The sequence below is a fragment of the Loxodonta africana genome, chromosome 10 (genome assembly GCF_030014295.1).
Source record: "Loxodonta africana isolate mLoxAfr1 chromosome 10, mLoxAfr1.hap2, whole genome shotgun sequence".
In the NCBI taxonomy this organism is placed as follows: Eukaryota; Metazoa; Chordata; class Mammalia; order Proboscidea; family Elephantidae; genus Loxodonta; species Loxodonta africana.
In genome coordinates this window covers 113305808-113594165 of record NC_087351.1, presented here as the reverse complement: position 1 = coordinate 113594165, position 288358 = coordinate 113305808, and the positions used below count along the sequence as shown (strand labels likewise).

At 49.6% G+C, this 288358-nt stretch overlaps 3 protein-coding genes and 1 pseudogene across 15 annotated transcripts; 2 read left to right on the top strand and 2 right to left on the bottom strand.

Annotated features, from left to right (window-relative positions):
* Positions 1–53090: 53090 nt before the first annotated feature.
* SETD3 (SET domain containing 3, actin N3(tau)-histidine methyltransferase) lies at positions 53091–152118 on the bottom strand. Of its 7 annotated transcripts, none has more exons than XM_010588844.3 (14): positions 152005–152108; positions 128568–128594; positions 128349–128458; positions 125937–126029; positions 117978–118126; positions 116145–116217; positions 115571–115827; positions 69246–69304; positions 68297–68411; positions 60985–61059; positions 59677–59843; positions 58710–58795; positions 55357–55517; positions 53091–54437 (listed from the first exon to the last, which is right to left on the bottom strand). In XM_010588844.3, exons 2-14 carry the CDS (start codon positions 128579–128581, stop codon positions 53982–53984), a joined length of 1815 nt encoding a protein of 604 aa, XP_010587146.1. In that variant the 5' UTR covers positions 128582–128594; positions 152005–152108; the 3' UTR covers positions 53091–53981. The 7 variants fall into 7 exon arrangements, with proteins under 7 accessions (XP_010587146.1, XP_023402335.1, XP_003408672.1 ...); XM_023546567.2 differs by lacking the exon at positions 152005–152108 and adding an exon at positions 129695–129792; XM_003408624.4 differs by lacking the exon at positions 128568–128594 and having other exon boundaries at positions 152005–152118.
* Positions 152119–152310: 192 nt separating this feature from the next.
* CCNK (cyclin K) lies at positions 152311–180232 on the top strand. Of its 7 annotated transcripts, XM_064292991.1 has the most exons (14): positions 152311–152446; positions 152643–153609; positions 154672–154822; positions 162872–162959; positions 163757–164005; positions 164493–164574; positions 165991–166122; positions 170227–170332; positions 170833–170890; positions 171684–171853; positions 172198–172463; positions 173497–173530; positions 174727–174801; positions 178892–180232. In XM_064292991.1, the coding sequence occupies exons 5-14, from the start codon at positions 163809–163811 to the stop codon at positions 179515–179517; spliced, it is 1746 nt and encodes a 581-aa protein (XP_064149061.1). In that variant the 5' UTR covers positions 152311–152446; positions 152643–153609; positions 154672–154822; positions 162872–162959; positions 163757–163808; the 3' UTR covers positions 179518–180232. The 7 variants fall into 7 exon arrangements, with proteins under 7 accessions (XP_064149061.1, XP_064149062.1, XP_064149060.1 ...); XM_064292992.1 differs by lacking the exon at positions 154672–154822; XM_064292990.1 differs by lacking the exon at positions 162872–162959.
* A 788-nt stretch (positions 180233–181020) lies between these two features.
* CCDC85C (coiled-coil domain containing 85C) lies at positions 181021–260332 on the bottom strand. The gene is made up of 6 exons (XM_064292996.1): positions 259561–260332; positions 200977–201053; positions 190024–190131; positions 185141–185230; positions 184201–184299; positions 181021–183672 (listed from the first exon to the last, which is right to left on the bottom strand). The coding sequence occupies exons 1-6, from the start codon at positions 260330–260332 to the stop codon at positions 183583–183585; spliced, it is 1236 nt and encodes a 411-aa protein (XP_064149066.1). The 3' UTR covers positions 181021–183582.
* Positions 209053–209825, top strand: LOC100675561 (small ribosomal subunit protein eS4, X isoform-like; annotated as a pseudogene).
* Positions 260333–288358: the final 28026 nt, after the last annotated feature.

Sequence of the window (288358 nt, the reverse complement as noted above, 5' to 3'; positions counted from 1 at the left end):
AGGGGTTTAGCCAACGGGAGCCAGGGGACTACCATGTCCTCAGAAGAAACTGTGGCTTTTCCCATGAGCAGCAAGTCCACCCCTGAAATGCCATCCTGAGCGCCAGGTTCTCACCCCCTCCGTTCGCCACCACCCCTCAGAGTAGCCATTGACCCACCCGACTGGACAGAAGGCCTGGGGGGTGGCTGAGATCTGGCCACGTGCTCTGCCTCCGTCCAAGAGCCACGCTCACGTGACCATCGACAGCGGACTGATGAAATTAAGCACAGATGGCTACTTTGTTGTTGTTCTTTGAACTGACAGCTGCTGGTATAAAAATAAATTAAATTAAATTTCACATAAGTCAGGCTTTTTTGTTTTTTGTTTTTTTTAATGATCTAAGTTTTTTTTTTTTTTTCCATGTGTGTTGTTGTCGTTAGACTGTTTTCTTTCTTTCTGACATATGGAGGGAGAGAAAACTCCAGGGCAGTAGAAACAAGAATCACAAGAAGGTGGTTCTCACCGTGACCCTGGCGTCTGGAGAAACATCCCCCCCCGCCCCCCCCCCCCCCCCGCTTTCAACAGACCCCACTTCTCAGAGCTTTGAAAGGGCATGAAGCTCCAGGGTTAAGACCCTAGCTCCTTCCTCTCAAGGCTCTGGGCTGGGGAGCCACATAGTCGTGGGTTTGGATGCAGGTTCTGCCACCAATGAACTGTGTGACCTTGGATGGGTCATTGGGCTTTGCTGTCCCTTGTTTCCTGATCTGAGACAGGGGGTAACAGCAGTTCTCCTTTCAGAGGATCGCTGTGCCTGGCACCCCGCGCTCCTAACTCTTGGCTGGTGTTATCAGCTGCGTGGCCCTGAGTCAGCAGAGGTTCTTTACTCACACCAGAGGATTGTCGTGAAAATTAAATGCCAGGGGATGTGGGAGGGAGCCCCCAGCTTCACCTGTCTCACATGAGGTGCTCAGGAATCACCCCCATGGCTGGCCTCGTCCACTTACTCGGCCCGGCCTCTGCTGCACACTCCCTGTGGCTCCAGCTGGGCACTGGGCACAGCCACCTGGGTACAGAGGAGCCATGGGAGCCTTGGGCCAGCCTGGGGTGGGCATCTGGCATCTGCCCAGCCCTCCAAGCCCTGCTCCTGGGAACTTCCTCCCCCTTCCTCACAGCAGAGTCCCTGGGTAGGTCAAGTGGTTAACACACTCAGCTGCTAACCAAAAGGTTCAAGGTTCAGGTCTACCCAGAGGTACCTTGAAAAAAAGGCCTGGTGACCTACTTCCAAAAAACCAGCCATTGAAAACCCTACAGGGCACAATTCTACTTTGACACACATGGGGTCACTGTGAGTCAAGGACTTGACAGCATCTGGTTTTCCCCGTGGCAGCACTCATATTCTTGAACACTTACTTCTCGGCCACATTGACTGACCCAAGGTAATCCAGCTAGGTCAGTCAGAGCCCGGCTGTGGAATTTTTCTAAGGAGAACTGGGGGGTGGGGGATGGTAGAGCGGCACCCTCTAGGGTAAGGTGGTAACACAGAACCCTCTGGAGCTGCCCATGGCCCCATTTCTTGCTGGGGGGAAGAGGGTGGCCTGCACAGAGACCAAGGCCAGCCAACAAAGAGGGGCCGAGACGAGCGATGGAGAAGACCCCGGAGCCTCCAGTGCCTGGCTTCCCTCTCCCCTGCATGCCTACTGCATCCTCCCTCTTCCCACAATTCAGTTGTTTGGCTCTGCTGGGCGCTTCTCTTTCTGCCTAAGCTGGTCTCTGAAACAAAACGCCCTGTGGGTCCACCCCTGACCAGCAGACGGGCTCCAACCCTGGGCAAAGGTCAGGGGAAGGCTGCAGGAGGGCGAGGCCAGTGCTGACAGGGAGCAGAACAGGAGGAGGTGGAGCTGGAGGAGGTGGCGCGAGCCACTTGGAACAGGTGGCAGAGAGGAGAGGGCCTCCAGGCAGAAGGGCAGTGTGAGTGACGTGGAGGTGGGACAGCTAGGCCCAGCAGAGAAATACGCTGGGGAGGCAGGCAGGACCAGGCCACGACAGCCTCAAGTGCCACACTTGGCATGGCCAGTACATGGCCCGCACTGGTCTGCCCCCAGGTTCCCACAGACACTCCTGTTGGCCCAGGCACGCTCCCTGCTGAGGGGGCCACAGTGTCAGAAGTCTTCTGAAGGCAGTGCTCCAGGCACTGTGCTCCAGGCACATGCTCCAGGTACGTGCTCCATGTAGGTGCTCCAGGTACCGTGCTCCAGGTACCATGCTCCAGGCACTTGCTCCAGGTACTTGCTCCAGGCACATGCTGCAGGCACCGTGCTCCAGGCACCGTGCTCCTGGTACGTGCTCCAGGTAGGTACTCCAGGTGCGTGCTGCAGACACTGTGCTCCAGGCTTGTGTTCCAGGTACCATGCTCCAGGCACGTGTTCCAGGCACGTGCTCCAGGCACCATGCTCCAGGCACGTGCTCCAGGCACGTAAGCAGCCACTGCTGACCCACTGGCATTGGCATGTGGGTAAAACTATCTGCCAGTTTGGGGGAAGCCAAAGAGGGAGACCCTGACATCCTGCTGATGGAGGAGGTGGTGCCATTTCATTAGAATATGACGAGGTATGACCACATTTGCGTCCCGGGCTGGTAACGCAGTTCTTACTAGTTCTATATAAATGGGACACAGAAATCGCACTTGGTGAAGAAAAATGAAGTCCTATGTATGAACCCCACCCCCACCCATCTGCCCCCAGCAGGACGGCCCTCCAGATCCAAAGTGCACAGCGGGAAACCCCGGCCCAGCCAGTTTCTGAGAGCTGCCCACACACCCCCCACTCCCACGCTCCAAATTCAGTTGTTGAGGGGATCAGGGCCCTGAACTAGAAGCCAGAAAACCGTAACTCCTATGCCAAGCCTGTCGCTTACGACTAAGTAGCCTTGTGACACGTCGCACCAGCACTGTCTGACAGAATCGCTGCAAGACTGTCATCTTCCACACCGCACTGTGCATCATAGCAGCCACCAGCCTTGCGTGACTGTGAAGCCCTGGAAATGTGGCTAATACAACTGAGGAACTAATTTTTATTTAATTTTAATTGATTTTAATTTAAATCACCACGGGTAGCTAGTGGCTGCCTTACTAGACAGCAAAGCTTCAATTTCTGGGCTCTATTTTCTAATCAATGAGCCTGGTGGCACTGTGGTTAACGGTTCAGCTGCTAACCCAGAAGCCTGCAGTTTGAACCCACCAGCTGCTACATGGAAGAAAGATGTGGCAGTCCACTTCTATAAAGTTTACAGCCTTGGAAACCCTGCAGGGCAGTTCTGCTCTGTCCTATTGGGTTGCCATGAGTTGGAATTGACTCAACGGCAACAGGTTTGGTTTTGGTTTCTAACCCATCAAATGGGTCTATGACTCCCGAGCTCCCAGGGATTCGAGGAATGAAATGAAATAAATGGAAAGGAGCTTCATAAATTAAAAATGGTGAAGAATGCAAAGGGTTCCTCTCAGCATCTTTTCATTTCTCCCACCCTAACTAGCAACTCTCTAGGAAGAACTGGATACTGGGCTGGGCTCTGGACTGCAGTGGCATGCAGGGCTGGCCCGGTCATCATGGGGCTTGCAGCATGGCTGGAGAGATGGACTTTGAAGACACAATCATGCCAATAATTGCCGTGCTCGTGGAGGAAAAAGACAGTCTGATCAAGGAAGCAGCAGTAACGTGGGCTTGTGTTCCTTGACCAGCTGCTTCTGATCAATCCAGTGTCCTATGATGACACCTGCGTGGACCCTTTGCTTACCCCAGGTCAACAGCCCAGCCCCAAAGCTCCCAGATGTGGGACCACTGGGACCCAACTTCTGAGGCCTCTGCTGCCCATCCTTTTGGTAACCCTGCCGGTGGAGGTGGCCCCTTCTGACCCTGATGATAATACCGATTCAGCAGGAATCCCACCTGACAGGTCCCTTCCCAAAGGGTCTGACGTGTCAGCGTAGTCGTTTCCAGATGCAAGTGCTTGTACTTCTCCTTCAGTGGGGGAAGGAGGGAGAAGCACAGCAGAGGAGCTGGGGGGCCAGGCCCCGCTCAGCTCAGCTGACTCTCTGTAGCACCAGGTTGAGCACAGCATTCCCCTTCTCTTGACCTTGGCTTCCCAACCTGTAAACACTGGCAGTTGGACCAGGAGACTCTTATGGTCTGTAACAGCTGTGACTTTCTCTGGCTCTAGAAAACTCTGTTGGAACAATGATGACCAACAGTAGCAGTGACTACCATTTCTGGCATGTTTAATTGCTGCCAGACACTGGGCTATAGCTTCCCACTTACCTTTTAATCCCTGCAGATGAGACAGGAATTACTGCCTCTCACAGACGACAGAGCGGAGGCTCAGAGTCCACCACGGGCACAGTCAGCATGAGAATGCCAAGCCACTCTATGATGTGAACTCAAGTTTGGGGCTGCCGGTCTGATTCCACCTGTAAGTCCCTGCCCTCCCTGCCTTGCAGTGACTGGGAGACCCATAAAACAATATCAGGCCTACAGGCATCATCTGATCCTACCCTTCGTTAAAAGGTAGGGACCAAGACCTAGAGAAGGAACTTTCTTAGGATCCATGGCCAGCGACGAGTGGTGAAGCTAACTCAACCCCAGCTATGAGAAGGGCAAGAAAGGGTCCCGACATTTGTGAAGGGCTCCTCCCTGGTCTGGGTAGGCCTGCAGTGTGGAAGGAGCCCCTGGGATGGAGAGCAAGAAGTTGGGGGAGTTCCCGCTCGGCCACCGCCACCTAAGCAGACTTGACAGAAGCTCCCCAGTTTTCTGAGTATGCTCCCCTTCTAAAAATGCGGGTGATAACTGCTCCCTCCTCTGAGGGGACAGTGGAGCATGGCTGGCAGTGAAGCAGCCCAGGCATAGCTCTGGGTGCACAATGAATCTGTCAGCCAATAACTCAACCACCGTTTCTCTTAACATCTCTCTGCCCAGGTGCTCTTGGGGCTTAAAATCCAGGCCAGGGCCTCAGGAAGGGCGTGGAACAGTAGACCCAGTCCCTCCATGGGACTGCCCCTCAAGGCCGAGTTCCTGGCCACATGGCCATAAGAGCTTGGCAGCTGCCCATCCCAGTAGCACCCAGAGAAGATGATTTTAAGTAAAATTAAAAACAAGCATGTGTGTTTCTCTTTTGCCCATCTGTGGCCGTTTCTCAAAGCACCAGCTCTTAATGGGGGAGAACAAGGCGGAAGTAGAATGGCTCTTGGAGAAGCTGGAAAAATTAGCAATTAGGAGCGAAAATTGTAATGAGAAAATGAGCCTTAATAAGGCAAACACAATACTGCTGTGGCTTTTTTCTTGCTCTCTCACGGAAAACAAGTGGTGACTTCATGTCTGGGTTTCCTTGCTTTCCTGCAGCAGAGCCAACTGGGAAAGAGCTGGAGAAAAATGTCTCCATTGTCCCTAGACAGCGCCCCAGGCATCCAGGAAAGAGATGAACAGGAGGCTTACCGTTGCCCTTTGTGGCACACCAACTCTGCGCCTGGCAACGCACACCGTACGCACATGCTTCAGTACTCAGGATCGGTTATATTGTGGTAACAACCCCCAGACCCTGAGCATCTTAACATGGTACAAGTTCGCTTCTCACTCCCACTGGCTGGCAGAGGAGCCCTGCTCATCACAGGCCCTCGGGTTCCCAGATTAGGCAGAGTGTCCATCCTGATACGTGCTTCCATGATTATCATCCCAGTGGGGGAAGGAACACGGTGACTTTCAAATGGAAGGGACATTCACCACTTACATCTCATTAGTTGAAGCAAGTCGCTTGGCTGCACCAAACTTCAAGGGGCAGGGAGCCGCATTCCTAACGTGCACCCAGAGAGGGACCTAGGAAATTTGTGACCAGCCCTAATGACTTCAACATGTGTTAGTCATGTTGTCGTTGTTGTCTGCCGTTGAGTCCGTCCCCAACTCATGATGACCCCGTGCTTAACAGGACAACACCCTGCCCCACGCGGTGCCATCAATTTCTTCAAAATAGATGAAGAAATTGAAGATTTTTTACCAACTTATACAGTCTGAAATTGATCAAATATGCAGTCAAGAGGCATTGATAATTACTGGGGATTGGAATGTGAAATTTGGAAAAACAGAAGGATCAGTAGTTGGAAAATACGGCCTTCGTGATAGAAATGGCATCAGAGATCGCATGATAGAATTTTGCAAGACTAACGAACTATTCATTGGAAATACCTTTTTTCAACAACATAAACAGTGACTATAATTTTTTTTTATACACATGGACCTCACCCAATGGAACACACAGGAATCAAATTGACTACATCTGTGGAAAGAGATGAAGAAACACAATATCAGTCAGAACAAGGTCACGGGCCAACTGCAGAAGAGACCATCAATTGCTCGTATGCAAGTTCAAACTGAAGCTGAAGAAAATTAAAACAAGTCCATGACAGCCAAAGTACAACCTTGAGTATATCCCACCTGAACTTAGAGACCATCTCAAGTAAAGATTTGATGCACTGAACACTAATTACCAAAGACCAGACAAGTTGTGGAATGACATCAAGGACATCTTACATGAAGAAAGCAAAAGGTCATTAAAAAGATAGGAAAGAAAGAAAAAAGCCAAAATGGATGTCAGAAGAAATCCTGAAACTTGCTCTTGAATGTCGAGTAGCTAAAGCAAAAGGAAGAAATAATGAAGTAAAAGAAGGTGAACAGAAGATTTCAAAGGGTGGCTCGAGAAAACAAAATATCATAATGAAATGTGCTAAGACCTGGAGTTAGAAAACTGAAAGGGAAGAACACACTAGGCATTTCTCAAGCTGAAAGAACTGAAGAAAAAAATTCAAGCCTCAAATTGCAATACCGAAGGATGCTATGGGCAAAATACTGAACTACACAGGAAGCATTAAAAGAAAATGGAAGGAATGCAGGGTCACTGTACCGAAAAATAATTGGTCAACATACATCCATTTCAGGAGGTAGGAGATGATCAACAACAGATGGTACGAAGAAGTCCAAACTGCACTGAAGGCGTTGGTGAAAAACAAGACAACAGGAACTGATGGAATACCAATTGAGACATTTCAACAAACGGTTGCAATGCTCGAAGTGCTCACTTGACTATGCCAAGAAATCTGGAAGACAGCTATTTTATTGACCATGCAAAAGCATTTGACTGTGTGGATAACACTGCAAAGAATGGAAATTCCAGAACCCTTAATTGTGCTCATGTAGAACCTGTACACAGACCAAGAGACAGTTGTTCAAACAGAACAAGGGGATACTGCATGGTTTAAAAAATCAGCAAAGGTGTGTGTCAGGGCTGTATCCTTTCACCATACTTATTCAATCTGTATGCCGAGCAACTCATAGCCACCTTATGTATAACAGAACTAAACATTGCCCAGTTGGGCTCCATCCTCATCAGCAACATTTGAGCCCCCTGTTGCATCCACTGTGTCTATCCATCTCATTGAGGGTCTTCTTTCTGCTGACTCTACTTTACCAAACACAATGCCCTTCTCCAGGGACTGGTCCCTCCTGATAACAAGTCCAAAGTAACCTAGACAAAGTCTCACCATCCATGATTCTAAGGAATATTCTGGCTGTACCTCTTCCAAGAGCAGGTGCCTATCTATGGAAAACAGTGTCTATGGCCACAAATGGCAGTTAGTTTTAAATTGCTGAATGATCTTTCACAGTTGGTGAGGAAAACTGACGGCCAACAGAAACTGCTCATTAGCACGCCCTACATAAGCAGCACCCAGAATACGTGCCCTGCCTGCCATGTCTGTTGACCAAGACGGATTTAGTCATTCTTCCGGCAGTCCACGGTATATTCAATATTCTTTGCCAATATCACAATTGAAATGCGTCAATTCTTCGTCAGTCTTTCTTTTTCATTGTTCAGCTTTGGAATGCATACGAGACAACTGAAAAGACCATGGCTTGGGTCAGGTGCACCTTGGTTCTCAAAGTGACATCTTTGCTTTTTAACACTTTAAAGAGGTCTTTTGCAGCAGATTTGTCCATTGCACTTGAGCTCTTGACTGCTCTTCCACGGGTGTTAACTGTGGATCCAAGTAAAATGAAGTCCTTGACAACTTCAATCTTTTCTCCATTTATCATGATGTTGCTCATTGGTCCAGTTGTAAGGATTTTTGTTTGCTTTATGCTAAGGTGTAATCCATACTAAAGGCTGTAGCCTTTGATCTTCATCAGTGTATCAAATCCTCTTCGCTTTCAGCAATCAAGACTGTTTCATTTGCATATTGTAGGTTGTTAATTCATCTTCCTCCAATTCTGATACCATTTTTCTTCATATAGTCCAGCTTCTTGGATTATTTGCTCAGCATACAGACTAAGTGTGGTGAAAGGATACAACCCTGGCACACGCTTTTTCTTATTTTAATCCACCACAGTAATCCCTTGTTCTGTTTGAATGGCTACCTTGTGGTCTATGCAAAGTTTCTGCATGAACACAACTATTTTAGGACTACATCCAAGTTACCTGGCCAACCTATTGGAAGATACTCATATCCAAAGAAAAGTGATCCAAAGGAATGTGGAAATTATTGACTATCATTAACATCACACGCAAGTAAAATTTTGCTGATGATAATTCAAAAACGGTTGCAGTAGTGCATCAACAAGGACCTGCCAAAAATTCACGCCGGATTCATAAGTGGATGTGGAATGAGCGTTACCACCGCTGCTGTCAGAATGATCCTGGCTGAAAGCAGAAAATACCATAAAGATGTTTACCTGTATTTTATTGACTGTGCAAGCGCATTCGACTGTGTGGCTCCTAACAAATTATCCATCCCCCAAAGATTACAGCCCAGAAAACCCTGTGGGGCGGTTCTACTCTGTCACATGAGGTCACTATGCGTCAGAATCGACTGAATGGCACTCAACAACACATTCGAATTATTGCCAACCACAGAAACACGGACTAGGTGAAGGGAGCGGGGTCCCCGAGTTCACTTGGATGCGCAGGAAAGTTGGAGCACAGACTGGGTGGGGTCATTTTCCAGCTTCAAAGATGGGCTCGGATATCCTGGGCCTATGAATTCATACCCTTGGGAATCAACAGGCAGGCGTCTCAACATACAACCAGCCGCCCTTTTATAAACGTCTATGCTACCGGCGGGGTCGACAGGGACACGCGGCCATCTTATATCTCAGAAGAGACGCCCTTGTGAGCACGCAGCCGGCTGAGCAGTTCCAGCGCCTCCATGAGAGGCTCTGATTGGCTCAGGCTGCCACGCTCCAGTATGGGGCGTTGCTATTGGGCAGAGTTGAGCCCACCCCAGCGTGGAGCGTTGCTATTGGGCAGAGTCGAGCCCACCCTATGGCTGCCTTTGGCTCCGCCCCCAAGCCCTGGTCCAATCAGCAGGCGGGGTCCCAGGTGCCGGAAGGGGCGTCGCTGCAGGGAGCACAGCTTGGCACGCTTTTCTCAGCCGGTCCAGGTAGTGGCTGAGTTCCGAGGTCGCTGTCCTCGGTGATCTTGGGGAGTCGTTTTATGCAGAATAGGGCGAGTGGCCCAGCAGCGGCTGCGTGCCCTGTGGGGACTTGTTCCATCACTAGGGAAGAGGGCGCCCCAGCAGCTGCACTGTTCCTGGAAGACACGGGAGGAAGGAGGAGAGTGGAGGGGAAGGGAACACGGAGGAGTTCTGAAGTCCACAGACTCACAGTGTTGTTAGCTGACCTGAGTGGGTCCTGACTCACGGCGACCCCATGCAGAAACGCTCCCCTGTCCTGCTTCATCAGTCCTGCACTATGGTCACCATCATGGGTGTGATGGAGTCCATGTTGTGGCCACTGTGTATTTTGAGTGCCTTCCAACCCAGGGGGCTCAGTGCTGTGTCACACAATATTCTGTTGTGATCCATAGGGTTTTCATTGGCTAATTTCCAGAAGTAGATTGCCAGGCCTTTTTTCCTAGCCTGCCTTAGTTTGGAAGCTCCACTGAAACCTGCCCACCATGGGTGACACTGCTCACAACTTCCAGCAACACACCATCACAGTACGACAGACTGAGAGATGAGTGTCACAGTACATACCAATAAATGAAACAGCAGCAGGCAAACGGCAGCACTTCAGACCTGTTTCCTCCGGATCTCTGTTTCAAGCACTGGACCAGCTAGCTGGGCACCAGCACCATACCTGCTGTGAACTGAAGGCTCCTCTCTGCCAACGAGTGATAAGCCCATGAGAAGCCTAGTGCTCCACAGCCAAGCCTGCCCCTTCCAGGCCTGGAGAGGCCAGAGTGGGAGGAACAGCTGGGCTGGGGCGCAGTGTCAGTTAACGGGAGCTGTCATTTCTCCAGTGCCACCATCTAGAAACAGGAGTGATGTGTGTAATTCATGGGGGGTTGGGCCTGCACCCCCAGGCTGGGCACCTGCTCACAGCTGAGCGGATGTGAGAGAATGGCAAAGCACCCGAGCACCCTCAGGGAGCTGCTACCCTGGCCCTTCGGCCACTGTTCTTTGGGAAATATAGCACCCAGGGGCTGAGTTGAGGCCTAGAGCTTACAATGGGCTGGGCTCCAGTTTCCTGGGTCCATGGGAATTGGGAGCAGCTGGTTTTATTATTGGTGGTGACTTTTATAGCTCTGAGTTGCCTGCCCAGCTGAGGAGGGGGCATGACTGCTGCTTCCTTGGCATCTAAAATAGGGCCTGGTCCATAGTAGGTGCTCCATAAATATTTGTTGAATGACTGATTGAGAGAGCTCAGGATCTCAGCAGGAATGAGAGAGAGAGCATGTAGCTCTGAGTTTGAACCCTAGCCCTAATTGACTTGCTTTGTGACGTTGAACAAGTCACTTTAAACTCTCTGAACCTGTTTCCTTCTCTGTAAAATGGGGGAGTCTCTAATGGGGGCATCTTCAGGCTGAGAAGTGGGGCCAGCCAGGCAGCAGGAAGTGTTGGCAGGGGGTCAACACAGGGCTCAGGAACTCATTTAAGACACCAGTGATTCTCAAGTCCAGACTACCCAGGGGATATTTGGGAATGTTTGGAGACATTTTTGGTTGTGACACTGGAGGAGCAAGTGGCATCCAGTGAATGGAGGCCAGGGATGCTGCTCTGTGTCTACAATGCACAGGCAGACCCCACAACAAAGGCTTACTAGGCCCCAGATATCAATCGTGCTGAGGATGAGAGACCCTGGTCTAGACCAAGAAGGGCATTCAGGGCCTTGAATTCCCTGTTTGAGAAATGGGAGGAAAAGATGATGACGACATAGATGAACTTCCACACAGATCAGAGCCCTCCAAGCCCCCAGACTCTCTCCGTCTACCAGAGCCCAGAGGGCAGTTGGAGGAAGAGGGGACAGGGAGCGATGGCTTCCTCTCCAGGAGAGGAGTGCACAGGAGCTCACGAGGGATCAGGTGAGTGAGCAAGCAGGGGCCGAGGGGAAGACCTCAAGTCTCTCTCCCGATGTAAACCAGCACGGGAAGCCAGGAGCAGTGGCAGTACTGACTGATGGCTGAGCAGCTGTGTCACAGTTCCAGGAACTTTCCAGTAAAAAAACCTGTAAGGAGAAGTATGGGCACCTGCCTTCACTCCCACCAGGGGCTTCCTAAACCACGTTTTCCTAAGAAGGCTTAGAAGAGGGCTGGGGAGCAAGGACCTCAGGTTTCCAGACTGGGGAATACCAGATTCCAGAACCATTGCCCAGGGCTCTAGAACCACCAGCTCTGAGGGTCAGAAGATTCTGCCCCACGGTTCCAGAACCACTCACCAGGATTCTGAAACCATGACTGTGGAACTCCAGAACTGTACCCCATGGTCTTTTGGCACTCCAGAACCATACTCAAGGGTTCAAGAGGTCAAAGGTTCAAGAACGGCGATTTCTCTGGCTCTGGAACCATGGACTTTAGCATTCTGCATCTGGCTAGGGGACCCAGTTCACACTGACCTCATGGGAGATGAATTGTCACAGAGGGTCAGGGCTTTCCACCTGGTGGCCCTGGCATGTCTATAGTCACATGACTGGCACAGTGCTGAAATGAGAGTGTCCCAAATTCCAGGTTTTCCTGCTGGAGGTCCCCTCCTTTCAGGAACCAAAAGAACAGTGCCCACCACCCCGAAAGGTCCTCACAGACCCCGCGTACTGCGCCACCTCTACCTGTAGGTGGATTCCTCAGAGCTTTGGGCTCCCATCAGCAAGGACACAGCTGAGCCGGTTCATCCAGGAGTCTGGTTGGAAAGAGCCCTTGTGCTCAATAATGCATTCCTCCCAAATGAGGACATCCATCAGGAGGCAAAAGCAACCCACGCCCCCTCCTGGGCTGGCCCAGACAGCACATCTGCCCTAGCGCAAGGAGCAGGCTGCCTCCCTGAGCCCAGCAGCATCCCCAGCCCCTGGGGGGCCTTTTGTGAGAGAACAGCTCAGCCAGCCCCATCAGGCTCAGTTCCTCTGCCCAGCAGCCTGAATATTCCATGGGCTTGAATAATGCAGACCGCCCACATGGCAACCAAGGATTGGGACTACTAGAAAGCTACAGAGAAAAAAGGTGGTAGAGTCCTGCCTTAGTTATCTAGTGCTACTATAACAGAAACACCACAAGAGGATGGTTTTAAAAAAGAGAAATTTATTCTCTCACAGTGCAGTAGGTTAGAAGTCCAAATTCAGGGTGCCAGCTCCAGGGGAAGGCTTTTTCCCTCTGTGGACTCTGTAGGAAAGTCCTTGTCATCAATCTTCACTTGGTCTAGGAGCTTCTCTGTGCAGGAACCCTGGTTCAGAGGACGTGCTTTGCTCCCGGCACTGCTTTCTTGGTATGAGGCCACCATATCTCTCTGCTCGCTTCTCCCTTTTATACCTCAAAAGAGATTGGCTTAAAACACAATCTAATCTTGTAGATCTCATGAATATCATCCTATCAACATCATAGCGATAGGATTTACATAGAAAAATCACATCAGATGACAAAATGGCGGACAATCACATAATACTGGGAATCATAACCCAGCCAAACTGATACACATATTTTCGGGGGACACAATTCAACCGATGACAAATTCCAGGAATTTTTTTTCCCAAGTCAAGACTGCTTTGAACTAGAAAAGTTCCCGGTTAGGCTAGGGACAAGGCCTGACACATGGAGCAAGGAGGGCAGGGCACCGGACCTCGCCCAACATCTGTGATGTTTGAAGGAGCTGGAAGCTAAAGCGGGGGATGAAGCTAGACTAACCCAGGTTCAGATCTGGACTCTACAACTTCCTAGCTGTGGGCCCTATAGAAGTCACTTAACCTTGCTTACCACAGTTTCCAAATCTGTAAATTGGAGATATTATCTACCCTTGGAATTTAGTGTGGGCCTTCAGTGAGGTTGGACGGGGAAGGAAAATGTGTGTTGGCACCTGGAGATTTCAACACGCCATTAGTCCTCCTCCTCTTCCTCCATTTTCTTCTTCTCCTCCTCCACCCCCATCGCCATCGCAATCAGCATCCTCATCCTTGCCATCACACGCTTCACTCCCCAGGCCAGAAGAGCAAGGGCCTCTCTTATCCCTCGCTGTCAAAATACCCAGCCTTCAACAGAATTTTCCTAGCTGCTTAGAGAATATGGTTAGCCAACAAATTTGGGGGCTGGAAAGGAAGACCTTTACAGAAGATAGTTAAGATACCTGACAGTAGATGATAAAAGAGCAAAATGAAGAGAGCCCCCAAGCCCTGCCCTCTTTTAAAAATTCTTTGTTTTTTAAATGCAAAAATGCTACATGCTCATTATAACAATTCAAACAATAAAACTAGATTTAAACACCTGAAAGCTCCTCCCACCCCCGTCCAATCCCATGAGATAACCCATGTTAACAATGTGAAGAGGAAGGGCACTTCCTCACTTTTCTGTATACGAACACATACCTATATAAATTAATTTCTATTTCCATGTTACTCTGCAACTTTCTTTTTTCACATAAACATTTAGCCTAAAAGTTTTTCTAGGTCAATGTATTGTTCCAATTCATTTTCTTTAACAGCTTTACTGAGCTATAATTCACATGCCATACAATTCACCCATTTAAAGTGTACAGTTAAATGGTTTTTAGTGTATTCACAGGTAAGTCCAACCATCACCACAGTCAATTTTAGAACATTTTCATCGTCTCTAGAAGAAACCCCATACCCTTTAGCTCCTTCCCTTCCTCCTCCTCCTCCCCGCCTCCCCAGCCCTAAAAAAAAAAGCAACCATAAAATCTATTTTCTGTCTCTACAGATTTACCTATTCTGGACATTTCATATAAATGGAATCATATAAATGTGTGGTCTTTAGTGACTAGCTTCTTTCACTTAGCATATATACGTTCAAGGTTCATCCATGTTGTCACCTGTATCAGTATTTCATCCATTTTTATGACCGAGTAATCCATCGCATGGATATACCATATTTTATCTATCGGTTCACCAGTTGATGGACATTTCAGATATTTCCACCTTTTGGCTGTTATGAATAGTGCAACTATAAATATTAGCATACAAGTTTTTGTGTGGATAAATGTTTTCATTTGGTGGTATACCTAGGAGTAAAGTTGCTGGGTCATTTATGATAACTCTTACGTTTAATCATTTGAGGGACTGCCAGACTGTTTTCCAAAGCAGCTCCACCATTTAACATTCCCATCAGCAGTATGTGAAGCCTCCAATTTCTCTATATCCTCACCAACACTTGTTATTGTCTGACTTTTTAATTCTAGCCATTCTAATGGGTATGAAGCGATACCTTATTGTGGTTTTGATTTGCATTTCACTGATGACTGATGGTACCAAGCATCTTTTATGTGCTTATTGGCTATATATATGTCGTCGTTATTGTTAGGAGCCGTTGAGTCGGTTCCTACGCATAGCCACCCTATGTGCAACAGAACAAAACACTGCCCAGTCCTGCGCCATCCTCACAATCGTTGCTATGTTTGAGACCATTGTTGCAGGCACTGTGTAAATCTATGTCATGAAGGGTCTTCCTCTTTTTCGTTAAGCCTCTGCCTTACCAAGCATGATGTCCTTCTCCAGGGACTGGTGCCTCCTGATAACTTGTCCTAAGTATGTGAGACAAAGTTTCACCATTCATGCTTCCAGGGAGAACTCTGGCTGTATTTCTTCCACGACAGGCTTGTTTGTTCTTCTGGAAGTCCATGGTATGTTCAATAATCTTCGCCGACACCATAATTCAAAGGCATCAATTCTTCTTCAATCTTCCCTATTCATTGTCCAGCTTTCACGTGCATAAGAGGCAACTGAAAATACCATAGTTTGGGTCAGTCCTCAAAGTAACATCTTTGCTTGTGAACACTTTAAAGAGGACTTTTTGCAGCAGATTTGCCTAATGCAATACGTCGTTTGATTTCTTTACTGGTTCTTCCATGGTTGTTGATTGTGGATCCAAGTAAAATGAAATTCTTGACAACTTCAGTATTTTCTCCATTTATCATGATGTTGCTTATTGTTCCAATTGTGAGGATTTTCGTTTCCTTTATGGTAAGGTGTAATTCATACTGAAGGCTGTGGTCTTTGATCTTCAGCCTTCAAGTCCTCTTCTAGTATGCACACACACACACACACATATATATATACACACGTATATGTATATATATATGGATAAATGTCTATTCAAGTCATTTGCCCATTTTTAATTGGGTTATTTGTTTTTTATTATTGCATTATCAGATATGATTTGCAAATATTTTATCCCATTCTATGGGTTGTCTTTTCACTTTCTTGATAGCGTCTTTTGAAGCATTTTTTTTTTTTAAATTTTGATGAAGTCAATTTTTTTTCTTTTGTTGCTTATGTTTTTGGTATCATATCTAAGAATTCATTGCCAAACCTGAGGACATGAAGATTTATTCCGTGTGTTCTTGTAAGAGTCTTAACTCTTACATTTAGGTATTTGATTAATTTTTTAGTTAATTTTTGTATATGGTGTGAGGTAAGGGCCCACCTTCATTGCTTTGCATGTGGGTATCCAGTTGTTCTTGTACCATTTGTTGAAAGGTCTATTCCTTTCTCCACTGAATAGTCTTAGCACCCTTGTTGAAAATCAGTTGACCATAGACAGGTGCGCTTATTTTTGGACTCTCAATTCTGTTCCTTTGGTCTGTATGTCTATCCTTATGCCAGAACCACACAACTTTATTAGTGTTGCTTTGTAGTAAGTTTTGAAATTGGAAAGTGTGAATCCTCCACTTTTGTCTTCTTTTTTTAAGATTGTTTTGGCACTTTTGGGTCCCTTTCAATTCCATATGAGTATTAGAATCAACTTGCTAATTCTACAAAGAAGTCAGTTGGAATTCTAATCGGGATTGCATTTAACATATAGATCAACTTAAGGAGTATTGCCATCTTGACAATATTAAGTCTTCCAATCCATGAGTGTAAGACATTGTTCTACTTATTTACATCTTCTAAAATTTCTTTCAACAATGTTTTGTAGTTTCAGACTATAAGTTTTTCTCTTCTTTTGTTAAATTTATTTATAAGCCTTATGTTCTTTTGATGCTGTTTTTAATGGATTTGTTTTCTTAATTTCATTTGTGGATTGTTCATTGCAGGTGTGTAGAAATACAATTGATTTTTGCATATTTATCTTATATCCTCCAACCTTGATGAACTCATTTTTTAATTCTAATGGATTTTTAGTGGATTCCGTAGGATTTTCTATGTACAGGATCATGCCATCTGTGAATAGAGAGACATCCAGTCTAGATGCCTTTTATTTCTATTTTTTGCCTAATCGCCCTGACTAGAACGTACAGTAAAATGTTAAACAGAAGTGGCAAGAGTGGATATTGTTGCCTTGTTCCTGATCTTAGGGGAAAAGAATCCAGTATTTCACCATAAAGTATGATGTTATCTGTGGGTTTTTTGTAGGTGCGCTTCATTAAGTTGAAGGTATTCTGTTCTAGTCTTAGTTTGTTGGTGTTTTTATCATGAATTTGTGTTGGATTTCATTAAACGTTTTTTCTGTGTTTGTTGAGATGATCATGAGGTTTTGGTTTTTATTCTATTAACACGTTGTATGACATTAATTGATTTTTGGATGTTAAACCACCCCTGCATTCCCGAGATAAGTCTCACTTCGTCATAGTATATAATTCTTTTGACCATATTTTTACACAAATAACACATGCTTTCTGACTTTGCTTGCTGGCCGTGCCCTTCCCCCAAGAGGCACCCTCGCAATCATCTCCCGTATGTTGCTGTAAAAAAACATTAGCCTAGTGCGCTTACGAAAATACCTAGCGTGGAGAGGGTACAGCTGGCATGCATTATTTTTGTAAAAATATGGAACATGTTGCTGGATTTTGTTTGCTAGCATTTTGCTAAGAATTTTTGCATCCATATTCATAAGAGATATTAGCCTGTAGTTTTCTCATTATATCTTTGTCTGGTTTTGGTATTATGGTAATACTGGCCTTGTAGAATGAATCCAGAAGTGTTCCCTCCTCTTCAATTTTTTGGAAGAGTTTGTGAAGAATTGGTATTAATTCTTTAAATGTTTGGTAAAATTTAGCAGTCAAGTCACCCGGGCCTGGGCTTTTCCTTGTGGGTAATTTTTTTATTACTAATTCAGTCTCTTTACTTGTTACAGGGCTGTTCAGACTGCGTATTTTGTTTTTTCAGTCAGTTTTGGTAATTTGTGCCTTTCTAGGATTTTGCCCATTTCATCTCTCTAAGTTACAGGCATACAATTGCTCGTAATGTCCCTTTGTGATCCTTTTTGTTTCTTTAAGGCTGGTACTAATATCTCAGCTTTCATTTCTAATTCTGGTAACTTGAGTCTTCTCTCCCTTCCCCCCCGGCCCCCATCCTTGGTCAATCTAGATAAAGGTCTGTCACTTTTGTTCATCTTTTCAAAGAACCAGGTTTTGGTTTCATTGATTTTCTCTATTGTTTTTTATTCTTTATTTCATTAATTTCTGCTCTAACCTTTATTTTCTTCCTTCTGCTCTTTTTAAGTTTAGTTTGCTCGTCTCTTTCCAGTGTCTTAAAGTGGAAGATTGTCGATGTTGTTGTTAGGTGCCGCTGACTCAGTTCCCACTCGTAGCGACCCGATCTACCACAGAACGAAACACCGCCCGGTCCTGCACCATCCTTACAATCGTTGTTATAAAGTGGAAGATTAGGTTATTAATTTGATATCTTTCTTTCTTTTTTTTAATATGTGTATTTACAGCTATAAACTTCCCTCTAAGCACTTCTTTAGCTTTGTCCCTTAAATTTTGGTGTGTGGTGTCTTCATTTTCATTTATCTCAAAATATTTTCTGATTTCTCTTTAGATTTCTTCTTTGACCTTTGGTGTCTGTTTAGAGGTGTGTCATTTAATTCCTCATATTTGCGAGCTTCCCATATATCTTTCTGTTATTGATTTGTAATTTCATTCCACTGCGGTCAGAGAACATATTTTGTATTATTTCAATCCTTTTAAATTGAGCAAGATTCGCTCTGTGGCCTCGCATACAGTCCATCCTGGAGAATGTGCCGTTTGCACTCGGGAAAGAACGCGTATTCTGCTGTTCTTGGATGAAATGTTCTATAGACGCCTGTTACGTCTGGTTGGCTTATAGTGTTGTTCAACTCTTCTATTTTCTCGTTGCTCTTCCGCCTGGTGGTTTTATCCATTATTAAAAGTGGCGTGTCGAATTGTCCAACTATTATTGTTGGATTGCCTGTTTCTCCCTTTATTTCTGTCAGTTCTTGCTTCCTGTGTTTTGGTGCTCTATTACTAGGTGCTTTCTTCCCTCTGGTCAATATTCATTGATTGCTGTGCCAGTTAACTTGATTTATAAAGGCTTTACAGGAGTTTTAATATCTGGTAGGGCAAGTCTCCCTTCACTAGCCTTCAAAACTTTCTTGCCACAGCTTGAGCATTTATTCTTCCATATAAGCTTGGAGATTATTTTGTCTAGCTTGCCCTCAAAAAATATATGTAGGGGCTCTGATTGTAATTGCATTAAATGTATATATTAATTTAAAAATTATTGACATTTTAATGACACTATTTTTCCCGTCCAGGAACGCTATGTTTCTTTCTATTTATCTAATATTTATCTAGGTTTTGTATTATAAAATATTTCAAGAAATAGTTTTATTCCCATCATGAATGATATGGTTTTTTCATTTCCATTTCTGTTTATTGCTAATAGAAAGAAAAGTTATTTTTCTTATTGTTTATTTATCTCATACCCAGTTACCTTAACTTTTTTTGTTGAATCACTTAAATTTCCTAGGTATGCAATTATGTCATCTGAATATAAAGGTGATTTTCTCTCTTCTTTTTACATACTTACATTGTCTTTATTTAATTACTGCATTAGCTAGAATAGTGTTGAATGATAGTGGTAATAATAGGCATCCCTATCTTGGTCCTGATTTTAATGACAGTGGCTTTAGAATATGTTTGCTGTTCACTTTGGATAAAAAGCCTTTAAATATTTAAACAGTTTTCTTATATTCCAACCTCAGGAGAGTAAAATAGTTAAAAGTGTATATTCTGGAGTCAGGCAGTTTATGTTTGAATCATCAATTACTCACTAGGTCTGTAACCTTAAAGAAATTACTCAACCTCTTCTTTTTCTCATCTCACTCTTCTATGGCAAGAAATTCCAAAGATAGCTACCTGGCCAACTGACCGGAAGAGATCCATATTTATGCCTATTCCCGAGAAAGGCAATCCAACCAAATGTGGAAATTATCAAACAATATCATTAATATCACACGCAAGAAAAATTTTGCTGGAGATCTTTCGAAAGCGGCTGCAGCAGTATATCGACAGGGAACTGCCAGACTCATTAACAACCTGCATTATGTAGATGACAAAACCTTGCTTGCTGAAAGTGAAGAGAACTTCAGTTGCCTCATATACATGGGAAAGCTGGACGATGACTAAGGAAGACCGAAGAAGAATTGATGTCTTTGAATTGTGGTGTTGGTGAAGAATATTGAATATACCATGGACTGACAAAAGAATGAATAAATCTGTCTTGGAAGAAGTGCAGCCAGCATGCTCTTTAGAAGCAAGGATGGCAAGACTGCATCTTACACACTTTGGACATATTGTCAGGAGGGATCAATCCCTGGAGAAGGACATCATGCTTGGGAAAGTACAGGGTCAGTGGAAAAGAGGAAGACAGTCAATGAGATGAATTGACACAGTGGCTGCGACAATGGGCTCAAGCATAACAACGGTTGTAAGCATGGCACAGGACAGGGCAGTGTTTCACTCTGTGGTACATAGGGTCGCTAAAAGTCACAACCGACTTGATGGCACCTAAAAACAATGACAACAAAATGTGGGGTGAACGGTAGTACTGACCTTACAGGATTGTAATGATTACATTGTTCCTATGCCTTCTGGCTTTCAGGGTGAGAAATGTGAAGTCTGATTTTGGTCTAGATTCTCTTAGTAAGTTAACTTGTTTTCTCTGTCTGGAGTTTTGAAAGCAACACTTTCCCCAGAATTTAGAAATTTCACCAAGCATTGGTGTTTCAGCGACAGAATTCTCAGTTTCCATGTGGTTTTTTTTTTTTTATGTGGTAGATCTGAGTTTGATTCCTGGCCAATATACTTCAGGTGCAGCCACCACCTGTCTGTCGGTGGAGGCTTGTGTGTTCCTGTGATGCTGAACAAGTTTTGTGGATCATAGTGGTCCAACCTGCAACCAGTCAGGGGGATGTTGCAGGACCAGACGGTGTTTCATTCTATTGTGCGTGGGGTTGCCATGAGTCGGGGGACAACTTGACAGCAGCTAACCACAACAATGCTGCAGGAAACTTGTACATTTTCAATATGGAAATGTTTGAGATTCTATTGAGGAGAAAAGGGGGCGAGCACAAAATCCTGTGCCTTGTCATGACATCATTCATATATGAAGGCCAAAGAATTTTTTTTTTAATTTCTGGACAATAACAATTCTAATTATCAATGAGAATGCAAAACAATGGGATCTTCACACAGCTGGGAGTCTAAATTAGCCAAATCATCTTTGACATTATGTAGTAAAGTTGAAGAAATGAATATCCTATGACCCAGCAGTCCTACCCTAGGGTTTATTTTATACCTTAGAGAATTTCTGGCCCATGAGCACAGAAGACATGAACAAGAATGGCCTTGAATAAGCAGCACTGTTGTTATAACAAAAAACTGGAAACCACCCACATTCTGCCAGCAAAAGAACAAGTCCATAAATTGTGGGGGAGTCATACAGCAGAAAGCTACACAGCAGTGGAAAAGAAAGAGCTGCTGCTCACAGCAACATGGATAAGTCTCAGGAACATCACGCAAGGCAAAAAAAAAAAACGGAGGCCAGAAGAAAACCCACATATTTACTCCATTACATGAAGTTCAAAAACATGCAAAATGAAACCATGTAATAATGCTGAGGGCCACAGTCGTAAAACAGTAAAGAACACCAAGAGAATGATAAATGAATGAAAATTAAGAAGAGTAAAGGCCTTGGAGGGAAGGGAGGGGAGGGAGGGAAGGCAGGGGTGAGAGGGTCCACAGAGGGCTTCAGTGTTGTGGTATAGTCTTATTTTCTTAAACAGCATGGAGGATATGAGGGTTTGTGTAGTGTTGTTCTTTATACCTTATGCATTTTAACAAACACTCTTTTGTCTATTCTCAATATTTAACAAGACCAATACTTTATAAGGAAAGAATGGGGAATGAGGAAGCAGAGGGGTTTTGCTGTGAAAGGGAGCAGAGAAGTGAGGCAGCAGCTGGAGGGGTGTGTGGGATCAGCCAGTGGTGCACCAAGGGCGGGAGTGGTAGAAGCCATCTTCCCAGGTACATTGTTTATAAAGAACTGAAAAACATAATAAAGCTGACTGCAAGTCGGTTTCCTTTTTATTGTCACCGTGTGCCAGCCCTTCTAAGTAATGTCAGTGATAAAATAACTCTCCCTAAAAAAATTACTCAGTTGGTCTATGTTCTAAACCATTGCTGTGGTTACTGTTGAGTTTTAATAACATGTATCTAAGCTTCAAATAGGGATCCTGGTGGCACAGTGGTTAAGCATTTGGCTGCTAACCAAAGGTCAGCAGTTCAAATCCACCAGCTGCTCCTTGGAAACCCTATGGGGCAGTTCTACTCTGTTCTGTAGAGTTGCTATGAGTCAGAATCAACTCAGTGACAACGGGTTTGGTTTTTTTGGCTTAAGCTTCAGATTAGCACATTTTTATTACCCTATAACGCTATGGAGTGTAGTTCTACTCTGACACACATGGGGTCACCAAGAGTCAGAATTGACTCAATGGCTACCTTTTTTTTTTTTTTTTTTTTTAATAAACGTTGAAGCCTACATGGAAATAAATTTTTTTGGCCTTTGAAACATGCAGACAGCTACACCTGGGCTGTCTATGGCTGACACACTGGTCTCCTCCTTGTCCCCACTCCCAGGGATACACATCGGACTTTCTGCATCCAATCCCAGGGCTTCCATCTTGCCACCCACCCTTGACACCCCCTGAGTGGCACACAGGCACAGAGGAACGTCAGTACGACTCAGCAGGCCTTCACTGCCAGGCTCACGTGCAGCTGCCCTTCCCCTGTGCTCAGGCCACCGTTCCTCCCACTCCCCGTCCACACTGCTATGTCTTGGTGCACACCACTTCCTCTCCCTGCAATGCCCCATTCCCGGTGCTGCCTGGACAACCCACCCTGCCTGCAAGCCTAGCTGAGAGGCCCCCCCTCTGAGAAGACTGTCCAGATGCCTCCCAGCAGGTAGTGGCTCCTTCTTAGGGCCCCCATGGCTTGCTACACATTCTCCAGTGGTGGATGAGGCTGCCTCCAAGCTCAGAGGAAGAGCCTCTGTGAGGCAGGAGTTTCTTGCCTGGCCCTTGGGTGGCTCCTGCACCTGGCACATTGCCTGTCACTGTCCAGGATTTTGAATCTCAAGGAGGACCCCACCAGGTCCCCTAAAGAAAGCCCAGGACACGTGTACTGAGCAACACTCAATTGCCAGCCACACCACAAGGCGCTTTGACCCCAGAGGCCAGAGAGGCAGCCTCTGGCCCCCAGAGAGCGTGGAGCGTCCACATTTTCCAGAGTCCACTCATGACTGAACGAGTAGTTATTGCACCCTTGCTCTGTGCTGTAGCACAGTGCTCAGAATCCATGTTTTGCTCCATTTTAATCCTCCCCCCCAATAGATCTATAAATTCAATTCAATCCCAATCAAAATCTGATCAAGATTTTAATGGAACTTGACAATCTGATTCTAATGTTCAGACGGAAGAGTAAATGTTCAAGAATAGCCAAGACAGCTTGAAAAAAGAAACACAAAGAGGGGGATTTTGCCAGACTAGATGTCAAATCATATTACAAAGTAGTTGCAATAAATATAATTTGATATTAGCACATGAATAGATAAATAGATCCTTGGAACAAAATAGAGGATCAAAAAAAACAGACCCGTGCATATACAGGAATTTAGTATACAAATCAGTGGCATTTCAAATCAGTGGGGGAAAAGTAGATTATTCAGTAAATGTTGGAAATGTTGGAACAATAAAATTAGATTGGAACGATAAAATTAGATTGCCCCTTCACACCATTAACAAGAATAAATTCCAGATGGAATAAATGCCTAAATGTTAAAAAGAAAAAAACAAAAAACCTGTAAAAGGATTAGAAGAAAACATAGGAAAATATATTTATGACCTCAAGGAAGGGAATTACATCTTAAACCACGTTTAAAGAAATGCTAAGTGAAAAGAGAAGCGACAGATAAAGAGAAAATATTCACAGCATATATAACAAATTAAACATTAGTATCCAAAATACACAAAGAATTTTTTCAAATCAGCAAGAAAATAGGAAAAGAATATGAACAGACAAAAAATAGAACAGAAATTATAAAGGATCAATATATATATTAAAAGATGCTCAACTCATTAGTACAAATGGGAAATGCAAATTCATTTGACATATTTTTTCCCATTGGATTGACAAAAATTGAAACGTGCCAACATCCAGTGCTGAAGAGTTTGTGGAAAAATGGGTTCTCTCACACAGTGCTGGTGAGATTACAAATCGGTAAAGTCACCTTGGAGACCAACACGACAATATCTACTAAAATTTAATATGCAGCCTGCCTGCCTTCTTTTCTTCTGAATGTTCGCTCTAAGAGCCGTTAGAAAAGGCTGAGAAAGGTAGGTGTCCACACCAGAGGGAAGAAGGGGTGATGGCCCAGCATGGGGTGTGTGAGGCCAGATAGGATGAGAAGGGGGGGCCCAAGCCAGATGAGGAGATTTTCAAAGTGGAGGAGCAATGATGTGGGGTATCCAAAGCCCAAGTAGGGCGAGAGGGCAGCCACATTGCCCAGCGTGGGATATCAGAGCTGTTGCAGGAGAGGAGGGTGAGAAGGGCACCCGCACACAAGGGTGATGGTGGTAAGATGCTAGAGTTTGAGCAGAGTGAGAGGTGTCCCCCTGGAAGATGGTGATGGCACAGGAGATTGGTTACACAAGAAGGGATTGATCAATAAGTAAATATTCTGAGTAGAATGGGAGCCCAGATTTTTACTGTCAAAGAAGAAAGTTACAAACATGGAAAGGGAGAAAACTAAAATGAAACCTACGTGTTAGGATGAAATTGGAGGTATGAATTTATGGCTTTCAGTAGATAGACAGATCATAGATAGATAGATCATAGATAGATACATAGATAGATAGCTAGATGGTAGACAGATAGGTATAGAAATAGATGTAAATGGATGTATGTGAACATGTGTGTATCCACTAAGAGCCTGGGAGACTGACACCACAATAGTAATGAGCACACCCAATTCCAAGACCTTGATTCCTAATACCACGCTCCACTAAAAAGAAACAGGGTTCTTTGAAAAAATGGTTGATTCCAGGGCAGGGGCAGTAAGAGTACAACATGAATCTGAAACATCTTGTGGCAGAAAGTAAGGATGAGCCCAAAGAAAATTGAGGACAGAGGGGCCACCTTGAAAGGACCCTTACAGGCCAATTCAGGAAAAATTTGGGCATCAAAATAAATAACAATTGTTATTATTGTTAGGTGCCATCGGTCAGTTCCAACTCACAGCGGCCCTATGTACAATAGGACTGCCTAGTCCTGCACAATCCTCACAATTGTTGCTATGCCCAAGCGCATTGTTGCAGCCACTGTGTCAATCCATCTCGTTGAAGGTCTTCCTCTTTTTCCCTCACCCTCTACTTTACCAAGCATGATGTCCTTCTCCAGGGACTGGTCCCTCCTGATAACATGTCCAAAGTCTATGAGACGTAGTCTTGCCATCCTTGCTTCTAAGGAGCATCCTGGTTGTACTTTTTCCAAGACAGATTTGTTCGTTCCTTTGGCAGTCCATGGTATATTCCATACTCTTCACCAACACCACAATTTAAAGACACCAATTCTTCTTCGGTCTTCCTTATTCATTGTCCAGCTTTTGCATGCATACGAGGCAATTGAAGACACCGTGGCTTGGGTCAGGGGCACCTTAGTCCTCAAGGTGACATCTTTGCTTTTTAACACTTTAAAGAGATCTCTTCAGTAGATTTTCCCAATTCAATGCGTCTTTTGGTTTCTTGACTGCTGCTTCCATGGCCGTTGGTTGTTGATCCAAGTAAAATGAAATCCTTGACAACCTCAACATTTTCTCAGTTTATCATGATGTCGATTATTGGTCCAGTTGTGAAGATTTTTGTTTTCTTTATGTTGAGGTGCAATCCATACTGAAGGCTACATTCTTTGATCTTCATCATTAAGTGCTGCAAGTCCTCTTCACTTTCAGCAAACAAGGTGTGTCATCTGCATAACACAGGTCTTAACGAGTCTTCCTCCAATCCTGATGCCCCGTTCTTCTTCATATAGTCCAGCTTCTCGGATTATTTGTTCAGCATACAGGTTGAATAGGTATGGTGAAAGGATACAACCCTGACACACACCTTCCCTAACTTTAAACCATGCAGTACCCCTTGTTTTGTTCAAACAACTGCCTCTTGATCTATGTACAGATTCCTCATGAGCACAATTAAGTGTTCTGGAATGCCCAATTTCCACAATGTTATCCATAATTTGTTATGATTCACACAGTTGAATGTCTTAGCATAGTCAACAAAACACATGTAAACATCTTTCTGGTATTCTGTGCTTTCAACCAGGATCCCTCTGACATCAATAATGATATCCCTGGTTCCACGTCCTCTTCTGAATCCAGCTTGAATTTCTGGTGGTTGCCTCTTGATATTCTGCTCCAGCCGCCTTTAAATGATCTTCAGCAAAATTTTGCTTAGATGTGATATTAATTATTTGGTTCTATAATTTCTGCATTTGGTTGGATCGCCTTTCTTGGGAATAGGCATAAATCTGGATCTCTTCCAGTCAGTTGGCCAGGTAGCTTTCTTCCAAATTTCTTGGCATAGACGAGTGAGCACTTCTACAACTGCATCTGTTTAGTGAAAACATCTCAGGTGGTATTCCGTCAATTCCCAGAGCCTTGTTTTTCACCAAGGCCTTCACTGCAGCTTGGGCTTCTTCCTTCAGCACCATCAGTTCCTGATCCTGTGCCACCTCTGGAAATGGTTGAATGTTGACAAATTCCTCTTGGGATAGTTACTCTGTGTATTCCTTCCATCTTTTTTTGATGCTTCCTGTGTTGTTTAATATTTTCCCCATAGAATCCTTCAGTATTGCAACTTGAGTCTTGAGTTTTTTCTTCAGTTCTTTCAGCTTGAGAAATGCCAAGCATGTTTGTCCCTTTTGATTTTCTGTCTCCAGCTCTTTGCATATGTCATTATAACACTTTACTTTGTCTTCTGGAGCTGCCCTTTGAAATCTTCTGTTCAGCTCTTCTACTTCATCATTTTCTCCTTTTGCTTTAGCTACTCGACATTCAAGAGCAAGTTTCAGAGTCTCTTTTGACATCCATTTGGGTCTTTTATTTCTCTCCTGTCTTTTTAATGACCTCTTGCTTTCTTCATGAAAGATGTCCTTGATGTCATCCCAAAACTTATCTGGTCTTTGGTCATTAGTGTTCAACACATCAAATCCATTCTTGCAATGGTCTCTAAATTCAGGTGGGATAAACTCAAGGTTGTACTTTGTCTGTTGTGGACTTGTTCTAATTTTCTTCAGTTTCAACTTAAACTTACATATGAGTAATTGATGGCCTGATCCTCAGGCCCCTGGCCATGTTCTGACTGATGATATTGAGCTTTTCCATTGTCTCTTTGCACAGATGTAGTTGATTCGATTCCTGTGTATTCCATCTGGTGAGGTCCATGTGTATAAAAAAAAAAAAGTATATAGACACCATTTATGCTGGTGAAAAAAAGGTATTTGCAATGAGGAAGTCATTGGTCTTGCAAAATTCAATCATGTGATCTCTGGCATCGTTTTTATCACCAAGGCCATATTTTCCAACTGCTAATCCTTCTTTGTTTCCAACTTTCGAATTCCAATCACCATTAATTATCAACGCATCCTGATTGCATGTTCAATCAATTTCAGACAGCAGAAGGTGGCAAAAATCTTCAATTTCTTCATCTTAGTGGTTGGTGCATAAATTTGAAAAATAGTCATATTAACTGGTCTTCCTTGTAGGCATACGGATATTATCTTATCACTGACAATGCTGTACTTCAGGATAGATCTTGAAATGTTCTTTTTGACAATGAATGCAACACCATTCCTCTTCAAGTTGTCCCTGGCATAGTAGATCATATGATTTTCTGATTCAAAATGACCAATACCAGTCCATTTCAGCTCACTAATGCCTGGGATATTTATGTTTATGCATTCCATTTCAGTTTTTACAATTTCCAATTTTCTTAGATTCATACTTCATACATTCCGTGTTCTGATTATTAGTGGATGTTTGTAGCTGTTTCTTCTCATTTTGAGTCATGCCACATCAGCAAATGAAGGTCCTGAGAGTTTGACTCCAACCATATCATTAAGGTTGATTCCACTTTGAGGAGGCCACTCTTCTCCAGAAGGAGGCACTCACTCTTTTTTGAGTGCCTTGCAACCTGAGGGGCTCATCTTCCAGCACTATATCAGACAATGTTCGGCTGCTATTCGTAAGGTTTTCACTGGCTAATTCTTTTCAGAAGTAGACCGCCAGGTCCTTCTTCCTGGTCTGTCTTAGTCTGGAAGCTCAGCTGAAACCTGTCTGCCATGGGTGATCCTGCTGGTATCTGAATACTGGTAGCATAGCTTCGAGCGTCACAGCAATACACAAGCCCCCACAGTACAACAAACTGACAGATGCATAAATAATGGTAGTAACAGATTATAACAAATGAAATAAGATAGGAATCCATGAGTCCGTATTAACATAAATAAATAAATGAATATGTATATGGGGGAGAATCGACTCGACGGCACACTGGGTTGGTTTTGTTATGGGGGAGAATGAATGATGAAATTAGAAAGTCACTGTCATTATTAGCATAGTAATTAATCCAGCCAAGAAACATCAATGGATGCTAAAACTAGCGGGTAAATTTTGAGGAGGAGTGGGATACTCCCCCTGCACACGAACACACATACACAATATTTATGAATTACGAAGGGAAAAACAGTGAGTCTACAGCGGACAAGTGAGGCACTGGTGGTTCAGTGGTAGAATTCTTGTCTTCCATGAGAGAGATCCAGGTTCGATTCCCCGCCAATGCACTTCATGAACAGTCACCATCCGTCTGTCTGTGAAGGCATGTGTGCCATGGTGATGCTGAATGGGTTTTGGCAGAGCTTCCAGACTAAGATAGGCTAGGGAGAAAGGTCTGGCAATCTACTTCGGAAAACCAGCCAATGAAAATTATATATTACACAGGTCCAATTTGAAACCGATCATGAGGATGGCGCAGGGCCAGGCAGCATTTGGCTCTGCCGTGCATGGGGTCACCAAGAGTCAGGGGCCGACCCAGTGGCAGTGGGTAAAGCACCATAATCAAGCGCTCCAAGTTAACATCAGTGGCTACAGGTCGACAGACACTGCGCCCCACCTGGTAGGCTGCAGTGAGGACAGCGTCACTTGTGGGACCTTTAAGAAGGGTCAAGTTCACCAGAGCCAAGGAGTGACTATAGAACTGTTCTAGTTTAAAGGTTGAAGAGACATGACAACTAAGTGCTAGGAGTCATCCTGGGCTGAAGCCTTTGCTCTGAGACAACACTGGGACAGATAAGGTCTGAGGATTAGATAGGTGTAAGGAACGCTGGTGGCACAGTGCTCAAGCGCCCAGCTGCTAACTAAAATTTTGGTCAGCAGTTCAAACCCACTGGCCGCTCCTGGGGAGGAAGATGTGGCAGCCTGCTTTCATAAAGATTACAGCCTTAAAACTCTATGGGGCAGTTCTACTGTGTCCTATAGGGTCGCTATGAGATGGAGTTGGAATTGACCTGGTTGCAACAGTTTTTTAATGTATCAGAGTTAATTTTCCACTTTGGATGGTTGTCGTATGATTGAGTTAGAGAACGTCCCTGTATGCAGGAAACAAACGCTAAAGCATTGGAGGTGGGAATAGTCCAGGCAAAGAATGTTCTTTGTGCTCTTGTTACTCAGCCTGAGCATTTGTGGGGCACAGGTGAAGGAAGCACAGCCACCGGGCTGACCCCAGAGTGAGGAGGGTCTGTCTGCTCACCACAGGGGTGCAAGCACACAGTTGCACGTTCTACCCATCATTAGAAAGACATTTTCTGAATCACAATGCTAACCTGCTGATCAGAGAAGAGGAGAGCCTAACAATGTGTCCATCTCTTGATTCCATGAGTAACAGGTCATCTTTGTGACTTTCAGCAGAAGCCACACCAACCTCAGCTTCGGTTCTTCTGTTTGAGAAACGGAAACGATATTAAAGAGATTGGACTCGGTCTGGGGCAGCTACATGGAGAGAAGTTGAAGTTCTAGTCTCCGTCACAGGGTCTTGCCACCCCACCTTGGGCCCTTGGACCACACCCTTTCTGCTCATCGGACCACTCTGACGCCAAGAGCCCCATGACATGCTGGGGCTGGAGCCAGATGCCAGAGAACAAGGACGAATACGACATGGTCCCGCCTGCAGGCTGGTGGCAGTGGTGGATACGTAATTACCCACCTCACAGTGGGACATGTGCCTTGGGGGCCCCAGGGGAGGAAAAAGATAGACTGACAGCTGCCTTGGGTTTGAAGTGCCACCACTAGACTAGACTGCTGACTGTGAGGCCAGGGCCTGAGTGTCTGGTTCATCTCCTGGTCCTGGAACAGCGCTGAGCACAGATGGCTGGTCACAAGTGGCAGAGCACTCCAGCTGCAGTCATCTGAGTCTGCACTGCACAAAGTATTTCGTGCCACCATCAAAACAACCTTGTGGAATACGTGCTTCTGCTAGGCCCATTTTACAGATGAAGAAGTAGAGGCCCAGCAGAAAGGCAAAGTCACTCACCCAGGCAGCTATGATTTGAATGGAGGCAATTCACTTCTTCATATTCACATCCCAATGAATGAACGAATGAGCCAGCACCCAAACCAGCAAGGTCCTGGCCACTGAATCCTGTCCTTCTCGGCAGCGACTCCCGTCCTTGTGACGCTGCTGCCTGGGGCCAGCATCCTGTCTACCACGAAGGCACCCAGCAACGGAGCAGGCACTAATGAACACTCAGAGCCTGGCATGAACCACAGTGATTTTACATTTTTTTATTAAAAATGTCACAGGAAGTCCACTCAAACATTTGAAGCCACTGCCAAGAGTGTACACGTTTGATATTAATTAAAGCAAAAGATGACAGCCCCAGGGAAAAGGAATCATTTTCTTCTCTCGGATGAATGACCTTTCGGGAGAGCTTGTTCTTGGGTTCAGGTTGGTCATTACCAGGAATTACTGAGTATTTTCAATAAAGCTGGGGTCGCCGGCTCTGCTGGCAGCTTTAGCCTCCCAGTAAGGCGAGTGGCTCCGTTGCCTGGGGAACCCTCGCCACTGAATCCACCCAGCCAGCACCGTGTCCTTGTGACTTCAGTTCCATCAAAGGACCCCTTTCCGAATGAACTGTGCTGGGAGTGCAGCCCCTGCTAAGATGAGTTCACAGTCCCTGGTCTGCTGACTAGAACTTCTGGTTTCTGCCCCCTTCCCCCTTCTCACGCCTCAACTTCTCAGCATCTTGACCGTCTCATGTCTGCTGACCTTGTTCTCCGCTTCACCTCAGCCCACGCCCATAACCACACCCTGACCTGGCCATCCCCCCACCCCTCCGACCAACAGCAGCTCAGCTGCCCCCTTCTCTGGCCACCCTTCCCCTCCAGCTGCCCCCCTCCACCCTTACCTTGCAGTTCTGGGGCCTCCGGCTCAAGTCCTCGCCCACCTCCTTACCCAGCTGAGATCCCCAGGCCCCACCTAGCATCTTCATGTCCCATGGCCCCTGCCCCTTTGTCTCCAAACCCCAAACCGGAGCTGGGTGAGTTAACCCTCCTCGTCTGGACCTACCCCTGAGCAGCTGACAGTGGACAGAGACCAGTACACCATTCTACTGATAGGCTTCACTTTAGATTTGGGGCCACGCACCTCCAGGGTGCCCCCTGTGCAGCCTGAACCCACACAGGCTGGGAATGGGTCCCTGCTGTGCTGGTCGACCACCTGGTGGGATCTCCCTTCCCTCACGCTCATCTTTCCCCAAACTTCCATCCCTGCTCCCCACTCTCCTTGGGGTGTCTGCCTTGTTGGGCACTGCGAAACCAGAACAATCAGGTGGGGGTGCCTCGTCTCCCTCCCTCCTAGCCACCCACTCCCAGGGCAGCACCCTCACTGCCTGCCCAGGAGGCGTCCCATGGGCAGATCCAGGGGTCACTCCACCCTAGCCTCTTCCTCAGGCACTCTCCCTTCTCCTGTCTGCAGGACCTCACTCTCCTGGGTCCCCCACCTGTCTACCTGGTGCACCCTACCCCTCATACCTCTGAATGCAGGGCACCCCAGTACCTCTTCTCTATTCCCACACGCACCAGGCACAGGATACAACACCTCATACTCCGAATAAAATCGCTGTCTTCCCGAGCCTCGGTCATAGGCTAGGACTGGGGGCGGACCAGACCAGCCTGGCTCCCTCAGAGGATGCTGAGTGCCGCTAGGACACAGGACAGACTAGTACTCTTCTCCAGGTCTGGGACCCCAAATCCTCACCTGGCAGGTGCACAGTGGCAGATAGGATCTGAATGGGTGCGGATCACCTTGGACCTTCGGGAAGTTCAAAAGCCACCCCCCCCAAAGCCAGTCCAGGCTGGTGACCTCTGCAGGTGTGTCTGCAGTTACCTCTGCAGGTGTGTCTGCACGTTGGCCAGCTGACCTGGGTGCATGCTCAGGCAACACACCTGGCCTGTGCACTTACTATTGTGGGGTCCTGCCATCCAAAGGAGGCTGCAGACCAGGGAACGGGACACGAAGACATGAGCCCTGCCCTGGTTGTCACCTGCAGCTTCTCGGGGCTGATACACCCTGGCACAAATACTGTTTCAGCCTTAACTACTGCAAACCCAGATGTCTCAGAGAGTCATGCCATCAACTCTAGAGCCTGACCCACACTCCTGCGTCCCCATCTCCAGCAACTCCTCCGGACGCAGATGTCCATCTTTGTCCACTCCACTTGGGTGCCCAGCAGGCATCTTGAGTGGAATGTGGCCAAAATCTGGTTCTTGACTTCCTTCTACCCCGCTGCGTTCACCTCATCTTAGTAATGGCTCGACCGCAAACCTGGTCATCTGATTCCCAACTTTCCCTCACAGCCAACTCATCATCTTAGGACCTCTCCCCTTGCTCACCCTGCTCAGCCACAGCGACCTCTCTGTGCCTTAACCCCGGGCTACGTCCCACCCTGGGGACTGGCTGCTCCTGGCCCAGGCACCTCACCTGGGTCTTCATTGGGCTAGGTCCCTGATGTTGTTGCAGCTCACACACCCCCACCTCGGACAGCCTTCCCAGGCCACCCAGGGAAGGACCTTCTCTCCAGCCACCTTTCGCTAACGACTTGTTCTATCTTCTTCTGGGTCCTTTTCACCCTCTGGAATCATCTTGGATGTTTATCGACTTCTAGTCTGGCCTCTCCTTCTGGGTTGGGGCTCCATGCAAGGCCCTGACTGCAGCCTGCCCTGCTCACTGAGGCAGCACCTGACAGCCCTTGAACTTCACCATGTGAATGAACAAGCCAGGTCCCAGACACGTCGGAGACCACGAGTCCTGATCCCAGCTCATCATTCTGAGCCTCAGTTTCCTTACCTATAAAATGGACAAGCACCCTTGTCTATCTCAGGGCAATGCTGAGGATCAGTGGGATTGTGTCTGACGGTGCGAGAGGGTGAGGGTCTCCTACATGTGGGCCACTTCCCACCAGGCTCACTACACTGAGCTGCCTTACCAAAGTGCCACAAACCGGGAAGCATGTAAGAACAGATGTTTATTGCTTCACAGTGCTGAAAATTGGTGGTCCAAATTCAGGGTGTCCGCAGGGCTGTGCTCTCTCTGAAGTCTCTTGGGGAAGATCCTTTCCAGTCTCTCCAGCTCCTGGTGGCCCCAGGTGTTCTAGATTTAGAGGTACAGCATCTGTTATTTCTCGGTGTCCTTCCTGTGTTTCTTCTCCTCTTTTACAGGACACCACCCAGATGCGATATGGCCCACCCTACTCCAGCACAACCTCATGGTAGCTGATGACGTTTTCAAAGGCCCAGAACACTCCTTAGAAGTGAGAATGATGAGACTTTGGCTCTTTTACTTTGGACATGTCATCAGGAAAGACTAGTCACTAGAAAAGGACATCATGTTTAGTAAAGTGGAGGGTCAGTGAAAATGAGGGAAACCCTCAACGAGACGGATTGACACAATAGCCCTAACAATGGACTCAAACGCACCAATGATCATGAAGATGGTGCAGGACCGGGCAGTGTTTCAGTCTGTTAAACACAAGGTCGCCATGAGGCAGGGTCTGCTCAATGGCAGCTCCCAACAACATTGCCAAACAAGGTCAAGTTCACAGGTACAGGGGTTAGGACTTTAATGTAAGTTTGGGGGAGGGGGGTACAATCCAATCCATAACAGCTGCTTAGGGAAAGCTGAGAAATGTCTAATTGGAATGCACTCTGCCGGTCTGTTTATTTTGTGTAACTATTGTCTTGATCCGTCTACTGTTTGAGGCTTCCTCACTGACCCCCAAGCTTTCCCTGCACACCATGAACGTCAGCAACGGGGACTCACTTAGACTACTCAACGCCGAGTCCCTTCGCTATAATGGAGAGCACGCTGCTTTAGAATCTCAGTTTCTTTTTACAAGATAAATACATGGTGGAAAAGTAATATCACATAATAGAATATAGTCAAGGAAGGGAGTATTTGAATATAGCTGGATGCAGCTCATGGCTGGTGAAAAATCGTTAGTTTTTAAAGAAGAGAAGAGAGAGGTGAGCAGTTTCCTCCTCGTGGTAGGATTTCTGATGCAGACACAGCAAACCCAGCCCTGGACAGAGTACCAAATGCAGAATTCTCCACACTGGTGAGGGAGGGAGGCTGGGGCCAGGAGTCAGGAGGCTGGTTCAAGTCACAGCTTCATCTGGCTCCATCTGAGTGATCCAGTTTCATAACCATGTGCCTCCGAGTCCTCACTCCTAAAATGGGCTGGCCCTCCATGTCGGTCCACATCCCAGAGCTTTCCCAGGGACACGCTGGAGTCATCAGTGCACGAGAAAGCACTTTGCCCCTTACAAAGGACTGTACTCATGGGAAGGAATGTATTTGACCTTCTCAGGCCTCAGTTTTCCTCCTCTAGAAAATGGGGTAGTAAGATCTACATTCTCCCTGAGGGTAGGGATTTATAAAGTCCTTTGAGCAAACCCATGACGGTGGAGGGATGCTTGTAATTGGATGGTGTTACTGGGGGGATTCGGTGAGAGAGCGTAAAGGCCGGGGCACAGTAGTCCCCAGTACGTCTTCGCGTCTCCCTGGTTGGAGAAATGAACTTCTTTCAGGGCAGTGCACTGCGGTGATGACCCAAGGTTTGAAAATATAAGTGTCTCTAACATGAGTTTGCCAAGTCTCTGAACTTGAGAAGCTCCTGGTTTAGTGGTGAGGCAGACACACAAACACGTGGTTACACGTGGAGAAGCAGGGACCAGCTAAAGAGGTGCGTGGAGGCCCGGCAAACAAGTCCTCTGGAGGAAGAGCCATCAGCCAAACCCCACTGACACTGGAAGATGCTTCTGGGTCATTTCAACTTAGGGCCAGAGATCCTCCCCTAAGCCCCCAGGGGCTGACTGGCTGAGTGGGCAGAGAGCAGGCTGCTGGGCCTTCCCACGGCGGGGCACCTTTGGTGGGTTACTTGCCTGTCTGGGCCAACTTCCCTGTCTGGGAAAAGGGATGGTCATGGCTGGCAGGGTTGCTGTGGGATTCAGTGGTATGGGGGTAAGGGCTCAGGCTCAGGCTCTACACCCAGCGTGCCTGGGGCACACATGCACACACATGCACACACAACAGGCACACATGCACACATGCACACACACATGCACACGCACATGCACACAGGTATACACATGCACGCACACAGGAAAATACATGCACACATGCACACATGTGCACATACAGGTATACATATGCACATGCTGCACACACATGTACACAGGTAGACACATGCCACATACACACACATGTACACACAGGTATACACATGCACACACGCTGGAAAATACATGCGTGTACACACACACACACACACACACACACACACACTTCACTTGCTCACTTGACACACACTGCTGACCTGGGCAGTTTGCTTCCGTCTCAACATGTCTCAGCTCCCTTGTCCATCAAGTGGAGACAACAGCATCTCCCCCAGGGCTTACAAAGCACGTAGACTGGCCAAGGCCCAGGGCACAGGACACACTGGTAACCTGTCCCCCAGTTTCCTCCTCCTCGCTCTGCTGAGCAGCCATGTGCTCATTGCCAGGGGCTCCAAGGCCTCCCAAGAACTCTGCCAATAAGCACTCGCCCACATCAGGGAGAGGGTCACAGCAGTGGAAGGGTGCCTCTGCAGGGTGTGGGAGGGCACCAGGAGGAGCAGAAAGAGTCATCGGGCCGGCGAAGTCACAAAGGGGAGTGGGCATTTGTCAGTGGAGGGTGGTAGGGAGGGCATTCCAGGCAAAGGGGGATGCGGGGCCTGGCTGGGTGGGTCCCAGGCCTGGTGGAGCAGGCCTTCATGGTTGGGGCAGGTGACCCCCGTGCAGGCGTGCTAGGGTAAGCCATGTGGCCCTGCAAAGCCCGCAGCACAGACGTAGCCAAGCTCAGCCCACGTGGCTCCCTTCCCTGGAGATGGATCTCACGCATGCTGCCATTGGCTGAGTTTTAAAATCTGCCTGAAAAACCCTGTCCTTTTTCCTTTGTGTGGTCTACCAGTCTCTCAGTATTTCATCTGAAAAACAAAAAACCAGCTCTTGAACCCTTATGTGCTGCTACAGATTCGTCTGCAGTTCTAGCCGTACTTTTAAAAGGGGATGAAAAACTCTTTGTGCGGCCTTGCAGCTGAGTCCCCGCGGCCCCAGCGCAGCACGGCCTTGGGCACTGTCTTCAGGGTGCCTGTGGGCTCTCATCTAAGCCCCCACACCTGCGTGGGCAGGGCCGGGTGAGTGGCAAGGCAGGGATTCAAACCCAGGCAGTCTGAGCTGCAACATAGGTTTTTATTTTGTGTTTTTTAGCTAATTTTAGATTTACAGAAAGTCTACATATAACTCTCACCCAATTCCAAACCAAGCCCGTTGCTGTCGATTCCGACTCATAGCGATCCTACAGGACAGAGCAGAACTGCCCCACAGGGTCTCAAAAATGAAAGCAGACTGCCACATCTTTCTTTCACGGAGCAGCTGATGGGTTCGAACCACCAACTTTTCGGTTAGCAGCCGAGCACTTATCCACTGCACCACCAGGCCCCCTTATCCCCTAATGGTACATCTTACATAACCAGCGCATGTTATCAAATCCAGGAAGGTGGTGTGGGTAGGCTACTATTCACTGAAGAACAGGAGGTATTCCAACATCTCACCAGTTTTCCCCGTTTCTGTTCCAGGATTCTCCCCAGGACACTATGTTGCATTTAGCTGTCCTGTCTCCTCCGTCTCCTCCAATCTGGAGCAGTGTCCCAGTCTTTCCTGGTTTTTCATGACCCTGACATATTTAAAGATCGTTGATGGTTATTTTGTCAAATGTGCCTCGGTCTGGGTCTGGCTCATATTTTCTCATGTTGAGACTGAGATTGCGTTTTTGGGCAAGAACCTCCCAGTGGTGATTGTGTGTCCTTCTCGGTCTATAGGATCAGGGGTTCCATGATGTCGATGTCTTATTACTGATGATGTTGACCTTGACCACTTGACTAAGGTGGGGTCTGCCAGGTTCCTTCAGTGTCAGGTTACAAGCTCTCCCTTTGTAGTTATAAATATCTAGGGGGAGAGACTTCAGATGCTTTGAGGCTGTGCAAATTCCAGTTTCTCCTCAAACGTTCACCCACTAATTTTAGCATCTATCAGAGAATATTATCTGCACCAATTGTTACCATGGTATTTGCCTAATTTTCTATTTTCTTCTTCTCCTTTACATTTATTAATGGGAATTCTACTGTAAGAAACAGCTACCTCTACTCCCCATTTATTTGTAGCAGTGTGGACTCATGGATATTTATTTTATTCTTCAGGCTACACTCCAATGCTGTCATTATTTATTTTGTTGCTCAGCCTGTCCCAGCTTTGGCTGGTGGGAGCTTCTTCAGTCTGGCTCCTGCACCCCTTCAACAAACTCCCATCTTCTTTTTTTTTTCCCCCGAGCGTTTCCTTACTTTCTGGCACATGATGTCCCAAGCTTATCTTGTATTTCTCATGTGCCAGACGTGAAACCATTTCTCCAAGTGGCTTTTATTTTATTAATCTTAGTGTTTAGAAACCAAGATTTGGGTGCTTGGTGTTCATTGTTACTAGGCTGTTCTTACTTAAAGGTCCATGCAGTGGACAGAGCTAGGAAACCTGTGGAATGTATATGTGCTATGAGTCTGTGTCTGTCTGTCTGTCTGTCTATATTAAAAACCGTGAGTGTATATTGATACCTGGGATTCTAATCCAACACCACAGGGGTCATTTCAGCCTTCCCCCTTTCCCTATTTCCAACACTGAGAAACCCAGCTTCTATCTGCAATATATTGATTCATGTGTTTGAGTGTACATACAGGGCAGTTTGGGAGAATTGCTAAGCTATACCCCTGTGAGAAACACACTCACTTACTAGATTACAGCATCTATGGAGCTTTGTCTTTAGCCTCACAGCCAAAATACTGCTTTCCAAATTTGCTTTGGATAGTTCTTTCCTTTCTGCCCTCTTTAGGGTGGTTATGTTACTCACTTGTAATAGAGTTCGGTTCATTTGGTAAGGTTTGTATTCCATTTAGGCTCCCCACATCCTGGTTTTTTTTGCTTATTCTGGGGATACCTGAAGGGCATGTGAAACACTATTGTGGTTCTAAGAGTCAGAGCTAAGGGAAAGGATATCCCCAGGGCTATACAAAAGGATATCCCCAGGGCTATACAAAAGGGTATCCCCAGGGCTATACCAAAGGGTATCCCCAGGGCTATACAAAAGGGTATCCCCAGGGCTATACCAAAGGGTATCCCCAGGGCTATACCAAAGGGTATCCCCAGGGCTATACAAAAGGGTATCCCCAGAGCTATACCAAAGGATATCCCCAGAGCTATACAAAAGGGTATCCCCAGGGCTATACCAAAGGGCTACACAAAGTCTACTTCTGAAAAATCAGCCATTGAAACCCTTAAGGAGCACAGTTCTACTCTGACACACATAGGGTCGCCCTGAGTCGGAACTGACTCAGTGGCAACAGGTTTGGTTTGGGTTTTGATAGGTGAGAAATGGCAATTTAGCATTTCTTGAATGATAAGTGAGTCTCAACGTTTTTTCATATGTTTGAAGACCGTTTTTATTTTGTTTCTTTGATGTGTGTGAACTGTCTGTTCCCGTCTTTTTGTCATTTTTCTTTTGGGTTTTTGGTCCTTTGTCCCTCAAGCTTTAAGAATTCTTTACATGTCAGGATACTGGTCCTTTGTCTGTAGTAGGTGTTGATTTGATTTATGATGTGTCATTATTTTTTGTCATACAATTAAAACATTTTTACATGGTCAAATGTATCCAACTGTTATTACTTTTGGATTTCGAGTGCTGGTGCAGTTCTGAGGCACAAACCCCGTGGCGTGAGGGAGCGAAGGGCAGGATATAGCAGGCTCTGCTGGGCGAGCTTCCTTTCCCTTCTTCCTCACTGCTGGTCACCTGGATGGACTGGACGGGGCCAGCTCAGTGCACTGTAGAGCTTGGAAGGATGACAAATGACACGTTTCAGGAGGGGGCTTCCAAAACATTTTAAATTTAGACAGATTTGCAGAAATCCAGCTGAATGCCCACACTTAGGGAAGACATGGGTCTCTTCCACGGTGAGGCGTTACTGCAGCTGAATTCCACGTTCCTGCTGCAAGTGCTTGGAGGGAGGGCTGAGGGAGGAAATGGAGTCCCAAGCTTGAGTGCTTTGACTCAGTGCTGTGCGTTCTTTCCCTGTGCTCCCATCTCACAGATGGAGAAGTCAAGTTCAGCTGAACAGCCTGGCTGAGACAGAGAGACCACGAAGGAAGTGCTGCTCTTCCTCCAGGCCTCACACTGATCCTGGCAGCCCACTGCCTTTGCAGGGCAGGAGTCGTGTGAGGTGCATGTGTTTATTTCTTCCCCAAGAAACTGCTTTCTGTCCTTGGAGCCATTTTGGATATCAGCATCCCTAGCCCCTAAACTGTGGCCCTCGGGGTCCCAGGCCCCTCCCAGCCCCCTGCCATCAGGCTCACCCCTCTCCTACAGGCCCCTCTCAGATCTGCCCTCCTCACCTCTCCAGGGACCGCTCCGCAGCTTCCAAGTCCCTCCCCACCCCAGCCTGGTCCCCCCCCCCACACACTGCAGGGCCCCACAGTGATCTTGCCAAAATTCAGAGAGCCCCTCCCTCTCTGGGAGAAAAACCCAGCTTCTTTTGCCTGAACTGGGACCCCGCCTTTTGCGGGGGTTCCTCTTCTGCATCAGCCCACCTCTCTGTTGATGGGGAAAACTGCCATCTGTCCATCCACTGGGCCGGGCTCCCGGCCTCCGCCTTTGGATACCCCTCTGCTAGCATTTGTCCCTCTGCTGGCCTAGACCAGGCCTGAGCCCACCCATTCCTGGTAGATGCTGAGGAAACCGTAGACAGGCTAGACTCTCGGAAGCAGCCCAGTGTCATGCGGCAGGGGAGGGGGCGCAGAGAGTGGCGTTGGTGGGGGTGGAGGGAGCAAAGGCAGCCTGGAGCAGGAGGGAGGAGGAAGGGACAGAGGTAGGAGGACAGAGGGCAGGAGGAGGAGGAAGCAGGGAGGGTGAGGTCTTGCAGACAGTGGGGACAGACCCGGTGGGGGCCGGCCCCAATGAACAGTGGAAGGGAGCTAAAGAAAGGAAAAAACACAAGGTCAAAGCCACCTTCCCTAACGTTTCCTGCCTGAGATGCAACAACCCATTTTAACATGCAAGCCCCACAAAGGGCTCAAAGCATCAGGTGCTCAGAGGCAGCACAGGTGGGCAGCCCAGGGATAGTCCATGATCGGCGCATGCGCTCTGCTCCCATAGCATCCCCGTGCCGGTGGTGCTTGCTGGCGCAGTCCATGTCCCCAGGACTGAACTCCATCTTTGTCACTACAGGTCCTTGGTAAACCCACTGACCTTCTTAAAAGTAAGTAACCCCCTCACTCCCCAGGTGGCTTCCACCCAACAAGGCACCTGTCCACACTTGTTCGCAGGCAGGATGTCAGAATTGCTGGGGTAAAGCATTCGGTCACTGTCACCATTCTAACGTTCTTCCAAATTATATACATTTTTATAAAGTTTTTTTGTTCACACAGTCTCAAGTCCTCTTGCTGAGCTAAATGGTTTGGTCTGCTTTCCCCCCCCCCCCCCCCAGTATTTTCTGGGTACCTACTATGTGCCAGAAACAGCAGGGTCCCAGATTGAGTGAGACACCACAACGGCCGTGAACAGGGACTTGGATACTGACTGCAAAGCGAACCTGGCACCCTGAGGGTGGGTGCTATCAGGAGCAGCAGGAGGCAGGCCTCCGCAGGTAAAGCTGAGGCTGGAGACGCTGGGCTGGGGAGGTCTCCAGGACCAGCGGGCACGGGGCAGTGGAGGCCAGGTGCTGGCTCCGGCCACATCGTGGGTGTTCGTTGAATAAACAGATACAATGCAATGTGGTTTTTAATATACTGGGTACTTAATGTTGAGCACATCTGTCCTGAGAAGCCTTTATTTACGCAACAGGCAACGACCACAATCTCCAAGCGTGCCCAACACGACAGCCACCTCTTTATCAGGTTTTTGGCTCATTCTGCCTGCTCTCCAGTTGCCGCTGAGTCGCCTCCATATGTGTGTCAGAGAACCGTGACCCAGAGTGCTTTTAGTGGCTGATTTTTAGGAAGCAGATTGCCACGCCTTTCTGCTGAGGTGCCTCTGGGTGGACTAGAACCTCCAACCTTTGTTAGCAGCCAAGTGCATTAACGTGCCACCTGGGGACTCCTAAACCCAAACCCACTGCTGTCGAGTCGATTCGACTTGTAGCGACCCCACAGGGTTTCCAAGGCTCTAAGTCTTCATGGAAGCAGACGGCCATACCTTTCTCCTGTGGAGCCGCCGGTGGTTTCAAGCTGCCAGCCTTTCGGTTAGCAGCCGATTGCTTTAACCACTGTACCACCAGGGTGTTTAAAAAAGCTTGTTGTATTTGCTAAACCTGGTAACCCTAAATAGAAAATTTCAGAAGGGACCACACCTTGCAGGGGAAGATATGATTTCAGGTATACCTGTAGGCATGTATCGGGCCACAGGTGAGAAGTATTTCTTACTATGGATTGAAGCAAACAAATGTCTTAGGGCAGCCACTGTCCTAGGCTGTCGAGGGGATTAAACGCGAGATAACCACGAAGGTGTCTGAGCGGCACCTGGCGCTTAGTAAGCTGCACCCTCAGGTGTTATAATAAACCAGGTGCTGTCAAGGTGACTCCCACTCACATGCTCCACAGGGTTTTCAATGGCTGAGTTTTCGGAAGCAGACTGCTCGGCTTTTCTTCCGAGTCACCTCTGGGTGCACTCAAACTTCCACTCTTCCGGTTAGCAGCCAAGCATGTTAACTGTTTGTAGCACCCAAGGGCGGTTACCGTGCTTGGCTGTTCACCAAAAGGTTGGAAGCTCAAGTCCACTCAGAGGTACCTTGGAAGAAAGGCCTGAAGATCCACTTCCAAAAACTCAGCCACTGAAAACCCCGCGGAGCACAGCTCCACTGCGACACACTGTTGTTGCCCTAAGTTGGGACTGACTCAATGGCACCCGTGTTTGTTTTTTTTTTCAACCAAGCACCGCATGCAGGTTTCCCGGCAGAGTCCTGGCTTGTCCCGAGGCTGGTGTGTCCCATACCGCCCAGAAGCCCCCACCCTTTCTGTCCCAGCTGGCACTGCCACCAGGAGGTGCGGGTGGGAGCAGAGGAAGGGAGGCGCTCCCGTGAAGGCTTGCGGGTGACTGGGACCTAGGGCTAAAAGGAGGACCTGGGGGTGGTTATGCTCCGACGGGGGTGCAGAGAGAGGTTTGATTTGCCCTTTGGGTGGCAGAGGAGGGCTTGGTGGCCTTTCCCACGCCATGAACATATTATACAATCCCCTTCATCATCCACAATCCCGTGGGGTCTAACTGGGGAGCAGCTTATAAGGTCGCTATGAGTTGGAATTGACTCCACGGCAGTGGGCTTGGTTTTTACGGATGGAGATGAAGGAGGACAGTCAGGGCTCCTGTTAGTCTCTGCCCTTGGCCCCTGGTCCCTGGGACTGGGCCGCCCGGTGTGCCGGCCTCTGGGGATTCATTTGGGGTTGCAGACTGGTGGCTGGCACTTTGCTTCTTAACCCAAGCTGCACTTTGCTGCGAGTTTGCAGGAATTACTTATTTTAAAATGTGCGGATTCCAGAGTCGACGCCTGAAGCCCACACAGTAACTGAATGACTAGAATCCGAGGTGGTTTAACAAGCACACATACGCACGTTATCCTACTAACTGCACACGTTATCTAGGCTTAATTTTTCTGCTTCCCCGGCTTGTAATCCACTTTCCGTTCCATCAGATACACAGCAATTCTATTCTTCCAGGATCAGTTATTTTATAACCGTCACCCTGACGGCAGAACTACATCCTTGTATTCATTTAAGAACTATTTATCATTCGCTCTCTTCCCATTTTCAAAAAAGGATAAGTTAAATGCTCCAGAAATTGGAAAAAATTGAAATTTGACCTTTATTAACTGGGTTGTCAAAATCTCTGCTTGTAAAAAAAAAAATTAATGACCAAGAAGTGTAACTTTTAGAGTTTCAAAGATTAATGTCCAAGAAAGTATAAACTTTGACCTTTCTGACACATGTCATGAGTAACATCTATCCTAATAAATTGCTACTTGTGAGCAATTATAAAATTTTCTCTGTATCCAATCATGCAGTTTAATTGCTGCTGAAAATTCTGGCTTCCTGAGATAGCCTGGAGAATTATCTGATGCCTACGGGAGTCATTTTGTGTTTGTTTCAGGGAAGTATGTTTGTTCACTTGGATTTCTAGAAACTGAAACATTCCTGGGAAAGGATCCTAGCTGCTGTGGCCACAGGAGTCTTGGGCAGTAAAACAAACAAACAAACAAAATCATCACAGGAATGAAGTGGAAACAAGGCGAGAGTCTATGCCAGCATACGGCCCGTCGCTGAACGAGGGTCCTCCAATGTCGTTTTTAATTCATTTAAGATACACGGACACAGATGTGGCTGGTGGGATGTTTCCCATTTCGGGCTGCCGGTCAACAGACCCCGATGGGATTAAGAGGTGGTTCTGTAAGCGCCATCCTCCTGGGAAAATGTCCCTGTGTGGCGTCAACGGTTTTCAATCAACTACTGACCTAAAGGTTGGTGGTTCAAACCTACTTGGAGGCATTGGGGAAAAAAGGCCTGGTGGCTTGCTTCCATAAAGATTACGGTCAAGAAAACCTTACGGGGCAGTTCTCTGTAACACACGGGCTGCCATGAGTTGGAGTCGGCTCGACAGCGACAGGCTTGGTTTTTTCCTACCCTCTTGGGAACCCACGTGTGCAGCCCAGTGCTGGGACGCAAAGCCAGGCCCGCTGCTCGTGCTGTTCCAGGTTGGTGGCAGCCTCAGTTTCAGCAAAGGAAATACGGGTTGCACGTCTGAGTCCCTCCAAAGCTAGGCTGCTGGGGCCACCTCTTCTAATCCCACCATGCACGTGGAGACGCCAGAGTGTTAGAAAGCTTGGAGAGGCAGTATCTGACAGCATGAAGACGCTCCTGGTCTCCTGAGGCATGCTTTCAAAGCATTTAAGTGAAGACGGGAAGAGAGAGTCAGACTGACACTCTGTGATTTGGTAACAGAAAGGGCCTTTGTGGGGAAAATCCAATGCTAGACTAAGACAGCACACAGACGATCTAAGGTTTTGTGTATGATGGGATTAAAAGCCCCGCCCAGTCTATCGTCTGGTAGGAATCCCCCCACTGCCATCGAGTCGATTCCAACTCATAGTGACCCCACAGGGTTTCCAAGGCTGTAAATCTCTATGGATGCAGACTGCCACATCTTTCTCCCGTGGAGCTGCTGGTGGTTTTGAACAGCAGGCAACCTTTTGATTAGCGGTTGATCGCTTTAACCACTGCGCCACGAACAGGACCATGGAATGTGCTCTAAGACTTATTCCAGGCACAGCTCCCCCAGCAGGGCCCTGCCCACCTCAGGGCAGGGCTGGGTGGCAGCCCTATTCATTTGCACACTTCCTGTCGGCAGCACAGCTGTCATTCACAGCACCCTGCGTCATTCAGCCCCAGAGCCTTGTACGGTGCCTGGTACGTATTGGACGCTTGGCCAATGCACCTTAAGCTCTGCCACCACCCTTCTGTCAGTGGAGGCTTGAGTGTCGCTGTGATGCTGAACAGGTTTTAGTGGCGCTTCCAGACTAAGACAGGCTGGAAGACCTGCTGATCGGCCTCTGAAAAATAGGCCAGTGAAAACCCTATGGATCACAACGGTCTGATTCCACTGTGCATGGGCTCACCATGAGTGGGGACCAGCCTGACAGCTGCTAACAACCACCACCACCACCACAAATATCTCTTAGGTGACTCAAGGCTGTCACTGATTCAAAGCCTATGAAGGAAGGAACAACCTGAGGCATGACCCTGTGGACATCTGTGTCCCATGTTCCCTTGGGCACGACATGGTGACAGGACATGCGTTTTATCACCTGTGAAGCAGGCGTTTGCCATCTGCCCCCACCACCAGGATGTGGGTAGGACACAGTGGCAGACCAAACTCTGTGGAGATCCGTGGGTGAGGAACCTAATTTGAGGGCCTTAAATCTCTAGGACTCTGAGCCTCAGGGAAGCCTGACTTGGAACCACTGCTGTTCCAAACCTTTGCTGGAAAACGTTTCCCCTGGAAGCCCTTTGTACTCTCACCCTCCTCCCCTGGGGCCAACTTCAGGTCACGTGGCATTGAGCACATGAAGGAGGAGACAGTTTGTCACTGCGAAGTAAATGCTGAAAGCCAAGCATTACTTGGTTTTTGGAACTTTAAGTACTCAACCTAGCTGACGTATGCAAAATAGCCAGGACCGCTCTGTTAAACGCTGTTCCGAGTTGGTGGCTTTTGTTCATGTTGTTGGCACATGAGTCACCAGCTCCTACAGCATCTCAACACGTGGCAAAAACGCACAAAACCACGCTGCTCTCTGCGCCTGCCCGGCATCCACTCAGAGCCTGAGTACTGAAAAAATAACACTGTGCAGGCTTTTACGTCAAGCCCCACCTTTGTTCGAGCCACGCTGACACAGTGTCGTGTCAGTGTTTCTATTATAGCACCTGTTTTTTAAGAGAGGAGGAGGGATGATGAGAGGGGAAGGAGGTTATTAACGTGCCCTTAATCTGACCTAGGCTGACTCTCAGCACGCAGGATGGAGCAGGGAACAAAACTCCACTTGCCTTTTTTCCTGATACAACTTTTCAAAAACACCCGTTCTGGTCCTTCTAAAATCTAAGGAGTGTTATGACTGAATATCCTAACAGTAACTATACCGCAGTCTTAAGGGTGTCGACGCTTAAATCATTAGATCACATGAGCCCGAAGCTAGTTATTTTGACAATTGTCAACGACCAAAATAAAATTTTTTCTTTTAATTTTTGTCTGGAAAAGCAGTGACTGTTTTCTCTAGATGCATTTCAGGATTCACTTGACAACGCGTTCTGGTGCCAGCTACGGTATTATTTCCAAAAATAGGTCTGTCGAGGTGGCACATGATCGGAGCTGCCATCCCTTGCCGTTCAATCAGTTGTCATCTGCGTCTAACTCAGGAGAGGGTTTGCTTTGAGTGGTCTGTGAGATTTACTTGAAAATCTAAAGCCGAGAAATGCAGAGCCGCCTATTGGATGGTTCTGGGTAATGAAATAAATATATATGTATGAAATAAGTGGATACAATGTTTCCTTTGAGGTATCTGCCAAGTCTGGATCAGGCGCGAATAAGACAATGGCACACTGAACTGAGGTTCACATACTGAAATCATGGCCGACGGGAATCTCCTTGTCCTTCCAGGACACAGTGCCTTGGTTCTGCCATTAGCTTAGTGCTTAGGGTTACGTCATTATTCAGTCCGTACGTAACTGGGAGCATTTATGGAGTCCCTACTGTGTTCCTGGCTAGGTGTTTGGAGCTTTATATTACTGACACTACTTCTCCCAGCAGCCTTGCTAAGTATCATTTTCCATTTTGCAGAGAAGAAAATCAAGGCCTGCACATTAAGAAACTTGTTCTGAGTCACAGAAAGTGGTAGGGCAGGATTCTACTTTAGGTCTTCTTAGTTTCAAAGCCTATGTTCTTTGGATGAGCAGTTTCTTCTCTGTTTACATACAAATGCTCAGGAAGGATCTCTGAGTATCACTTGTCAGTAACACTGGAGGAGCGTGTCTTGTAAGAATACAAGGTGGAAGAGTGTGCGGATGGGATGCTCCGAGAGGAGAGCAGCACACGCTGCAGAAAGGAAGGAAATGAGCATGGGACAAACCTTCCAAATGTCGTGCCAACCCTGTAAGCAGCACCTCTAGCATGTTCTCCAGATGAGCCCAGAGGATGGTAAACAGAGCGTGTAATACTGAAAGAGAACAGTAAGCAGACAGCGTGATCTCGACAGAACATGGTAAGCAGACCTTGTGACCCTGAGGCAGGATCGTAAGCAGACAGCGTGATCCCGAGAAAGGGTGGTAAGCAGACCATGTAACCCTGGGAGAGGATGGTAAGCAGACTGCATGATCTTGAGAGAGGATAGTAAGCAAACCATGTGACCCCAAGACAGGCTCATAAGCAGATCACGTGATCCCAGGAGAGAACGGTAAGCCAACTGCCTGATCCCATGAGAGGATGGTAAGCAGGTTGTGTGATCTCGGGAGTAGATGGTAAGCCGACCACTTCATCCCAGAAGGGGACGGTAAGCAGACAGCGTGATCCCAGGAGAGGATCGTTAAGCAGACAGCATGATCCTGAGAGAGAATGGTAATTGGACTGTGTGATCCCAAGAAAGGATGGTAAGCAGACCGAGCAATCCCAAGAGAGGATCACAAGCTGCATGGTCCCGAGAGAAGATGGTAAGCAAACAGAGTGGGGACAGCGTGATCCTGAGAGAGGACAGTAAGCAAAACACATGATCCTGAGAGAGGATGGTAAGCAAACAGCATGATCCCAAGAGAGGATCATGAGCAGACAGTGTGATCCCGAGAGAGGATGATAAGCAAACCGCGTGATCCTGACGCAGCATCTCCAGAACCGAGTGCTGTTGAGATGAGAAAAGATGCTCGATGTTCACACAAGTGGAGCAAACGCTTAGCTCCCAGAATGCTCTTGATGAACGAGGGTACAGCAAGCAGAAATAGGAAGGCAGGGAGGTAAAGAATCCGTGGAACGAACAGGGGGGAAAGGTCTGAGATTTTCGTTTCCACCTGGAACTCTTTTAAAGAACCATACACATTACAGTTGCTGAGATAGGTGTCTCCCGCTAGGTTGTGATTGTTCAGTCATACAAGAAACCTTCTCAGAGCGCCCGCCACATGCCAGTTACGACACGAGGCCCTAGGATTCAAAGAGAAGCCAGTGGAGCAGCACTGCCTCACCGGCATCAGCATTTCACACACAAGCTTTGTTGGAAAGCTCTGTGGCCGGAAGCTGAACAATATGAGGGTTGAGCAAGTTTCACACACACACACACGTAGACACACGTGAATGTGTAAATGTACATGCACACGTGTTTATCATATATATGCTTACATACATATAAAATATATGTACGTATACACACACTTATGTGTGCCTAAGTTGAGCCAAGAAAAGTAGTCCAGTGAGGAGGGTATTAAGTTACTGTTAAAGACAAGCAACTGCAGTTGACATCAGTGTGACAGTCTGAGTCAACCTCCCCGACTCCATAAGCCCTGCTTCTGTGCATTTTTGTCTCATTTCTAAGGCATGTATCAACGGTGGCCTCTGTGTTAAAAGGAACTGGCAACTGCTGCCATCTTCTGCGCCTGAAGAAGCTTACTCGTTACAAGATACCTAAGGGAGCTCTCCTCCCAGGTCCCAGGCATTCAGCAGTCTTTAGGAATCAGAGCCTCCGGAAGGGCGTCTCCCGGGAGCCGGAACTGCTCGGCCCCCTGTACACACTGGCCCGTCCTCCTCGTGGCTCTGGGGCTCCGTGCCCACCTCCACATGCTCATAACCAGCCCCTGGGAGTCCAGTCAGCGCTACCTCCTCCACTACTGCTTTTTCCCTGAGGGCCAGAGCACAGAGCCCCCCTCTTAGGGAAGCCAGCGCACCCTGCCATGGTTTTACGTTTACTTGCCCACACGCCTGCCTCACCACCGCGAGGGCAGGAAGGGTTCTCACTCTGAAGTCGTCCCAGAATCTAGCATCGCATCAAGAGCAACAGCTGCCAAGCCCAGGTCTGAAGCTCTTGAATCAGTGGACAGGTGCCAGCTGCCTGCCTGCAGAGGAGGGATAATTTTGCCCACCCTCAGCCCACTAATACTTTCTGCCTCCTGGGAGTAGCTCAGACTTAGAAAATAGTAATAACTGACATTTACTAGGGGACAGCGGTGGCTCAGTGGTAGAATGCTCACCTTCCCTGCGGTAGACTCAGGGCCCGTTCCCAACCAACGCGCCTCACAGACAACCGCCACCTGTCCGTGGAGGCCTGCATGTCGCTACGATGCTGGACAGATTGCAACAGAACTTCCAGTCTAAGACAGGCTAGGAAGAAAGGCCTGGAGATCTACTTCTGCAAATTGGCCAATGAAAACCCTGTGGATCACAATGGTCCAATCCATAACTGATCACAGGGATGGTGCAGGACCAGGCAGCTTTTCCTCCTGTTGTGCGGGGGGTCACCACGAATCGGGGTGACTCGACATCGGCTCATAACAACATCCTCTGAATGCTGAGCTGACTGCGACACTCTGCCAGCTTTTATCTCCATTACCTCACTGGGTCCTCCCAAGACCAACTAAAGGCAAGGAACCTGACACGTATGCCCTACCCAAGCCAAAGACCAAACCCGCTGCTGTCAAGTTGCTCCTGACTCATGGCGATCCTGAAGAGCAGAACTACCTCACAGGTAGTTCTTTACGGAAGGAGACTGCCACATCTTTCTCCTGAACCCAGCGACTGGTGGGTTCGAACCCTCTGACCTTTCCATTAGCAGAAGAGTGCTTTAACCACCGTGCCACCAGGGCTCCTGCATGCCCTACAAAAAAAGGAGGTACCAAAATATAAGCTCCTGGCCTAGGTTGCTCACCAGGAGAGCGGCAGGGCTGTGTTGTGAACCCAGGTCTACGTGTTGCAGAGATGAAGTTCTTGGCCACCACGCCTGCCTCCCAGCACTCCGTAAGATGAAGAATCAGCTGAGAGAGCCAGACATTCAGAACGCCCTCTCCTGCTGGCTCAGGGTCGCCCACCAAAGCACTGATGCCCGCTGGCCTGTCTGTGTCCACCTCAGCCAGCTCAAGTCCTCTCAATCACCGCCCACTTGGAAAGTGCTTCCTCATGGCTGGAACCTGCCTCCCGACCCACTGCCCTGGCTGTGCCTTCTGGACAGACGCGGAGTAAGCCATCCCTCCTTCACGTGACAGTTCTTTAAATCCCTGACGACAGGGATCATGTCCCCACTGGGTCTCCCTCCCTCCAGCCCAGCACACCCAGGACCAGCACTGCAGCTTCATTTAAATAACAGGTTCGCCAGTGCGTTTAAAATACAATTCCACTTACTCAAATTCAATTTACACACAGAATTCCACGAATACATTATATAAGACGCTACTGATTAAAAGAGCAGGGTGACCCTTAATGAGGTTACTGGATTCCACTCTATACCTACCTGAAATTGACATTTAAAGAAAAGCGAGCCAAATTCTTGGGTCAGGTTATCAGCTATACCCCTAATATTCATTCTGCCAGATCAATAATGTATGAACACAGCACAGCACACCCTATAAAGAGCTGCCCACCGTAGCCACAGCCGAAGTCGGCACTGCAGGTTGTGGGCTCCCTGAAACTCACCCCCCAGACCACACTAACTGATTCCCTCTTTTCCTTACAGCCAGGGCCATTTTAGCTCTGACCTCAAGTCACTGGATCATTTTCTTATTTCTTTCATTCCAACGTGTACATATTTACCACCAAAAAATACAGTAAGTGACGATTTATGAAAAATTGACTTCCCCCATGTTTAAGTACAGGTTTATTATAGCACAACCCTGTAATTCTGGATTGGGGACCTCCGAATAGTTTCAATATCTTACCCCATTCTCTCTCTCTTTAAAATAAATAAATGAATACATCTTCTAGAGAGTCTATTCTAGAAACTACTGAGGGGAAATCACCTATCAACTGCCAGTCTGCAAGAAAAACTGGGTGGTTTTCGAGGCTGGTGAAGTCTAATTGCTAACTGTTTACACAAATAACACATAGAGCTAACGAAACAGAAGCAGAACCTGGCGTGTTTCCAACGACCAGCCTCAACAGCCTCTTATCCAAAAGCAATAGGGAGAAAGTAAACTTTCAAATGATTTGAGAGAAAGGTCTATTTTCATGACAGATGGCAATGAGGGTTCTTCAATGCCAATTTAATCACTTTTCCTCCATTTTCAAATGCTTAAGTTGTAGCTCCAAGTGTTGTGCAGGCAGCACTGCCTGCTGAATTGTAATAGGGCAGAGACAACGACTAATACGCGCTGTGGTCTCATCAACCTTAAGGAGTCATTTTAGGGCAATTCTACCCAAGTCAGAAAAGTACTACTTTGTCTCGCTTACTTTGGACAGGTACTCAGGAGGGACCAGTCCCTGGAGAAGGACATCATGCTTGGTAAAGCAGAAAGTGAGCAAAAAAGAAAAAGACCGTCAAAGAGTTGGAATGACATAGTGGCTCCAACAATGGGCTCTCGCATAATGACGACTGTGAGGATGGTGCAGGACCGGGCAGTGTTTCGTTCTGTTGTACATTAGGGTTGCTATGAATTGGAACCAACTCGACAGCACCTAACAACAACTGTTAAATAGATACTTTATCTTCTGACATCGACAAGGTTCTGTTCTCATGAGCGCCACTCTTACATCACAAACACATAGGCTACCGTTGACGCAACAGGAAGCATGACCTGTACAATCACTTTTGGGCCAATAACTTTAACGGACATACCTCGCTGACTGAGCATTAATTGCCAAAGTAACAGTCTCTGAATTTCTAAGCAGGGACTTTTGATTATGCCATCCTTTCATCTTACAAGTAAACGAAGGAACGGAAGGAAGCTCACAGAGTGGACGTTACAGCCCTCCTTCACGGTGGAACTCAGTCTAGAATGTAGGAATTCTGACTCCCAGTCCAGTGCTCTTTCAACTCCATCTGAACCTGAATCTTGCTCATCAAGTATTTTGGAAACTCCTCGATCCCGTGGTGCTATTGTACATTTGGACTCTATGTATTTTTTCAGCTATGTTTTTTAATATTAGGCTTGGAAACTTTTAATCCAATGAGAAAACAGATCTACAGAGAGATTATGTAGTCATGAAAATTCTGGTCTCTGGGGCTTCTGTACCAGAGTGGACAACTCCTCAAGTACCACGGTGCTTCTGCCTTCTGGAAAATAATATGTAAGCTTCACTGACTATTCAATATTTTTGGTAAAGTATCTCAGGTAGAAGGTGATAGGAGAGCTAGCAGACACGTGTATCCTCTTATTAATAAGCTCAAATCGCACACCCATCAACCGCGTCCAAGTGGGAAAGATACAGCCATCCTAATGTCAATAACCGTTACCAACCTCAGTGAAAATGAGGCTCACCAGGAGTGCTCAGCGCAGCACATCAGCTTCCCCTGCTGAGCGCTAAGGCAATGCCTTAAAAAAAATTAATCCAAAGCCTCAGGAGAGGCTGGAGCAGAGCTGTGTCTTCTCCAAGGACAAACCCAGGACACCCCTAAGGCTCCCTGCTGTGCAGCGCTGTTCATCGAAACCTGGGCAAAGTGACGTACGTTGTTCAAAATAAGTGGTCTACTTCACTGGGCACGAGCGGCAACGTGAACGTCCGTAGTAAGGAACGCCGGCGCCGTGGGCATCTGTGGTGGGGAACACGGGCGACCATTAACCTGAGATTAGTGGCTTTCTGGGCATAGCCCCCCACCCCCAGACACTATCCTATGCCTTTTACTTCCCCCCAAACCTCAGTGCTCCTCTGCCTGCCTGCCTGCTGCCCCTCTGCCCGCAGGAGCGCCCCAGGCTCCGGATGGCGACGAGCTGATGCAGGCCTTGCCCAGGGCACTGGCTTCCACCACCTCCCTTTCCCAGCAGTGAGGGCGGTGCTTGGCACACCATGTCAAGGTTCAAAACCTGCTCAGGGAATACCTAAGATGGTTTGCATAAAAGCTCGACACAAAGGGCCTGTCCCACGCCAAAGAAAAGGAATAGACAAAAATATTAATCACATTTTCCTTTTAATAAGGGTTTTTAGTCAAAAGTGTAGCTTTGAAAATCTCTAGCTTGTTGAGAAAACCAGAAAAGCCAGGAACTGCCTCACTGTGGACAGGGCCACGCAAGGCTGTGGTTACCTGCCTGCTTTCCAGCCCTCCATCACCAAGGCTAGAAGTCACAGGTATCGCTTCCTGCTCAGAGCGACATTTAAATCTGGGGAGGGAGCAGTGCCCTGCTCTGATTCAAGGAGAAAGGGCGAGTTCTTTACACAGTAAAACACAGAAAGTAAACAAATCTTTAGAAATCACTAGGTGTATATATATGTGTGTATATATATATTTTTATATAATTAGGGTTATCATTAACATTTAAAACTATTAAAAATAAGGTTGCCACCTTACTTTTTCTTTTGGTTCTGGGGTGTTATTTTTCAAGGAAAAAAAAAGAGATTTTGCCCAGACTCTAAAGCGTCTTCACCTGAACCCCGTTTTCTGCCGTGTGCTCCCCCACCTTAACGCCTAACACCCAGAGTCCCGCCAGGGGTGCCTGCTGGCAGGAGGTGGGGCAAGCGTGGCTCTGGTCACACAGATGACCGGCAGATGGAGACCAAACTCTTCCCCAGGGATGTGGGTCTGTGGGATCTTCCCAAGGAACCTCTCCCCTCTGTTGCGGCCGTTTCACTTGTTTGCTTTGCCTGGAAGCAAGATGGCAATCTTAATCGAAAGGGAAGCTAGATTTCTTAAATAACTTAAAAAAATCATTTTTTATATAAAGCAGCAAAAACATATTTTCCTCTCTGCAGAAAGAAAAACGTCAACAAGGAAACACAGCGATGTAAGTGGACTGTGTGTCAGCGTCGGCCGAGCTGAACTTCCCGCAGGTGGAGCTTCACCTCGGCTACTCTTTGGCCTCCTCGGCGCTGTCTGAGGGGGAGTCTTTGGCGTCTCCAACCCCCCTTTGACTTTCTTCTGGATTCAAGTTTCCGTTTTCTGACCTGGTCCCGTTGGGGACAGAGTTCACACCATTGACGAGCCCATTTTCAGCCGCCTTTGCTCTGCTGACGGCCTCTTTGATGGTTAAGGCCTCCTGCACGCCGCTCTCCTCCTCCTCCTCGAGGTTTCTCAGGACGAGGGGGAGCCTGGAGTCGGCCACGCTGCTCTCCAGCAGCCCCAGGGCGCTCTCCTCGTACTTGGGGAGCGGGGCCCGCTCCGCCAGCTGTCTGCGGTAGTACTCCCGGTTCACAGCCGCACTCTTCACTGCCCTCTCCAAGATCTCCTTCTCGCCTAATCGCAACTTGACGGCCATTGTAGCCCGAATGGAAAGGTCATGGCCTTTCAGGAAGGCCTTGTCTTCCTGGAAGATAAACACAAGGAAAAGTCATGGTAAGAAGTATCAACCAGCAAAACTAAAATGGCAGGAGGCGGATCAGCTGTTGCTGGGGTGGAGGCGCAAGGGAACTTCTGGGGGTGATGTGCACACTCTAAAACTTGGTCGTCTGACTACACACTTGCATCAAACTGTATGCTTAAAAAGGGTGGATTTTGTTGTATGTGAATGGCACCACAAGAAAACTGTTACAAAACAAAAAAGTGGAAAAAAAAGCCTAACTCAAATGGAGGACTTGCCCATGTTTGAAACCATTCTGTCTGGTGTGCACTGATGCAGCCCAGGGCTCCACGCCTGGCTGGCTGGATGGTGGGTGTATGGTGGATGGATGGATGGATAGATGGACAGACAGACGGATGGATGGGAAAGAAGTATTTGAAGTCCGTGGCACGAAGGTAAATTTTGAAAGCACAAATAAAAACTATTTGTGGTATCATATGAATCAGAAATTTAAAAAATTTGTCTCTTAATCAACAATGCCTCAATAGCAGTTTTTTTGGTAAGCGTAAACATTTTAGAAGGGAGCCTTTGTGGTGCAGTGGTGAAGTGCTTGGCTGCTAAGCAGAAGGTCAGTGGTTTGAACCCACCAGCTGCTCCGTGGGAGAAAGATGTGGCAGTTTGCTTCCGTAAGGATTTACAGCCTTGGGAACCCTACAGGGCAGTTCTACTCTGTCCTACAGGGTTGCTATGAGTCAGAATTGACTAGATGCAATGGGTTTTCTGGGAAACATTTTAAATAGGAAAATATTAACATGTTGAATAAAAAAACATCACATACATGACTATTTTGCTGAAGGTGTAAAGTAATTTACATTTAGGAAAGAATCTTGTTAAAATCTTTAAAAACAGGACATAGTGCCAATCCCCACTCATCCACTCTAATTACCTCAATAGTTGTTTTGTAAGTTTTTAAAAGAAGCGACGCTCTATCTTCAAGAAATGTCCAAAGTTTGACTTCATTGTCCCAGCTAACAGGAAATTCAGAGTTACCCAAGGTGAAGATTCTATCGATAGCATTGTCTCCTAGCAAATGTTCTTTCAATTCTTCTACAAGAAACACAGATAGCAATCTGTTAGGGGGAAAAAACAGCAGTACTTTTCATTTTGATAAGCAATCCACCTTAGAAAACGTCTTTTCCAACAATGCCATTTCCCAGGGTTAAAAGCTCTCCCCGATCGATCAGCCGGGCTCTAGGCTCTCCAATGCAGGGTTACAGCAAGGGGTCTGGGCAGGAAGAAGGGGCAGCACCATCTCTATCGGGAATCCAGATCAAGCCTTAGCATAGCACTCTGTTTTCCACTGTTCTATGAGGGAAACTGAGCGCCTTCTGACCGTTTCCTAACACATCTTAAAGACAATCCATGTGACACATTCCTTGCTGCGACAATACCCTTTTCGCTAGCCATGAGCTCAGTCACACCAACTGAAGAAGACGTTTAGGTGGGCAATGCAAACAGAACAAACCAACACCCGTTCTGACAATCCAGTGACCCTTCTAAACTTAAACCTGATTGGTACTTATTCCAGGGGTTGACCTGACAAAACAGTTTACTTTACCTTATAACAAGGAAGGCACAAAAACAAAGAAACAAGAAAATCAACTATAAAATTCTTAGTTAGTGAAACATTTGCCTACATATCTCACTTGTCAGGAATTTAAATAGGAATTACAAGTGAACATCTCAATTACCTTCCAAAATATTTAAGAAAAGGAAAGAATTCAGCAAACGCTCCGAGGACATTATCTCCAAAAGACTCAAACACACCAGTCCTGTTCATGCTCAGGAAATACACCCATGCTTCTGATGCGATTATGAGACAGCATCGCTCTCAGAGCAAAATGTCCCACAGCTGTCACTATTTACAATTCAGTGGACGCACGTCTGCTGCCAGCAAGCCCCACTAATAAAGTGCTAGTTAGAGTAATTCAAAGAATGCATCGATTGTCTTGACATGACAAACTGTCTTTCTATGACTACAGAGAATCAATGATTCTCTAAAACGATGCAAGCAGTTTTTTTTTTTTTTTTTTAAGTATAAGTTAATCTAAGGTTCAAAAAACGAATGTATTAAGTCATATTTGTTCGCAAAAGATCAGGACAAAATTCAGCGTTTTTAGATTTTGATCCTTCAGTTTGTACTCTGTTTGTGATGCAATGAATACGGGGAAAACGCTGCCTTAGTGGGGAGATTTCTTTTTAGGCGCCCCAAACACTTACGGTTGCCATTTTGGCTTTCTTCCTCAACCCGCCTAAGTCTTATCTTCAAAGCTGGAAAGCCGAGGGGGTAGGAAGCCAAAACTTTCCTTCCCTGCTACTTTTTAGCAGTGAAACTAGGCTCGTTTCACACTCCTGGAGAAATGTAACCTACAATCGGGGAAGAAGACAGTGTCGCCACCAGACCGTCCGCAACACTGGAGGGAAAGAATATGCTTCCGGAGTTCGTTGCCATCCAGGCTTTCTTCTAACAGACCTATGAGGCTACTACTAGCCGTGCTCTGGGTCTCCCCGGTCTCAGCTGTCCTCCGGCCCACCTACCAGGGGAGTGTGTCGTCACCCTGAGGGCAGCAAGAGCAGAAAGGAGGCTCCTCAGCCTGGCTCTGGGTTCAAGCTCCTCCTTCTACTGGGAATGTCCTTGTAGTCCTTGTCCCCACAGCTCCCCTCCTTCTCAGCCAAGCCTAAAGAGTAGCTACGTTCTCAGGTCTAACTCAAGCACTGTTTCCTCCAGACCCTTTGAGTACTAAGACCCTCCTCCACCGATTATATTACCTGCAAACCAGCCGGGAACCAACGTGGGATGTTTGGGGCCCTGGCTCTGGAGTTAAGAGAGCTAGGTTCTGAGTCAGGGTCTTCACTTGCTAGCTGAGTGACCCTGGCCGTTGTAACTCCCCTCTCTGAACTGGAGCTTCCCCATCGGGAAAAGGGGAGCACCTACCTTACAGGGCTGCTGATGACCCCTGTTATGTGCCACCTGTGGCATCACACCTGGCATATGGCAGGTGCTCCGTAAATACAGGGAGCATCAGCCCACCAACTCTCCTAATTACAGGCTCCTCGAGGACATGAACACTAACATCCAATTCTGTCTATACTGTATGCGAGGGAAGCTCACGTGACCCCTTAGCTCCTGTTCACTAAATAGAGCTGATGAGCCACTACCAAAGCACAAAGACCACCCACAGCCCATCCTGAAATCATGGTGCATCTGTAGCTATACAAGTGCTTTTGGGGGACAGTCTCTAGACCACAGCTGGGTGGGCTCTGTGGTTGGTGTTTGGATCGCCCCCCCCCGCTTGCTTACAGACTAAGTTTCTCCCCCTCCGTCATGACACCCAGCCCGCTCTCAGGCAGCACAGCACCTCTCCCTGGATCCACACTGCAGAGAGGGAGCACAGCCACGCCCCAGGGCGAGGACCAACTGCTGGGACCACAGCTGCCCTTTCCCTGGCGCTCGGGTGCCCCTCTCCAGGACACCTGTCCATGAGTTATGCACTCATTCATTCGCTCATTCCTACCCAGTCTGTTCTGCCCAGGAGACACACAAACAGAACTAAAAATGAAAGCTCAAGACCAGGGAATCGGAGAAGTACATTTTTGGATGACAAATGAAAACACAACGAATCTCATGACAAGAACCCCAATGACCTGTCTTCAGCAAATATGAGGATGGCTGCTCAGTGCACAGACTGAGGTATCTGTGCCTAAGATACGAGGCTGCAGACGGAAGCGAACCGTGTTCCACACAGACTCGGGTTGCAATGCTATTTACAGGATGCCTGGCATTAAGCTTGGTGGCAATTTCCAACTCAGAATACAGAGCTGTTAACAAACAGAGTTGTGCACCTGGTCTACAAACCCTACCGCTGACCGCGGGGCTTCATGGAGTCAAGTGGCCATCAGCCGCTCTAGGTAACATAAGGATACTTACACACTCTAAGGGACACCAAAAAACTTCCTTCCACAAAGGTGGAATTTTGATACACTTAGGTAATCAAGAGGTGTTACGTTTTCTTCCAATCCAGTTCCGAATTATTTGTTTATTACGAATGAACACGGACAACACGTGGAGGATTTAATAAAGTATTTCCAGAGTAAATGGATCAATGTCTTTTCCTCTAGTGTGGCCATCTTACTTCCTCCCACAGACTGCTTTCTTTTTAAGCCATTTTACCTTTAACCTGAATTCCTGCGCTTCACGCTTTATGAAAAGGAGCCCCTTTCCCCCCTGAAATGACTTACCTTCGGTCATGCAGAACACTCGGAGAAAAGCCAGAAGCTGGGCAGAGATGGGAGGCTCCGTGAAATGTAGCGCGAACACACTGGAACTGACAAAAGCAGGAAGCAAGATCAGTCACCCTGCAGCAGGTGCCTGCTTGCTCCCGAGTGAACCCCTCAATCTGCAGCACGTGTGGCCGTCTTCACGGACAGCAGAGCTGAGCGAGTCATTCTGCCTCCTGGTCTGAACGACAACAGCACAACTTGCAGTCCTCACTAAATGCAGACGGCATGGGCTGCTGAACTCAGAGGCCACCACCGTCTCTGTCAGTTTTCCTCTAATCTAATAGCTTTAATCTCAGGTTGCGTATAACACATTAAGAGAATTAAACGTACTCATGATTCTTAAAAAATATTAATGATAATTTATGTTGAGTTCACATTTTAATCATTAATCAAATATTGACAAGTTCAATAAAAAAGGTCTGGATAACCCATTTTCATTAAGAGTGGTTCCTCCGTTCCCCGGAGAACTAATAAATCATCATTCCTGTCTTCTGTCTCTTTTTGCACCTCAAATGCTAGAAAATCTTAAAGAATGTAACCAGAAATCCTTGAAATCACTGAGGATCAGGAATTCGTTACAGAAACTCCTGCTGGCAAAGAACTAAATGAAACAAATTGATCCAGGCCATTAACCTTTTCAAGGTGAAAGACACTCATGATACCAAAGCACTTATTTAAGGTAATGAGGGTTTCAGGCTGTGCCCCTGGAACTGCCTGTGAGTGCTCCCAACGACAGGTTATGTTTATCTGAGATCGCTCCTCAATCACCACGCATCTCAATGGCTTAAATTCGCTGTGCAACAAGGAGAAAGGGATTAAAATGAACTACCGTAGAGAAGTTTTATTAACACACCAATTAAGTGCTATGCAACTGGAAATATTTCAAGTGGCACAGGAAAGAGCTGACCACTTTTTTTCTACGTACGTGGGGATGCCAGCGCGAGCCAAGACCTCAGCCTTCATAGCGTACAGCCTGTCACTTTTACTCACTCCGAGCTTTATTTTCACTCTGTCGTGCGAATTATTGTCAAAGAAAAAACCACTGTGGATCACAAACTCTGCATTTGACCGAGTGCCATAAAAAATGTAAATCTGAGATGCAGCAAAGAAAAAAAACAGAGAGACATAAAACAAATCTAACAGCCATTTGGAGCAGGCCAAGGGTTCCTCCTTATTTATTTAATGCTACTTTACACAAATTAAACAAAACAGCCATGAAATAACTCTCTGCCCACTTTGTGGATTGCGCGCGCAGCTAGGGTGAAATTTCAGCAAGGTGGGCAATTTTCCTGACTTCCCAGACTCTCTGAGGTGGAGTGAGGAAGTGCCCCCTCGCCCACCATAGCACGGTGAGGGGAGAGGAGAGCCTGGGAAGCCCCGGCTGAGGGAGGAGGCCTGACTAGCACATAGATGACCTGGGGTCACAGGGCCTTTCTCATAATCCACTTCTTCTAAGGGACAGCAAGGCTATTACATGAAGGCTGAAGTTTAAAATCTACCATAGTCAAGAGGTGAAAGCAATGACCGTCAGAAATTCAGTCCTAGGTCTGGTGGCAAGTCTGCACCTCGCAGATGGGGGATTCGTGAGCTCCCCCGCAGGAAGAGCAGATCAGTGCTTTGTGAGACTACTATTTTTCATTTTGTTTCAACTGGAATGTCTCTGGTCTATTTTGGTTCTGTTTTTTGTACTACATGCTTATTCATAAGACTGATAGATACAATGCAGGTCTTTATAGATGCATATTTTCAAATTTCATGAAAAGCTTAACCCTGCCCCCATGCAAATTATTAAGGAGAAAAATTCACAGATTAAAGTGAAAGTACGAGACAGGTCTTCTGGTTCCTGACTCTCTTGTATTTCTGCCACCTGAATACTGCCGCTTTATGAAGAAGGTTCTCACCAACAGAAAGGAAATGAGAACAAAGCCATTTATGCAACTGAAAACCGTTTTAATGTTATAACCCCAAACTTATTTCCCACCGACAGCGTTAGAAATATTAGGTCAATTGTACAAAAAACTGATTTTAAATCTTTTTTTCTTTGTGGACGCAAAGGTCCAATTCAAAGCACAGTATGTTTAATTACAGCTTTAGGTCTCAAGATGTGGTCTGGAAAATAAATATTCCTAAATAGAAGTCCAAGTTAAATGCCGTTTAAAAAAGGACCAGCAGCACAGTACCACCCCCGCGCTCCTCGCTGCTCCACATCTGTGAGCCCCAGTGGGAAACCCACCTGCTCCCCAGCCCTGAAGTCCTGCAGAGCCACGCACTCGCAGCGGTCGTCCTCCAGGTTGTAGCCGGTTGTGATCTAGCCAGGAGAAAGGAGGCAGAATCGTGAGCCAACGATTCCACATTCTCTCAATCACGAGGCGTGTTTTTGGCAATTAGAAGTGAAAAGGTACCCACGAGTACCTCAAAGGGTGCGCTCTGAATGTTTTATAAAACAGAGCAAATGTACTTGATGCATGAACCCCCAGTGGCGTAGTGGTTAAGTGCTACGGCTGCTAACCAAAGGGTCGGCAGTTTGAATCTGCCAGGTGCTCCTTGGAAACTCTATGGGGCAGTTCTACTCTGTCCTACAGGGTCGCTATGAGTCAGAATTGCCTCGAAGGCACTGGGCTTGGTTTTTTGGTTTATGAACCCCCAGGGGAAAGAACAGGCTCCCCAGATTCTACCTGAAGCTCCTCCTCAGAGGTCTGCCCCGTGGAGGAGCCCTCCAGTACTCTGAGATTGTCTGGAAATGCCCATCGATTACTTTTGGACCTGCTCGCTTTATGCTGGGGATTCAAAGCTCTAAGACAGCTAGGACTGTATAATAAAGGCATCAGGAGCTTGGATCCAACAGCAGACGGCTTTTGAGTCTAGAGAATTGTGTTGGGAGATGGAAGGCCGTGGACACTGGTCTTTAATTCCAATATCCCAGGATCTATGGTTGATTAACCATATCATGTCTAAAAGTCCTTCACACTTCTGACCTGCAAAGACCAAATGGGATTTCACCATTTACTCATTCTAACCCATCACACTTACCAAACTGGGCCATCAAAATGCAGAGGGACAACAATGACAATAAACCAAGCCAGGATTCTGGCACGTTTTTCCCCACAAAGCAGTTTAAACACTGGATTTAGATTAAAATCAGCTCCATGAAGTTCCTGCCCAACATGTGATTCACTTTTCTGACCCCAAAGCATCACTTTGAGAGTGAACTGTGAAACAGGGAATCGCCCTTTACCACGAACTCTCAGCACGGTGTTGTCATACACAGACTGGCAGGAGCACAGCCAAGAAGGAAGGAGGTTAGGGGAAGGAAGAGAGAAGAAAGGAAGGTGGTTAGGGGAAAGAGGGAAGAACAAAATCAGGAGGAGGAGGAGGAGGAGGAGGGAAAGAGGGAAGTTAGGAGAAGCAGGAGGGAAGGGAGGAACTTATGGGAACGAGGAGGGAAGGAAGTTAGGGGAAGGAGGAGGGAAAGAAGGAAGTCAGGGGAAGGAGGAAGGACGGAAGAAAGTCAGGGGAAGGAAGAAGGAGGGAAGGAAGTTAGGGGAAGGAGGGAAGGAAGGAAGGTGGTTGGGGAAAGAGGGAAGAAGAAAATCAGGAGGAGGAAGAGGGAAGGAAGGAACTTATGGGAAGGAGAAGGGAGGGAAGGAAGTTAGGGGAAGGAGGAGGGACGGAAGGAACCTACGAGGAGGAGGGAGGAAGGAAGTTAGGCGGAAGAGAAGGAAGGGAGGGAAGGAAGGGAGAAAAGGGAAGTCGGAGAAGGAAGTGTTGTTCACCCTGTGGTGGAGAAATGATTATGGGTGTTTAACTAGATTTTCGGATATTTCTGGCTCTCAGGAACTTCTGAAAACTTCAGGGCGTAAGAAGTGGCTTAACAAGCCAAAAGCAATCCTCACACAGACATGCTGGATAGCTCGCCTTCCAAGAGGCAGAACACTTTGAGGCTGAGGCTGTGACTTCTCAGTGTGGCACTGCCAAACACTTTCCTCTAGGCTTGTATCGCAAATATATCTGATGAATGAATAAACAAGATGTGGTACATACAGCCATAAAGAGAAAGGAAGCTCTGATACATGGTATTACACGGATGAACCGTGAAAACAGGATGCTGAGTGAATAAGTCAGTCACAAAAGGCCAATTGTTGCATGATCAGTGGTTACCAGGGGCTGGGGAGGAAGTGATAGAGTTACTGCTGAAGGGATGCTGAGTTCCTGTGTGTTGTTACTGATGTGTGCCATCGAGTCGATTCCGACTCACAGAGCCCCTGTAGGGCAGCGTGGACCTGCCCCACAGGGTTTCCTAGGCTGTAATCTTTACAGGAGCTCACCAGAACTTTTCCCATGGAACAGCTGATAGTTTGAACGGCTGACCTTTCAGTTAGCAGCCAAGTGTTTAACCATTACATGGTCAGGGCTCCCGAGTTTCCATCGGGGGTGACAGAACACCTGTGGAAATGGACAGTGGTGATGGCTGCACACCATTGTAAAAGTCACTAATGTCACTGAATTGTGCATTAAAACATTAAAATGGCAAATGTTTTATGTATTTTATCACAATAATGATAAAATTAAAAAAAAAAACATGTCTGAATGCAAAGACACACTAGCCAAGGCTTGGGGCCCTGGCCCCTGCTGCCCCCTCGGCCCAAGGTCGGGTTCTAAAGGCCCCTGGAGACACAGGGCACTGCCACACTTGTGCCCTTCACCCCTCATCTCTCCTGATCTAAGGGACATGCTGCACGACCCCCACCCCGCTCCAACGGACATGCCCCCGCAGATATGTACCGAGTGTTCGTTATATGCCAGGCCTCAGCCAGGTACCTGGGAAACAGCACAAGAAGCCTCAGTCCCAAAGACGGCCGTGGAAAAAGTGCAGGACAACCCAGGCATTAATGGGGCTGCAGACAGCCCCGTGGAGCCCCCAGTCTGCCCGGGGCAGGGGCCAGGCTGGAGTCGAGGAGGAGTTGTGGGCACAGCAGAGAGCAGGTTGTGGGGGCCACCTGCGGCTGTCTCTTTGCTCGGCTTCCCTGGGAGCACCGTCTCCACGAGCACACACCACGTCACACTCTGTACGCAAGGCAGCATCCTCTCCCGTGTACCCCAATCACAGAGCACGCTCAGCAGGCAGGGTCCACATCAGTGTTCCAGCGTCATTTACACACAAAAATTAAACACCACACACACACACCCTCAAGATGTAAACAGTGAGGGTCTGCGATAATGTCAATTTTCTTCTTTGCACTTTCCTGTGTTTTCCAAGTTTTCCTCAGTAAGTATGTGTCATGTCACTTTCATCACTGGGGGGGGGCGGGGTGTATCAAATACAATTTGGGAGAAAAAAAAGCACCAGAAAGAAGGAGCAGATTTTGGTTGATTTCTTTCTGGTATTTTTCTAGGCATGGGAAACACTTTCTACAACCATATATTCACCTGTGTGCACTCATTCCAAATGCCAGGCACCGGGGATTTAGCAAGAAACCTAACAGACAAAAACCTCCCTGCATTCTAATGGGGGCGGGGGTATGCAGAAACCAAAGGCGGGCAGACAGGATACAGACAAGGGAGGGAAGGCCGGCAGGGAAGGAAGGGCAGGCTCCGAGGAGTGTGCTGTCACTTCAGACACACACACGGGGCACAAATGCCCCAGGCAGGAGGTGCTGGCCCCACCTTACAGAGGAAGAGGGAGAGGTTCCAACTTTAGGGAGCATGGCCAAGGCCCCAGAAATCTGAGTTTTGGCCTGAGGCAGGGGCAGTAAACTGGCAGAACCAGGACTCAAACTCAGGTCAGCCTGGCTACTTAGAACAAACTATTTTTCAACAGTGTTCCTGGGCTTTTTCCACCTAAAATATACATTTTCTTTGAAAAAACCTCAAACATTTCAGAATGTACTACCAGCATGTTACATTGTTTGAGTTGCTGCGGCACTGCCCCAGGGCCCTCCTGTTTGCCAGACTGTCAGAGGTCTGTGCTGTCCAGACCCCGGGCAGCCTGCAGGGTCCCCACAAGCCACACCAGCAGCGCACCGTCCCCTGCGTTTGTTTTCTGGAGAGTTAGTCTTGATTAGAGATGTAAAAAGAAAGCGTACTCACTAGAGAACTGGTAGATGGACTGGATGGAGACGGAATAAATACCCTAGATGCTGGGGGAGTGAAGGAGGGAGGAAGAGAAGGATGGAGGGAGGGAAAGAGGGAGGAAGGAAGGGAGGCAGGAACGGGCAGGCACCCCTATGCAGGATGGTTCTGTCTAGCTTTTGGGTTGGCAAAGACCTTGTGCTTCCCGATCCCCAAACCCATTGCCACGGAGTGGACTCCGACTCATAGTGACACAATACACTTTGACTGGGCGCTAGGAAGCACCCCCTAGTGTCTGCTGTGGGTACTACTGCTGTTACCCAGCATTTCCTTGTCCTATCTAAGCAGTTCTCTCCAGGGGCCTCCAGACTTTTCGATGCACAGACACAAAAACCTTAAAATAAGAGCCTCACTCAGTTATGCTTGAATTTCTGACACCCCTTCATCCTGACTGGTACTTGGAGTCACAGATTCAAATTAGAGAGCTGATCACGCCAACACACTTTATATACTGGAACCAACGTGCCAGGGGCCATTCAGTCAGTTCTGATTCATGGCGACCCCTGTGTGTCAGAGAAGAACTGTGCTCCACAGGGTTTTCAATGGCTGGTTTTTGGAAAGTCGGCTGCCAGGCCTTTCTCCCAAGGCGCCTTTGAGTAGATTTGAACTGCCAGCCTTTTGGTTAGCAGCCAAGCACTTAACTGTGTGTGTCACCCAGGGACTCAGGAACTAATACCAGATCAAACCAAACTCACTGCTGCTGAGTTGGCTCGGACTCAGAAGGACCCTACCGGACAGGGCGGAACTGCCCGTACAGCTTTCATGGCTGTCATCTTCACAGAAGCAGATCGCCGCATCTTCCTCCCACGGAGCAGCTGGTGTGTTCAAACCGCGGGCCTTTCAGCTAGCAGCCAAGTGCTTAACCACTACACCACCAGGGAACTAATATGGTGGCCTCTAAACCTCACAGGGGCGTCCTTCTCTGTATAAACTGAACGATCTCAAAAAAGGAAACCTGCTACTTATGTTCATTTTGAACAAATCTTTAAAAATTTAAAGATCTATTCTGTTTTACACCTTAGTACCATACTTGCAAATGTATCTAAGTTTGCTTCTCCAGGTGGCTAGGACCGTAGTTCACATTCACCAGAATCCAGCCAAAGTGTTTCCCTTTTATTCTCTGTATTTCCTCACTGCTCCTGGTTAGGAGTTACTGTCACCGACTTGATTCTTCTGTTTCCACTACCATAACCAGGTTTTTTGGGGCATTGTTAGAGGCAGACAGCGTTGCTGGGTTACAAATTTCTACCTACGCCCTCAGTGATAGTCAGGATAGACAGACAATGAGAGAATGAGCATCAGGATAGACACACACAAAAAAGAAAACCTCTTGTCTGAAAAGCTGAGCCTTAATTTCAAGTACCTCATTTTTTAAAAAAGAAATTAACTGTTAATATGTATAATATACAACTTTGCAGTGTTAAAATAGAATTTCTCAAATTCTATTAGACAAAATCTTCCATGAAGTGTTCTAATTACAATGGGAAGCGGTTCGACATAGGGGTGGAGTTAGGAACAAGGGAAGAAAGAGGACGAGCGTCCTGCAGAACCATCTGAGGGTCAGCTGTGTGTCTGCAGGTTAGAGACCGTGGGGACAGCAGCAGGGGAGACACAGCCTCAGTGGTCATCAATCCATTATTTTTATTTTGAGATAAGCTAACGTTTCTTGTTAGTAAGGGGGAAAAGTGCATCATTTAACCTCATTTACGTGGAAGCCACACAAAAACTAGTGCTTGTGTTGTGTCCACGCGCACCAGGAGCAAATGCAAAACGGAAGGACTGGAGCAACTCCCACTAAGCCACCAGCTGCAGTGACCTCGGGGCAGGTGGCCTGTGGACTCCGGGGAAGCTGGGGGCCAGGGCCGGGGGAGGAGGTGATCACTTTCTAATACAGACGCTCTGTACTATTTATTTTTGCTTATTTACAGTACAACATAAAAAAATTTTTTTAATTTTATAAATAAAAATAATTAAGTCTTTAAATGATTCTAATGTTCGATCAAGTTTGAGAAGCAATGACCTAATCTACAAAGTGAAAAGGACTACAGCCAGATATTGAAAGGCTACAGCCAGATATTGAAAGGCTACAGCCAGATATTGAAAGGCTACAGCCAGATACTAAAAGACTACAGCCAGACAGTAAAAGCTATTTGGAAAATTTTAAAAACTTCAAACTTATGAACAGTTCACATAATCTCTGAAGAAAAAAAAATAAAGAACAAAGAATATAAATCTTATTCATTCACAAAGATGAATCATAAAACATGCTACCGTTCTTAGTACTGCTGATCAAGTTAAATATGTCTAAATTTAGGCAAAAATATAATTATAAAAGTGGAACTATCCTTTCTCTCTACAACTTAAACACTTTCAAGACTCAAGAGTCAAGAGCGTACTTATTGCTAGACCTTCCCCAGTCAGCGCTAGGATATTCTATCGCAAGTGCCTAGCAATCATCACACATCTTCTGGCCATTTTGTAGAATTAGATGTGAAATACTCACTTACAGCATTTTTGGGTCTATTTATAATCCTACTAATATAACAAAGACAGTTGACATTAAGAAAAGATGAAGGAAGCATGTACCAGACCCGTATACGAGTATAATGTTTAAAAAATTCAAAATATTCTGGTTCATCCTTTTCTGTCTACTAAAATGAGGAAGTCTCTCTCAAACAACCTCAAACCAGGCTGCTGACGGGAATCCCAAGAATGCTGAAAAAGTCTGTCTTCTCCCTTTACTAACTGCAGTGAAGGGGAAGAACGAAGTGTCCAGGTCTTCTTGACATCCCCTACCCAGCACTTCCCACCTGCACTGATGCCAAGCGACTCCTACATTCAAGGGCCAGGAGCCAAGCATGCGAGCCCCCATCACCCTTCCCCGTCAACACCAGGCAGTTAGCACCCGCTCCTGGACAAAAGCAGCATCACAGACACAGACAAGGGTTTGTCAGCATCCCAGGGGAAGGGCTAGAGGGCAGGAGCGAATCAGAGACAAGTACTATAAGAGGCAGCAAAGAAAGAAAAAGAGGAACATAGAAAGGAAAACGAGAAAGACAGGCTTTTCAATAAATCAGTATTTTAAAAAGAAAAGAAAAAAGGAGCATTGTTTCAGTGTATGGCACGGTAAGATAAGAATGACTGTTTAGGGTGAATTACAGCTTCGCAAATAAATGCAGTTCACTGTGAATTCTGAAAGTTGTCTGAGATTCAAGTTAAATGAATGCGGTAAAAGGAAAATACCCACTTCTCTTCGTGGGAGGCAGGCGGGGGTGGCACGGTTTGGTGTCTTCTTTTTTGGAGGGAATTAGTAAGGGGAGAAGTCGAGGGTTAAAAACCAGCAAACATTACGGGTAGGTGGCATATTCCGCTTGAAACTTAACAATAGCTTAAACCCAGCACAGAGGAGCCCTTACCAGGCCGTTGGTGTGATTACACATGTCCCACAACGGAATCAGAGCAAGGGTCACCCGGGAACCATCCTCTGTGGGAATCTGGTTTTGTCTTGTCATAACAGAGGACACAGCCCACCTATAACAGTAAAAAGAAAAGGTGAATTAAGGTCAGCACCTCTAAACGCCTACCTCAGTAAGAATAACCAGAAATTTAGGTCTGACTCCTCACAAATTTTCAAGCCCTTTTCCTAAGCACCAAAGGTAATGTTTGGCCTTCGCCACCATTTAAAATTAAATCTAGGGTTGAGGGGGGCGTGGGGAGAGTGAAAGGTGAAAGACAGCCGGGGAAACCAGTGACTAAGGGAGGGTATTGTGGGAAGGAGGGCGGGAAACAGAAGCTGAAGGCCCTGGCCCCCCATGCCCTGAATTCCCAGTGGGTCTTCCCTGCTGGCCAAACTGCCTTCCCCGAGCTGACCCTCCCCTCCTTTACCCAAACACTCACCGCACCCATTTCAACCCTCAACCAAAAGCGAACTCTGTACCTCCTTTCTGACATCCACTAAGAAATAGCGGAACTCTATTTCTTCTTATTTTGTACAGCGAATCAAATCTTTTTGTTCAAAAAGAAGTCCCCACTTTATACTGAAACAGTCTACTTAAAAGAAAAAGAAAAAGCCCTCATGACCTCCTCACCCTAATCCTGATCTCAAGGTTCACAAATCCCCCACCACTGCAGGTTAGTGGCAATTTCTGCCTGGCCGTTAAATGCCCATACTTAGCCACGCCGTTCATCACTCTGACTTCGGAAAGACGATCTCTGCTTCCATGCTTTAAATGGTCACAGCAGGTCACTTCCGACTGAAGTATTTCCCTCTCTTCCAAGATCCCACATTCACTCAGAAACCCCCCCTCAACGCACACGCACGCAGGCACACGGACACACCTCACACACAACATACATCACACCAACCTGTAGTCCTCATAAGTGAAAGAGTCCTTCAAGGGCAGTTTGTTGGCATGAGGATGGGTCTGGGAATTAGAAGTTTGAGAAAGCAGAGGTGAAAAGAGAAAGCGGGAAAAGGAATCAGTCAGCAGAATTGCATTATTTAGCTGCTAACAGATCCTAACAAGAGCCAAACGAAGCGGCGGCGTCCGGCCCACTCTGAGGCATCATCACGCTATCATGTTCTCATGCATCACCGTCAACTTAATGTGCTGTCCCCAGCAGCTGCCATAAACCTGCTTCTTCATCTCTCCACACTGGAACCCACAGGCACCACACAAAAATACGACTTAAGGCGGACTGACTTCACAAAGGGCGGGCACGCCCAGGCTGAGGACCCCTGATGGAGCGTGGACCCGGTGTCAGCCCTGCCTTCCTGTGTACCTTTCTGCCTTTGGGGGCGATGTCAAATCTCTTCCACCAACAAAAAGGACAGTGAAAGGCACTCTAATGCATGGAACGTTCTCTCATTGTCTCGGACTTAAATCATGCGGATGGGGATCGACTTGTTACGACGCACAAATGAATTATATTCACGGACAACGTGGCTCAAGTGTAGAAAATCAAGAAAAACACAGTTTTGTGAAAGTACAAAATAAAATTTCCAAGGAAATAAGACAAAGATAAAATGAGGATCAAAATATTTAAATTTTACTACTTTCTTTCTTCTGGACAAAAGAAAAGAACATTTGATAAAAATACCCAAAACTTCACACTGAAGAGAAAATTTTATACATTTCACATTCTCTCTTTACAACACCTCCACCTTAGACCTTCCAAGAACTTACAAACTTTGTCTCAATTAAGAAATTAAAAGCTGTAACGGCATAATTTTAATCTCCAGTTTCAATTACAGGCTGATAGACAGATTGCAGTAAGCGATCAAGTGAACAAATGGCATTTCTGAGACACAAATGGAACCGGCTGGGGCTGTGTCCGCGCCGCCGTTGCTACGTGGAGGCCGGGGTGCAGCAGCCTTTACTCCCAACGCATCCGCATCCCAGCTCGGAGATTTATCCTCTCGCTGTAATGTACTCGCTGGCACCGCAAGCAGGACAGTAGGGGATGAGGTAAAAGTGGCGCAAACCGTAAATCAATTAGAAAACAAAGGCAAATCATATATTACAAAAGACTGCCAATTGGGTGTGAGCTCCCAGGTGCCTTCTCTCCCTTAGCTCAATTTTAACTCTTTGGAAGGAAGTCAAAATATAAAAATGTATTCACGTAATCTCTAAAATGTAGGTCTGTGATAATAAAAATGAAATTAAGGGAAACATATTTTAAGTCAATATATAAAATGCCATATTGCCTAGAGGCATTTCTAACTGTTACAGGAATACCAGGCAATCCTTTCTCTGGGAGGAAAAAAAAAAGGACAAAATCAATGCCATGGTCAACTACATCCCCCAAATCCGAGAAGACAAGCTTCGTACTCCTTTCACCTGTAACAACCAAGATGAAGGCACGTTGTAAGAGTCCTAAAGTGTTTTCCATTTAATTATTAAGCTCACCACAACAGTGTTCAAGTTGGTCACTACAAAGCTACAAATTTAACAAGTAAGGCCCACTTCTCGCCCCAAAATGAATTTGATCATTAAAAGCACCACAGAAAAATTCAGGGACCTTAAAGAAAAGGAACTCTATTGCTAAAATTTCTTTTCGCTAACGAATAGTGAAACTTCAATTATCTGATCTCCTGGGCATACTGCAAGTCCCATCTCTTCTCAGACTACAGGAGGTGAGAAAGCTTTGTTATGTTTGTTATTTTAAAATGTTTTAATCCATTAAAACTGGAATTCACTAAGGAATTCTGGAAGTTGGTAAATTCCAATGTTAAATCTCACAAGCACAACATTAGAACAACAACAAAAAAAGGTCTGATTTATTAAATACGAGAAAAGATGGCGATTTTCAACATTGGGCTGCTGGATATCAAAACGGCTTGAGGGAGAATCTTCCAGGACTAAGATCTTTAAATGCTCCTACCAGCCTTGGCCCCTACAAAATCCATTCAAATAACAAGGGCAGTCTCATCAGCGGCCAGTGAGATGAAAAACGTTTCCCTCTTTGTGTGTATATACGTTTCTCACCCAACACTTAAGCTCGTGCGCAGTCTGATGAAGTCGTAAAGAAAACTCAAGGAAAAAAACGTGCAAAAGCATTCTTCGGATTAATTTTGAAGAGTATTTTGGCTGCAGGGTTATGTAATGTTTGCAGAACCTGTTAGCAATAGTCATTCTTATCTGCTTAAAAAAAACAGGGTGTGCATACTCTACTTAATTTTGGTATAAAAAGCTATTCTGCCACAGAAACATGCACTTAACAGTTCCACCGAAGCAAAATTGGACACCAGAGGAAGGCAAGGAACTTCCATTTCGACAGGCTCTCACTACCATGACACTACCGCCACCTGCTGGCATCATGGCAGAATAGCTACAGTCTCGGAGTTCTCTATCTCCCAGGGCAAGGCCTTCGGAGCAACTTACTGTAAACCAAAACCTGGTCTACCCAGAAAGGCCGCTACTGTTTCAGCTAAAATCTGGTTTCTAAAAAGTCTATCCTACCTCTAAAACTTATTACGTAATAGTTTTACACAGACCTTGAGGGAGTCAAACAGCAAAAATGATTTGCATGTGAGAAATACTTAATTTTGAAAATAAACGTTCTCACATTTCTGGGAAAAAATGAACAAGAAAAGGAAAAACATCTATTCCCAACTATTTTTATTTAAGCTCTGGACAGAGTGATTTTTTTTTTTTTTTTTTTTAAATACCAAGCCTTTTCCCTGTTGAAAACCGGGTCCATGCTGATATTAATCTGAAGCTACGTGCAAACTCCTAAAATGTCCTCAGCTGAAGCCTTCAGGCTCACACACGACACTTCACAGGGCAAAGCCCTTCACGTGTTTTGTGATCACGACATGACTTCCCCAGAAAGGTTTTTCTACCTGAACTTTAAAAATAACAATGCAAAATTAAAACAGAAAACACAGGTTTTGCTGGCACTTAGTTTTGGCCGTGGCTGTAGTTTCCTAGATACAGGTAGACCTGGGAGGGGTGAGGAGGCTCCCACACAGCTCCTACCTGGCCACTGGCAGGAAGGCCACAGAGACGGGGCTCGCAGAAAGCAGGGCCACAGCAGAGCAGGCCACGGGGTCTGCCCAAGCACTAAAGGCACCCTCCATCCCCAGTAAATACGGGCTTAGAAACGCGCCACGGATTTCCTGCTCACTTTGTAAGCGGCTTTTTTTTTAGTATTTTTATGCTTTCCTGAGCATAACAAATGTTTGAAGTTGGAGAAATGAACAACTGCTACAGCTCCTAATCAGACCTGCAGCATTCAAGAGCTCGCTTTTTAAGAGGACTCTTTCCTCGTAGGCCAAGGCAGGCACTTCCCCTCTTCCTTCAAAAGGAGGTGTTCCATGGGAGACATGGTCCCGAGGACAAAATAATCACTCTGTTTGGGAAAGATTAATATCTAAAATGGTTTGTTTAGCTTCAATAAAAAAGAGCAATATTGCTAAATATGTAAGTATGACATTTTGAAGCATTTACCGTAGTGCACGGGTCTGGTGGCTATGCTTAAGGAAATTAAAAACCACTACGGTCAGCACATTTGATCCTTATTAAAGTTCTATCTCGAACTATCACTCACGTAAAACAAAAATAAACCAAGAAGAAATTTAAATAAAACCTATGGATTACAAGAAGTTTGAAGACGGAAAAAACGAACAACATTCTGGTTTAAAAAAATTGATTTAGCGTGCAGCTTCTCTTCATAGTCCCTTGATAAAAATGAAATCTCCCTAACAAACACTTAATAAAACCTGTCAATATCTCTGGGAAGAAAAATGACACAAATGCATTAAGTATTAAATACCCTTGGAAAAAGTCACATATTCCATGAATTTTTGATGTACTATCTTGACATTAATGTAAAACCTTGATATTTATAATTGACAGATATTTAATAAAGTATAAAAGAAGACGGCTGCTGTGCAGCATGCAAATTGCCCAGGTTGATCAGAAGCGAGCAACGCAGACGGGCACGCACACTAGATAAACAGTTAATGTGTGTTCCGCGAGTCAGCTGCAGTCTTGCTTGAAGCTCAGACAACAAGCCTTTGTGGAGAACCAAACTGAGCAGAACTCGTCATTATGTGAACTCCTAATTCAGAAACCTCCAGTATGTGAAATCTCTGAAATGCTCCCAGCTCTGCACGGGAACAGAACGCATTTGAGTTCAAGTTGCCTTTTGGTGGTTGTTTTTTAACATTTCACAATAAGTATTTTTTAAATAAAAGATAACCACTTCCTTAAATACCTGAACTTCCTAAAGCAATTAATTCTCATAAGAAACGTATTTAACCCAAAGAAAGATTCAAGACTCTCTGAAGAAGAAGAAGAAGAAAAAAAAGACTAAAACTAATAAGTAGCCTCTAACATGGGCATGTCTCAAAATCAGATCTTTATGTTTCTCAAGAACACTCCTCTCTTAGATCGGTTTTTAAAGAAAACTGAACTGAATACATTAATCATCACCTCCGATGAGGGGTTCTAATATACAAAAAGCTGCTCAGTTCATAAAGATGACTCCTGTGTACAGGATTTTAAAGAATTTTAACGATGCTGTAATTCATAATCAATTGTTAATTTTGCAAAATATAGATGGTAGTCCAATGACGACTTAATGGGGACATGGTATTGGGAATGACAAAACATAATTTAGAAGTTGCACCTAGCTTGTTCTGATAAAAAACTCCAGTGCCCTGCAATTAAATTTTTTAACTAAAATACATGGAGACTGCATTTTGTAAAAATTAACCTAGACTGTATTTTTGCTATACTTAAAAAAAAGCATTTACTAATTTAAAAGGGTCAGTCGGAGTTAACTATCCATGGATCCCCATACCAACTGCCATCAAGTCGATAGCGACCTTATAGGACAGAGTAGAATTGCCCCATTAGGGTTTCCACGGAGCAGCTGGTAGATTTGAGCCACCAACTTCTTGGTTAGCAGCCTGAGCTCTTAACCACTGCACCACCAGGGCTCCAATTATCTACGGACAGACATGTCTAACTCCAGCGACGGTTCCATTTCTTATTTCTGTTGTTGTGTGCTGTCCATTCTGACTCATCGTGATCTACAGGACAGAAGAGAATTGCCCCATAGCGTTTCCTAAACTGTGATCTTTACAGGAGCAGATTACCAGGTCTTTTCTCCTGCGGAGCAGCTGGTGGGTTCGAACCATCGACTTTTTGGTTAGCAGCCAGGTACTTAACTATTGTGCTACCAGGCCCCTTTCTCTTATTTCTACAAGGATAAAATCAGTTACAAAACCTCAGATTTGACTTTTTGGATGGATGCAATTAGAAGTTTCAGAAGTGTGTCTCCACCTCTCAAAACCAAGAAATCTCTGGCACTTTCAATCCCGTCTGCTCAATCCCAAAGCCGGCCAATCCTGTGGCATCCTCTGGAAGCCACCATGGATCCCTGTGCCTCAGGAAAGGTTCTACTGTTTGCTAACTGGAGAAAGTGGAGAAGTAACAGGAGCTGCATGGACATCCTGAGGACCAAAGAGGCTTCGCTGCTCTCAGTGCAGTTCTGCACCTATCACAGAGCCAGAGAGGGAGAGCAAGAAGGAAAGCGGGATTTCCCTGAAGGAAGTGGACAAAGAAGATATGAGAGAAAAGGGAAACAGAAGGAAGTCAAATTGTGGGCAAATAGCAGAAGATGGCAGGTAGGAAAACAGGAGAAAGGTAGTATAAAAGGAGCGGAGGAATGGTAGAAAGAAAAAGCACCCCACCCCTCCCCAGCCAACAGAGGAAAACTTTAACTACATTTGAGGTTTCCTCTCTATCCCCAAAAGAGGCAGAGTGTAAGACAGGAGATTCCTCGGGGTCAACCAGCTCTCTCGGCCGTATTTCACTTTATAAGACAGGAGATTCCTCGGGGTCAACCAGCTCTCTTGGCCGTATTTCACTTTATAAGACAGGAGATTCCTCAGGGTCAACCAGCTCTCTCGGCCGTATTTCACTTTGTAAGACAGGAGATTCCTCGGGGTCAACCAGCTCTCTCTGCCGTATTTCACTTTATAAGTGGATATAACACAGCTGAACAGAACAACAAGCTACAAAATATCTACTGAACCCAGACTTCAGTTTTGACCATCATAAATCAGAATCAAAGCATGGTTCATGTATTCAGCTCTTGAGGGGAAAAAAAAATCAATTTTTAAGACCTTTATTTTTAAACACAGATTACATCTAACTCTTCAAAGGATTTTTCATCGTAAAATTCCTTCAACTCACTCACTGTTATCAAATGAAAACCGAAATACATCAATACACATTAAGATTTCTGCTTTTTGCTTATATACATAATTTTTCTATAACAAATGCGTATTACCTTAAAAGAGAAATTTTGAAATTCAGAAAATGAGATTAGTGAGGAAGTATCAACACTGTGCAATAAATTTTAGATTTAAATTTTTTAAGATGGAAGAATTGGTTCTTTCATTGGAAGACACTGAAATCTACAACTAAATCAACATCTAGTTTAAATTCAATTGAAATTTGTTGAAATACTGCAAAAGATATGGCTCTCTAGAAACGTTATCAGTTACCATTTATATACCCAGAAGGTGGGCAATCAACTATGAACCAAATTTAGTCAAAATCAACCAACATTTTTGACTGTCAATCACTTATTTACTCAGCAAATATTTACTGACTAAGAAAGAAAAAGCTGAAAATGTGTTAGCACTCGGAATTCATTCATCCAGCAAATGCTTTATTTACCAAGTGTCTGGTGGAAAGCACTCTGTTAGGTGCGAATACGACCGGTAGAGGGAGACATCTTTATTTCCTGGGGAGTACGGGGTACAGCCTAGAGGGCAAAGTCAGATAAATGCCTTAAAAAAAACAAAGATGGTGCCGGATGTTACTGGAAGCAGCAGTTCAAATCCCCCTTCATCAAGGACACCTCCTCTGACCGCCCACAGGCTTCTCCGCCGTGTTCTCCAAGCCTGTTCTCTTACAACTGATCTCTGCTCACCACCTGGTAACTGTGTTCCTGTCTGACTGTCTGATTTCTTTCCCCCACTATGTAAGCTCAAGGAGGGCAGGGATCGTGTCTTTTTTTGACCACCAATGAATCCCCAGTACCTTGCACAGTGCCTCACTCAGAGAAATGGTCTTTCTGCAAAGTTAGGCGGAAGCCCTTCTCTTGCCCTTTCCTCCGGAACGGTGCGCTTGGAAGATTTCCTACCTATCAGCAGTGGCCTAGACAAGAGGTAAGAATGTAAGAAATGATAACCTCCCAAACCACTGTCACTCCAAAGGCCTTGAGAAGTGGGACCAGGAGCTGACACCTCAGGTAATCTGGGTTCCGTGTCCCTCTGCAGAGAGCTCCAGCCCCGTGTGGACACGCACCCACACAGAGACCATGATTACAGGCTTTCAGCTTCCTTTTCTCTGTGCCACTCCTTATGGATAGAGTATTTTTCCCCCATCTAGAGGTCCAGAAGTCTCACTTTTTCCAATCTATCTTTAAACACATTTATTTGAGAACACCTGCCCTGGTGGCGTAGTGGTTAAGAGTTTGGTTGCTAACCAAAAGGTCAGCAGTTCAAATCCATCAGCGACTCCTTGGAAACCCTATGGGGCAATTCTACTCTGTCCTATAGGGCCACTATGAGCGGAACCGACTTGACGGCACCTAACAACAACCCTGTTTTAAAGGAGCTCTAGTGGCACAATGGTTAAGCACTCAGCTGCTAAGCGGTTGGAACCTACCAGATGCTCCGTGGGAGAAAAGACCTGGCAATTTGCTCATGTAAAGGCTACAGCCTAGGAAACCCTATGGAGCAGTTCTATTCTGTCACATGGGGTCTCTATGAGTCTGGATCAACTCAAGGACACACAACCACCACCACCACCCCATTTTAAGAATCCAATGAGGAGCAAAATGGACCAGGCCTGCCAGCCCTCTGGACCAAATGGTTACTATTCCCTGCGCAGCACCCAAGCACAAAGTATGTGTCACTCTGAAAAGGGGAGCCCACAACTTCTGGGTCATCTGGGTGCCTCAGTGCCCATGTCTAAAAAGGGGGTTAGACAAGGTATTTCCATCTTCTTTCATGTTCTTGTTGTTAGCTGCCACTGAGTCAGCCCCCAACTCATAGTGACTCCATGTACAATGGAATGAAACACTGCCCAGTCCTGTGCCATCCGCAAGACAGCTTGCAGATTGGACTCTTGTGATCAGTAGGGTTTTCCATGTATGATTTTCAGAAGTAGACTGCCAGGCCTTTCTTCCTAGTCCATCTCAGTCTGGAAGCTCTGCTGAAACCTGTTCAGCATCAAAGCAACACACAAGCCTCCGCTGACGGACAGGCTGTGGCTGTCCATGAGATAGACAACTGGCCAAGAACTGAACACAGGTCTCCCACATGGAAGGCAAGAACTCCACCACTGGGCCACCACTGCCCCCTTCTTGCTGTTAGATCCTTTTGTTTCTCTGCCTTTTGACACTCCTCCTATAGAAAATATCTCAATCTACTGATTAACTTAAGGACTCTAAACCATGCCCAAACCTCGTCCTCTGATGGGCAGAGATCACCAAGTGATCCCATGCTTGGTAATAAGGTACATCTACTTGCAACTCTTCCATCTTATCATTAAAGAAACCAGAGATAAAAAAATGATAAAAGCAATTATTGTTTTACAAGAACATACCTGCATCAAAAATGCATGCTAAAAGTATTTATCATCAACGTCATGGTGTTTTGTTTTGAACTTCAGCTTAGGTTTTGACAGCTCAGGATAAATACTTTAGACTCTGATTAAACTGATCAGCGAGAGTCACCAGTCATTCGGAAGGGCACTACGACCACCATTATGAAATGGATTTCCTTTACAGGGTAACTGACATTCAGAGCCTGCACACAACCCCTGTCTCAAAGAAGAAGGTAACCTGGCTTGGTACATAGCACAGTTCTCTGTATTTCCAGGGATGAGAGTGGGAAAGAGAGGCAGAAAAGGAGGGACGTAGCTATTAACAATCGCCATTACTAAGCACCCTGTGCAAGGCACTCCTTTAAGAACTTTGCATGTGTTATAGAATTTAATCCTCGCAGTTCCTATGAAACCAGTGCTACTAACAGCCCAGTCTATGACAAGGAAAGTGAGGCTATGCAGCTGATAACTAACAGGGTTGGAACAATGAGCCAGGCAAGTCTTCTTATTTACTTCAGGCAAAAAAATGGCAAACATTCAGTTGTCCGTCTTGTATAAAAAACATCATACAAGTTCTGATACGGTAAATACATATATGTTCTTGTCGAAATTCTAGAAAAATGCTTGGTAAAGACTGCTCTCATTTAAAATTCACCACAGAGATATTCTGAAGGGCATTATAAAGTTTAGAGGCAGGCAATATCAGCAAAACTATGGCTCTGTGAGTCTACTCCTTCCCAAGCCACCAGAAAGGATACCACATTTACTAATAAACTAGTACCCACAGTCATAAAGTCTCATACCTGGCTGGTAATTTAGAGGCTGCCTGCCAAATTCCCTTCATTCTGGACATGAAGAATCCTGGTCCCAGGAAACATGGAATGAGTCATGCATCTTTGTACAAGAGGGTCTGTATAAAATACTCGTACGCTACATTCCTCCACTACGTTTTTAAAAACAGGGGCTCTATTTGGAATTCCCCTTCTGTTGCTATCTTCACTAGAATTATGCCACGGTGGTGTCCCAATGACTCTCAGCATTCCCTAATCTGGAATCCCGACCATTTTCATGTTAACTGTCAACAGCCTTGAAGACACCCCATAGCTTCATCAATCATTAAACCAGTGTATATCCCAAGGTCTTACACTAGCAGCGATCTCTCTGGTTAGTTTCAATTCTCCTTCTAGTTGCCATGCTGTCAGGGAAATGAACATTCGCCCCTTAAATGTTCTGCCTTTAACCCTACAGGAAGTTGAAGAAGTCCAGGAGTGAGGAGTGAACTCAAGGGGTGTACCATGGGATGTAAACACCAGTCCATCAGACGGCTGGGATGCCGATAGAGGTGGGCCAGCTTCCGAGGGGATTGACCAATCTCATGATGAAGGAGGACTGCCAGTGCTCCCTCGTGCACAGGCTGGATGACTTGAGGGGAGCGCCTTGCCTGACACTATTCACATTCCTCCTTTTCTCTATTTCCCAGGGTTAACGTGTGGTCAAAAGGCACCAGCCAAAGAGAAAATCCCCAACACTTTCTCCAGGTCACTTTAGGTAAAGCAGAATGACAAATGTTCCACCCAGAGAAGAAGGGCGAAGTGGCAGGTGAGGCCCAAGCATCTTCTCTGTAACACAGAGTCAATGGCAAAGAGCCACAGCTCTGAAAAGCCTAGGTCACCTTTTCTGTATCTCCTGAAAAGGGAACTTTCAAACACTGCCAGGAGATTTAACAAATAAAACAGATATTTTACTATTACTGGTAAAATGCCCCTATTAAAACTGCATGAACTGTAACGGGGTTATAATTTATTGGGGTCAAAACAGAATGCTATCACAGTACGTCAAGACACAAAGACACTTGCTGGAATAAGCAAATGTCCATGCCTTTAGGCAGAACAGCTCAGAGTTTTCTTTTTGATTAACCAAATTTCACCTTCATCTTCAGTGGATAAAAATTCTCTCTCATTTTCATTAAGAGTCCAAGACAGGAAGCAGAACGCGCTCAGGCACTGTTCCCAAAACAAACAAAACAGGCACCAAGATGTTACTGGAGCCTCTGGTGGTGTAAACCCTGAACACACGCTGCTGCTAACCAAAAGGCTGGCAGTTCAAGTCCACCCAAAGGCACCTCAGAAGAAAGGCCTGGTGATCTACCTCCGAAGAACCAGCCATGAGAACCCTAAGGAGCACGGTCCCACCCCGACACACACGGGGTCGCCCTGCGTTGGAGACGACTCGTTTAGGACGTGACCGGTCCTTGCTGGCTGTTTCTCCATTAGCATTAAAGTTTCTTAGGAAAAGAACTCATCAGACAATTCTTCTGTCAAGTATCGCTATGGCTGGACTAACCCCTGAAGCTGAAAACTGAAAAACTGAAGAGGGTATGAGATCCAGACGAGGAACGGGGCCAGGCCGAACTGTGCAGGGCACGGAGCAGGCGAGCTGGTTTCCAAGGGACAGGAGAGCAAGTGAGCGCCAGGCAGTGCAAGCCACACACCAGGCCTGCCCTGCCCTTCCCATAAAGGTATGCGGTGCCCGTGCTTCCTTAATGAAATGCTTTACTGATCAATCCTGTCAAATGGTTCCACTCTCAGTTTCCAGGGGAAATGCGATCTCACTCGCTAAGAGTAATGCCATTTTGCTGGAGCGATCAATTTCTGGAAACAAATTTTCAATGAAAGGATAGTTTAATCAGTGTGCATCTTTTAAGCACTTACTGTAAAACAGATAATTATTAAATTGTCCACGTGGAACAGACAGCAAGAAATCCAATACACTGACTTAAGTCATCTTTTTGATAGAAACTGACTTTGGATCATAGCCATAGATGAGAAAAGGTTTCAGAAGTGAGTTTTGAAAACTAGGTCAGCTGACTCCTAAGCCTGAGCCCAGGAACTTGGGGAGCGCTCCTATCCAGGGGGCAGGGATAATTCTGGCCAAGACAGAGTGTGAAAGGGGCAGGGTGACCGCTAGAGAGGGATAAGACTGGGTAATGAAATGGGAAGAGCCCTGGAGTCGGGGAGCCACTGTCCCTAGAGACCTTCGGGGGCATACCTCACCAGCAGGGCCATGGGGGAGCCCGGGCTGCAGGCTTGAAGGACTCTGGGGTGCGGGACAGTCCTGGTCAATGTGGTGATGAAAGCTGGGAGCCGGGACCGTATCACAGAGGCTCAGGGACTGTCTGCAAACCAGGGACAGAGCCAGGGTGGGAGGAAAATGAAGGGATGTGGAGGGTCTGTGCATGGAGCCATGTCACCGAGCCCTGACACAGGCCACGGAGGGGCCTTGGCAGGCGGGTGGAGAGGACTCCTCCTTGGAGGGACAAGGGAAGGGTACCAGGAGGCTCAGGGTGGGACAAGGGGAGTGGAGAGTTCTCGTCTCAGTAAGCAGGAGTTGGGGGAGCCCGGGCGTAGCTCCCTCACTGGAGAGACTCTGAAACAACCCCCCAGGGAGCAGACCTGCAAGATGGAAGGGGAGGGCATGAGGGGAGGTCCAGCATCAGCACGTGCAGTGAAGTCAGGATATGGGGACCTGAGTGTGCTCACCAGGGAGCCAGGAGGGCAGTGGGGCAGCTGGACTTTAAGTGTTCTTTACTTCTTTTAAATGTAAACTACACCAGACAAAAAGAAAGGGACTAGAAGTCATTTCCAGGTGGGCTGCCTAGCTGCTGAATTATCACCTGAACAGCACTCCACCCAGTCTGCTCAAGTGACAAGCCTGCTCTCCAGGAAGGAAGCCCAGCAGAGCACCTTTCAGAGTAAGCAACAGCAAGCAGGCCGAGTGCAGACCTTTAACTCTCCTCAGCAGGGGCACCGAGCAGGGCCTGCCCTGGCGGGGCACTGCTGTCTGTCCTGGAGGGCAGCAGCCAGGCGGCAGCAGTCAGGGCCCCGGCCAGCCGGGACTGGGGCCTAAGATTTCCCTGGGCCAGTGTGACATTCTCGGCACACAGTAAACACTCGGTAACTATTCTCCCATCAGCACACTCGCTTCCTGCACGGCCACGGATCCTCCGACTCTAAGTCTGGTACTGGCGGGGGCCCTGCCCAGGCCCAGCGAGCCCAGGCCCAGCGATGGACACAGGCCTATGTGTCGGTAACCAGCAACACAGCCTCTCCAACACAGCCACCTGAGAGGCGGCAGAGTTTAGACTTAGCCTCCAGTCACTCAGGCTGCGGAAGATGGTGCAGCAGAGCCGCCTCGTGAACACTTCACGGAGCTACCACAAAAGGGAAAATCTGTCTTCCCATCTGCACTTCCAGACACACAGAACGAAGTGACATTTTCCAACATCGGTTTTTCCAGATCATTAACTTTGTCAATTAAGGCTCGATGCTCAACAAAATGACCGTTATTTTTTCTATTCACCCTTTAATTTCTCAAGAAAAAAAGTTGCAAAGTCTGGAAGTAATCTTAAATTATTTATCCTTGAAAAAAAAAAAACAAACTTGATGTGGAAAAGAGTCTTCCCCAATTTTTACCACTAATATATAACTTTTCCAGATTGGAGACTGGAATAACTTATCCTTCAGGCACCCTCCCCCATGGGCTCACTTAGCCAAGTCCTAAAAAGGGTTACTATTCCTCTCCTGCCAGCCCTTCACACGCCCTCCAGTGAACCCCTGAATCTGAACACGTGCAGCACTTCATTTCCCGCCTTATCCAACTGCCCTGGAGTTGTGTCACAGCATTCATTCATTCATGCATGCATGCATGCATGCATTCATTCAACAAACATCAGTGGAGGCCCACTCTGAGTGACACACTATGCCAGGAAGTGGAGAAGAAGTGAGCAGGGCTTCCCGTCTGCAGGGAGACAGACACCAGACAGTCTCGACAAGGTGAGTGCAACCAAGGGAAGCAGGGCACGATGGAGTGAGAACAGGAGAAGCGGTGGAGTTGAAGGCTGAGACCCACAGAACAGAAAGGGTGCATTCGGGAGGTGGGGTGGGGGAAGCAGGGCCAGTAGAGGGACTCCTTAGTGCTCCTCCTGAACCTGTCAAACACAAGGTCTAATAAAAACACAAAACCCACTGCCGTCGAGTCGATTCCGACTCATAGCGAGCCTACAGAACAGAGCAGAACTGTCCCCCATAGAGTTCCCAAGGAGCGCCTGGCAGATCTGAACTGCCAACCTCTCGGTTAGCAGCTATAGCACTTAAACACTATGCCACCTAATAAGCACAAATTAACTCCAAGGTCACTGCTGCCACTTCATGTTCCCCCCTGTAAGCCATGAACTGAGTTTGGAGGAAAAGAAACTGCCTATCTAGCAGTGATCACTGACCACTCTATAGATTTCTTCTTTAATTAATCCTTTATTTAAAAAACCAGTACATACAATGAGTCCCCAGGGGGTAAAAAAAAAAAATCTAACAGAAGGATGGAGGTTTGAGTCTATCCAGAGACACCCCGGAAGGAAAACCTGGTGGTCAACGCCCCAAAAACCAGCCACTGAAAACCCTACGGAGCACAGCTCTACTCTGACACACACGGGGTCACCCTGAGCTGGTATCGACCACTGAAAACCCTATGGAGCACACTCTACTCTGACACACACGGGGTCACCATGAGCTGGTATCAACCACTGAAAACCCTACGGAGCACAGCTCTACTCTGACACACATGGGGTCACCATGAGCTGGTATCGACCACTGAAAACCCTACGAAGCACACTCTACTCTGACACACACGGGGTCACCCTGAGCTGGTATCGACCACTGAAAACCCTACAGAGCACAGCTCTACTCTGACACACGTGGGGTCACCATGAGCTGGTATCGACCACTGAAAACCCTACGGAGCACAGCTCTACTCTGACACACACGGGGCCACCATGAGCTGGTATCGACCACTGAAAACCCTACGGAGCACAGCTCTACTCTGACACACGTGGGGTCACCATGAGCTGGTATCGACCACTGAAAACCCTACGGAGCACAGCTCTACTCTGACACACACGGGGTGACCATGAGCTGGTATCGCCTCAGCGGCAATGGGTTTGGGTTTTTTATTTTTAAAAAGGGGAGAGGAGGGCATCTCCAAGGTGGAAGCACCTTCAAACAAACACAGGCTGAGCAGCTCACACCCTCCCGGTTCAGTGCCAGCGTAGCCTCATGGCTGTCAGGGTGAGGCCTTGCTCAGTCACAGGGAGGGCGGAGGCCGTGCCTTGCATTCACGCTTTCTACCCTTCCCTCCTACACACATGCGCGCGTGCGCACACACACGCCTCGTCACACAGTACCCTATGTCTGACTCAGGTAAGTTAGGAGGACGGCAAGTGAGGATTTTTTTAATCGTTTTGATTTGGTTGAGTGGGTGATTCGGAAACGTGGCTGCAACAAGCAAGGGAGCCCAGTGGGGCTGGAGGTGTCCTGGGTGCTCCCCTGGTCACCCTCCTACCATGAGTCTATAACATTCCCAAGTATGATAAGTTTGGTGAATTAAGCTTTTAATATGAAAAATAAAGCTAAGTGCTTCAAATCATTCACAGGAATTTAATGGATTACAGGAGAGACAACTTCTCCACTTGACTCGAAAATGGTTTTCAGTGAAAATAAGGCATCTGTCATAAGGATGGAGGCCTGGTGGTGCAGTGGTTAAGAGCTCAGCTGCTAACCAAAAGTTCGGCAGTTGGAATCCACCAGCCGCTCCTTAGAAACCCTACAGGGCAGTTCTACTCTGTCCTATAGGGTTGCTGTGAGTCCAAATCGATTCAATGGCAACGGGTTTGGTTTTGGTTTTATCATAAGGACAACCAAATACCACAACTGTTAGCAACCTGTGCTCAAAATAATAGCCATAAAGAAACAGGATATAATGAAATAAATGTAGTATTTATTGTGATACTTTCATGAGTACGTGAGCATGGAAACTACAGGATGAAGTAAACCTGCGAAAATGTAGGACAGGAAGCAAGTGTTAAGAACGAAAAAACTCGTTTTGATCACTCTCAGGAAAGTTATCAAAGAAAAGTAGCTATTATTTCACAGAGAATAATAAAAGATGTCAAGTCAGGTAAGTTGATGAGGGAGGTGGTCACTGACTCACCAAACACCTCCTGAACATCTGTTACTTGTGAGCCTTGTGAGGGGAAACAGTGAGTGAGGTGGGTTCCCGACTCTGGAGAAACCCAGGCTGCTGTAGCAGAGTCCAGATGGCACACAGGGTGTGTCCCTTCAAAATAAAGGAACCACACTGGAGCTGCAGCAAGAGGCTGCAGGCCTGTCGGGAAGAGAGAGGTCCGGCAAGGACTCATGGAGGAGGTGGCATGTGAGTTCGGGCGTTAAAGACAGGCAGGATTTTTCCAGGTAGAAAGCGTACCAGAGAGAGCACCAGAAACAACAGAGGCAAGAGAAGGCATGTTTGGCTGGGGAAGCTGAATCCAACAGGCCTGTGAGGGAACTGTGGGTGAATGGGACAAAGCTGGCGGGGTGGGCCTGTGAGGCCATGTGGAGGAGGCGGCAGTGCTCAGAGCAGCCCTGGAGACGCGGTCTGCCGTGTGGCCCTCAGCAGGCTCTATCCATCCAGTCTTAGCGTCTTCTCACATCCAGTAAAGACAATGCTACCACCTAGGATGCTGGTGAGCGTGGGTAATTCAGAGCCCTGCCAGGACAAAGGATCTATATTTACCAGGCATGGGTAAATCAGTGAAAAGTAATCTACCAAAGGAGGAACCAAAACTGAGGGTGGGTGGAGCGGAACATTGGGGGCAGAGGGACTAGTGAATCTGATAAAAGCTATGGGCCTAATGTGGCAGGAACTCAGGGCAGTCTCCAGCGAGGGACTGAGGGGCTCAGTCCAACAGCCCTGAGGAGCCGGGTCCTGCCGACAACCACGCGGTAAACTTGGAAGCAGATCCTTCCCCAGTCGAGGCTGCAGATGAGAACCCTCCATGATGGCAGCCTGTGGGACCCAGAAGCAGAGGACCCAGCCAGGCAGTGCCTGATCTCCGGACCCAGAGAAGCTGTGAGACGATAAATGTGCATTGCTTTAAGCTGCTTAAAACAACAAGCCCATGGGCCTAAGTGTGCTTCTGAGAAACTTTCACAAAAGCACATACACACTTGGCAGTCAGGAGAGGCTAGGATTTACCATAGTGACAAGTGTCTTCAAAATCTCAGTGGCTTAAAACAGACAAGTTTTATTTCCCACTCTCTGCACCTTCACTGTGGGGGGCTGTGTCTCTGCACCTTCACTGTGGGGGGCTGTGTCTCTGCACCTTCTCTGTGAGGGCTGTGTCTCTGCACCTTCACTGTGCTGGCTGTGCCTCTACACCTTCACTGTGCTGGCTGTGCCTCTACACCTTCACTGTGAGGGCTGTGTCTCTGCACCTTCACTGTGGGGGGCTGTGTCTCTGCACCTTCACTGTGCTGGCTGTGCCTCTACCTTCACTGTGAGGGCTGTGTCTCTGCACCTTCACTGTGCTGGCTGTGCCTCTACACCTTCACTGTGAGGGCTGTGTCTCTGCACCTTCACTGTGGGGGAGCTCCACCTCTGCACCTTCACTGTGGGGGAGCTCCACCTCTGCACCTTCACTGTGGGGGAGCTCCACCTCTGCACCTTCACTGTGGGGGAGCTCTACCTCTGCAGCTTCACTGTGGGGACTGTGCCTCTATACCTTCACTGTGGGGGCTGTCTCTGCACCTTCACTGTGGGGGGCTGTGTCTCTGCACCTTCACTGTGGGGGGCTGTGTCTCTGCACCTTCACTGTGGGGGGGCTGTGTCTCTGCACCTTCTCTGTGGGGGGCTGTGTCTCTGCACCTTCACTGTGGGGGCTGTCTCTGCACCTTCACTGTGGGGGGCTGTGTCTCTGCACCTTCACTGTGGGGGGCTGTGTCTCTGCACCTTCACTGTGGGGGGGCTGTGTCTCTGCACCTTCTCTGTGGGGGGCTGTGTCTCTGCACCTTCACTGTGGGGGGCTGTGTCTCTGCACCTTCACTGTGGGGGGGCTGTGTCTCTGCACCTTCTCTGTGGGGGGCTGTGTCTCTACACCTTCACTGTGGGGGGCTGTGTCTCTGCACCTTCTCTGTGGGGGGCTGTGTCTCTGCACCTTCACTGTGGGGAGCTACCTCTGCACCTTCACTGTTGGGGGGCTGTGTCTCTGCACCTTCACTGTGGGGGGCTGTGTCTCTCCACCTTCACTGTTGGGGGGCTGTGTCTCTGCACCTTCACTGTGGGGGCTGTCTCTGCACCTTCGTTGTGGGGGGAGCTCTACCTCTGCACCTTCACTGTGGGGGGCTGTGTCTCTCCACCTTCACTGTGGGAGCTGTGGGTCTGCACCTTCACTGTTGGAGCCTGGGCCTCTGCACCTTCACTGTGGGGGGCTGTGCCCCTGTGGCCTGGCACACTTGCCCTGGGCCCAGGCACTGCGTACGTACTAGTGCCCTTGTGCCTTCTCGAAAGAGGAGCTGAACACACCTGCAGGAAAATGAAAAAGGATGCACAAGAAGGGGGTAAGTGAGAGAAGACAGACATGTGGGGCACTCCACTAGCAAGGGCACAGATAAAAGCGTTCGTCTGGGCAAGGAAAGAAAAGTGGAGAGAAAGAAGAGAGACGAAGGTATGGAGAAACTTTGAGATGGGGCTGGAAAGAAGCCCAGGAAACTAAGGATGGAGAGAACAGCTCAATTCGCTTAAACCCAGAGGCAAGGGCCTTTGCTTAAAGTGAGGCCACTGCTCTGCTTTATGTCCATCGTGAATGGTCTCCTGCAGCCTTTACCCCCACTTATGCTCAGCACTCCTGCAGTCACCTGAGAATTAATACTCTATTTCAATCCCAAATTTACGGCTGTTAGAGATCACTGAGTTCTCTGAAATACATGCTCTGTCCCCTGAACAAAGAATGCTGGATAGTCACAATGTGAGGAATCCTTGCTTCTACACTGACTGTCTTCAGCAGAATCAAATCCAAGACAGAACCTCTCTGAATCTCTTCAATTACCAGAGTTACTTATGAAAATCAGGCAACGTTAAGGCCTCCATAAGGCCTACCTTATATACTTAAGGATTTATTTTGGTCTCTAGTTCTACTGTGCATCTGAACACCTGTTTTTGTTCTCTGAGACAGATGAAAACTGTGTGGGATATCCTGAAGTGGCTCCAACACCAAGCACTCTGCTACCGCAAGCCCCACGGCCCCAGTGCTGCTCTCTGGGCGTCCTGCGCCCCAGCCCTCAGTCCAGACCAACACATCCGCAGAGTGGAGCTGAGGAAACCGCACTTTTAACAAGCAGCTAATGCTCACTCGAGTTGAACCCAGGAACTGAGTCCCTTGCAAAACTAGCAGCCACAGAGGAGAAGGGAACAGAGATCTCTGCTATCTGATTAAGCCGTCCCACCTGTACACAGACACACACATTTGGATGACAGCAAAATGCACCCTGGGAGAAGCTAAATTTCCCACTGGGGTTTCTGGGCCCATCTTTGTGCCAGTCTGCCCCCTTGAGGTTCTGGGTCACTGAACACGGCCGAACAGAATAGATAAAACTTCAGTATTCCTCCTTATGCTATTTTGTGTCTCCCCAATTTTTCTCCTGTAAGTACATATGACTACCACAATTTAAAAAATAATTTCATTTTTTAAAAAAAAGAAAAAAAAAAAAATCTGAAAGCCCTCTGGCACCAGAATGGAAGACTCCGGCCACATCACTTTTTTCTGAGGATGTCTCTCTCATGCGGCTTTTGACCTGACCTGCAAATAATGACAATGAGCTCCGCAGACCTTCATTAAGTGACAAGCATTAGGCTAGGAGCCTGGAAACAAAGGTGAAGAGAGTTTGTTCTCAGTCCTCTAGGGGCTCAAAATGCCTGTTAAAGAACTTAGTGAAGTTATTAATCAAGTGACTCACTAAGGGAAACATTAAACCCGGAATATGCTGAGCAGCTGAGAGGCCCGTCATCCTGAGCACCTGGCTCCTGACCCACCCTCTTCTCCCCACTGATACTCCACGGCCCACCATCCCACCGCACTGCATAGTGCTGAGCTCCAGACTTCACAGTTCAAGAGTTGTTGTTGTGTGCCACTGAGTCAATTCTGACTCACTGTGACCTTATATGACAACGCAGAGCTGCCCCCATAAGGTTTCCTTTCCTAGGCTGTAAACTTTACAGGAGCCGATTTCCAGGCCTTGTCTTCCATGGAGTGGCTAGTGGGTATGAACCATGACCTTTCAGATAGCAGCTGAGTGCTTAGCCACTGCGCCACCAGGGCTCCTTGCTCAAGAAGCAGTCCCCTGTTTTCAGTGCGCTGGTCAGCGGGAGCAGAAAGGTCTGACTGAGGCAATTCCCCAATCTCCCTGTTACCTAATCAGCTCCAGGAGCAACAGGAAGAGCCGTCATTACGCAACACTTACGGAGTGCCTACTACGCTTACCATGCCCTCCCGCATTTTATATGTATTAACAAATGGAGATCTCGCAGTCACCCTACAACACAGGCACTGCTATCACCCCCACTTTACAAATACAGCAGCAAAGGCCCCAGAAGAAACTCACTCCAGGTTACCCAGCTGTAAGTGGAGGCGCTCTGAGCCCATTCACCTAACCACCTCAAGTGCTGTCTCCACACAAATATAACGCAGATCACTGTGAGAGGCGAACACCATTAGGCCGGCAGGCTTCCCACAACGTGGGCACCCCCTCATCTAGGTGAAGACTCAGACTTTACAGAGCGCTCTTCCACCGCTTACTGAATTGTCCCAATACCAACATGTCATCAATGGCACCCCTTTAGCGGACGGGAAAGCTGAGGCTATGACCTGCTATGCCTTAGGTCATTCAAAGCAAAGCTGATGCAAACCCCACGCTGTGATTCCAAACCTCGTGCTCTTTCTAGCATACAACGTTCACATAAGTACAGACAAGTAAAAAAAGGAAATGAACGGCGCCCCGAATAACAACAGGCATGTTTAAAGATTTTAAAACAAGACCGCTGAGTCTAAATCTAGACCAGCTGATCCCCTCGCCAGGGTCAGTTCTAATGGCAGAATGATTCCCATCCCACAGCGATTTTTCCCATCTGACCATACAGCCATCAATTCTTATTTAAAAATGCACAGATTTTAACATAAGGATACTATACATTTCTTCAGTGTGATCATTAAACTCAGAGAAATTTTTCACTCACAGTCACTCTACACAACACTTTTCCCTTCTCACTATCTCATACCATCTCGAGTGGACACCACTTTTCAAAGTATTTTTTCTTTCTCCCAGCTACCCTAGAATATCAACATCTACTAAACAAGACTGGGATATTTAGGTGGCCAGTTTTATGGCAGACCTGCCAAGTGAAATACAATGGAACTGCAACAGAAAAATTCAAGGGACAAACTCCCTTCTGCCTGGCAAGTGTCGAGTTAATCAAGACACCCACGTGTAAAGAACCAGAAAGCAGTCCTGATAAACACCAACAGCGTACTTTACAGTCAATTTGTGGTGAGAATTCAATCTTGTATGCAGAAAGTCAATATTTCAGTTTTCATCATAGCTGCAACCTGAGAGTTAAAAGCAACACCAAGCAGAATTCTAAATCAAGTTCTTAATAATCAGATGGGAAGGTAGGAAGAAACTCTGCTTCTGCAGAAGTCAGACCCTTTACAGTCACGCTTCAAGTGCTGCTCTAAAACCACCCAGGATCAGAGCTTCCGTTCCGTGGGGTAACGCGCTCCCGATAACCAGTGTCCTGAGTTCTGCTTTAAACGAGAGGCGAGGGGCACAGATGGGGGACGACGAAGGGTCGTCTGAAATTGTTCTCCTAACGTTCACAAGGATTAAGGAGAGACGGCCCACAGACGGAAAGGTGGAAGGTAGAGCAATAAAGCGTCTAGAGGAAAACGTACAACGCTATCTTCACGGTCAGTACTAGGCCAGGGCTCCGGAACTCCAACATTTTCGACATTTTGGGGCCAGATAATTCTTGGTTTTGGGGGCTGTCCTGCACACTGCACGACGTTCAGCGGCAAGCCTGGCCCAGCCGTGACAACACCACGTCTCTGTCCCCTGAGAGACAAATGGCTCCTGGACAAGGACTTCTGGTGTAAGGGAGCCACTGACCAGGCAAAGAGTTCTTACAGAAGACACAAAAAGCACTATCTTCTGAAAATAAACCTGATAAATTGGACTTTATTAAAATTAACAACTTGTATTCATCAAATGCTATCATTAAGGACGTGACTAGGTTAAGTCAAAGACTGGGAGAAGATATTCCAAAACATACATCTGATAAAGGACACATATTCAGAATAAAATGCCAGATTAAAAATGGGCTAAAGACTTGAACAGGCACCTCCCAAAAGAGGACACCCAAGCAGCTAATAAGCAAAAATGAAAACACACTCAACACCATTAGTCACCGGGGAATGCAAATTAAAACGACAATGAGATACCAGTACACAGCCATCAGAACACCTAACGTGAGCAGAAGACCCAGTGCTGGTGAGGGGGTGGAGCAACTAGGACACTCATGTCTTGCCAGTGAGAGTATCGATGGGTTCAACCAGTTTGAAACAGTTTATCAATATCTACTGGAGCTAAATATACAACTGCCCAGTGCCCCAGTAATTCCACCCTCAAGAAAATCCCCAAGCAAAAGGGCTGCATATGTTCACAAAAAGACATGTACGAGATTACCTATAGCAGCTTCACTCACAATAGCCAAAAGCTGGATCCATTAAGAATGTCCATCAATAAAAGAACAGATGAACTGTGGTACAGTCACACCATGGCAAACTAGGCAGCATTACAGGGAATCAACTACCTATAGCCAGCAACATGGATGAATCTCAGACATTACAAACAAAAGGCTGGATGCAAGAAAGTACTTATTGTATGAATCTATTTATACGAAGGTCATGAACAGGCAAAACTAACATATGATGAGAGAATCACAATTGGGGTCACCTCTTAGGAAGGAAAAGTGGGTACTGACTGGAAAGGGGCACTGGGGAGTTTTCCAGGGTCCTGGAAATGTTCCATAGCCTAGATCTGGGTTGTGGTTACTTAAGTGTAAAAATGGAGTTCCATATTTAATACCTGTGTACTTTATGGTGGGTAAGCTGAACCTCAATAACAATAAAAAAAGTCAAGATAAAATTTCCCAAACTGTACATCTTTGCTACGGAAGTTACCAAATGCCCCGCTACCTTTTCTTTTTTTTTCCCACATCACTTATTTATTCTAGTAATATTGGCCACGGTCACTGGAGTGGTCAAAAGCCTCCTCATGACCACCACACAGCTCATCAACAGGTACATATTACTTACCATTATTTGATCTTTTTCTGTTACGTGTTATATATATTGACTGGGTAGACTGTTGACAGATCTTATAAAACAGTTCCTACTGTTCAATGTTTGGGGAGATACTACTGATCTTTACTGCATTTAAAGTCTCATCATTTTCATCTTTTTTTTTTTTTTTTTAATGGAGTAAACTCTTAAATCCCTCCTGCCTCTGAATTTCTCTTGGCAACCGTTGCCCATAATTTCGGTAATTAATCCGATACCAACTGGTCAAACTGTTCTATTGCCATCAGCTGTTACCCGAACATTCTGTTGTCATTTGGCTTTTGTTCATCTGTCTTATTTCCCCAACAAGCTGATTATGAACTGGGGACCGAGGGGAGACTAGGGCCTGAAGCTCACACCTTTGAACACCCACAGTCCCCTGACTCTAGCCGCCACTCAACAGCGTGTTTGACTTGGGAAGAGTGAGCAAAGGTCATCCAGCTCATTTCATACCTAATTTAACAATCACCTCTTCGGTATCCCTGAAGGTCAATGACAGGTCACTTCTTTTTAAAAACATGCATTTGTAACATGCTCTAAATCTTGAAACACCTTTCCTTCCATTTCTCATCTGGCCCTCACACTCCTGTAGGGAAAACAGGACAGGCTTCCAATTTTGTTATAATGTGGAAACTGAGGCTCAGAGAGCTTGAGTAACTTATCCATGGTCACACAACAAGTGAATGGCAGAAAAAGAATAAGAATTCATGCCTCTGGTGGCTTGTAATCAATCTATCCACCATGCCTGCCTTCCAAATGATGCCCATTAATTTCATCCTTCTACCGTGTGAAATAAGGAGCCCCAGTGGTGCAATGGTTAAGTGCTTGGCTGCTAACAGAAAGGCTGGTGGTTTGAGCTCACCCAGCAGCTCTGCAAGAGAAAAGACCTGGCCATCTGCTCCTATTAAGACTACAACCTAGAAAACCCTGTGTGGAAATTCTACTCTCTCACATAGGGTCACTATGAGTTGAAATTGACTCAACGGCACCTAACAACAACTGTATTAAATAGCTTTTAAAACGAGATGGTCCTTGTCTACCTGTTAGCTCTCCTTCTCGTTTTTTATCACCCAGAATTTTGGTAAGTGTGCTGTCTAGGCCTTCACGGCCACCCCCAACAAGGTATTAGGCAGGACAGGGCCCGTGACAGAGCCCGTGACAGAGCCTGCAAGCCTGACAGCCATCCACTAACTCTACCCCCATCCAGGCAACACTGCTCTGTCACAGCACAGGATTTGTGTGGGCTGAGAGGAAGCACCCCTTTAAGGTGGCGCAAGCAGTTTGCACTTGACTAATCTAAAGGTTGGCAGTTCAAACCCACCCAGTGGTGCCACAGAAGGGCCTGGCAATCTTGCTTCCATAAAAATTATAGCCAAGAAAACCCTATGGAGCAGTTCTACGCTGGTACACACAGGGTTGCCATCAATCAGAATCGACTTGATGGCAACAGGTTTGGTTTGGTTTCGATTTTAAATTGGAAAAAAAAAAAGCGAGATCTGCTTGGAATGACTTTTTCTTAATGCAAATTTGATTTGGTCCATGTTATGTTCTTATTGGGCTTTGAATTCTCAGAGCAGCCCCCCAGAAAGGGAAGTGCCTACCCCCTCATTTCTTTCCAGAAAATCCAGAAATGTGTGAAAAGTGCTGACACTGCAAACATCGTCACCGCCTACTCTCGGTCACACACTAGTTACACTTCTTATCCAACGAAAGTTCACTGAGTTCTTACTACGTGCCAGCACCGCTCTAGGTGCCCAATACAAAAATTCAAGTCTTGTGGCACTAACACTTTAGCAGAATTCCCGATTACATCCTACCACTTAAAAGCATTTCAACAACTCATGCCGAAATGTAAGTCAGATTTACTTCTTATTGTTAGCTGCCATGAGCTGGCACCAACTCATGGAGCCCTTATGTATCAGAACAAAACGTTCTCCAGTCCTGCACCATCTTCACGATCGCTGGTGTGTTTGAGTCCACTGTTACAGCCACTGTGTCAATCCATCTCATTGAAGGTTCCCCTTGTTTTTGCTGACCCTCTGCTTTACCAAACACAATGTCCTTTTCTAGCGATTGGTCTTTCCTGGTGATGGGTCTAAAGCAAGCAAGCCAGTCTCTCCATCCTCACTTCTAAGGAGCATTCTGGTTGTATTTCTTCTAAGATTGATTTGTTTGTTCTTCCTGCAGTCCATGGTATAGTCAATATTCTTAGTCAACACCACAATTCGAATGCATCAATAATTCTTCTATCTTCCTTTTCACTTCCCGGCTTTCACGAGCATATGAGGTGATTGAAAAGACTCTGGCTTGGGTCAGTGGTTTGAACCCAGCAGCCGCTCTGCGGGAAAAGAGATGTGGCAGTCTGCTTTCAGAAAGATCACAGCCTTGCAAACCTTGTGGGGCAGTTCTACGCTATGAGCTGGCATCAATTTGACAGCAACAGGTAATGGCTTGGGTCAGCTGCCTTAGTCATCAACAGATTTACTCAACAGTAGGGAGTAATAAATGTTTGTGGAATGAATGACCAGCTCCCCATGCTTAAGAAATGAAGTCGGCACAATACGGTGCAGAGAGAAGAGGGTTCAAAACTAGATATGAATTTAAGTCCTGAGGAATAACCGAAATGTTGGCAGTTCAAATCCACCCAGAGATGCCTAGGAAGAAAGGCCCGGAGAATCTGCCTCTAAAAGTTCACAGCCACTGAAAACTCTATGGGCAGTTCTACCCTGAACACATGGGGTCACAAGACACATGGTGCCACCGTGAGTCTGAATCAACTCAATAGGAACTGGTTTGTCTTTTGGTATCAGGCTGCTAACCAGAAGGTGGGCTGTCTGAATCCACCAGCAGCTCCATGGAAGCCCTATGGCGCAGTTCTACTCTGTCCTACAGGGTCTCTACGAGTTGGAAACAAACCAACGGCAATGGGTTGGCACTAGGTATGAATTTTAAAAAGTTCTGGAACAAACAGGCCAGAACAGAGGCCTCGATTTCCTCCCGTCAAACACAAACAGTAATAACTAGGCTTCACAGGATTTCGATGAGGACGGATGGAATCATACAGATTTGGATGAGCAAAGGGCTACTGAGCACCCGCTCTGTCCCCTGCCTTCCTCTCTGCTGACTCCTCCCTCACTTCCTCTGCTCCCGCTGCACAGGTGTGCCCTTTGCTCTCCACCTGGTGAACTCCTGGGCCTTCTTCGGGGGTCAGTTACCATCCCCACCTCCAGGAAGCTTTTCCTGATTCATTCTTCTGGGTTTCCCCTGCCTCTGGGCTAGCTCCCCACTGTGGGCAGTGTTATCACTGCATTGGATTGGGTTTTCCACTAGGACTCAAAGCTCCTTGAAAACAGACACAACATCACGGTCTCTCTGCAGCCCCAGCACTAGAGATGCCACTCACGTGGCAGTGCAGCCTGAGAATGTGCGGGAAAGCCAACGAGGAAAGGGCACCAGGTACAGTGAGACGTGTGCGTGTGGTGTGTGTGTGAGAGGGGGACGGAGAGAGATGGGGGAAGGGACTGGCTCCTCCCAGTGGACAGGACTCCTAAAGCCCGTGTCACCCGGGTCAACATCTCAGTAACTCATGGACACTCCATTTCACATCTGCATTAACTCCTTCACCACCACCTCACTGGCATCTTGGCTGACAAGCGGCCATATGCAGACACCAGCAGCTGGGCCTACGTCCCCCAGGTTAGTCCACTTGCCCGTTAAGGGGATGCTGACGTGTCCTTCAGGCTCCAGGGACCACAGCCGCTAATTCACTTTAGACTAATGAAGAGACCACATGAGAGCAAAGACTCCAAAGCCGAGGGTCACGTTTGTGATGTAAACGCTCTCAGAGAGAAACCGGTTTATTAATTTTAAATGACTTCACAGCATTTAAGAAAAAGCATGAGACTGACACAAAGATTTTAAAACTCATTAGTCGGCCTTGAAATCACTGATATATTTAAATTGAAATCTGCTCGTTTTGACAGATTTCCGCTCAGACATGCTATTGTGTGTGTCACTGTGGTTAGGGTTGGCTGATCACTTCCACTAAAATCTTTACTTTCAGCAGCTCATAATTTAACAGTAAAATGTGCTCTAGGTTTGACTTTTGCATACAAAAGGTTTCTGTTTGAAATATATATTCTGAAGTACAAAATAAACCTGTCTAGACTGAAAAATAAGACGCGAAGTACTACAGATTATTTTTGGTGTGTATATGGTTTAGACAAGATAGAATAAGCTAGGAATTTAGGATATAAAATTTCCTTTCTAAGCCGTAAAGGTTAGAGATGGAAAAAGGCTGATAAAGTCAGTTTATGAACAGGAGGGAGAAGATAAGACCAACCTATTCCAGACAGTGCGAGCTCACCCCTGACTATCTCCCAAACTCTTCACATCCAGTTTGTCACCAGGTGCCATCAATTCCACCTTTAAGTTTCTCAGATTCATCAGGCTAAGTGGTCTTCTTGTCTGCTGAGGCCATCTTTAAACAAGCGAGCAGACAAGCCATGCAGATCTGACTACACTCTTGCTCCCTGGTTCCCTATCACTTGCAGCTCAAAATCTCAACTGCTTAGCCAGGCTTGCAGAGGGCGCTTCCCTGGCTGCCTCGATGGCCTGTGCCCTCCTCCCTCCCTCTCTGTCCACCCCAGCTCTGGGTGAACAAGCCTTTCTGTTTCATCTTCTTCCCTTTTGCACCCAAAGCAGGTATCTTCCTCAACAACTTCACGGAAGGGTGTGCAAATCCAGCTTCTGGTTCACTGCATCAACAGTGTGCTTCCCATGTTAAAAGCACATTTATATCCATTTACATCTCACCTGCCTTTGCAAGCCTGTGAGTGAGACGGATACGTTGTAAATGTGGAACCCGAGGCTCAGGCAGTTGGAGCGACTTGAACAGGTGCCACATAACAGAAGTGCTCAAAGCAGCAGTTTCATCCCAAACCTGCCCTGCACTTCCCAGGCGGATTCTCAGCTCAGGCTTTGTGCACTGCCTCCCGCTGCAAATCAGCCAACTGGGTCCTGCATCCAGGGCACTGCCCTCTGTCCTCTCACATTCTCTGCCTGCTTCCTGCTCGCTCCTGACTCCAGGCCACCCAGACAGGTTTGCCTTTCAAGTTCCAGCTCAGGTCCCACCAACCCACTGCCCCAGCCTTCAGTGACCTCGGACAGCAGGGCTGCTGCCTCAGTTTACCATTCTTGCTATTCAACATTTCCTGCTTGCTGCTTTTCTCCCACTTCCACCATAATCCCCCAGGAGCCAAGGACGTCATCTGACTTCCATATGTCTACACAGCACCCACCACTAAGCTGGAGGAGCAAGCATTCAGTAAAACTCCATTATCACCAGAAAATATTTTAAACGCGGAGTGCTTCGACTTCATTTAAAAAAAAAAAAGACATGAATACCAGTACTATTTTCTCCCGAGGGAACCGAATATAAATAAAAATAAACACAGTATCCATGCTACATTTTCTATTACTAATTTTTAGAGTTTGCATTTTCTTTTAAACAGAAGTTGATTTGTGAAATGAAAAAATTATGCAAATCATGTGTGACTAAGCCTGAGGTCTAAAGAACACAGGAGGGCCTAAAACTAATAGCTATCCAAAAATGTAATTCCGGTTTAAATGGCTGACAATCTCAGGGCATTATGCTACAGTCATATGTGAAGTGGAGATACCCAGTAATTTTCAAGAGGAAACAGCAGGGAAGAGGGTCAGGAGCAACATATACGGCCTCAGACGTCTACACATCAACACGCGGAGGAGGGGTAATTCACGTGAGTCAGAGAAGAGTAAACACAGGTCTGGAACCGTCAGAAGGCCCTGGCTGGAGAGGACTTGCACCTGGAGCACAGCAATGGAGCGGACGCGTCACCTCCAGGAACCTGGTAGGAAGGCCGGAAAGAGGCACAGGCATACCTGCAGAGGCCCATGAGTCTGAGGTCGCAGGCCTGGCACAGACATACCTGCAGAGTACCCCATGAGTCTGAGGTCGCAGGCCTGGCACAGACATACCTGCAGAGCCCAGAGAGTCTGAGGTCACAGGCCTGGCACAGACATACCTGCAGAGCCCCGTGAGTCTGAGGTCGCAGGCCTGGCACAGACATACCTGCAGAGCCCCGTAAGTCTGAGGTCGCAGGCCTGGCACAGACATACCTGCAGAGCCCCGTGAGTCTGAGGTCGCAGGCCTGGCACAGACATACCTGCAGAGCCCCATGAGTCTGAGGTCGCAGGCCTGGCACAGACATACCTGCAGAGCCCCGTGAGTCTGAGGTCGCAGGCCTGGCACAGACATACATGCAGAGCCCAGCGAGTCTGAGGTCGCAGGCCTGGCACAGACATACCTGCAGAGCCCCGTGAGTCTGAGGTTGCAGGCCCGGGATAAATGTCGGGCAAGGATGAGATGGAAGAGAGAAGCTGGCAGTGTTGTAGATGCATGTTCCACATCATCTCATCTTTTGGAGAACACAGAAGGCACTTTTTTAACATAGAGTAAAATACAATCGTCTAAGAGAACAGAAAGCAGTTATCTGGAGGGCTGCTAGATTAAATCGGCTAGAGGCAGGGGATCAGATAAATTCTCCTCTCACGGGGAGTGTCACCTCTTAGAAGAGAGAGCAAGATGACAGGAGCCAGCTCTTATGATGCCATTGCCTGTAAGCAGTGTGACCTAAGTTCTGTTACACAGGGACAGTCCTCATTCACTCTGGCTCCTTCGCCATCCCCAGGTTCAGCATTAGTTGGGACAAAAGTGCCCAACAGGGACCTCTGAACAAACTGGAAAAAGGTGCCTCATCTGTGAGGACACATTGCTGAGGGGACATGGCTTGGGGAGTGGAGGACGGGCTAGACTTTGGCCTTGCTCACCCTTCTGACCAGATGGTACGCCACCGGTGGAGGTCCTGGCCACATGTAATTTACTGGAGGGCAGTGACTGCACCACTTAGCAAACACTACCTGAGCCCTCCTGGGTGACAGGACTGTGCCTGGCAGAGGTGCCACCCTGGTGACAGTGAGAAGGAATGGAAGGTCCCTGCCTGTGATGCTCTCGCACTAGAGAGGAGACACAAAAGCAATTACAGACAGTTACCGGGGCTGTGAAAGACATAAACAGCATGCAAACAGAGAGAACAAGGGGTCTACTTTATGCTCAAGGAGCCCTGGTGGTGCATTGGTTAAGCACTCAGCTGCTAATCAAAACACTGGCAGTTCGAACCCACCAGCGGCTCTACTGGATAAAGACCTGGTGATCCGCTCCCATAAAGACTGTCACTGTCGTTAGGTACCCCCAAGTCGGTTCTGACTCATAGAGACCCTATGCACAGCAGAACGAAACACTGCCTGGTCCTGCACCCTCCTTACATCTTCCTCTTGTTCGCTGATCCTCTACCAAGCATGACGTCCTTCTCCAGGGACTGATCTCTCCTGATAACACGTTCAAAGTACGTTAAGACGAAGTCTCACCATCCTTGCATCTAAGGAGCATTCTGACTGGACTCCTTCCAAGACACACTTGTGTTCATTCTTCTGGCATGGTACAGGTTTCCACACTATCCACAAGTACAGCATTCCTATGAAAACTTTCATAAGCCAGAATGGCATAAAGTGAAGAAGTAATTACCATTAATTTATACGAGGAAATTTTTGAACATTCCCAACCCAAAAAATAACCCACTAAGTCATACCAAATAGCACCTAAAGCCTAAACTAGCCCTGACCTGCGGTAAACACAGGAATGCGGAGTGCAGTTCCTGGGCACAGAACTCAGCAACGCCACTCCCGCTGCGCTGGTGCGTGCTGCCTAACGGCTCGCTGCAAAACAAACGCTGAACGCTGTTTCCACTTTTCGACTTTTTTTGTAAACGCAAAAATCCTCTTCGGATTTCTTTCAGTTAGCGAAAGCAGGTACTAATATAGGTCTTTTATAAAAGCAAAGTGGCATAAGGCGAACTTTCGAAAAGCAGGGGATACCTGTGTTCGGTATTCACCACCAACGTTGTAACTGAAAGACGTCAATTCTTCTTTGATCTTCCTTATTCATTGTCCAGCTTTCACATGCATATGAGACGACTGAAAATACCATGGCTTAGGTCAGGTGCACCTCAGTCCTCAAAGTGACATCTGTGCTGTTTAACACTTTAAAGGGGTCTTCTGCAGCAAATGTGACCGGTGTAATACATTGTTTGATTTCTTGACTGCTGCTTCCATGGGTCCTCTTCGCTTTCAGCCCCGTAAAGATTACAGCCTTAGAAAACCTGTGGGGCGGTTCTACTCTGTCCTACAGGGTAACTATGAGTCGGAACTGACTCGCTGCCACCCAGCAACAACTTTATGGCCAGAAAAAAACTTGCCCGGGATGTGACATTTAAGCTGACACCTGGAGACTGAGGAGTCAGACATTCACACTACTCGGGGACAATTATCCCAGGCAAGAAGGGGGTCAACGGCAAAGCCTGAGGACACAAGATCCTTGGCAAGTCCCAGGAACTGACCACAACCAGAGGGCAGGGCTGATGAAGAATTACGTATTAATAATACAATCCTTGATGTACTTCTACCGCCCCTTCCCCCTCCCCTGCTTTAGCCAACACTTGGTCTTCCCCGAGAGAAGGCGAGGAGGAAGGATACAAAGCCGCAGCCTAAGCCACATCTAGCCGCAGCCTAAGCCATCGAAGCCAAAAGTGATGACCGAAACAGCAGAGTTCTGCAGGACAGGAACCAGGGTGTGCGTTGGGACACCAATATTAACCAATACGAGTATCACAAATATGTCCAGTAACTTGGAAGAGCGTTATCATACGGCCACTCATCCAGGGTCTCCTTGAAAACAGGCACTGCTTCCAACCTCTCCTACCATACACGTTCAAGCCAGCACACGCTAGTCAGCTGTACAGTAAATGAAGTCCTGACACACGCTACAACATGGATGAACCTGGAAACATCATCCTGAGCGAAGTCGGTCAGTCACAAAAGGACAAATATTATGTGACCCCACTCACATGAAACACGCAAACGAAGGAGCCCTAGTGGCAAAACTGGTCAGGCACTTGGCTACTAACCTAAAGATTGGTGGTTTGAATCCAGCCATCCACTCCATGGGAAAAAGACCTGGCGATCTGCTTCCATAGAGATTACAGCCTAGAAAACCCTACTCTGTTAAACGGGGTCACTATGAGTGGAAACCAACTCAACAGCTCCTAACAGCAACAACACAGAGACCAAAGTTTGTTTGCAGTTACCAGAGGTGAGAGGAAGGAGGAAAGGGAGACTCTCTGCTTGGGGGCACTGAGTTTTTGTTACGGTGGTGGAGTACCGTGGAAACAGACGGTGGCGATAGCTGCACAACGTACCAAACACCAGCAGCGTCACTGAGCTGTACATGTAAAAACGTTACAGGGGCAAACGTTGTTAAATATTTTTACCACAATTTTCAAAAAGGAGGAACGATGAATGAAAATAATAAACGTGTCTCAGAAGATAGGGAACTTACACCCCAAATACAGACTTTGGGGTAGAGGAAAAGTAGGTTTTAAGAAAGATACTTTCCAGAGTTTTTCTGTTTTTAAACTTGTGGAGATTTTCACAAAAAATTCCACTGACCAGGCTTGTGGGAAAGGCCCCAGGTGAGTGCGGCGGGGCTGCAGGGGTGGAGGGAGGTAAGGAACTATGAAAGCATGGTGTCATGGATTGAACTTTATCCCCCCAAAAACATGTGTCAACTTGGACAGGCCATGATTCCCAGTATTCTGTGGTCGTCCTCCATTATGTGATCATAATTTTACGTTAGAGGATTAGGGTGGGATTGTAACACCTTAAACAGGTCACATCCCTGAACCAATGTAAAGGGAGTTTCCCTGGGGTGTGGCCTGCACCACCTCTTATCTTTCAAGAGATAAAAGGAAAGAGAAGCTAGCAGAGAGTGGGGACCTCCTACCACCAAGAAAGCAGTGCTAGAACTAGGGCACGTTCTTTGGAACTGAGGTTCCTGTGCTGAGATGCCCCCAGACCAAGGGAAGATGGATGACAAGGACCTTCCTCCAGAGCCGACAGAGAGAGAAAGCCTACCCCTGGAGCTGATGCCCTGAATTCGGACTGTAAGAAAATAAATTTCTCTTTGTTAAAGCCATCCACTTGTGGTATTTCTGTTATAGCAGCACTGGATGACTAAGACACATGGTCTGGCTGGACAGACAGCGTGGGGCACTGGAAAGCCACAGCCTTCAGGGTCAGATGGATCTGGGGTTCCATCTTGACTCAGCCACTCAACATGGGCCAGCTTTCTCGCCGTGACATCTGTCTCCTCAGCTGTAAAATGGGGCTAATGCCCAGCTGTCAGGGTCATGGTGAGGATCAGATCAGCCTCTGGGGAGCGACTCGGTACTGCCGGCCTGAGGCAGTGCTTGGTAAGCACTGACTCAGGAGTGAGGCCGCAGCCTTTCTGGCCTCTGTTTTAACTTCTCTGTACAAGAATTCAACCATCACTGGGCTGGGCCTAGTATCTGAGGTTTCCTCTCAATCTAATCTAATTAGCTCTGCCTCAAATTTCCACTGGAAGGCAGGAGCTCCTGGCTCTCCCCTTGCGGTAAGGATAAAAGGGGAGAAGTGCCTCACAGGGCTTCCCATATGGCAGGCATGGCTGTAAATGTTCACTCTCCCCTCTTGTGACAGGCTGCTAGCCCCGAGACCCATCACTAGGGACACGTATGGATGTTGTTGCCTCTGTAAGTCCGTCTATGTACCCAGGCAGGCGCTTCTGCTAATATCTAACACCTGGGTAACGTGAAGTGGAAGGCTGCGGGACAACACACTCCCTGGAAACCCTGTGGGCCGTCCGACTCTGTCCAATAGTGTCATCATGAGTCGGAATCGACTCGACGGCAATGCGTTTGGTTTTGGTTCCTAAAATAGAGTCTCAAAGTGAGAAGTTTTTCTAAAGAAGGCAAGGACCATAAGGAAGGTAAGGGGATGAGAAAGGGGAGGAAGGCTGTGGCTGAACAGGCAGGTGGCTGGGAGAACTGCCAGGCCAGGGAGAACAGGGATGCAACTAACAAACAGAGCAGGCCGTAGTGACCTGAAAACCTATAGGAGGGCCCAGGTGTGGCTACCAATCCTCCAGCCCTCTCCAACTCTACAAGACAGGACAAAGGGCCCACACAGAACGTCAGCTATGCCTTGCCCCAGTCAAAACCTTGAATATAGAGAAAAAGAGTTTTACTTCTTGAGTCCCCCAAAGGCACCTAAAACTAAAGGACAGCTGGAAAAAAACAGAGAAAACAAAGAACAGGAAATTCCAGAAGGTGAAGTCTATATCTATTTGAATTTCTATAACATTATAAAACAAGTGAAAAACACAAATTAGATTTTTTTAAATGACATATCTGCATTGTTGAAGATGATGACAACAGATACTTTTAACTGAATAATTTACACGAACCTCAAAAAGGACACAGTAAGGACAACTCTCCCACATTTAACACAAGTCAGTGGTGGCCAAGGTCAGCTATCAGGCACACGCAGGACACAGGTCAGAGTGTTTCAGCAAGACAGCGGTGGCTCGAAAAAGACAATAAAGGTACTGGCCATCCTCCACAGGAAATGCAAGCCTGGGCTGACTTCCTGAGCTCCAGTTTTCTCACATATTTTATATCACTGAAAGTCAAACTGGAGCCCTGGTGGTGCAGCGGTTAAGAGCTCAGGATGCTAACCAAAAGGTCGGCAGTTTGAATCCTCCAGCTGCTCCTTGGAACCCCTATGGGGCACTTCTCTCTGTCCTAGGGGGTTGCTATGAGTCAGAATTGAATTGACAGCAATATTTTTTGTTTTGCTTTGTTTTTTTTTGAGGGGTGGGGTTAAAAGTCAAAACCAGTAAGGGTAAAAATAAAACACAGGATTGTGGGTTTCACTGTAGCTTGGGGGAGAAAAGCAAATGGCCTTCTCACTTCTTATAAAAAATATCTCCCAGCTCTGGCTCAGAGTGAAACTGAAAGGTGGGCAGAAGGGGTCTCCCACAGGGAGCTGGAAAACTGCTCGCCTGCAGCTTGTGCGGCTCCTCACAGGAGGGCCCTGGCACACGCAGCCCCTCTCACAGGCCACACTCAACATTACAGCCTGAGAAAAAAGATTTTAAACACGATTACTCTGCTTTTGAAACTTAAAAGACCAGAAACCACCCTAAAGAGTAAGCGTGCAAGGAAGGCCCACTTCCTCCTTGCAGCTTCAGGAGCCCCTGCCATCAGAGACACAGGCCTGGTCTACATCCAGCTCCAGACCTGGACGCTGTCACCTCTGACAAGCTGCTCAACATCTCCTAGTCCGCGTGCAAAATGGGGGCTGAGGCCGCACTCACAGGGGCCCTGGGAAGTTAAAACCCTCAGAGGGGGACCAGGCACTGCGTCACCCTCATGGCGAGTGCCACCATTTAGATGGGCGTGTTCATCACAGTGGGCTCCCCATTGCAGGGTGTCCCCATCACGGTGGGCGTCCCCACTACAGAGAGCCCCCATGGTGGCTGTCCTCATCGTGGCAGGCGTCCCCACCACAGAGGGCGGCCCCACTGCAGAGTGCGCCCTCACAGTGGGCGTCCCCATCATGGCAAGCGTACCTACCACAAAGTGCACCCTAACAGTGGGTGTCCCCACCGCAGAGTGCACCCTCACAGTGGGTGTCCCCATCATGGCGGGTGTCCACCGCAGAGTGCGCCCTCACAGTGGGTGTCCCCATCATGGCAGATGTCCCCACTGCAGAGTGCGCCCTCACAGTGGGTGTCCCCATCATGGCAGGCATCCCCATCGCAGAGTGTGCCTTCACAGTGGGTGTCCCCATCATGGCAGATGTCCCCACTGCAGAGCACGCCCTCACAGTGGGTGTCATCATGGCGGGCATCCCCACCGCAGAGTGCGCCCTCACAGTGGGTGTCCTCATCATGGCGGGCGTCCCCACCACAGTGGGCATCCTCATCATCGTGAATGCCCACATCACAGCAGGCAGCCCCATCACAATGGATACCGCCATTATCATGGGTGTCCCCATCACAGGGGACATTCCCATCACAGTAGGCACCCCCATCAGCACAGGTACCCCCATCATGATGGACATCCCCATCATAGTGGGTGTCACCATTAAGACAGCATCTTCATCACAGTGCATGCCCTCATCATGGGGGACACCCCATCACGGCAGGCATCCATCACAATGGGCATAAGCTTTGGCTGCAGCTCTGGGCAGGGGCTTTGGCTCCATTCCTGTGCACGGTGCCTTCTGTTTGCAGCCTGAGATCCCCTACTGTGTGCTCAGGAGACACCCGACCTAACTTAGCCGATCACACAAAGCACATATGCAGGGCATTACTGACATGGCGGGAAAAGTCCCCGCCCACTCAGATAAACAACCTGAGAACAGAAATCATCCTTCCCTTCTACACCCTGTAATTTCTACCCAGTTCCCATCACTGTGGAACCCAAAGAATAAATCTAGACTCACTGCTCATCACTCTCCATATTATTCTATTAAACTGACCCTCTCTCCTGGTCACCACACCTCAGACTTGGCTCCTTCCCCTCCATCTCTGTAGCTATTCACACCCCCTCAGTAGGTGTGACATTACTGGGAAGTTGGCTGCGAACAAAAATGTCACATTTGCCTCCAGGAAAAAATTTAAGTGAGAATGAGGTCAAGAGATTAGTATATAGAAGCAGTGTCCATGACTACTCTTTTCGACTTTGTGCAGTGGGCTAAGCGAGCTTTCTAAGTGATTGCTTGTGCTGTGAATCAATTAAATTAATCTCGGTAAACGTTTATGAAACACCTCGATGCATCTACCTTGATGAGAAATACTGCAGAAGAAACATACTCTCAAGATGGTTATCATTTTGAGGAGAAATCCCGGTATCTTTATAGAAGCACTTTGAACAATTTTTGTATCAAATAACTAATGACAGTAATGTATTATAAACGATCATTTAAAATAAATATGCATGAGTCCACACTGACATAAACAGCTTAATAAATAAATAAACGGGGCTCTTTCTTAGAGTAAAATTCCAATTAATACCTATGGGAGGAAAAACAGAAATAGAAAATCACCATCTGGCAAGCACAGAATAATTACTGTTGCAGGTAAGACGCATGGACGGATGCTAAAACTGGTGGATGAGTGTGGTGAGAGACAGGGTATTTGCAGAGTCTCCGCGTATCTCCCCACAAGACACTCATTAACCACAAAAGAAAAAACAGTAACTTGCAGTGCAGAAACCAGTGATAAGACAGACTGATGCCATGTACCCCTTACAGGATGCACCCAGAAGGACGCAACGTCACCTCTGCAATATTCCTGCCCAAACCACATGGTCTCAGTCTAACTGCCAGCAAACATCGGGCCAAGTCCAAAGTGAGGGACGCTCTACAAAGTGGCCGGTATTCTTCATAAGTGTCAGGGTCATGAAAGACAAGGAAAGACTGAGGAACCAGTCCCAGGTTGGAGGAGACTAAAGAGACATGACAGCTAAATGCAACATGGAGTCCTGGAACAAAAAAAGAACATTAGGAGGTTAGACAGTGAAATTCAAGTCAGGCCTGAAGGTGAGTTATAAGTATTATAAAAAACAAAGCCAAACCCCTTGCTGTTGAGTCAAATTCCACATCACAGCGACCCTATAGGACAGAGTAGAACTGCCCCATAGGACTTCCAAGGAGAGGCTGGTAGATTTGAACTGCTGACGTTTTGATTAGCAGCCAAGCTATTAACTACCACACCACCAGGGTTCCAAAAGCATGACACCAATGTTAATTTCCTAGACTGTGGTGGTCTAAGATGCTAACTTTAGATGAAGCTGGGTGAACATGCTGTATACTACCTTTGCAACTTTTTTTAAGTCTGAAATTATTTCAAAATGAAAAGCTCAAGAATCTTTGTATCCCCGACAGGGATGCTAGTCCCTGTCCCCAGGTATAGTGTCTCACACTTCAGAGGAAACAGTCAAGAGAATTGGAAATAGTCAAGAGGATTCAATGGGTTAAAAACAGAGAGACTAGTAACAATGGGAAGACCCAAGGTTAGAAGAAGTTGGTGGCTTGGCTGACTAGGATGAAGGCTCTTACAAAGGTTTCTAGATGGAGAAGCCAGCAGAGGGAGAGAAGCTCAGTAAGGAGAAGAACCACACACAGGCACAGAGTGACTACTTGGAATACCACCTGAGCATAACCTGGGAACCACGTGCATCCATCTGTGGCAGGAGAGGGGACAGTTATACAGACATGCACGCCCACTTCCCCTTGCAGTTGTGCTCAAGCATATGCATCTATGGGGTCCCTGGGTGGTCCAAACGGTCAACACACTCGGCTGCTAAGAGAATCGTAGGAGATTTGAGCCCACTCGGAGGTGCCTGGGAAGAAACGCGGGGTGATCTCCTTCTGAAAATCATCCACTGAACCCTGTGGAGCACAGCTCTCCTCTGACACGCATGGGGTCACTCTGAGTTGGAGTCAACTCGATGGCAGCTGGTGAGAGATGTATCTGCACACGTATCTACAAACAAACCGGTGATAGATGTATCTATCTAAGTTTCTACAAATACCTTTAGGTACCAAAATCTCTCTTTCCATGAGTTTTATGGTGTTAGGATCTTCAAAGTAAGCTAATAACCAAGGTTTTTACTTTAATCTGGTGCGCGTTCCTGGAAGCTTATGTATGTCAGATTTCTTTATGTAGATGAGGGCTTTATGAAAACACAAGCTAACTCCATCTTCTGGCAATTCATATCTTGTGCTATTCTCGTGTGGCTCCATCAGAGAGAAGTAGAACAGCAGGAAATGAAAGAAGCAACTGTTTGTATTTAGCCACAACTGCCACGGGATGCCAAGAACCCAAAGTGACACCTCCCTCTGCCTCTTGGCGGGCCCTGTTTTTGGAGACAGGCTGTGGCAACAACAAGTCGTGAATGTGGCTGCTCAGATCTTCTCACGACAGCCCTGGCTAGGTAGGAGAAGTTGCCTATCCAAGGAAGATAGCCAACTCAGACTGCCTCACTCCATCCTGAAGCGTAAGGCGGGAACAGTGGAAGCTTCCTGCAATGGTTGCTTGCCTCACTCACAGCAGTTAACGCACAAATGAGTTCTCCACCTACCTCCCTCTCCCTGAACCTCTCAAACTGGGTGATCCACACAAAGGAGGAAATCCGAGAAAGGTAGGGCAAATCACCGAAGGCATGAGGCCAATGGAGAAACGTTATTGTACTCACTGATTTTATAACTATACCTCTATTCTGTTAAACCCTGTACGTGTGCCTTTACTTAAAAGAGCGTCACATTCAGTGTCAACAACACAGGATGTCCCTACGATCATTCTTAATCTTAGGACAAGCTGGCAACCACACATCAAAGTGCCTGGGCCATTAGATGGGATTCATTATCGGATCAACACACAGCTCACCCACAGCACCTATTAAGTGTTTTTCCACTGACAGGGGTCAATGAACAATATTTGGACCATCAGTCAAGTACGTGAAGTCAAATCTGCTAAGACTTGTTTTGCTTTCACACAATTGGACTACTTCAAAGACAGATTTAACCAAATCTACTTTTTCACTCATTTTTATCATAAAACTGGTCTTTTTTTCCATGCAAAAGTCTCAACTCTAAGTTGAATTTTTCAGTAGGTCCTGATCTGCTAGGGACATTTTTATAGGTTTAAAACGCCAAGTTGCACTATCTACCATCAATCATCTCTTCCTCCCTGGCCCCATCTCACGACATGAGAGAAACTTGACTTCTGCTTAGGGTCTTAATAAGCCTCTTCCAGCATTTGGCGGAGCCACACCTTCTAGATGTAGCTTCTTTAGTTTGCACATTGACACTCCTCAATCATCAAGCTGCAGTATCACGTTTCCGCAGCAGGTGCTACACCATAATACAGAGTACACTCAAATTGCCTTGAGTTTGAGGCTTCTGGCTACATCATCTGAACACCCCAGAGGTAGATACAAGGCAGGCTGAACACCTAAAAAAGGGCACAGTGTAAAAACTGGAAGGAATCTTAAGACATCACAAAACACAAGCACCTGCTACACAGAGGGAGGAGGCAGAGGCCCAGACAGACATTGCTTCAAGCAAACTCTGCAAAGCGGGTAACACAGAAGCAATCTGAACTAGCAAGCGCCCACCCTTCACGAGGCCTTTAACCATGGAAATATTCTAGAAGGAAATGGCCCAGAAAATTATTTTATTAGTTTTTGGGCAACAACAGAGAAAGACAGAGAGATTTTAAAAAAAAAAAAAGGCAGTACAGAGAAACCTAGCTAAAGGAATTCATAACCCACAGTAGAGCTAGTGCTTCCTTCCTCTTGGAATGAAAACCCTAAGGCCTGAAGCAGGCTGTAAGGCTGAACTGACCATTCCACTCTTCTGTGCCCCTTTCCCAAGGACCTGTGATCACCTCCACAGACTCACGGACTCAGGTCGCGCTTCCTGGCACCCACTGAGGCACCAGGAGATGGTGGCCGGGAGCCCCGGCAGACCTTCAGGCCAGCAGTCAGATCACAGTGATAGGCAGCTTCAGTTTGGATGCATAGCTTGCTCTAGGCCCCCAGGACAATGATTTGAAAAGGGAAATCATAACTAAAACCTGCCAGTGGGGTTCTGGAATACGGACCCTCACCCAAAACGGGATGCCGATGCTTATGACATGGTACCCACTGCCGTCGAGACGATTCCAACTCCTAGTGACCCTACAGGACAGTGCAGAACTGCCCCATGAGGTTTCCCAGGCTGTAATTGTTACGGGAGCAGACTGCCACATCCTTCTCCTCCAGAGCAGCTGGTGGGTTCAAACCGCCAACCTTTCGGTTAGCAGCTGAGTGCCTTAGCCACTGTGCCACCAGGGCTCCTCGACATAGTTCATACACACAGGCATTTCTCTGAGAACAGGGTTCCCATGACACTGAAAAAGGTTAAGAGCGGCAACACTGAAACCACACAAAACCCTGAGGGCGGGCAGTGCAGGCACAGTAACAGTGGCCTGCTGCAACGGCACTCCCCCTGAGTGACAACGCTGACGAAGCCGCCTCCACACCTGGCCCTGGAAGAGCTGGAGAAGGGTACACACTGGGTACTGCAACGAGAAATCAGAACGCGATGATCACATTTACAGCAGCTCAGGTTTATTACTGGAGATTAGAAGCGACGAGAACATTCTAAAACTAGGGAATCAGGCTCAAAATATCCTTGTTAAAAAGATAACTTGTTTAAATCCGTTTGTCTTTATCGCAAATCCTTATGCAGAAAAATGCCAGGCCTCAGCCTGCGCCTCCTTAGTTAGGACAGCAGTACAGCTCTTACCTGGGGGCACTCGCTTAAATCACCGGGTAAGAAATTTCCTATGAAAACGAAATTCTCAGGCACTTGGCTGCTAACCACCGGCCGCTCTGTGGGAGAAAAAGCCACCGACCTGCTCCCATGAAGATTACAGCCTAGAAAACCCTATCAGACACCTCTACTCTGTCACATGGAGTCGCTGTGAGTCAGGATCAACACAGTGACACACAATAACATGTGTTTTAACAAATTTGTAACGATCCCTCCTCCTGCTTATTTTCACTAATGTTAACTCACAGTCACATTTTCTCCTTTGGAGAAGAACCAGGCGTCACTAGACCACACTGTCAGGACATCAGCATTCGCTACAGGAGAAGCCCTGCTTCTCACACCGGAACGTGGGCACCCAGTGCTTCCGATGAACAATCCAACGACAGTCAAGCTCAACAGTGGTCTTAATATTTTTATTTGGCAGATAAGAAAACAAACTCAGATATAAAGCAATTACTTCCTCATTATATCTAAACAGCAGGTGAGACATGGAATCAGGACTCCCACTCAGGTCTGCCTCGCTACAATACTCATGCTCTTTGCACTGGCCTCCGGCCTCCCCGTGGACGAACTACCTGACGTTGCTTGGGGCTCTTCCTTAAGCCCCACCAGTCTGGGCTCCCTGTTCAGGGAACATGGCCCTCTCCCTCTCGTCATTCAAATGCCTCCTTCCAGGCTAAACTCTCCCCAGCTAATCTGGAGAAGTGATCACACACCACCATACATGCTGCTGTTGGTAGTTGCCATCGAGTTAATTCAGGCTCATGGCAACCCCATGTGTGAACAGTAGAACTGCTCCAGGGTTTTCAAAGCTGTGACCTTCCAGAAGCAGATCGCCAGGCCTTTCTTCCAAGGCATCTCTGTGTGGGTTTAGACCCCCAACCTTTCGGCTGGTAGAGTGTTAACCATTTGCAGCGCCCAGGGACTCCCTCCACCAAACACACTTCACTATAAGTCAACTCCAAGGATCTTGACGCCTTAGTCTAAGTCTACACTACTTTGTAGAGTAAGCTGAATTTTATGTTTACATTTTCTCAAGGTTTTTTTCCATGTATTTACGTCCTTAACAAGACAAACATCTCCAAACTTGGTCTCACACTTGTAGGATTTTGCTGTTGTTCATTCCCATTTTTTTTAAAGCATGTTTGTTAAAAGACAGCGAACAAAAGTGCCTTAAGATCCATTTGCCCCAGCTACAGCACGCAACAAAAGCCAGGGAGGGGTCTGAACTCAACTGACAAGGTGACTTCCTGATACAACAGGCAGAGTGACTCTCAACAAGGACGAGGCCCCACTCGCCCGGCTATTAAAAGGGAATAGCTGTGACTTCTGGAATCCTGCAGGTATCAGAGGTGCTTTGTTCTATAATATAAATACAAAGCAGGGTTCCTGAATCGCAGCACTACTCACATTTTGGGCAGAAACGTCTTTGTTGCGAGGGCTGCCCTATGTGTTGTAGGCTGGTTAGTAGCCTCCCTGGCCTGGCTAATGTCTGCACCCTGCCCCACTCCGGCTATAACAACAAAAATGTCCCAGGCACTGCCAAATGCCTCTGAGGGGCAAAATGACCCCAGCGAGAACCACTGATGAAACAAAACACTGATGGTGGACACAGACACAGTGTGCCCTCCGCAAGTTTGATGCTTTCAACAGTGAGAAAAACACCCAGCTTGATTTTCTCTTTAAACCATGATAATTGTTTTCAAATACTCAGATTGGTTTAACTGCACAAAAAAGTCAACATTTTGATTATGTGTTAATTTCCCATCTGTACGTACCTTGTTCTCAGATTTATTAAAATTTTCAATAAAAAGGAATATTTGCTTTAAAAAGACAGATCCATTAATACTTTAAGAATGTGGTTATTTAAAGGATATCTGTAACCCTGGTGATGTACTGGTTCAGTGCTACCGCTGCTAACCAAAAGGTCGGCAGTTCGAATCCACCAGGTACTCCTTGGAAACTCTACGGGGCAGTTCTACTCTGTCCCATAGGGTCACTATGAGTCGGAATCGACTCAACGGCACTGGGTTTTTTTGGTTCTGTATTTATTATCAGTTATACAAATTGTCGTTCTTACTCGTGAGAATTTTATTGCTCTTGGGAAAACTTCTTAATTAAGAGTGTACTTTTGCAATGTTTTCTAGTTTCTGAGCTATTCACAATACTGCTATTTACTACATGGAATTTGGTAAAATGCAGCTGCCTGAGCAGTGTCCAAGGGAGTTTGCTTCAGGGGGTTTAACAGACCTGCTCTTAAACAGAACGACCCTTTCTATAAAGAGAGGGCTTTAGTGACTCATAGGCATTTTAAAATCTCACCCAGTTTTGAAGCAAACTGCACTACTTAGTTACTACTATGGCAAGCAGGCCAGTGAATGCAGTAGAACAGACAAAGGCCACAGGTGTGCTGCAGTCAGCTACCTCCTATGGCCCTTCTAGCCAATGACAGGGTGAGGACCATGCAAATGAGGTTCCTGTGGCCCACCAAGGGGACTGGCTGGCTTGCTAATAATGTAAACAAGGTGCATGGCAAGCGGTGGAACCATGCAAATAACATGTATGGAACCCTAACAAGGGGAATGGTTAGTTTTGCCAATCTGCTAGGGTTAAAACAGCAGTCAATCCCGGGCAGGGACCGACTACCACCAACAAAAAAGAGCTAGGAGTGGAGCATGTCCATTGGGCCTGGGACCCCTGCACTGAGACTCCTAGACACAGAGACAGAGAGAGATGTAATAGCGGAGACAGTGAGAAATGGTGGCAGCAGAGGCAGCCGAATTAGGAGACAGTGGGAGACAGTGTGGTGAGCTTCCTGCCCACAAAGCAAGGTGGTTACAGTGGGTGGGCTGGCCCATGGAGCAAGAGAGCTGAGTGCCTTCAGGCAAGAGGCTTCCTGGAAGAGCAGGGTGCCTCTGGACACTTGGCGGCTGAGCTCAAAGAGCTTCCTTTAACCCGTGCCCAAGCGGGGCAGAGGCGAAGGGGCAAGAGAGAGGTGTGCCCGCAGGCTCGGCTGAGAAGAGGCTGTCCTGATCGAACTGTATCCTGAGCATCCCTGATCCTGAACTGCAACCTGTTACTTCCCTAATAAGCCCATGATCATGAGTACTGTCTGTGAGATCTGTGTGGTCACTGCAACAAATTATCGAACCCAGCAGAGAAGAAGAGAGTGTCATGGGAGGGGTGGTTGGTGTCCAAACTAGTAAAGATGTCAGAGAGAGGAGGCACGTCTGACCTCCGCCTAAGGCTGTTGACGTTGATCTTGATTCTCCTTCCCCCTTGTGAAATTAGAGGAGTCAGACGCTGCTGCCACGCCATTTTTACAAGCCATTGCACTTCAGCATCCCAACCCAACAGGAGAATTGAGTCCTCTCAGGGTAGGCTACCGCATGTGCCAACTAATGGCGGCTCAGATGTGAGAAACACATCAGTAAAGACAGCGGTTTTCCAGTTTGTTGTCTACTGATAGAAAGTGTCAGACTTAGGCCTACGAAGGGCGGCTTTAGTTTTAGTCATTACAAATGTACAGTTGAGAACTAAGAGTAAAAGCAAAGCCCTTCCAGGTCACCAGAGCCAGACCCAATTTAGGACTGTAGGTGCATACTAAATGAAGGCTCTCAGTTTCATTGGGCTCCATCAATTATTTTTTAAATCACACCAACTTGAAATCAAAGCTACGAACACACTGCATGGCAACTCCTAATGACTTCCTAAAGTTTTGGGTTTAGAGAAACAAAGTGAATTATACTTGAGGACAACAGGGGTTGTATCATCTCTCGTTTGTCTGAAGCATTTGGAGGGTCAGGACGCACCACAGTATACTTGTGCGGTGAACATGCTGTAAAGTTAAATTCTGAACAGAAAACAGTATTACCTGTGGAAATGAAATGAGATTACTACTTCCTCAAAGAAAACACAGAAGGGCCAGGCCATCTAATGGCCAAGCAAGTCCAGCCTAATCTCTGCATTGTCTAATTGCCCGGAGGTGAGGGAGGAGTGTAGCTCGCTGTCCCACCTGTGGCGGCCCAGGAGCTGGTTCCTCAGTGACTGAGAAACGGGAGGATCAGGTACAGAGAAACCGCCCCTCTCAGCCTCTGGGGGAACCACGACACCGGCACTGAACCTGGTATCTGCTCTTCAACTGGAAATGGAAGATACTGGTGGCTGAAAGGAGCAACCAGGCCTCGTTCAAGTGTTCACACCTTACAGGAACTTTTATATTGACCCTTTTACTTATCAAACCAAACCCACTGCCGTCGAGTTGATTCCGACTCACAGAGACCCTATAGGACAGAGTAGAACTGTCCCACAGAGTTTCCAAGGAGTGCCTGGCAGATTTGAACTGCTGACCTCTTGGTTGGCAGCCGTAGTACTTAACCACTACGCCACCAGGGTTTCCCTTTTACTTATAACTAACTAAAATTAATGTAATGCATATACATGCTGAAAAACAAAGAAACCAGTGTCATCATTTAATAAATTAAATGTCAGTATTTTAATACTAATGTGTGTATGTGTATATATACATGAAGAACCCACAAATGGACTTTCATTTTCTTGGAAAATTTATCCACAGAACATCTTTGTGTATTAGATACATGTTATGGCTTTTAGATTTTTGGGGGCGGGGGGAATAACTTGGTTTTCAGTAAAGCCTGACTCGTTAATAACGCAGGAACTACTGCCGCTTATGTTACACTGGGCCCTAATGAAGTCAGATATCGTATTCAAAACAATATTTCACTGGTATTCCACAAAAATAGAAAAAACACACTATACTTGAATGTCTTTTAATTCAAAAATAAAAACATTTAAGCATCCTTAAATAACATGTCAAGTAGAACATTTCCTGCGGCCAATCTCCTTTTCTTTCCCACCCTGATAAACTCGTATCTGAACAGAAAACAGTGGCTCACCTGAATCACCTTATAGAAATAGGCATACTGTCGAGCTGTGTTTTTGTACTGGCTGAAGACGTCGTGTATCGCTTGCGTGGACTGAAGATGCCGAACTTCATCTTCTTCAAAGTAGAGAGGAGTATCGTATTCACTGGGCAGGGTCTGAATGTAGGGCTGCCAGAAAGAGTTAGGGTTGGCTCTCTCACACAGCAGATGAAAGGCCAGTGTGATATTTCCCATGGCTTGAAGAATTCGGTCTTGAGAATATAAGGGCCCTGAATTAACCCAGAAGTTAACAGCGTAAGTTCCACAAACTTCTTTAAAAAGTATTCATTCAAAACATGTATTAATGTTATAGAAATAACTGAAAAGCCTCATAATACTTAAAATAATACGCATCTTTCCTTTGGCCCTCTCCTAGTATGTCAGATTACTAACAATCTCTCATGGATGACATTTAATGTGGATTTGTGAGAATATTTCACCAGTTGAGAAGAACACTCAAATATGATCCTTACTCCACAAATGGAAATTTTGTATGTTTTTGCCACTTGCACTTTTCCTTGAACAAACAGTCAGAAATTATTCTCACCCAACACTGAATTTTTAGCAGATTCAACAGTCATAAGTAATTTTCTTGGAACCCATAAAAATAATTCTTCTGCCTAGGGAAAAAAATAAGAAAATAGTAGTATCATCAAAAGATGTTAAAATTTCAATCCAACTATGTCTATGGTCAGAAATCCAATCAGATATCAAATACAATTTAACCTTGCATATGACCACTTCAATTCTAAGGATCAAATGTATTTGAAAATGCAAGCATTCAACTAAATAATTAGTTAAATGAGCGGAAGCATATTTTAAAATAATATTTCCAGTAGAATAACTAAACTGAGAACACAAATTATCAGAAAAGGAACTTTCACCTTTAATTTGAAGTAAATAAAATAATTTGGGGCAGTGAGCACAAAAATATCTTCTCTGTACTTAAATTCTTAAGTTCTATCTAGGAACAAAACAAAAAATTCTGCCTGGAACAAAACAAAAAATTCTGCCCCCAACAAAAAACCTACATCTATGTGAACGGCTCCCACTCCTGAGTTGTTGAAGCAGCTAACGCTCACTCCTACCTCCGCTTTCTTTAAAGCATAATGGTCACTGGCAAAAACATGAGGTTTGTTTATTTGTTTTGACCAAAGATTCATCTTATTTCTTGGTAAAAGGAGATGCTTCTTTCTGGTATGTTCTTTTATCTGCGTACCTGTGCTGCCTAAAACATGCACATAGTAAAGGCAGACCAGAGCTAAGCCATTTCGGACAGCACCCACGGGAATACTGCTTCTGTGCCTGCTTCTCACCTGATGTGACCAGAGAACAGGTGACGTCTGGTTTACACGTGCTTTTTACCCATGCCCGCTATTTGAATTACCTGTGTTTTGTTCCTAACTAGATGAGATGCATCATGAAGGAAGGGATTGCCCTTTTTTTTGAAGTCTGGGTTAATAACAAGCATAGTACATTATTTAATAAGCATCTAATGGTTTATCAATACATCAATGAAAGGTTAATTACCACTTGACCAAAAATGTCACTGAAGATATATGGGGGTCCAAATAAATAACATCCATTTCTTTCACTCAAATTCTAAACTAAGATAGACAGCAGATGGTCACGACAATATCACCTACTGAACCCCAGAATTAGATGGACTTCCCTACCTAGTCACAGGCAGAGCTGGGGCCCCACCGCCTCCCCATGCGGGGAGTCTGCCTCGCGAGCCCTGCAGGGTGGAGGAGCAGGCAGAACGAATGTGTGTGAGCAACCAGGTCCCTTCTGCCAGGCTCACCAGACAGACCAAGTGACCCCCCTCCAGGGAGAGGGTGAGGGAGGGTGGAGAGGGGCTGAGGACGTCAGGCAGGGCCATGACAGGAAAAAGAGCCTGCCTCACTTAGCAGATGTGTTTCTCTTCTTCCTCCTCAATTCTCTGCTGGTGCTGCCATTTCAGTAAGTGGTACCTCCAACCACTCAGTTACTCATTTCAGGAAACTGGGGAGCATCCCTGACACAGCCCCCCACCCCCACAGGTACCACATCACAAGGTCCCATGTGCTCTCCCTCTAAGCTGCCTTGAATCCACGTCCTGCTCTTTATTTAAACCTCAAAACCCTGTGAGGCACACTCTGTGGTCTCCTAACAGAGACTCACAGACATGAGCCAACTTGCCCAAAGTCGCAGTTAACACGTGGCTCTCAAAGAGGACGAGCTGGAGGTGCTGCCCGGAACAGGTGCGAGGCTGTCCCGAGGAGGCTATGCGAGAGGCCCAGCAGCAAGCCCGAGTCCTCTGTCTCCTCGTCCAGGCGCTCCAGGCCACCCCACACTTAGGACACACTCAGACCACTCACACCAACACCTTAGAACTCACCTTGATATCTCTAGTTGCTCTCAAACCAAAGCCCTCTTCTTTGAAGTTAACCACTTCAAAACCCTCCACGGACGCTCCATTTTCAGAGGCCCATTTCATTAGATCAGGAAAGTAATCTTCTCTTTTTCCATCAAAAGTAACAGACAGACCTATATCAATCCATGTTTCAGAAAACAGAAGCTGTTTTTAGGACACAGACCACACATATTGATCCCAGAAAATAAAGACATACTCTACCCAACACAGGCAATAGTCATGACACTGAAATCTTGAACACTCCAAGTGAATCACCAGAGAGTCACAGTACATATCCTAACTAGTGACAGGAGAGGCAGGTTAAGTCGTAAAATCCCTGCCAGGTAAAGAGAATATTAGGTAACATGAACACTGAATGTTAGGTACTATTAGGTCATAGTATGGGAGAAGGGGGAAAGCCTTCATTAAGATGTTTTAGCACTTCTACAAACGATTTCTAGAACAGCTTCCCCCAGAAGTCCAACGTACAATCTCTCATATTCACATTTGCTTTAACAAAATTCCCATTAAAACAAAAACTGCAACCTCACATACGTGCAAGAGATGGGTGTAAAAACACACATTATCTCACCGACTGTAAGAGTGCAAAACTGATGCAAGTATGTCCAACAAGTGGAGGAATGAAAAACAACAATGGAGCTATACAACCGAATTCTGCAGAGCAATTAAAACGAATTAGATCCATATGTACCAACACAGATACAAAAAAATGTATGTTTTTGAAAAATTGTGCATATGATACTGTTGATGTAAACTTTAAAAATGCCCGCTACTACCGTATATTTTTACGGGGTAATGCATTCAGTAGTAAAACATTCGGGGAAAAGATAAACACTCTCAATGAGGGAGGGAAAGGAAAGGGATAGAAACGTATCTGTAAAGTCCCATTCCGTAAAAGCAAACACAAAAACAAAACGAAAGACAGGGGCATGGAAAATGGAGCAAGCCAGCAGGTGGGAAGGTTGTTGTCACTGGCTCTGGAGTCAGTTCTGACTTAGAGTGTGGCCCAGTGTACAAGAGAATGACACACTGCCTGGTCTTTCACCATCCTCACAATTGTTGCTATGTTTGAGCCCACTGATATAGCCACTGTGTCATTCCATCTCCTTCAGAATCTTCCAATTTTTCGCTGACCCGTTACTTTACCAAGCATGATGTACTTCTCCAGGGACTGGCCCTCCTAATAACACATCCAAAGTACCTGAGACGAAGTCTCACCATTTTTGCTTCTAAGGAGCATTCTGGCTGTACTTCTTCCAAAACAGATTTGTTCATTTTTCTAGCAGTCTGTGGTATATTCAATATTATTCGCCAACACCGTAATTCAAATGCATTAATTCTTCTTCAGTCTTCCTTACTCATTGTCCAGCTTTTACACGCATGTGAGGTGACTGAAAACACCATGGCTTGGGTCAGGCGCACCTTAGTTCTCAAAGTGACATCTTAGCTGTTTAACACTTCGAAGAGGTCTTCTGCAGCAAATTTGCCCAATGCAGCGAGTCTTTTGATTTCTTGAGTGCTGCTTCCATAGGTGTTGACTGTGGATCCACGTAAAATGAAATCACTGACTTCAATATTTTCTCTTTTTCATGACGTTCCTTGTCAATTTGTGAGGATTTTCGTTTTCTTTATGTTGAGGTATAATCCATACTGAAGGCTGCAGTCTTTGACCTTCATCAGTAAGTGCTTCAAGTCCTCTTCACTTTCAGCAAGCAAGGCTGTGTCACCTGCATATTGCGGGCTGTTAGTAAGTCTTCCTCCAACCCTGATGCCCTTTCTTCTTTGTATAGTCCAGCTTCTCGCATTATCTGCCCAGCATACTGATTGCGTACGGTGAAAGCATACAACCCTGATGCAGACCTTTTCTGATTTTAAACCAATCAGTATCCCCTTGTTCTGTCTGAACAACTGCCTCTTGGTCTATGTACAGGCTCTCTATGAGCACAACTAAGTGTTCTGGAATTCCCATTCTTCCCAGTGTTATCCATAATTTGTTATGACCCACACAGTCGAATGCCTTTGTATAGTCAATAAAACACAGTCAAATGTCTTTCTGGTATTCTCTGCTTTCAGGTAAGATCCATCTGACATAAACAACTGACATCCCTCCTTTACATGTCCTCTTCTGAATCCAGCTTGCATTTCTGGCAGTTCCCTGTCAATGTACTGCTACAACCATTTTTTAAGTATCTTCAGCATAATTTTACTTGCATGTGATGATAATAATATAGTCCACATTCCATTGGATCATCTTTATCTGCAATGGCACAAACATGGTTCTCTTCCAGACAGCTAGCCAGGCAGCTGTCTTCCAAATTTCTTGGCACAGACGAGTGAGCACTTCCAGTGCTGCCTATACTTGTTGAAACATCTCAGTTGATATTCCATCAATTCCTGGAGCCTTGTTTTTTGCCAACGCCTTCAGTGCAGTGTGGCAATTCCTGGAGCCTTGTTTTTTGCCAACGCCTTCAGTGCAGTGTGGCAATTCCTGGAGCCTTGTTTTTTGCCAACGCCTTCAGTACCATCGGTTCTCGATCATATGCTACCTCCTGAAATGGATGAATGCTGATCAATTCTTTTTGGTACAGTGACTCTCTGTATCCTTTCCATGCTTCCTGCGTCATTCAATATTTTGACCATAGAATCCTTCAATATTGCAACTGGAGGCTTGAATTTTTTCTTCAGTTCTTTCAACTTGAGAAATGCTGAGCATGTTCTTCCTTTTTGGTTTTCTATCTCCAAATGTTTGCACATTTCTTTATAATAATTTACTTTGTCCTCTCGAACAGCCCTTTGAAATCTTTCATTCAGCTCTTTTACTTCATCATTTCTTCCTTTAGCATTAGCTATTCTATATTCAGGAGCAAGTTTCAGAGTCCCTTCTGCCATCCATTTTGGTCTTTTCTTCTTTTCCTGGCTTTTTAATAATCTTTTGTTTTCTTCATGTATGATGTGCTTGATGTCATCCCACAACTCATCTAGTCTTCAGTCATTAGTATTCAATGCATCAAATCTATTCTTGAGATGGTCTCTAAATTCAGGTGGGATATACTCAAGGTCATACTTTAGCTGTCATGAGCCTGTTTTAATTTTCTTCAACTTTAATTTAAACGTGCTTATGAACAACTGATAGTCTGTCCTGCCCCTGGCCTTCTTTTGACTGCAGGGATTGAGCTTCTCTATCCTCTCCTTCCACAGATGCAGTCAATTTGATTCCTGTGTATTCCATCCAGCGAGATACACGTGTATATCGTCATTTATGTTGTTGAAAAAAGGTATTTCCAATGAAGAAGTTATTAGTCTTGCAAAATTCTATCATGCGATCTCTGGCATCACTTCTACTATCAAGGCCATATTTTCCAAATACCAATTCTTCTTTGTTTCCAACTTTCACATTCCAATCAACAGTAAATATCAATGCATCTCGATTGCATGTTTGATCAATTTCAAACTGCAGAAGATGGTAAAAATTTCTAATTTCTTCATCTTTGGCATTAACGGTTGATGTGTAAATTTGAATATTTGTATTAAATTGATTGGTCTTCCTTGTAGGTGTGTGGATATTATCTTATCACTGACAGTGCTGTATCTCAAGATAGATCTTGAAATGTTCTTTTTGATGAAGAATGTGACACAGTTCTTCTTCAATTTGTCATTCCCTGCATAGTTGTTGTTGTTAGGTGCCATCAAGTTGATTCCAACTCATGGTGACCCTATAAACAACAGAACAAAACAGTGCCCGGTCCTGTGCCGTCCTCACAATTGTTGCTATGTTTGAGCCCACTGCTGCAGCCACTATGTCAATCCATTTCGTTGAGGGTGTTCCTCTTTTTCGTTGACCCTGTACTTTACCAATCATAGTGTCCTTCTCCTGAAAACATGTCCAAAGTATGTAAGATGAAGTCTCGCCATCTTTGCTTCTAATGAGTATTCCAAATGTACTTTTTCCAAGACAGATTTCTTTGTTCTTCTGGCAGTCTACGATATATTCAATATTCTTCGCCAACACCATAATTCAAAGGCATCAATTCTCCAGTCTTCTTTATTCATTGTCCAGCTTTCGCATGCATATGAGGCAACTGAAAACACCATGACTTGGGTAGGATGCACCTTAGTCCTGAAGGTGACATCTTTGCTTTTTAACACTTTAAACATGTCTCCTACAGCAGATTTGCCCAATGCAACGTGTCGTCTGATTCCTTGACTGCTGCTTCCATGGGCGTTGACTGTGGACCGAAGCAAAATGAAATCCTTGACAACTTCAACCTTTTCTCCCTTTATCATGACGTTGCTTATTGGTCCAGTTGTGAGGATTTTTGTTTTCTTTATGTTGAAGTGTAATCCCCACTGAAGGCTGTGGTCTTTGATCTTCATCAATAATTGATTCAAGTCCTCTTTACTTTCAGCAAGCAAGGTTGTGTCATCTGCATATCACAAGTTGTTAATGAGTCTCCTTCCAATCCTGATGCCCTGTTCTTCTTCATATAGCACAGCTTCTCGGATTATCTGCTCAGCATATGGACTGAATAAGTATGCTGAAAGGATACACCCCTGACGCACACCTTTCCTGATTTTAAACCATGCAATATGCCCATATTCTTTGAGAACTGGGTCTTGGTCTATGCACTGGGCTCCGCATGAGCACAATTAAGTGTTCTGGAATTTCCATTGTTCATAATGTTATATATAATTTGTTATTGACTATGCCTTTGCACAGAAACCCTGGTAGTGTAGTGGTTAATTGCTACAACTGCTAACCAAAAAGCCGGCAGTTCAAATCCACCAGGCGCTCCTTGGAAACTCTATGGGGCAGTTCTACTGTGTCCCATAGGGTGGCTATGAGTCAGGATCAATTCAACGGCAATGAGTTTGGTCTTTCTGGATGCCTCTGCACAGTCAATAAAACACAGGTAGACACTTTTCTGGTATTCTCTGCTTTCAGCCAGGATCCATCTGACACCAGCAATGATGTCCCTTGTTCTACATCCTCTTCCGAATCCAGCTTGAATTTCTGGCAGTTCCCTGTCGATGTGCTGTTTTAACTGCTTTTGAATGATCTTCAGCAAAATTTTACTTGTGTGTGATGTTAATGATATTGTTCCATTATTTCTGCATTCTGTTGGATCTCTTTTCTTTGGAATGGACACAAATATGGATCTCTTCCAGTTGGTTGGCCAGGTAGCTATCTTCCAAATTTCTTGGCATAGACAAGTGAGGACTTCCAGCACTGCATCCATTTGCTGAAACATCTCAACTGGTATTCGGTCAATTCCCGGAATCTTGTTTTTTGCCAGTGCCTTTAGTGTAGCCTAGATCTCTTCCTTCAGTACCATTGGTTCTTGATCATACCTCCTGAAATGGATGAACGTTGACCAGTTCTTTTTGATACAGTGACTCTGTATATTCCTTCCATCTTCTTTTGATGCTTCCTGTGTCGTTTAATATTTTCCCCATAGAATCCTTCAATACTGCAATTCAAGGCTTGAATTTTTTTCTTCAGTTATAGCAGCTTGAAAAATTCCAATCCCTTTTGGTTTTCTAACTCCAGGTCTTTGAACATGTCATTATAAGACTTTACTTTGTCTTCTTAAGTTGCCCTTTGAAATCTTCTGTTCAGCTCTTTTGCTTTATCATTTCTTCCTTTTTCCCTTTGCTACTCTACGTTCAAGAGTAACTTTCAGAGTTTCTTCTGATGTCCATTTTGGTCTTTTCTTTTTAATGAAAGTGAGAACCTTCTTCATGAATGAATGTCCTTCATGTCATTCCACAACTCATCTCACCTTTGGTCATTAGTGTTCAGTGCGTCATATCTATTCTTGAGATGGTCTCTAAATTCAGGTAGGATATACTCAAGGTCATACTTTGACCATATGTATGTCTGATTCAAAGTGGCCGATACCAGCCCATTTCAGCTCATTAACGCCTAGGATATCAATCTTCAAGTGTTCCATTTCATTTTTGATGATTTCCAATTTTCCTTGATTCATACTTTGTACATTCCACATTCGATTATTAATGGATGTCTGCGGCTGCTTCTTCTCATTTTGAGTCGTGCCACATTAGCAAATGAAGTTCTCAAAAGCTTGACTCCATCCATGTCATTAAGGTCAACTCTACTTTGAGGAGGCAGCTCTTCCCCAGTCATATTTTCAGTGCCTGAGGGGCTCACCTTTCAGCACTGTATCAGGCAATGTTCTGCTCCTATCCATAATGTTTTCAGTAGCCAATTCTCACAGAAATAGACTGCCAGGACCTTCTTCCCAGTCTGTGTTAGTCTGGAAGTTCCTGCGAAACCTGTCTACCATGGGTGACTCTGCTGGTATTTGAAATACCAGTGGCATAGCTTCTAGCTTCACAACAACATACAAGCTACCACAGTCTGACAAACTGACAGATGAGTGGTGGAGGTGAGAAAGAATGGAAGAAAACATAAACATTCTGAAATATTTACAAAGATTAAAAGTCACGTGTAGAAAAAGCCATTATTTTTTGATGGATAAAAGGAGAGGAACAGGAACTTTATTAAGTGAGGAACTGGGCGTGGAAGCCAGCCCCCGTGCCTGTGGCCCCTGCACCACAGTGTGAGGAGCAATAACTGCCTGGCACAGTGTTGTGCCATATGAGATGATGAAAGAGACCTGCTAACTGAAGAAAATGACTGAGTCAGGGATCCTCTAAGAAACGATTTACTCTTCACTCATTGAGAACTGATGAACGCTCTACATTTGGTGTTAGTTTTAGTAAACAGCATCTACTCAGAACAAAAATTAAGGACATACAAAAATGTTTTGGCTACCTATTTCATGAGACAGGATCAGCACAGTGTACCCCTTCCAGGCCCACTAGCATTTACTGCAAATAACAACATTATAAGGGAATATGTTGTCGACGAATTTGGGGTCTAAGGCCATCTAATCTAATGACTGCATGTTTAAAGATGCGCGTGGTAGAGCATTAAAAAGTTAGCAAAGAAATAACAAATTTTCCTCTGACTCACTTTTATGATGCTAAAAAAGGAAGTCCAAGAAGGACTGCCTGTTCCTCATTACGTTTTCTCCTTCCACCTCCAGCGTGCTCCTGCAAACCAATCTTTATTGTTTGTGCTTTACAGAGCAAAAACAGTAGGTATAGTGAATAAGCTTTTTCAAACTGACACTTAGCATCAGTTAGCCCACTGCCAGCCTGGCTGAGAATCATTAAGGTCTATATTGACTGGGGCGGGGGGTGGGGGGCGGGGATCCACCTGCTGCCGTTGCTAACGAGTCAATTCTGACTCATGGCAGCCCCATGATACACAGTAGAATTGCCCCATGAGGTTTTCTTGGTGTGATCTTTACAGAACAGACCACCAGGCCTGTCTTCCACAGCACTGCTCAGTGGGTTCAAAACACCAACCTTTAGGTTAGTAGTTGCGCACAACCCCTTTGCAACACCCAGGGAGCACCCTGTAAAAACAGTGCTTAAGAAATGTAACGATAGCTCTTATTTAGTCGACATATGTTTGAGTGAATCATAAACTCTCTATAACGCATTAACCAACCAGCATGTATCTGTGTGATGATCACACACAGAATTACGTACTAGCCTCAAACTTTAAAGGAAATACAGTATGGAAAAACAGTATATATACTTCATAAAAGTAAATAAACAAAAGCTGTATCATTTTGGCCCCAAGATACAAAATTTTTTTCCCTAAAGCTCAATATTTCTACCTCTTCCAAAGCAGGTGCCAGCATCTCTGACGTGGAAGAGACCCTGATCGTTTTCCAGTGCTCTCTCTCCCCCAATCCAGCAGCCCCTTCTGCGGCTGCCTCTACAGACAGGACGAAGGACACTGAGACCGTGACTGCTCGCAAAACCTTCCTGACTTACGCTAAGTTTCCACGTGATGTTACGAAAGTATGATGATACTAGAAAACGTACCTTTTTGCTTTTTTCGTATTTTCTCAACCAGAGACCGGATCTGCACATACTCTTCCCATTCCTTGCCTGGGCCAGGGGCAGGGCTGCTGCATTCTGTAATGGAAAAACCACGGCACTGGGATGCTGCCTCCTTTCAACTGAACCCGTTAGTCTTCAGAAGGAAAAGGATTTGGGTTTTGCTGTTGCTGCTGGTACGTTTTTAAAGGACAGTTGCTACAGCCACAATAATAAATATGAGAAATATAAATCAGGTTAATACTTTTCAAAGCACAGAACAAACCTTGTGAAACCATTCAAGTGCCACTTTTTGAAGTGTGATGCCAGGACCTGAGTGTGAGCGCCAAACCCTATCCTTATCCTTGCTGCTCTGATAAACGTTCCTCAGAATACATCTGTGAACGGGAGTGTCTAAAAAGATAAGCTAAAATGCAAACGTTTCCCTGAAAACTCTTTTAGATGGTAAGAAAGAAGGCCATATTAAAAGTCAACATTTCTTTCTAATTAAGCCCCGTGACAATGGCTCTCTAAGGGAACCAGATAAATTGGACAGAAGGACAATTAGTCAACAAGCATTTCGCATGCATGTGTGAGACACTATATTAAGCACTCTGGAGGAGTTTCAGAGAGAGATGGCTCCGTCTATGCTAAAAAAGAAGCAAGATTCTACTGCAGGCCCAGAGCAGGCCAGGGCTGGGGAAGGCACCCGCTGGGCACCCGCCTGTCAGCAGCTCTTTTGCTTTTAAACAATTATATCAGTTTAAAGAAAGCCCTCTCCCCATGCTCCTGCTGAACACTTTGCTCACCAAGAAAAAGAGGATATGTGGTAAATAATTAACGGTAACTAGTTATGTGCTGACTCTTAACTATGAAGGATAACCAGTCTTACCTCTTTCTCTATCAACAAATACTTACTGGCCCTGGAATACAGGTGAAGCTGTAAGCCCACCCTCAAGCTGCTTAAAGGCTAGTGGGGGAGACACTGATAAAAGGTAGGCACATCCTAACCTTCCCAAGATCCGTGCTCTGTGGGCACGCACGGCCGCATCTGATGGCTGCTGTTGCCCGCTTTCTGCCAGGGAGAGAAAGCGAAATTTTGTACTTGCGGTTTAGCCTAGCACAAAATCGAAACATAAGGGCCAAAGAAACTGAGGCAAGGGCAGATAATGGAGTGGCCACAGCTAAACTGGAGGTATAAACCAAAAAAAAAAAACCAAACCCAGGGACATCAAGTCGATTCCGACTCTTAGCGACCCTGCAGAACAGAGTAGAACTGCCCCACAGAGTTTCCAAGAAGCGCCTGGCAGATTCGAACCGCCGACCCTTTGGTTAGCAGCCATAGCACTTAACCACTACGCCACCAGGGTTTCCTAACTGGAGGTATACGCAGCACCAATTTAAATTCACAATTAAGAAGCTAATAATTACACTCACTAAACCAAGTAGATGCCCTTAACAGATATTTAACTTCCTTGAGCCAAGAACTCTCGAACTTCAGCATGTGAAAACTACCACTGAATCACTGGAGAGAGGTTAGTCATTCGAGTACGAGAGAAGGCTTCCAAAGACCTGCTCCCACGAGGCGCACTGCACAGAACTGTACATGTGGCCCTTTCGAGCCCATTACACTCCCTGGAGATAGTTACTCTCGGTGTGGCCTCAGACAGGTTAAGAACTTTGTCTGAGGCTGCACACCTCTGAAAAGCAGTAGAGCCTGTTCTTGCCCACAGGTCTCCAGGGAAGGGCAAGTTCCAGGCATCGATGCTGTTGAAGCTCTGCATTCCTCATTTCGTTCAGGCATCATTAATAGTCACAGAGTACCAGCAGGTACCCTCATCTCCATGTTTAAGACGGGGAGACTGCAGGTTAGAGAAGTTCTCTAAATTGCCCCGGTCACACGGCTCATAGGCTGGGGTTAGCAGGCAAGTTGTGTCAGGCTCCATACTTCATACAAGTGATCCGTACACACAAAGGAGTGGAGACTCCATACTTCACACCAATGACCCACACACAGAGGAGTGGAGACTCTATGCTTCACATGAGTGATCCCCACACACAGATGAGTGGAGACTCCATACTTCACACCAATGACCCACTCACACAAAGGAGTGGAGACTCCATACACACCAGTGACCCACACACAGAGGAGTGGAGACTCCATACCTCACACCAGTGACCCACACACAGGGGTGGAGACTCCATACTTCACACCAGTGACCCACACACAGAGGAGTGGAGACTCCATACTTCACACCAGTGACCCACACACAAAGGAGTAGAGACTCCATACCTCACATCAGTGACCCACACACAGGGGTGGAGACTCCATACTTCACACCAGTGACCCACACACACAAAGGAATGGAAACGCACACGCGCTGCGTAGAGGCAGAGCGCACCGACACAACAACTTACTCTGTAACAGCTCACTGGTGAGGTTCAGGATCTCCTTCGGGGACACAGCTGCAGTAGCACCAGTGCCTGATTTTTGTGTTTTTACTCGGCTCTTCTTACCCATTTTCTGACTACAGAGAAGAGAAAGAAAAGACAAAAATAAAAAATTACATCACCAAAGAACAGAATCAGGTAACATGTCACGGCAGTGGCTGGAGGACATGAAGAGTTATATCTTACCTCATGGATGCCATATCCTGATGTTTCCTTCCAGGAAAAAAAAAAAAAAAAATGCAGCAAATATTAGTCTTTGGAGGCTCTCAATAAAAAACAAAACCTGCCTTGCATTCCCTGGAAGAAAAGCTCATTCCTTTTTCAACCTACAAAAACTACGGTAGAAACAAATTTTACTCTAGATTTTTAAAAATTACAGATTTTATTATGTATGCAGACATATTCCACGATATAGAGATGAAAAAATGTGTACGTACGTGTACACACGGACTATCACACAGGCTTTAAAACAATCATTTCCCATTAACAGTGACTGTATCGTAAGTGACAGGCTAGGCTTTCTGGACAAATGCTGAAGACATTTTAAGAGTTCAAAGAACTCTAAAATCCCTTCATTTTGTTCCATGGGTAAATTCCAAGTATCTGGCTCAGGGTCTCAGGGGAAGTCAACAGCTGCCCCTTGACTTGAGCCAGGTCTCCCACGGGCCAGGCACATGGACCACCCATGAGTCTGGTAGTATCTGAAACATGAGAAATAGCTGCAGTATTCCTCAACGGATGAGACTGCGTGACACAGGAAAGCTCACAGCAATGGCTTTCCGGGCAGGCAGACCTCTATGAGAGAGCGTCTGTCAGAAAAAGCCCCCTGTCAAGGAGTCCTGAGCAGTATCTGGAAGAAAGTAAGGGTCAGGCTGTGTGAAGAAACAGTGAGGTGATTCAAAAGCAAGGTGGGGTAGGAAAAGCAGATGGATGCAGCGTGGCTGGAGGCCTCTGTCCAGGAGCAGCAGAAATATAGCTGCCCAGCAAGAGAGGCCACCCTGCAGAGTGGCTGGAGTTGTCACTGGAGGAGTTCGCATTTAAGTCCTCATCAAGAGAGAATGGCTTCAGGAGGACAATCCAAGAGAATGAAGAAAGTGGCCAGCCAAGAAGCTTCTAGAACAATCCACACACTTACAACAAATCGCCACACTGACGTCCTCGTGGAGCCCCTCAGCAGTAGGTTAAACTTAATCTCGCATTCCCCCACTCTACATACAGACGGCCACCGATTCCACCGGAAGGGCATTTTCGTGAGTATAGGTCATGAACAGCGACAACAGAAAACAGCACTCCTGAAACGCGAAGGCACGCACCTTCTCTATGTGCCTGGTGTGTGAAAGTACAATGTGTCACCGATGCATCTAAGGAGACTTCTTAAAAACAAGTGTGACACATACACAGAATCCGTTGTCCTGGGTAAAAGGGAACAGGAAAATGCACATAAACTTTCGCAGCATTTAAACAGACGAGTTGTTTTGAGATCAAGAGCAGGGAAAATTAAGCGGGGAGGAGGACAGGAGAAAGAGCAGCTTGAGCAGTGTTTTCTACACATAAAGGCCTGGGTTCATAAAAGGCAAACAAGCCCCCCACGTCTGCACTTTCTCCAATTCTGATGCCATGTCCTTCATATAGTCCAGCTTCTTGGCCCTGCCTGGACAGAGGACGGAAGCCTTCTGCCTGCATTTCTGAGCCTCTCCGCTCTGTGAGGAATCTCAGGGCGGGGCGGGGGGGCGGGGGTAACCACTAAATTTAACCCGAAATGAACTAAAACTATGACATGCCTAGTAATACGGGGTTTACTCACACTTCCAAATATAGCAGACCAGCTAGCTTGGCAGCAAGAACTGCCCAGAAACACGTTATCAGTGATAGGTTTAACTGACCTCCCTTCAGCCCCGCAGGCTCTAAGCAATAAAAAGCACTGCTGTGATGATGCGCTATGGGCTTGTCCCTTCTTAAGAGGTCTAGGGAGAAAAGGGACCTGGGACGGTGGTGCTGCCTGTGTGATGCTCCCAGGAGCCACACTGTGTGCAGCCCGTTTTACCCCTTCCACCTCCTCCAAAGTCACTCCTCAACAGCTCCCTGGCATTGAGATATCTAGCCTGAGAAACTAATTTTTCACTAAAATGACAACAGCAGCTACCTTGATCCAGTGCTCATGCTTTGCTGGGTGCTGCCTTATTTGATCTTCCCACTCTACACAGTAGATACTACCCTCATTTTTAGATGACAGTCTCAGAAAGGCTAATAAGGCCTTTGTCTCTCCAAGGTCACCCATCAGACAAGAAACAAGTAGAGCTAGATTTGAACTGGGGTCTGCCTGTGCTGGCAACCACTACCCACACTGTCTCAGCTTAAATGTAGACAAAAAGTCCCCAGCATTACAAGGTTCGAAAGGACTAAAGATCTTCCAGGCCAAACCCGTGAGGGGTATCTGAGGACACCCTTGGACATCCCTGCCAAGTGGCCACTCAGCACAGCCCTGAACATCTATCTCATTGTCTTGCTGAGATTATAACATTAGCCCTGGGGTGTGTCCCTGGCCCAGCCCACGCCTGCTCCTTACATCGCCCTGACACCCTCGTCCCCAGCACTTTCTGCTCCAGCAATGCCAATGGCTCCCTGCCCCTCCTACGTACATCCTCACGTGCTTCAGTGCGCTGCCCCCTGCCTGTCTCGCCAGCTCCCCCCGACCCCTACCTGTAACACTTTAGTCACCTGTTACCAAAATTTCGTTTTTCTGCAAACATCCTGCCCATGTGCCACCTCCAAAGCCTTTGTCATCCTCTCGGTCACGATGCTCCCTCCTCTTCTTCAGCACAGGAGCTCCTCCCGCATTCTTTGATCAGCGCATGGATCCCACGGGACTGAGATACTTGCTCAGTCTCCCTCCCAGGCAACAGGCTCCTGAAGGCGCCCCTTGGTCTTATTGATATCTGCATCCCCAACACCTAGCCCAGGACTTGGCACACCTCAGGCACTCCAGGTAGGGTGCCATACTGAGCTCCCAGGGGGAAAGCACCCTGACCTCTGGGCTTTCTTACATTAAGAAACTTACATTAGCTCAAAATCTGTATCCCTGGAGCTTGTGTCCAGGGACCCAAGTTTCCACACCGAAAATGTCGAAGTTCCACTCCACCTGAGAGAACACTGAACACCCGTGCACAGTGACTCTTTGGTGGCCACCTTCCCCGGTGTGTACTTAGAGCTCAGACTGCTCTCAAGTCTCCTTTTTCCTCGAACCAGAACACTGCTGGCTTTAGACAGGAGTAACACATTATTGTTAGTTGCCGACAAGTCAGCACTAGGTAGAGTAAGAAGGTGTAGGAACAGAGCCGAGTGAAAATTCAAAACACGTGAGTAAATTAACATATGGGGAACACATATGTGGGATGCGGTCTTTGAAAGTCATGTGGGACTATGCTGAGGAGACAATCACAAAGCCACTCCTGGTTAAGACCCTCGCCTCCCTCCCCATCGATAGGTGGCCTTCGTAAATAGAGGTGTACCACACACATAGAAGAGTGCTCCAGGTGCCCGTATCCATGGACTGATCCCACGCCTGCACGGCCACTGCCTGGAGTGAGGTGGTGACACACCAGCCCTCCCCAACACCGCCTCACGCCCTTTCCCAGTCTACAGCCTTCTCACAGGAAGAATCCTTCTCTGTTCTCTGGACTTCTCTTAGACTCGCCTGTCCTCAAGCATCACATAAATGGAGTTACGCAATACGCAGGTTTCTCACACCACTCAAAGGCTAACGCCCAGGCTCCCTAGCACAGCCTCTGAGGCCCTTCCTGCCTCTCCCCATTTCACCTGTCCAGCTTCCTCCTTTTCATCCCCGCTTCAAGCAACACCATTTCCACGCATTTGCTCCAATTCTCCCCTTTTTCTTGAATGCAGCTATCCTCTGCCCACCCTTTTTCTCCTGGCAAAATTTTTCACATTCTTCTAAGGCTCAGCTCAAAGGTCCCCAATGTCCTGAGGGGAAATTCTAGGCTTCTCTTTTTTTTTTAGAAACCCTACCAGCCCTCACTGCTACGAAAGTCAGTAAGAATGCTAAGGGCTTCAGTGTCTCATTCGGCAATTTCCCTCCCACAAGGATATAGGACCTAGAGGAGAGAGAGCAGCTTGCCCTAGGGTGAGGCAGTTAATTTAACCGAGACGGGTGGTGCTGCCCAATGCACCTCTTCATGGTTCCACCCAGAAACAGGATTAACAGTGACTGGGAGACACAACCCTACAGTGCCGTTTTCTTACCTGGCTTCCTCCCCTACAGGCTTGTATTGCAAAATTGTTTCCTTTGCTGGGCTTCCCTCCCCTCAGCTTTGCATATGAATCCTGCTTTTGCTTGGAGGTTATGTGTAAACCCCATTGCACCTCTGCAGTATGATTAAGAATGTTGCTGATGCCATCAGAGAAATGCAAATCAAAACTACAATGAGATTCCATCTCACTCCAACAACGATGCCATTAATCCAAAAAGCACGAAATAATAAATGTTGGAGAGGTTGTGGAGAGACTGGAACACTTATACACTGCTGGTGGGAATGTCAAATGGCACAACCACTTTGGAAATCAATTTGGTGCTTCCTTTTACAAAAAAAAAAATTTTTTTTTTTTTTTTTTTAAAAAGCTAGAAATAGAACTACCATAGGATCCAGCAATCCCACTCCTCGGACTACATCCTAGAGAAATAAGAGCCTTTACACAAACAGATATATGCACACCCATGTTTACTGCAGCACTGTTTACAACAGCAAAAAGATGGAAGCAACCAAGGTGCCCATCAACGGATGAATGGATAAATTATGGTACATTCACACAATGGAATACCACACATCGATAAAGAACAGTGATGAATCTGTGAAATATTTCATAACATGGAGGAACCTGGAAGGCATTATGCTGAGTGAAATTAGTCAGTTGAAAAAGGACAAATATTTTATAAGACCATTATTAGAAGAACTTGAGAAACAGTTTAAACTGAGAACACATTCTTTTGTGGTTACGAGAGCGGAGAAGAGCGAGGGTAGGAGAGGGGTACTAATTAGTAGATAAAAACTAGTTGACTGGAAAGACAACACTCAATACAGGGGAGGTCAGCACAACTGGACTAAACCAAAAGCAAAGAAGTTTCCTGAATAAACTGAATGCTTTGAAGGGCAGTGTAACAGGGGCAGAGGTTTGGGGACGATGGATTCAGGGGACATCTAAGTCAACTGGCATAATAAAATCTATTAAGAAAACATTCTGCATCCCACTTTGAAGAGTGGCATCTGGGGTCTTAAACACTAGCAAGAGGCCATCTAAGATGCATCAATGAGTCTCAACCTACCTGGATCAAAGGAGAATGAAGAACACCAAGGACACAAGGTAATCAGGAGTCCAAGAGACAGAAAGGGCCACATGAACTAGAGACTACGTCATCCTGAGACCAGAAGAACTAGATGGTGCCCAGCCACAACCAATGACTGCCCTGACAGAGAACACAACAGAGAACCCCTGAGGGAGCAGGAGAACAGTGGGATGAAGACCCCAAATTCTCATAAAAAGACCAGACTTAATGATCTGACTGAGACTGGAAGGACCCCGGTGGTCATGGCCCCCAGACCTTCTGTTGCCCCAAGACAGGAACTATTCCCGAAGCCAACTCGTCAGACATGGATTGGACTGGACAATGGGTTGGAGAGGAATGCTGGTGAGCAGTGAGCTTCTTGGATCAGGTGACACTTGAGGCTATGCTGGCATCTCCTGCCTGGAGGGGAGATGACAAGGTAGAGAGGGTCAGAAGCTGGCAAATGGACACGAAAAGAGAGAGTGGAGGAGGGAGCGGGCTGTCTCGTTAGGGGGAGAGTAACTGGGTGTATGTAGCAATGTGTATATAAGTTTTTATGTGAGAGACTGACTTGATTCGTAAACTTTCACTTAAAGCACAATAAAAATTATTCAAAAAAAAAATGTTGCTGATGTAACTTGAATAAACTCCCTACTTGTAAACCCCTTTGAAAGTAACTTACTTGCCCGCCCTTGGCGAGCAGCCTTGGCAGCAGCAGCTCTGACTGACTCCATTTCCTTGTATGATGAAATAAAGGTGCCTTTTTTGTTCTCTCACCTCGGTCTCGTTTACTGGCCAAAACAAGTCAGGCTGAGAAAGAGCCTGGGGTTTCCATGAGGTAGCAACTCCTCCAGGAAAGCCTCCCAATCCCAGGGGAACCTCTCCGTCCAGGAGCTCCAGAAGCACTGGGCTCTCTCCATACTGAATTAGAGACCATGGGGCACATCCCCCTCACCTGTGAACTTGAAGTTTGGCGGGACGGGGCGGGGGGGTCTTTGTAGCTCAGCAGACTGTCTTCTGGCTTAGAGCCTTAGAGCCTTCTATGGTTGTAGGATTCATTTGCCTCTGGATCTAACATGGCTTGGCACTAATGCGTCCTGTATTTGTGTGCACCCCTAACTAAGGGTGCCTTGAAGGCAGAGGCCCTGCAAGTAACTCCTTACCCTACGGCACATCAAGCTGCCCGTCACAGTTTGCCACCTCCCGGCCCACAGCCCCTCACACACAGCCCCTGGGCTTCCCTACCACCCCTAGTCTACATTCCTCTCCCCATCCTCCCGGCCCACAGCCCCTCACACAGCCCCTCGGCTTCCCTCCCACCCCTAGTCTATACTCTTCTCCCCCACCTCCCGGCCCACAGCCCCTCAGCTTCCCTGCTACCCCTAGTCTAGACTCCTCTCCCCATCCACCCGGCACACAGCACCCTCACACAGCTTCCCAGCTTGCCTGCCACCCCTAGTCTACACTCCTCTCCCCATCCTCCTGGCACACAGCACCCTCACACAGCTTCCCAGCTTGCCTGCCACCCCTAGTCTACACTCCTCTCCCCCACCTCCCAGCCCACAGCCCCTCGGCTTCGCTGCCACCCCTAGTCTATACTCCTCTCCCCCACCAGAGCCCACGGCCCCTCACACAGCTCCCTGGCTTGCCTGCCACCCCTACTCTACACTCTCTCTCCCCCATTACTCAGTCTGAACACCCTGACCCCTTGATGAACTTGTAAGAATCCTCTACCAAAAGGCTGTGCTGACACCCTGCCTCGATGACAAGGCCTCCTTCCGTAGTTCCATAGCGCAGGTCCTGGCCTCGGGTATCACCCACTACAGACTATGGTTGCTGTGCCTACTGTCCCCACCGTCCTGTAGAGAAAGCAACCAAGTCTTCCATCTTCGTAGGCTCTCGTACAGTGCTACGGACACCGAAGATGGTCAAAAGCCAATGGAAGGAAAACCTCTGGGTATCATATTTGGATCTGAGTGTTACTTGTGGGTAGGATTTATTTTACTATCACGGTTTTTTGTGGCAAGGATCCATTTTGATATATTCTCTCACCAGTGACTGAACAGCAAAGAGACACTTGGTAAATATTTAACTGTTCTACTAAAGAACTAGGACAACTCTAAAAAGCAAAAACAAACATACATATATACATACATATTGCACTGAGCAAATCTGCTGCAAAAGACCTCTGTAAAGTGTTAAAAAGCAAAGATGTCACTTTGAGAACTAAGGTGCGTCTGATTCAAGCCATGGTATTTCAATGGCCTCATATGCATGGGAAAGCTGGACAATGAACAAGGAAGGCCTAAGAAGAATTGATGCCTATGAACTATGGTGTTGGTGAAGAACATCGGCTACGTCATGGACTGCCAGAACAAGAAGCAAATCTGTCTTAGAAGAAGTACAGCCAGAATGGCAGGACCTCATTTCACATACTTTGGACATGTGATCAGGAGGGACCCGGCCCTGAAGAAGGACATCATGCTTGGTAGAAAGTGAGAGAAAATGGGGAGGACCCTCAACAAGATGGACTGACACAGTGGCTGCAACAGTGGGCTCAAGCATGGCAACGATTGTGAGGAGACAGGAACAGGAAGTATTTCATTATGACATAAAAAAAACAAACCCGCCGCCATCGAGTCGATTCCGACTCATAGCGACCCTATAAGACAGAGTAGAACTGCCCCATAGCTTCCGAGGAGCGCCTGGTGGATTTGAACTGCCGAACCTCTTGGTTAGCAGCTGTAGCACTTAACCACTACACCACTAGGGTTTCCCATTCTGACACAGGGTAGCTGTAAGTCGGAACCAACTTGACAGCACCTGACAACACCACCACCACCGTACAAAAGTTCACTTAAAGACGGTTTCTCATCTATAGTTTATAGAGAAGTTTCAGGATATTGATTTAATAAGAAACTCTCCCACAAACACAAATCCTATTTTTCCAAGTGTTTTTGGTCTCTTATTTTGTGCTAATGAGTCAATTCCAACTCACAGCAACCCTGCAGGACAGAGCAGGGCTGCCCCATAAGGTTTTCTTGGCTATAATTTTTTAAGGAAGCAGATCACCAGGTCTCTTCTCCCGCAGAGCCACTGGTGGGTTAGAACCACCAACCTTTTGGTTAGCAGATGAACACTTAACTATTGAGCCACCAGGGCTCCTTAGAAAGCAGCAAAGTGGGAACAGTCTATTTCTGATTTTCATTTCAATTAAAGACCACAGAAAGGGAAGAGCCGTGGCCCAAGCCCAGCTGCACTATGTGGCACCTGTGACCCAGGGGCACGTGCATTGCCACATTGTTCTGTGCTGTCTCGGGCACACTCCAGGCCATGACCTCCCTGAGCCCCCCTCCCCGCCCCCCCCCCACAGCACACAGAGGCCAGCGTGATGATAGCCGGCTGTCAGAGGCTTAGAGAGGCTGTGATTTGGCCAAGAGCCCAGGGCTGCTAAGCAGTGGGCCTGCGCCTTCAGACTTGAAATCCTATGTTACGTCCGGCACATACGCTGACTAAACACAGGCACTGCCACTCGACAGGCTACTCAGCAATTAAGTGCCTAGGACATTGCTGGCCATGACAGAAGATACCCAATCGGGAAAAGCCACGAGGCTAGGGAAACAAGACTCACACCCCAAATAAAGCGGCCTGGATAATACCCAGTCAAATGGGTGTTCTGAACATCCTTAATGCTCCCAGGGGAGAAAAACACACAAACACAACTACACGTTAGAAATTCATCAAGTTCCTAAAAGGACCAAATATTTATTTCAGTATTTACTTTAAATACTTATATTGGAAAAATAAAAATATGTGCTAAATTAAATACACACTCACTCTCAAGTTAAATTCCAAAGATTAGCCAGAAGGTACAATGCTAAACGCAAGAAGATTTTTCCCTAAAAGGTTTAGTGGAAATCAGGTATAATCTGCAAACGCTTTACTGAATTATCTTGGGGGAGCAGGAAGCACAGAGGCAAAAAAAAAAAAAAGAATATAAATAAGACTTAAGACAAGAGAAAATATGTTCAAAAGCAATACAGGGTTGACAGACAAATGAATTATATACAAACAAGCCTAGTTCTAGTCATTCTAAGGAAGGGGCACCTATAAAAACGAACAGTGAGCTTACAGTTTCATGCATATCTGCATTTCTTCACCATAAAGGTAATTTTAAGATGTACAGAGTCCTCACAATCTGGCCCTAAAATCGCATAATATTTTACCAAGTCCATCAACAGTCTTCCCACCTAACAGCTAAGACAGGCTCCAGAGGGCAGCCCCACAAATGGCAGGCTTCACAGGCTAAATTGAGATATACATATGCAGGTGACACCTGTAACCTGCAACCACTTTTAATCAATCAAGTGACCCTATTACATGTCATCTGTGCAGCCGAACAAAAAAGGTCATGAGAAATAAGATAAAGCACATTCAGGGACCTCAACCAGTGGAGGACTGGGTTGCTGAATACTTAAAAGCCCACTTCTGCAAAGTGTCACACGTGCTCCGAAAGGAGTCACACACAATCAGCTGTTTTTTTTTTTTTTTCCAAAAATCCTACACGGTAAGGATGTGTGTTTGTATTTTTCTTGAGTTCCCCCTGAAAATATTGATTTCAATGACACGCAAACAGAAAGAACATTTTTGATTACACTTATTTAGCAATTTATCTAGGAAGCTGTAGCTCGGACACAGCATCTGGTCTGTCAATGTGGCCTGCATTTACTCAATTTTACGGCTGGACTGTGGAACAGACCATCAACTGCTCATATGCAAGTTCAAGATGAAACTGAAGAAAATCAGAGCAAGTCCACGAGAGCCCAAATATGACCTTGAGTATATCCCACCTGAATTTAGAGACAATCTCAAGAACAGATTTGACCCATTGAACACTAGTGACCGAACACCAGACGAGTTGTGGAATGACATCAAGGACATCATCCATGAAGAAAGCAAGACGTCACTGAAAAGACAGGAAAGAAATAAAAGACCAAGGCGGATGCCAGAGGAGACTCTGAAACTTGCTCTTATGCGTCGAGCAGCTAAAGCTAAACGAAGAATTCATGAAGTAAAAGAACTGAACAGAAGATGTCAAAGGGCCTCTCGAGAAGACAAAATGAAGTATTATAACGACGTGTGCAAAGAGCTGGAGATGGAGAACCAAAAAGGAAGAACATGCTTGGCGTTTCTCAAGCTGAAAGAACTGAAGAAAAAATTCAAGCCTCGAGTTGCAATAGTGAAGGACTCCATGGGGAAAATATTAAATGATGCAGGAAGCATCAAAAGAAGATGGAAACCTGGAGCAAAGGAAAATGAAGAACACCAAGCCCACATGACAACTAAGAGCCCAAGAGACAGAAAGGGCCACATGAACCAGAGACCTACATCATCCTGAGACCAGAAGAACTAGTTGGTGCCCGGCCACAATCGATGACTGCCCCGACAGGGAGCTCAGCAGAGGACCCCTGAGGGAGCAGGAGATCAGTGGGATGCAGACCCCAAATTCTCATAAGAAGACCAAACTTAATGGTCTGACTGAGACTGGAGGAATCCCGGCGGCCATGCTCCCCAGACCTTCAGTTGACACAGGACAGGAACCATCCCCGAAGACAACTCATCAGAAATGAAAGGGACTGGTCAGCGGGTGGGAGAGAGATGCTGATGAAGAGTGAGCTAATTATATCAGGTGGACACTTGAGATTGTGTTGGCAACTCTTGCCTGGAGGGGGGATGGGAGGATAGAGAGAGAGCGAAGCCGGCAAAATTGTCAAGAAAGGAGAGACTGAAAGGGCTGACTCAAGACGGGGAGAGTAAGTGGGAGTAGGGAGTGAGATGTATGTAAACTTATATGTGACAGACTGATTGGATTTGTAAACGTTCACTGGAAGCTTAATAAAAGTTATTATAAAAAAAAAAAAAAGAAGATGGAAGGAATACTCAGAGTCATTATACCAAAAAGAATTAGTCGATATTCAACCATTTCAAAAGATGGCATATGATCAGGAACCGATGGTACTGAAGGAAGAAGTCCAAGCTGCTCTGAAGGAATTAGCGAAAAACAAGGCTCCAGGAATTGATGGAATATCAATTGAGATGTTTCAACAAACATGTAGCGCTGGAGGTGCTCACTCATCTATGCCAACAAATATGGAAGACAGCTTGCTGGCCAACTGATTGGAATAACCTATTCCCAAGAAAGGTGATCCAACCAAATGTGGATATTATAGAACAATATCATTAATATCACACGCAGGCAAAATTTTGCTGAAGATCATTCAAAAACGACTGCAGCAGTATATCGACAGGGAACTGCCAGAAATTCAGGCCGGTTTCAGAAGAGGGCATGGAACCAGGGATATCACTGCTGATGTCAGATGGATCCTGGCTGAAAGCAGAGAATACCAGAAGGATGTTTACCTGTGTTTTATTATTATGCAAAGGCATTCGACTGTGTGGATCATAACAAATTATGGATAACACTGCAAAGAATGGGAATTCCAGAACACTTAATTGTGCTCATGAGGACCCTTTACATAGATCAAGAGCCAGTTGTTTGGACAGAACAAGTGGATACTGATTGGTTTAAAGTCAGGAAAGGTGTGCATCAGGCTTGTATTCTTTCACCATACCTATTTAATCTGTATGCTGAACAAATAATACGAGAAGCTGGACTATATGAAGAAAAACGGGTCATCGGGATTGTAAGACTCATTAACCTGCATTATGCAGATGACACAACCTTGCTTGCTGAAAGTGAAGAGGACTTGAAGCACTTACTAATGAAGATCAGAGACCACAGCCTTCAGTGTGGATTACACCTCAACATAAAGAAAACAAAAATCCTCACAACTGGACCAATGAGCAACATCATAATAAATGGAGAAAAGACTGAAGTTGTCAAGGATTTCATTTTACTTGGATCCACAATTGACAGCCATGGAAGCAGCAGTCAAGAAATCAGAGGACGCATTGCATTGGGCAAATCTGCTGCAAAGGACCTCTTCAAAGTGTTGAAGAGCAAAGATGTCACCCTGAAGACTAAGGTGCGCCTGACCCAAACCATGGTATTTTCAAATGCATCATATGCGTGTGAAAGCTGGACAATGAATAAGGAAGACCGAAGAAGAGTTGGCGCCTTTGAATTGTGGTGTTGGCGAAGAATATTGAATATACCATGGACTGCCAAAAGAACGAACAAATCTGTCTTAGAAGAAGTACAACCAGAATGCTCCTTAAAAGCAAGGATGGCAAGACTGCGTCTTACACACTTTGGACGTGTTGTCAGGAAGGATCAGTCCCTGAGGGACTTCATGCTTGGCAGAGTACAGGGTCAGAGTAAAAAAGGAAGACCCTCGACAAGGTGGATTGACACAGTGTCTGCAGCAATGAGCTCAGGCGTAACAACGATTGTAAGGATGGTGCAGGACCGGGCAGTGTTTTGTTCTGTTGTGCATAGGGTCGCTATGAGTTGGACCCGACTTGACGGCACCTAACAACAACAACAACACAGCTGGATTGACTGAGAGGAGAACGGCATGGCTTCCTCCCACCTCAGGCACCAGCTGTCAACTGTACTTGAGAGTATGAGAGCTACCTCTGTGGGAAGAATAGGGACCGGCTCCACTCAGTGTCACCAGAATCCGGGTGGGCCATTAGGATCAGAGTCTTACTGCCTTCTGAATTAAGCACACACACGATAGGATGAGGAGCCCTGGTGGCGCAGTTGTTAAGAGCTTGGCTGCTAACCAAAAGGTCTGCAGTTCAAACCCACCAGCCATGCCTTGGAAACCCTATGGGGCAGTTCTACTCTTTCTTATAGGGTCACTATGAGTTGGAATCAACTGAACATCAACAAGTTTGGTTTTGGGAGTAATAGGATGAGGGAAGAGCAGGAGCAGAGCCTGTACTGGACTGCACACTGTCATCTTCCCTGCAGACAAGATGCGTTCACACAACCCTGTCCACCCGGTGCCAGGCTACCTGAAGCACGAGCCTATTTGGACCAGGTCCTCACTCTGCTCAGCAGCGGGGCAGCGACCACACTAACTTACCTGGTTTAAGTGGCTGACTAGTACCCATCATTCCAGTATCGAGCCAAAGAAATGCCAGAACTCAAAAGTGCCAAGAGGTCAGAGTCAGCAGGCAGACAGGCAGACAAAGCCCAAAAACACCCACTGCCTTGAGTCGATTCTGACTTACAGCGACCCAGGCAGGTGGAATTAATTTCAGCTCAGTAGCTACTTAAGTGCCAGGATGACCACAGACCTCTAAGTTGCATGTAAGTAAAATTTCAATCTTTATACAGAATGACACGGCTGATAATCATATGTGTGTGTACATACATGTATACATATATATACACACACGTGTATACATGCATACACATATACATACATACATACATATGAACACATACACGCATGTTGTTGTCGTTGGGTGCTGTTTAGTCGATTCTGACTCATAGCAACCCCAAACGACAGAGCAGAACCGACCCAAAGGGTTTCCTAGGCTGTCATCTTTATGGAAGCAGATTGCCAGGTCTTTCTCCCTCGGAGCCCCAGGGTGGGTTTAAACTACCAGCCTTTTGGTTAGCAGCTGTGTGCTTCACTGTTGCACCACCAGGGCTCTTTATATACATGAATATAAGTTGTGGTCGAGTTGATTCCAACTCACAGAGCCCCGTGGCAATTCAAACCCCATCCGAGGCTCCTCGGAAGAAAGGTCTGGGGATCTGCTTCTGAAAGGTCACAGCTTGAAAACCCTGCGCAGCACCGTTCTACTCTGCCTGAGCTTTTTTTGTTTAAGTATATTCCTTGCTTTCCACAGTATTTTTTGACATTTTTCCACTAACAACACGATAATTTGAGATACTTAAACCATTTCTGCTTGACTTCTCAATACACAACATTTTTAGTTTTAAGCTGCTGTTGAATTAAGTTGCAAATACACTTAAAATATTATGAGGCTCTATTTAAAGGAACTTGCAACAACAAAAAAAAGCCTTTCATAAAGCAAAGACTCATTTGGTATCAGGAATAATCATTTCCTATTATATCTTTCTAAAATAAAAAAGAAAACGTTAAGTGTGAGAAATAGCTGTAACCTGTCAAGAAGATACCTTCAAACCACCCACATCCTTAACTTAAAGGTTCTAGATTCTAGATTAACTACCAGGATTAGAAGAGATCCCTGGGGTTATCTAAGTTAGCCCTCAGCCCCATGTAAGTTTACCATCTCATCTAACATTATGTGGGAAGGAACCCTGGTGGCGCAGTGGTTAAGCACTCAGCTGCTAACTTAAAGGTCAGCAGTTTGAACCCACCAGCAGCTCTGCAGGAGAAGGATGTGGCAGTCTGCTTTGGTGAAGCATTGGAAATCCTATGGGGCAGCTCTACTCTGTCCTACAGGGTTGCTCTGAGTCAGAACCCACTCAATGGCAATGGGTATAACATTACACGGCAGTTACAGTTTTCAGAGGGCTTTGCTACCCATTTCTTAATTCCAGTCTGGCAGCCCTGGAAGACAGGCAGGACAGAGCGTATTAGCCCTCTTAATGCTGGTAAGCGGGCTTCTAATTCTCAGCCCCGCACCCCTCTGCTGGCCGCCAGCTGGGGCCTGCCTGTTGTGGCCGGCCCCCACTTAGTTCTCAACCCCGTACCCCTCTGCTGGCCGCCAGCTGGGGCCTGCCTGTTGTGGCCGGCTCCCACTTAGTTCTCAACCCCGCACCCCTCTGCTGGCTGCCAGCTGGGGCCTGCCTGTCATGGCCCTGTCGTGGCCATGTTGTGGCCCTGTTGTGGCCGTGTCGTGGCCGGCTTCCACTTAGTTCTCAGCCCCACACTCCTCTGCTGGCCACCAGCTGGGGCCTGCCTGTCGTGGCCGGCTCCCACTTAGTTCTCAACCCCGTACCCCTCTGCTGGCCGCCAGCTGGGGCCTGCCTGTCGTGGCCGGCTCCCACTTAGTTCTCAACCCCGCACCCCTCTGCCGGCCGCCAGCTGGGGCCTGTCTGTCGTGGTCGGCTCCCACTTAGTTCTTAACCCCGCACCCCTCTGCTGGCCACCAGCTGGGGCCTGACTGTTGTGGCCCTGTCGTGGCCGTGTCGTGGCCGGCTCCCACTTAGTTCTCAGCCCCACACGCCTCTGCTGGCCGCCAGCTGGGGCCTGCCTGTCGTGGCCGGCTCCCACTTAGTTCTCAACCCCGCACCCCTCTGCCGGCCGCCAGCTGGGGCCTGTCTGTCGTGGTCGGCTCCCACTTAGTTCTTAACCCCGCACCCCTCTGCCGGCCACCAGCTGGGGCCTGGCTCCCACTTAGTTCTCAGCCCCACACGCCTCTGCTGGCCACCAGCTGGGGCCTGCCTGTCGTGGCCGGCTCCCACTTAGTTCTCAACCCCGCACCCCTCTGCCGGCCGCCAGCTGGGGCCTGTCTGTCGTGGTCGGCTCCCACTTAGTTCTTAACCCCGCACCCCTCTGCTGGCCACCAGCTGGGGCCTGCCTGTTGTGGCCCTGTCGTGGCCCTGTCGTGGCCGTGTCGTGGCCGGCTCCCACTTAGTTCTCAGCCCCACATGCCTCTGCTGGCCACCAGCTGGGGCCTGCCTGTCGTGGCCGGCTCCCACTTAGTTCTCAACCCCGCACCCCTCTGCCGGCCGCCAGCTGGGGCCTGTCTGTCGTGGTCGGCTCCCACTTAGTTCTTAACCCCGCACCCCTCTGCCGGCCACCAGCTGGGGCCTGTCTGTCGTGGTCGGCTCCCACTTAGTTCTTAACCCCGCACCCCTCTGCTGGCCACCAGCTGGGGCCTGCCTGTTGTGGCCCTGTCGTGGCCCTGTCGTGGCCGTGTCGTGGCCGGCTCCCACTTAGTTCTCAGCCCCACACGCCTCTGCTGGCCACCAGCTGGGGCCTGCCTGTTGTGGCTGGCTCCCAGTTAGTGAGCCACTCTGGCACTTTACTGTCAGAAAGGTCATCATCCTCTTTGACCTGTCCAAGTTTGCCCTTTAAAAGAGAAACAACCACCCCTCAAATTTTCTGAAGACAGCTTTCATGTCCTCCCCGCAAAGTCTTCTCTTTTCCAAACTTAGCATGCCCCTCATGAGGTACTTCTCGGAAGTAAACAAAGCCACGTAGGAATATTGTATACTTCAAAGGACGGGTTTTAAAAGTCCACAAGACTCTTCGGATGTGCCAAGAGGAGCGCCAGTCAGCGGACCCACCGCCCTCCTGGAGCTCAATGCTAGGAGGTTTCACTAATATGGCCGAAGGCTACCTTAGCTCTTCTGAGAACCACGTTCACACATCCACTCTTCAGTGCACATCTCTTCAGTATTTAATCTGAAATGCAGAGGTGAATGAGACAGGGTCCCACAGCCTTTAGGATGAGTGGGTAGCCAACTAAACCCTTTGTCACACAAACTGATCTTAAGATATTGTTCGCTGCCATCCAGCCAAGCTCTGATTCATGGTGACCCGACGCACGAAGGAATGAAACTGCTGCCCCGTCGAGCCGCTGTGACCTACAAGGTTCTCACTGGCTGATTTTCAGTAGACTGCCAGGCCTTTCTTCCTAATCTATCTCAGGCTGGAAGCTCCCCTAAATCCTGTCCAGCATCATCGCAACACACACGCCTCCAGTGATGGATGGGTAGTGCACTGGCTGGGAACTGAACCCAGCTGGGTCTCACACACATGAAGCAGGAATTCAACCACTGAACTACCTCTTCAACAAGACAGATGTTCTGTGTTAAACAACCGAGTTTTTGAACCTAAGTGCAGTTATTCATGCTAACAGTCATGTTTCAGGATAAACGTCCCCGGCTGCTGAAACTGTGCCACGCCTTCCTTGTCTCTTGTCCTGGGGCATTTCCACACCAGGATCATTTTCGTCCTCACGGGCTCTGTTTGGGCACTGGCTACACAGCAGGAACGGAGGTCGCAGTTTACACCATAGGTGAGAGAGATGTCACTGCGTCTGCTTTACAGATGAGAAAGCTGAAGCTTAGAGAGGTTAATAAATTTATCCAAGACTTGGTGGGTGGCCGAGCCTTGCCAGCACACCGCAACGACAAATTTTACTGACACTCAAAAGTTTTTCATTCCATTTCAGCTCAAAGCCTACCCAATCATGAAGGCTCTGAAAGTTTCCTGAATCTCTAATGTTCAAAATACCAATATTCTCTTGGAGAAGTAAAATATACACATATAAAGGCTTTACCTCTTTGGTCTTTTAAAGTTACAGAACTCTTCTGCCGGCCTTGTTCAGGTACACCAGAGCTCTTCTGCCGGCCTTGTTCAGGTACACCAGAGCTCTTCTGCCGGCCTTGTTCAGGTACACCAGAGCTCTTCTGCCGGCCTTGTTCAGGTACACCAGAGCTCTTCTGCCGGCCTTGTTCAGGTACACCAGAATGGCCTCAGGCTAAGTTCGGGACGTGGAGCCAAGTCTCCAGCTGAGCTTCCACAGGATCCTGCACACCCCACACAGGTCTGGGTGATGCCGCCTTGCTGGGTCGAAAAACTGCACCAACCACTTTGGTGACCCTGATGCGTAGCAGTGCTAAACTGTTACAATCAACAAATGAACAACCTTACCGGTCACTGGTAACTATTTCTGGTAAAGGCCGCTTATTTAATAAGCGTAAACTAATTTTTACTTTCTTTTGACGTGCTTAAGAGAAAACCAATGATATTGAAGAGTCACTTCCATTTTCTGAGACCGAAACCTTTAAAACACTTAGTTGTAAGAATTTTTTTACACTTTGCTATGTTCTAATGAATTATCCTTAACGAAAAATGTAAACGGAAACTCAGGATTGCCAATAGGTAATAAGCCTAAAATAAAACCCATTGCCATTGGGTCTACTCAAAGCAACCCTAAAGGACAGAGGAGAAGGGCCCCATAGGGTGTCCAAGGAATGGCTGGTGGATCTGAAGTGCTGACCTTTTGGTTGGCAGCCGCAGCTGGCACCAGGGTCTTCCAAACCTAAAATATTACATATTAAGAATTCTATATATCTACCTGATACCTATATGACCTAGACAATTTTTCTGTTTTTCTAAAAAACAGTAAAAACATTTCTTCCTGCTCTGCTCCTCTGCCCTTGCCTACCTCCCCAGGACTGAGGCTAGACATGTAAATGATTAAAATGATCTTTGCATGGTATTCTGGACTGAATTGTGCCCCCAAAATATGTTACAAATCTTGGCCTCTATGCCTGTGGTTATAATCCCATTTGGGAATGGATTGTCTTTGTTATGTTAACGAGACGAGATTAACATAGAGTGTATCTATAGTTAATCTCTTTTGAGATATAGAATAGATCAAAACAAGCAAGCTAAGAAGCAGAGATGGGGGAAGACATGCCAAGCCACATGCGGACCTCCAAGGAACCAGGAAACTAGCTGAAGAGACAAGGACCTTCCCCCAGAGCTGACAGAGAAAGCCTTCCCCTAGAGCTGGCGCCCTGAACTTGGACTTCGAGCCTCCCAAACTGTGAGAGAATACCTATCTGTTACGGCAGCACTAGGTAACTAAGACATAGCGTTTCAGTGTCACTCAGTATCATTCAGCTATCTTTCAAAATGTCAACTTCAGAGTTAGCCTTGTCTTCCATCACTAATCAGGGGTGTTTAAACTTATCTTGATTATTAGTTAACTTCTTAGAAAGTACTTGAAGAAGAAAAAAAGAGATTCGAAGTATTAACTGGTATTTGAATTTTACGATCATTTTAGAATCACTTTTCTTCCATTCATATTTATCTCAGTTGAAAATTTTTAACAACTGTGTCTGTATCTCCTGTTTTACCCATGCCTCTCCTGTTTCACCGTCTGTTTGTTTGCAAAACACAGACTCTAAGCAATTAATACCTTGCGTGAGTTATTAAGCGAATTTAACAACAAAAAACAGGACTTCCGATCATGTAGACTTTGCTAATTCACCTTTCTTCCTTTTGGCTAGTAAGTGACTAAAAAAACACATCAAGTTTCAACTATCTTATAACAGAAATTCATAATTTACATTATGCACATTAATACAAATTTACTTTTACTTTAATAGTAAATATATTTGCAGATCAAAATACTAAACACCTCTAACTTTATGATATTGGTGAAGAATGAGCTTTTTGGATCAAGTGGACACATGAGACTATGTTGGCATCCCCTGTCTGGATGGGAGATGAGAGGGCGGAGGGGGTCAGAAGCTGGACGAATGGACACGAAAAGAGAGAGTGGAGGGAAGGAGTGTGCTAATGGGAGAGAGCAATTAGGACTATATAGCAAGGTGTGTATAAATTTTTATATGAGAGACTGACTTGATTTCTAAACTTTCACTTAAAGCACAAATTAAAAAAACAATAATAATACACTTTACCTAACACCAAAAAAAAAAAACTCTAAGTTTTATAAAAAGAAAAATGAGATGATACAAAGACACCCAACGTACAGAAATTTATTTTGCAAAGAAAGGTATATACACGTAAACACAACAAAAGTAAAACTTTCGTAGAAAATTTTAAAAGCAAGGATTCCTTTGTTTTATATTCTCAACTGCTTAAATATGACCCAGAATGGCTTGACATTCAAAATAAATGTTTCTATGACTGTAGCAAAAAAAGAAAAAGGATGCACAAATCAATTCTTCCTTGATAAAAAAAAAAAAAAGGGCCCAAATAGAATGCTCATTAATTAAGAAAACAAATAATTTGGCCACAAACAACCTCCAAAGTAACATAAGCATAAAAATACAGTCACTGTTCTGTTAAAAGTATCTAACACCACAGTGCTAAAAAACCAAACCCGTTGCCATTGAGTCAATTCCAACTCATGGTGACCCCACGTGCGTCAAAGCAGAACTGAGCCTCATAGGGTTTTCAATGGCTCCCACCTTACAGAAGTAGATTACCAGGCCTTTCTTCCACGGTGCCTCTGGATAAATTCGAACCACCAACCTCCTGGTTAGTAGTCGAGTGCAAACTGTTCACACCACTCAGGGAACCAGCCATAGCACTAAATGGCTCCCACTCCTCTTCTGGGGGAACAAAATCATCACTCATTCCCAGCACTGACTTACATGGGGAGGACTCACACTTATTTAACACTCACTTCCACCACCACCTCCACCACCACCCCCCCCCCGCCCCCCGATTTACAGACTTGGAAACCCTATGGGGCAGCTCTGCTTCGTCCTACAGGGTCACTATGAGTCGGAATCGACTGGACAGCAGTGGGTTTGGTTTGGGTTTGCTTCCACCCCTAAACGAATCACCACCCGCAGCAACTAGGGAATAAGAGAACCAGTTACTAAAGATAAAAATCCTCCCAAAGAAATATACTCATCAAACTACAAACAAAAAAGATGCAGTATGGTTAGCTACATTTCTGAAAGATACTTCAGATTACTGATAAAAAAAAGGGACAACATAACTAACACAGACATTTTTAGATTTGGAAAGCCTCAAACTAAACTGGCATCTAATAAAGAACTCAGAGCAGTCCTGAGTTAGGAGACAGGTTTTTATATGTCGTTGTGCATCGTCGAGTCAGTTCTGACTCAGAGCAGCCTTAAAGGACAGAGCAGAACTGCCCCGTAGGGTTTCCTAGGCCGCAATCATTGCAGAAATAGATCGCCAGGACTCTTCTCCCACAGAGCAGCTGATGGGTTCAAACCTCTGAACTTTCAGTTAGTAGCCGAGCACTTAACCACTGCACCACTAGCGGTCTTTGATTTTTATACACTCACTCATATTTTTTACTAAAATTTCTCCCAGCACAAACTACAAACCTGGTGTTCATTGAACTCAATAATTACTGTCTTAGACTGGGTTCTTTAGAAGAGCAAAACCAGTGAAGCATATACATAACTCAAGGAAGTGGCTCACAGAGTTGTAGAGGCTGGCAAGTCCCAAGTCCATGGGTCAGGCATCAGGCTGGAGGCTTCTCCTGACTCTATGTAGCTGCAAGAACTGACAAACCCAAGACTGCAGGTGAGATGGCAGGCTGCTGGCTTATGGGCTATGGAGGTTGATGAATCCCAGGTACTGGAAGTCAGATGATGACAAGCCAGATGCAGGATCCAGGGCAAGCAAGGGAGCTTTGCCAGAACATCTACACATGTATATACATGTACACACACACACACATACACGTATATATACACAGATATATAGAATACAGGCCACGCCCCCAAGAAAACTCCCCTTATAACTGATTGGCTGATTACATCAGATCATATCGTGGAGAATAATTACACCATGACATAACTACCAAATTATAACCACTACAGAACTGCCAAACTACATCATTACAAAGCTGCCAAACCACTGAGAATCATGGCCCAGCCAAACTGACAACCTTAGCCATCACAATTATCTACCAAATATTTACTACACGCAAGCCTCCGCGGTGCTAGTGTTGATACTTCCCTCCAGCGATGTCAAAATTTTTGTCATTCTCTCCTAGATATGAGCGCGTGAAGTTTCAAGTATGCTGTCTTTGCCGTTTACCAGAGCTTTCAAAACAACAATCTTTTTCCAATGGTTGAACTTCAGAAAGATAAAAGATTTAAGTACAGCCTTCAACTTTTTCTCATTTTCCAGTGGCTTCTAAAGCCAAGGTTCAGTCATGTGGTCTAAATGCCCAACTGCAAGAGAGGCCCTCTCACTGACAACCTCACTGCGCTCTTAGGGAAGAGACCAGAAGAACTGTCTACAGTACATACATGTTTTAATCTTCAAGTCCAACATCACTCCTATTTCAAGAAAAAAGCACTGAGGGGACTAGAAGCAGCAATCATTTTACTCGCTGAGGAGAGTTTCATTTCAGACATTAACTTACAATCTTGAATACACAAGAGTAAAAGAAGGGCCAGAAAGGAAAGGGGTAGCAGATGGTTAAAAATGAGGTTGTCTGGAGTGCCAATAAAGAGGTTCTGTAGATCTCTGAGAACTCGCTTTTGCAAACTTTCTCGGGCCAGAGAAAAATTCCTGGGTAAGTTGTTGGAACTTCACCAAAATATCAACCACAGCGGCCTCTGGGACTACTTTGGTAAGGTAGAAAGGCAAGCATGCGTGTGTGCGTGGTAGCCCCTGCAGACACAACATACCATGCATGGTCCAAGCAAGTCTTGGCAGATGTCACCAGTGGAGACAGGGACTGCTTTTATTTTGCTATTTCCTTGAATTAAATGTATCCACCTTCTAAAAAGTGTATGAAAACCTCTCCAAAGTTGTCAACGGTTAGTTCCATTTTCAAATACCAGTAGGGTCATTTTTGAGAAGAAAAATGAGAAAGGGGAAGGTGTAATTTGTACGGGATACAATTCACTTTTCGGTGTACAGTTGAGTCGTGACAAACGTGTGCAGCCATGCCACCACCACCACCAGAACCAATCCAGGAACACTGAGGTCCTTCACTAAAAGATAGTATCTTTGGGGATTCTTAGAGCAAAATCAATCTGTCAGCAAACTACAAAAGTTTTTTTGCTTTTTTTTTTAACTTTGGAAACATCACCTTCTGCATTTAGAACGAGGACACCATACACTCCACGAGATTCTAAAGAAACACGTGAAGAATTCCTCGTGACTGGGCCGTCCCCTCCCCACGCCGCACGGCCCGGGTGCGGCCCCGCAGCAAGAGGCGCACGTCCCTGATCCGCTCCTCTCCCCGAGTGGAGACCGGGAAGGCAGAGTCACAGCCAGTCTGGAGCCACGAGGCCCCAGAGTTTGATGCCGAATGACAAAGTCCGCAGCCCCGAATTCTTCTCCCTAGTAGGGCAGCGCGCGTGGAGGCGGGCCAAGGTGCGTGGGAAGGCAGCTGACCTATTTCCTCCGGCCGTGCTGGTAACTGGAAAGTGAGCGGCGGCGCGGGGACGGGTCCCCACCACCCCGGGGCACCCAAGGCTTGGAGGGGAGGAAGAGAACACACAGCCTGCACCCGGGCGGCGGGTGGCGACAGGAAGGAAGGAAATGAGAGCGCGACCCGGCCGCACGCGAGCCGAGTCGGGAAGGAGCGAGGGGCCGGGCCGGCCGGGAGCCGGGACTGAGGGTGCTGCACCGGGACGGGGGCGCTCCCTGCACCTGCCGTCATCCGGGGGCGGTGGGACGCACCCCCGACCAGGCAGGGCCGTCAGGGCAGGCCGAGGCCGCCCCCAGCCCACCAGGGCCCGGCCTGCCGGCCGGCAGGCGCGAGCCCGGACCCGCGAGGGGCGCCGGCGGGCGGTGGGCGGCCGCGCAGAGAGGGGGGCAGCAGCGTGAGTCCCCTCAGCCCGCGGGCCGCGCGCGCAGAGCCGCCGCAGGCACTCACCTGCCTGCTTCCCCTTCGCGCAGCGGCGGCGCCACACTCCGGCCCAGACCCCACCGTCCGCCTCAACCAAGCCCCAGACGGCGGCGGCGGCAGCGGCCGGACGGGAGGGCGGGACGGCGGCCTGAGACTGCCCCGCCGCCGCGGCCCAACCCCGCTCCGCCCGCCCCCGGGGCCCCGCCCCCGGACCGCCGCCGCCACTGCTCATTGGCCCAGGATTCCGACGCATGGCGTGTCCCGCCTGCGGCCCCGCCCGCCCCTCGGCCGTCCTTCCGCCTGCGTTCCTCCCCAGCCATTGGCCCTGCGGGCTCCCGGGGGCGAGAGCGGCCGCCTGAGCCCCCGCCAGCTTCGGCGTCACCATTGGTTGGGTTGCTCCCATGCCCGAGCTTTAATTGGACAAAGTGCGCGCCAGGCCCCGCCTCTCGCGTCAGAGTTCCGTTAGCAGGTTCGGTTGTTTCCTAATCCCTTTCGCCCGGGGCGGGGCCGGCGGGATGGCCTTTTTGCCGGCTCCACCGCCTGCACGCAGCAACTACTGACCCGCGGGGAGGGGCGGGGAGGGGCGGGGAAGACACCGGCAGCTTTTCCTTTTTTTTTTTTGGAGGGGGGGAAAAAGGCGATACTTTCTTCTGATTGGCTGACAGGCCCTATTCTCCCCGCCCCCCGGCGCTTGTTTTCCGTCGCGAGACGCAGCGCGATGACGTAGGCGCCCTGACGTTCCATGTCCAAGATGGCCGCAGTCGGCAAGGAGGGTCGTCGCTAAGTGGCTTACCTGAGGCGAGGGGTGAGTGACCAAGGGACAGCGGGCAGCGGCACCCACCTCCTGCGGACCTGGAGGTCGGAGGAGGGTATGACCAGCTGTCGCCGTCCGCTGGCGGAGCCTCCCTTCCTGGTTTCCGCTTCCCTCCGCTATCCCCCGGTGCATATTGAAGTTAGCGGAAGACAGGGGGTGCGGGGCGGGGTTCGAGAGAGGGTCTGAGGCGCAGGGACAGGGCGGGGAGCCCAGCAGGACGCTGGAGCAAGTAACGTCCCTCGCCGCGAGGCGCAGTCAGGGTTCGGGGACCTTCTAGCAAGTGAAGAGAAGCGGCGGGGGACTTAGGCTCGCACACTCTTAGCCGCACGGGCGCCAACTCTCCATTTCTTTGCAGTTTCGAGGTGTGTCGTCCTTGGTTAGGCCTGAGACTTTGGGGACTTGTCGTGAGGAGAGGGTCGCTATCGACTACTCCAAACGATTTGTGTCTTTCCACAATGTCTCTTATTAATTATTAAACACACGGGTTATTGGTTACGCCGGACGCCAGAGGCCTCAGTCACCAAAAGGGTAAGAGAAAAAGAGTAAGCAAGCTTACGGCAGACAAACGCCAAAGTCTAAGGTCCAAAGTCCAGACACCTCTGCCACTGTTGACGACGTTGTCTCGTTAGGCTCAGGAGCCCTATATCAGGCCTCTACCTCAGTGAGACTTTGGTCAAGCTAGGGTCGCGAGGGGATCGACTTCCCTTCAGACTGACTGGAGACCCGGGTGACTCGAAGGCCCATCGCCCTTACTTCCGAACTCAGCTGGCTCTGGGACCCCGGTCGATCAACCTGTCGCACAGGGAGTCCTCTGGCAGGTGAGGGGTCTCACACCGCTTTTCCACTGTCCTAAAGGGGGTGGCTCTGATATGCTCCGAGCAAAGTTGAGCCTTACTGTCTCTTCTTTTCTACACGTTGGGGCTTTTCTGAGCCCTTTCGGTTGGCGTTGGTAAGTACTTGTTTAGGACTTAGCTGGAGCTCTAGGAGCCCGTTTGGTTGATATCGATAAGTCCTTTTTTGTGCCTTAGCTGGTCCCGGTTTTTCTGTTGATAAAGTTGTTTTTTTCCTCTAGGTTACATCATCTTATCTCCTTTCTTCACATGTTGTTTCCTTCCTCATTTACTTTCAGCTAGCCTGCTCTCCACAGGACTCTTCCATAGTCTGGTGTACTCCAGCTTTGGAGTTTGAAAGAGCCGTGTAACAAGGGAGGACTAAGATTGAGGGAAAAGCGCTACTGTGATTAGATTAGTTCTTACCTCAGTATCGTCTTTGCCAGCGCTCTCTAGGATGTTTGGTTTGGTTTAGCTTGGTTCCGTTTGATACTAGGGGAATCCTTCTTTAGGAAGTTGAGGAGTAGGCCTAGAGGTTATCTAAGTGCTTTTAAACTAGTAGATGCACCAAGTAAGATCAGTAACGCTTCCTAAATTTGGATTGCCAGGTAAACACAGCTTTCGCTAAGTCATCTGGCATTCGGAACGACTTTAAAGAGCAGTTACTTGAGGATGGCCTTTTATGATTGTGAGACAAAGTTGGCAATGTTTGTGACCCTCTGTCTAAATCGCTCATTAGAGATATCTAACACAGCGCTTTGCAACTGGCGCCTGTTAAAGGTTTGTGTGAATGATGTTCCTTGAATGAAAGCTCCATGAAGAGAGGAATTTTTTCTTTTTAATACACAAATTGTTTTGTGATATTGGTTGCCAACCCAGCGATGTGTCAACACTCTCCCCTTCTTCGTCCTGGGTTCCCTGTTAACGTTCATCCAGTTTTCCTGCTCCTTCCTACCTTCTCATCTTTGCTTTTGGGCTGGTGTGTGACCCAACTATAGAAGTGTGTTTTTCACCTGTGTTGTTGTTTGCCTGTTTAATCTTTGGTTGAAGGGTGAACCTCGGGAGTGACTTCACTACTGAGTTAAGAGAGTGCCTGGGGGCTGTACTCTCGAGGCTTCTCCAGTCTCCATCAGCAACTCTGGAGGAATTTTTTCTTATTCAGCCTTGTATTCCCAGCGCCTAGAAGAGTGCCTGCCTTACAGTAAGCTCTCATTACTGCCAAATGAATGAATGGATGGATGATGGCAATAGGGACAGTATTGCTAGACATTTGGCTTGAAAAATGTGAGTGTACTTAGGATGCCTGCCTGTTAAATAACCCTGATTGTAAATGTAATAAATATCCAGGATTGTTTTATTCAGAGTAGCTACTGTTAGTGTCTAATTTTAGAGTTTTTTTTCCTTTTGTCTAGGTTTGATTATGTAGTGATGCATAATTCAGACGTATTAGCTGATTCTTGTATAGATGGTGGTTAATGTTTGTTCCATTTTGAAAATGTGGTTTGTACCACAAGTAATAAAAAAATTTTTAATTGCTAATCAAGTTTTTAAATTTTTAAATGCCATTTCTAAAATTGAATATTTTTTAAAATGGTTATCATTTTGACCTATAAGATGAGCTAGTTCGTTTCAGGAAATTGTTTGAGGGCAGTGAGTTTACCAAGTGTCTAAAAGGAAGAAAAATGTTTTCTCTAAAAGTTAGATAGGTCAAACAAGAGAAGATTGTAAGGGAATGTCTAATTGGGTTATATGTGACTCACTTGCAGATAAGATTGTAAAGTCATTATTCATAGCTTTTGAGAAGTCCTAAGAGGTGTGGTTAAGGGTAGAAGACTGAAGACACAAATGTCTCAGTTTTCACAGAGAGCAATTAGATAATTTTAGAAGCTAAACCAAAAACCAAACCCAGTGCCATCGAGTCGATTCCGACTCATAGCAACCCTATAGGACAGAGTAGAACTGCCCCATAGAGTTTCCAAGGAGCGCCTGGCAAATTCAAACTGCCGACCCCTAGGTTAACAGCCGTAACACTTAACCACTACACCACCAGGGCTTCCCGTTTTAGATGCTAGAGTTTATTAATCTGTCTTAGAATCTTGTTGGGAGAGCAAAGAAAGAGTCTGTAAGTGCTTGGAAAAGGAGAACTAGTTCCATCAAACCGGCATAGCTTCAGTAAGAAAAAAGGTGACACAAATCTTATTTCCTTTTGTGATGAATTTACTAGACTGATGGTAGGTAGGGGCTGCCGGACATGAGTCCATTTAGGTTTCCTTAGAACTCTGAACATACTGTCTCTTCCTGTCCTAGTAAGCAGAAGAGTAAATGTACATTGAATAAGGTCTAGCTGGGTGGATTTATATCCATTCAGATTACCAAACCTGAACTGTTGGTTTATGAATTTGCGAGCAGACTGGATGGCACCTAACAACAACAACAAACTGTTGGTTAATAGGTTGATACCAGCCTGAAGGGAGTTCTTTAGAGATACGCTACAGGGCTATCTATGGTCTTGCCCTTGGGGCCTGTTTACTCTGTTCAGCAGTTTTTATTACCAGCTTTGAGAGTATGAGAGGCATGCTTCTCAAATTCCTGAATGTACTTAGGATGTGTAGCGATAGCTAGCATGTTTGATAACTCTCAGGATTCAGAGCTCTTAGCGGCTAAAATAACAGGGCAAAACTGACAAGATATAAATTTATCAGGGGTGGTTATGTTTACAGAAACTCATTTGTATGTGTTTGAGATGAGGAAGACCTGACTTGCAAAAACGGTTCTAGGATGTACTGTTCCACTCACAGAAGTAAAGTTGTGTGCAGATTGACAAATTGTGGCTCTTAGCGACTGTTGTTGTTAGGTGCCCGTAAGTCAGTTCTGCCTCATAGCATACAACAGAACAAAGCACTGTCTGGTCTTGTGCCATCCTCTTAGTGACTAGCTGTTTGAATTGGGCCAGTTGCTTCATGTCTCTCTGGCCCTGTTTTCTCAGTGATAAAATGTGAGGATAAGAATACATAGCTTGGAGGGATCCTGCCACTCAGTGGACACCCCATGGATGTGCTACTGAATATTGTAGTCTCCCTCTTCCCAGGTACTGCGAAGGTATCAAGAGTATTGTTTTCCATTTTGATTGCTAATGTTTAAGAGGGACCTGGAAACACTGAACGCCATGTTTAAGAAAATGGGGCTGTTTCTTTACCTCAGAGAAGACCAAAGAATGTAAAAATTGTCTTCACATATTTGAAGGGCCATCAGCAGATAAGGGAAATGTATTTTCTGCAGCTCTCAAGGCTTCAAGAGCTAGACGCCATGGTGGGAGTTACAGAGGGTTGTTGGAAGGTAGATTTCATTCATTCAGTATTCTGTACCGTTTATATACCAAATCTAGGTGACGAGTGGAACAGATGGCAGATGAGCTGCATAGATAAAAATCAATATATTAATTTTATAAGAATTAATGTGAACATCAGTTGTTAATACCCAGCAATGCCATAGGCTACTTTGTAAACTAGTAAAAAAAAAACTAAAATTTTTTTTTTTAAGTAAGGTCCCATTAATTAATGAAAGTAGAAGGAGCCCTGATGGCGCAGTGGTTAAGCGCTCAGCTGTGAACTGAAAAGGTTGGTGGTTCGAACCCACAAACCACTCCACTGCAGAAAGATGTGGCAATCTGCTTCCGTAAAGATTACAGGCTAGGAAACCCTAAGGAGCAGTACTCCTCTGTCCTATTGGGTTACTATGAGTCGCAATCTACTCAATGGCAACAGGTCAGTGCAGGTGACTAAATGAAGGTTGGTGACTGACCGAATATTTCTGTTATTTAACAAGGAATTTCTGTACTGAGTGAGAGAACTGCGTAATATTTAAGTGGCTACTATTATTTCCAGCTGTAAGAGTTGATGGTTTTAAATGTTGAAAGGGCATTTAATTTATTGTCGTGTAAAATAATATATCCTGAAAGATGTTACTGAAATGCCTTGACATGCTGTTTGTTTCTGGAGGGATATTTGTTTCATAGAGCTCATAAACCTCTCAGTCGGCTTCACAGTAATACGAGTTGCTGATGAGAAATTCTGTAATTTAGGGTCTTGTGAAAAGATAATTAAAGAAGTAACAGGGAATAGAACTGAGGCAAGAGCTTTTTCTGTGAGGTAAATGATGAGAGAACTGTCTCTGTGCTATTTATGGACTTTTATTTTCACTGTATTTCACGTATGGTTCCTTCTGCCCCAGAGCCTAACAGTGCCTACATTAGATCCTTAGCGTAGGGCTTCGCCAGTGGCTACAAGGTAAAACAGGCTCAGATATGGGCTGAGATTCTTTTCCACGCCTATTGCATTTCTACTGGGTTGTTCTTTGTCTTCCTCAAACTTTTCCTTTACCTCTCTCTGTCTCAGAGAAAGAGCCTCCCTTCTAAGTTTAACCTTCTTACTCTGTTTTTATTGACCCTTGGCCAGTTATCTCCTCTTCAGGACTGGTTTGCCCGCCTCTGGTGACTCCTTTCCTTTTGGCTTCAGACAGCCTCATTCTCTTTATGGTACAAAACAAGACACAACAACAAAAGCCTGCCCCCTGCTCTTCCACCTGTCACTTCTTTGAGCAGCAGATGTCTCAGAAGGATAACCTATTAATTAGCGTGTTCATTCCTTAACTCTTTGTTGTCTCCCTTCTGCCCCACTGCACTTCTAAAAATGTTCTTTTATGTATATGTGTGTGTGTAAAAGGGCTTGGGGGCAGTGTCTGACCTCTGACTTCATAGGGGGAAGAAGAATCAATATCAACAGGCCAAGGCTGATTCCTATGAGGCGGAGGCCACTTTACCAATTCCAACACCAACGGCACCCTGCTTCTCCACTGGGTTCACTAAGTCATTGCAGTAGCCACACCGAACTCACAGTCAATACTCATGATTATGGGGCTTATTAGGGAAGTAGCAGATTATAATTCAGGATCAGGAACACTCAAGGATATAGTTGTTCCATCAAGACAGCCACTTCCTAGCTGCGCTTGCAGGCACACCTCTCCCTGGCCTAGGCCTCTGCCCAAAGGCACTCAGCTTTCTCTCTCCTTGAGCTGGGAAACCCACCATCTCGTCTCCTGCTGCCAGGTCTCTCCTGCTACCATTTCTCACTGTCTTGAGGCTTATGGCTCGCTCTCTCTTGGGTCCTGCTTCCAGGAGCTTCTCAGCCCAGAGATCCCAGGCCCAAAGGATGTGCTGGCTTCTGGCTGTTGTTCTTCCTTGGTGGTGGTGGGATTCTCTCTTTTCCCACCTCTGGAAGGGCTCCTTTCAAGCCCAGCGACATGGCAGAACTGACCAATCCCTTTGGTGGGCTACAATTCCCCTATCGCAGAGTCCTGCCCAGTCACTTGGGTGGGAGTTACAAGTCCAAGGCGAAGAAGGCCATACAAAAGGAAACCATCTTACCACACTGTGTGTCCCCATTATTGAGCTATATATAATTTACATATTATGCCAATCACCTATTTAAAGTATACACAGTTCGTTATTTTTTAGTATTTCACAGAGTTAAGCAAACATCAGCACAATTTTTAATATCTGTAGTAAGCACTAAATCACCCTTTGTAGTAACCTTTTCATAATTGTTTATCCTTTAACTTTTCTGTAACATTTTTCCCTGTTGACTACCACTTCTAGCTTAAAACTGGCATCTCTGGGTTTCTTAGTAATTAAGGATGCGAATTTTCCCACCTCATTGACCATTCCCACCCTGTTTCTCCTTTGATGATGATTCTTCCAGCAGGTAGTTGTTCATCAGAGTTCTGTCCACACACCTCTTCTTTTTCACTCTCCGCATCACTCCATCCATCACCTCGACTTTACTTGTCATCTCTATGTTGTTGTTGTTGGGTGCTGTCAAGTCAGTTCCAACTCATAGCAACCCTATGCACAGCAGAACGAAACACTGCCCGGGCTGGCACCATCCTCACAGTCGTTGCTATGTTTGAGCCCATTGTTAGAACCACTGTGTCAGTCCATCTCGTCGAGGGTCTTTTTTTGCTCGCCCTCTACCAAGCATGATGTCCTTCTCTGGGAACTGATCCGTCCAGATAACATGTCCAAAGTAATCGAGATGGAGTCTCGCCATCTTTGCTTCTAAGGAGTATTCTGGCTGTACTTCTTCCGAGACAGATGTGTTTGTTCATTTGGCAGCCCATGGTATATTCAGTATTCTTCCAAATACATAAGTTATTTCCAGCTTTCAAGAGACCTCTGTTATCTGCCTGATTAATATTTGTACAAGTGTGTTAAAAATTCTTGTGAAACCCAGCATGTATAGAACCAAATTCTTCCTGCCCCCCACCCACTGATACAAGCTTTTTCATGTCTTCCCCATTTTTCATTTTAGTACCCCTCTTCTCTGTCATTCAAACTTGAAATCATTGTTGCCACTCGTCGCCTCACTGCCAGTTGTGATGTCCCCTTTTTCCCCACTGCCATCGTCCAGGGGCAGACCCAGAGTAGGCATTACTTTGAGGGTTGCAGTGGTCTCCTAACTGATCTTCCTTCTGCTCTGTCCTCTGTCCGTGTCTGTTACACAGCGCTGGGCATCATCACCCTCTCCCCTTCCCACGCCTTAGGGTTTTTTCATGGCCCTTACATTATTTGTTGCTCTTTGTCTCTCCGGCTAGGAAGTAAGCTTCTGGGGGCAAAGACCTCATGTCCCTTGTTCCCTGCTGTATCATTGAGGCCTGGCTTGTAGTATATGCTCAGCAAATATTTGAATGAATAAGAACACAGAGAAGAGTTAGGTTAACGTATCTTAAAGTAGAGATTCCCAGCTAGTGTACCATGAGTAAATCACAGATGTGCTGAGCTAGGATTCCCTCAGCCAACTGGCCAGTTTTTCTTCTACTCTGCAAGAATGTATATGAACGTTTATTGCTATGGTTAATAATCAAAATCCAGAAACATTTCAAATGTCTGTCCACAACAGAATGGATAGATAAACTGAAAAACCAAACCTGTTGCCCTTGAGTTGGTTCTGAGAACAGAAAAGTTTTGGTATAGTCATAGAACAGAGTATCATACAACAGAGTTTCTCAGCTCAGCCCTATTGACATTTGGGGCCAGATGATCCTTTGTTGTGGGGGCCAGTCTTATACAGTAAGGAGCCCTGGTGGTGTGGTGGTTAAGCACTTGGGTGCTAACCAAAAGGTTGGTGGTTCAAACTCACCACACACCCCAGAGGAGAAATATGTGGCAGTCTGCTTCTGCAAAGATGACAGCCTTGGAAACGTTGCAGGGCATTTCTGCTCTCTTCTATAGAATTACTATAACTCGCAACAATAGATTTTAGTTTTACTGGTCCTATGCATTGTAGGATGTTCAACAGCATTCCTAGCCTCTACCCACTACACGCCAGTAGCATTCCCCCCAGTTATGACAATAAGACGTGTTTCTACACATTGTCAAATGCCCTGTGGGACACAGAAGCCTCCCTGGTTGAAAACTACTGTATAAGTTAATAAGAATGAACACATACTGCTTCTTGGAACAACAGGGATGAATCCTGCAGGCATAATATTAAGCAAAAGAAACCAGATGTAAAAGAATTGGTAGTGTGTCATTTCACCAGCCTTCAAAAACAGGCAAAATAAATCGATGGCGATGAGGTCAGGATAATGGTTTTCTTTGGGGGCTAGTTGTCAGGAGAGGCACGAGGAGAGCTTTTGGTAATAGTTTCTCAGTCTGAATGGTATTACACAGAACAAGAACAAGTTCAGTGGCACAACAAGAAAACTATTAGATCCAGAATGACAGTAGAGTCAGTACCTGGTCTCTTCATACAAGTCCATGTCATGAAAAAGCCAAAAAGATCAATCAACTGTACACTTAAAATTTATGTACTTTTCCTGTTGTATGCAATAATTCAATTTAGAAAATGAATTTTAAAAACCAGCACCCACATATAAGCAAGTATTCAGTCCTTGACAACTAAAGAATTCTGATCTAGACAGGGTAAGGACATAAGGGCTCCTGCTAGTCTCCTAGACAGTCTGATCTGATTTCTCCCCACCCCACCCCCAACTTTTTATTACATGAAAGACCCATACAGTGACTGCTTGTTCACCCTGTGGCCTAGACTGGACACCTGTTAACATGTCATGACATTCACTCCGTGACTGTGTTTTGGCCAAACCATTGGAAAGTTAAAAGCATTGTTGATACCAAATATGTTGATACTGAAAAACACCAAGCCCACTGCTGTTGAGTGGGTTCCAACTCACAGTGACCCTGCAGGATGGGGTAGAACTGCCCCTTAGGGTTTCCAAGGCTGTAAATGTTTACAGGGAAACCCTGGTGCTGTAGTGTTTCAGAGCTGTGACTGCCAACCAAAGGTGGGCAGTTCAAGTCTACTAGGCGCTCCTTAGAAGCCCTGTGGGGCAGTTCTGCTCTGTCCTTTAGGGTTGCTATGAGTCAAGACAGCAACAGGTAACGGGTAAATGTTTACAGAAGCAGACTGCCACAGCTTTCTCTCACAGAGTGGCTGGTGGGTTCAAACTGCTGACCTTTGGTTAGCAACCAAGCACTTTAGCCACTGCACCACCATGGCTCCTAAACATCAGGATATTTTACCCTAAATACTTCAGCCTGCAGCTCCTAAGAATAAATTCGTTCTCCTATGTAGTCACAATATTACTTTTACCCCTAAGAAAATTAACAGTACTCCCTAATATTATCTTAGTATACAGGCCACGTTAGAATTTCTCTAATTGTTCAAAATTTCTTTTATAGCTTTTTTTAAAAACAGGATCCAGTCAAGTTTCACACATCGCATTCAGTTGTTACCCCTCTTTAGCCTTTTTAAATCTAGGACAGTTCCTCCCACCTTTTTGGTTTTTTTCATGGCATTGACTTTTGTGAAGAGACCAGTACTAGCCCTCCAGTCTTGTTGACTCTCCACATTCTGGAATTGACCAGTGGTTTCCTTGTTGTGCCATTGAAGTTGTTCTTCTACCCCCAGTATTTACTGTAAACTGGGAGTTAAATCTAAAAGCTTTTGGGGGACAGGGTCGCCACGTAGGTAGTGTTTATCTCCTGTTACCTCATCAGGATACACCTGATGGCGGGTTTTCACCCTATTAGTGATGCTGAGTTTGATCATTTTGTTAAGGTAAAAGTACTTTGTTCCTAATAGTTATCACTACTGCTAGCAAAGTGGATTTATTTTTTATATTTCTTTTTTAATATTACTGTGGACTCACGGGTTGTTTATTCACTGTTTTACAGTCAATCGTAGTCATTTTTCTCTTTAATATGCACCTTGCCCTGACTGTACCTGGTGGGAACCCATCATGCTGGCTCCTGTGTCCTTTTGGTAAGGTTCCAGTTAGTCTGAGCACATCCCAGGCAGGCTGCTGCCCCAAATTGGAATGAGATTTTTTTTCAGCGAGTCCTGGTTCCCTTTAGAAGGTAGTGGTTTTGAGAAACTAAGACTGGGGTGCTAGATATGTTCCTTGTTATGGGAATGTCATTGCTTCTAGGTGCAGCCGTGTGTAAGATGTCTGCTTCTCCCTGGCCTTGTCAGCTGAGAGCATACTGTCAAGTCTGGGACTTTTTTAGCTCAGTGGTTAAAGCACTCAGCTGATAACTGAAAGGTTAGTGGTTTGAACCCACCGGCTGCTCTGCAGAAGAAAGATGGGGCAGTCTGCTTCCTGTAAAGATTTACAGCATTGGAAACCCCATGAGGCAGTTGTGCTCTGTCCTAGAGGGTCACTATGAGTTGGAATCAGCTCAACAGCAATGGGTTTGGTTTTGGTTTGGAAGACAGACACCTGGTTTCACTGATAGAAACTCCAGCAGCATGAGGGAACTGAGTGGAGTGAAGAAGGGCAGAAAGGAAAGTGAGAGTACTTGGTTTCTTTGAACTGTTTTGTCTAGGTTTAACTCCTTAGACTCAGGAAAGAGGGAGGAAATGCTCTTCCTTTTAAACTCCCGTGAAATGTGGGATTTATGGATAGTGTGTGGGCCGTAGCACTGATTAGCTTTGGCGATTAGCCTGGGGTTCTATGGGATAACTGATAGCGTGGTTTCTGTGAGAAACTTTGATCCAAAGTACCTATGAGCTGGAGATGGCATCCCTTTTCAACTTCTTTCTTTTTCTCTTTCTCTTAGGATTCTAGCATTTTCAGAGAACCTTTTGAAAATAACGAATCTACCTCAATAAATGAAGGAGAATAAAGAAAATTCAAGCCCTTCAGTAACTTCGGCAAACCTGGACCACACAAAACCATGTTGGTACTGGGATAAGAAAGACTTGGCTCATACACCCTCACAGCTAGAAGGACTCGACCCGGCCACTGAGGCCCGGTACCGCCGGGAGGGGGCTCGCTTCATCTTTGATGTGGGTACACGTTTGGGGCTGTATCCTGATTCTCCTTGAAGCCTGTGTTAGACCCAGGGCCCCTCCCCACCCATAGTAGGTACCGTAGACAAAATGCCCAGTAATTTCCTACTAAAACAGCTCTTAGAAAACGTTGCTTATGGTTTGTTCTGCTCCTCAGGGGTTTGTCCATTCTTTCTCTATCATTTAAATGTGTAGACTTAGCTGTTGAGCACAATGGCCACCCAAGAGGAAAGCCAGCACCCGTTAGGATCTCAGTGAACATTAAGGTGCTTTTAAAAGAAGGTGAAGCTATGCCTTGTTAAAAGCATAAAACTTCAACTGGCTAATCTTGGTACCAGAATCCTGACGCCCTGAAATTCCTGTCTACCAAGGCTTGGCCACTGGTATTTATTTACTTTACCTTGGTTTTGTTGTCGTTTTTGTTTCTCTTTATTGTTTTTCCATATTTACCTAAGAGCATAACCTGTAAAAATTCTTGGCTGAAGTCCTTAACCAGCACAACAGACACTATGATACCCTGGCAACTGGAATAATTTATTTTCATCGCTTCTATATGTTTCATTCCTTCAAGCAATTCCCAAGATATGTAAGTGTTTCCGTTTCATTATATTTGTCACGTTTACTATGTCCGTACAGTATTTTCTGATGGGTAAGCTATACTGTCTTCAAATTTTAGAGGATGGATTGTAGTCTCTCTTTATATCATATTTTCCAGGAAGTATTTTTGTAAAGGTATGTCGTGCATATAAACAAAATCAAGCTTTAACTTTGTTTTTTCCAGTTAACCATGTTCATATTTTTTTTTTAGGCTAATATGGACCGTAGTCCACACTGTACATTGGGTAAAAGTTTACTTCTTTGTTACCTTTCCCAATATAAATTTGAGCTTGTAATTGAAACCCAGTAAAGGTGAAAAAAGCAGGTTGGTTACTCTTTGAATGTGCACTTGAAAGCAGCTGCTTTCTTGCCCTCTGTTGGGTCTTTCTTTGCTCTAGGGAGGAAACTGACACAGAGGACCTTGCCTCAAGTTGCTTTCAGTCCACAGTAGGCCGTATAATGTGTACAAGACACATGGTCAAAAGGGAGGCCCCCGGAGAAGTACAGATGGAGGGCGTGGCATTCAAGGGAGAGATGAGTTACATCTCGGAGGGATCCGAGAACATGCGCGGAAGGGGCGCCAGCCTTGAATGTAGTAGGGCCTAGACATGCTGAGATGGGTTGGAGCACCAGGCCAACCAAAGACACTGTGGCCAGGAAGCCTGTTTGACGGGAAGGGGAAGGTGGAACCCTTGAGTGGAAGGGCAGCTAGGTCGGACCGTAGCAGGGAAATTGGACTTCAGTAGGTAAGCAGTGAAATGATTGAAGGATATCATGAAGGAGATGACAGAATTAGACTTAACAGAGAGGTCCTTCTGTTTTTTTTCCTAAGATTACTTAGTCTTGTATGCATGCCTTCCTCACTAGCTTGTGAGGCCCTTGAGGAGGGAGACTGTCAGAATCAGCTTTGTATCCATGGCACAGTGTTTGGAGGGACTAGGGTGGCAGAGGAAGCTGCAGAGGGAGCAGTGAGGGTGCTCAGGGGGTGTGGAGACTACAGTGGGGAAGAGAGAAAACTGTGCAGGCAGCGGCCCAGCGGCCCATCACGGGGCACGGGCTTCAGCAGCAAAGTGCACTGTTCGGGGAGCTGCTACTTGAAGGCTAGAATATAAAGAGAAATTTTCTTTCCATGACTTTTTTACTTTTTGGCATTTACCTTGTTTACTTGACATTTCCTTAAGAAAATTAAATTTAAAATATGCCAGATTTTGGGGGAGTATATGTGTTTGTAAAGATTGCTTCACACTTCCAGAGCATTCATGTGAAACCCTCAGAGTACCTGTGAATGAGGAAGACGAAGGCTGGCAAATGAGAGGACCGGCTTCTTGTGAAGGCCGAAAGCCCTCGCTCTGTATCTGTGTGGTCTTTGGTACCAATACGTCAGGAGCTTTTGTCTCTCTTTTAGGTGACAGGAGCTTGTTGTCTCTTTCTGGCTGGGAAGGTAGAAGAAACGCCCAAAAAATGTAAAGATATCATCAAAACAGCTCGTAATTTGTTAAATGATGTACAATTTGGCCAGTTTGGAGATGACCCAAAGGTAAGAATCATACTTTCTGCCTTCTAAACTTGATTCCACATGGTAGCATTAGCATGCAGTGTTTTGTGTTGGTGGTGGCTGTGGCCCCTGTATCTGCCAGTCCCTGTGTCCTGGGTGGGCCTTCTTTAGAAGGCATCTTCCTTGCTTCTGTAAGAGGAGTGAAGACAATGTGGTCTGCGCTTACCTAGTGCTCACTAGTGTGCCACGCAACGTTCTGAGCACCTGATGGATATGGGTGGAAATCCTCTCACTGCTGCTAGCACTCCTAGACCCAGAAGCAGTGTGACTTCTTAGTTTCAGAGGTGGTGACAGGGTCACACCCCCAGCTAGCTTCCGTGTCACACAGAAAGTATGACCACATACACTCTGTCTTTTGCTTCTCAAGAAGGTCTTACATTTGCAGCTCTTTTCAGACGCTCAGATGCTGTTACTGGTCGGACCATCCATCCTGTCCCTTCCTTCAACCCCTGCCAGTGTCCGTAACAGTGCTGCAATAACTGTACACAGTCTTTCAGTATGTTCTAGAAATACCATGTTCAGGAACCGGTGGGAGCTTTCCTTTCACCCGTCTAGATTGCCCTCTTATGTACCCTCATGTTGTTGATGTTTTGTTAGGTGCCATTGAATTGAGTCCAACTCATAGTGACCCCATGTGACAGAGTAGAACTGCCCCATAGGGTTTACTTTGCTGTCATCTTTATGGAAGTGGATCACCAGGTCTTTCTCCCTCAGAGACTTTGGGTGGGTTCAGATCACCAGCCAATTTGTTAGCAGCCAAGTGCTTAACCATTGTGCCACCAGGGCTCTTTGTACCCTTATAGCACAATTGAATTACTCTTCATAGAATTTATCACAGCTTATAATTAGATAGATTTTAATCAAATCATCACAGAAATAACTATCTCCCCTTCTCAACTCTAAGATCGACGAGAGCAGAGACCACATCTTTTGTGCCTAGTGCTTAGTAGTGTGGCTGGGCAGGGTAGGCATTTAGCAGATATTGGCTGGATAAATGACAAGTGAATGTTGTGGGGGGAAACTCAGAACCACAGCTTGCTAAGGCATGAAGTTCCATGCTGCTTAAGGCCTCGTTTCTCCTAGCCAGCTTGGATGACCTCCCCAGTGGTTGTCCTTCTCCCTGCCAAGCAGCATTTATCACATGTCTTTGTGAGCTGGGAGCGTTTAACAGGGGCCCACGATAGTTCTGCGTGTTTTGTGGTTGTAATTACTGCTAATACCGTCTAAGTGGTACCAGTGTGGGTAACTCTATCCCTTGCACTGAACTATAAACCCAGATATTTCCATCTGCCTATTTATAAAAAATGTGAATGATCAAAAATGCAACCTTTTAAAAAATACTGTCAGCTATGTTTTCAGTGCCCATGGTAGTTGAGTTTAACAGAACAGTTAGAGTATACTTAGTGTCAACAGTTAGATATAGAAATAAGTTGTACTGCAATCAGGTCTCCATGAACTGGGTGGCTGATGAGCCGTGGCTGGCAAAGACCTGCGGCACAGCAGGTGAGGATATGTGGCAGCGGCTGACATGTGCTGTCTCCAGGTGCTTGGGAGACAACCCCCTTTACTGTCAGCCCTGACACGCTGTCTCACTGAGTCGGAGGCCAGGGCCTGGTCCAGGCACAGCGGAGTGGGAAATAGGAAAAAGGGAACTTTTGTGCTAACAGGACTTACACTAGGGTGCAGCCCACCTGAGTGTGTGAGGGGGCTCTGCAGCCAGCCCCCTTCCTCTGTCACATGCAGACAAGGTCTGGAAGTAGGGAGCTGGGCCACAGGAAGGGGCCCTAGATTTGGGAGCAGTGAAGGCATCGTGGAATCGGTTGTCAGGCCAAGCTCTTTGGCGGAGAGGAGGACAGGAGGCACCACACACCGCGACCGTGAATGGTGCTGAACTGTTTTTGCCTTGGATTGTTGCTTTAACTGGGATTTTTTAGTTTTCTGCATAATACTAGTCTGTCATGCGTTTGACAAATACTTGTTCCAGCTACTGTGTAATAGTTGTTAAAACAGATGTGGTTTGCTCTCATGAATCCTACAGTTGACTCAGGAGGGATAGATTTTAATCAAACAGTCACATAAGTAATCAACAGTTTCCAAGCTGTGATAAATTCACTAAATGATAATTTAAAGGTGCTGCGAGGGCATTCAGCGTGGGGGCCCAGACAAGTTCCACAGACAAGTACGGGGCTACCCAAGGGCCAGCTACTCCGAGGAATGCTGCTTGCACACAGACCCACCCCCACCCCTTAACTGAGTTTTTGAAACATAAAGGGTGAGCAGGCCGTGGACTCTCTGCAGTATGGGCTGCAGCTGGGAAGCCCATTGGCACACTTGGTAAGAGATTATTTCTAAATTTAGAAGCAATCTTGACACTTCTGGGAAACAGGTGGTGACAAAAACTGGCAAAAAAAAAAAAAAGCAGCAGGATTTTTTTTATTGTGTGTGTAAGTTTCTAAGACTTTAAAAAGCTTTCCTAAGGGAACGTTTGGGAAGCTAGGGTAGAAAAGCCAGAGTCTTGCTGTGCCACTTGGAGCAGTCAGTCCTTGTAGAATCGTCTGTGTCCTGCGAGGTAACACCACGCCTCACAGCGACAACCACTTCCCACTTGACGCACCCCGCCCAGAGTTGGTGGTTTGTACAGCTGTCATCTGCGGGACGGGACATCCTTGGCAGAGCCCTCTCCTCTCCTCTCCTCGCCCAGAGCCTCGCTTGTGTTCTAGGTTGTCTAAGTGCTTGGTGGGGCCCTGGGAGCACAGTGGTTAAGCACTCAGCTCCTAACCTAAAGGTCAGCCATTTGGAACCTACCAACCACTCAGAGGGAGAAAGATGTGGCAGTCTGCTTCTGTAAAGATGACAGCCTTGGAAACCCTCCTCTGTCCTGTGTGACCTTTATGAGTCAGAATCAACTCGACGGCAGTGGGTTTTCTAAGTGCTGGGTGCGCTCAAGTTGTGCAGAGAAGCACCTGTTTGTGGCCGTCTCAGAGTTAGCAAGTGTGGTAAAGGAGGAGACCCCACTTCCAGCAGCACCGGGAAAATCAAGTGGCGAGAAGCAAACCTTGTAAGAAATTCCCGGGAACCACGTGGAAAAACACAAAAATGAAAAACTTTAAAACTACTAAGAGACTGAGAAGATGATTTTCATAAATCAATAAATATTTGGTAGGAAAAGTTGGTACTATTAAGAGGTCCATTTTCTCTAAATTATTCTCTAAATTCATTGAGTCCCCAATCAGAATATCAGTAGCTTTTATTTTATCTGGAATGATAAAGTGATAACTAAAATTCAGGTAGGGAAAAAATATGGAAGAATAAGAAACATCTTGGAAAAGAGGAATAATAGAACGACCCCACCACATATTAAATCCCTTTGATCCTTTACAGAAGCGGACAAACAGCTCAGTGAAAAGATTTGATTGTGTGTGTGTGTGTGTGTAGCCTGGTAGCGCACACAAGGAGCACGTACACAGATAGTGTAGCATGTGATTCAAGTAGCATTTCAAATACAAGAGGAGATGTACTCAGGACGTGATGCTGACAGCTTATTTTGGATAGATGGAATATTTAAACACAGAAGTGACGCGCCCCACCCCACACGCACTCACAAGCTGTGTGCATCTGGCACAGCTCACCGTCCGTGTTTGCGTGGAGCTGGCCAGCATCGTCTCTTTCTTGTGTGAAGCTTTCTATGAAAAGTCCTGATAATTTTTCTGAAAGACTGAATTTTTTAATGGAGAGCTTGAAGCTACAATTCAGTGAAATCATCTCTGAAGTCAAGGCTTATTTCGTAAAGGGGGTTCGCGTACATACTGAAAGTAATCACATGTCTAAGGATCTTTGTTTCGTTGTCAGTATTTTTTAAAAATTAACTCTGATTACTTTGTCTTCCTACTTTTAGCTCTTTTCGGAATTTATCATTGTCTCTGAGCATGTTAAAAGCCTGGGTGGGAGAGAAGAGAAAGGGTATGAAAAATAATGGCTAAAATAGAACTTGAAGAGAGCATAATTAGATAGGAAAGCTCACTTTGCTAATGCCGTGTGAGACCTGTGACTAAGTACCCATCCCAACACAGGCTATTTTCTTTCTAGGAAGAAGTAATGGTCCTGGAGAGAATCCTACTACAGACCATCAAGTTTGATTTACAGGTGGAACATCCGTACCAGTTTCTGCTCAAATATGCAAAACAACTCAAAGGTAAGAAAAAAAAAAAAAGATATTGAAAGAACTTTCTCATTTTGAAATGAAGTCTTTACAATTTGATGGCACTCAGGTTATGCTTCTCACAAGAGAAAGACAGAGACTCGGCGTGTGATCTTCCCGAACGGAAAGCTTGCCCAGACATACTCTTTGCTGTTAGCCCTGCTTTCTTGTATGCATAAACAGATTCTGTCATCCAGTTGCCAAGTGATAGGAGGCAGGAAAATGAGTCAGGATTTTTTAATAGCCTAATAGAATCAGCCTTGGAGCCTGGTTTCCTATAAGTGATGGCTCAGCCTGGGTCACGTGGAGAGAAAGGACAGTGGTAGGGTGCGGAGTCTCATCCTTATGTCCTGGTGCCCACACTGAAACCCTTTGGCTGTATGTGTGTTGGGGGGCAAGGGGGGTAGCACCCGGTAGGCTTTGAATAAATACTTTGTATGTTTTTTGTTTTTTGGTTTTTTTTGCTATTTATTTATCTTTTTTCCCATTTCTAGGTGATAAAAACAAAATTCAAAAGTTGGTTCAGATGGCGTGGACGTTTGTAAATGACAGGTATACTTGTTCAAATGTTGAGTTAATTATGCTGTTTTAGAATAGGCTGCAGCTTTATGGGTTCTCCAGTTCAAACCCGTGTTTTGTATCAGAGGAGACTGACCGGCCCCAGCTCAGAGGTCCAGTTAGTTGCCGAGCTGGACCCAGCGCCCGGGTTTTGTGCCCGGCAGCAGAGTAGTTTCCTTCTGCTCTGACAGACCACAGTGGTGTGGGAGCTGAAGTTGTATTGTCAGCTTGAAACATAAACCCAGACAACACACTGGAGGATTTTGATAGCTGAATACTTAGAACCCAGTGCTTCTGCAAAAGAGACTTTCTTATGATGGTTTCAGAGCCCGGGGTCTGGTGAGGGGCTGAGGTAGGGACGAGACAGCACCCCTGGATGGAGCTGCAGCCCTCCCAAATCCATGCAGTTCCAGCAGCCTCTCAGACTTGATTGACGTAATGCGTGACCTCTCGTAAAGTTTCATTTGAAGAAAGAGTTCAGTTGCTAGGTTTCAGCGATTTGAAAACGTGCTATCTCATTTGTATTTCATGACAGCAATTTGTGAACAGGTTACAGTTTTTGTGACTCCTTAAGAAACAAATCGGTAACGATGGCTAAAGGCACTTATTTTGGTACCTTTAGAAAACCAAAGATTCTTTTTAATTTTTAATTTCTACTACTTTATTTGATCATGTTTGGAGAAGAGAAGGTAAATGACAGCATAGCTGTGGTGTGCAGCCTCCCGGCAATGGGTTGGTCTCAATGTCTGTGCACAGCAGCTTAGTGGCCTCTTTTCTTGGTTGGCAGCCTGTGCACCACCCTGTCGCTGCAGTGGGAACCAGAGATCATAGCCGTGGCGGTGATGTATCTTGCAGGACGTTTGTGCAAATTTGAGATACAAGAGTGGACCTCCAAACCCATGTACAGGCGATGGTGGGAGCAGTTTGTTCAGGACGTGCCTGTCGACGTTTTGGAAGGTGCTGGGCACACGAGGCCTCCTGCGAGGGTGTTCCTGGTTTAAAGCATTCTTCCTGGCGAGCCCTGGGTTCTCCAAGTAGATTTTCCCAGAGAGCCTGCTGGGAACTATTTTTCATAAGCATCTTTAGTTAAATTTTCTAGTGTGATTTCCACTGTGCTGAAGCACGTGGTTTTGGCGAGTTGGAAGTACACATCAGTGGTGTGCACCCCAGAGACGGGTGAGCTGCAGGGGTGGTCTCTGCTCCTTGGTCCTGGTAGGGGCATCACGGCAGGAAGGAAAGTGGTCCAGGTGTTTGTTTCCGATGTCAGCCTGTGGTAAGCAGCCTCGTCTCTTGGCCTTTAGACATCTGCCACCAGATCCTGGACCTCTACTCACAGGGGAAACAGCAGATGCCTCACCACACGCCCCACCAGCTGCAGCAGCCCCCACCTCTGCAGCCCACACCACAAGCGCCCCAAGTGCAGCAGCCACAGCAGCCTCACGGCCCCGAGCCGCCCCAGCCGCCCCAGAAGGACCTCCAGCAGCCCGCGCAGCAGCAGCCGCAAGCGCAGCAGCCCAGGAGGCCGTCTCCACAGCCGAGTCCGCCCAGACAGGCCAAACGAGCTGTGGTGAGTGGGCCGCGGTCCCAGGGCCGGTGGGCTTCAGGTGCGACACCACACCCGGTGCCCTTCCCACTTAAAAGGGGTCCCACTGGACACCACACACACGTGGGGACCCCCTGCCCTCGTCATCTGATGGCATGTCTGGGGAGGGGGGTCTGAAAAGGCATGTGGTCAGAGGAAAGAGGCTGCGAGTCCACTCCTGATAGTCTTCTTCGACCTCATCTGTCAGTGCGTGTACCACGGGGGTCTGAAGAGGCGTGTGGTCAGAGGAAAGAGGCCGCGCCTCCACTCTGACAGGCTCTGACTTCATCTGTCAGTGTGTGTACTACGGGAGTCTGAAAGCGCGTGTGCTCAGAGGAAAGAGGCCGCGCCTCCACTCTGACAGGCTCTCCGACTTCATCTGTCAGTGCGTGTACCGCGGGGGTCTGAAGAGGCGTGTGGTCAGAGGAAAGAGGCCGCACCTCCACTCTGACAGGCTCTCCGACGTCATCTGTCAGTGCGTGTACTGCGGGGGTCTGAAAGCGCGTGTGCTCAGAGGAGAGAGTCTTGCGAGTCCACTTTGACAGGCTCTTCGACCTCGTCTGTCAGTGCGTGTACCGCAGCTGTCTCCCTCCTCAGGTGTCTGGCTCTACCGTGTGTGCTGGTTATAGGAGCGGTTCTCTCAGGGACACAGTATGGATAAAAGCTTCTAGTGGTAGGAACTCAAACCTGCCAGTGGGGGATCCAAAGCCCCCAAGGAAGCCGTGTGGAGTACACACACGTCAGCAAACACCACTGACCAAATTTAGGAACGTGCATTAGAGGGCCTGGGAACAGTGTTGCTCAGAACTCACGGTGGAGGACAGTCAATGATTCTGTCTAATTTGAAAAGGGAAAGAGGAAGAACACAGAAATGATCCATTAGGTGCTATGGTTTGCCTGCAAGTTCAGGCCAAAGTAATTTTTGTCTGTTATGATTCTCATAGTTCCTGGGTAATCATTTTTTTCCTCACTGTACCCAGGATCTCGGTTAACAGTTACTTATTTTCCTTTGTAACAGGTTGTTTCTCCCAAAGAAGAGAACAAAGCACCAGGTAACTTCCTATTGTAACCTTTAGTTTTTGAGTTTTACGTGTCTGTATATCAAAACTCTAAATTCATCGGTTCTCTCAGTAAACATCCTTTCCTTTGAGTGGCCTTAAAATCTAAGCCTAGATCCCATCAGTAACTTCTCTCTGCCGGTGTAAAAAGTGCGCCATCTTCTCTCTTTATCCCCTGAGTGTGCAGTTTAGATTGTACTGACAAGAGGTGTCAACTCAGGAGCCTTTAGGGACAATAAAAATGTGCCTGGCAACATGTGATTATGCGTGCGGAAGAGCTGTTGCCGCCCCGTTTGGTTTAGGTCTTGGTAGACCATCCCAGCAGGCCTGTGTTCAGGACAGAGGAAAGCCAGAGAAAGTGGTTGGTGAAATCATTGTGTTGTACAAGCTGGAGAGAAGTCAGTTTCAGGAAGAAAAGAACCAAAACAAAAACAGACGAACAAAAAGATGAAATTCCTTTTCTTGGCTTCCTTAAACAGACAGTTCTGGACTTCATGTAGCCTGCCTGTCTTGGTGTCTTAACGCAGCTGCTCACCCCTCAAGGGTGGGGTGCATGGGGTGGGGGGTGTGTGCAAGCACACGGGTGTGCGCATGGGACTGTTTCCTTCACCCCAAATGGCCCAACTGCGGTGACCCTTATGAGCCGTAGTGTTCTTCCCCGTCAGCATGTCCACCTCCAGGCCTCTCCTGCCGCCTGCTGTGTGCTGCTGCTGACCTGCTGGCAGCTGGCAGTAATACTTGGGGGAGACAAGGTGATCTTAAAGTGTGTCTAGGTGAGAGGAGACAGGTGGACCCTGCTCTTGTGAGGCCTCGGGGTCAGTGACATTGCATTGACCTCTGGGGGTCTGTCTGTGGGCTGTGTGCCCTAGTGAGGATGCCAGATAGATGGCACTGGGAAACTGCGCTGTCACCTGCTGTTCTCACATCAGTGGAAGAGCTGGTCTGCAGTGGCCAGTGGGGAAATCCAGACAGACGCGGAAAGCGGCCTGGCTGTTGAGAATGGAGAGGTCTTCATGGCGGGGGGTTTGCTCAGACGGAACTCGTGCACCGTGGCTTGGCCACACCTTCTGCACATTCTGCTAAAGGCTTGTTAGAAAAAAACATCCCTGAACAGTAATTATCTTTTTCTCTTTAACACGTTTATCTAGACGAGGAGGTATGAGTGGTGTTTTAATTCTCTTTCTTTTTAGAACCACCACCATCTAAAATCCCCAAACTAGAGACCACCACCCACCCGCCACTGCCTCCAGCCCACCCACCTCCAGGTAAGTCTCTGCTGAGCATAGCCCACAGCATGCCAGCCTGGCTCTGTGCATCTGAAGGCAGACTGGGGACATCCTGGGACCACGCTTACAGAGGGGACTTGGCAGCCAAGATGAAGAGAGACATTGATGATCAAGGACATTTCAGAGTTGCTTTAATTTTACAAACTGATGCTTTGTGTGTGTTCTGAGTTGCAAGTGTGTGTGAACCTTCACTGCACACTCACTTCCAGAAACGCTGACCTGCCCAGGAGGAGCAGATGTAGAATCCGAGTCAGGAAAGCCAAACTTTGCGTTTTTCCAAATCTGGGCAGGGTCACTGTCAGACTCCAGTCTCTCATCTCCTTCCGGTTGGCAGGATCTTTTCCCAGTACACAGGATGAATAACCAGTTGTTGACAGAGTCACGTGGAGAATAATTAAAGAGCAGAACGTTCTCAGGCACACCGCGAACCAGGAAGCTTCCCCAGCATCACTGGAGACCCAGGGGCAGTTGTGAAGAACATAGCGTTGTTCAGAAGATGAAGCATTAGCAAGAGAAGGCAGGAGTTGTGTGTTTTCTAAGGGGTGGTAGCTATTCTAGAGACTTCTCTGGACTCCGTCAGCGTCAGTTCTTTCCGCCTGCCGTCCTCCCCGCTGGTCAGTGTGTGGCTGACGCCTCGGCGTGTGTGTTCGTGGCAGATTCTCTGTTTCTGGTCAGCGTGTGTGGCTGACACCTCGGCGTGTGTGGCTGACAGCTCGGCGTGTGTGTCTGTGGCAGATTCTCTGTTTCTGGTCGGCATGTGTGACTGACACCTCAGCCTGTGTGGCTTGGCAGATTCTCTGTTTCTGGTCAGCGTGTGTGGCTACACCTCGGCGTGTGTGGCTGACACCTCAGCGTGTGTGGCTGTGGCAAATTCTCAGTTTCTGGTCAGCGTGTGTGGCTACACCTCGGCATGTGTGGCTGACACCTCGGCATGTGTGCCTGACACCTCAGCGTGTGTGGCTGTGGCAAATTCTCAGTTTCTGGTCAGCGTGTGTGGCTGACACCTCGGTGTGTGTGTCTGTGGCAGATTTTCTGTTTCTGGTCGGCATGTGTGGCTGACACCTCGGTGTGTGTGTCTGTGGCAGATTCTCTGTTTCTGGTCAGCATGTGTCGCTGACACCTCAGCGTGTGTGGCCGACACCTCAGTACGTGTGGCTGACGCCTCGGCGTGTGTGCTTGTGGCGGATTCTCTGTTTCTGGTCAGTGTGTGTGGCTGACACCTCAGCATGTGTGGCTGACACCTCAGCATGTGTGGCTGACACCTCGGCGTGTGTCTGTGGCAGATTCTCTGTTTCTGGTCAGCGTGTGTGGCTGACGCCTCAGCATGTGTGGCTGACACCTCGGCGTGTGTGTCTGTGGCAGATTTTCTGTTTCTGGTCAGCATGTGTCGCTGACACCTCAGCGTGTGTGGCCAACACCTCAGTATGTGTGGCTGACGCCTCGGCGTGTGTGCTTGTGGCGGATTCTCTGTTTCTGGTCAGCGTGTGTGGCCGACACCTCAGTATGTGTGGCTGACGCCTCGGCATGTGTCTGTGGCAGATTGTCTGTTTCTGGTCAGCGTGTGTGGCTGACACCTCAGCATGTGTGGCTGACACCTCGGCGTGTGTCTGTGGCAGATTCTCTGTTTCTGGTCAGCGTGTGTGGCTGACGCCTCAGCATGTGTGGCTGACACCTCGGCGTGTGTGTCTGTGGCAGATTCTCTGTTTCTGGTCAGCGTGTGTGGCTGACGCCTCGGCATGTGTGGCTGACAGACCTCAGCGTGTGTGTCTGTGGTAGATTCTCTGTTTCTGGTCAGCGTGTGTGGCTGACGCCTCGGCGTGTGTGTCTGTGGCAGATTGTCTGTTTCCGGTCAGCATGTGTGGCTGACACCCCAGGTGTGTGGCTGACGCCTCGGTGTGTATGTCTGTGGCAGATTGTCTGGCTGACACCTCGGCGTGTATGGCTGTGGCAGATTCTCTGTTTCTGGTCAGCCATGATGGTTTATAGCTTTGCAGAAATAGAAGCATCATTTTCCACCTTGGGCCAAATCCCGCGCCGCCCAGTGCAGTGTGAACCTGGCTTGAAAATTCGGCCGCTGGTCACTCAGCATCTGTGGACCATCTGCTTTGTCCCCGACTTCCTGAGGACTCTGCAGCTCAGGCAGGAGAGCCGGCCCTTGGGGCCTGGGTCAGTCAGGGCCCACCATGTGCTGGCTCGGGGGCACACAGGAAGAGGAGCCACCGAGAAGCAGGACAGCACCCTGCCCCCCCCCCACCGGCCGAGTGACTCCCACTGCGGATGGTCAGACTAGTGGCCTGGGGTACACTCGGCGGCCCTAGGGGACTGAGGGCAGGTCAAGTGTGGGACTGGGCTGTGGAATCAAAGGCGGGTGGGCGGTGGGGGCCGCAGGAGCTCACGTGGAAGGTCTTCAGTAATACATCCAGATGTGTGCCACAGAAGGGGAGGCTGAGAAAGGAGACCTGGGAGCAGGAGCCTGGGGCATCTGTGGCGTTGGAGCGCTGTGTAAGGGTTGTCTGGTGGGAGTGTGTGCAGTCACACCTGGGGAGCCAGGGTGAAGAGCACGGGGAGGTGCCAACAAGAGACCACTTTCTGTTCACGCCCGTGGTGTGAACAAAGGACGAGGATCGGAATGCCCTGAGCCTGGGGAGGTAGCGAGCAGCATTGCGATCTGAGGGAGCTGGGTTCTGAAAGATGGATGTGCGTGTCGGCAGACCAGGAGGCAGTGGAGTGACGGGAGGAAATTGAAGGTGGCTGGCGTGCTTCTGCACAGACCTGGAGCTCAGGGCTGTGTGTGCCTATAGTCAGCTTCTAGAAAGGGCACCTCGCCCTGATCGGGGACTAAGCAGCTTCTCTGCAGGTGTGTGTGACCTCTGCACTTGAAGGTGAAGGTGCTGGCCAGCACAGGCAGGCCCCAGGGTCAGGCCCATGCCGGAGGTGCCATTCTTGGGGCCTGGAGTTCTTCATGCCCCTCTGGCAGGAGCAGCAGGGTAGAGCTCCGCTCTGTGGAGCAGCATGGGGTCCACGGCTGTGTTTGGGGCACCGGCCTCGCCACCATTGTGTGACCCCCGGGCAGGCCACCTCTCTGGCCTGAGGGCTTATCTGCAATCAGAACAGGTGCCAGCCCTGCCTAACGAGAGGTGGCACTCCAGGGACCTCTGATGCAGGCATGCTGCAGGGCCTGGAACCCTCCTCCGTGGCCACCATGTCTCTGCCGTGAATGTTTTTGTCAGGACTCTGTGCCACCTCGGGAAACGACACCCATTCTAAGCAGCAGCCACCCCTGCTGGGATATCTTTTTGGGGTCTGGCAGTGACTGAGGAGGGGGGAGCACAGACTGTTGGATTGGATGAGGCTTTGGAAAAAGGGGGTCCCGGGCCCGGGGGGCTGTGGAGCCTAAGGGAGGGGCGGCGGCCCTGGCCTGGCTCTGAGCACAGGAGTATCTGAGAATGCTCCATACCAAGTGCTGTCTCCCCATACGCACCTGCACACACACTCATCCTTTGAGGAAGCCGCATTCTGAGAGGAAACTGCGGGGTGTGATCTCACGTGTCTTCAGTAGAACAGCCAAAACTGCGACCTTGTGGGTCCGTGGGGGATGTCCAAGCCTGTGGGTTATATTCTCAGATGCTCCCTCATTTGTGTGACCAACTCAGGCCTTCTGCTCAGGGCTGGAGCTGTAGCAGTCATGCGCCATGGCCCTCAGACGTGGGGCAGAGACGCACAAATGACAGACAGAAGAGGCAGCAGCAGGGCTGAGCCGGGGTCTGCAGAGCCAGCTGGTGGCTAGGTTGGGTAGAGAGCCCGCGTGACAGGCCAGGGACAAGCCGTGCCACGGGCCCTTTGCTTGCACAGAGGCCTGGTGCCGCCTATCCACCAAGGTGACAGGTGCTTGCTGTACCTCTGGCAAGATGGTCCTGGGGGAGCGGCCTTGGGGAGGCCATGAGAGCTCCTGGCCTAGGCCCCCTGGTCAGGGGTGGAACAGCCTTTGCCCAGGGCAGCTCTGAAAACCGAGGGAATGCCGTTCCACCCTGACAGAGACTGACCACTTAGTAACTTTTCTCCTCTGCAGACCGGAAGCCTCCTCTCGTGGCAGCCTTGGGTGAGGCCGAACCACCAGGCCCCGTGGATGCCAGCGACCTCCCCAAAGTCCAGATACCTCCGCCGGCCCACCCAGCACCCGTGCACCAGCCACCGCCGCTCCCGCACCGGCCCCCACCGCCACCCCCCTCCAGCTACATGACCGGCATGTCCACCACCAGTTCCTACATGTCTGGCGAGGGCTACCAGAGCCTGCAGTCCATGATGAAGACCGAGGGCCCTGCCTACGGTGCCCTGCCCCCCGCTTATGGCCCACCCGCCCACCTGCCCTACCACCCCCACGTCTACCCCCCTAACCCGCCCCCACCACCCGTACCCCCACCCCCTGCCTCCTTTCCCCCGCCCACCATCCCCCCACCCACGCCTGGCTACCCCCCACCTCCACCCACCTACAACCCCAACTTCCCGCCCCCGCCCCCACGCCTGCCCCCCACCCATGCTGTCCCACCCCACCCTCCTCCGGGCTTGGGCCTGCCCCCTGCCAGCTACCCACCCCCAGCCGTCCCCCCCGGGGGACAGCCCCCCGTGCCCCCACCCATCCCCCCACCCGGCATGCCCCCCGTTGGGGGGCTCGGGCGGGCAGCCTGGATGAGATAACCTGATGCCTTTTTTTTTTTTTTAAAGAACAAAAGTTTTTCTAGTCAACTTGAAGAGTAGCTGGAGGGGGTGAGCAGCAGGGTACCTTGTATAAAGCTAGACAGCGGCAGTGTGGAAGGAATGGGAAGTAGAACTGGGAAGCTCTCCCATCTGGAGAGGGATAGACTGGCTGGAGTGTAGCCGCGCAGGCCGTCGCTGGCTGTGCCTGACCCTGCGTGCGTCACCGCGAGGCTGTACCGGGTGACTTCGTGCTAGTGAGAGTGTTATAACACCAGCCATATTGGCTCAGTACATGGCTGCAGTGAGGGGTGACTGTCGTCCTAGAAATCAGTGCCTATTTTTCCTGGAAACTCAGTTTTCAATAGTCCAGCTCCATCTGAAGTCACACTGTCTTCATTGTTTTCATTCAGTGACATCCTCTCCCACGATACCCAGTAGGTCAGAGGAGCCACGTTTTTGGTTTATGAATATATACACCCTTTGTGTTACAGTTATTTTGAAGGGGTTGCCTCTTTGGATGGCTGTTTTCTTTGTTCTCCAGGGAGAAGGGAGAAATGTACTTGGGAAGTAATGTGTGTTTACGTCCATTTGCAAACTCCTGTACATAGAGATCTATTTTTTAAGCGTGAATGTGACAACATACTGTGAATTCCATCTTGGTTACAAAGAGACTCCTTCAGTCAGTTATCCAAATAAAACCAGTTCTGAAGCTGCCCCTGTGCTTGTCATGGCGAGGGGGGTGGAGGGGGGCCAGGCCTTGGCGGTCCCTGGGTTTCAAAATCCCAAAGCAGGTCTTCAGCCCCTGGATTTGCGGCCCTGGGACGGCCTGGCCACAGCCTCACAGCCACCAGACCCTACCTACCCACCTCCAGGGCGAACAGTGGCCACTTTAACATGCCGGGGGTCTAGGCTGGAACCCGCCCCCAGACAGCGCCCACACCAGGCCTGGTGGCGTTGCTGCTTGTTCTCCAAGCTCCAGACCCACTGGAAACGTTCAGATGTACCTGCGTAGACCACAGGCTCCAGAGGTAGGAAGGGCTTGGGCTGGATGGAGATGCTTTTCACTGTGGCCTGTGAGCACATGGGGCGTCATGAGTAGCCCTTGGCAGTCTGCTGGAGCCACCCTGAGGCGCGAGCCCCCCCCCCGACACACACACACACACACACACACACGTAAAGGAGTGGCACACGGGGAGGCTTGCACAGAGACCTTTATTTATCTAGCTCAAAGTAGACACTAGCACAGTCTCATCTTTTACTCCTTTTACTAAAATAGCTCAAATCAATGTCTTTACCACACTATCAAAAAGGTCTGTTTTCTCTCCCCAAATCAAAGTGGTTCAGTAGAAGGTAGAAATGGGCACCAGAGTCTGTGGGCTTCCGGCTCTCACAGAGCCTGGGGGCGGGGGCTCCGGTTCTCACCTGGGTCCCAGGCGACAGAAGACAGCAGCTGCCGGGCCCAGGGCCGAAGCCAGACTCCAGCCCCTTCCCAAAAGCAGCACAAATACCCTCCGCTACATATGAAAAATATACAGCTCTACGCTCTGCAGCCATGCATTTAGTTCCTTAAAAAAAAAAAAAAGAAATCAGTAGTATTTTGTTTCCTGTCAAGTTTCAAGAAAAAAAAAAAAAAGGTCACTTTTTTCTTTGAATTCTGATGTGTAGCTAAGAACTTCTGGGTAAAAACATGCCACCCTAAACAATGTGCTCAGCAGATTCCGATTCCAGGGTGGGTGTGGCCATGGGGGGGGGGCTTGAAGGGTGACATCACAGTGGGAACTAAAGCCAAAGGGTGGCTGTCACTTTGGGCTTCAGGACCCAGAACCAGAGCTTGTGAAAGAGACAGGGACATTAATGAAAGGGCACCGAGGTCAGCTGCATCCCACCCCAGCCGGGCTTACAGAGCTGCGGGTCCACCATTGTCACCTGATGCATCGTCCCTCAGTGGCAGAGCCAGGACTCACCCCTGAGCTGTGACCTCCCAGCCCACCCTCACCCGACCCTCCCCAGTGCTGGACTGTCTCTGTGACTGCCGACTGCTAGGGTCTGTGGGGCCAGGTAGAGTCACTGTTGGCTTTTTTCTACAGCTTAACAGTCCTACAAGACCTCCCCGATGCATTAGCTATCAGGTCGCAGTGACGGGAGCAAGGGACAGGCCTGCCCCCTCCTCACAGGCTGTGCCGCATGAAGGCAGGAGGTTCTCGGAAGCACGCCCCCAGGTGCCGCTGCAGCACTACGGAAACATGTCCCTCCCAAGGGGACCAGTACCTGGGAGGTCTCTTCTGATGGGGTCACTGCAAGTACCAGGAGCCCTTAATTATTGCTTATTGTCAGCGGTGGCCAAGCCAACCTGCTCCCGATGGGCTCTCAGACCTGAGTCCCACCCAGGATGCAACCCCATCCCTTGGGGGCTGCTCTCTGATTCTCTGGATTCCAAGACCCAGGAGGGGCCTCTGCACCCCCAGCCCAGCCGCCCACTTGGGGAGGAGTCTTCCAGAGCCATGACCAGTGGGTGTCCCCCTGGCCTCAAGCGCACACCCTTCCACAAAGCACCCACAGAGTTTCCTGGCACCCCCACACTGGAGCAGCACACCCTGCACCTTCATCAGGACCCACCTGTACCCCGGCCTGGGCACAATGAGGGCACGAGCTTTTCCCCTGAGGGTGCAGCCCACTGGCGTGGAAGGGCCCCCGCTGGGCAGGGGGACAAGGATGCCGCCTCCTTGCCCTGCCTCCTCAACATGGGGCAGGGATACTAACCCGCCTCTTGGGCGCTTCACCCCCTTGGCTCTGCGTGAGCCTGCGGACCACGGGAAGAATGGAGACGGCTGATGGGGGAGAAGTGACCACAGGCGCGGTGAGTGGATCCCAGGGGTGCTGGCCACACACGCCAGCAGATGGCAAGAAGGGCCTGTGTCTGCCAGGTTTTGGTTTCTAATGTGCCACAGATAACGTACCCCCTTCTGGGCCTCGTTTTCCTCACACGCAAATAAAATATTACAGATAGTGCTTGAGTTTACACATGGTCATTTACACTGAAAGTCTTGTTGGACACCCAGGGCCTGCAAGCAGGGGCTCTAGCCACCCATCTTACAGCCGAGGACACTGAGGCTTAGGGGGAGGTGGGCGCCTGCTGCCACGAGGCAACAGGAGGGCAGATGAGTCACACTTGGCCCTGCTTGGGCAGGTCGACCACACCTGCTCACGCCCGAGTGAGGACACATGCTGCGGACAGCTGAATGGCCGCCCAGGCCACCCACCGTGAAAAGATTGAGGGGGCCCCTGAGCCCTCATGTTTCCGTGAGAGCCCAGAAAGGCTAAGTGACCTGCTGAAGGTCACACAGCAAGTTAAATGCAGAGCAAGGTCAGCTCTTTCCTCCAAAGGAAGACAGGGCCCTGAGCCACAGTGACCCAGGGACCTGCTGGCCAGGGGGAGGCCGCAGGTGACCAGAGGCCCAGGCTGGCTCAGCGCCCCCACCCAGAAAGAGGAGCACGTGTGGGTCGGCACAGAAACAAACCCCAGCACCTTCCTGCGTCCAGGCCCCTCATGGGAACCACAGCAGAGGGCAGTGTCTGGGCTGGGCAGGAGGAAGAGGGCAGAGCCTCCACAGGGCAGGGCAATGTGGAGGGTCGGGCAGGGCGGGGCTGAGGGCCAGAGGAAGGGCCTCCGGCAGTCAGGGGCTCAGCTATGGTCCAAAGACCCCACACACAGCTGGGCAGGGAGTGGGGCCACCTGTGTCAGGATCCTGGTGGCCTCTGTCCCGGCATGGTGACAGCAGGGGGCTGTGGAGGGCTTGCTGAGCTGCCCTCCACCAGGGCTAGAACACAGAAGCCTGTGGCATCTCGTTACTGGCAGTAGGGCCTGGGCCGAAGGGACGTGAGCGTGTCCAGGCGGCTCGGCTGCAGCAGCCCCGTGTGGTTTTCTTTGTCTGGTTCACTGGTGTGTGAGGCGGGAGATGGAGGCAGCATCCTAGGTACAGTTCACCAGAGGGAGAAGACAGCAGCTGCCCGCACTGGGCCTGTGTACCCGCCGAGGCCACCCAGTCCACGTCCGTGGAGCACTGCCTACAACGGCCCCTTGAACTGGTTCCCAGACAGGTGCTGCCGGATGGAGGGCTTAGAGCTGGCGGCGTCCCCCAGTTTTCTCCAGACCACCTGTTGGGGTAAGAGAAGTGAGTGCAGCTCACCCAGCCGTCGCTCTGTAAATGCACCAGGTCCTAGCCACAGCGCCCGAGGGGGAACTGAGGCTGCAAGAGCACACCCCTATGCAAGGCCAGGATCACCCCTGGGAAAGACCCCCTCCCCTGCTGGCTCCTGCAAGGGTACAGAGACGGAAAATGCTGCCCAGGTGGGTCAGGGATAAGAGGCTGTCCCGGGAACCCAGAGGACCCCCAGGCTCGGCAGCACCTTGGCTCTGAGCGCCACCTGCACCGCCGGCAGCCACCAGAGGGCGCCAACACGCTGGGAGGCCCAAGGGGACACCAGGGACTGGCAAAGAGGCTGGGCGTTCGGGCAAGACCAACCCTAGAGGAGTGGTCCTAGGCTCCAACCAGAGCCCCAGGCCCGGCTCTCCCGGCGAGGGGAGAGGCTGCTGGGCAGGTGGGTACAGAGTCCCACCGGGAGCGCGTGGCCACCCTGGGACAGCCCGCCCCGCGCCCCCGCCCGCCAGAATTGCCTCCTCACGTTGCACATCTCACGGACGATGGCCTTCTCCTTCTCACTCAGGTCCTCCTCACAGCTGTCCTGGAGCTGCCGGTCCAGGTTCTCGTGCACCTCCAGGACCTGCAGGCACCGCGGCGTGTCACCTGATGCCCCCTCCCCCCCAAACTGACACTGAGGCCCCCTGCGGCCAGGCCCTGGGGGACAGGCATGGAGGACAAACAACAGGTGTCCTGAGTCTGCTCTCCCTCCCTCACCCTGACAGCACTTTGGACCCAAACACGGACGGCGTGGTCTCTGGTACCACCGGGGGCCACACTGAGGATGGAAGGCCCAGAGTGGGGTGAGCAGGTTGGGAGGGACATCTCTGGGACCGGGGGCTTGCCCCCACCCAGGGCCCCGGGAGACAGGCACTAGCCTCCGTGAAGAAGACCCGCGCTCATACATGTGACAGTGGCTGTGTCCCAGGACACGTGTGTGCTGTGTCTGTGCGGACAGGCACAGGGGCTTCCACGGGGGGGCGAGGTAGTGCATCTGTGTCCAACGACAGGTGGGGGTGTGGTATGGGCTGGGGGAGTCTCCCCTGTGCGCAGTGTCCCCCCCCCCCCCGCCCCACTCCCAACGCTGCACCTGGGAGCCAGCGGCTGGGCCTGGAGAGCCAACAAACTCCAGCCCCATCTGCTCCTTTCTCTGGCCTTGGGGGTGCCTGCCCCTCCCCAGGCCTTAGTTTGTCCAACTGCAGCAGCTCTGCGGCCACCACCTGGAGCCTCTGAATCCCTCCCCCCACGGTGCTCCAGGCGGCCATGGCTACTCAGGCACCCCAGTAGATGAGCACCCACCCCTGCCAGCCAGACACCCCAGGCCCCACCCAGAAAAAACCCAGGCCCAGGGAGGGCAAATGAGGGGCCGGAGGCTCCCCACCCCCGTGGCAAGGCAGGGTGGAGGGAGCAGGGCCTGACCTTACCTTCATGGCATGTACCACGGCCTCAGGCTTCTGCCCTGTGGAGCTGTAGCCAGCTGAGGGTGGGGAAGGCAGCTCGGGGCAGGCTGGGCCCTGTGGGGGTGAGGACCACATGTGTGACCCGTGCCTCAGGCAGCACCCTGAATGTGTGGCCCAGGCAGAGACATGGGGCTGGAGTAGGGGGTGCGGAGAGGAGAAGGGTGTGGGGCCAAGGAACCAGGAGGAGTCCTGAGGAGCCCCCAGCCCATGCAGCTGATCCCTTCTCCTCCCCCGCCCACCCCACTATCCCCAGATAAAATGGTTCTGTGGGAAGAGGGACAGTGCAACCCACACGTGGTCCCACACACAGACCACACGGAAGGGCTGGTGTCCAGTTTGCAGAGGGAGCAAATGCAGCTCAGGGAGGACGAGAGACTTGCACAGTCACACTGCAAGACTTGGGAGGTCTGGGTTCAAACTCAAGTCAGCCTGACTCCAAAGCCCTGCCCCCTTAACACCCCAGCCACCCAGGAGTAAGGCCACCTCCACCCAGGGGTGAGGCCACTCCCAGGGATCTGGGAGCCTTTTCCAGCCACACTCTAATTCACAACCAGGCATCTCTAATTCACTCAGGCCCTGGAGATGGGGGGGCGCACAAGACCAGGTGATGGGGGGCCCAGCTGGCCTCTGTCAGAGGCTGAGTGCCCCAGCCCCCCCACCCACAAGGGCCCTGACCCAGGCGGTATGGAGCAGAATTCTGCCTGAGGGCAGTGAGGCCCGGCCATACAGCAAGTCTCAGGCTCAGGGCAGGATCTGAGGAGACTGGAAACACAGCCCACAGGCACCAGCAGAAGCCACGAGGCCCCAAGGCACTGGTGTTGCCGGAGGGGCCAGCAGGTGCAGACTGAGACAGTTCTCAGAGGACCTGCCTCTGAGAGCGCCTGAGCTGGGGGCTCTGGGGAGGTAATGCAGCACCCACACTGGTGACCTTGGACCCTTGGACAAGACCCTCAGCTTCATTTCTTGATAAGTGGGGCCCGATGCCACCCCCAGGGATGGGGTCCACTCCATAAACTCGTGGGATGGGGCTAGGCCCGGACCTCCGCCCACCAAAGCCACACACTGCAGGGGCATCAGGTGCCCTCAAGACCGGAACCTCCGTCAGCCGGGCAGCCCACCCCGCTCCACACTGGCAGAGCCAGGGCACCACCTAGGGGGTTGGGGAGCACTGCTGCCGCTAGAGGCCCACAATCACAGGGCCCAGAAGTCAGGCCTTGGACAGAGTTCCACTGGCCGTGACAATGGGTGGGGCCGGACCCACTCAGAGCCCCGGTTTCCTCATCTCGACACCAGAAAGGGCCCCTGCCCCCCAGTGTCTACAGAACCCTGGGGCACGCTGTCTGGCGGCTATTTCATGGATGCTGGCTCCTGGCCTGGGCTGCCCAGTCTCTGGTGCCCAGATCAGGGGTCTCATGTTAGGAAATCAAGGAGGGGGTTTGGTGGGCAAGGGCAGAAAGCAGGGCCAGCAACCTGAGGTCAAAGGCCAGACTTCCCCCATTGGCCAGCAGGGGGCGCCAGCTACACGTGTATGTGGAGGCAGGAAGTGCCACCTTCCCACTGAAACCTCCTGGGGAGCCCACACCCTGTCCTGGAGGAAGACCCGGTGCCACTTGGACCCTAACGTCTTTGGCCTTCATGTCCCCATCTGTACCAGGGGCTCCCTGAACAAGGGGCCGATTCCTGAGGGAACCCAAGTGCCACCCCAGTCCTTTACCCGCTTCCTCAGGAGCTAAAAGTGACCAATGAGGGCGTGGCTGTGGGGTCATGAAAACAAGTCCTCTCTGCACTCACAGGGAGCTCTGTGAGGACTATGCCCTCTCGGGCCTTCCCAGGCTCCCAGGCACACAGCACTCCTGAGGCCCCGAGGCCACACAGGCACTCTCACGTTCTCCTGCCCACTGCATCCTCACAACCACCCTCCAGGCTGAGAGAATGGTTCATCCAAGGCTAAACGGCTTGTAAACAATGGAGCTGGGACTCCAGCCTAGGTCTGTGGGTGTCCAGAGCGGGGGCCGAAATGGGGGAGACCAGTATACGCCCAAGAGAACTGAGGACATGTCCACCAGAAACCTGTACACAAAGGTTCTGGGCAGCACTGTTGGTAAGAGCCCCAAAGTGGCAACAGCCCAGACGCCCACCCACAGATGAATAAACACGATGTGGTCCCCCCATGCTAGGAAAGATTATGCAGCCATGAGGAGAAACAAAGTGCTGACAACCTGCCACAACACAGATGAACCTCGGACACAATGTGCTGAGTCAAAGAAACTAGACGCGAGACCACACACTACGTGATTCCGTTTATATGACATGTCCACAACAGGCAAACCCATAGAGACAGCCAGCAGATTAGTGGTTGCCAGGGGCTGGGGCGTAGGGGGAATGGGAACAACTGGTAACAGGTATAGACGAACAAAAAAACTCCTGTTGCTGTCAAGCCGATTCCGACTCATAACAACCCTCTAGGACAGAGTAGAACTGCCCCATAGGGTTTCCAAAGAGCAGCTGATGGATTCAAACTGCTAACCTTTCGGTTAGCAGCCGAGCTCCTAACCACTGCACCACCAGGGCTCCACTGACAGTCCAGGGTTTTTTTTGTTTGGCTGGTTTAGGGAGAGGTGATGAAAATGTTCTAAAATTAGATTTCTGTCATGGCTGTTTAACTGTGAATACCTAAAAACCACTAAATTGTACACTTTTTTTAAAAAAAAGTCAATTGATTAAAAAAGAAAAAGTGGGGAGACCGGCTTCCCCCAGGGGCCTGTCAAAACCTGGAGCCCCCTTCTCAGGAGGCTAAGAGGATACGCCACTTCACACTCCGCTGAGAGCCGGCCAGGCACAGGGTCCCACCCACAGTCACCTGTTTACCCTCAGAGTCTCCAATGTCCTGTGCCCCAGACGACACCAGAACAGAGAGGGCCCACCTACGCAGCCCCTCTGTCTCCCCACGGGCTAAGGTGCTGGACTTGGGCTCTGCAGGCCCCCTAAAGACTCGACATCCTGGGCACACGCCAAAAGGCCTAGCCCGTAAGCCCCCACTCCAGCCCCTTAACTGCCACTCAGCAACCTCACTTGGTGGTGGTCCCTCCCGAGACACCCCAAGTCCTCTTCACCCACCCACAGGGACTCTGCACACTAGCCTCCTCCCAGCTCCACTGCCCATCAGCCCCTCTGCTCACTCCCACCCACTCCTTAGTCCTTGTGGAGCAGAGACCCCTCCACAGCCTCTGACCTCCAAGCCACACCAGCCAGGCGCCAGCTCTCACTACCATGGCGCCCTGCAAGCGTGGGACCCTACAAGTGTGGGACCCTACCCCATGAGCCTCGCTGTCTCCTCTTCAAAGTGGGGTGACAGCCCCTCATGTGCAGGGCACTCGGGAGGACAAAAGGAGGTGAGGCATGTGAAGCCCCTCTGAGGCCTCCTCCAGAAAATCTTCTGAAACCTTCTGGAACCCTCCATCACTGACAGTGTTTTCTCAGTACCACTGAGGCCTCTCAGCCCCAGGCCTGGAGCATTCTCTCTGGGAGAGACCTGGGGGGGATCCCCAAGTTCACTTCCCCCACACACACACTCAGTAGGCCTGGCAAGCAGATGCCAGGACTTCACAGTCTGCAGGTCACTCGGGGTCTCAGTGCACAGCACTCAGTAACTGTCCACTTGATTGTCACTTTTATTATCATTCCCATGGATGATTCAGAAAAAAGGACAGAGATGGACTGCCCAGAGGAACCCACCCCTGGCTTCTTGGGGGCCCTGCACCATGAAGCAGGGAGCACCCCGGGCCTTAGCACCTGGTAAATATTTGGACGCCCTCATGGGGCTGCTGCCTGTGTGGCATCAGTAGATGCATTCCTGGAGAAGGTGGAAAGCCCTCAAGAGAGACACAGCCAAGTCCTGGGCCAGCTGCCAGCCGAGGTCCCTGCCCTCCTCTGCCAGCACCAAGGCCCGGGAGGGGAGGGGGACAGGAAGGGGTGCAGCAGCTATGGTGCACACCACCCAGGAAGCACTCCCGCCCAGGAACTCTGCGGACCATCCTGACAGCACAACCAGCACCCACCAAGTATCTACTACGTGCAGGCCAGGCTCTCAGGGACGCTGATATCACCGAGTGTCTGCTATGTGCGGGCCGGGCTCTGACGGACGCTCACACCACTGAGTGTCTGCCAGGATTCAGTGATACGGGGACATGTCTACTCATGAGGAGTCCACTGCCCTGGAGCCTGGAGCTCCTATCCCTCCCTTCCCACTCAGGAGGGCAGGCCCAAGCCCAGGTGGGAACAGAGACCCTGGGAATGACCTTGGAGCCTTGAGTTGATGTTTTAAGTGCATGATTCACACACGTTAGCTTGCATCCTCCATTACAAAGCTTGGAGCAGCCCCTAACACATACACACCGGAACCCATACCCCAGGCTCCAAGGCTAATAGCTGGCCTCCTCCGCCTTTGCCATAGGAGGGACACAGCTGGACCTGGACAGCCGGCTCACCTGGCCTCCAGAACACTGCCCCACGCTTCTGGCAAGGTCACCCTTAGGTGGGCCTCAACTTCCAACTGCCACGCTGAGCCCATACAAGGCTCCAGGATTGGGGACCCAAGGCCCTTTCTGGGAGGGTGAGGGCAGAAGGCGGGTGCTGGCCAGTGGCCTCAGGGGACTGAGGGATCCACAGCTGCCCTGGTCTGACCTGGAAACAGCATAGCTCTGGCCACTGCATGCCCCCAGGAGGGTCAGTGGCCTGCCTGAGCCTCCAGACTCTGATCTCAAAGATGGAGTGAGGACTGTGGAGATGCCGGACTCCCATCTGAGTACGGGGGGCTCCTTGCGGGTGGGGGGTGGGGGGGAACTTACGTTCTGCAGGGAGTCCTGGTAGGCGGGTGGCAGGGACGTGAGCTGAGACTCCGAATGGTATGGTGAGAAGCCTTTCCGCAGTGTCCGGAACTCTCCAGAGCCTGCCTGCTGCCAAGGAAGAAGAGAGAGGTTAGGTGTGAGGGGTCAGCTTAGAGGACAAGGACGTTCCCCCATCAGGACCTGGCCAGAGACACTCCCTGAACAGTCTCCAAAGCCCCCCACCCCTCCCCCAGCCTCCCACCCCTCCCCCGGCCCCCCACCTGGTTTACCTGTCCTCATTGTCCCCACCATCACCTGCCGTCTGACTGTCTGGTGTCTGTCTCCCACTCAGATATCACAGCACCCATCCTCCACAGCTCACCCTGGGTGTCTGAGCTTCACTCAAATGTAAAAGTCCAAACCAAATTATTTTCCTGGCCAGTCTCTGCGACAGTTTCTAAGTTGTCTCCAACCAAGAGTACATTCTAAACCCAAACACACTGAGTGTCTACCCTCGAGGAGCAGCCGGTGTGAACTCCCCCTCCCCCTCCCACATCACGCTGTAGAAACAACCCCCCCACCGCCCCGCCACCTTGCAAAGAGGGGCAGTGGTGGTTCAGTGCAGCTTTCTCAAGCCCCATACAGAACCTTCCAAGTGGGACTTGTTGTTGTTCGGTGCTGTCAAGTCAGTTCTGACTCCCAGCAACCCCATGTACAACAGAATGAAACACTGCCCGGTCCTGTGCCGTCCTCACAACCATTGCTATGTTTGAGCCCACTGCTACAGCCACTGTGCCAATTCATCTTGCTGAGGGTCTTCCTCTTTTTCACTGGCCCTCTACTTTACCAAGCCTGAGGTCCTTCTCCAGGGACTGATCCCTCCTGATAACCAAAATATGTGAGACATAGTCCCACCATCCTTGCTTCTAAGGAGCATTTTGGTTGGTACTTCTTTCCAAGTGGAAGACCTGGGTTCAATTCCCAGCCAATGCACCAATCTGTCAGCAGAGGCTCTCACGTTGCTATGATGCTGAACAGGTTTTAGCGGAGCTTCCAGACTAAGACAGACTAGGGAGAAAGGCCTAGTGATCTACTTCCGAATATAAGCCCATGAAAACCCTATGGCTCACAATGGCCTGATCCGCAATGGATCACAGAGATGGTGCAGGATCAGGCAGTGTTCTGTTCCGTTGTGCGTGGGGCTGTTACGAGTCAGCTAACAATAGCACCGTGCAGGCTCATGAGAGAAGAGGCTCAGTGGGAAGCCTCTTCCTGGTGTTATCTGGCCACCCAGCTGGACAGGCAGATGGAGGACTGGGAACACTGCTCCCTCCCACCAGCCCCTGGACCTGACCGTCCCTGTCCTGACCCTCACACCATCCTGGTTCTGTTTGGGGCTGGAGTCTCTCCTCTTCCTACAGCTTCTAGGGCCCTGGCCCAGCGCACGTGCTCTTGTTGAAAGCACTCGTTCTGTTGTCTCCTTCCCTCCCTCGGATAACACCCTGGGAGGAGGCATGTGTCTGCAGGGCTGGGGGAGTTTTTTTTAATTAGCAGCATAAAATTCCCACCGTGTGCTCCATGCTCATCTATAAATATTTGCAAGTCGTAGAACTTTATTAGCAAGGCAGGCAGGGAAAACGCACAACCTCTCATTAACTGGCAATGCGGCTAATGACGCCGTGAACTGAGTCGCTGTGAGTGCACTTACGTCCAAATTAAAAATCCTAGTGTCTGCCTTGGGGTCCCCTCACAGTATGAGATCACGAGATCTTACCCATGAGGGGAAAGAGGAGCTGAAATGGCCTTCGGGACTGGGCCAGCACCAGGAGGGGGGATGTGGCCTATGGAAGGTGTTGGAAACAAGTGCTATTTGGGGAGGCGCACTGCCGCACCCCAAAAGGGAATGCCTGCCACAGCACCTCCCCAGCATGGTCGCTCCGACCCTCAGACGGGAGACCCTTACACACAGAGTAGGCTCTGGACACAGAAGCTCCATGGGTTTCCTGGTTAGTGACAGGCATCAATGCACGTGGAACGGGAGTATGTCCTTTTGTCTCTTCATCTGTATCCTTCTTGCTATACTGAAACCACATAGTGAATCCCACATACAGCACTTTCCTGATTTCTGCGAATCGTTCTAGCAAATTATCAAACCCGAAGGAGTAGTGGGAGCCAGCAGGTCAGAAGTGAGGGTAGCTGGGGGCCCGGAGCTTGTGGCTGGCATTCTGAGGGGGCAGTGGGAAAACCCTAAATTTGTAGCCAGCAGGCCAGAAATGAGGGTGATGTGGGCAGCCCCAAGCTCATGGCTGGCATCTAAAGTCAGGTGGACCTGGCAGTCAGGGAGGACTGGGCCCTTTACCTTTGACCTCTGACCTGGCTCTGGTGGTCAGGGTCAGAGGAAGGGGTGCTACACACACAGCGGTGTCAGAACAGAGGGGAACAAAACTGAAACAATCAGGTATGTCACACACGGGGTTGACACAAGTCCAGACAGATTAGATGGGATCTGGTCACTGGTCATCCTTACTGACCCCCAGCCCATCTCAGCTGAGATCTGCCTGGGTCCATGACGGCAGCAGGGCCAAACCCCACTGCCTCATTTATCAAGTCCCCCAAACAGAGGTCAAACCCAGAGGAGAGGCTCGCTGAGAACCCCTGCTCATGAGCAAAAGAGATGGAGAATCTATTGTCCATATGACGTTGGGGATCCACACAGTGTCTCTGTGCCTCAGTTTCCTCTTCTGCAAAAGGAATGTGAGAACACACCTCACAGGGTTGTGGGGAGGACTACAAGCACTGTGTAACCAGCACAGCCCTACAAAATGCTGTCATTAGCTCCATTCCATGATTAAAAACACATGCAGGCCCGTTTCTTCTAACTGGGAGGATGAGAGAAACCTGTGGGGTCTCCTCCCAAGCCCCAGAGAGACAGGGCCCCATCTTCGGTGCTGGAACATGAAGTGAGGAGGTCGTGGGCGGCAGCCAGAGGGGCAAGGGCCCTCCTCACCCAGCTCTGCTGACTGTGGGGCACAGGAGGGCTTCTCACCCTGGGCACTATGGACCCGTGCGGCTGAAGAATTCTGTGGTGGGGCTGTCCTGCTCATTGTTGGATGTTCAGCAGCATCCCTGGCTTCTACCCACTAGACGCCAGTAACACCTCACACACACACACACACACACACACACAAGTTGTGACAACCAAATATCCACATATTGCCTGGGAAGCAAAGCTGCCCCACCCCCCAGCTGAGAAGCACCAAGTCAGGCAAGCACTGACGAGCCATCTAATGGCTGCGGGCCAGGCCCTCGGTGGACAACAACCCAACACCACTACGGAGCAGGATGCAGGCTCAAGGCTTCACCCAGTGGGGCCAGGAGTTTGGGGAGGTCTTAGGACAGGCCTCCTGACGGTGAGAAGGGGTGGGCTGGTGGGAAGGTCTCGCAGGCGAAAGCCACAGCAGCCTGTGGATGCAGCAAGGGGCGGCCTCCGCAAACACTTGACCTTCGTGTGCCCTGGGTCCCTCGTCAGTAACACGGGGTGCTTGCCTCCCGGGGTGCGTATATGTGAACGTGTCTGAACAGCGCCTGGCATGTAGCGTGTGCGATGGAGCGCTGGCTGCTCCTGTTAGTAAAGCAACAGTGTGTGCGTGGAAGTCCACTGGACTGATGTTTCCAGAAAGAAAACCCCAAGACAGGACTTGGTGAAGTCAAGCCCTGAGTGCCACCCTAGACTTGGACTGGGCTCCGAGGCCTGCCCACGGTGGTGACAGATTTAAGCAAGAGGATGGCGTAGTCTTAGCTGTGCTTTGTTTTGCAAAGAGCATCCTGGCTCGGTGGATGAAGGGCTGGTGTGAGCAGGGAAGAGGCTGCAAGACCCAAGGAGGGACGTGCTGCAGTCCAGGCATTTTGGGGCAGGCGTTCTCAGAACCCAGAGAAGGGGGCAGAGGTGAGGCCGTCAGGAGGCCTGGATTGGGCAGGAGCACTGGCTCATGTCTGCCGGGCCAGGTCCACAGGGTCTCCCAGCTGGGCATATGCAGGTGCTGAGGGGCCCTGGCCCGGGAGGAGTCACCTGTGCAGTAACTCAGGGCTGCGTGATCCATGTGAGACCCTCACCCCAAGCCTGGTCAGCTCAGCAGCCCCAGGGACCTCACCCAAGAACTTGCCCTCCCACAGCCAAGGAGCCAGGGGCGGGTGGGCTGTGGCTCCATCACTTTTGAGGTCCTTCCTCCCACCACGGACCATGTTATTTGACCTGCAACATGGGGGTATGACCGGCCCGTGGTCCACACAAGGTGGCAGGTCAGGCAAGGTGGAAGGAGGAGGGGATTCCAGGGATCCCAAGTGGGAGGAGACATTTCCTGAGTATCTAGCCTTTATTCTGCAAGGCTGCAAGTTCACACCAGCTCAGAGGGCAGGTCCCAGGAAGAACAGATGCCCCTGGGTGTGGTCAGCTCCCGCAGGGATGGACAGGCACTGGGGAACAGGAGAGAGACAGAGCAGAAGGGCACCACACAGCACACAAAACAGCCCCCCTCCCCCCGCCACTGCACACGGGCACACACCAGGCAGCGTTACCTGCAGCCAGCTTCCGGGGCGGCCGTAGGGGCGGGGCAGCTAGAACGAAGAGAAGAGTGTCACGGTCAAAGGCTAACCGTGACCATCACCTTCTGCCCAGCCCCTTGTCTGGACACCTGTAAGCCCAAAGCCCCCAAACCTCGGCTGTGCCGGGACCAGGGTGAGGGGTCCCCAAGGCAACTCCCAGGACTCCATGTGTTTAGAAACTCCAGACCCAGACAGGACAAAGAGCCTGCCGTGCACTGGGGCGCTGGGCCCACTCAGGACCCATCCCCAGTCACACCGGGCTCCCCACTGCCCCTGCCCCGGGAAAACAGCCTTTCAGCGGGGTGCCCAGGCGGATGCACTGGCCGAGGGACAACCCAAGACCTCCACCAGCTCAGAGAGGCTGGGTCAGGGGCACACTCCCCGTCTGGCCTCTGCTCTGTCCCCGGGGTGATCTCCCAAGGCCCCGAGCAAGGCACAACCAGTAATTCCAACCCTATTTGCTTTCTTTTTTTTTTTTTAATTTTAAGGGAACTCATTTTCAGGCCATTATGGACCAAGGGGCTGCTCCGGCTACGGGACCCAGAGATTTCACCCTAATTAGCACTCAGAGGCAGCAGCAGGGATTAAGCCTGCAGTTAACGTGCAGCTGATAGGACTGCTCACAGCTGGCTAGCTTCCCCCGCTCCCCATGCAATTGCACATCCGAAAATCACATTTCCCAAGCATGAGGGTGTCTAGCACCAGGTGGCCCTGACTGACAGGTGATTTGGTGGGTAATGCACAGACCAGACCTCGCCATTGCTACGGCTGTCCCCTCCTCCACAGGGTCCCAATGATGACAGTGAGGCCACAGGACCCCTGTAGACACAGGCAGGACTCCGGAGCAGTGCTAACTCGCCAAACTCAGCCCCCTCCTTGGCTGGGTGAAGCTGAACAACCATCGGGGCCTCAGATTGCTGGTATGTAATGGGAGTGAAGATGACCCTCGGCTCAAGAGGTTGCCCAATGGCCAACGATAGCATAAGCAAGAGCATAACGGTTAGCCCCCAGATCTTACTTTCTGCCACCCATGCCTCAGTGCCTCACGCACAGTGGTCCATTCCATCCTCCTAAGAGCCCTACCTGAAAGGCCCCTTTCAAACCAGTTGCCATCAAGTCCAACACATGGTGACCCCATGTGTGTCAGAGTAGAACTGTGCTCCATAGGGTTTTCAATGATTGATTTTTTGGAAGTAGATTGCCAGGCATTTCTTCCAAGGCACCTCTAGATGAACTCAAACCTCCAACCTTTTGGTTAGCAGCCGAGCATGTTAACCATTTGCACTACCCAGGAACTCCAGGCACCATTAGGGTCCCATTTTACAGACGTGAACACTGAGGCACAGAGAGGTTAAGCCACTTGCACAAAGTCACCCAGCTGGTAAGAACCCTGGGCTTGGCCCTTGCCCACATATGCTCATGGTAGACATTAAGCCTCCGACTCTAGGGACAAGGTGGACTTCTGGTCTCTCTTCCTGCCCACGTTACTAAGCTGGCCATGTGCTCAGGATGCTGAAAAGAGGGGGTTTCCTCACTGGGCAAGGGCTCTGATGTTCTGCTGACTATGCATTTACACCCTCCAGAAACCACACTGCCCAATATGAGGTACAGGGAGAGGCGGTCAACCCCAGATGCCAGACAGGCCGAGCAGGGATGGTGCAGAGCCTGTGAGCAGGAGAGGCCAAGAGCAGCAGAGACAGCGCAGAGCCTGTGAGCAGAAGGCCAACAGCAGCACGGCTTTACAGAGCTGCCACGTGGTCAGCATGCCAGCAGAGCCAGAGCAGAGGCCACCAGTGGGATGTGCCATCTTCCTTGGGGGTGCAAGGATGTGATCATGAGACATCGACACTGGGGGGCAGGCAGCTGAGATGGGGTGATTGCTCCCCTGTCCCCAGCCTGGAGGGGTTCAGAGCTCAGGCAAGGACAAACCACAGTGGCCATTCAGACACGAGCCAGGGTGAGCCACCAGCTGAGGGGCATGGCTGGTCAACCTTGAAAAATCACCAAGAGCAGACAAGAAGGGTGGGCACTACCCAGGGGGTCTTCCCAAGTATGGTGTGAGCATGTCACGCGCTCCACAGGGCATCACTATCACCCGTTTTACAGGTGAGGAAACCAAGGCACCAAGAGCTAAAATAAAATAACTGCCTGAAACACCACCAGGGGGTTGAACTCACACGCCTCTGATGCCCACACCCACTTCTGCAACACCATTACGGGTGGCAGGAGTCCTCCCTGCTCCAGGCCTCAGTTTCCCCATCTGTGCTTGGTGTCACTCTAGGTCACTTCCAACCTGAGCGTCCACGGACTCTGCAGGGAATGGCTGGATGGGGAGAGAAGGAGCGGGGGCGGGGTGAGGAGGAGAAGGGGGCACATGGGGCCCCCCTGGCCAGCACAGCCTCGCCACAGCCTCCACTCCCCGAGACACCCAGCCCTCTCGAATGCTCCAAGAAGATGCCAAGGTGCCTCTTGCTCTTTTGTGAAGCTGGCTCTGGGCACACAATGGATGCTTCATTTATCGGCCGGCAGGGGAGTGAACCAGAGGGAGCCCGCGGAGGCCCTTGGGCATCAATTACCGCCGCCCCCGCCCGCTGCCTCGCAGAGAACCCTCTGGAAGGATAATAGTGAGTGCGGAGCCTCAGATGAATCATCGCAGAGGAAGCAGCTGTGTTGATGGAATTGTGAAGGCTACAGGGAAAAAAATGCGGACTGCTGTACAGTAATTTAGCCTGGGAGCACGTTGCCACATTTTTAATTAAAACTACTTTAGAGTTAAATAGAGGCCACAGGGAGGGGGAGTGGAACCGGGGTCAGGACTGGCCCTGCCATCCCATCTAAATATCGTAAGGTGCTGCAGAGACACAGCACCTTACGATATTCCAAAGGCTAACAGTATTCCTCTCTCCTGCTTCTGGCCAGCTGGCAGACACCACCCCCCCACCCCACGCCGCCTTGCACAGAGACGGGGGTTAATGTACAATTTTAGTTTACTGACAAGATTTAAATGCCAGAATTGTAAAATCTCACAAGCCAGAAACACGAACGCCAAGGCCAGCATCCCACTCGGAGTACAGTCTTCACTTGATTACCTCTACAGATGGTATGTTCACTGCCTCATGAAGCAGCCCTTCCTTACTCTGAGCAAGAAGCAGCCTCCCCTGTTAGCTGAGGAGACTGTGGGGAGGCGCCACCCATTGACCTATGCTGAGCACTGCAGACCCAGAGGTGACCACCTGGGGGGCTGGGAGAGCTCTGAGGAAGCGCTGAGCTACCTGCTGAGCTGGGTGCTGACGGGCACGCAGGAGGCCAGGAGGCAGCAAGGTTGGAAGCCACCCTTGGAATCAGGCTCAGACCTCTCGGCGTGGGCCCAGCCCCACCCACCGGGCTCTCCCCACCTCCGCTGTCCTCCAGCAGCCCCTTTGTGCATGTCAGTCATGCTGGTGGGACAAGGAGGTGGTTAGGCAGAGAGAAGGACGCAAGCATTGGGGGCACCCTGAGGACAGGCCTCTGCTGGTCACTCCTGGGTCCCCCAGGGTCCACCACAGGGTGGGTGCCCAGTTAAACAGTGAGTGAGTAGGTGAGTGAGTGTCCACTTCACAGATGAGGAAATGGAAGCCAGGGAGAGGGAGTGACTTGAGAACCTTCATAAAGCTGGGTGCCATCCAACTGCCCCCAGGGACCCAAAGGCAAGCACGATGTCAACAGCAGCCTGGAAGCCCTGAGCAGGCCGGGGGGCCTTCTCTGTCTCTTCCTCCATCTCTCATTTCTCCTGCTCGGCTCAGAACTGCAGACCACTCCCCCACCCCCACCCCAAGGCCAAGAAGCCCCGTCCCTGACCCTACAGACACCTCTAACTTGGCCAATGTACTGGCTCCCAGGACCTCTGCTGACCATGAGATCCAGCAGCCAAGGGCAGGTGGGCGTACATTGTACCAGAGGCATGCCTGTGAGCACAGCTGGGGAGAGGCTGTCCTGATGAAAGAGCTGTATCCTACGTGTTCCTGACCCTGAATTGTAACTGTTATTTCCTTTATAATAAACCCCATAATTGTGAGTATGGTCTGGGAGTTCTGTGTGGCCATGCAATGAATTATGGAACCCAGCAGAGAAGTAGAGAGTGCTGTGTGAGGGATGGTTGGTGTTGGAATTGGTAAAGATGGCGGAGAGAGAAGGCACTTCTGCCCCCATGCCGTTTTCACAGGCACAGGTGAGGCATGTCAAGAGCTCCTGCCCCCACCGCCCAGGCCCAGCTCCCCTAGGCACCTGTCACGGGCACCCAGGACAGCTCACAGCAGGCTCAGAGAGGGAGAGAGACCCGGGCAGAGCCACTATCCAGTCAGTGGTGTCCCTGGATGTTCCAGACACAGGGCTCAGCTCCGACCAACCTCCACCTCCGCACAGGTGGGCCTGGGGCCCAGAAGAGGGGTACTTTGTGTGACTAGGGGTGTCCACAGAAGGAACGGGTGGCTATACCACACTTGAGCATGAGCAGGTAACATGTCCCCAAGTGCTCGAGACCACACCTGGTGCTAGGGCTGCATCTTCCCAGTGGGACGATGTGGCCTGGGACAGCCAGGATCAAGGGGTCAGGGACACTTTCATCCTGGGAAGCCAGGCTGGGAGCAGATCCCCACAGGATGTACTTCCCACAGAAACAACACTGCAGGCAGAGGGATCAGGAGCGTGGGCTCTTGGTGTGATTCAAGGGTGGCCAGAAGGTGGTGTCACAAGGTCACAGCCCCACAGCCTGAGACCCTGGGCCAGGCCAAGTTCCTAGCCTTCTTCTCCTGAACCACAGTCGTGCCCCAGGGGCCAGGCACACTGTTCCTGGAGTAAACAGCCCCCAGCCCTGCTCCACAGCGGAGACCCCGATCTCTGACACTGCCCTGTCACCTCCAGTACCTGTCGCGCCACCTGCCGACGGCTCCCGCTGCTGCCGCATGCCCTCCCTAGCCCCTGGACGATGGTTGAGGAACGGGGAATGCTGGACTGGAGACCACCAACAGGTAGCCCCACCGCTCAGCCACGTGGCACCCAGGGGGCCCGTCAGGCGCCAGCTTCCTTCCCCCGTCCTCACCAGCCCCGAGGAGCTGACGCATCCTGCACCACAGGCCCACGTGTGTGCCCATCCCAAAAGAGGCCCTAAAAGCGACACACAGGATGACAAAAGCCAACCTTGTACCTTAGCACTTGACTCTGTGCTCAAGTATGTGGCAGGTAAAGGAGGGGGAGAGGAACAGCCCAAAGTGAGGCATGCACACGCCACATACCACAGGGAGGGAGGGACAGCCCAGTGTGAGGTGTGCACACACCTTGTCCCACAGGGAGGGAGGAAGAGCCCGGTGTGAGGTGTGCACATGCCACATTCCACAGGCAGGGAGGGAGGTGCAAATGTTGCATTCCACAGGGAGGGAGGGAGAGCCCGGCACAAGCTGAGTCCCACAGGGAGGGAGGGAGAGCCCGGAGTGAGGGGTGCACACGCTGCATCCTGCAGGGAGGGAAGGAGAGCCTAGCATGAGGGGTGCATACACCGCATCCCACAGGGAGGGAGGGAGAGCCAGGCATGAGGGGTGCATATGCTGCTTCCACAGGGCTGGTGGCCCTCCTGAGCAGTCTGTGCAGTGCTAGGTGGGGAGTTCACAGTGACAGAGGCTTCACTCCATGCAGGGGCAGCAGACTCTGTGCAGGGCAGTCGTGCCAAACCCAGTGGTCACCTAGCAGCTGAGGCCTCTCAGGGCTGCTTCCCAGAGAAATGCTTTGGGGACCCCGGCCCGCCATGTTTGGGCCAGCAGGTACAGCAGGGGAGGAGGGCACAGATAAGCCAGGGGTGGGTCAGTCTCCCATCACCACCCCACTCTGCCTCACAGCCTGGAGGGCCTCCTTGCCCTCCCAGGACCCCCACGCTGCAGCTGCACCCACCACCAGGCACAGGTGCTGCCTCACTCTGCCTCCCCCGACATCGCCCTGCAGCCGCCCTTGCTGCTGCCTCTTCTCTAACCTGCCCGACAGCAAAAGTAGCCACAGCCACATGGTGTGGGCACTGGGCCTGGTCATGACGGGTGGGGAAGTGTCCAGTGTGTCCCAGCGTGGCAGGGCAGAGAAGTTTTCAGAAGCCCGTTTCCTTCCTTGTGTGTTAAGCACCAACTCCTGACAGCCCTGACAGCTCCCAAGGGCCTCACAGACCACAGACCACGGGGCAGGAGGACAGTCGGCATGGAAGGGCAGTGACGCAGGGAAGCCCAGAGGCTGTGGAGTGAGAACTCAGTCCTCAGTCCGGCTGGTTTCAGAGTGACTTCGGAGTGGGACTCAAGGGGGCAGGTGTGAGGATGGGGAGACATGGGGGAGCTGTGGGGTGGTGGCCGCGCTGCCTACCTGTGCAAGGAGCTTGCTGTCACCCTCCAGCAGCTTCACCTTGGTCTCCAGCTGTCTGATGTAGGTGGACGAAGGATCTGAAATGATAGGAGGTGCAGATTAATCAGCAGTAGAGCCCACCCCCTGCACCCTTTCCCCCCAGGCCTTGGGTTCCTATACCTGCAGGAGGGGTTCCCACGCTAGTGTGTTCCAGGGGCAACTCCTTTGTTTCCTGGATACTTCCCAACCACAGAGTCCCCGCGCCCCCCAACACACCCAAGGGGGCCCACAACCAGGGAGCAAGTCCCCCCAGGAACCACATCCAGGGGCCCCTCCACCACACAGCAGGGAAACTGAGGCTCCCAAACATGTTCCATGAGAGCCTGGAGTTCTCTCTACTCCACCTTGGCCTGATTCACAGGTGGGCTGATGACGACTCAAGTGCCCCTTACAAACCATTTGTACAGGTGGCCACACAGCAGGTAAGCCATTGCCTGTCCTCCTCAGCTCTCACCAATCAGAATCTCCAGGAGCTGGCGCTGCACCTGGGAGCCCAGCAAGATGCTCAGGGGAACTCCCCAATTGCATTCCCCAGTTTCTGAATGAAGCCAGGGCCCCAAACAGACAAGCCCACAGAAAGCCCCTCACCATGCTCACCCAGCTTTCCAGCATCCCCCCACCTCGGCCACCAGCCCCTGGTCCTGGGCCCACGGGGATGAGAATCCACTCAGCTGTCAGATGCGAAAAGCAGTGAGGAGGTCACTCCTGGCTGGGGGGGTGCAGGTGGCACAGAGGGGCAGGGACGGGACAAGCAGGTGGGCAAAGGCACCCACCACCACCACCACCACCCCGCCCCAAAGCAGCCAGGGCAGCAGGGAGGGAAGGTAGCAGGGGCCACAGTGGCTCAGCAAGTGCCTCTGTGTGTAGCCCTCACTGCGGGGTCTTGCCTGGGGAGGGGCAGGAGGGCATCGATCATACAGAGGAGCGCTTTGCAGCGCTGTGCCCCTCCTCCCATGCCCCCACAGGAAGGAGAGTCTCCCCAGAATTCACAGTTCGCACCTGACACCAGGCCCTTCCCTGTCTACACCCCTCCCCACCACTGCAGGGTACCTGCGGACTGAGGAGCCACTGCCCTTGGGTCCTGGTGTATAAAGGGGTGAGGCCTTCTCGCCCTCTCTGGGGCCCCAGCTGCCAGCCCCAACCTCCTATGCCTGGGCCCTCTCCCCCAGTCCATGGCGGCGCCCATCCTCCGAGGGCACACCCCCAGGAAGGGAGGCAGCTTTCCTGCATCGGTGCCCTCTGCCCCGTGCCCCTTGACCTGCACATGTGAAGGACCCCAGGAGTCCCCCCTCCATGGGACATGGACCAGGCCCGGCAGTGCAGCCGCCCCCTTGCTGCTGGGGAACTACACAAGCCAGAATCCCCCTAACCTCGGGCCTCACCTCTCAGGAGTCCAGATCCTTCAAGGGATGAGAAGGGTGGCTTCCCATCACACACCCTGCCATGCCAGCCCACCTCCCAGAGGACAGCAGACACAGACAGGCAGAAGGAAGACAGCCACATGAAGACAGGCAGAGGGAAGACAGCCACATGAAGACAGGCAGAAGGAAGACAGCCACATGAAGACAGGCAGAGGGAAGACAGCCACATGAAAACAAGAAGGAAGACAGCCACATGAAGACGGGCAGAAGGAAGATAGCCACATGAAGACGGGCAGAAGGAAGATAGCCACGTGAAGACAGGCAGAGGGAAGGGATGTAGCCACAAGCCAGGAACAGCCAGAAGCTGGGAGGAGCAAGGAAGGACCTTCCCCTAGAGCCTTCAGGAGAGCGCGTGGCCCCACTGATAACCTTGATTTTGGACTTCAGCCTCCAGAACTATGAGACAACATGTTTCTGTTGCTTTAAGCCACCCAGCATGTGGTACTTTGTTACCAAACGGATACAATTACACCTGTCATCATTCAAATGAAGTTCAGAAAGAGTTTGTCTCCTAAACAATAAGGAAAAACACTTAAGATGTCAGTGCAAAGACCTGGATATAAAATTATCTGTATAATTACTGCTGTGTTTTAAAAAAGCCATGCTTTTCAACGCAGTCAGGGAAGAAAACCCATAACCTGTTGCCATCGAGTCAATTCTGACTCCTAAGGACCCTACTGGATAGAGTAGAACTGCCCCACAGTTTTCCAAGGAGCGTCTGGTGGATTCAAACTGCTGGCCTTTTGGTTAGCAGCCATAGCTCTTAACCACTACGCCACGAGGGTTTCCAAGAAGTACATAAAAATATTGACCATGACGATGTTCAGAGGAGGGACTACTTTCTCAAGCGGGCTTTTGTTAGTTTTCAAATAATCTACTTCGAGAGTAGGGAGAAATCTTTTACAAAAAAGGAGACAGGTTAAATTATTGCAGGGTCACATCACAGAGCCACCCATTGACGTCACTGCAGTTTTAAATCAAAGGGAGACAGGGGGTGGCTGGGGCCTGGGATAGGCAGGCAACTCATCAGTGGCCTCAGCTCACAGCCCTCCACGTGGCCTTCCTGCGCCCAGGCCAAGCCCGTCCCTGGCGGCTCCTGCACAGCTGACCTGGCCTCAAGGCTGGCTGAAGTCCCAGTAAGCCCCTCGCCCGCCCTGCCTGACCTGTGCCCACACCCGCCGCCCAAGCCAGGCTCTCCACGCAGCCAGGAGCCAGGGAGGCTGTGCCCTGCAGGGAATGAGGAAGAGCGAGGGGGCACCTCCAGGTGGGGGCTGGAGGGAAGGAGACCCCAGTAGGGCCTGGCTCCTTGGGAGCTGCTTTTCTCAGCAGCCTTGGGCAAGCCTGTGATCCCGTGGGGCGTCTCTGAGCCCCGGCCTCCAGGAGACAGGCGTGTAATTAAATTAATCCCAGGGTTTACGGTAATGAGAAAGAGTCACGAGGGAAGTAAGAACTTCCCAGCTCGGCTGCTCGTGGAGAAAATAATGGAGGTGACCACAGAAGGGACCTGGGCCCCTCCGGGGCCCCTCAGACCAATCCTGGGGGATTCTCGACGCAGCTTCCATGGGATCCTCAGGGCGGCTCCTCTGACCACATGTACAGCCATCTAGCACTACTCCTTTTGGGGGGCTCTGCCTGTCCACCCCTCCTCGTAGATCTTTTGTCCCAGAGCAAGTGTGGAGGAGCCTCAACAGCCCAGGGGGGCTGTATTGGGGCCCAAAGGGTCTGCCAAGCTCCCCTACCCCCCTGTTCCCAGCTCCACCCAGGGAGCCCTGTGCTGGGCCCCACACTAACCAGCTGGCAACCCTGCCTGCTCAGAAGCCTCCAGGCCTGGCCAAGTCCTCCTGTTCTGGCCATTTCTCCTGCCTGCAGCCTCCCCTGCTGCTGTGGCCACGTCCAGCTTCTCACTTCCAAGTGGGCCTGAACAGCTGTAAGAATGGGGGCCAGGAGGCAGATCCAGTCACAGCCGTAAGCCCTCCTGAACCAGCTCAGCACTCACATGGATTGGTTGGCAAATGCCTGGAGAACTGGCCTGAACTCACCCTGCAGGGGCGCAGGCCCAGTTTTCCGGAAGGACTCTGCTCTCAGGTGGTCTCTCTGGCTCTCAAACATGTCCTGCCCTATCACCCTCACTCTAGGAACATGACACCCTATCCTGCCCCCGCCCCCTCCAGGCAGAGACGCACAAGGAGGACATGGTCGGGCAGCTGAGGTGAGCGTTCTGGAGCCAGCTTCAACAGTGTCCAACACTAGGCTCCCATGCCAACCTCCCCCTGGCCTTGTGTCTTAGTGGGGGTGCCTCGAAGCAAGCAGACCCGGAGATGAGGGTTCAAGTGAAAGTGGGTTATATGGGGAGTGACCCAGGAAGCCCAGGTAGTGGTGAGGAGGTGAGGCAGGGAAGGAGCCACCAGCAGGGGTATCAATCCTGCTGAGGAGCTCTGGGGGCCCTGGGGGCTACCCACTCAGGGTACAGCTGCCTGCCTCTTCCCAGGCAGCATTTCCCACCCTCTGGCTCAGTGCTATCCTGGGCTTGAGACAACAGCAAAGACAGCAATGGCCCCATTTCTGCAGGGCCCAGTCTTCAGCTGGAGCTCAGTCCCTGGCAGCAGCTGCCCACCTGCCCTGCCCACAAGCTGGACCTCGGCTGGCTTGGAGCTACACGTGCCTGGCTGCCTTGCACCTCCACTGCATCCAGTAGGCCCAGGTCTCCTCTGGCAAGCCTGGGATGCTTTGCTACGCAGGCCCCACTGAGGAGCCTTCTGGCTGTTCCAGAGCCTAGAGGTGATCTGTCTTCTTGGAGGACTTGGAGGATCCAGCTCCAGGCCTGCCCTCCCCACAGTCCAGGCATCCAAAGCCGAGCTCTGGCAGAACAGCTAGTCCTCGGACCCAGGACCAGAAAGGAGCAGTGCTAACTTCAGGACAGTACAGGCTGCTCATGGGGTGGTGAGCTCCTCGTCACCAGGGGTATGCAAGCAAAGGTGGAATGGCCCCCTCTGCTGGGCAGAAGTCTCGGGAACACGGGAGGTTCCTGGTGTAGCCATGAGAAGGGCACAGGAGGCTAGAAGGCACTGCTGCCCAGCTTGGTGCCAGGTACACTCACTGATGCCCTTCAATCCTCACGTGGACCCAGCCAAGCGAGAAAAGGGGACGCTCAGAGTGAAAGGATCCACCCAAGGTCACAGAGCCAGACACATGGGCCCAGGCGGCAGGCTCATGCGTGTCCAGGGGATGGCCCCTTTCCTTAAAAGGCTCTTAGCCTACAGACGTCGCTCAGGAACAACCTGTTTACTGCAGGGCAAAAGTGGAGGGTGAGGTACAGCCTAGGGACTGGGGACAGATAGGGAGGATGTGCTGACAGGAGCAACCATGGACTACTCCCTGGAGGAGGTGGCACTGAGATGCAGCACTGAAGAGAGAACAGACAGTGGGGGTGGGGAAAGCAGGCGAGTCCAAGCAGAAGCACAGTGTGAGCAAAGGCGGGAGGCTCAGAAACTGCTGTGCCGGGCCATCTGTTCCTGGCATCCATAGCAGCTCCAGGAGACACAGGTGAACACGACTCGGGCATGATTTATGGATGAAGGCAAGAGGGCTTCGTATCAGGGAGCATCAGGTTCCTGCAGAAACGTCCCTCCAGCAGTGGCAGCATCGGGCAGGGCGGCTCCCTCCTCCCACCTGGCCCACAGCGGTGGGGGGGTGGTGGGGGGAGGTCTGCAGGGGGCTGGGCCAAGGCAGCTGCTGCAAACTCAGTGATGATGTTCAGAGCCCTGGGCGTGGGAGAGTCCTCCATGCAGGCAATGAGACGAGAGGAGCGCCTTCTTCCCCTTTGCACACACAATGCTGAGTACCTACTATGTGCCAGGCATGAACAAACTCCCATCATGTGTGCAGCCCCTGCATCAAGCTGACGAGGCAGGTCCTGTGACTACAGACTCCGTTTTATGGAGCAGGAACCCAAGACTCAGAGAGGTGAAGCAAGTCACCAAGTCACACAGTGAAAACGCCAGAGGCTGGGATTTGAACTGGGATCTAGCCAGAGCCAAGGCCCTTTCTACCCTCACTCAAAGCCTCTCCACCAACCTGGGGGTCCCCATATGGCCACCATGGGCCCCCAGAACTTTCCTAGGGTCATTGGTGCTGCACCACGCAACCCCCTTCTGAGCCTGTGCCCTGCCTTCTGAGCCCGCACCCTGCCAAGAAGCATGGAGAGTTCAGGGGTTTCTTCCCTCCTCCTGATGGCCCTGTCACAGAGCTCCTAAAAGTGCAGCTGAACTTGGAGCTTGTGGGCACACAGAAGAAGTGGAGAAGAGGGCCCTGGTGGGAAGAAGGAGAGCAAGGGGACACCTCCAGGGTGGTAGCTAGACGGAAGGAGTCCCCAGAAGGGCCTCCCCTCCCATTGCACAAACTCTTTTCTGGTCGAGGTATCATGGGGCCTTCCCACCCCACAGTAAGGGCCACGCTCAGCTGTCTGCAGACACATGGTTCTTCATTCCATCTCTCCCCTAAACCTTCTCTCCAAGGGTGCTAGATAAACTCCATGTTTCAGCATGAAAACGTTTGACAACAGTATGTTTTTCGGTCCAAGCTCAAGTCCCCAAACCCACCAGGCTTCATCGGTCCAAGCAGGCTGGTCCCAGCCCCTCCCACGAAGCGTCCTGGAGACCTAAAAACCCCACTGAGCCAACTCAAGTGATCAATCATGATAGAATCCCAATGACTGAAGCCCTCACCCCTTTTGTCCCAGGCCGCCACCATGCAAAGGAGCCCCAGTTCAGCGTCTGCCTGCCGATGAAAGGAGTTAACTGGGTTCTGCAGAGCAGCGCGTGACTGCGTTCCTGGAAGCCAGGATTGCTTAGGCTGCTGACAGCCTTGCCCACGAGGGCACCTGCCTGTCCTCTCTGCCGTCTGTCCTACTGTCCGCCGCAGACGGCTTGGAAGTGGAGACTAACTACAGATGAGAGCCCAGCTTATGGGCTGCGTGGGGCTGTGGAGGCACCACCACTTTTAATTCCAGGAAAAGCCACCGGGCTTCGGAGCGCCTCCCTGACATCCAGAACTAGCCGTCAAACAGGGAGCCCTGCTCAGATTCGGATCATCTAGAATTTGCTCTACTCTGGGCCTGGCTGGCAGCGCCAGTGTTCTTAAATCCAGAGCTCACGCTGGTTTCTGTACCTACCGCTCGGGAAGCCTGCAGTGCCAAACTGAAACTGTGTGATAATTTCAAACCAGGGGACAAGGGGAAAGAACCCCTGCCCTATGCCTCCACGCCTGCCTCCAGGCATCAGCCCGTGCACGTGTGAGGGCGAGCAGGTGGCGGCGGTGTTACCGTCTAGCCTGGGCTCACCCCACCACATGTAATCACTGTGAACGTGCACACAGGCCGTGTGCTGACCTCAGGCGGCCTGCCCAACCGGGACACCACCACAGGGGCCACGTCACCCTCCGCTGTGGCTCTTGGCCCAGCTGCACAGCACCCTCACCTGACTCACCTGGGTAGCTTTTACAACCTGACCTCTTTCCCCTGAGACGAATTGAGTCGGACTCCAGCACTGCGAGCGGGCATCAGAAACATCTTAACCAGCCTCCGAGGGGTTCCAGCAGGCGGCCAGGCTGGGCGCTCCTGACCATCCTGCTCGGTGGCTGTTCACATCGCCACCTCCCTCCCCAAGGGACTCACACCCTCCTGGCCCTGACTACTCATTAGTGAGGATGAACGCATCAGCAAGTGCCACGGAAGCTCCTGGGGTTAGCATGAAACGAAAGCGTGCAGGAGCCCAGGATGGACAGGAGCCAGGAAGGCCAGGCTTTTGCTTGTTTCAGGAGAACGGGGGTCTGTTTGCATGTGAGATGCTGGCTGAGTTCCTGCTGAGTTTCAGGCACCATGGGGGGCTGGATGCCTGCCTCAGGGAGCCTGCTGTCCAGAAGAAGAGCAGGGAGGAGCATAAGGAGCAGGGCCACCTGTGGGCACTCCAGCCACAGGCAGACGAGCGGCAGGAGGAGCAGGCTCAAGAATCAGGAAATCTAGGTGTGGCGGGGGGGGGCAGCAGGAAGTGAGTCGACAGGTATCGCCACCTCACTCAGGACTTCCGAGTTATGGCAGCAGGGGGTGGGGGAATGAAAGACTCTAAAGCAAGAGAGGGGACAGTTCCCTCAGGCTGCTGCGTGACCTCTGGACAACGCTCCACTAATTTCACACAACAAGAAGAGAGGGTTCTGAGGCGGGTGGGAGGACCCCTGGCCTCGGGGAGTTGAGAGGAAAGGGGCCGTGTGAACCACCTCTCCACAGGAAAGACCATGGAGCACGTGGAGGACAGAGCTGACCCAGGGAAGACTGCACTCTGGACAGGCAGTGGGTGGGCCACATGGGGAGGCGGCGGAGACAAACTGTGGACTATTGACTCTCTTTCTAGGACAGAGATCCGACCTCACAACACACAGGAAGCAGGTCTGGGAGGGGCAGGGACGCCTACATGAAAAAACCAGCTTTAAAACGAATGTTCTTCTGACGCATGCTACCACATGGATGAGCCCTGAAAACTTTATGTCCAGTCAGTGGAGGAAGCCAGGCTCCAAAGACCCCACTTAGGTGAGATGCCCAGCCCCTTCCATGCCCAGTGCTGCCATGGCTCCTGGTCCCAAGAAGCTTCTGAAGCGTGTAACAACTGCAAAGCATCGGATGCTGGACAAACGGGGTGTTTGCTCCTTATCCGTCCACCATCCCCACAAGCTGAGACATTTCCCCTCCTCGTCCCCTGAAGGAACGGACGCCAAGTACGCCCTGACAGGAGCCGACAGCAAGATCCAAGGCAGTGGCTCATTAAGACTGACAGCTAGGTCCCAATGGATACAACCTGCCTGGCTGGCTTTACGGACGTCAGCAGCATTGACAAGACTGGGGGGAATTCCCTCCACCTGCTCTCTGGTACCCTGGGTTGCTTTGCTATTCATCGCATGACGCCCGAGGAGGCGAAGTACACGTTGTGCAAGGTAAGAAAGATCTTTGTGGGCACAAAAGGCATCCCTCATCTGGCGCTTGCACCATCCGCTCCCCTGATCTCTTATCAAGGTGAAGGACCATTCACATTGATTTGGAGACTGGCAAGAGAACCGATTTCAGTAGGTTCCACACTGGTAACCTGTGTACAGCAACTGGAGACGCTCCTGGTAGGGTTGAGGTGATCACTAACAGAGACAGACACCCATCCGGGCTCCTTCAACATGGTTCATGGGGACGATGGCAATGGCAACAGCTTTGCCACCCGGCTCTCCAACATTTTTGTAACTGGCAAAGGTGACAAACCATGAATTTTGCTCCCCGGAGAAAAAGGCATCCACTTCACCATTGCTGCAGACAGAGACAAGCGACTGGCCACCAAACAGCAGTCTGAGACATGACCTCTAGGTGCCGTGAATGAAGAGGGCTTTATGCACGATTAAAGATAACACTGTGTTGTTGCTGTTAGTTGCTGTCACATCGATTCCGACTCGTGGTGATCCCAAGTGTGCCGAGCAGACCTGTTGCATAGGATTTCCAAGGCTGTGACCTTTTGGAAGTGGATTACTGGACTGTTCTCCCAAAGGTGCCTCTGGGTGGGTTCAAACCCCAACCTTTTGGCTAATAGTAGAGCGCTTAACTGTTTGCACACGCAGGGACTCCAGTTAAAGATAATACAGCATGGGGAAAAAATGTCCACAATAGGCAAATCCACAGAGACAGAATGCAGATTAGTGGTTGCCAGGGGATGCCAAGAAGAATTGATGCCTTTGAATTGTGGTGCTGGCGAAGACTACTGAATATACCACGGACTGCCGAGAGAACGAACAAATCCGTACTGGGAGAAGTGCAGCCAGAATGCTCCTTAGAGGCAAGGATGGTGAGACTGTGTCTCTCATACTTCAGACATGTTGTTAGGAGGGATCAGTCCCTGGAGAAGGACATTATGCTTGGTAAGGTAGAGAGTCAGTGAAAAAGAGGAAGACCCTCCACGAGATGGACTGACACAGTGGCTGCAACAACGGGCTCGAGCGTAACCATGACGGTGGGCACGGCGCAGGAGCAGGCAGTGTTTCCTTCTGTCGTCTACGGGGTCTCTATGAGCGGGGACCGGCTCCACGGCACCTAACAACCACAACAGGGGGCGGGGCGGTGGGGAATACACAGTCACTGTTAAACAGTAAAAGGTTTCTCTATGGGCTGATGAAGTGTTCTGGAGTTCAACAGTCATGACGATTCTACAAAGCCGTGAAGGTAAAACTACTGACCTGTACACGTAAAATGCAGAAACTTAATGGAATGTGAATTATATCTCCATAAAGCTGTTATTTGAAAAAGGAAAAAAAAATGCTTTCAGGTGGGTAAGGATTTCTTAATCAGGAAACAAAAGGAATAAACCATAAAGAGAAAGACTGTCAACTCCAGCTGTCTGAATATTAAAAACCTGCCCAACAGAAGATCCGTGGGCAAAGTTCAGGGACAGCCCACCACCTGGGAGAAGCTTTTTGCAAGTCTCATCCCAGAATGGACAAAGGATCCTACAGATACATACAGAATCCCCTCAGATCCATGGGGAAATCAGTGACAATGGGCAAAGGCTACACATAGAGGTGAGTCACACAAGGGGAAACCCGAATGGCCACGAAATCTGTGAGAAGACCCCGACCACACCTGTAATCAGGGAAATGCAGATTAAAACAAGGAGATGCCATTTCCATGGGCAGATTGGCAAAAACAGAAAATACCAAGAGTGGCACGTGTGTTAGGAACAGAAAACGCCGTGACAATGCTCACCAGCACCATTGATCTGGCAGGGTCCCACTCCCCTGAAGGGGCTCATGCCGAGAAAGCCTGCCCAGGTGCACCTGGCTGCCTATGTCAGGAAGCATCGGAAACCACCTAAAAGTCCTCCCCAGGAGACCAGCTCAACTGCGGTTTACCCAAACAATTCACGCTACACCAAGACCCAAATGGACAGTCACACTTACTTATCAGCAGGGATACACCCCAGACACACGACAATGCAGGGCGCGATACCGAAGGGTCAGTGTGCCACCATTTGTAGGAAGCTGGAGCCCCGCAGAGTTTCGGTACACTTCATTTACAGACGTGTGCCCCACAGGAAACCTGCACAAGAGTATGGTCACCAGCTTCTGGGCACAGGCTCTCCCTGGGGAGGAGGACAGGAAGGAGATGGGGGGGGGGGAAGGGGCAGGAGATGGTCTACAGGTGCCTGAAATCTAGCTGTAAGGCTTGACTTCTGAAAAGGAAAAGCTCTGAAGCAGAAGTGCCTTATGGCTGGCAATGTGGGGCAGAGGGGTAGTCATCTCATTCTTTTCTAAGCTTACCTCTTATTTTGTAAGCGACAAGAAGAACATCCAGGCAGCACCACAGACCAGTCAGGAAAGAAACGAGATGCTCTTGATTACCTCACGTCCCGTCCCTGGGTTCTGATTCCCACGCTGCTTATGGAAGACCTCCGGAACATTCCCTGCAGGGGGTTCCTCTAGTGTCACCCCGTTAAGTCCCCCAGTTCAAGGACAGCAGGCAAGAGCCGGCAGGGAGAGATAAGAGACAGAGGGGGCCCCTCTCTGCCCCGACCCCCCATTGCCTTGGACCAGCCCAGTGAAATGAGGGCAGTGGGACTCAATGACCCAGAGGGCAGGCCAGGGAAGCAACTCTGAGTTACTGACAGACAGCGTCCGTCCAATTAGGCGGGGCCACTAACAGCAGATGATTGCTGACCAAAACGCTCATCACAAGCCAGCTTCATGGTGTCACCCTCCCCGGGGTTCCCGGGAGGCAATGTTCTAGCCTCGGCAAAGGACCAACTCCTTTCATCCACAGGGGATGTTGCAAGGAGATGTAATTGGTGCCCACGATGTGAACAACAGAAGCTGTGTGCAAATGAGCGCCACTGGGGCTTCTCTGAAGTGGTGGCAATACAGCAAGGAAAGGGGAGGGCCCAGGCAGAATCCCAGCCAGGGCAGCACCCTCCATGGAACCCGGGCCTCAGTCTCCCCATGTGACAACAGAAGGGGTTTGTTGTGGAGAAGGTCTCAACTTGGGCTTGGGAACTGTGGTCAGCAGGATAATGTCCACCAAAGATGCCCTGCTCTAATCCCTGGAACCCGTGACTGCGCCACCTGATGGGGCAAAGGGTCTTTGCAGGGGTGGTTGAGGTTAAGGTACTCGAGATGGGGTGACTAGTCTGGGTTATCCAAGGAGGTGCAGTCTAATTCCACGTGTCCTTAAAGCTGAGACCCTGTCTCAGCTGTGGTCAGAGGGGGCTATGAAGGTAGGAGAAGGATCAGAGAGGTTCTGGCTTTGAAGATGGAAGAGGGGCCACAGGCCAAAGAATTCAGGCACCCTCTGGAAGCTGGAGGAGGGGCTGCCCGTACGAGCCCAGCCTCTCTGAGAAAGCTAGTGACGCCTGCCCGTCCACCCCAACGTCACCATAGGGACCCTTATGAGCTAAAGCTGGCAGAGGCGAAGTGGGTGGGGCCGCACACGGCAAGTGTGGCTGGGCCAGAGCATCCCGCCCAGCCTCAACATCCACTCGGCACAGTGAGAACCACCCAAAGGGAGGGCCTGCACCCACACATTGCCGTCTCAAGGAGAGGGCAGTAGCCAGGTGCAGATGTCGGCGTTGCTGGGACTCTCAGACTTTGGGGATACAAGGGTCCTGCCAACCCAAATCTTCACCCAGTCCACACCTGTCTGGCCATCACGTCATTGGCTCTGTCTCTGGCAGAGCCTCTGGCCCCAGTGGCCTTTCACCCAGTAAACGCAACTGAAGTTGCCCTTTGGACCCAAGGCCCTCTCCACAACTGGGAGGGGGTATACGGGCCTCCAGCACTCAGGGTCACCTGCTAGCCTTGGGCAGGGCTTGGAAAACCCTGCCTTCCTGCCCAGCTTTTGGCACTGTGACACCAGTGGGTGGCCCAAAACAGGAGCAGCAGTCCAGAAGCCCATTGTCCTGCTGCCCAGGTACCTGATCAACACAGGCCCCCGGGGATGGATGGCTGTGATCCTCGATGGGAGGGACCCCAGCCCTCCCAGCGGAGCCAGGGTAGAAGGTCGGCTCTGCCACGACTCATCTAGAGGAGAGAGGCCGGGGTCTGCTGGGCTTCTCCATGATCACAGGGTGCAGGTAGAAACGTCCTTCCCACATTACCTGCCCGACAGCTGTGTGACCCCATGCTAGTGACTGGCCGTCTCTGAGCCTCAGTTTCCTTATCTCTAATTGGAAAGAATAATGCTTCTCCCACCCCCCAGGCTGCTCGAGGGTTCTGGAAGACCTAGGCAAGGCTCCAGCACCCTACAGCTCTGTAACCGGAGAAGGAGGCTCAGCAACTTTTTCACAGGCCAAGCTCTTCCAGCGTCTTCACCGGCACGAGCTCTGGCTCAAATCCCCACAGGGACACTTGCTCCTGGGGGCGCAGGAGCTGTGTGAGCCAGGCAGGTCATTTCCCCTCTCTGGACAAGAAGGGAGTGGTCAGCCTCCGGAGACCCTGCTGGTGTGGGCGAGGGTGGGACGGGCTCACAGCTGAAGCACGCCATGGTGTCTGCCACACAGGGTCTGCCCACGCAGCCATGCTTCTTTAAGAAGTCATGAACGCAAGGAGGGAGAACAGGCCTGAAGGCCAGGGTGCAGCTGGTGCCAGGATGAGGGCAGTGTTTGGTTGCCAAGGAGAACAAACAGACCTTGCTCCTATATGGGAAAGTCCTGCCTGGAGAAGAGCCATAAGGAAGTGGGGCGGGGCACAAAGGGGCCTCCCTCTGTGTTATCACTCACATAGGTGACGGCTGGTCCACCAGGAACTGCCCACTCCAGTGCACAGTGTCAGCAGGGAGGAGGCAGGAGGCCCAGCAGGGACCCTCAGAGCCTCAGGAGTCAGGGCAACAGCCCTTCAGGTCAGCCTGTCCCAGCCTTTCTTTCTACCCACAGGTGAACCGGGGGCCCTAGGTGCTCACCAACCTGTCCAAGGTGGCAGGGCCAGTCAGCAGCACAGCCAGGATGAAGAGCAGATGCCCTGGGCCCAGCCTACACTAACCCTACGAGGAAGAACACCTTGGCCACTGAATCCCAAGCACCTTTCTCCTCCATGGCACACCCAGCCAGCTGTCTTTCCTCAGCAAGGTGACAATGACAAGACCAATGATCATGACAGCAATGTATCACAAGCCCACTGGATGAAATTACACCCCAAGTCCACGCTGATGGCAATAACCCATACACAGGTAAAAGAAGGGCGCACCCTCAGGGCAGAACTCCAGCTCTAGCTGTAGACATGCAGAGGGAGGTAGAAACTCACCATTACAACCACCACGAAGAAGCTGAAGATGGCTTCTTCGGCGGCCGCTGAAGCTGTGTGTGAACATCCGATGGAGGTGGCTACATAGTCTCAAAGTCCCTCGCACACACTATTTATTAACTACAGAGAAACATATACAGTAAAACCTGCCAAAGCCGGGACCATGTAAGGCGGAAACCTGACAGACAGAGAAGGGAAACGCAAATACTTTCCACTAACGGGGAGCGATAGGCGGAAAACTTTTGAGACCTGGAAAAACCAGGCAGTCCCGTCAAGTTCCGGCTCTCACAGGTTTCACTGCAGCAGCTTCCCCATGGGAAAGTGATCCACTGAGCTCACTGGCACTGGCACGGTGAGGGTGCCCCCCGATAGGCTGCACGGAGGAGGATGCCACTTACTTCTGCAGCATTCCTGCCCCAAACGCGTAGCCTGACCCTAATCTCAGGGACATCAGACAAAGCCGCACTGATGGACCACCTCCCGAAAAACCAGTCTGCCTTCTTCCAAAATGTCACTGAAATGTCAAAGGAAGAGCAAGGAACTGTTGCAGATGAAAGGCAACTAAAGAGATAAAGCACAAAGTGTGGTCCTGGACAGCATCGGGATTAGAAAATAATTTCTCTAAAGCCCACGTTGGGACAAGGGTATGTCAACATGACGTTCCCTGATGTTGACCACTGTACTGTCACTATGTAAGGGAGAGTCCTTGTCCGTAAGAATACACAGCAAAGCATTTAGGGTGAAGAGGGAGCGTAACTGCAACTTCTCTCAAATGAGAGAATGGTAAAGCCACGAGGCAAGCTGTTAATAACTGCTGGATCTCGGTGAAAGCCTGACAGGGGCCCTTTGTACTATTCTGGTAAATCTGAACCTATTTCCAAATTAAAAGTACATGTGGCATTATGCATTTGTCAAAACCCACAAGACTGCAACACAAGGAGGGAACCTCCGTGTAAACGATGGACTTCAGTTAATAACAATGCGTCAATCATCGATTGTCACAAATTACCACACCAATCCAAGAGGTTAATAAAGGAACAACTGTGTGCAGGGGCAGGGGGATACGGGACTCTGTACTTCCTGCACAATTTCTCTGTAAGCCAAAACTGCTCTAAAAAATAATCTATACATTTGGTACAAAAAAAAAAAAAAGTTTTTTTTTTAAATTAACTTCTGTATCCACTTGAGACATTACATGTAAGCCAATACTGGCAGACCTTCACAGGGTCTCTCCGTGCCACCTGAGGGAAGGTAACCCAGCAGAGTGGAAAGACTCTCCACCTGACATGGCCAAGTTCCCCTGCCTCTGGGTGTCACCTCCTCACTGGTGTCTTAGTCATCTCGTGAAATACCACAGTGGGTGGCATTAGCAAACAAATTTATTTTCTCGCATTTAGGAGGCCAGAAGTCTGAATCGGGGTGGGGCTCTAGGGGAAGGCTTTCTCTCTCAGTGGGCTCTGGGGGCAGGTCCCTGACTCTTTTCAACCTCTCTTCCTCTGGGATCTTCACGTGGTGGCCTGGCACCTTCTTCCCCATCTCTGCTTGCTCACTTGCTTAATCTGCTCCTTTCATCTCTTAAAAGCGATTGTCTGAAAACACACCCTAGACTAATACTGCCTCATTAACATAACAAAGAGAACTCATTCCCAAATGGGACCATACCTACAGGTATAGGAGTCAGGACTGGGAACACAAATCTCTGGGGGATACAATCTAATCTACAATAGCTGAGAAAGGGGGATACAGGACAATACCACCCACCTTCCGTAGCAGCTTGAATCAAAAAATTTTAGTGTTCCCCAAAAATGCACGTCCACCGGAAATTCAGAATGTGACTTTATTTGAAATAGGGTCTAATCACGATAAGGATGGAGATGAGGGCACACGGGATTCAGGTGGGCCTTAAACCCAACAATTTCCTTGTAAAAGACAAGGCCACGTGACCCAGGCCAGACTGGAGTGATGCACCTCCAAGCCAGGCAAGGCCAGCAGCCCCCAGGTGCCAGGAGAGAGGCGGGGAACCTATTCTCCCTCAGAACCCCCGCAGGGAACCAACGCTGCCGAACCCTGAATTCAAACTTCTGGCTTCCAGAACTGTGAGAAAACAAATTTCTGTTGAATTTAAGCCACCTGGTTTGTGGTAATTTGGTATGGCAAACCTAGGAAATAAACATACCTTCTTTTATAGACTTTTAAGGGTAAAAATGAAATAGCTTGCCGTGGGGGAGAGGGCATATGGAAACTCTCAGTAATTTCCGCACAGCTTGTCTGTAAACCCGAAACTGCTCTAAAAAACAAACGTTTCTTGTTTTTAAAATTAAATAATGGATAAAGAAAACGTTAAGCAAATTCCAGTTACACTTGATCCGCGCTCACCCTGGCCACCGTTTTGCCCAATTTCCCGATGTGACTTCTTTCCGCGGAGGTGACTCGAAGCCCCTCCCCCATCCGCCCCCCCCCCGCCAAGCCTCTGGCAACCTTTGACCAAAAACACTGCTGTCAATAAAAATCCACCGAAAAAGATGGGCCCTGATAGAATGGGAGAAAAATGTGGAACTGAACTTCAAATTCCTAAAAAAATCAGACCTCCTGGACTGGTTGAGACTGGGGGACTCCGGGAGACTATTGCCCTGAGATGCTCTTCAAACCTTGAACCAAAACCAGCCCCTGAGGTCACCTCGTAGCTAAATAACAGACTGACTCAAAAAATAACAAATATCATCCATAAGTACTGTGCACCTTTTAAAAAATCACTGATATGAAACCAAATGGTTGCCAATTACTTTAAAACAAAGATGATAAGGTAAGGGGGCAGGGAAACTAGATTAAGGGAAACAGACAACCAGGGTGGCAATAATGAGAATGTTCACGCATTGTGGAGGGCGTAATCAAGGTCACTGAACAACTTGTGTAGAAATTGTTGAATGGGAACCTAAGCTGCTGTATAAAACTTCACCAAAAACACAATAACAATATTATTTTTCTAAAAAAATCCACAGTCCAACCATCAGGAGACAAGCCGAATTTGCCCAACAGAGAAACTGCTCAATAAGCCATAGCCAGGGCCCTGGAAGGGAAGCTTCGCAGCCGCTGACAAGGTTTACAGAGACCCAGGGGGAAAAGCACGTGGCGCCATGTTGAAGGAAAAAAGCCAGGCTCCATTAAACACAGAACCTGATCACAGCAGCTCCAACCTGCAGGCCTGGGGGAGAGGGCAGATGGCTCCATCTGAGGGCAAACAGCTGCAGGACAGGGCGCGGGGACTGGGCTAAATGAGGGTAATGGTCTTCCTTCTATTTTTCCATATCTTTCTAGTCTTCCTAAGAACATCAATCCCCTTCGAAATTTAAAAGAAAAAATCAAATAGGCACCCAGCTTCCCCCGCTTCACACAATGACATGGCGTCCCTCTCTCTCCTCCTTGTAGGAGGCCAAAGGGGTCTCTGAGCAGGCAGATATGAAAAGACCCCAGACCCAAAGTCGGGCATGGAGGCTGCCTGTTTCCCTCTGCGCAGGAGGCCAGCACCCATGTCTACAGTGTCTATCCCCGGGGTCTCCTCTTCCGTAACCAGGCAGCACAGCCCTGCCCTCTGGGGCCAGAGAGGCCAAGAGTGGGGCCACACCCTCTACAACCATGGCCACAGCTCACAAACTTTCGCTGTTCATCCTGTTCCCCAACCACCCAGGCCCCTAGGCCCACCACTCACCAGACCAAGTCCACCCAAGTGCTTCGGGGGGCTGTCAAGCCCATCTGATCTGCCCTACCCCAGCCTTGCCAATCGACAGCTCACCCCCAAAGGGCACTCCCAGGGGCATCTCAGGGCCCCTGCCTGGCCTGGAGCCCCACCCCAACCACAGCAGAAGCTGTAGGCAGCCCGCCCCTCCTCCAGGGCTCAGACGGGCAACAGGAAGAGGTACACCTGGTGAGGGCTACCTCCTAGAAGCTTGGGCCCAAGCCCCCCTGCGCACCTCCACCAGCCTCTAGAAATCAGCGGTCACACATGATGCGGGACAGGCAGCAATAAGTCCGCAGGGAGTGTGCTGGAGGCAGGCCCTGACTGGTCAGCTGCCTGCCGACCCTGCACTGCCAGCCCTGCCGCAGGCCCTTCTCCGGGGCCTGCAGTTGTTGTCCCTTCAGCAGCACGGGACCCACACCTCAGCTGGAGGGCAGGGGAGTAGCTCACCCCACGGTGGGCAGGATATGGCCTGCTGCTCGGTGGGGGCAAGGGCATGCTCACAGGACAGCATCGGGAGGCTGTACTATCCAGGGTGAGCCCTGGGGTCCTGCAGGAGAGAGGCCCCCGAGGGTGAACTTCCCATGGCGGCTGCCACTGAGATTGACAAAAATAGGCCACAGGGTGTCCAGGTCTGACTGCTGGGACATCACGCGCTTCCATGGGTTACTCTGGCAACCAGAACAACACTGGCATTTCTCCATTTACTCAGCTTAAAAAGACACTTGGAGAAGACCTGCCTGGCCTGGTGGGGCCTCCTAGGATGGCAGAGTCAGAGCAAGGCGGACGTCAGGTCATGGAGCCCAGAGATCCCCAGAAGTCCCTAGACCCACAGATGGAGGCAGAGACACCTCTTGGGTCTCCTCTGCTGTGCCTGGGACCACAGATACCAGGACCGGGCCCCTGCCTGAGGTACGCCCACTGGGCCAGGGTAGAGGGCCTACTGTGGGCAAGAGGAGCTACTTCCTGGGGCTCAGGCTCAGTGCTGTCACAGTCCACATCCCTCAGACACCCCGCCACCCATCCACCCATCACCACTGCTGTGGCAACACAGCCAGCCAGAGAAACTTGCCCTACCAGGGACCTGACACTGCTGGGCTACAAGCTGCCTTGCACATTTCCATGTTCTAGAAAGAATAACAAGCCCCAGGATGGGTCATGCAGGGAGACAGGCACAGGGCAGGGGACCGGAGCCCCCCCAGGCTGCAAGCTGGGCAAGGGCAGTGAGGGGGTGTGCAAAGGGCATGGGTTGTGGAATGGGCCCAGCCTGAAGAACCTGCAGATCCCAGCACCGTGCCTGGCATACACTCAGGAGACCTTAGTACTAGGAATGGAGAGAGGGAGGACAGATGGATGAAGGAGTGGATGGGTGGGTGGGCGGAAGGATGAGTGGGCGGGTGGGCGGATGATTGGGTGGGGTGGGTGGGGTGGGTGGCTGGGTGGGTGGCTGGGTGAGTGGATGGATGGGTGGCTGGGTGAGTGGATGGATGGGTGTGTGGGTGGATGGATGGATGGATGGATGGATGGATGGATGGATGATGGGTGGGTGAGTGGATAGATGGATGGGTGGGTGGGTAGGTGGATGGATGGATGGGTGGATGGATGGATGGGTGGGTGGATGGGTGGGTGGGTGGATGAGTAAGTGGATGGATGGATACATGGATGAGTGAATGGCTGAATGGGCAGGTGGATGGGTGAATGAGAAGAAGAGCGAGGGAGAGAAGGAAGAAAGGACTTTCTGCCTGGCCTGCCTTGTGACCATGGCACATGAACATCCTGAGTTGTCACTTCCCCAGCTATGAAAGAACCCCCTTGGTTGCAGCACTGGCGAGATGGAAATAAATCCAATTAGGAGACGGTGCATGCAGGGACAACAGACAACGTGTGTAGCCCTGCTTCCTCTCCCTTCTTCCTGGCTACACACAAGACCCTTAGCACAGAACCGCTGAGTGGACCTCTTGCTTTGTTCATCCCACCCTTCCTCGGAAAGGCCTAGTGTCAGCCCCCAAGGGGGACGAGGGCACATTTATGTCATGGTCCATGTCTTTTGGGAAAAGGCTACCCTTCCACAAAACAAAAAGACAACCTGGGGCACAAGAGAATGATATCCTAAACATTCTCCAGGACTGCCCTGTGGGCCCTGTCCAGCCCCTGAGGAGGCAGCAGATGGACATGGCCACGTTTCCCACCCCTAGGCCCCTGGATCCTGTTCCCCATCTTGTCTTTGCTGCCTGTGACCTTGGCCCTAGCCCCTTTCACCTGTGGCAGCCCTGCCAGGAACTCAGGCCCCGAGCACAGTGTCCAGGCTGGTTCACCTTCTGCTTCCACAAACCCCACCACAGTCTCGGCACCAAGTAGGAACTCAATGAGCACAGTCCGTGGATGGAGAGCCAATGTGCTGGCCTGGTCCAGGCACGGGGGCGAGGTCGGTGTGGAACCCAGCCTCCAGGGAAATGCCGCCTGGCCTTGGCCACGGGACCAGGGCTGCAGTTGGAGCAGGGCTACCCCTACAACGCTGAAAACCTGCCCGGGGTCAGCCTCGCCTCCAGGGGAAGAAAGTTCACCCAGGACAGGGTACCACCTGTTCCTGGGTGCTGTGTGCTCCCTCAGAGTTCTCATGGGGACAAAGGAGCCTCCCCTCTGCCCCAGTACACCTCACGCTCGCACGCATGCACGTGTACACATGTATACACTTACACACATGTGCACATGCACAATCATTCATAGACACACACACACATACATGCACACACACACTCACACCCTCTCTCTCTCCCCAGGGTCTCCACGCTGAGGGAAAACAGTATGGAGCTGAGAAGCAGTGGAGGGGTCATTTATTTTAATTATTAAAGCAGCAGCCACTTACTCTCAAGCCGTCCATAATGCCACTTAATTACCTCATACATAAAACTGCCTTTGCATCTTAGCAGAGCAATCAATCAGCTCGGAAGCAGAGCTGTTTAAAACATCCCAGGCAGAGATTTCGGGGGTGGTGGCTCACCCTTCGGTCGCCCCTGCCCCACCAAGGAAGCAGCGATAAACAGATCTCTGCTGCAACAGCGGCTGAGGCAGGAACAATCAGGACCCAGGGGGCACCGGCTCCCACCAGCGGGTGATATGCTGTGGGGGCTGAGCAGCCTTCCCCTGCTTCTCTGTCCACTCCTGAGCTGGCCCTGCCCTGCTGTGCCCCATTCTTTGTGTGGGCAACAATAGCCTCGCCAGATGGCGCGGCCTGTCCACCAGCCTCCGCGGGCCATCACTCATCCTGTTGGGGCCCAACAGGGCCAGGGGCAAGAGCCCAGGAAATGGCCCAGGCCACGCCAGCTCACCCTGCCCTGGCCATCCCGGTCCCCAGCCATGGCACAGGTGGCTCAGAGCACACCTGGGCCCACAGGGGGCTTTGTACCCATGCCCCAGGCAGCTAAATCGTCCAAGGGGAGCAGAAGAGCCACCACGTGACTCAGTGGCCACTCTGCATCTGCAAGATACCAGGAGGAACAGAAGGACGGAGCAGGGTGGAGGAAGGCAGGCGCTGTGCCTCCCCAGGTCTGCGGAAGGTGGCGGTGCAGGGGACTTCAGTCACCCTCCCCATGGGTCTCCACGGGCCAGCATCCCTGGTGCATTTCTCGATGGGCACAGGGTCCTGGGGAATGGCCCATGTGGGAGCAGGGGGGCAGGTGTTCCTGGCACAAGGCAGCCTGAGGCAGCAAGGCCTGCCTCTCCTCTGGGAGCTTGTGCAGACAGCGCGCAGCAGTGGAGGCAGCGTGTCCTGCAGAATCGCCACCACCTGCTCAGGGTGACCAAGTCCACACCGTCCTCAGGAGGGACATCAGGCTGTCCCAAGCAGGGCCATCAGAAGCACAGCTGCAGCAAACGGCCCTGGGCGTCCTGGTCTGCACAGTGCCATTTATCAGGGTCCAAGGACACCTGCATTTGCAATGTCCTAGAAATTACCAAACTGCCCTCCAGAGAGGCAGGACCCATTTGCACCCTCAGCCACATATGGAAGTGTCTGTCTCCCCACAGAAGGGTTTTTGTTCTGTTCTTTGAAGTGAAGGAGTCAGACTTTAAGTCCTGGCCTGCGAGGAAGATGGGAGCCACCCAACCTGAGCCCTGGGCAGCCTGACACAGCTCAGGGGGGACTGGCCAGGGACAGAGATGGTGGGGGCAGAGGCGGGGAGGCATGCGCTTGACCTCATAATGCTCACAGAACAGCCAGAAACCATGGCCATGACAGCCGCCACTGGGGGTGACCAACCACCTTCAAAGAAGCGGGACAGGGACGCTCTCCAAGCAGCCTGCAGCCTCCGATCACGCAGCCAAGCGGCTGCATGCACGGTTTAGTCACGGGCCACCGGCCACATTGTCCCTCAGCTGGTCTACAATGAGAGCTACTGGAACGGAAGTGCAGCCACTTGGGGGTGGTGAGCTTCACTGCCCCACGCATCTGCATTGCCCCTTGCCGCCCCGCTCTATCCACAGACCATGATGGACACACAGCCTTTATAAGGCTGCCTGCCCAGCAGGGTGGACAGTGAGGCTCACAGCGAGGAGTGGGTTCACCCACCACACCACCCGCCAGGGCCAGACACAGGAGCAGACCAGGTCGCTGACCCACAGTGTGTGGATAAAGTGCCACCAGGGCAAAGCTGGCCCGGGGGATAAGGCAAGCAGCTTGTGAAGGGTCTTTGGAGGACAGGAGGCAGCCAGCCTATGGCAAGCAGTTAGTGGATGGTGCCAACAAGGGGGCCTGAGCATGAGAAGAGGTGCACACTGACCTGGCCCGGACACCTCGCTCAACTAAACAGTGGCCTGCCCTCAGTGGTTCACCACCATCTTGAGGAGAACGAGCCTATCGATAAAATGAAGATCTGGGACAGTTGGTGGCTCTTTGAAGCTTGAAGACTTACAGACCATTACTGGGTTGAATGGTGGGCCCCCCAAAATACCTACATCCTAACCCTTGGAATGCGTGAATGTGACCTGATTTGGAAAAAGGCTCTTGGCAGATATAAGTAAGGATCTTGAGATGATATCATGCCGGAGTATCTGGAAAAACCAAAACCAAACCCGCTGCCGTTGAGTCGATTCCAACTCATGGTGACCCTGTAGGACCAAGCAGAACTGCCCTACAGGATTCCAAGGAGCAGCTGGTGGATTCGAACTGCCAACCTTTTAGTTAGCAGCCATAGCTCTTAACCACTGTGCCACCAAGGTTCCTGGAGTATCTAAAAAAACCCAGTGCCATCGAGTCGATTCCAACTCATAGCGACCCTATAGGACAGAGTAGACCTGCCCCGTAGAGTTTCCAAGGAGTGCCTGGTGGATTTGAACTGCCAACCCTTTGGTTAGCAGCTGTAGCACTTAACCACTACGCCACCAGGGTTTCCTGGAGTATCTAGCTGGGCCTAAATCCAATGAAAAGTGTCCTGTTAAGAAAAGGGGAGACAGAGAGACGGCCATGTGAGGATGGAGGCAGAGACTAGCTAGAGTGATGCAGTCACAAGCCAAGGGACATCTGGGGCCACCAGGAGCTGGAAGAGGCAAGGGAGCATTCTCCCCTAGAGTCTTAGAAGGGAGTGTGGCCCTGCCAACATCTTGACTTCAGATCATTGTCCTCCAGAACTGTGAGAGAATAAATATATTTTCAGCCACCCAGTTTGGGATCATTTTCAGCGGTGGCCATAGGAAAGTAATCCCCCATCACTTCATTTGGGTCCCACTGATCAACTTCAAACCTCTCTCATCTTACAGATGAGAGGTTCAGAGAGCCCAGGAATGACCAAGAACACTCCACACACGACAGCACTAGCATTTGATCCCAGAGCTCTGTGCGCTCCCAGCCCAACAGCTCTGCTAGAAGGAACGCAACAAGCCCCCACAGGGCAGCGGCCAGGGAGACAGCTTCAGCACACCCTCTGTCCACACAGAGGCCCAGAGGCTGGCTGTCAGGCTGGGGTTCCCTGCACGTGGGGGCAGGGCCCAGTGGGGAGAGGGCTAGGCCAGGCTCCCTCTGCATCTCCGCACCTTCTTGAAGGTGAGCGAGCCAGTGGTGGGTGGTTTTGAAACGTCAGCAGGGAAGGGCCGCGCCAGGCACCAGGGGCCTCCGGGAGCGGGGGAGGAGGCATGAGCAAGCCCGCCCTCCCAAGCCAGCACAAATGGCCTCGGCGTCTGTCCAGCTTGCTTTTACGTGCCATTTCACTGCCTCGCTGAGTCCCCACCACCTCCACAGAGGGACTTGGGTGCTAAGTAAGGTCTCCCAGGTCATGCAGCAGACAGCAAGTAGGGGAGACCTGACCCTGGAGGGAGGGGTCGCCTGGCCTGGCCCCAGACTGGCACTCACTGCCTGCACAGTGCTCAGAGGGAGACACATGCAGATAAAAGTTAGACCATCTGGAACCCTCTACAGGAGATCGTCATCCAAACCCGAGTGCACTAGCCTGGGACGAACTCAAGTTCTAGAACCCAGGGGACCTAAGGCTTACACTGGAGGCCCTGGTGGTGCAGGCGGTTAAGCACTCGAATACCAACCAAAAGGTTGGCAGTTTGAACCCACCCAGAAGCACCTGAGAAGAAAGGCCTGGCAATGTGCTTCCAAAAAAATCAGCCATTGAAAACCCTGCAGAGCACAGTTCTATTCCGCACACATGGGGAGGCGTGATTTTTGTTTTTTGTTTTTGAAGACTTAGGCTGGTAACACACCCACGTGCATCAACGCAGGGACCCTGCGGGTGCCGTCGGCATAGAGAAAGCAGCAGACTTGCCTGGCGTGTGCCCAGGGCTAGGAGGTGGAAGAGCCAGTCTCCTCCCCTCCTCTGTGCAGTTGGAGGGGGAACCCAGTGTGACGCCAACCCCCTGCCAGCCCCTGCTGTCAAACAGCCCGTTTTCTGGCTGCTCACTAACGGAGGAGTCTATATGGGGCGTCCCAGCCCAACCAGACACGAGAATAGCAACAAACACAGACAGGCATCCAGCAGGCCAGGCCAGAGAGGGGGACCCCAAAGAAGAGGCATAGTGACACACCAGGGCCACGCAGACAGCCCCCACCACAAGGCAAGGGAAGGCTGCCGTGCTGGCGATGCCCCCTAAAGCCACAGGCGTCTCCCTCCATCCACAACGCTCGCACATGTTAAGATGATGTCATGCAGCCCCGAAACGTGCCCAGAGCCGCTGAGTGCGAGTCAGGTTGATGCAGGTGGCACCAACAGCAGACGTCTGAGCGTCACTGGAGATCAGGCGTCCCTGGGTGGTGCAAACAGTGAACGCACTCAGCTGCTAACTGAAAGGTTGGAGGCTCAAGTCCACCCAGAAGTGCCTCGGAGGAAGGTCCCGTGATTGTCTTCCGAACAACCACCCACTGAAAACCATCTGGGGCACAGTTCCACTCTGGCACACACGGGGTTGCCCTGAGTCAGAGTCGGCTCCACAGCAGGCGGGGTAGGAGGTTAGGGAAGGAAGCCGCACGGGATTCTGTGCACCCCGGCTGTCTGTCCTGCAATCACGGTGAATGCTATGTCAAAAGGAAACTGGTCTTTCCTGAGCACTCACCCTGCAGCAGGTTTGTCCACGCCGTCAGTCACCGCTGATGCCCACTCGGCACGTACTACGCCCCAGGCGCCACGTCAAGCACCGCACACATGTGGTCCCAGACTCACAAGGTGAGCACTGCCAGGCCCCATTTACAGATGGGGAACCCGAGGCCTGCCACACCACCCAGAACAGCACCTGAACATCCCATTTACAGATGGGGAACCCGAGGCCTGCCGCACCACACAAACGGCACCTGAGTGCCCCGTTTACAGACGGGGGAGCCGAGGCCTGCCGCACCACCCTGACACCTCCATGCTCCTGGAGGCACATCCAGCCTGCCCATCTTCCTGGGGGAGATGGGCAGACCCCGGGGCCTCCTCCGTGGGCCCTTGGACCCCTGCACACACTCAGAAGCAGCACTCTCATGCATGGACTGGCCTGGGAGGGATGTGAGGATACCATCCAGGAGAGAAGTAGCCGCTGGGTCCTGTCCCAAGGCTGGGGGATGCAGGTGGGAGGCCGGGGGCCCTCAGTGAGGACAAAGCTGGCAGCAGAGCCCGGCCAGCCAGCCTGCACATCCCACCAACGTGAGGATTACTGTGAGTGGTGTCATTATTAGTGGTTTGGCCACAAGCCAGACACAGCTCCAAGGAAAGGGCAGGTACAATGCGACTTCAGTTGGTCTCCCAGCCAGGCTGTCCACAAAGGGGGGAACTGCCGCCTCATCAATAAGATGGAGAAAAGGATGTGTGCGTGAAGAGGGGGGCTAATGGCTTCTGTGGGGCCTGGGACCTTGCTCCATCATGAGCGTGGCTCCTGCAAGCGGGCGCTCTCTCCTGGGGGGCTGGTCCTGGGCAGAGCTGGTGCATAAGCCTCAGAACCGGCAGCGGAGGGCGGGGGTGGGGGGTTTGCTGACTTGAGGGTCCTGAGGTCCTGGCTGGAGTTACAGAGAGATGGAGGCATCCAGGGGGCAGAGAGCGGGCAAGGTCCAGAGGGGATAGTCAGACCCTGACCCCCAGCCTGACTGCCATCACAGCTGAGGAGGGTGGGTAACAGTCAGCCCAGCCCCCTCAGTACCTGTCCCAGGAAGCTGCAGCAAGCCCCGTCCCACCAGCACCCCCCAGCTGCCTGGGGGTGTCATCAGTGATGCACTGGCCCCAGCTGCTGGGACAAAGTCAACCAAGACCACTACCTGGAGAGACTCTGGAAAGACAAGGGACAATGACCCAACTACCCAAGGCCACGGGCCAGGACATTCCATATCCAGACCCGGACCCATGCACGTCTGACTCCAGCCCACCCCACACGACCTCGCACCTCCACACCTGCTTCAAAGCCCATGCCTCACCCTAACACTGCAGAGCCTCTGGGGGGACAGGAGGTGCTGAGCACAGTGCCCACACCCAGAGATACCAACAATCTTCCGCTACCGCAACCACTGCATGAGGGTCCGTCCCATTTAAAACATCTGCTAAATGCTGGGGGTTGGCAAGATCCTGAGCTAAGGCCCAGCGGTCACCTGGATGGCCTTCACCTGGATGGTTCACGGCCTGAGCAGGGCAGGCACCGATGGGGACAAGGACGTCCCCAAAAATGGGGCCTTTGACGTGGGGCTTGAAAGGTGCCTTCCTGAGACTAAACTGCACCCGCTGGGTGCTACCGGCCCAAGTCAGCCCTCGCAGCAGTTCTCGTCCTGAGTGGGCCACACCCGCCTCCTCCAGCCCTTGCCACAGCCCTGTAGTAGGAGGTGCTAGCATCACCCCGCTTTCCCAATGAGGAAAGTGAGGCACAGAGCAGCTAAACGGCCAGCGCGAGGCCACACAGCAGTGATGGACCCAAAGCAAATCCAGGCCTGGGCGGTGCTGCTCCTGGCCACCATCTGGCTCCTGCTCTGGCTCAGGAGGATCAGAAAGAATGGGGTGGGCCTGGCCCCTTGCTGCATCCTCCATGGGGGTCCACACAGACTGCACTCTACAGAAGAGGCGCCCTGCAGCAGGGGTGCACAGTGGCACGTCCAGCAGGCCCCAGGCCAGCAGAGGCTGGGGACGAGGCTTTCTGTAGGGGGAGCGTTACCTGCCTGGCCAAGGCTTCCAGCCGGGGGTAAGAGGGCAGTACAGGCCCGCCAGCAGCCAGACCAGCCAGGCAGGAGAAACAAAAGTGCATTCCGTCTGCGGCCACAGACACCCCAGATACACCCCAGAGACCCAGGAATGAGGGTCCTCCCGGGGCCTGGTGGGGCACCACGTATCCCCTATTCCGACGGTAACCTCCTTGGCCAAGGACCAGAACAGAAAACAAAGGCCTTATGGGATTGGGGCTGGGGGGAGGGGCGAGGACCAGGCCCTGAGTACAAATGGAGGTGCGCTGGCAAAGTGGGTAAGAGAGGACAGAGACCCAGCTGGGGGCACCAGGCCACTGGCTGGGCTGCAAGCGGACCAGGAGATAGAGAGGGGCCTCTTCCCAGGAAGGTACGCCAGTCCCACTCCCCACCACCCGGGGGGGTCTCCCAGGCCCAGCATCCCAAACCCACATGGTTACCACTCACTGATGCTGCCACAGCGGTTGGCACGAGGCCAGCACCCAGCAGGGCCTCCACCCCCGCCAGCATCCCTCAGCCCTGCCATCCCTGCTACTGCCCAGGCTGCCCATCTGCCAGGGGCACCCCCTCCAGCAAAGCTCCCCATAAGCTTGGCCATGGTGAGGAAGACAGACCAAGACAAAGGAAGATAAAACAAAGGAAGCCCAGCAGGCCTTCTGGCCACAGGGGGCCAACCGGGGATGCGGCTGTGGGGGAGGGGCTGGAAACTCCCAGAACGAACATAGAATCTCATCCTGGCAGCGCCAAGTCTCTCCTTGGTGGTCAGAGCTCCTAGAGCAACCACAGTCATGGCAACAAGGATAATAATTTTATCGTTTTATAAGGAGTCCCTGGGAGGTGCAAACAGCTAATCGGACTCAGCTGCTAACTAAAAAGTCGGCTGTTTGAATCCAACCAGCAGCACTGCAGAAGAAAAGCCTGGCAATCTACTTCCATAAGATTGTTGTTGCTGGGTGCCGTGGAGTTGATTCCGACTCACAGCAACTCCACGTGACAGAGGCGAACTGCCCCCACAGGTTTTCTTGGCTGTAATCTTTACGGAAGCGGATCGCCAAGTCTTTTTCCCACAAGCCACTGGTGGGTTCAAACCACTAACCTTTTAGTTAGCAGTCAAGTGCTTAATTTTTGTGCCACCGGGGCTCCTTTCCATAAGATTACAGCTGTTTAAAACCCTGCGGAGCACAATTCTACTCTGACACACCCTGACCACCTCTGTCAGAATCAACTTGAAGGCAACAGGTTGTTTTTTTTTTTTGTTTTAACATTTTATAACAAACAGCCCAGCTTCAACCTCTACTATTACCGAGTGCCTTTTGGACATGCCTGGGCTGGATTCACACAACAGCCCGTACCTGTGAAGAAGCTCAGAGAAGTGAAATAACAGCCTAAGAAACAGGGCACCCCTGGGCCAGGAAGCTCAGACCAAGGTCAGGTGACTTGGCAAGGGGCAGAGCACGCCCTCGGACCTGGAATGTCAAACATGGTGGTGGAGGTAGTGGAAGTTAAAGTGTTTTGTAGCATCTCAGAGGCTTTCCTCACCCGCTGTTTTCAGCACCATTTATAGTGCCGGGGAGTCCTCAGAGAAAGGGTGGACAGGGAACGAATCGCAGGTATGGTGTGATCCGTGGGCTGTCCGGGGCCCAACAGACGTGCATATTCCAGGCAGACAGATGCTGGTTCGATGCCCTGTGACTATCCTAATGAGACCGTCTCCACTGGGCCAATGAGAAACTCAATTCCACTCGTTCATTCTTGCCCTGATGGCTCCTGGGTGATGGGGGCCAGCCCACCTGCACGGCCTAACACAGCTGCCCCTCGACCTTGGCCCCAGAGCCACACAGAGAGGGGCCAGAGGACATACTGGGTGAGGAGAGCGGGCAGCCCAGCCAGAGGCTGCTCAGCATGGGCTTCTACCCCAGCTTCCCAGGAGAGTATCCTGAAGTGTCCTCTTCTTTGAGCCCTTGTAAGTTTCTGGAAGTCAGCAGCAAAGTGCCCCCCCCCACACACACATACACACACATTCACTCTCTCAAACCCAGGATCACACGCCCCTGAAGGAACTGAGCGGGTGGGCTTCTGAGCCCCTGGTCCACCACAGCCAGCCCATCAGGGGCCCAGTGATGTTTGTGAACAGCAGAGCTATGGCCCTCCCTGGCAATTCCTCCCTCCCAGGGGAGAGCCAGGCCTCCTTCAAAAATGAATGGTTTCTTTCCAAAAAACAATATGTATGTCCTAAGGCCAGAACATTGGGTTGTGTTCATAACATCGCCACCACGCCCTCCCTGGTTTTTCACAAGGAGACTGAAGGCTGTGGCCAGGTGGCCTCTGTCCCTGAACACTGCAGGGCCTCCTGCCTGGGGTCCTGGCCTCCAATCCAGGCTCCCATCCACTCCAAGCCTATCCTCTACCAGGAAACCGGAGAGCCTGGAAAAGTGTAACAAATGGTGCCACACCTCTGCCGGCCAAAAGCTCCGTCCACTCTGTCCCTTGGCCACCAGACTCCAGCCACATGGCCTTCGTCCCACTCTTGGACAGCACAGCTCATCCCCCCCTCAACAGACTCTATGTCCTCCCTGGGCTGGAAAGTCCCAGGGCAGCTCCTCCTCACCCAAGCCCATGCCAGGGCCCCTCCTCCAGACGCCACCCCCACCTCCTGCTTTCAGCTCTCCAGCTCACAGCGCTAAGCTATCCTGTCCAGCCACGCGTGTGCTAGTCCATCTCCCCAACAAGACTCTGTCTTGCTCCCCAGGTACCCCAGGAGCATGGAAAGGGAGCCTAGTACATAGTTGTTTTTAGCTGCCACTGAGTCGGCCCCTGATTCCTGGCAACCTCACGTACAATGGAACAAAACACTGCCCAGTCCTGCACCATCCCCATTATCGGCTGTGGCTTAGACCGTTTTGACCCACAGGGTTTTCACTGGCTGATTTTTGGAAGTAGACCTCCAGGCCTTTCCTCCTGGTCCATCTTACTCTGGAAGCTCAGCTGAAACCTGTTTAGCACGATAACCGTATGCAAGCCTCCAAAGACAAGTGGGCGGTGACTCCGCATAAGGTGCATTGGCTGGGAATCAAACCCAGGTCTCCCGCGTGGAAGACGACAATTCTACCACTAAGCCACTATTGTACACAGTAAGTGCTCAATAAACAGCTGACAAAGGAACGCACACGCTGAGCTCTGTGACAGTGAAGGCCATGGACTCATATGGGGCTTGCCATATGGGAGGGCCTTGGCCAGGCTCCCAGGACAGGCCCCCTGGTATGTATGACAGAAACTGAGGGGCCTCAGAGGGCAGTGTGGTGACAAAGGAGAACCACGTGTAAAAGAGAGGGGACAGATAAAGCTACCGCCACTCTGGGGCATCCAGAGGGCAGGCAGACCACTGCAGCCCATACCCCCTTATTTCTCCTGGAGCCCCTCATCCAAGGTATCCGAGCCCAGCCCCTACCCCAAGTGAACACAGCAGGTGACAAGGACAGACAGTGGTGCCTGAGTGGATAACCCATGGGCAGCCAGGACTCCCCTGGAGACCCCAGGTCGCTGGCTCTGCCTGGTTTGTGGGCTGGAGGGGCTCATGGGTCTCAGACGCTGCACCCAGCCCCCAGTCCCTGGCTCCTAAAGAGCCTTCTGTTCTGAGCAATACTGATTGTCACATAGTTTCACGAGGATGCACAGACCTCAGCCATCACTGACATGCAGGTACCCACTGATGCTGTAGCCTTGGGGGCAGTTACCCCCAAGGTGCACCTGTCTGTCTCTGTCACCCCTGTCTGTCTGTCCTGGTCACCCCACTCAGGGCCTCAGTTTCCCCACGGTTGAGCAGGACTTTGCTGAGAGCAGGGGGTCAGTAGAGAGGCCCCGAGGCTGGGATGCTCTCTCTGGCTTGCAGATCCTTGTTCAGCATCCACCTCACTGCTCTGAACGGCCCCCGGGTGGCACCATGCCCCCCTGACATGAGGCTCCTGCCCTCCTCCTCGACCCACAGGTGTGCTGTTGGTTGGCAGAAGGGCAGCCTTCCAGGAAGATTTGGTTGTTATGGGCCACTGTCCCATAAGTGCACTCACCACGACCTGTGGAGGGCGGGGCACAGACACACAAGCCTGCATGGAGCCCGCCACACCTGCCTGGAGACCCAGCAAGTCCACCCCCCTCTCTGAGCCTCATTTTGCACCTGGAAACGCTAATGCCACATGCAGGGGAAGGACTTGGAAGCTCTCTAGAGCCTCATGCAAATGAGGGATTTTCCAGACCCTGCCCAGCTGGAAAACCCTCCTCGTCATCCTGGGACAGGAAGGGTGAGGGCGGACGGAGATGGCCGCTCTTGGAGCCCCCACTGGACCTGCCATCCTGGCCTGACACCTCTCACCGACCAGGGCAGCAGGTATGAGCAGGGCTGGGAGTCCTGTCCTGCCCCCACACATACAGGGGTGCCCTGTGACCTCAGCCATTCTGACACCAGACCCTTGGCCCCACCCCCTGCCTCTGCTCCTAGACACAGGCAGCCAGCCCCAGTGGGCTGCACAGTGAAGAAGTGATGACCGCTCTGTGGGTTTGTGTCACGCTCCCTGGGAGAAGCAGTGGGGTCTTGGCATGCATCTTTCCTGGACCAGGGGACGCGGAGATGCTCGCTGTGCTGTCTGACCATGGCCTCCTCCACCAGGCCCTGACACACGCCCGAAATACTCCCTCGTCCCCACTCCCACCCCCACCCACCCTTCCAGGCACAGAGAACCTGCAAAGTTCTATCCAGATGCTAGGCAAAGAAGGGTAAAGACGAAGGAGACACAGAAAGCTCACAGCAAGGGGGTTGGAGGACCACCCAGTCCAAAGGGAATTTAGGAAATTTAGGAAGATAAGGGAGTCCCTGGGTGATGCAACTGGTTAACACACTTGGTTGTTATTAACCAAAGGTTAGAGGTTCGAATTCACCCAGAGGTGCCGCAAAAGAAAGGCCTAGTGATTTACTTCCCAAAAACTCAGCCATTGAAAACCCTATAAGAACACTTATCCGTTGCCGGTAGAATGCAAAATGGTAGAGCCATTGTAGCAAACAGTGTGGTGGGTCCTCGGAAAACTAAAAACAGAATTACCATATGACCCATCAACCCCACTCCTAGGAATATATCTAAAAGACTTGAAAGCAGAGAGTCAAAAAGAGACACACACCAATGTTCACTGCAGCGCTATTCACAATAGCCAAAAGGTGGAAACAACCTAAATGCCCATCAACAGATGAATGGACAAAACATGGTACATACAAACAATGGAATACTACTCAACCCGTAGGAGAAATGGAGTCTTCGCACAGGCTACGATGTGGATGAAGCTTGAAGACATTAAGCTAAGAGAAATAAATCAATCACAAAAAGGATAAATATTGTGTGACCTCACTTATATAAAAAGACAAGAAAAGGCAAACCTACAGAGAACAAAGATAATTAGTAGTTACCAGGAGTGGGAGGGAGGGGGAAAAAGGAGTTAACGGTGATGAAAAATTTTCATTGATTAAGTTACATAGCCAATTATTGTAATTCCTGTCATTAAGTTGTACACCTATAAAAAACTGAGCTGGCAAAAGTTGTGTTCTAGATACAACGACAAAAAAGAGTAGCTGCTAAGGCTGCTTACGTACAACCAGACACCCCACGGGATTTGGTTCCTTGATTTGGAGGTTTAGGGTCATGATTTCATGGGACATCCCAGGTAATTGGCCTAATAACATGTTACTGCTTCTGTTCTACCTTTTAGTTCGTTGCATAGGGCCTGGGGTCTTAAAAGCGTGCAAGTGGCCATTCAAAGCACAATAACTGGTCTTTCTTCACCTGGAGCAACAAAGGAAGAAGGGAAGTCAGGAATAGGAAGATACAGCTAACTGCCTCCATGAACAACTGCCTCCTTTGCCATGAGACCAGAAGAACTGGATGGTGCCCGGCTACCATTACTGAACATTTTGATCTAACATTCCATAGAAGAATCCTGATGAAAAGAGAGGAAACGCAGAATAGAATTTCAAATTCTCATGGACTCCAGACTTCCTGGAGCCATGGAGAATGGATGAACCCCTGAAACTATTGCCCTGAGATAATCATTAAAACTTAACCAAAACTATACCCTGAAATCTTAAAACCAAACAACAGTTTTGCCTAACTAGTGAAGAGGTCTGCCTTGAGCATTACACTCTTTTAAGTACTATCTATAAGCGATCAAATGACAACAGCAGCTTGGAAGATTAGACAGGAACCTGAGGGGGCAGGGACCTTATGCTAATGAGGGAGGAACAGCTCAGAACAGGAGGGTGAGAATGGTCGCAGAACTCAAAGAACGTAATCCACGTCACTAAATTGTACGTGCGGAAACTGTTCAAAAAAAGAGAGAGAATGCTGACAGATTCTGATAAATGTCACTAATGTCACTGAGCAATTTGTGTGGAAACTGTCAAATGGGAACCTAACTTGCTATGTAAACTTTCACCAAAAACTCAGTAAAATATTATTGAAAAAAAGAAAGCCCCATCGAGCACAGTTCTGCTCTGACGCCGTGCCGAAACTCACTCCATGGCAACTGGCACCGGTACCGGTTCTAGGGGGTAAGGGCAGGGAAGGAGGGAAGGCAGTGGGGCTAGTGCCGCCCTTGCCACAGCTGGCCAGCCTGGTCCCGCTGACCCTTTGCCTGCTCTGGGGGCACACCAGCCCTGCCCAGCTGGGGTCTGCCCACTGACTCCATCAGGCACAGCTCTGGGCCAAACAGGACCAACGCAAGGCCTGCCCTGGGGATTCTAGGAGCAAATCGTTCAATGGGATGTCAGTCATTGCCTAGGACTCCCCAGTTTTACACCTGGAGACCCTGAGAAGTGACTCCCCAAGGCCACAGAGCAAAGTGCCATCACCCCTTTTAGGAGGAAAGGCTCATTACAGGACAGTCCTGCAGCCTGAGGTGGCCTTTCCGATCTCTTCCGGCCTCCGAGGGCTTGGCTGGTGCCCTCCTCCTTCCTGTTTAACTGGCATTTCCCCGGGTCTCCACCCACCCCGGGATCCGGCCTGTTCCGCCCAAGCTTCCTCACACAGGAGCCCCTGTGTAGTGCGGGTGGAGCCCTCGTCCTGAAGGTCTGTCAGCACTGGGATTAGCTGCTCAGCAGGCATGAGTGACCATGACAGAGCAAGGGAGAGGCCCTGTGAGCCGGGGCATCCTGGGCCCTGCTGTGTGCCCCCAGGCGCTGCAGGCAGGGACACACGTGCGCGCGCACACACACACACACAAACACACACACATACAAGATAGCCCTCAGTGAGTGCTGTCAGCTCCTGCTGACTAGGCAGATCAAAGGAATAGGGAGAACTCTGCCAGCCACTGTAAAAATGCAGGCCACAGCGCAACAAGCACCAGTGACAGCGGACTCTCCAAGTCAACCGACAAAGGGCAGACCCAAGGCCCCATCTGCTTCAGGGCAGACGTGCACCAGCCCCAGGCACTCCAGGCCACCCCAGACCTGCTCAAGTCACCAGGACAGTTGCAGGCTGATAGAGATAACCAGACAAGACAAATGGCAGACCCCGCCTGGGACCTCCTGCTCGGCAGAGTGACCTCACAGGGATGCTGTCCAGCGGGGGTGGGGTGGCCATCAGGAGTCTGAGAGCCATCCCCCCAGGCTGAATCAGATACCCCAGGGCTGTGATGACCCCCTCTGTCCCTCCCAGAACTCGGGCTGCAGCACAAAACCGTGGCAAACCACCCACCCCCACAAAGCTCACCTGTCCATAAGCCCCAAAGGGGACCAAGCTCAGACTGATGGGCCCATCTCCCTCCACCCCCAAGGAGAAACCACCCCTCCCATAAAGGGGGCCCAGGGGCCTGGCCACAGTGTCGACAGACCAAGCCAAACTGCACGACCCAGTGGGCATTCCCAGAGGAGAGCATGCCACTACCCTTTCGATAATGCCACGGCAGCCTCCTTCAAAGTCCACCCACTGACCCCGTTGAAACCGAGCACTGGAAGTACCCAGACCACAGCCTGGTCCCAAAGTCGCTGCAAACGGGGCCAGCAGGCCAGACAGCTCAAGTTGGCCCTTCCCACCCCAACATTCCAGAGCCACGCTGGGCTGCGAGAAGGGCTGAGCACAGACAGGGAGGAGCTCCCATGCGGCTCCGCACCTCTGCCGGTAACGCGGGGCCCCGTCATCTCCCGGGACAGGGTGGGGTCGCCCATGCACCTCAATAAGCCTCATCTGCAGAACTCAGCAGCAGGAAGCCACCTCTGGCAGGGTGCCTCACCCATGAGGACCCTTCAGGTCTGCAGTCAGCAGCAGGGACCCAAGGGGCATGTCCACACGCCCCACCACTTCCCGAAGTCTCCTGCTCACCACAGCCACCACGACCGCTTATTCAGACCTTCTGCCCGCCTGGGCTGCACAGCACTGCCCAATGCCACTGAGCCGAAGACAGCTCCAAAACAATGTGCCCAGCAAGGGGGTGGCCAGAGCCAGAATCACACCTGGCCCCAGCATGGCCCCAGGGCTCCTGCCACCAGGTGTGCCACAGATGCTCACAGGGGCACCTCAGGGGGCTGCTGCTCATCACTGTGACCCCAGAGCCCAGCGCCCGCTTCACCACTTTGCTTGCCCCCAGGGCCAGTGGCAGAACTTCAGCCCCAGGCGCAGGTCTCCTGGCTCTGACGGCCCTGCTGCACGACTAGGGTACCCCTGGGAGCTCCATGCGTCAGCTTCCTCATGTGTAACAAGCGTTGCACAGGCTGTGGAGGGGGCGCTTGTTCTTAGCACAGCTCCAGACCCCTGCCCAGGACACTGTGGGAAGGGGGGCAGCAATTGTCCCCCTTCATGCACTCCCCAGGGGCGTGGAAGGAGGGCATGCAAGGTGAGCGTCTTACACTGATTATACCCATTTGTCACCGCGAACGTGGGTACAGCCACATCTCCCAGCAGATTATTAAATAAGCTCCCTGCAAAGGGCTTAGAAAGTCGGCTCTGTTCCTGAGAAGGGGGAGTGGGGAGCAGCATTTGTACTGAAAGGAAATAAAGTTGTCTTCTCTCCCAAATTACACGTGATAAGCTCCCCAACGCACCAACAGCCCAGCAGTTGTGAGCATTTAACGAAAGGTCAAAAGCAAAAATAGAAACCATGGTGAGGGATGGTTTTAAGCCATTGAACATGACCAAGGGGAGCATGCACACAGGCTGCATGGGCAGATGTGGGGGCTCACAAGCACACACACACCGTGACCAAGGACAGCGTGTGTACAGGCTGTGTGGGCGGGTATAGGGGCTCACACGCATGCACACACACATACACACCACGACCACAATGACCGAGGGTACAGGCTGCATGGGTGGGCGTGGGAAAACACACACACATACACAAACACACACACACCATGGGCCAAGGAGACCGTGCATACAGGCTGCATGGGCGGATGTAGGGGCTCACACGTATACATACACACATAGACACACACACACCATCACCCAGAGGAGCGTGCGTACAGGCTGCGTAGGTGGCCGTGGGAACTCACAAACACACTCACACAGACTCACAGAGTCACACACACACCATGACCCAGAGAAGCGTGCATACAGGCTACATGGGCGGCTATGGGAACTCACACTCACACAGACTCACATGGAGTCACACACACCGTGACCACGCTAAGCAAGGGTACAGGCTGCGTGGGCGGGCGTGGGAACTCACACACTCATACACGCACACACAAAACCTTGCCCCTTCCTGCCCGCTCTGCAGCATCTTTCCGCAGTCAAACTCCTCAGCTCCCCTCCCAGGACCAACCCACCCAAAAAGCCCACGACTCGCTCCTGTCCACACAGCCGTGGGCCCAGAACAGGCCTAGAAAGAAACCCACGGGCCCTGCTCTCGGGGCTCCAGTCGGGGGGACGCCGAGTGGATCGTGGTGCTCCCACACTGTGCGGACTCCCATTTTATCGTCTGCAGCTCCCAATGGCATGGATTCACCAACCACTGAGCTCACAGGGCAAAGACCCGGCAGGGTAGGGTGAACAGAGCCCGATGAGCAGACCGCCAACTTCACAGTGCCAGCCAGTCAGCCCACTGGGCAACTGGACCTGATCGCAGAGGACAGCCCCCAAAGACAAGCACTGAGTTCCACCTCCTCAGGGCAGAGAGCCCTTCCTGGGAGGATGTCGAGGGGAGGCTGGGGGGCGCTCTTGGCCTCCACCGCTGGTGGCAGAAATCCAATTACTACACAATGGGCCTGCCTCCCTGGCCGGACAGCCGCTGACCCCTGCCCGAGGAAGCCTGAACAATTGGCCTTTTGTTTCCTGGTTTGCCATTGTCTCCGATTCTCTTGCCTGCCTGCACAGAGCCAAAGGAGGAGGTCGGGGTCTCACAGGCTTGTGGAAAAGCATCCTGCTGGGGCCTGGGCTCCCGGCCTTGCCTGGAAAGGAGGAAGGGGGACCGGATGACCCTTTGGAAACAGCCCCCTGGGCGAGGTCCTGAGTAAGGAGCTGGCCAGCAAAGGATGCTCAGCCTAGAAGACTGGAATCTGTGGGCTTACCACTCCTACGTGTCCCAGCAAGCCTACGAAGGCCCGGTCTCCCCGGAGGAAACTGGGCTCAAAAAGCCAGGCCCCAAGCCTACACCACACACCCTGCCCATGCTCACCCCGCCAGTGTGGCCCCATCCCGTCTGCCCTAGAAGGCACCTCCGACCACATAGGTTCACAGTCTCTGGCCCTGGAAGGGTGAGTCTGGGACCAGAGGTGGCAGCCGGGGGCAGGCGGGGAGATGCTCGGAGAGAGCCACCTCCCTGCACATGGGGTTGGGGGCGAGGCCTGTCCCTCCAAATGTGCAGTGTGTGAAACCCGGACGTGACCAGAGATGCCAAGGCTAGGCACAGATACCCATTACCAAACACAGACTGTTCACAAAGGACCATTTAAATGACGTTCTCACAGAAGATTTAACGATGTGTGATAAGACAGGCTTAATGAGCTCAAGAAAAAAAAAAAAATGAAAAACCAAACCAGTTGCCACTGAGTCAACTTCAACTCATGGTGACTCCATGGGTGTCAGAGCAGAACTGTGCTCCATGGGGTTTTCAATGGCTGATTTTTCAGAAGTAGATCGCCAGGCCTTTCCTCCGAGGTGCCTCTGGGTGGACTCCAATTGCCAACCTTTCAGTTAGCTGTTCAGCATGTTAACTGTTTACACCACCCAAGGACTCGTGTAAAATAAAAATTTTAAAAGGCAGGGTTAAAAACCGGTGGTGACCCCACTTACCTGAACTATCTGGAATGGGAAAATGCGTACAGCCCCAAAGTTCATTAGCGGTTCCCAGGAGCAGGTGGGAGGGGAAAAGAGGGATTACTGCTTAAGGAGCACTAAGGGTCTGTTAAGGGTGACGAATGGAAACGGACAGCGACAAAGATTGCATAACATGGTGAATGTAATTAACGTCGCTGAATTCTACACTTTTGGTTAGAATGGCAACATTTTTTGTTATATATTTTATCACAATCAAATTTTTTTGATTAAAAAAAAACTGTAGGAATACTGTGTAGCAAAATTTATTTCTTAAAAAGTGTATCCTGGATAGGACAAGGAGATTAGATAAAGCATGGACTTTTACTAACATATAACGTATCAGTGTTGGTTTACTGATTGTGACAAACATACCATACTATGATAAGATGTTAACAACAGGGGAAGCTAGGGGCCTGGCTTAAGGGAACTCTCTGAACTATCTCTGCAATTTTTCTGTAAATCTGAGACTGTTCTAAAAAATGAAGTTTATTTTTAAAAAGTGTGTCCAACAAATCTATACATGTGATACTGATGAAGATCAAAGACCACAGCCTTCAGTATGGATTACATCTCAACATAAAGAAAACAAAAATCCTCACAACTGGACCAATAAGCAACATCACGATAAACGGAGAAAAGGCTGAAGTTGTCAAGGATTTCATTTTACTTGGATCCACAATCAACACCCATGGAAGCAGCAGTCAAGAAATCAAAGGACACATTGCATTGGGCAAATCTGCTGCAAGAGACCTCTTTAAAGTGTTAAAAAGCAAAGTTGCCACGTTAAAGACCAAAGTGTGCCTGACCTAAGCCATGGTGTTCTCAATTGCCTCATATGCATGTGAGAGCTAGACAATGAATAAGGAAGACAGAAGAAGAAACGATGCCTTTGAATTGTGGTGTTGGCAAAGAATATTGAATACACCACAGACTGCCAGAACAACGAACAAATCTGTCTTGGAAGGAGTACAACCAGAATGCTCCTTAGAAGCAAGGATGGCAAGACTTCATCTGATATACTTTGGACCTGTTATCAGAAGGGATCAGTCCCTGGACAAAGGCATCTTGCTTGGTAAAGTATAGGGTCAGAGAAAAAGAGGGAGACCCTCATTGGACTGGACAATGGGTTGGAGAGGGATGCTGGTGAGGAGTGAGCTTCTTGGATCAGGTGGACACTTGAGACTATGTTGGTATCTCCTGCCTGGAGGCGAGATGAGAGGGTGGAGGGGGTTAGAAGCTGGCGAAATGGACACGAGAAGAGAGGGTGGAGGGAGGGGGCGGGCCGTCTCATTAGGGGGAGAGTAATTGGGAGTATGTAGCAAGGTGTATATAAGTTTTTGTGTGAGAGACTGACTTGATTTGTAAACTTTCACTTAAACCACAATAAAAATTATAAAAAAAAAGAGAAAGACCCTCAACAAGATGGATTAACAGAATGGCTGCAACAATGGGCTCAAGCATAACAAGAACTGTGAGGATGGGGCAGGACCGGGCGGTGCTTCGTTCTGTTGTGCGTAGGGTCGCTATGAGTCGGAATTGACTCAAGGGCACCTAACAACAACATACATGTGATAAGATTTCCTAGAACTCTACACAGAGAGAGAGAGACGAGAGCATGTAAAAACATGAAATCTGAATTAAGGTCCGTGGTCTAGTTAATCATGTCGTCCCAATGTCAGTGTCCTGGTTTTGATAATGTGCCATAAAATGTCACTGTCAGTGGGGAAAGGTGGATGGTGGGCACACAGGAAAGCTTCATACTATTTTTACAATTTACTGTGAGTCTATAATGATTTCAAAACTGAAGTTAAAAGCACATGTGTACAGACATACCTTTAGACCCAGCTATTTTTTTTTTTTATTCCCCTTCCAGAAACAGAACAAAATGCCAACAGTGGTTATCTTCGGATTATAGGTGTTACAGGTGGAACTGTGTTCCCCCAAAAAAGATCTGTCAAAGTCCTACCCTCCCAGAACCTCAGAACATGGCTTATTTAGAAACAGGGTCATTGCAGACATAACTAGCTAAGACGAGGTGACCAGGGTGACCCCTAATCCAGTGTCACTGAGGCTTTATGAGAAGAGGAGAAAAGACACAGAGACCCAGGACGTGGCCATGTGACATCGGAGGATGCCGTCACAGACCAAGGAAGGCCAGCAGCCACCAGGAGCTGGGAGGAACACGTGGAATAGACCCTCCCTGGGAATCAATCAGCCCTGCTCACACTTTGTTTTTGGACTTCTGGCCTCCAGCACTGTGAGAGAATACATTTCTGCTGTTTTAAGCCCCTGGTTTATGATAATTTGTTATGGCAGCCCCCCAAAATGAATACAGTAGGTTCATAGATAATTTTTTAATTTCTATTTGGAGCTTTTCCCTGTCTTCTAAGCTTTCTGCTCTGGGACTCTCTTGGTGAGAAATTACAGGGGTTCTGAGAGCCTGCAGGCCCAGGGACCAGGTGAGGCCGAAGTTGTGGGGTCCTGCCCAGGCAGGATGCTTAAGAGTGCACCCCTGGTGTGTGGGAGCCTCCTAGCCCACTGTCCCGCACTCACTCCTCATGCAGAGCTGACAAAGGACAGCTTCCTGGCTCCTCACCCTAGTGGGGTTCATGTGGCCGTCACACACAGCAGCAGTCCCAGCCTCTGGGGCTCTCCCAGGGGATCCCAGGATAAATCCAAAAGGTGAGCTCTGCCTTGCCAGGGGGGATATGCCTCTCAGGTTAAACCAATGGCAGAGACACCATCTGGGGGTGCATGAGACACGGGGAGGTCTGCAACATGGGCACAGAGCTAGAAGTGCATCCTGTGTGGCTTGGAGCCAGGGGACTCCAGAGGGCGTTCTCTGGCGCTCAACTTGGAAAGCCCACATACCTGTCCCTGTGCTTGCAGAGAGGAGAAAACCCACCCTCAAACAAGAACGTTCCAGCTGACCCCTCCACACCCACTTCACTGCCCGTCCTCTCCCAGGAGCGGGGAGACGTCACTTATGGATACAACTCCACGGCTACACAGCCCACGGCACGCAGAGGCTATACGGTGCTGGGGCCAAAGGGGACTGTTCTCATGTCTGTGTTACCTAAATTCCCTAGTGTGGGAAGGAAAAAACAACTTCTAGGAGGGGAAAAATGTGCCTTTTCCATGTACAGAGTGGAGGGGCCGTATGGGACAGTGGTTAGGAATGCAGATCCCAGAGTCAGAGGGTTAGGGTCAAACTCCAGCTCTGCCACTTTCTACACAGGGATCTTGGGCAAGCAACCTAACCTCTGTGCCTCAGTTTCCTCTTCTGCAAAATGGAGGAAGTATGAGTACCTTAATGGAGCCCTGGTGGCACAGTGGTAGTAAGCACTCATCTGCTAACAGAAAGGTTGGCAGTTCGAACCCACCAACAGCTCCAGGTAAGAAAGACTTGGCAATCTGCTCGCATACAGATGCAGCCTAGGAAAACCTATGGGGCAGTTCTCCTCTGTCCTACAGGGCTGCTCTGGAATGGACTTGACAGCACCTGACAACAACATGACTAGCTTGGTTTTGTGAGGGTTGAGTGAGTGAATAAAGCACTGAGTAAGTGTCAGCTATCATTTGGAAACCCTGGTAGAATAATGGTTAAGAGCTACGGCTGCTAATCAAAAAAAAAAGGTCTGCAGTTCAAATCTACCAGGCACTCCTTGGAAACTGTATGGGGTAGTTCTACTCTGTCCCACGGGGTTGCTATGAGTCGGAATTGACTCAAGAGCAATGGTTTTGGTTTGTTTTTTTATCATTGTTATTACTATTTTTATCACTGTACCACTTGTCCTGCTTGATCCTCAACAGACCATGAGAGGAAAGGAGGGGGTTACCCCATCTAACTGAGGGTCTGCAGTGAGGCATGTGTATTTGTGTGACCCATCTAGGGTCAGTGCCTGGGTACCAGGACCCCCCCACCCCACCCAAGAAAGCCTCAGCTGGCCTAGAGCCTCAGAGGGCCAGCCAAAGTAACCAATCATTGCCTGCCTGGGACTCAAAAGAGAGCCAGGTGGGGCTGTCCCAGACCTTTACCAAGCACGGCAGGGAGGTAGGCAAGATGGCCAGAGGCTGGGAAGGGCCCCGGCCAGGGCACAGGAACCAGGCCGGCTGGCATTGATCTCCTTCCTCCCACCACAGAGCACCACCCCTGTCTGGGCAGGGCTTTCTTTCCAGGCTGCTCTGCTCTGCCTTGGGTGGCACCCAGACCACATGGTAACAATGACCCCATGCGACTCGGAAGCCCAGAAATAGAGGGGACTTCAGGAGTCCTTTACAGATGGCACGGAGGTCTGGGGGTAGGGGGACTGGCCAGGGTCTCCGTGAGTCCAGGGCAGCGCTGGGGCCAGACTCAGGCCCAGAGCCTTCCCCCAGGTTCCTAAAGGCCAGCACCCACCTCTCACGCACACTCAGAAAAGCCGACTCATCTCCCCATTTCGAGGGCACAGAGAGACAGCCAAACCCCACCTGGCTCCAGAGCTCAGGCCAGAAGGGTACAGCAGTGGTGGAGGACACAGCCCTCAGCGCAGGCACCCGAGGCACGGGTCCCACCTGCCACCAAGGCCCCTCATAGCTGGTGACACCCCTATCGGGGACAACACAAAGAACTGAAAGGCCAGGGGTGCAGGACCCCCAAAAGCCCTGCACCTCCCCAGCATGCACACAGAAACCGAGGCACAGAAAGTGGTACTTGTCTACATACCACAGTGGGCAACTGCCAGAACATTCTACAGCGGGGGACACATAGGAGTATGGGTGAAATTCCATGGGCTAGGGGGCCCTGTGTCCCCCTCCCCGTTGGATGGGAATGCACAGCCCCACCCACCTGCACATCCACACTGGGATCTTGAGTGATAAATGGACGCGTTTTCGGAAAGAAAGCTCATTAAGGAGGCACCACTTCCAGGTACCAACTCATCATTCCCACACGGGAGCATCCCCCTGTCTGAGCTACCAGAGCCGAGGGCAGGAAGGGTGCCAGCAATCCCCATTTTACTTCGCCAGCAATCCCCATTTTATTGCGCAAGGCTCAGAGTGGGGCCAGGTGCCCCCAAGGACACCACGGGCCCTTAAAGCCCAGAGCAGCAGTAATGTGGGGCTCAGGGGCTCACCCCCAAAACGTGTGCCTTCTCCACTGCATCCAGGACTCCGAAGACACCAGCCAGCCTGGGTCAAGCAACACCTTCCAGGGCCCCTGCCAGTCCAGGGTCCGAGCCACCTTCCCTTTGCCCCTGCAACCCCTACCCCCTAGCCCCTAATCTGCCATTTTGGTTAAGACAAATGACGCCCTCAGCACGGGTACTGAGCCAGAGAAAAAGGGGATATTCAAGAGTCACCAGAGGCTGGTCTGCAAGACTAAGGGGCTGGGGTTCCCATTTTCATTCTGCTCCTGCTGGCAGCTGCTGTGCCCCTGCAGCGGGGGAGTTAAGAGCTGGCACATGGGGCCCCCAAGGGTGCTGGGAGACGGGTGCTCGGTGTGGAGGTAATGAATGAGCTTCCTGGCTACCGCTGCTTGGTCCTGCATCAGGTGATCACCCCACTCAGACCAGCACCTGGAAGGTAAGGCCCCAGGTTACAAATGGGGCCACCTCGAGTCCTTACAGCCCAAAGCAGCAGGAAATTTCCCAGAAAATCCCAGGAGCGCTGGCTCAGTTGGAGGGGGAAAGTGGGCCGACAACCAGGGAACGCCTTGGTGACCCATGGTGACCCCATGCACAATGGACAAAACACTGCCTGGTCCTGCACCATTTCCATGTTCAGTTGCAGACTGGACTATTGTAATCCGTAGGGTTTTCACTGGCTAATTTCTGGAAGTAGATGGCCAGGCCTTTCTTCCTAGTCCATTTTAGTCTGGAACCTCTGCTAGAATCTGTCCAGCATCACAGCAACACACGGCCTCCATTAACAGCCTGTACACGAGGTGCACTGGCTGGAATCGAACCTGGGTCTCCAGCATGGAAGGCAAGAATTCTACCACTGAGCTACCACTGCACTACCCAAGGCTATGATGCTCATGTAAATCACAAACACTTAGGAGAGGGGTGCAAGCAGTGTCAGCAGGGTGGCCTCTGACGACAGGGGATGGGGCAGAGTGAGCACACAGCTTCGGCCCAACAGGTGCAGCCAGGACTATCAGACGCCCAGGAGAGCTGGCCCCTCGTTATGCCCTTCTGTCCTTGGATTCTGAGCAAGTATTTGGTTTATTTTTTATTTTTCAAAGGCTTCAGGCAGGAGCTTCACGAATCCCCGATTGTGGTTCCTCATCTTTCCCGGGCCACGGACAAATGGTCTGGGCTGCATCTCAGGCTAAAAGCTTGAGTGCACAATGGTTCCCTGAGCGCCAGCCCTGACCCCAAAATAGAAGCACCAAGCCAGGAGCCCCCAGGGATGCTGCCTGCACTACAGGGGTCCCGAGAGACCCTGGGACCTACCCACAGGGCACTAGAGGATGGCAGGAGGGCAGACCCCAGGGAAGGCCGCGCCCCCTCGCCTCCCTCCTGCTCAGAGTTTGGGCTGCACCGAAAACAAGGGGTCTTTTCATGCAGGGTTTCTCACAACTTTTCAGCTCCAGACACCTTGGAGCAGATCATGTTGCCTATAACCAAAGACGGGCTTCTAACTCAGGGCAAAGGCAGTTAAAAGATCTACGGGTTGAGGCCAGATCAAAGCAGCGCCAGGCTCCAGGACCACCCTCCACCGGCCCCCAAGACCAGGGTGGGAACACAGAGCAAGGGAGACCCTGAAAGGCCTCTGACTGCCCTCTGGAGTTGCTCCATCCAATCCCGTCAGTGGGAGGAATTTCAATGGGCAAAGGCTACAGAGCAGGGGTGGGGGCAGGGGACAGGGTTGGTGGCAGCCCCACAGGAACCCCTTGGCCAGGGGTGCAGGAGGGTTGGAGGGCACAACAGCCTTAGGGGCTGCTGGGAGCCTCCAAGGCCATTGACGACATGGCTCCCACCACCATCAAACCCATCATCACATCGCCAGAGAGAGTTCATGGGGGCTTTTGTTTGACGCCCAAACCTCAAGTTAGTGAAGTATCCTCCTCAGGGATAAAGCAGGCACCAAGCCCAGAGCCTCGCAGGGGGCGGGGCGGGAAACAGGAGGGGAGCCCACCACTGTCTGACACAAGGTCCAGTTCTTACTCCATGATCCCCCGCTGGGATCACACCCCATCATCCTGATCACCCCTCAGGTGCCGGCTCAGCAGGCAGGGGCACAGCATGCTGGGACGCAGGGGAGCAGAGGGATTGCAATAAGTCAGTTGCAATGAGCAGTAGTGGAGGGGGGCAGCCCAGGCTCAGGGCCCCAGGTGTGGTGCGTAATGGCCTCATTCTCCCGGCCAGCACCCCCGCCCCAGGGACCAGCTAGAGTAATGGCCCACAGCTGGACCGAGCAGCTCATTTGACCCCAGAGCAGTGAAGGCTGGCATGGAGAATACAGCACAGGCCGCTTCAAAAGGAAACACGTTCAACGCCTATAATGGCACAGTCAGGGCGGAAATGTCACCTCATCCGCACCAACCCAGGAGAGGAGGAAGGGTGCCAGGCTGGCCTTAAGGCCACTCTCCCACCACGTACCCACATATTTCTTAAAAAGCCACTGTTCTCAGATCTGCAGGCTTCTCGGCCTCATTCAGAGGACAAGGAGGTGGCAGCTGGGCACCAGCGGGCTGGGCTCTGCGTGGGAGGCCCCAGAGCTGCGTGGTCCTGGAGCCATGTGCCCCGCTGCTCACATGGCCTTGGTCTCTGCACATCTACAGGAGCCCACACCGCAGTTCAGGCCCTGGCACCTCCCATAGGTGGGCAAAAATGGTGCCCACACACAGGCCATCCACCCGAGATGAACTAAGGACCACTGGGGCTCTCACACACAACTGGGGGCCAAGGGCCACGGGCCACACATCCTGTTGACTGTCCCCCTCAAGGGCTGGCCTCTGCCTCAAAGTAGGGATGGAATTTGAGAAGGTGCAGAGAGAGTCAAGGGCGGCTGTGCGTCTCCAAGGCAAGCAAGTCCTGGGGCCAGACCTAAGGTCAAGGTGGGGACGTGGCCCAGGCCGGTGGGGAGGGGCAGGATCCCGGATGTCAGGTGGGGAAGCTTCCTTCCATGGACAGGTGGGAGTCACAGGGCCAATGACGAATGATCCAACAGAACCTTCCGCAACGATGGGAGAGTTTTTTATCCGCACTGTTCACAAGGTATGGAGCACCTGAGAGGTGGCCGGTGTGGTGACCGAGGAGCTGAAACTTCTCATGCGATTTAATTTCAAATGAATTAAATTTAAACAGGACAGCTCAGGGCTGGAGCCAGGGCACAGTGCAGCCAGGAGGGGGAGGGCACCAGTCAGAGGGAGAGCACAGGAGGCCAGAGGGCAGAGGCAGGGGCCCAAACCCAGCTAGGCTCAGCGTCAACAGGACGTCATGGTAGGAAGCTGCAAGCCAAGATCAGGAGCAAGCGGTCACAGAGAGGGACCTGGGGCTTGTCAGCACAGGGGTAATGTTTCTGGCCTCGGCAGGAAGTGGATAGAGAAGGAGCTGGAAGTTGCAGTCAGGGGGTAGGAGGTACCCAGAGTGGACATCAAATGCCATGGAGAAGTCAAGACAAGAAGAGGCCACTGGTCCAAGCCAGAGCCACCTTCCTCAGGGGCTGGGACAGCCCAGGCCAATGGGCACCGTGGGGAAGGTGGTGGACTCAGCCTGGAGTGTTCCTTGGAGAAGCTCGGTGGTGAAAGGAGGAACAGAATGTACGGGGGACAACAGAAGAGAGGGATTTTGTTTTCTCTCTTTGGACTAGTAAAACCCCATTGCCGGTGAATCGATTCCTACTCATAGCGACCTTACGGGGCAGAGCAGAACTGCCCCATAGAGTCTCCAAGGAGTGGCTGGTGGATTAGCTCTTAACCGCTGCACCATCAGGGCTAGCAAACTTGAGACTATTTGCAGAGGAAGGAGCCAGGAGAGACGGAGGAGAACTAGAGAAAAGAGACGATGGTAGAGGGCGGCCCCAGGGGAGGGGCTGGAACAGAGGTGGGGGTCTGGCCAGGCCAGGCTGGGGGGCAGAAGGGCCAGCAGGGCAGTGGGAGGAGGAAGAACGAGAAACTCGTCTTTTCATTTCCTACCCCAGTACACGAGTGGTGTGTGCACATTCTGGAAAAAAATGAGAAACACAAAAAGACGAGAATGGTAGGGAGGGGCGGCTCCCGTTGTGCCAGGGCTCCCCAGAGATGTCTGCCAGCCGGGCCTTGGAGGCTTCTGAGAGCCTTGGCCAGGCCAGTAAGGCCAGAACCCGCCATCAAGGGCTGCTCCCAGCATAGCTCATTAGGAAGAGGCGCCCGTGTGGCGCTCGGGGACAGGCAGGAGTCTGGGCCGCGCACAATGGGGTCTTGTGGCCAGGTGGGGAGCAGAGGCCATGGAGCTGCTGGCTCCCGGACAACAGCGCACCCCCTTCTTGCCTTACAGCCCAGAGCGGGCGGAAAGACAGCTTCGGGGAGACAAAGAGATGCTTCCCCTGACAGTATACCGTCTATTTTTGGAAGTGGGTCGGCTCTTCTCCGTGGCTGCCGCCTCAGTGCCACGGCCCTGCCTGCATCTGTCCCCTTGAATACACAGGTCCTCCCCAATCTGGGGCAGCCCAGCCCTTCACGGTAGGGGTAGTGGGGACAAGGATCTCCTCCACGAGGTCCTGGCAGTCATTCACTCTCTGAGGGTGGGAAAGAGGTGGGGGGCAAGCTGGCTATGCCCCATGCAAAGGCACGGTGAGGACTTGAAGCCTGCTTTCCACACTTCCCAGCAGCCCTCGCCCTCCCCAGTGTCCCTGCTGCAAAGGTCAGCAAGAAGGCAGCACCGCGGCCGTTTCTCCCTCACTGCTAATGTGAACTGACACCCAGCACCCCCCAGGCTCTGTGATGCCCAGTGGCTGGCAGTGGTCCCATCCGAAGCTGGCCTGTTGGCCCTCTTCTCCGTCGTGCTGACCTCAAGCGTGGCAGCCCCAGAGCGTCCGGAGGCTGCTCCCCTCCCCGGGACTCCTGTGGTGGCTCCCACTCCAGCTGTCCGGCAGGGCCCCAGGGAGCTTTCTCCACCATGAAGTCACCCAGGACCCAGGGAAGCATCTCTGGGGCAGGCGGTATTGGGGTTTCAAAGCTCCCAGGTGAATAGCAGATACACTGGCATGGTTAGGGACCACCGATAGCTGCAAATGTGGATTTTTAGTAATTACTACGGGGAATGAGGCAGTGTTGGTTCAGGGGTAGAATTCTCCCCTTCCATGCGCAAGACCCATCCCAGTTCAATTTCTGGCCAGTGCACCTCATATGCAGCTACCACCCATCTGTCCATGGAGGCTTGCGTGTTGCTATGACGCTGAACAGGTTTCAGTGGAGCTTCCAGACTAAGACAGACCGGGAAGAAAGGCCTGGAGATCTACTTCAGAAAATCAGCCAATGAAAACCCTGTGGATCGCAATGGTCTGATGCCCAACCAATCATGCGGATGGTGCGGGACCAGGCGACATTCCGATTCCCACAGGGTCACTCGGCAGCAGCTCACAACAATAACAGGGGGAAGCAGGGAGGGTGGCATGTCAAATCCCACTCTGTGGGGGAGAGGTGATTTTTCTGGAAGGAGCTGAGGCCACGTAGTACCAAGTGTAGCAAAAGAAAATGGAAAGGTGAGTGGTCAAAGTGGTTGGGTTTAAAAAAAACAAGAGGGATAAGCGCCCTGTCCTCACCCCAACATTTACTGAGCACCTACTACATGCCAGGAAGACAGGGTCCTGCCCTCAAGAAAGTTATGAGCTGCAGAGAGACAGGACAGTGGACCAAAGGACCCCAGGTCAACCAGCAGCCTCATCCCCAGCAAACCCTACCCTGGGGAATTGGAGCCCATCATTCTCCTCTCCTCTGGTGCCCAGCCTGCTACCCTAACTAGTCCTTTAAGCAGAGACAATCAGATAGAGGTGGGAGGTGATTCCATCGGGGCTATAGACATGGCCAAGAGGAGAGAGGCTGGCCCGGGCAGGCGTCTCACCCCAGCCAGTGGACCACCTTCAAAGGGCCCTGTGGTCACAGGCAGCTGCCCACCCTGAGATGTTATCCATCCAAAGCTGAGGGTGAACCATCAGCCAAGAGACAAAACTGGGGCTGCTGGGGTATGTGTGAGGGAACCCCCCAGGAATACAGAAAACAGAGCCAGCCCACAGGACCAAAACCGTGACCGATGAAGGGCAGGATAGCAGAGAAGGAGGTCCTTTCATTGCTGCTCTGTCCATCACAGGGCCTTGAATCCAAAGGACAGAGAATATAGAGCAGCCATTTTACAGATGGGAAAATGAGGGTCCAGAGAGGGAGGAACTTGCACCTGGTCACATCGAGACCGGGCTGAAGACAGGGTTCTGTGTGTGCTGTACAAACTGCCGAACAGCAATGGGTGGATACAACTGTGCCCCGAGTTGAGGGGATAGGTCAGCTGATGGGCCACTCCGAGACCCAGCAGGTGGCTCTTCCGTATAACTATCAAGTGGGGAGCAGGGAAAAGGGGGAGACAGACTACGTGAGGTTAGGTTTCCAAGTGGATCCCTAGCAGTAACTTTGGGTCCCCTTGGAAAACTCCATCAGAAAAGGCTGGAGTCCAACTTACCCACAGTCTTTGGGAAAGCCCAACCCAGGGGCTCAGGGGGGAGAAACAGGTACTAAGAACTGCCCTGTAGGGTTTCACAGACCCCAACTGCCTGCCCAGCCTCACCCACGCTACAGCCCTCAGCGTCACCCAAATACCCTGGCTATGCAGGTAACTGCCAACTGCGGGCCTTTGACCCAGCTGTTGGTTCTGCCACACGGTGCTCTTCACTTGCTCTGCTCTGCTTTTCTTAACCCACCTTCAGGGCTCTTCCCAGCTCCCCGCCCCCTTGTCTGAGCTCCCAGCTCACCTGAAGAGGTTGAATCAACCAAGGCACTGCTGAGCACAAAAGAGGCGCTGTTAACAGCCATGCAGGGAGCAGGGTGACCCAGGCACATGCAGACAAGCCCAACAGACCAGGCCAAATCCTGGCCTCTACCTCATGTCCCTGTTCCCAGCCCTGCCCCCATCCCCATGTGACCTGCTCCTCTGCTGAGCCTGTTCTCAACCCAAATGGGGACCCCAGTCGTGCTAGGGAAGCTCTCAGTGCAGGCAGGCACATGCCGGGTTCCACCCAAAAAACAATCCTAGGACCTACCACCTGCACCAAGAGGACCAGGACCCCAGCCCCACACACTCACAGATGGACAGTGATGACAGGGGGCCATGTGGAGCGGGTCTCCTTCCTGTTTAGGCCTCCTCCCAGCCCCTCCAGGTCCAGGCAGGCAGGGACTCAGGGGGAGGGAAGCCCCACAGTACATGCAAACGTTGATCCTGAGACACCCCCAATTTAGGAATCGTTACAATGGGGAAGGGCAAAGCCCATCCTTGACGTGAGGAAGTGACTGGTGGAAGGCCTGGCTGCGGGAAGCAGGAGGGAGGAAGGAGACAGACCCTCACACACGTCTGGGGCTTCCCGCCTCCCCTTTCAAAAAACAAGCCCTCCGCTCCATCCTTATGCATCCTATACAGGGTAAGGAGCCCTGGTGGCGCAGTGGTTAAGACTACAGTGAGCTATGGATGCTAACCAAAAGGTCGGCAGTTCAAATCCACCAGCCGCTCCTTGGAAACCCTACAGGGCAGTTCTTTCAACAGCAATGAGTGGTTTTCTTACAGGGTAAACTAAGGATGTTCACAGGTGAATCCGTGAAACCCCTGATCTTTCTGCTCCCCAGAGAACTGGCAGTCCACAGCGATGTGTTCAAGTATGAGCATCTACTACCTTGCCACCCAGCTCCAGCTCTGCCCACCAACCCCACCCCTCCACCCCCAGTGGGCCTGCGGGAGTAGGGACAAGTGGCAGTGGCTGCTCGGGGTGCTTGTTTAAGGGAGGGGACCACTCCTGATCTTCTACAGCTACAGGAGCATCACGCCCCTTTAGCAGACGAGTGCTGTAAAGGGTTGAATTGTGTCCCCCAAAATATGTGTTGAAGTCCTAACCCCTGTACCTATAAATATGACCCTGCTGGGAAATACAGGTTTTCTTTTGTTAAGTTCATGAGGTCACACCAGAGTAGAAAACCAGTTGGCGTCAAGTTGACTTTGACTTCTGGATGACCCACAGCGTGTCAGAGTAGAACTACGCTTCATACGGTTTTCAAAGGCTGAGTTTTCAGAAGTAGATCACCAGGCTTTTCTTCCGAGGTGCCTGTGGGTAGACTCGAACTGCCACCTTTTCAGATAGCAGCTCAGCACATTAACTGTTTGCACCACCCCAAGTGGGTCCTGAGCCTAACCCTTCTGAGTAGGGTCTTATAAAGAGCAGAAAGGACACAGACGCACACAGGAAGACAGATGCCATCTGAGAACCTGTCTACAAGGATAGCCAGCAAACTCCAGAAACTAGGAGAGAGGTCCGCAAAAGGAACTGACCCAGTGGAGACCCTGACTTGGACTTTTAGCTTCCAGAACTGTGAGAAAATAAATCCCTGTTCTTTAAAGCCACCCACATGGGGTATTTTTTGTTACACAAGCATGCTCCTCATCCCCAAGCAACTGGGGTCCCCTTGTCATCACACACCAGGGAGATGGAAATTACCTACATCTCAGCTCCGAAGTTGCCAGAGCTGTCCTGGCAGCGATCCCAGCCACCCCAGGCTGGCCATGCTGGTTGTACGTGTGGGCAGAGCAGCCGAGCCGATCCACACCCCCTGACTACTCTGCGAGTGGCCACAGAGTGAGGCCTGGGGACACAGATGGACAGAGGGCCTCAGCCACATGCAGCAGCCAACACCATCTCCCCAGAGGTACTGCCCCACCTGAGTCACCCCCCCCATGGCTCAGGACTGTCTAACCCTAGAAGTCAAAGGTCCCAAGGAGGCAGGAAGGAGAAGGGCTTTCGAGCATACCTGCCAGGTCTGAGAACCCACAGAGAAGCGTCTCTCCTGTGGCCACCATCACTACTGCCCCAGGGCTCCATGCCTCCTCCCCCTTCCACCCCAGCTTGCACCATGCGCCAGGTAATGCTCTGAACCACCACCACCCGACTCAGAACACAGACGTGGTAAACACTCAATAAACGTCCACTGACATCTCCTCAGAGCCCTGGTGGTGCAGTGGTTAAGTGCTCAGCTGCTAACCAAAAGGTCAGCAGTTCGAATCCACCAGCCAGCTGCTCCTTGGAAACTCTATGGGGCAGTTCTACTCTGTCCTATAGGGTTGCCATGAGTCAGAATCGACTCGACGGCAGCGGGTTTTGGGTTAACATCTCCTTCCCACGTGAAGGGCAGATCACCTTTCCCAGCTACCCCGCTAAGACCCAGCCCCTTTCAGGATCCACTGGCCTGACAATTCTCCAATTGCACAAAGACCCCCACAACTGTGCGGGGTCTCGCAAGCTCCAGACCCAGCTGATTCAGGGAGGGTCACCTGAATCAGACAGGTGCTTGCACACCTTCCCCAGCGGGGAGCTCCCCACCTCTGGGGGCATTTACACTTCATTGAGCCGTAGTGGGAAACCCTGATGGCAGAGTGGTCAAGTGCTATAGCTGCTAACCAAAGGGTCGGCAGTTCAAATCCACCAGGTGCTCCTTGGAAATTCTATGGGGCAGTTCAACTCTGTCCCATAGAGTCGTTATGAGTCAGAATCAACTTGATGGCAATGGGTTTGGTTTCTTTTTTTTTTTTTTGAGTCCTAGTGGTGCAGTGGTTAAGAGCTCAGCTGCTAATCAAAAAGTCAGCAGTTCGAATCCACCAGCCACTCCTCAGAAACCCTGTGGGGCAGTTCTACTCTGTCCTATAGGGTCAATATGAGTCAGAATTGACTCAACAGCAAGGGGGTTGGGTTTTGTTTTTTCTTTTTCTTGAGACTTGAATGTGGGGGCTACATGGGCACAGGCTGACAGCTCCCCCTGAGCCCAGCCGTGGCTCCCAGGGCCCCCGGCTTGTCTTCTCCTGGCTCACCATTCTTGTTCTTTCTTTCAACCACTGTGGCCATGACAAGGTTTCCAGCCCCCGCACCTCCCAACAGCCTCCTCAGAAGTGGCCCAGGCTGTGGCTCCATCTTCTTGGTCTTATTTCCCTATGCATCGTGAGAACACCTTGGTAGTCCTGGGCTTCCAATAGAGACCTGGGCTCCAGGCCCCACCTCCAGACCTTAGTCATGCTGGTTACCGCTGCCTGGAAGCCATCTGCCTTCCATTCAAGTAAACAAGGACCCGTTTACGGAGACCCAAATACGGCTCACAGCGTGTCAGGGTCTCCACCCCAAGAGAGGGTCTCACCATCACTGCAGGAAACAACTACAGAAGTCCAGTCACGGGGCGGGGGGGGTCACTGAAGCCATCCTTTACCTCGCAGCTCTAGGACAGGGGTATCATTATCCTCATGGCACAGATGAGGAAACTGAGGCTCAGAGGTCCAGTAAGCTGCCGAGGTCAGACAGCAGGTGGTAAGGTCAAGATCCACCCTACCTTGCAGGCTATACTATCCCTAAGCACACAGCGCTCAGGGCTCCAGTCAGTAACGGGCTAGTGGGTCTGGTAACAGCTCCCCTAACAATTCACACACACCATTGGTCATATACCATTACGGTCCTTCTTCCCTCAGCCCAAAGATTGGTAACATTTTCCCGCTGTGCAGATGAGAAAATGGAGGCATGAGGTTAAGAAGGTCTGAGGTCCCAGGCTGTCTGTGCTCTGTGAGGGCGAAGGAGGCAAGAGTTGTGGAAAACCCCGACAGATGGGAAACACTGATCACGAGCAATAGCGGATCTCTTCCTAATCACGCTGGACGCTACCAGACTGATTTGTGTCCTAGGAGCTCAGAGTCCAGACCTGGTGAGGGGTCTGTGGGGCCACCTAAGCGGGGAAAGCCAGCCTGGTACAAAGAAGTGAAGGATGAGGAGGAAGACAGGAAGGCAGCCCTCCAGTGGGTGACGGCATGTGCCACGCCTACACTCCCCATTTCACAGATCCCCTTGAGACGAGCTGCTTCTCACGAGACAGGAGGGCAGAACTGCCCTCACGGTCAACTTCCTGAGAAGAGGTGCCACACCTTTGCCACACAGGTCCCCACCCCTGACACTCCCTCCCCCCACCCGCCCCATGTCATCCACACTTAACCATCTCCAAGGCCTGGCTGGTGCCGCCCCCTGCAACTAACCACCCCTGCAGGAGTCCTTCAGGGTCAGACAGAGCCTCTGTCCCCACCACAGGTGGCAGCAGGCACAGGGCAGTAGGCTCCAAACTCTGACACAGGAGCCCCAAGATAATCCCGGGACCCTGACTGGCCCCATGGAACTGGGAGCAAGTCACTACACCCCTCCAAGCCTCAGTTTCCCTGTCTACAATATGGTGGTGTGGAGGCCTCCCTCCTGGAGCTGTGTGGAAGCACGGAACCAAATGGGGTTGGAACAGGGAGGATCTTTGTGGTAAACCGTGGGCTGCTGGGTGTACTGTGTGGTAAGCTGTGGGGTGCTGGGCACACTCCTTGGTAAACCGTGGGCTGCTGGGCACATTGTGTGGTAAACTGTGGGGTGCTACACACACTCAGGCCCTGCCCTAGTTTACAGGCCCAGCACCCAATGCCGTTGATGGATCCCAACACGGTCAGGTTGGAGAGGGGGAAAGGCTTATCTAGCCCGCCCCATCCTTTTCACTGACCTTTGCTCCCGCCTGGCTAGGTTTTGGAAAAGCGGCCCTATTAGCCTGTCATGCCCAGCGTGCTGAGTGAGGGCCAGACATAAAAGGCCTATTCAGGGCTGGCACTCTGTCTTTTTAAAAAGGGCCCAGACCACTCCTGCTCCAGCCTCCCTTTTAAACCAACAAAAACACAAGCAGGAGGATAAACCTGTCTAGATTTGAGAAGCTCAAAATTTTAATTCAAACTTCTAAAAGTAAATAGGGCCCATTCCTAGGATTGCTGGAGGTCCAGTTTCTCTAGTTTAGCTAAAGGGAGTGGGCCATAGGGTGGGGGGTGGGGGGACAGAGAGTGTGGGGAGAGGGAGGTAGTACTGGGGGAGAGGCTAGGTGGCAGGTGGTATTGAGAGGAGAAACACCTGCAAATTATTTTGCTTGAAAATTTTATGAGTTGAAGAGTGAAAATCTGACTTTCTGGTGCCTGGGGCTCGGGCCTCAATGGGCCACATGTGATTAAAGCCAGGAGGTTCCCCCCCACACACACACACACCTCTGCTGCCAGCCAAGCAGACCCCTGTCACTTGCATATGCACGCACAGGCCCCACCAGGCCTGCCCGGAACACTGAGGGGCCACTGCCCAGCACAGCCATCTTCCATCGGGTGTCACTCTTCTCCCCAGGGAGAGCCACAGGCTGCCCCTCTGCCCGGCTCCACAATAGGTGCAGCCAGGCGCTTGGCTGTGAACATCCAGGTGAGCTGTCTCTTAGGCAGCAAGCAGAGTTTTGAAAAGAAATCGAAGTTTGTTGGGCAAGCCCGCAGGGGTCAGCAGAAGCCTGGGAGAAAGAGTCACGAACCAGATTCTAACATCTCTGAGACCTACTGTGTGTGGTCCTGTGCACGTGGCTTCGTGGGGATGAAGGTAGCACCTGGGACTTCACCCCACTTTACAGAAGAGGCACAGAGAGGGGCTCGGCGAGGTTACGTAACTTGCCCTTGATAAGTGGGGCAGCCGAGATTCAAACCCAAGCCCGTCGACCCTTCTGGGTAATGGGGTTATCAAACCATCCACTCCCTGGTTCACAGATAAGGAAATGACACCTGCCAGGATCAGAGAACGAGGGCAAACCTGGGTCAGGACCCAGGAAGAGGGAGTCATCAGCGTCTGCTCATTAATAGTTACAACAAAAATGACAACAAGTCACGGATGCCAGCCAGCACGTGGCCTGAGCAGTAAGATGACAGCAGTGGTGACCTCGCCCAGGACAGACACTTCCTATCCTAGCTGTCTTCCTGGGCAACTCTCTGAACCGCTCTGAGCCTCCACTTGCTTGCCTGTAAAATGGGGATAACATTGCTTCCAGGGGTTCTGTGAGGATGAACTGAGACCAAGTCCGCAGCACAAGTCCAGTGCCTGACTCCACTTTTGCCACCACCCTGAGGCTCCCTGTCTCTTCTTATGTCAAGACGGGTCTCACACAGCCCCCAACTACGGGTCCCAGGGCAGAAAAGCCCAGATTCTAAAAGGAGGGCCTTTACTTGTTCCCGGCCATCCTGTTCACTGGTTGGGAAGACATCTCAAGGCCACACATGACTTTGACAGACAAAACTAAACAAGAGCAGTCCTGCCAGTAACTGAACATTGTGATAATAACGCTAGATTTTCATTTCATCACCCAACAAAGCTTTGTTGCCACAAAATCTGTGGTAGTCCAGCTCTGAGTATCCCTGGGACTTACGGGTGTATGAATTCCACGGGAAACCGTATACCTCAACTCCCCACCCACCCACCAGTGGGGTGGAAAACCCCAGCTCCCGCCCAGCCCTCTGTTCATACATTCATTACTCACTGCTGCAACAGAAACACTGAGCCAGACACTCGTCCACGTCTCCTTGTCCAAACACTGACAGCACCGGTCCTGCAAACACACTACGACACCCAAGCACTTCCGCCCCCTGCAGAGAGTCACCCTGGCCAAGCGTCAGCGCTGACGCAGCTCAAAACCAGAAACCTAGCATTCCATTTCCCAGCCATAGGACTGTAGCACTCCCCTCTTTCAAACTGCCCTTGGAGAAACTGAGGCCCAGAAAATTGAGCCCCCCAAGACCCCAGGAAGATGAGACCAGAGAGGCTGGGGCTGCAACTCCTCACTAAACAGCAGGGCGCATTCCCCAACAAATGAAACCATCCAACTTTGAGCAACTCCCACTGGCCTTAAGGAGCCTGGTGGGGAGCACTGAGGGTACAGAGTTACAAAGAGAAACCAGAGTTGTAAATCAGTAACAGAATATCCTTCCAAACCCAGTCCTGCCCTCAACTCACAGGCCCAGGATAGTAAATAAAGGAAAAACTATGCTGCATCCTACCCACCCCCATGGGCACAGCTCCCACCAACACTTGGCCACCAAACCAAAGAGAAAGCATCCCTCTTCCACCCAGGATGCCACTTCAGGGAAGAGCAGTCATGCAAGGCCTAGATACATTTTTTTCCCAACTAGGAACGCCCTGAAAGAAAACCAGAAAAGGCTGTTTAATCTCCACCTTCAGGCACATAGTTTAGGCAGCAGTGAGGACCACCACCAGAACTGGAAGCCAAGCCACCAAAAATGTGGAAGAACAGGGAGGGCCCCTCACACACACACCGGCAGGAGGGGTGCCAGGCAGCAGCCGGCGGGCAGGCAGAGAAGCTGCAGGACAGCCACTGCCCAGCCCGGGGAAGAAGGTGCAGGCTGCTCGGATCCAGATCCAGGCTTGGGGCACCCTCTGCACTGGGCACGTGTGTGTGCACACAGGTGTGGAGGACAGTAGCTGAGCCTTCCTGAGGCCAAAGGTCCTCCAGCCCACACCCTGGCCACAGATGGCCATGGCACTTCCTGAACGGTGCTCAACAGTTTACAAACTCCACCCTAAGCCCTGGGATCACCATCTCCACTGTACAGATAAAGAAACTGAGGCACTAGGAGGGAAAAAGGGGACATGTGAGTCTTAGAGCCTCCATTCAGGAACATCCTGAACCTGGGAAGTGCAGGGCTTGCAGTGAACCAGGCGGAGAGTCCTGGATCCTCCAGTCCGGCTACCTCCAAGCCTTAGAACTTCCCAGTGGCGGCAGGGATCCCGAGGAAGACCCGCGGAGAAGAGGCGCCCCCGCCCATCCCGCAGTGCCCGACGCTAACCAACTGCCAACTCCGCAGGACCCGAACTTTGCTGGGGTCTAGTGGGTCCCGGCTGCGGGTTCTGAGCTGCGTGGATGGACACTCCCTTTCACTTGACCCGGTCACCACCCACCACCCAGAGCCTCCCTGCGGGTGGGGGCGGATCCCACCTGCCCGGGTCCTATGCCAGCTGAGGAGAGGTCCGAGGCTACCTCCTCTCACCGCCCAGACCTGGAGTAACGGTTGCCCCTCGGCATGGGCGCGGCGGCTGGAGGCCCCAGCCCCAGCCCGGGGGACCCGCGTGGCCCTGCCCCGCTGTCCTTACCGTGCAGACCGTTGGGGATGCTGCGGTGGTGCAGCGGCGCGGACAGGTCGTCCAGGGACCTGCGCGTGGCTCCCGCCTGGCCGTCGGGGGCCTTGTGTGGCCCCGGAGGCAGCAGCGGCGGCGGCGCGTGGTGGTGGTGGTCTGGGCTGCCGCCGCTGCCGGCGCTCGACGTGCTGCTGCCGTCGCCCACGTCGCGGGCCCCCGCGCCCGCAGTGCCGCCGGCGAGCGGCCCGCTCAGACTGGCCTGGCTGTCGATAGAGCTGCGGGAGCCCGCGCCGCCGCCGCCAGCGCCGGCCGCCAGAGCCGCGCGCTCCTCGTCCACCAGCAGCAGCAGCTCCTTGAGCTCCAGGTTCTCGCGCAGCAGGGCCTCCTGGCGCGCCTCGAGCTCGCGCAGCTTCTGCTGCGAGCGGGCCACCTCGTGCCACACGGCGCCGGCCGCGTGGCGCCCGAAGCGCTGCCACTCGCGCGCCAGCTTGCGCCCCTTCTGCCGGTCGTCGTCGAGGAAGCAGCAGAGCTCGCGCAGCTCCTGGTTGTCGTCCTGCAGCCGCTGGTTCACGTCCTTGAGGCCGCGGATCTCCAGCAGGTGTTGCTGCAGCCGCCGGTTCACGTCGCGCATCAGGCCGCCGTGCTCCAGCATGAGGCCCACCTTCTCGCCCTCGGCGCGCCGCAGCCGCCGCGCCAGCTCCTCCTTGCTCCAGCGCAGCAGCTCCTCGTCCGGCACCTGGCTCAGCTCCTCGGCCGCCGTCGCCGCCGCCGCCGGGGGCTTGGCCATGGCGGGGCCGTCACCGCGGCATCGTCCGCCCGCGGCCGCCGGCCTCGCCGGGCGCCGCTCCCCGCGCCGAAGCTGCGCTGGGCCCGGTCGCGCGGGCCGGGGGCGGGCGGGGGTCGTGTGAGGCCCGCCCCGCGCCGCCTTGCGCCCTCACGCAGCGCCGCCCGGGCCGCTGGAGCCCGCGCGCCGGGGCTTCCGAGAGCGTGGTGGCTGAGCGTCCGCTGCCGAGCCGGGCACCCTCCCGATCGAGCGAAGCAGCCGAGGCCCGCCCCCGGCCCAGCTCCCGGAGCCCGAGCGCCCCGCCCACTCCGGGCGGGGAGGGGCGGGGCGCCCAACCGGCCCCGCCTCCAGGGAAGCCAGGGGCGGGCCGAGCGTCGGCCCCCACCGTCCCCCCGCGCAGTGCGCCCGCCCGGCCGGCGCCCGGCCAGAGGCGCGTTCGCGCCCTGGTCCCGCCCCGCTACCTGTCGGATTGGGCCGCTCTGGGGGTGTGTGGGGGGGCGGGGCGCGCGCGGGGGAAGCCGCGGAGATGGTACAGTCCACCCACTGGGCTTCCAACCCCACCCCCCCGGCGGTTCAAGTTTCTGCGCCCGGAGGACGCGGTCGCGGCCAATCCCCGAGCTGCTGGGTGCTTTTAAAATGCAGGTAGGGCTGCGGGGAGGGGGCGATGGGAAAGGTGGGGCAAGGCCGCCCTTAAAGGGAACGCGCGGCAGTGGGCGCCGAGCCCCCTCCCTGGCCGCGCACCCTCTTGCCTCCGCCCCAATAAGCAAATACCCAGGGTCCGGGCGAAATGTCCCCTTCCCCTTCCCGGGGGCACCAGAGTTCAGCGAGGTATGAGATATGACAAACAATGGGACTCTGACATGGGGGTCGTCCTCCCCGGCGGCTAGGCCGCTCTTTGTCCCCTTCCCTGCCCCCGGTCTCCTCCGTCACCGCCTCCACCCCGTCCCCGCCGGAGCGCGCGGCCGGGCTGCTTGTCCACTCCGTGCGCGGGACTGTGCTGCGGCGTCTGAACACCGCGAGGGCCGGGACCTGCCAGCCGAGACCCGGAGCACGGCCTTGCCCTAGTCCCTGTCCCGATGGGAGAGGCCCCGGAAAGTGCCCCCGCTCCGGGCGCTCACAACCCCGCTCCCCCGCCCACCCGGCCGCTCGTGCCCAGGACTCGCGGGCCATATGAGGCTCGCGAGCCGGAGACCACAGAGAAGGGTGACTCCCACCGGGGCCTTAACGCCGGGGTCGAGGAGCGCTAAGCTGATCCCAAAACCACCTCTCCACCGCAGCCTCGCGGGGACCTGGCCCTCCCACAGCCTGTAATGGCTCATTATCTTCACATCCCCGAAGCGCACTGAGGCGCGTGTGCAGCTAGCCTGGCCAAGGGGGGCGTCTCTTCCCCGGAACCCGAAATGAGATCCAGCCCGCGCGCGCGGCCGTGAGCGGTCCCGGGCCTGGAGCGCGCACCCACGCAGCGGTTTACGTCCCCACTCACAGCCACTCAGCCTCTCATTCAACAACTGTGTACCCAGCACGGGAGGTCCTGCAGGGAACCAGGCAGCCGAGGCCCCTGCCCTCGGGGGGGGGGCGTGCATTCTGGGAGGAGGAGGGAGGGAAGATAATATACTAGAATAGGCTGAGAAGTACTAAGTGCTGTGTGGGGCAATTAAGACAAGGCCCTGCCACAGTGATCATCGTTTACTTTATTTAGATCCCGTGGTCAGGGAGGGCCTCGTAGCAGGAGAGGCGTCTGAGCTGAGATCTGGGCGGCAAGGACAAAGATAAGAGGAAGGGCATTCCGAAAAGTATTCAAGTAAGGTCATTGTGGCTGGAGGGTGGGCTGGGGAAGATGGCGGGACATGAGGTCAGAGGCCGAAGCCGGAGGGGACAGATCGAGTGTGATTGGAGACAGCACTGGCGAGTTTAAGCAGAGGAGGGACATGCCCGGATTTACCTCTTAAGAGACTCATTCTGGACCATAAATGGAGAAGAGATTGGAGAGGTCGGAGGAGGTCCAGACTGAGCACTTCACCTCCACCCCAACCGCCTGCTTTCTCCAGGTAGTTGGCACTAAGAGGATGGTGGGGCAAAACTGAGCCGGAAGGCAGAGCTGCCAAGGTCACCAGACCCAGGTGAGCCATTTCCTGGGCCATAGGGTCATCTTCACGGCAGTGTTTGGGTTTGGACAGGGAGAGGGTGGTTTCAACTCAGCCCTGGGAGGCAGCAGGTCTGACTTTACCCCTAGGAAGCCAGATGACACTGCTACCTGCAGGATCCTGCAGAATGAATTAGTCTGGGGCACAGACGGCTCTCCTGGGAGGACGAGGGTTAAGCATTTGACCCAGCTCACCAGGGAAGCTGCTGAGAGGTTAACACTGCACTCTGGGGGACCCCTGCCCCCACTCATGCTGGTCCAATTGGTTCTAGTGGCATTCAGTCCCCGATCCTCCTGAGCTGACTGCTTCAACTGAGCTTTCCGAAAGTAAAACAGACTTCTGTTCAGACAGGGTTTGTTTGCATCTTCTAGGCACTGGGCAGTCCAAGAGCCTCCGAGAGCTTTGCCCATGTCCTCCAGGAAAGCAGAAACAAGCTGCTCCTGAAGATATGCCTGGGTGCTTGAGGGAAGGCCTCTGGACCCCCACACCACAGTCAGACATACTCTGGAACAAAAAGACAGAACAGCAGGAGGTGAGGGCGCCCAGACCAAAACAGAGTTCTGAAGCAAAAGGGGCCATGCAGGCCAGAGCCCCTTCCTGTGGCTCCACAACCCCCGGGGTCAGAAAACGACCCCGTGCCACCCGGGAAGACTCACCACCCAGCAGACACTGTGCCTGAGCCAGGAGCATTAGAGCCAGCCAGGGTTGAGAACCACTATGCTAACACACGGTAGACAAAATATTCCAAATGGGGGGGGGGGCATGATAAGAGCAAGCTGGTGGTAAGCAGATTGTGCCGCCACCCGGGCACCACTGATGCTTGCGGAGTATATGGGCAACCCTTCAATGCATCACCCACTGGGTCTGAGCCCCTCAGTTTGAAGATGAGGAAACTGAGCCGGGAAAGGAATGACTTGCCCAAGATCACTTCCATTCATTGCTTACTGAATACCTACTGTCGGTGTCTGCGATTGGCTCTGGAGTGTGCCACCTCAGTCCTCAGCTTAAAGCTTAGTAGAGGAGTCGGATACACAAACACCATAAACCTAGAACCCTAGTGCCGTCGATTCGATTCCAACACATGCATGTAAATACATACATGTTTGTGCAATTACACATGTATTGTGTTGCACTGTGGTAAGAACAAGCGTATAGGGGGTCCAGGGCTGACGGCAGGGGCGTGGCCAGTCCACATTCCTGAACTAACCACGAGCTTGCTGTGCTTGTGGTCCAGGTACCACTGAGAGATGGACTATCAGTGTGAATGCCCACTCCCGACCCCACCCCACCCGTAAGCCTGAACTTGAGCCCTTTGGGAGCCCACATTGACTTAAGGTGGATTTCTGCTGGTTTGGTCGGTTGTTTCCACAAAGCTCAAAGCCCCAGGCAGTGTTCTTCGGCTCGTGGTCAGTAGGAGAGGGTAGCATGGTGGCTGAATCTTGCTGCTGGTGGGCGAGGCGATGGCAGCTGACCAGCTCTGGGGCACTGTGGTGGGAGCGGGCTCTGGGGTCTCTTCCCTGTCCCCCATCCAGAGGGACTCAAACATTCGGGATGTCACCATGCACAGCTGAAAGGCAGCAGAAAATCAGGACGATATGGATGGAGCGCTTTCTATGAGCTCACCACTGTGCTAGACCTTTGAGTGGATTATCTCATTGAGCCCTCACCACAGCCCTGGGAGGTAGGCACTTTTTATCCCCATTTTACAGAGGAGGAAACTGAGGCTCACACGGGTTAAGTCCCTTGTCCAGGTTTACACAGCTAGCAAGTAGCTAAGTTAGGATTTGAACCCAGGACTGTTTGGGCCCAAAAGTATACTATTACCCCCTTGACCGCAGCCTCCTTGATTCCTCCTTCCTGAATAGGAGGAGGTGGCCCTTCCAGCTGTGGCCTGCCCTGCGCTGGGACCATGTTCATGTCCCATTTTCCTCCTGCTTCAGACCTCCCCCGTTGTAGCCAAGCCAAAGCCACTGCAGGGTCTCTGAACAGCTTCGTTGTTGGAGTTTCCCAGCTATTCCTGCTGACTTCTCACTGCCTGGGATCAGCTCGGTCTCCTGGCTCCTCCGTCACTGACTGCCAGGTGACCTTAGACCACTGCTAATCCCGTGAGCCTCAGTTTTCTCACTTAGCCCTTCTCCCCAGGCCCAAGGCCAGTGTCCAACACCTGGCCGAGCTTTTACAAAGCCCTAGAGGGTGACATCCCCCCACCCCACAGTGCAGGAGAAGCCAGTGCAAGCCAAATTCCACACTTCAAAGCACCCAGGTTATTAGAGGGAAAAAAAAAGAGGAAACAGGTTAGCAGGCTTATTTGTGACCTATTTGAAATGTTTATGTTTATCAAATGGGTGCTTTTCACACATGTGCAAAAACAATGCAATAGGTTAGATGTTACTGGCCAGGTAATTACAGGATTTACTCCAGGTGACAAGTTCCAGGCCCCAGACGGAAGGTCTTTGAGCTTGGCTATGTGTCTCTGGGGCCGTGCCCGCAGGGATGAGGCCCAGGCTGGGCTGTCCTCAGGTCCCACGGTGACGGCCGCCCTGGAGTGAGCAGTCGGGCTCTGCCTCCCACCCAGAGTTGAGGACAGAGCCTCAGTCTTCCCTGGGACCCTCAGTGCCTGGCCTCACCTGTGTACGACAACCCTGAGCCCACCTGCGCAGACCCAGCAGCCTCTGGGTGTCCTGTATGCTTGGCTGGGGTCTAGGGGTGGCCCCAGGGCTTTGGCACTGCCCTGGCCCAAGGTCTACAACCAGCTGCCCACCCCACCCAAGCGGAGACCTGAGACCATCTCCTCTGCAGCCACCTGAATATTTCATGCAGAGAGGGTGGAATGAGAGTCGCAAAGGCCTTAATTGTTAATGTGGCTTCTGCCGCTGCAGGCCCGGCCCTCCAGCCCCCTCCAGCTTGCCTTCTTCTATTGGGCAACAGCAGCAACCACAGTAAGTCCTGCTCACCCAGGTCAGCCCAGTCAGCACCTGCTCCGCGCAAGGGGAGGCCGGGCGGAGACGCAGGTGTCCCCCCACCCCTAGTCAAGCCGGCGGGGAAGACGGTGACATAAATGACTATAGCAACCAGGCCTTTAGTCCACTGCTTTTTTGCTGGTCCCCAGTTCGCATCAGGCACCGAGGCTGGCAAGTGGTGGGCACCCGGTAAACTTTTGTAACTGAATGAATGAGAGGAGGAAGCCGGGTGCTATGGATTGAATCGTTTCCCCCCAAAAGATATGTTGAAGTCCCAATCCCTGTCCTTGTGAATATGACCCTGTTGGAAACAGGATTTTACTTTTGTTACATTAATGGTTATCTGAGTTGGGTGGGTCCTAAACCTAATCCCACTCCAGTGAAGTTTTATAAAAAGGGAAAACAGACCCAAAAAGAAAAAAAGTTGCCATCGAGTCCACTCCGACTCACGGCTGCCCCATGTGTGTCAGAGTAGAACTGCCCTGAAGGGTTTTTTTGGTTGCAATCTTCACAGAAGTAGATCTCTAGGCCTTTCTCCCCAGGAGCCGCTGGATGGGTTCCGACCGCCCACCTTTGGGTTAGTAGTCAAGTGCAAACCATTTGCGCTGCCCAGGGACCTGGAAAACAGAAAAAAACAAACACACTTGTTGCCATGGGTCAATTCCAACTCGTAGCGACCCTATAGGACAGAGTAGAACTGCCCCATAAGGTTTCAAAGGAGCAGGTGGTGGATTCTTACCTTTTGATTAGCAGCCAAACACTTTATTGTGCCACCAGGGCTCCAGAAAACAGACAAATGCCCTGAATTCATACTCCTACCCTCCTGAACCATGAGAAAATGAATTTCCGATCTTTAAAGCCACCCACTTGTATTTTTTGTTGGAGCAGCAACAATTAGATAGAAAGGCACTGGGCTTAGAGTCTGTATGGCAGGCCTGACGCTCTCCAGCTGGTAGCCCCAGGCAAGTCCCGCCCCTTCCCTGAGCTTCCAACACCTGACAACCAGATCATTTCCTCCTCACCTGGCTGGAACCCATGGCCACACAGTGAGGCAGGCAGGGTGTTGCTCTACTAGGAAAGGGCCGAGAGGCCTATGAATACTTCTGAGTCTAGCCTGGGGCCCTATCTTGAGACTCTGAAAACCTACCTGAGGAGCTGAGCCTCTTCTCACAGAGACTAATACCTGGGCACCTTGCCTTGCCATGGAGAATCACCATCCCAGCATCCAGAGAGCTGGGACCCCCAAAGGGCAAGTCAGGGTCCTACAGAGGCAGCTGGTCAGGCTCTCAAAACAAGGGCATGGACCAGCCTGGTGGTTCTCAGCCCTGGTACTTCCTTAGAATCACCTACCCAAAAAACCCCACCTAGAAGCTTGTAAAATGTGCACAGCCAGGGCTGAGGACCCGGGGTTAGAGGGGTCTCCTGTTCACTGGCATCAGGCTGAGCTAGAAGGATCTAGGTGGCCCCCAACCCACACGAAGGGTGGCCTTGCTAATGAGCCCAGAAACAGAGGACTTGGTTTCCTCTGTCCACCAGGCAGGGCTGGCAGCACCACCAGCCTTACCCCACGCAGCTCTCAGAAGCGTCTGAGCTTCCTTCCTTCTCAGTGCCTGATGGCTCCTTGCTGGTCACTCTCCAATCCAACAACAGGTCGGTGTGAAGGAAGACCACTCCAAGCAAGGTCTCTGTGCAAGTGGCATCTGCATCAAGTCCTGAGAGGTGGGCAGGGCAGGGATTGTCAGGTATACTCCAAAAGTGGGGAAACCGAGGCTCAGAGTCACAGGAGGTAGAGGCAGAACTAGAACCCAGATCCTGACCTATAGCCCAGGACTCTGGGCAACTCACAGAGCAGGTGACCTTTGGGAGAGGGCAACTAGAAATGCTGGCTGCCTTTCTGAAGGCAGAGGGGATGGAGGCCGGAACTCTGAGATGGCAAATAGGGGCTTTCACCTGCAGCTGCCCCCACCCCGTCCAGGCCTTCTTGAGAAAAGAGGGAGAGGAGGCGAGCCTCAGGTGAGGGTCCAGGGAGGCATTTAGTATTGGAAGTGTGTAGGTAAGGGGGTTATGAGGCACCAAGGGGCCTGCAAGAAAACTAAGGTGGGCGGTGCCATTTGCAAATCTCAGGCAGTCTGGCCAGGGTCTCCTGAAACCACACTAAAATGACAGTCATGGTTGTTTTAAATATGTCCAGAAATTCTTTGACACTCTTCCCTTTGAAAGCCGCCCCACCCCATCCCCCCCCCAAAAAAAAATCAGTTGCCGTGGAGTCGATTCTGATTCATGGCGACCTCATATGTGTCAGAGTAGAACTGCTCCATTGGGCCTCCAATGGCTGTGATCTTTCAGAATTAGATTGCCAGACCTTTCTTCTGAGTCCTTTCAAAAGATGGACTCTAATTCCCCTCCCTTTGAGTGTGAGCTGGACTTGGTGACTGGCTTTAATAAATAGAATGTGGTAGAAGTGACCATGTATGACTTCTGAGACTATGTCATAAAAGGCATTTCAGGTTCTGCCTTGCTGTCTCTTGGATCACTCCCTCTGGGGGAAGCCAGCCACCATGTTGTGAGGATGCTCAACCATCCCTGTGGTGAGGTCTCCATGGTGAGAAACTCAGGCCTCTTTCCAACAGTCTCAAGAATGAGCTGTCTTGGAAGCAGATCCTTCAGCTCCAGTCAATTCTTCAGATGGCTGCAGCCCTAGCCAACATCTTGACTGCAACTTCATGAAAAACCCTGATTCAGAAAAGCCCAGCTAAGCCACTCTCAAATTTCTGACCCTCAGAAACCGACCTAATAAATGTTGGTGTTTTTAAGGTCCTTAAGGAGTCCTGGTGGTGCAATGGATCACCTTTCTTGGGAATAGGCATAAATATGGATCTCTTCTAGTTGGTTGGCCAGGTAGCTGTCTTCCAAATTTCTTGGCATAGATGAGTGAGCACTTCCAGCGCTGCATCCATCTGTTGAAACATCTCAATTGGTATTCCGTCAATTTCTGGAGCCTTGTTTTTCACCGACGACTTCAGTGTAGCTTAGACTCTTTCCTTTGGTACCATCGGTTCCTGATCATATGCTACCTCTTGAAACGGTTGAACGTTGATCAATTCTTTTTGGTATGATGACTCTGTATTCCTTCCATCTTCTTTTGATGCTTCCTGCATCGTTTTATATTTTCCCCACAAATTCTTCACTGTTGCAACTTGAGGCTTGAATTTTTTCTTCAGTTCTTTCAGCTTGAGAAATGCTGAGCATGTTCTTCTGTTTTGGTTTTCTACCTCCAGCTCTTTGCACATGTCATTATAAGACTTTGTCTTCTTAAGCCACCCTTTGAAATTTCCTGTTCAGTTCTTTTACTTCATCATTTCTTCCTTTTGCTTTAGCTGCTCTACGTTCAAAAGCAAGTTTCAGGGTCTCTTCTGACATCCATTTTGATCTTTTATTTCTTTCATGTCTTTTTAATGACCTCTTGCTTTCTTCATGTATGATGTCCTTGATGTTCTTTCACAACTCGTCTGGTCTTCGGTCATTAGTGTTCAACGCATCAAATCTATTCTTGAGATGATCTCTAAATTCAGGTGGGATATACTGAAGGTCGTACTTTCGCTCTCATGGACTTCTAATTTGCTTCAGTTTCAACTTGAACTTGCATATGAGTAATCGATGGTCTGATCCGCGGTCAGCCCCTAGCTTGTTCTGACTGATGATATTGAGCTTTTCCATCATCTCTTTCCACAGATGTAGTTGATTTGATTCCTGTGTATTTCGTCTGGCAAGGTCCATGTGTATAGTCACTGTTTATGTTGGTGAAAAAAGGTATTTGCAATGAAGAAGGCATTGGTCTTGCAAAATTCAATCGTGATCTCTGGCATCATTTCTATCACCAAGACCATATTTTCCAACTACCAAACCTTCTTTGTGTTCAACTTTCACATTCCAATCACCAGTAATTATGAATGCATCCTGACTGCATTTTTCATCAATTTCAGACTGTAGAAGTTAGTAAAAACTTCAATTTCTTCATCTTTGACCTTAGTGTTTGGTGCGTAAATTTGAATCATAGTTGTATTAACTGATCTTCCTTGGAGACGTATGGATATTATCCTGTCATTGACAGCTTCATACTTCAGGATAGATCTTGAAATGTTCTTTTTGACGAAGAACACAGCACCATTCCTCTTCAACTTGTCATTCCTGGCATAGTAGCCCATACGATTGTCCTATTCAAAATGGCCAGTACGAGTCCATTTCAGCTCACGAATGCCTAGGCTATCAATGTTTATGTGTTCCATTTCATTTTTGATGATTTTCAATTTTCCTAGATTCGTACTTTGTACATTCCACATTCCGATTATTAATGGATGTTTGCAGCTGTTTCTTCTCATTTTGAGGTCGTGCCACATCAGCAGATGAAAGTCCTGAAGATTTGACTCCATCCACATCATCAAGGTCGACTCTACTTTGAGGGGGCAGCTCTTCCCCAGTTGTCTTTTGAGTGCCTGCCAACCTGTGGGGCTCATCTTCCAGCACTATGTCAGACAATGTTCCACTGCTATACATAAGGTTTTCCCCAGCTGACTCTTTTCAGAAGTAGACTGCTGGGTCCTTCTTCCTAGTCTGTCTTAGTCTGGAAGCTCAGCTGAAACCTGTCCACCATGGGTGACCCTGCTGGTATCTGAATACTGGTGGCATAGCTTTCAGCATCACAGCAACACACAAGCCCCACAGTATGACAAACTGACAGATACATGGGGATCCTTAAAGACTACAGCCTAGGAAACCCTTTGGGGCAGTTCTACTCTGTCACATGGAGTCACTATGAGCACTGCACCCAACAACAGGGTAACTTCTTATGCAGCAACTGAGAACTTATACAACAGTACAGGAATAAAAGAAATATCAACGCATGGGGATTACAAGAGGAGATATCAGCAGACAAGATATTTCAGCACAATTTTGGAGAATGGAAGGCATATACAGGACCAGAAACTGACTTGGAGCAAAAGAAATAGCAACCCAAGAGACTGCCTTGCAGACAGGACAGGATGCAAATCTAAGCTTGACACAGGTCCCCTGGGAGATGCAGGGCTTAGAGTTACCGGGTACTGTGGAAGCCTGCATAAAAGTTGTATACAGATCAGCTGGACATCCGTCCCTTCAGGCTACCACCAGGTGATCAGTTTCCTGGACAGGAGACTGTAGATTTAATACCTGGAGAGAGTGAATTGGGAAACTCCAGGCACCACAATGGGGGAAGATAGATATGAGGCAAAAAATAGGGGCACTAAGTGAATGTTACACTGAACTTCAGAAACCCTAACCCCTTCCCTATCACTAGATACATGCGTCCAACTTACAGGGCTCCTATGAGTCAGAAACAACTCAACAGCAGTGGGTTTTTTGTTTTTTGTTTAGGCAGCACATATGAAGATTGTTTGAGAAGTTTGGATAACCTTAGAGAAAGATCTCCAAATCAACACACTTTCTGGGGCGGGGGCGGGGAGGGGGGCAGGAGGCGGGAAGAGTGTCCCCACAGAAATTGCCAACTTACTGCCTCATCACCCCATGCTGGATCCCACCAGGCAACAAGCTTCTCCTATGCACAAGGTGCTTTATAATAATGATTTAAGCATATAATTTTAAAATGGCAATAAGGGCTAAAGATCGCCACAAATTTAGGAAAACTTCCAATGTGAAAGAAAGAGACCAAAACGAAGAAAAAAAGGTGAACAGGGAATAAGTGTCCAGAGAGAACAAAGACAATATATTGCATACATTAAACAAGAACAGCATTGTGTCTTAGTTATCTAGTGCTGCTATAACAGAAATACTGCAAGTACATGGCTTTAACAAACAGAAATTTATTTTCTCACAGTTTAGGAGGCTAGAAGTCTGAATTCACAGTGCCCGGTCTAGGGAAAGGCTTTCTTTCTCTGTTTGCCCTGGGGGAAGGTCCTTATCTCTTTGAGCTTCTACTCCTGGGCGATCTTTATGTAGCTTGGCATCTCTCTTCCCTGTTCTCTGCTTCTTTCACTTGCTTGTTTAATCTCTTACAAAAGCAATTGATTTAAAACATACCCTACACTAATCCGGTCTCGTTAACATAACAAATACAACCCATTCCCAAATGGGATTTGGGGGGGACACAACTCAATCCATAATGGCATGTTACGGAAAAGGAACACTCAAGAGCTCAAAAAGTGCTATTAGAAGTTGAAAATATTACAGCGAAATCAAAAAATTAAATAAAAGTTTCCAAAGATGCAGGTGAGAGAATCTCCTCATAAACAAACAAAAAGAGGATAAGAATTAGAAAATCGGTCCAGCAGGTCTAATTGCAGATTAAAAGTGAGAGACAAGAGAAAAAAATGGACTATAGAAAATTGAGAGAAGGAAAGTATTAAGGGTATCATACTAGAAATTTATCTTGAAGGACACAAGTCTCCCAATGGAAAGAGGCATAAATAAATAAATGTGTGTTTGCTAGTTTATTTATTTAGAGAGCCCTGGTGGCACAGTGGTTAAGCACTCAGCTGCTAACCAGAAGGTTGATAGTTGTAATGCACCAGCCTCTCTGTGGGAGAAAGATGTAGCAGTCTGCTTCCTTAAAGATTACAGCCTTGGAAACACTATGAGACAGTTCTTCCTACTCTGTGCTATAGGGTCCCTATGAGATGGAACCAACTCAACAGCATCTAACAACAACAACGCATATATAAGATGGATACTTTTTCCTTCAAAAGCCCCTCCCCCAAAAAATCAGTTGCTGTCAAGTTGGTTCCTATGTGTAACAGAAGAATAGCACAAGGCATTGTAAAATTTCAAAACACCAGAGACAAAAACCAAAACCAAACCCATTGCCATGGAGTCGATTCCAACTCATAGCGACCCTATAGGACAGAGTAGAACTGCCCCATAGGGTTTCCAAGGAGTGGTTGGTGAATTTGAATTGCTGACCTTTTGGTTAGCAGCTGAGCACTTAACGACTGCACCACCAAGGGTCCACCAGAGACAAGGAGATACTAAAAACTTACAGAAAGAGGAAAAAAGCTCACACACAAAGGATTAGGAATCGGTTTGCCCCAGAAAGTCTGTGATGAAAAATACATTAACCGGTATTGTGAAATATTTCATTGTGATTCACATATATAACCCCCAACCCTCCCTATAAAAATTCCTCTCCCCTTTTGGACTTTGCAGCACTTGGTATTTTACCAAGTGTTTGCCCAACTTTGGCTGTAACAAATCCACAATAAAGCTATAATTTCTCTCCTTACAGAATTCTTGCTATTTTTACATATCTGGTGTCAGAGGTGGGAATTCGGAGGTGCACTATCTTCTGCAAACTCTGAAGTGCCAAGGATCCAGGCTACCAACTGAATTAATTGAGCACTCTATATCCACAGGCTTTGGGAGTCACCTTAAGGTAAATAACCTCTCAAATTTGAGCCTCTGGTATCTTACTTCAAAGTTTTTCAAATTTTTTTTTAGGTTTTTTTTTTTTTTTTTTTGTTCCTAGGATTTGTTTCTTTGCACTTGCAAATTTGTTTCACTATCTATTGGAAACATGCGGAATGCCAGCTCCAGAGACCAGTCAGAATTGCCCTCTGGAACTCCTGCTTATTATATGAATAAGCATTTGGTCCCATAACATGCTCATTTCTGTCTGGCATTATCTCACCAAAGATAGCTTGGAAAAACAGTGACCACGTTGAGGTTTTAGTCTTCTGCGTAGTGAGTTCGACTATTCATATTTGGATTTTCGTTTGAGCTCCTTAATGACAGTTTGTTGTATCAGTGGCCACTTTGTGTTTCTCTTGGTTAACTTTTCTGAGCAGTAAGTTACAGAACCAAAGCTCCCATGTCAATAGTTCTTGCACGCATGCCTATTTTGATTAATATGTTTGTTTGTAAGCAATTTAAAACTGATTAAACAGAAATGCCAACTATCATGAAAATTTAAGAGCCTTGCTAAACTTACTAGCTGGGACTCCCTGATTTATACTAATGAGTCTATATGATAATCAGGCAAGGGGAGGTCCCTTCAATTTTAAAATGAAAGATTAGATTTGAGCCATAGAGAAACAAGAAATTGAAGGCCCACGGGACTGGGAAAATTTAGATTCCTATGTAACAGCTGTCTGAGTCCCCAACGCTGAGAACATCCAGTTCAAAGCAAAAAGAAGAAAAAAAGAAAGACAAAATAAAAAGCCCTTCAGGATAGCTTATGTTGAAGCAGCCTTGAAAAGAACTTAGAAGCTTTCTCTGAAATTCTGATAACTGCCCTGCCAAGATAATCAAGCAACTACAATAGTAAGGGAAAACTAAAATAGAAGGGGCTGCCTTTGTGTTACCAGGCAACCAGGCTAGACCTGTGCTGCTTGTACTTGATTAAGACTGAAGAAATTAAGGGAAACAACCTTGCAGACAAAGCACCTAAACAAGCTGCTTCTCAAATTACTTTTGCCCTTGTTTCTTGGTGACTCTAATTTTTGTGAATTAACTTTAGAAAGATTTTAAAACATTTTTTATAAATGAGCTTGGATACTGCCCCCCCCCCCACCAGGTCACTGGTTTAGAGTTCATGTTCAAGACACTATAAGCTGAATATACCTGAAGTAATTTAAAATCTCAGTGATCACTTTGGAAAAATGATTTCCCATTTGTATTGTCTTTTCTTTTCTCTAGGGAACTTTTGTTTGATACTTAGTTTTAGTCAAAAAGTCTAAATAAATTCCCTCCAAGACTCTGACAAGTTAATGTTTTACCTAGGACCTGTTTTTCTGTTAGTTTAAGTTGACCTGATCCAAGAATTAATGCATACACTTTAAGAAACTGGGTTATTTGTGTTGTATGGTATTGTATAAGCTTGGGTTTTAAGCTAGCCTCACAGACAGGTGAATTTACATAATTTTTCTGTTTCATTTTGTTCTGAGAGCTTGCCTCTAATCTGGAGTGCTTGTATCTAGGTTTCTGTTTTGTATCAGGTTGAAGACCATGGCTGGCAGTTACTGTTTTCATGAGGCTGTCTTTTCTCTTTCAAGAAAAACTACTTTGTGCCTGGGCTTTTGGTAATTACATTGAGAATACTTAGTTATAAATTGGACTTTTTGAAAATGCACTGAAGGAGGATAAATTGTTTATTATGTTTGGTATAACAAGGCCTTTAAAAAACGACAAATTATTCGAAATTGCTTTTCTAAAGGATCCTATAAAGCATGCAAAATACAGGGTTATGAAAATATAATAATTTCCTGCATCTGGATAGTATTATTAAATTAAGCTATAATATTACTTTAAAGAACTTACTCTGATTAGTTTAATAATAAATAAGCACCTGTATCAATTGAATAGTAATAATATTTCCAAGAATTAATGAAAGTAAATTCATTCTGACAAAAGTTTTTATGTTTTATAATACATCAACTTAAAAGCAGTTTCCAAAATCTTTTACAGTAACTTAAGCTAGATTGCACCACACACCTGTCGGTTTGTCATACAGTGGTGACTTGAGCGTTGCTGTGATGCTAGAAACTATGCCACTGGTATTTCAAATACAAGAAGAGTCACCCAGGGTGGGCAGGTTTCACTGGAGCTTCCAGACTAAGACAGACTAGGAAGGAGGACCTGGCTGTCTACTTCTGAAAAAAAAATTGGCCAGTGAAAACCTTATGGGTAGTAGTGGAACAATGTCTGGTATAGTGCCAGAAGATGAGTCTCTCAGCTGGAAGTCACTCAAAATATGACTGGGAAAGAGCTGCCTCCTCAAAGTAGAGTTGACCTAATGACATGGGTGGAATAAAGCTTTTGGAACCTTCATTTGCTGAGGTGGCATACTCAAAATGAAAAGAAACAAATGCAAACATCCATTAATCATCGTACATGGAATGTACGAAGTATGAATCTAGAAAAATTGGAAGTCATTGAAAATGAAATGAACCACAATAAAGAGTAATATCCTAGGCATTAGTAAGCTGAAATGGAGTGGTACTGTTCATTTTGAATTGGACAATCGTATGGTCTACTATGCCAGGGATAACAAATTGAAGAGGAATGGTATTGCATTCATAGTCAAAAGGAACATTTCAAGATCTGTCCTGAAGTACAACGCTGTCAGTGATAATATCTCTATGTCTTCAAGGGAGACCAGTTAATATGACTACTATTCACATTTATGCACCAGCCACCAATGCCAAAGATGAGGAAATGAAGATTTTTACCAACTTCTGCAATCTGAAATTCATCAAGCATGCAAACAAGATGCATTGATAATTACTGGGAATTGAAATGAAAAAGTTGGAAACAAAGAAGGAACAGTAGTTGGAAAATATGGCCCCAGTGATAGAAACTATGCTGGAGATTGCATGATAGAATTTTTCAAGACCAACAACTTCTTCATTGGAAATAAAATAACTTTTTTCGACAACATAAAAGACAACTATACAAATGTGGACCTCACCGGATGGAAAACACAGGAATCAAATCAACTACGTCTGTGGAAAGAGACGATGAAGAAGCTCAATATTATCAGTCAAAACAAGGCCTGGGGCCAACTGTGGAAGAGACCATCAATTGCTCATATGCAAGTTCAAGTTGAAGCTGAATAAAATTAGAGCAAGTCCATGAGAGCTAAAATACAACCTTGAGTATACCCCAGATGAATTTAGAGACCATCTCAAGAATAGATTTGACATACTGAACACTAATGACCAAAGACGAGACAAGTTGTGAAACGATATCAAGGACATCATGCATGAAGAAAGTAAAAGGTCATTAAAAAGACAGGAAAGAAAGAAAAGATCAAAACAGATGTCAGAAGAGACTCGGAAGCTTGCCCTAGAACGCAGAATAGCTTAAGCAAATGGAAGAAATGATGAAGTAAAAAAGCTGAACAGAAGATTTCAAACGGTGGCTTGAGAAAACAAAGTACTATAATGAAATGTGCGAAGACCGAGAGTTAAAAAACCAAAAGGGAAGAACACACTTGACATTTCTCAAGCTGAAAGAACTGAACAAAAAATTCAGCCTCGAGTTGCAATACTGAAAGATTCTATGGGGAAAATATTGAGCAATGCAGGAAGCATCAAAAGAAGATGGAAGGAATGCACAGAGTCACTGTACCAAAAGGAATTGGTTGACATTCAGCCATTTCACGAGGTAGCATATGATCAGGAATCGCTAGTACTGAAGGAAGAAGTCCGAGCTGCACTGAAGACATTGGTGAAAAACAAGGCTCCAGGAATTGACAAAATACCAATTGAGATGTTTCAACAAACAGATGCAGAGCTGGAGGTGCTCATCCAGCTATGTCAAAAAATTTGAAAGACAGCTACCTGGCCAACCGACTGAAAGAGATCCATGTTTGTGCCCACTCCAAAGAAAGGTGATCCAACAGAACGTGGAAATTATCAAACAATATCATTAGTATCACATCCAAGTAAAATTTTTACTTATGTTTTATTGACTACGCAAAGGTATTTGACTGTATGGATCATAACAAATTATGGATAACATTGTGAAGAAAGGGAATTCTAGAACATTTAATTGTGCTCATGAGGAACCTGTACATAGCCCAAGAGGCAGCCATTCAAACAGAAAAAGGGGATACTGCAGTGTTTAAAGCCAGGAAAGGTGTGCATGAGGGTTGCATCCTTTCACCATACTTATTCAATCTGTATGCTGAGCAAATAATTGGAGAAGCTAGACTATATGAAGAAGAATGAGGCATCAAGATTGGAGGAAGACTCATTAATGACCTGTGATATGCAGATGACACAACCTTGCTTGCTGTAAGTGAAGAGGACTTGAAGCACTTACTGATGAAGGTCAAAGACTACAGCCTTCAGTATGAACATAAAGAAAACAAAAATCCTCACAAATGGACCAATAAGCAACATCATGATAAACGGTGAAAACATTGAAGTTGTGAAGGATTTCATTTTACTTGCATCCACAATCAATGCTCATGGAAGCAGCAGTCAGGAAATCAAACAATGTATTGGGCAAATCTGCTGCAAAATGTTAAAAATCAAAGATGTCACTTTGAGCACTAAGGAGCATCTGACCCAAGCCATGGTATTTTCAGTTGTCTTATATGCGTGTGAAAGCTGGACAATGAATAAGGAAGACCAAAGAAGAACTGATGCATTTGAATTATGGTGTAGGCAAAGACTATTGAATATACCATAGACTACACAATCATTGTCATACCTGAGCCCATTGTTGCAGCCATTGTGTCAATCCATTTCCTTGATGTTCTTCCTCTTCTTCACTGACCCTCTACTTTTACCAAGCGTGATGTCCCTCTCCAAGGACTAATCCCTCCTGATAACATGTCTGAAGTATGAAATCTCACCATCCTTGTTTCTAAGGAGCACTCTGGATATATTTCTTCCAAGACAGATTTGTTCATTCTTCTGACAGTCCATGGTATATTCAATATTCTTCCCCAACACCATAATTCAAATACATCAATTCTTCAGTCTTCCTTATTCTTTATCCAGCTTTTGCATGCACATGAGGTGATTGAAAATATCATGGTTTGGGTCAGGCACAACTTAACCCTCAAAGTGACATCTCTGAAAGCACCCATAAAAGAGGCCTTTTGTAGCAGTTTTGCTCAATGAAATTTAGTATTATATCTCAAAATCATTATATCTGAAGCTTTTTGAAATTAAGGTTAATCATTATGTTTAAAAGTATTTTCATCTAAAGTTTTTTTAATTGACTTTATTTGGCTTTGCATTGGTTTTGTAATTAATTCCTATCAGATCTTTCACTTTTAAGAATTATTATTATATTATAAGTTAACCATAGGCTTTTTTAAGCTGTCATCTGCAAATAAGGTTTACTTTACTGATTCACTGAAAATGCTTGACCAAAATGTTTCAACAAAAATAGACTATATCAGACTTACGGAAAGGCTAAAACACCTCTCTTGGCTAGCCAGCCTTCTGAAGAACTAAAGATCACTTTAAAATGCCCTGTGACCGGAAGCAGATAGCATCTGAAATAGCCAGCTGATCTCAAGATCACGAAACAAGACTCCATGCAGCCTACTGAAATTACTAGCGTTGCTCCGTTATTGTGGTCTCCTTCCTTAGTAATTTTATTCATTATGAAAGTCTATTTAAGTTTTATGATTTTTCAAAACGTTTAACGATAAAACTTTTAGCGTTTAAAGATAAAACTTTTTTTTAAACTAGCCCATTCTGTAGCTAATGCCGATAATTTGCTTAATACTTTTAGTTAATTACTTAATGATACTAGTTCTTGGTTGCATTCTTTATTACAGATTAAATGATGATCTTAATTATTGTAACAAATATCTTTGGACTAATCAAATGTTATATGAATCATTTCTCTAACATTTATAATCAATCTACTGCTTTACCAACAACACATAAATATTATTATCTTAAAAAAACCTCAAGTTTGTAAAGAACCTTGGTTTAACACCTTGTGTTAGTCTTCTAGAAATGCCAAGTTGTTCCTCCAAATATGGCCTTGCTCTACACATGCCCCAACCAGAAGATCACAGAAGCAGAATGTCTGAGCTATGGCATTGTGAATGAAGTTGTCTATTTGATATAATAAGTACTGAAAGAGAGCACCCATAAATAAGCCCAGGCAGAAGAAAGCACTCTTACACTTATGATGAAGGAATATCTGTGGAGATTCATGATCAGAAGGGGGGAAGTGTACAGGCACCTTAAACTGAGGTGCCTAGGATGACAAAGTGACTGACGCAGGTCTGAATAAAAACTCCCTTTTTGCCCTAAATCCCTGTTTCTACTGTCAGAATATGTGCACCACCCTCTCATACTTACTCTTAAAAAAGAATATTTGTAACTGATGTATGACAAAGTTATAGTTTATTGTTAAGCAAATGGTAAGAATGTTCCAGAAAAGGAATGATGAGTATTCCCTGAACAGATGTTTATATGAGATTGTTCTCAAAAATTGCTTACGCAGTTTGCTCCCAGAAAGTCTGTGATGGAAAACAGATTAACTGATATTGTGAAAGGTTTACTTGTGACTCATATGTTACCAACTGTTTGCCCAGCTTCGGCAGTAACAAATCCGCAATAAAACTCTATCATTTCTCCTTAGAGAGTTCTTGTTATTTTTACACTTTGACGATAGAAGCAGCCAATAATGTCTAAAGTTGACCCTTATAGGGTTGCTATGAGTCTGAACTGACTAGAGGGTCCACAACATCAACAACAATGGTTAATGATGATGAGCATCTTCTCTTGTGTTTGTTGGCTGCTTGGATATCTTCTTTGGTGAAGTGTCTGTTCATGTCTTTTGCCCATTTTTTGATTGGGTTGTTTGTCTCTTTGTTGTTAAGATGTAGAAGTTTTATATATATTTTAGATATCAAACCCTTATAGGCAGGGGTGGATTGGCCAGTATGCAAGGTATGAATGGGCTTACTTGTGCTTACTTACTAATCTGTAGAGCACAATTTTACCTGTTTTTCACCACATCACAGATGGGTAATCTGTCCTTTTTATAGGATATATGGTTCCCAATGTTTTTTCACAGTCTGTAGGTTGTCTTTTTATTCGTTTGATGAAGTCTTTTGATGAACATAATTTTTTAAATTTTTAGGAGGTCCTATTTATCTATTTTGTCTTCTGCTGCTTGCACATTTGTTGTATTTGATAGCCTATCATTTAAAAAAAAAAATCAGGTCCCATAGCATCACCCCTGTATTTTCTTCCAAGAACTTTATGGTTTTAGGTTTAGCATTTAGATCCTTAATCCATTTTGAATTCTCAAAGAACTGAGAGTTATTGGACACCTTGAGGCTGGAGGAACCCCTGAGACTATTGTTCTGGGATACTCTTCAAACCTTAAAATGAAACTAACCCCTGAAGTCATCATTAAACAAACAAAAAATTAGCTCAAAAAGTAAAGAATGTCATCCTTACATATTGTGCTTAAAAAAAAAAAAATTGTATGAGATCAATAGGATAACAGTAACTGTAAAGCATAGATGAGAAGTTTAGGGGGTAGTAAGTCTAAATTAATGGGGGTGAAACAACTACAGCAGAAATAATGAATGAATGTTGACACAATGTGAAGAATGTAACAAGTGTCACTGAACCATATGTGTAGAAATTGTTGATGGGAGCATGTTTGGATGTGTGTATATTCACCAAAAATTAAATTAAATTAAAAAAATTAAGGCTTCTTACAAAGCCGTCCCTGCCTCATCTCTCTGCACCCTTGATTACTGCTTCCCAGAGGCAACCACTTTCCATTCTTTTAGCTGTTTCTTCTGTGACCTACCTCCACATTTGAAACTAACACCCTTATAACCCGTCACCATGGAGTGCATTCTGACTCATAGCAACTGTCTTAGGTTGGGTTCTCTAAAGACACAAAACCAGTAATGCGTATTAATATATAGAGAGAGATTTGTATCAAGGGAACAGCTCACATGATTGTAGGAGTTGGAACATCCCAAGTCCTTGGATCAGGATAGAGGCCTTTCCCAATTCATGGAACCACAGAAGCTGGTAAACCAAAGATGAGCAGGTCGGTGAGCAGGGCTCCTGCTCACAGGCTGTGATGGTCAATGAATCCCCAAGGTCAGCAGTCAAGACCACAAGATTTCTCCTGATTCACGTAACTGCAGAAGCTGGTGAACCACGATAGGCAGATCAGGGAGCAGGACTCTTGCTCACAGGCCGTGAAGATCAACGAATCCCAAGATAGACAGGTAAGCTGCTAGCTCAAGTGTCAAGAACCAGAGGTCAGACAAGAGACAGCTGCTGGATCCAGAAGAAGCCAACAACCTCTGCAAGGCGAGCAGGAAGGAAGTAGGTGGCGGAAGGCAGAGAGATGAAACTGCCACCACAGGCCCCACCCCCACTGGTACACTCAACAGATTCCATCATGGGGGTGATCAGATATCAAATTTCAACAGAGAAGTGATCACAAAATTATACAACTGTCAAAACACTGACAATCATGGCTCAGCCAAGTCGACACACAATCTTAACCATTACAGTGACCCTATACGACAGAGTAAAACTGCCTCATAGAGTTTCCAAGGCTGTAATCTTTATGGGAGCAGACTGCCACATCTTTCTCCCGCAGAACATCGGGTGGGTTCATACTGCTGACCTTTCGGTTAGCAGCCAAGCACTTAACCCTTGCATCATGTCCTTAGTTATCTAGTGCTGCTATAACACAAATACCACAGTGGATGGCTTTAACAAAGAGAAATTAATTTTCTCACAGTTTAGGAGGCTAGAAGTCTGGATTCAGGGTACCAGCTCCAGGAGAGGGATTTCTTTCTCTATCAGCTCTAGGAGAAAGTCCTTGTCATCAATCTTCTTGGTCAAGGAGATTCTCAGTGCAGGGACCCTGGGTCCAAAGGATGTGCCCTGCTCCCAGTGCTGCTGTCTTGGTGCTGTGAGGTACCACTCTCTCGCTGCTCACTTCTGTCTTTTATATCTCAAAAAAGATTGGCTTAAAACACATTCTAATCTTGTAGGTTGAGCCCTGCCTCATTAACATAACTGCTGATAACCCCACCTCATCAAATCATAGAGAGAGGATTTACAACACATAGGGAAATCACATCAGATAACAAAATGGTGGACAGTTCACACAATACTGGGAATCATGGCCTAGCCAAGTTTACAGATATTTTGGGAGGACACAGTTCAATCCATTACACATCATCAGGGCTCCTTCCATTAGTCATTTTAAAAAAATCAAACCCGCCACCATCGAATCGATTCCAACTCATAACGACCTTATAAGAAAAAGGAGAATTATCCCACAGGGTTTCCAAAGCTGTAAATTTTTACAGAACCAGACTGCCACATCTTTCTCCCACGGAGCATCTGGTAGGTTCAAACTGCCAACCTCTTGGTTAGCAGCCCAGCCCTTTGTCCGCTGCGCCACCAGGGCTCCTCCATTAGCTGTTAAAAAAGACACACAAATCAAAACTACACTGAGATATGACCTCACCTCTACTAGAATGGCAAAGATTAAAAAAACAGAAAGTAATGAATGCTGGCGAGGATGTGGGGAGATAGAACCTCTTATCCATTGCTGGTGGAAATGTAAAATGGTACAACCTTTGTGGAAAACAGTATGGTTACTCTTGTTAGGTGCCGTTCGGTTGATTCCAACCCAAAGCATTCTGACTCACTTGTTGCTATGCTCGAGCCTATCGTTGCAACCACTGTGTCAGTCCACCTTGTCGAGGGCCTTCCTCTTTTTTACTGACCGTATGCTTTCCCCAGCATGACTTCCTTCTCCAGGGACTGGTCCTTCCTGATCACATGTACAAAGTACGTGAGAGGAAGTCTTGCCATCCTCACTTCTAAGGAGAATTCTGGTTACACTCTTCCAAGACAGATTTGTTCGTTCTTCTGGCAGTACATTGTATACTCAATATTCCTCACCAAAACTGTAATTCAAATGCATCAATTCTTCTTCGGTCTTCCTTTTTCATCATCCAGCGTTTGCATGCATTTGAGGTGACTGAAAATACCATGGCTTGGGGCAGATGCACCTTTTAGTTTTTAGTTTTAAATGGAATATTACTTGGCCTTAAAGAGAAATGAGGTCCTGACACATGGTGCAACTTGGATGACACTTGAGGGCATTATGCTGAGTGAAGTAAGTCAGTAACAAAAAGACAAGTATTGTATGATCTCACTTTTATGAAAGGACAAGAATACGTAAAGACGTAGAGACCAATGATGATTAAAGGTTACGAGGGGTGGGGGTGGGGATGAAGAGAGGAAATCATCCTCCAGTAGTAGCGGATTTTTGTTTAAGGTGGTGGGAAAGGTGGCACTGAAAATGGGTGAAAACTGCCACATCTTTCCGCATCAGAGCAGTTGGTAGGTTTGAACCGCCGACCTTTCAGGCAGAGACAAGACGGCGGACTAGTCAGATGAACTGCTGACCTTTTGGTTAGTAGCTGAGCACTTTGCCACTGTGTCAACAGGGCTCCTTTATTGCAAAATAAACAAACAAAAAAATCCGCTGTAGTCAAGTTGATTCCGACTCATGGTGACCCTCTAGGACAGAGTGGAACTGCCCCATGGGACTTCCAGGGCTGTAAATCTTTACAGAAGCAGACTGCCACATCCTTCTCCCATGGAGCAGCTGACAGGTTCAAACTGGTGACCTTCTGGTTAGCAGCCCAGCCCTTTATCCACTGTGCCACCAGAGCTCCTTGTTTCTCCATTGAAAAATACCAGGGTCAAAACCAGAAGGAACAGCTAACCGTGGGGAATGGCTGCTGTGGAAGTGGCATGGGAAGGAAGGGAGAGGGAACCATTTCCTTTCTTTCCTAAGCATCTTAGTGTTATTTGATTTTTTACCTAAGGTATAAATGTCTAAACATAATTTCTTTAAAATAATAAATGTAAACCATTTGCAGGTCGTGGCACGTGAAACCAGCCAGGAGGAGCAGGGACATTCCCCGATGGAAGCTCCCAGACGTGACCTTCCTCAGTGACACCCCGGGCCCCCTCACCTGGGCCTACAGGTGTTTGACCTGAGACCTCCCACATGGCTCCTGTCCTCTGCCCCTGGCCCCCTCTGCACCAGCCACTGTGGCCTCTGTGCTGTTCCCAGAACCCTCCAGGCTCAGGACCAGCAACTTCCGGTCTTCCTCGCTCCTTGCAGGAGCATCATGTGCCCCCGGGTCCAGGGCCCATGAGCACCACACGCCTCTGGGTCCATGGCTGGCTGGTTCTCATTAGAGCTGCTCTCCCCTCCAAAGAGGCTACAGCAGAGCCTCCGTATAGTTCCCAAGGCTGCACTGTCCTCAAACCAGCCTTTGTGGCCCAGGTAAAGCGGGTAGATGTGAACACCCTTGGCAATTATAGGACAGAGGAGAGAGGATGAAAATGAAAGGGATGGAGGAAGGTGACAGAGAAACACAGGCAAATGGTGGCATTGAACTGGGTTCTTGTCCATGATTTCACTTAGAGGCAGGTCATGGTGCTGGGCCCATTGTACAGATGCAATGACTGAGGCTTAGGAAGGCTTAAGTAAACACATCATTGATACTGCGATTTAATCCACGACTAGGGTTTCTTTGGAGCCCTGGTGGTACATTAGTTAAGAGCTACTGCTGCTGATCAAAAGGTTGGCTGTTAGAATCCACCAGCCACTCCTTGAAAACCCTATGGGGCAGTTCTGCTCTATCCTATAAGGTCACTATGAGTTCGAATTGACTTGACGGTAATGGGTTTGGGTTTGGAGGGCTTCTCTTGCCTGGTGACAGGGTCAGCTGGAACACTAGTTAGATATCCAGGCCCTTCTCGGAGATGCCGATTCACCATCTCTGGGTGGGCCCTGGAGTCAGTCTGTTTAACCAGTGCCGGAGCTGGGGGGTGGGGGCCTGGGACGTGGAAGTTCAGGAACAGAGTGACTAGCTGGGGACTGCCGAGCACCCCCACCCTTCTCATTTTTGGTATTTCACAACTTGGTGACATTTAACCTGGGGAGATGCTTGGCTGCTGCCCGGCTGCAGGACGAGCTCATTCCAGAGCTGTCCTGGAATAAATAACGACAAGGGGACGTTTGTGCCTGGCAGTGCCTCTCTGTGGAGCGTTTCCTCAGGATGAGTTCCCAGCAGTGGGATTCCTGAGAGGAACGTCTTCCCACTCCTCGTCTCTGAAGGCTGACCTGGGATGGGGACCTGGCCTTTCTGGGGCTTTGGGGCGGGGCCGCTGGCAGCCCACGGGGCACTTCCCAAGGGAAATGGAGGCCTGATCCTTTCCTGCAGGACCAGTCACTGTCGAGAAAGGAGGCCTCAGTCCACCCTCCCAGCCACCCAGGCCAGCTTAGCCAGCAAGAAAGCCGTCCCTCACTCCCCACTGGGGAGGCCTGGAGACTCAGAAGGCAGATAATCCCTCCTTCAGTCCTTTCAGACAACAAAGGGCTGCAGGCCCCTCAGGCCCCTGACCTGCAGGGCAGGAATGGCTGGCTTCCCCAGGGAGGAGGCGCCCATGGTGGTGGGGGGCGGAGGTCAAGGAGGTGCCTACACTGACCTGGAGCCTCTTGCAGAGGGCCCCCACTGCCACCATCTGCCCCCACCTTCCAAGGCACCGCACCCCCAGACCCCCTGGCTGATATAGCCTCTCCCTGCCCCACAGGCATGGGGTCTCACCTCCCCCCAGGCAGCCTCTCCCTCCACCCATGCCTTTGGGTGGTCAATCCCCATGGAAGGGGAGTAGTCCTCAGAGCCCTCTCTCCTGAGGGAGCTGTCAGAGAAGCCAGGCTGGTGGAGCCATGGGAGAATCACCTTGGAGACACTGGCCTCCTGACTCCCCAAAGGGCTGGGGTCTCAGCACCCATGGGCTCCAGGCAGTGCCCTCCTTTTGCAGAAAGCGAGTGGGTGGGCAACTCCAGGGCCCATCTAGAAAGCTCTCTGGCCCTTCCCTGCCCAGGCGCCCTCTACCAGGAGCAGCAGGGGGTCAAACCTATGTTCAGATGGTCCCACGGAGCCGGGCACAGATGTGCTTCCCCCACTACATTGCGAATTCCTTGAAAGGCCCTGTCTCGGGTCTCAGGTCATGAGTTCTCCGTCCCAGGAGGTGAGCAAGCTGAGGCAACGCGACCCTCACTGAGATACAGAGGGAGTGCTTGTTGTAAGTGGGGGTTTCATGGGCTGAGTGACCACTTTATGCTGCTACTCGACCAATAAATACCCCGCTCTGTATGTCTCCCCACTTTGCAGCCGAGGAAACTGAGGTATAGGGGCTAAAATAGCTTGCCCAGAGATCTGGAGATAGCTGACTTGCTCATGAGTCTTTGATATTCATTGAGCGCCTGCTGTGTGCCGGCCTCCTTGTATCCTGGGCCTCCCTTGACGAGTTCTACCAGCCATGGTCTCCGGGTCATTGAGGGCACAGATGGCTCCACTCTGTCCACTCCCTTGCCGCCCACCCCGAGAATGTCATCCACCCCTCCAAGGCCCTCTCTGGTTTGGAGGCAGCTGGAATAACTGTACTGGGTCGGATCGGGGGCTTTTCTGTGGGCTCAGCCATCTCCGGCTGTTGAGACTGGGAATGGGAGGGAGCCCCATGGGTGTTGCCAGGATTGGGCCCCATCTTGGTGCCAGGGTGTTGGCCACCTACTCCGAAGGACTCTCCCAGGCTGGGACTCAATGGTCCAGGACATCCATCCAAGGCTCACTGACCACAGATGTTTATAGAACCTTCTGCAGCCACACCCAGGAAACAAGGGCTCCCCATCTCAGCTATAGGAAATGCACTTTTAAAAGACAATTTGGGCGGGAAAAACCCCATCAGTCCCTGTCACTTTGTGTGATTGATGAGTGTGCCTGGGTGCCGGTTATCCCTGCTCTCCCTGCCAGCTCCCATTCCACCTGCCGAGAGGGCTGGAAGGCAGCGCTGTCGTTGGACGTCGACATTGGCATGTCTGATAAACAAACCAGCCTTCCGTGGCTCCATCCAGACTCTGGATTAGAACAAGCAGGGCTGACGGTGGAGATCTGTGGCACACCCCTAGAGACCCACTTGCTCTAGGATGTACTGATTTACAAAGTACAGGCTCTGGGTGACGCTGACCAGGGAGCTGTGGCCTCTTCTGACTGCCCTGCTCTCCAGCCCACATTTTCCATTCTGCCAAAAGGGCAGCAAAAAGAACTTGTTCCCCAAACCTAAGGTATCTGTCACACCTCTGCACCTCTGCACCTTCACCTTTCTCTGGGGATGCCTGTCCCTCTTCCACACCTGGTTAACTCCCATGCAGGAAACAGGTTTGTGGAGTCCACCCCCACGTTTCCTCTTAAGCGTCATGCTCCCACAGGCCCCTGGGTCCCTGGTCATGGCACAAGTGCACTGGGTCCACTCTCCAGGCCTCTTTGTACCCAGGGATGCTTGACTTTACAGTTACCCAGGGGTCCCCAGAGTCCCTGGCCTGGCCTGGCCTCTCCAGAGGCAGCGCTGTGCTGTGGAACGAGCCCAGGTTCAGGTCAGCCAGGCTTGGCCAAATGGCTGAACCTCCCTGAGCCTCAGTTTCCCTGTTTGTAAAGTGGGAATAATAGTCACACTGAAAAGTTGTGGTGAGGACAGGAGACCATGTGCACAAAGTGCTCTGCACGCTTTGCAGCTCATGGGGGGCTCTCAGCAGAAGGATTGAGCCGTGGTCCTGTCCTCAAGGAGTTCACAGTATAGTTGGGGCATGGGGGGTGGGACAGAGAAAAGTGCTACCGATGAGACCAGTGTGCTATGGGAGCTGCCAGGGGGAACTGAGGAGGGCTTCCTGGTGGAGGTGTGTGCTCTGAGCCTGAAAGGAGAACATCCTAGAAAGGGCCCTATAGGAACGTGCTGAGTTTTCTACAGCACAGCCAGCACTAGCTTTTATCCATTTATTTTTTTGGCGGCTGATTTAACAGGGGTGTAGGAGCCCTGGTGGCACAGTGCTTAAGCACCCAGCTGCTAACTGAAAGGTCAATGGTTCAAACCTACCAGACTCCCTGCGGGAGAAAGATGTGGCAATCTGTTCACATAAAGATTTACAGCCTTGGAAACCCTATGGGGCAGTTCTACTCTGCCTTATAAGGTCGCTGTGAGTCGGAATCGACTTGACAGCAACCGGTTTTAATGTTGCCTTGGAGCCGGCTTACTCTGCGTTTCCTTCAATGCCTATTTCCCTTTAAGGCTGGCTCTGAAAACCACAATTCCTACGCCCAGGGAAACCATCCTCTGTTGGGTTGAGACTGCAGTGAGCTCAGCTCAGGAGAATTTGGATGACTTTTGGGAGGTGGTGCACTCGAGATGATGATAGCCCTGCTCACTGGGTGGGTGAGGCAAGCGGAGAACCCGGCCCGCAGCAGGTGGCACAGCCTCCGGGCTGCCCCTCATGTGCTCTGAGGGATACAGAGTGCCCTTGCCAGCTCCCCGGCTTGG

What these genes read in the sequence shown, in the direction of transcription:
- SETD3 (XM_010588844.3), bottom strand. An exon ending in CACCAGTGAGCTGTTACAGA is followed by an intron (nt 126,030 to 128,348) that starts GTAAGTTGTTGT and finishes TTTCCATTACAG; the next exon opens with AATGCAGCAGCCCTGCCCCT. An exon ending in TGCTAAAAATTCAGTGTTGG is followed by an intron (nt 115,828 to 116,144) that starts GTGAGAATAATT and finishes GGGTTAATTCAG; the next exon opens with GGCCCTTATATTCTCAAGAC.
- CCNK (XM_064292992.1), top strand. Translation starts at nt 163,809, where the DNA reads ATGAAGGAGAATAAAGAAAATTCAAGCCCTTCAGTAACTTCGGCAAAC. An exon ending in GTGGGTACACGTTTGGGGCT is followed by an intron (nt 164,006 to 164,492) that starts GTATCCTGATTC and finishes CCAGCACAACAG; the next exon opens with ACACTATGATACCCTGGCAA. An exon ending in TCCAGCCCACCCACCTCCAG is followed by an intron (nt 174,802 to 178,891) that starts GTAAGTCTCTGC and finishes TCTCCTCTGCAG; the next exon opens with ACCGGAAGCCTCCTCTCGTG.
- CCDC85C (XM_064292996.1), bottom strand. Translation starts at nt 260,332, where the DNA reads ATGGCCAAGCCCCCGGCGGCGGCGGCGACGGCGGCCGAGGAGCTGAGC. An exon ending in ACAGCAAGCTCCTTGCACAG is followed by an intron (nt 190,132 to 200,976) that starts GTAGGCAGCGCG and finishes CTTCCTTGGCAG; the next exon opens with CAGGCAGGCTCTGGAGAGTT. An exon ending in TCGTCCGTGAGATGTGCAAC is followed by an intron (nt 183,673 to 184,200) that starts GTGAGGAGGCAA and finishes TTACCCCAACAG; the next exon opens with GTGGTCTGGAGAAAACTGGG.